Genomic DNA, 244,937 nt, shown 5'->3' with positions numbered 1-244,937 from the left:
TAAACAAATATTGAGACAGTAAAATTTATCAGCCAAAACTGCATTACATAATGCCAGAGTTTGATTGACACAAACTCGACATGCACAGTCCAGCACATGGTTTCCAACTCAGAGATACTCTCTCTCTCTCTTCAGTTCAAACGTTGCACTTGAAAACACAGAGTGAAATATTAGGAACTTAAAACAATTTAACAAACAGAAAAATTACAAAAAACACTTTACAAATTCATTTGTAATATGTACAATAAAACAGTACTTTTTAATTTACAATTAATGATTACTTTGTATTCTTCACTTCCACACTAGTGGCGGGCAAGCCATCTCAAAACTCAGAATAAACTGCTTCCTGCATAGTGCAGCCATCTATTGGCATTTTCCCGTTTGTTAATATTAATGTGCCAACAAAATAAATGAATGAATGAATAAAAACATAAATACAACAATCCTTAACAATAATTGTAGACCATTACAATTAGCTGGCGTTTAGAAATCATACAGAGACAAACAAAACAAACAAAACATTAGGAAACAGACAGAAAAATCTTTGTTGCTGCAGTGTGCCTACAAACATTTTACACCCTTTTGAGAGTTATTTACAATAAAAAGGCTCGTGTGTTGAAAGAAGCAATGCGTATACGCGCGCTGTAGTGGGAAAGATCTGGCAAATGTGAATAGGAATTCTCTCAAACTTACATGAAATGAGACAAAAATGTTACTGGAAATGAAATTTGAGTGATATTTTGAGGCCGATCTTCCTTCAATCAGTCAGACAGAATGAGTAAGTTGTTAACAGTACGGGAAAAAAATGTGGATTTTATGGGATTTCTGTAAATACGAATAAAACTTCGTATTTACAGAAACCAGAGTGAGTGAGTGAGTGAGTGATTATGGCGCAAAAACCAGAGATGATTATGACGCGCCAAACAAAAGATGAGATGATTACAATTGATGACATTAAAATTCAATAAATAAAAACAAGTAGATAAATGTACCAAATCCAGAGGATGAAGTCATATAAAAACAAGTTAAAAGCACATATTAACATTCAAGACACAGTCTTCAAAACAAATTACATTTGGTAATAAAAGCCAATCTCTTTTAAATAATAAAATAAATTAGAATTGACCTCTCTTCCGATTAAACGGTCGAGAGGTAAGTCACAGCTATTAAAATATTTCTGGCGAAGACTATTAAAACATTGACACTCAATTAAAATATGACGAACAGATAAACAAACATTACAATTAAAACAAACAGGCTCATTTTCAGCTTTAAGAAGATAGCTATGTGTGACTCTGGTATGACCAATTCTGAGTCGAGTCAAAAGAACGTCTTCTTTACGATTTCCAGCAAAATCCCAATGCTCAATTCTAGGTTTGATGTTTCTCAACTTGTTGTGATGCTGAACATCCCAAATTTGCTGCCATTTTTTTCGTATCTTTCCCTTGATGACACAGCAGATGTCTCTAAAAGGGATAAGGCGACTGGACAGTTCGACAGCAGATTTTGCCGCGATGTCTGCAAGCTCGTTTCCCTTTATTCCCGTATGCCCGGGAACCCAGCAGTACAGGATTTCATATCCTCGTATCATTAAATTTCTATGAATTTTGAGAACATCCACTACCACAGGATTCTGAGCGTTGGGAAAAGCTTCCAAGGATTTAAGAGCACTATACGAGTCTGTGTAAACTATGAACTTTTTGTGGCAGAGCTTTGAGATGTACAAAAGAGCATAATATATTGCAGTTAGTTCAGATGTTAGGACAGAGAAAGCATGGTGCAGGCATCTGCCCTCTATGTAATTTTCAAATACAAAAGCCATCCCGACATGATCATTTGACTTTGATCCATCTGTGTATATCGGATAATAACTGCTATATTTGTGCCTGTGCTCAGCGAAAATTTGTCTGTAAACGATCTCGTTAGTGCTCGCCTTTACGTGATGTTTAAAAACATCAAGAAGCTGGATCCGTGAATTTTCCCAAGGTGGAATTTCAAAATTCTGTACTGCTTGGGGGTGCATATCAGAGAGGGAGAGTTCCTCAATGACAGGGCGTACTCTTAAAGGGAAAGTAGGAACACAGGATGGACGTGTTTCAAATAATGTGTTACACTCATTATCAAGTAAGCACAGCTTATTGGGATGTTCAGGTTGTGATAGAGTATTAAAATATTGCAAAAGGGACAATTGCTCACGCCTCAGATAAAGTGATGGTTCGTTACAGTCAACAAATAGGCTCTGCACAGGAGAAGTCCTGAAAGCTCCTGAACAAATCCGCAGACCTTGATGGTGAACAAGATCCAGTTTTAACAAAACAGATGACCGAGCGGATCCATAAACAACTGAGCCATAGTCCAGTTTAGAGCGGATAAGCGCTCTGTAAATGCGAAGCATGGAGCAACGCTCTGCACCCCAGGAGGTGTTCGCCAACACTTTTAAAATATTTAGTGTTTTTAGACACTTCTTTCTCAGGTTTAAAACATGAGAAAGGAAAGTCAATTTTCGGTCGAACGTCACTCCTAAAAATTTTACTTCAGGCGCAACTGGAATAATTGTACCATTCAAGTATAATTCAGGTTCAGGATGGAGACCTCGCTTCCTACAAAAGTGCACGCAGACAGTTTTCTGTTTCGAAAATGTAAATCCCTGTTTGTCTGACCATTCTTGGATCTTAATCAGAGCCATCTGCAGTTGCCTCTCTACATATCTCATGTCTGCTCCTCGACAGCTAATCTGCAGATCATCAACATATAGAGATCCCAAGATGGTGGGAGGAAGTTCTTTTAGTACAGAATTTATTTTTAAACTAAACAGGGTTACACTGAGCACACAGCCTTGAGGCACACCCTCTTCCTGTTCAAAAACATCCGAAAAAACAGAGCCAATTCTTACTTGAAAAGTTCTAGTGTTCAAGAAATTTTGAATGAAAATTGGTAGGTTGCCGCGCAAGCCACTCTCGTGAAGATCCCGGAGTATACCGTATCTCCATGCCTTATCATAAGCTTTTTCAATGTCGAAGAATATCGAGACAAGGTGGCTTCTTCTTACAAATGCTTTTCGAATAGATGTCTCTAAGAGGAGCATGTTATCTACAGTTGTTCTTCCCTTTCGAAAACCACTCTGATAAGGCGATATAATATCATTCTTTTCCAAGAAGTAGACTAGGCGGCTGTTTACCATCTTTTCAAACAGTTTGCAGAGGCAACTCGTAAGGGCAATTGGCCGATAGTTGGAGGGATTCCTTGGATCTTTCCCTGGCTTAGGAATAGGAATGACAACAGCTTTCCTCCATGCACTGGGAAAGGCATGCTCCTTCCACACCCTATTGTAAAGAGTGAGAAGGGCATTCAGTGACTTACAGGACAGATGCTTTAGCATTTCATAATTCACTCCATCAAGACCCGGAGAAGACCTATGTGTCTGCAATAAAGCACTCCTTAATTCAAGCATAGTAAAGTCTCTATTGTAAGGCTCAGATTTGGAAGAGTTGAATGCGATGGGATTTATTTCAGAGTGCTGCTTCATAGAAAGAAATGCAGGTGTATAGTTTCTGCTGGAAGAAACGGAAGCAAATGTCTCACCAATAGTTTCGCAATTTCTTCTATGGAGCTAATCACTCGGCCATCTTTTTCGAAAAAGGAAAGTGAGTGGTCTTTATATATGCCGCATGCTTTTTGAACTCTTTCCCAAACCCGCTTGCTAGGCGTGGAGGATGTTATTGACGACACATATGAAATCCAGGAATCCCTCTGGCTCTGCCTTCTTACTTTTCGTGCATTTGCTTTGGCTCTTTTAAAGGCTATGAGGTTTCGCAGAGTAGGATATCTACGAAAAATACCCCATGCTTTTTTCTGTTTTTTCAGTGCTTCATGACAGTCGCGATTCCACCACGGTTTCGAATATTTTAGTATTTTTCCTGATGTTCTAGGAATCGAAAGCATAGCTGCCTGAATAATAGTATTAGTAACAGCTTCAACAGCGTCATCGATATGCGCATCTTCTACCATTTCATCTGTGAGCTCTGCAATGGAAGAGAAGAGTTCCCAGTCTGCCCTGTCCAGTATGAATCGAGGGGATCTCGACATGGGGTTTGCTCCTCTTCGTGCAGGAGACACAAGAATGGGATAATGATCACTGTTGTAAAGATCTTTACCCACATTAAAAGTGCAAAAAGGCAACAGAGATGGTGAACAGATGGCAAGGTCGAGAGCATGGAATGTTTTTGAAGGCTCATGGAAGTAAGTATCTTGCCCATTATTGAGGAGACAAAGGCTATGATCTTCGATCATCTGCTCAATTTGTCTTCCTCGGCAATTAGTATCCTTACTACCCCAGAGCGGACTATGGCCGTTAAAATCTCCTATTATGATGAAAGGCTCAGGCAGCTGCTCTAAAAGACCATTTAAATCGTGCTGATCAATATGCTCATTTGGAGGCAAATACAGAGAAACGACTGTAACAACAAAATCAAAATTTGTTTGAGTAGCGACAACTTGGAGGGATGTCGTCAAAGAAAGCACATTTGAGGGATAATCCAGTGAGGTGAGGAGACCTACACCTCCACTGGCACGCTCACCTGCAAGGTTATCTTTCCTGACGAAGGAAAACGTCCGAAGTTTTGCCTGTTGTTCTGGTTTTAGATTTGTTTCCTGTACTGCGAAGCATACAGGATGATAAGCATTAATTATGGCTTTGATGTCGAGCAAATTTCGGTGGAAATCGCGACAGTTCCATGAGACGAGGGTGGCCATTATGTCTGGTTTTTGTTCTTTCTGTGCTCTTGTTTGGTTTTTCGTGGAAGTAGATGCCTGGGAAATTCTAGACCCTCCTCTACTTCCATAGTGTCTGAATCCGCAGATTCAGAAATCATTTCGTCAAAAGAGCTATTGCTGGGACTTTTATTTTTATTAATTATTTTGTGACTTTCAATTTTAGGTTTACTTTGAATGACTGTTTCTTTTTTTTTGTATTAAATGAGTTGCATTTTCCGTTTTCTTGGTGGATGTGTTTGGTTGGGTTTTATTTGGTTTAGTCTGCGTGCCTATTGATGTTTGGGTGGCAATGCTACGTGTTGTTTTAACTGCACTGGCATAAGATTTGTTTGATTGGAGCTGTGTGCTTTGAACTAGTTTTCTGGCTTCAGCATACGAGATGTTCCTGGTAACTTTAAGAGTCTGTACTTCTTTTTCGGATTTCCATTTTGGGCAGAGGCGTGAAAATGCTGGGTGCTGACCCTTGCAATTTATACACGAAGGCGCAGCGGTACAATTTTCCGAATCGTGGCCAATCTGTGAGCATCGGGCGCATGTGAGGCTGCCACGACAAGACGTCTTAGAATGGCCGAAACGCTGGCATTGGAAGCATCGCATAGGGTTGGGAATATAAGGTCTTCCAGGACAATTTAAATATCCGGCCTTAATATTCTTAGGCAGATCAGGCGTGTTGAAGGTAAGGATCACGTGTTTCGTATCGATCAACTTACCTTCCTTACGCATCTTGATCCGCCTAGCACCGCAGATATTTTGGTCGGATAGCTCGGAAGCGATCTCTTCTTCAGGAACGTACAGAAGGTCGAATTCCGATATTACGCCACGACAATAATTCAGTGTCTTATGTGCTGTTACAGTGACATTCGCTTGCCCAAGTTTAGTAATCTGAAGTAAAGAAGCAGACTGGGTGGCTGAGTTTGTATCAATAAGCAAGTCTCCGGAGCGGAGACGCTTTATGTTTCTCGGCTCACCAATACAAGACTGGATGTATTTATTTATTACGAAAGGAGACATCTTATGCATTTCGCCAGAAGGACTAGAGATGACTAGGAAACGGGGACTATTGTGATGATTTTTTTATTTGCATCTGTCCGTAATTTTTTTGCAGAATTTTTAGAACTAGGTTGAGTGACAGGTTGAGTGACTGGTTTAGTAGTAGACGTTTCAGAGCTAGGTTGAATGATTGGTTTATTAGTAGATGGTTCAGAGCTAGGTTGAGTGACTGGTTTAGCAGTATACGTTTCAGAACTAGGTTGAGTGACTGGTTTAGCTGTAGACGTTTCAGAACTAGTTTGAATGACTGGAGTTACCTCGAAATCTTTAATTAAGTAGATATGAGAAGAAGCCATAGTGAAAGAATAAAGATTCGGGTCCGACGGCCCCGCCCACCACGGAGCCCAACAAGGGAACACAGATTCCTGTGTTAGGGCTAGCCGGACCTATACGCAAACTGAAGCCCCGCAGTCGGCTTTCCCGAAAGCAGGTACTCCCGAGAGCTTGACCCCAAGCCACTGACACAAGGACTAGTGACCAGCCGATTGACACCCGTGAGGACGACTAAGGTGCCTCCCGTTTAGCTGAAGCAGAGGCCAAAGTAGTGTGTTGGGGACAGTACCTCGCCCCTCAACTACCAGGACCCTCCTTTCCAGCGACACGGGTCTCCACGCACGGCAAACACGTGGGCAGTTTTCTCGCCACTCGAAGACTAGAGACAAGGGCTGTTCCAGTCTCTCGTGACGAGCCCCAAACTCCGTAGAGAGAAACCACGAGGGAGAAGAGAAGGGAAAAAGTTCCAGCAAAGAGGAGAGGAGACGGAAAAGAGGATAGATCACTGGGGCTCCAGGATCGTGACACCCGTCTCATCAAGAAGATGATCCCCTGAAGGGCTAGGGTACCTCGGGATTGCCACACCCGTACTCACAGAAGTGAGCCCCCTGAGGGGTTACAGAAACCAGAACTTGACACTGAAAAGAACGAGGGTTAAACCCGAGGCTCCAGAATGTTCCCATTCCGAGGAAAAGAACGAGGGGCCCGAGCAATAGCAAGTTAAAAAAAGGCAGGACGCCGCACACTCGTACAAATGTATGATGTTGTCAGACCTTCGGTTTTCTGAAATTTGAAGGGGCCATTTTAAAAGGACGTTTTCCTGAGGATGCAGTGGGTGAGTGAAGTTTCTGCTTTTGGATATATTGTGGGCCGTATCCTGCAAGTAGTGCCACAGCAGGCCAACCCGTGGCGAGGGCGGAATAAATTCCTAACCACAAGCCTATCTGCAAAAATTAATTTAATATCTTGACGTCATGTCGACGTCGTATCAGATATTAAGCTGATAAGAACAGATACTACACTTTGATCTTAGCCCAAAGGCGGAGAAGCGATGCAGAATTCTGTGGCGTGATGAATTCACTTTCAATTTTTCATATTTCAAAAGTCCTGAGCATTCGTGCAGGGGGAGAAGGGGGTGCAGAAGACTCAGGTTAGCGAGTGCTGCTTGGGGGTTTTTTATGATATGTCGTTATTTCATCCTCCTCCTGTGTTACAAAAAAAGAGGTGTACAAGGATGACCAATTTCTGTCTAGTCAAGTGGATCATTTTGCGGTCCTTTCTAATGTTCCCATTCTGGAGGCGTCAGTCCCCTCCTCCTTGGGCGGGGCTAGTTTTAAAAAGCCAAGGACGTCAAAAGTTCATTTCATTCAAGATTCAATTGCAAATTTTATTCTTACTACAGCAAATGAACCACAATGCTGAAATATCCTCACAGATATTTCTACAATATCGCAATAACTTACAGTAGTTATATTGGGCGTTTTACGGAAACGTTGACCGGAACAAAATTCAAAGTAGAAAAAGTTAATCCGATCTCAACGCGAAATCGCTACAGTCAATAACAGCAGTAAGTAAACAACTGAATTCCGGTGTTTTCCTCCAGCTTTTATAAGCTTATGCACCATGCAACATAATATTCTCGTATTTTCTCAATTTTTTTTCAGATGGGAAAAGAGGACAATGAAATATTCATGAAAGTGTTCATTTCTCTGGAGTAGCTTCCTCCTCCGAAAAATCTCATTCTTCACTGCAGGTGAATATAAAACAAATGTAATTACAAAGGCAATAAAAATAGCAAAACCAAAAATAAATAAATAAATATTCCTGGAGTTATCGAATGCCCATGCTTGGGAAGAAATTATTTTTTGTGATTAAACAAATATTGAGACAGTAAAATTTATCAGCCAAAACTGCATTACATAATGCCAGAGTTTGATTGACACAAACTCGACATGCACAGTCCAGCACATGGTTTCCAACTCAGAGATACTCTCTCTCTCTCTTCAGTTCAAACGTTGCACTTGAAAACACAGAGTGAAATATTAGGAACTTAAAACAATTAAACAAACAGAAAAATTACAAAAAACACTTTACAAATTAATTTGTAAGATGATAACAATAAAACAGTACTTTTTAATTTACAATTAATGATTACTTTGTATTCTACACTTCCACACTAGTGGCGGGCAAGCCATCTCATAACTCAGAATAAACTGCTTCCTGCATAGTGCAGCCATCTATTGGCATTTTCCCGTTTGTTAATATTAATGTGCCAACAATATAAATGAATGAATGAATAAAAACATAAATACAACAATCCTTAACAATAATTGTAGACCATTACAATTAGCTGGCGTTTAGAAATCATACAGAGACAAACAAAACATTAGGAAACAGACAGAAAAATCTTTGTTGCTGCAGTGTGCCTACAAACATTTTACACCCTTTTGAGAGTTATTTACAATAAAAAGGCTCGTGTGTTGAAAGAAGCAATGCGTATACGCGCGCTGTAGTGGGAAAGATCTGGCAAATGTGAATAGGAATTCTCTCAAACTTACATGAAATGAGACAAAAATGTTACTGCAAATGAAATTTGAGTGATATTTCGAGGCCGATCTTCCTTCAATCAGTCAGACAGAATGAGTAAGTTGTTAACAGTACGGGAAAAAAAATGTGGATTTTATGGGATTTCTGTAAATACGAATAAAACTTCGTATTTACAGAAACCAGAACTTGACACTGAAAAGAACGAGGGTTAAACCCGAGGCTCCAGAATGTTCCCATTCCGAGGAAAAGAACGAGGGGCCCGAGCAATAGCAAGTTAAAAAAAGGCAGGTCGCCGCACACTCGTACAAAGGTATGATGTTGTCAGACCTTCGGTTTTCTGAAATTTGAAGGGGCCATTTTAAAAGGACGTTTTCCTGAGGATGCAGTGGGTGAGTGAAGTTTCTGCTTTTTGGATATATTGTGGGCCGTATCCTGCAAGTAGTGCCATAGCAGGCCAACCCGTGGCGAGGGCGGAATAAATTCCTAACCACAAGCCTATCTGCAAAAGTTAGTTTAATATCTTGACGTCATGTCGACGTCGTATCAGATATTAAGCTGATAAGAACAGAAATTGTTTTTATTGAAACAAGAAAATATTTACGGGTACAATACATAAGGAATAACAATTAGCAATATTATGTACAAAATAGAATATGAAGCAGTAATATACAAAAAAATGTACAGGCACAGTAAGTCAAGATAAATATTTACAGATGAACACCGGAGCATAGAGGTGCATGCAAGCATACTATAAGATAAATGCGAAAGCATGTATGGATTAGCACAGTAATCCAGTAGTTGGAGTCCTATCAGTCCAATAGTTACTAAAGTCACAAGTGTCCAAATAGGAACAAGTCCAAGAGTATCACTGCACTGTGAATAAAGTTCAATACACGTGGTCGTGTTAGTTGTTTGCCGAGAGATCAACATTGGTATCCGAGCTTGGAACTTGGCCTTGTGATGCAGTCTCATGCCTCTGTCCTTGTGAAGTGGTCTCTTGCCTCTGTCATTGTATTGCAGAAGCCTGCCTCTGTTGTCGCATTTGCGGGACCCCCGTAAGATGTTCAACGTAGACATCTCTGGAGAAGCTAATCGTGTCGCTAACAATCAGTTTTCTCATAAGAGAAGCATATCGTCTGGAGCATAGGCTGTGTACGACACGGTCATTGTTTGGGTCCCAAGACCCAAGAGCACCAACCACAATGGCGTCAACGCGCACATCACTGTAGCTGCGGCGAAGGGTGTTAACCAGTGGACGGTACTTCTCAATCTTCTCCCTCCTAGCAGAGTCGAAGGCGGACTGCCTGTTGTCGAAGGGGATTGTGATATCCAGCACCAGACAGAAATCATCTCTCACAAGGATAAAAGGATAAGGTCAGGGCGGAGAGCATGTCCACGGAGCACCTGGTTCTCAGACAGCACCACCCATCTGCCAGCAGCCGCTTTCTTGATACGCTCCACCACTGCATTGTGACGAGCCTGGAAAAGTCGACTATATCTCATACAGTGGCAGATCACGTGTGGAAGAGTCTCAAGATGATAGTTGTAACGGCGGCAGCCACGGGTACCATTCGTCGAGCGTCGGACACCATTCAAAGGGACGAGGTTGAGCCTTGCCCGGTGAACGAATCGCCAATCCGCAAAACGGGTGAATGAGCCATCTCTGAAGAAGTGGGAACTTGTTTTGGCAGCAGCAGCACATTCAATGGCTTTTCCCTGATTAGGATACGAGAGGAGTTTTGTAGTCCTAGCTTTCTTGAGGGCTGTGCGAAGGGTTCTGAAAACGAGATGACGCTTGCCTTGCGAGATCATGGTACCATTGTGGATCAGAGACACAGAGTTGTTCGCAGCAACTTCCCAGGTGACATTTAACCGGCGAGAAGCACTTCTGGCAGCTGACCAGATAGAAGAGATGGGGTTGGAGCTGGTAGCGAGTATTCCATCATTAGAGCCGGAGAGGAAGGCGGCAAGATCTTGCGGTGAGGGAGTGTTGGAGATCCGCTTGGAGACAAGGCGAGTAAGATCATCCCAGGCCAAGAGTTGAGTCGATGGATCACGGGAGGTCAAAAGCTTGAAAGCTCCATCAATTCGAGCAATATCTGAATTTTCCGCTGCAAGGGGTAACCCTAGACATGCCATCTTAGAGTCCCCAAACAGGTATTCATTCGCCGCCTCAGGTGGGAGATTAAGCGTCTGTTTAAGGAGAGGGCGGATAAAATCATCAAGTTTCGCCCAATCAGTCTTCTTCAGGCGTGCCATCCGCATGTCGAAATTCATAGATGGGAAGGCGAAAGATTTCAGCGCGTCAAGGCGGTGCCACGGTGCAAGGCGGGATTCAAGCAGCACTTTGCATTTTTCTATATATGCATTAAGAGCATTTGCATCTGGTGGCAGTTGGAAACCAATAGGCTTGCCCAGGAAAACACCTTCCTCACCGTCAGCAAGAGCATGAAGACGTACACCATCCAGGAAGAAGGGAGTGTCTCTTGTGCCGATGGGGCGGGAGCCAGAGAGATGAAGAGAAAAGCACTTCCTGGGGTTGAGTGCAAGCCCAATTTTGGCAGAAAGTGCATGTACCATGTCCAGTTGTACTTGTAGCTCCTGGGGGATAGAGGCAAGAAGAAGGATGTCATCTGCATAGGCAAGTATGCGGTGGGCTTGAGCCTGGCCCTGGACGACTCTGAGGATAGGATCAATGGCAACATTGAAAAGGAGCCCACTCAGCGGGCAACCTTGGCGCACTCCAGATTCAATGAAGATGGGATCCGTCAGGCCATCCTGGGTGATGATGCGGGTAGAAGAGTTGTCATATAGGTCGTGGATGGTATCGATGAAGTCAGCACCGACGCCAGCAGAGTCCAGAGACTGAAAGATAGCAGCATGTGGAAGTGCACCAAACGCATTCCCAATGTCCAGTGAGGCAAGGCAGAGATCGGATTTAGACGTTCTTGCAAGTTGAATACGTTGCTGGACGATAAAATTATTTTCAAAAACGCCGTCGAAGGGCAGGAAGCCCTTCTGAGCAGGTGATAGAACGTCATTGTTGAGTATCCAGTTGGTAAATCTTCGAGCCAGGCAGCCACAGAAGAGTTTAAAGATGGTGACACTAAGGCAGATCGGTCTCCAATTTTCTGGTGCGAGAGGATCTCCTTTCTTAAACAGTAAGATGGTCCGGGTGTCCTTCCAACTCTGTGGAATCCTCTTAGCACGTAGACAGATGTTGAAAATCTTTGCAAGAATGGTGCACTCAGGATCGACAGATCGCCAGTGGTTATAAGTGAGGCGATCATGTCCTGGTGACGAGTTTTCAAAGGCGTGCAGTCTACTGGCCACTTCAGATGGAGTAAAGGGCGATAAATCCAAAGGGTCGGGAGGAGGATCTCGTGCGGAGTAGAAGGATGAGTCAATGGATCCAACTCTTTGCAAGGCTACGAAGTAGTCCTGGAGGTCTTGCCGGCTGATAGAGCATCTGGCGGAATCTCCTTCTGTGAGAAGACGTACAGCTCTGCGTCTATTTCTTTTGCAAAGCTTTTGGATGAACTTGGGATCGTTGCATGGTGGCGGAGAGTTGCGCAAACCAGTGGGAGTGTCTGTAGGTGGGGGAAGGCGAACCACCTCAGCAGCGGTTTTGTAGATGTCATCCAGGACACTCAGTACATCATCCCAGTGAGCGGAGAGGTCAACAGCAGAGAAGGCGTCCAGACGTTCGTGAAAGTGATCCAGCGGTGAGGACGGTTGCGGCTCCACGGGAAGGGCACGAATGTCTTCGCTGAAATCAGGAGCACCATGGTCCAGATCAGAAGTGGCGGAGATAGGTGATGGTGATAGAGTATCCTCGCGGTCAGTAGAGGTACGGTGGTTACCAGGAGTTCCGCTTGACCCATCGATATCCATTGGGGAGTGGGTGGCGCTAGGGATGGGCACAGCAGGCAGATCCGGAGTAGAGTTCGAAGTAGAAGGCACAGGCGAGGTAGGAAGAGGAGCAGAGTCATCCTGGGGCAACGTTGGAGAAGAGTCTGTGGTGAATGTTACATGTCGGGTAGTCCTTTCTCGACGTCTGCGTGGGCGGGGAGTAGGAACAGCAGGTACGTTCACACGAAGGCGTTCACGCTTATGCCGGGCTTGGTGATTAAGGTAGCCCCCTCTGGTCTGGCAAGAGAAGTCGCATGACATACACTGCCAACGGTGGGTGATACCAGAAGCAATGAGGACTGGGCGTTCTTGGAAGCAGGCGTGTCGAGAGACTCGAGACATAATCCTTTGATGACAGTGACTGCACCAGTTCTCAGTGTGGCTAATGGTGAGATCATGTGCAACAGCCAGGTGTCTGCATAAGGAGTGTCGGGATTGTGACCAAGACTTGGCGTGGAAGGTCCTGATACAGTGTTCCTCTGTACAGTGAAGAGTATCAGACACAGGGAAGACAAGATGAACAACCGTGTCGCGTCTGCAGGTGGTCAACGGCAACTGGTGGGACGATGCATCGGTGACCTCATCGGAAGGAGCGGAGCGAGGAGCTTGAGATACCGGAGAAGACGGCTGAGCAGGCGATTCAACACGAGACGTCTGGAGAGAGGCATGTACGGGAGGGGAGTCGTTGACTGCAGTTGCAGAAGGAGAGGCAGGTAACGGTGACAGCGGCTCCAAGGAGATGACAGAGTCATTGGCAGGAGACGAGGGTCCAGTAGCTGTGTCAGGTGAGCAGGCAGGATTGATGTTGGAAACCTCATCAGCAGGACTGTGAGCAGGTAGAGCAGGAGCAGAGGAGGTGGACGGAGAGGTGGTAGTCGTAGGAACAACAATCTCTGGTGCAGTAGGCGGGGAGCGAGAACCAAGATCCATGGAAGAGCTGGAGGCCAGGATATTCGGGGCCAAGAAGTGGGTGACAGTAGTCTTTGAACGTGTATGTGAGGCCACTGGAGAAGGCGAGGTCTGCGCAGGCGGTGGGCGTGGCAAAGGAGGTCCATACTTAATGTGCAACTTCAAGTGATGCCTCAGCTTTCCACTTCTCTTGAAAGCCATTCCACATGTTTCACAGACGAACGGAGAGGTACCCATAAACGGCGAGCATGAGGAGGTCGGCTGGGAGGCGGGAGTGCTCGACGAAAGTGCATGCATCTGAGAAGAGGTAGTCCGAGCAGCATCCGAGGGCGAAGAAGCCGAGGAGTGGCGGGCCTGGATCTTATCGACGAGAACACGGATGTGATTGGTGTTAGTGATGGGCGGACCAGTTGGGGTGACAAAGGCGGCTACATGGCGTTTCACTGGGATGGAAGAACCAGGATCTTCAGGGCGGGCTGTCTTGAGAGGCAGTGGTAATCCTCCAGTTCCAGCGGCATGCATCCCGGAAATCGGTAGTCTTCTGGGGGAGGCTTCACCTACTTCGGCAGCAGGAACACGGAGTCCAGCAGAGACCATGGCAGCGTAGGAAACTCCTCCGGGTGTAGCAGCAGTCATCTCGGACAGGGGTGATCCTCCATGGGTGGCATCAGCATCTGTGGCACCGGGTCTGGAATGAGCAACTACAGGGCATCCAGCAGGGTCCTTGGTAGCAGGAACAGGAACACGGCGTCCAGCAGCGACAGTGGCAGCGTAGAGTCCTCCTCCGGGGGCAGCAGCATCCTTCTCGGACAGGGGTGGTCCTCCAGGACTGGAACAAGCGGGAACAGGGACATCCACATCGCATCCAGCAGGATCCCCGGGAGTGTTGACTCCACCTCCAGTGGCTCCAAGCATCCTGGGCAGGGTCCTCCTATGGGCAGCAGCTTCCTCGGGAACACCGGATACAAGGGCACTCCTATGGGTAGCAGCATCCTCAGGAACTCCGGGAACAAGAGCTGGAACAGGGACCCCAGGAACAGCTGGCGGAGAACGGGAACCAGGACTCCTCACGGCGGGCGGTGGGCGTGGCCTCGGCCGGGAAGCAAGGCGGGGCGGCGAACTCATCCGCTTTTCAGAATATCCACCACTCTGGATCTGAAAAAAGATCAAACCGACAAAACTAATGGAAGGCGACTCGGCCTTCGGCGTTCAATCTGCTCAACCCGTGCTATGAGGCTGTCACAGGGACACAAGCAACTAGTCCACCGATTAAGCTGATAAGAACAGATGTTTTTTATTGAACAATATTTTTGGCCACTTTACAGAAGAATGATATTTGCGTGGCAGAAATATCATTTTACAATTCTATTATACATTAATTTTCTATTTACAATTATTTACAGAGCGAAGCAGATATGTACAACAACTATTTTCAGAACCAAGCACTTATGTACAACATACTAGGTTTTTCTTTCTACTTACATATTTCGGGGGTTTGTACTTTGTGAACACTTAATCGGATAGTTCAGTGAGTCCATGTTAAATTTACCAGTTCTCCTGTCTGACGTCCGTGAGATGCTCCACATAGATATCCCTTGACTTACTTATTGTTTCACTTACGATGAGCTTTCGCATAAGTGATGCGTACTTCCTGCTGCAGATCCTGCTGAGAACTTTATCGTTGTTTGGATCCCATGATCCTAGTGCTCCGATTACAATTGCTTCTACTCGCACATCGTTATATGTAGATTTCAGTGCTTCGATTAGTGGACGGTACTTGTTCATCTTCTCTCGGCGAGCAGCATCAAATGAAGACCGACGGTTGTCAAAAGCAACTGTTATGTGTAGGATGAGGCATGCGTTGTCTCTTGTTAGGATGATGTCCGGGCGTAGCGGGAGTCCTCTGACTGGCCGGTTCTCGGAGAGGAGCTGCCACCTTCCACTGGCTGCCTTTTTAATCCTCTCTACCACTGCATTGTGCCTCGCTTGGTAGAGACGGCTGTATCTCATGCAGTGGCAGAGGACATGCGGGAGAGTCTCGAGCTCAAAGTTGCATCTTCTGCAGCCACGGGAGCCATTCACATTGCGACGAACACCGTTCAGGGGGAGGAGGTTTAGCCTTGCACGATGTATAAATCGCCAGTCGGCGAATCGTGTAAATGCCCCGTTCCGGAAAAAGTGAGAGCTTGCTTTGGCAGCCGCTGCGCATTCCATCGCCTTGCCCTGGTTGGGATAAGTGATGAGTTTCTCTGCGCGGGATTTCTTGATGGCATTCCGCAGGGTGCGGAATACAAGGCGTCGCTTGCCGGCTGTTATGGTGGTACCGTCATGAGAGATCTCCACAGTGTGGTCGTCAGAAATTGTCCACGTGACTTTTAGGCGACGGGCTGCGCTTCTGCCCGCGGACCAAACTGATGAAATTCGGTTGGAGGTGCTCCTGGGAAAGTCTTCGTCACATCCCGAAAGGAAAGCTGCAATCTCAGAGAAGGAAGGAACCCTTTTCAGTCGTCCACTTACAAGTCGCGTAAGGTCCTCCCAAGCGAGCTGTTGTATCCCAGGGTCCAATGAAGTGAGCAACTTGAAAGCGCTGTCAATCCTTGCTATATCTGAGCTTTCGGCAGCCAGCGGGATACCAAAGCATGCAGATTCCTTCGTGCCGTAAAGATATTCATTTGCCGCCTCGGGAGGTAGGTTGAGAGTCCTCTTTAGTAGCGGGCGCACATGTGAGTCAATCTTTGCCCAGTCGGTTTTCTTCAACCGGGCCGTCCTCATATCAAAATCCATTGATGGAAACACAAAGGATTTGAGCGCGTCAATGCGCTGCCAGGGAGCAAGTGGCGAATTCAGGATCATCTCGCATTTCTGTAGGTAAGTATTGAGTGCCTCGATGTCCGGTGGTTTGTTGAATCCAATTGGTTTCCCCAAAAATTCCTCACCTTCACCCTCACGAAGACACCTGATGGCAGTGCCGTCGATCGAGAACTGAGAGTGGCGGACACCCGTTGGGCGAGCTCCGGAGATATGAAGGGAGAAGCATTTTCTGGGGTTGATGTAGAGGCTAAGCTTTCCAACCAGGTTGTGCGTCAGATTGAGTTGAGTTTGCAGCTCCGCAGGGGAGGGCGAGAGTAGCAGTAGGTCGTCGGCATACGCCAGTATGCGGTGTAGAGGACTTTGCCCTTGGACTGCGACAAGTATCGGGTTGATGGTCAAGTTGAACAACAGCCCACTTAGGGGGCAACCCTGACGTACTCCGATGTCAATTGGAATTGGATCCGTGGGGCCTTCCTCTGTGAAGACGCGTGTGGACGCATCCGTGTACAGCTCCTGTATCAGCTCGGTGAAATGATTCCCAACTCCAGAGGCTCGAAGCGCAGCAAAAATTGCATCGTGGGGCACGGATCCGAAGGCATCGGATAGGTCCAATGACGCCAGGCAGATGTCAGATTGGCTGGTCCGTGCTAGCTGGATTCTCTGCTGAACAACGAAGTTATTTTCAAACACCCCGTCGAAGGGTAGAAATCCCTTCTGTGACGGGGAGAGGATGCAGTTGTCGATGAGCCAAGAAGTGAACCGTCGTGCCAGGCAACCACAGAACAGCTTGGCAATCGTAACACTCAGCGAGATAGGACGCCAGTTTTTGATGTTATGCGGGTCACCCCCTTTGGGTAACAGGATAGTACGAGAGTCTTTCCAAGCTGCAGGGACTTTCCTAGCTTTCAAGCAGATGTTGAAGATGGCTGCGAGTACTGTACAGTCCGGATCAACGGCCTTCCAATGGTTGTATGAGAGTCGATCGTGTCCGGGTGCCGAGTTTTCAGCTGAATAGAGTTTCCTTGCGATCTCTGCAGGAGAAAATGGAGAGAGGTCAAGTTCTCTGGGGAGAGGGGATGGTGAGGTGTACACTGAGGTGTCAACTCGGTTGTTGCATAGGGCAGCAGCAAAGTGATCTTGTATATCCTGTCTTCCAATTGGGCATCTCTGTGAATCATCCCCGCAAATCAGTCGGACCGCTCTGCGTCGGTTACGACGGTAGAGTTTCTGGAGCAACTTTGGGTCATCACGTATCTTGGCGGAATTGTTGTTGTTTCCAGTTACATCCTCGCTAGCGGGAGGAAGACGAACTGCACTCGCGGCGGCCATCAAGATCTCGTCAAGTAACGTGGAAAAGGCATCCCACTGCTCAGTGGTCATCGGGTCGGAAAACTCTTCCAGTCGTTCTACGAAGTGTTCAAGGGGGGACGTGACTTGTATTTCTACACCACCCAGTGGAGATCTCTCGGCATCATCCGATACGGCTTCTGGAACCGGTGAGTCGGGTGTAACTGTAGGACCGGTAGGTGAAGGCGAATCCGGGAAGGACGGCTCCGGGGAGTGTTCTTCAAAGGAAGGGTTGGCTCCCAGATTAACAGTCAAAGGCGCATCAACCTGTGGGGTAGTCCTCATGTCTGTTCCTGGAGGTGCGGCATCCTCTTGATAGGGCAAGGTATTAGGGTCTGTTGCACTTGTCGATTGGTAGGCAGTGGAAGGTCCATCAGTTCTAGCATCATCTTGGCGAGATGTACGGAATCGTGCAGTCCGTGCCTGTCGTCTTGCCGAGGTGGAGGGAAGGAGAGGCGTCACTAGAGGTGGCTGGAGTAAGCGCTGCCGTTCACGTCGGTGGCGTGCTTGGTGGTTAAGGAATCCACCCCGTGTTTGGCATGAGAAGTCGCACTGGGTACATCTCCAACGATGTTGAATGCCCGATTCGACGACTACGGGCCGGTCCCTAAAGCATTGATGGGTCGAGACCTTAACGGCGATGGGCAATAGGCAGTGTGCACACCAGTTCCGAGTGCTAGCAACATCTATGCCATGTGTGTACAAGAGGTGTCTGCAGAGCGAGTGGCGGAGTTGGGTCCAGCGTTTCGAATGGAATGTCCTATGGCAGTCCCTTTCGGTGCAGTGGAGTGTGTCTTGCATCGGGAAGAGTAGATGGACAATAGAGTCACGTCGGCAGGATGTCTCTGGGCAGGACTCATGATTCTCCACATGAGTGGGCATAGGCAAAGGCTCCCTCACTGACAGGTTCTGCAATGGCCTGCTAGGACGTGGGCCAGGTGCAATTTGCTCAGTAGAAGTCGTAGCAGCATGTGAGCGTATTACATTGCTGTCTGGTGCGGGCAATTCAGTAGAGAGCAGATCAGTCCTTTCTGAGGGAGTGAGGCATAGGATGAGGACGTCCGCATCAGTCGTGTCTCCAGCGCTGGAGGTAGTATCCAAGCGTGTCTGGCAGGGTACTTGAGGTGCGACATCGGATTCACCAGGTAGGTCTTTACTAGGCGAAGTGGTCACCGGGACAGTGGCAGTTAAAGCAGGTTGAGGAGCAGCGTCTGTTGAGCCAGAGGCAGTGCAGTCCGTGTGGACAGGGCCTGGTGCAGGAGCAGCGGGCGGTGAAGAAGCGGCGTCAGTCAGTGTCTCAGGAGTTGAGGAGGTAAAGTCATCGTCTCCAGAAGAGGTGGGAAGCGGAGCCTGTCTGTGACGGAGGTGACGATGGGACCGCAGCTGTTTCTTACTCAGGCAGGAGCGACCACAATCCTGGCAGATGACGGCAGACGCCAGTTGAGGTGTGGAAGCATTAGTCTTTGGTCCAGGTATGACGGTGGGAGTAGAATTCCTGGCCGGGAGGGTGGAGTATGGTGTCGACGGGATTGACGTCTCCGAAGGTGGCAGGAAGTTCCTTGTGTTCTCCGCAGGAAACACCTTGGATTTAGCAGGTACGTTGGACGTCAGAGACTCCGCGGTGGAGGTGATCACTGCGCAGAGAGGACCGGTTGAAGAAGGATGAGCAGAACTCACTCTCATGGATGGCGAAGAGCTTCAGCGTAAGTGCGTGGGGGTGAGATCGTGAGTGTGTTCGATGAGGAGGCATGACCAGCCGCCGTCCGAGCCCGTGTATGATGACATACGGGCGAGATCAATTACCCAGGAATGCTCGCAGCTACCCTTCTGTCAGGAGGTGGGTGGAGCTGACTGACTCTCTCCTGCACGTGCGTCCTTGTATGCCTTCTGAGGCCCCTTCTGCTCGTACACTCCAATCCGCAGACGTAGCATGCGAATGTAGACTGGGGTGTGGTGGGCGTGTCCTTGGCAGAGGAGGACGTGTGAGCAGACTCGGCGAGTAATGAACCCTCTGGTGTCCTTCGTTCACTAGGTTGACAAGTGACCACAGGTAGGAGCCGTGTGCAGCCAGAAGTCTTGGCTTGAATTCTATCCAACAGTTGGCGTAAGTGTCCACCTTTGGAAAGGGGCGGTCCAGAGGGTGTAACGAAAGCTGGCACGTGTCTGGGTAAGGAGGACGACCCGGTGGGCGTGGCTTCACTAGTGGCGATACTCCCGTAGTAGTAGGTGGGCACACTCCTGGCAGACGAGCCGGCTCCGGGCAGGCAAGGCGTGGCACTAGGGACCACAGCGGCGACTCCAGGATGAGCAGCGGCACTAGAAGATGCAGGAGCAGCTCTGGAACCTCCAGTGGCAATTTCGGGAGAGGCACTCTCTCCAAGGGCAGGAATAGCTCCGGCAGATCCAGCGACGGCACAAGAGTTTCCATCGGAGGATCCATGGTCTGCAGCGGCGACTTGGGAAGTAGCCGGAACGCATTGGATCAATCCAGCGACAGATGCCACCGGGAAGGCTCCGGCCGTCACAGGGATGTCTTCAGAAGCTCCAGGGTAGGCAGGAATGGCCTCAGACAATCCGGGGGCCTCAGCTTCTGCATCAGGCGCACCAGGAGAGGCTCCAATAGATCCAGGGATGGCTTGGGAAGCATCAGCGGCTGATCCCGGAGCAAGAGGGACGACTCCATTGGATCCAGGGATAGCTCCAGCGGGAACGGCGGGCACTCCATGGTCAACAGCTGCTCCAGGGACTCCATGAACACCACGGGAACAGGTTCCAATGGATCCAGCAACAGGACCTCCAGCGGGAACGGCAGGCACTCCACGGTCAACAGCTACAACAGGAACGTCTCCAGGGACTCCATGCACCGTATGGGAACCTGCTCCGGCATCCAGGACTCCAAAACTGGCTTCAGGAGGCGGTGAGCGTCTTCCAGGGCTCCGAACTCCAGGCGTTGGGCGGGGCCTCGACGGTGGGCGAGGCCTAGAAACAGGAAACATCTTTAGCCACCAGTCTACCTGTAAAAACAGTAAGAAGTGACCAAAAAAGATGAAAAAGTATCGGCAACTCGACCGATTTACTACACTTTGATCTTAGCCAAAAGGCCGAGAAGCGATGCAGAATTCTGTGGCGTGATGAATTCACTTTCAATTTTTCATATTTCAAAAGTCCTGAGCATTCGTGCAGGGGAGAAGGGGGTGCAGAAGACTCAGGTTAGCGAGTGCTGCTTGGGGGCTTTTTATGATATGTCGTTATTTCATCCTCCTCCTGTGTTACAAAAAAAGAGGTGTACAAGGATGACCAATTTCTGTCTAGTCAAGTGGATCATTTTGCGGTCCTTTCTAATGTTCCCATTCTGGAGGCGTCAGTCCCCTCCTCCTTGGGCGGGCCTAGTTTTAAAAAGCCAAGGACGTCAAAAGTTCATTTCATTCAAGATTCAATTGCAAATTTTATTCTTACTACAGCAAATGAACCACAATGCTGAAATATCCTCACAGATATTTCTACAATATCGCAATAACTTACAGTAGTTATATTGGACGTTTTACGGAAACGTTGGCCGGAACAAAATTCAAAGTAGAAAAAGTTAATCCGATCACAACGCGAAATCGCTACAGTCAATAACAGCAGTAAGTAAACAACCGAATTCCGGTGTTTTCCTCCAGCTTTTATAAGCTTATGCACCATGCAACATAATATTCTCGTATTTTCTCAATTTTTTTTCAGATGGGAAAAGAGGACAATGAAATATTCATGAAAGTGTTCATTTCTCTGGAGTAGCTTCCTCCTCCGAAAAATCTCATTCTTCACTGCAGGTGAATATAAAACAAATGTAATTACAAAGGCAATAAAAATAGCAAAACCAAAAATAAATAAATAAATATTCCTGGAGTTATCGAATGCCCATGCTTGGGAAGAAATTATTTTTTGTGATTAAACAAATATTGAGACAGTAAAATTTATCAGCCAAAACTGCATTACATAATGCCAGAGTTTGATTGACACAAACTCGACATGCACAGTCCAGCACATGGTTTCCAACTCAGAGATACTCTCTCTCTCTCTCTTCAGTTCAAACGTTGCACTTGAAAACACAGAGTGAAATATTAGGAACTTAAAACAATTAAACAAACAGAAAAATTACAAAAAACACTTTACAAATTAATTTGTAATATGTACAATAAAACAGTACTTTTTAATTTACAATTAATGATTACTTTGTATTCTACACTTCCACACTAGCGGCGGGCAAGCCATCTCAAAACTCAGAATAAACTGCTTCCTGCATAGTGCAGCTATCTATTGGCATTTTCCCGTTTGTTACTATTAATGTGCCAACAAAATAAATGAATGAATGAATAAAAACATAAATACGACAATCCTTAACAATAATTGTAGACCATTACAATTAGCTGGCGTTTAGAAATCATACAGAGAATCAAAACAAAACATTAGGAAACAGACAGAAAAATCTTTGTTGCTGCAGTGTGCCTACAAACATTTTACACCCTTTTGAGAGTTATTTACAATAAAAAGGCTCGTGTGTTGAAAGAAGGAATGTGTATACGCGCGCTGTAGTGGGAAAGATCTGGCAAATGTGAATAGGAATTCTCTCAAACTTACATGAAATGAGACAAAAATGTTACTGCAAATGAAATTTGAGTGATATTTCGAGGCCGATCTTCCTTCAATCAGTCAGACAGAATGAGTAAGTTGTTAACAGTACGGGAAAAAAATGTGGATTTTATGGAATTTCTGTAAATACGAATAAAACTTCGTATTTACAGAAACCAGAACTTGACACTGAAAAGAACGAGGGTTAAACCCGAGGCTCCAGAATGTTCCCATTCCGAGGAAAAGAACGAGGGGCCCGAGCAATAGCAAGTTAAAAAAAGGCAGGTCGCCGCACACTCGTACAAAGGTATGATGTTGTCAGACCTTCGGTTTTCTGAAATTTGAAGGGGCCATTTTAAAAGGACGTTTTCCTGAGGATGCAGTGGGTGAGTGAAGTTTCTGCTTTTTGGATATATTGTGGGCCGTATCCTGCAAGTAGTGTCATAGCAGGCCAACCCGTGGCGAGGGCGGAATAAATTCCTAACCACAAGCCTATCTGCAAAAATTAGTTTAATATCTTGACGTCATGTCGACGTCGTATCAGATATTAAGCTGATAAGAACAGAGTAAAAACTATTTATTGAACATATTTGGTGCCAATTTACATGATATTGGTAGGACCTTGGCGAGAGCTACCAATAACGCACGCAGTGCGGTTTTCGAGGATATCATATATGTACATGTGCGAAGCCAATTTAAATACAAAAGGTATGCTGTGCAACTGAATCATATTTACAGGAGCTATATACAGGACACGAAGTTGAGAGAGATCATTGAGAAGTGAATAATAGAAGTTCGAGTAGGCACTATGGAGCAGCTGGAAAATGGGCAGGTGGGATGGAGCACAACAGATGAAATCAGAAGATTCAGGAGATAGGCATCCGGGCATTAGTTTTCGGCTGCGCGTTCAGTCCAAGGAATTTGACGTTGTCCCGTCAGGTGCTCAATATAGATGTCACGCGAGATACGAATTGTGTCGCTCACTATGAGGCTGCGCATGACGGTGGCGTACTTGTTTGAACAGAGGCGATGGACGATTCTGTCATTCTTCGGGTCCCATGACCGTAAGGCACCAACGACGATGGCCTCAACTTTGACGTCCGCAAAGGTCTCACGAAGGATGTTGGCGACTTCCTCATACTTGGTCTCTTTTTCGCGGCGGGCACGGTCAAAGGACTCAAGTCGGTTGTCAAAAGGGACCGTGATATCGAGAATTAAGGCAGAGTTCCCTTTGGTAAGGACCAGGTCGGGGCGGACAGGTAGAGAATTAATACGTTGGTTTTCACTGTACACATCCCAACGTCCCATGGCCGCCTTCTTAATCCGCTCCACAATGTTGTTGTGGCGGAGTTGGTACAGCCTGCTGTATCTCATACAGTGCTCGATGACGTGAGGGAGCGTCTCATTGGGATGAGCACATCTGCGGCAGCCTTTCGAACCAGGGTTGGAGCGTTTGTTGCCGTTGAGGGGCACCAAGTTCAGACGGGCTCGATGGATGAACCTCCAATCCGCGAACCTGGTGTAGGTCCCCTCACGGAAGAAGTGGTTGCTGGATTTTGAGGCGGCAGCACATTCAATTGCCTTACCCTGGCTCGGGTAAGACTTGAGCTTGTCGGCACGTTCAGATCTTTTGGCACTGCAGAGGCAGCGGAAGATAAAGTGGCGCTTGGAGGCTCCCAGGATGTTACCATCGTAGTGGAGGAAGACAGAGCGGTTATCACCAGAGGACCAGGTGACGCCAAGACGACGGGAGGCAGCACGGGCAGCGGACCAGGTGGAGGAAGATGAGTTGCTTGAGCGGTGGAACTGGCCGTCATCGGAGGCGGACAGGAAGGCAGTCAGGTCGTCGTCGGTAGGAGGTTGGCGGATGCGAGTGCCGACGAACTGAGAGAGGTCTTCCCGGGCAAGAGAGCGCACACAGGGATCCCGGGAGGTGAGGAGCTTGAACGCTCCGTCAATGCGAGCTATGTCAGAGTCTTCACTCTTCAGCGGGATGCCAAGACAGACAGCTGCAGAGTCACCATACAGGTACTCGTTGGCCGCTTCGGGTGGGATGTTGAGAGTCGACTTCAGAAGAGGGCGCACAAACTCATCAATCCGTCTCCAATCACCTTTCTTATGGCGACGCATCCGCATGTCGAAGACCATGGCAGGGATGATGAACGACTTCATGGCGTCTATCCTCTGCCAGGGAGCAAGCTTGGACGAAAGGATGGTGTTGCAGGCCTGAAGGTAACCGTGGACAAAGTGGAGGTCAGCCGGGAGCTGGAAGCCGATTGGTTTCCCAAGGAAAGATCCTGCAGTCTCATTCTCTAGGTGAGGAAGTGGCACTTCATTGAGAGAGAACCTGGAGGGGCGGGTACCAATGGGCTGACGGCCGGAGATGTGAATGGTCAAACACTTCGCCGGGTTGAAGTGAAGCAATAACCTGGAGGCCATGGTGTGGACGACGTCGATGTGGTCTTGGAGTTCGGCTGGTGAGTTGGCGAGCAGCAGTAGGTCGTCAGCATAGGCGAGAACAGAGTGAAGAGGAGAGGAGGAGTCGACCGCACGGATGAGAGGGTCGATGGCCAAGTTAAAAAGAAGACCACTAAGTGGGCAGCCTTGGCGGACACCACAGACAGAGGGCACGGGATCAGAAACACCATCAGAGCAGAGGTACTGTGTTGAGGCGTCATGGTAAAGATCGCGTACAATATCGGCGAAAGTGGGTCCAGCACCTGAGGCTCTGAGGGCAGAGAGGATGGCCTCGTGTGGGACAGAGCCAAAAGCGTTGGTGAGGTCCAGTGAGGCGAGGCAGATGTCCTTCTTCGAGCGTTGGGCAATGCGGATGCGCTGTTCGACGACAAAGTTGTGTTCGAAAACACCATCGAAAGGGAGGAATCCTTTTTGCGACGAAGAAAGCACATCGTGTTCAAGGATCCAGGACGTCATGCGACGGGCGAGGCAACCGGTGAAGAGCTTGGCCACGGTGGTGCTGAGGGCTATGGGCCGCCAGTTGTGGACATCAGAAGTGTCTCCATGCTTGTGGATGAGGACGGTGAGTGAGGATTTCCAAGAGTCGGGGATCCTGCGGGCCTTGAGGCAGATGTTGAAGGCGAGCGCGAGGATCTTGCCATCTGGATCCAGAGTCCTCCAGTGATGGTAGGAGAGCCGGTCAGGACCGGGGGCGGAGTTCTCTGCGGCACGAAGACGTGAAGCAACCTCTTCCGGAAGGAACAGGGAGCAGTCAACCTCATGTGGAGCTGGAGGGCGGCAAGCGAAAAGAGAGGAATCAACGGAGCTTTCGCAGGAAGGTGTGAAGTGGGCCGTCACAGAGGCGCAGTCAAGAGGACATCGGGGAGAGTCTCCTTCGAGCAGAAGTCGGACAGCGCGTCGTCGGTTCCTGTAGATGCGTTGGAGAGCTCTTGGGTCCGTGGCACAAGGAGGGCGTGAAGTGGGAGCAGGAGCACGTGAGGTTGCGGCGGGGATCTTCAAGGCGTCCCGGGCAGTGGCAACTAACTCGTCCAAGCACTCCTCTGCAAGCCTCCAGTTACGAGAGGGATCACCACTGAGCAGGGAGACCAATCTGGGGCGTAGAGCAAGGAGTGGCGAGTCGCTGTCGGAAGGCTCCTCATGCAGCGGGGAGTCGACGTCATCAGGGGAAGTACCAGGGGATGAGGCATCAGGATGTAGGCCACTCGGTGGATCGCAATCACGGTGAGCGGAAGCCGGTGGTGGTGGCGGGCTGGAGTTGGAGGTCGACGACCGGGCAGCAGAGCACGGATGAGGCAGCACACTGGCCAAAGGTGGAGAGCTGTCAGGAGTTGGAGGGCGAGGACCTGGGACAGAAACAGGAGCAGGCTAAGCGTCAGGGCGTTGATGAGGGCGGCGGCGTCGGCGCGGACCACTGGTGAGAGGTGGAGCAGGTGCAGAATCACGCTGGCGTTCTCTTCGGTGACGGGCCTGGTGGTTGAGGATACCTCCACGTGTCTGACAGGAAAAGTCACAAGAGCTGCACTTCCATCTGTGAGAGATCCCGGAAGGACGTATGACAGGGCGGTCCTTGAAACAGGAGTGGGTGGAGACCCTAGAAGAGATAAGAGAGTGGCAGTGGGAACACCAGTTCTTGGTAGAGGCGACATCGATCCCATGTGCGTAGTGAAGGTGGCGGCACAACGAGTCACGGAGCTGGGACCACTGCCTTGCGTGGAAGGTACGAGTGCAGCTTGACTCGGTACAGGCTAAGGTATCGGTCACGGGGAAGACGAGATGGACGGTCCTGTCGACGCGGCATGTGGACTCGGGAGCAGGAACAGCAGAGGAGGCACCAGCGGGCGTCATGTCCATTGGAGCAGAAGCGGAGACTGGAGGAGGCAGCGAACTTGGTAGCACGTCATTAGGCATGAGGGAAGGGTCGCCAGGAGGTGATGAGCTGGGTGCAACTGGGGACGGGGAGGCAGCAGGAAAGGATGAATCATCCGTCACGGACTCCTGGAGAGGCAATGGAGCGGTAGAGTCAGAGGAAGAGACTGGGGTCGGCGAAGGCCTAGGAGCAAGCGTGGCATGGCAGGAAGAAGACGAGTCCACGGGAATAAAGCTGAGGTGTACAGTCGGAGGAGATAAGGCAGGTGATGAAGTAGAAGCTTCTGCAAGGGGCATGTCAGGCAGGCATGGCTGGGAGGAACAAGCGTGGCCAGCAGCTGTCTTTGCTCTGGTGTGGTGGCACACAGGCGATTCGTGGTTAGGAGCAGGAGTCTGTACTGGTGCGGCAGGTAACGGAGATGGATGGCTCTGTACGCAGTCAGGACCATGTCGGTCGACGTGTCTCTGGAGCGTTTTCCTTCTGCTGAAGATCCTTCCACAGACATAACACGGGAAGGAGGAGAAGCGTCCGGATCTAGCAGAAGGGTCCCTGTCGTCACGCAGGTAGGCGCGAGAACAGCCAGCAATGGAAGTACCCTCGGAAGGAGCAGGAGACGAGGATGGAGACTGCAGAGGTGGGCAGGCCATGGAAGGAGGCATCTTTTCTGGGCTATGTGATGAAGGCAGCGTGGAGGTGGCACCAGAGTGGGAGGTGGAAGGTGGCCTAGCAGTGATCCTTGCCAGTAGTTGCTTCAGGTGGCCACTTCTGAGAAGTGGTGGTCCTAATGGAGTGACAGAGGCAGCGATGTGTCGAGAAGGAGTCTTACTCGACGGGCTGTGCAGGACTTCAGGGCGGCGACTATCACAAGGAGGTGGAGACACAATCGGGCACAGCAGAACAGGCGATGTGGGCATCGGAGGCAGGCCAGGAGTGGTCGGCGAAGGGATCCGAGGTGGACGTACCAGCACAAGAAGGCAGGGCGTCGATGGATCAGCAGTGTCAGGAGACCCAGACATTCTGTAATCAGAGGAAGGCAGGCACAGCAGCAGCAAGAAAATAAAAGGGCCTTTTGGTTAGATCAGCGAGAAGACAGGAGGTCAGAGCTTTCGTCCGAGCCAAAGGTAAACCTGGTAGAGAGAGAGAAAAAAAAGAAAAAAAGAAAAAAAAGGGGGGAGAAAGTTTAACGGATAGCAGAAGGAATGAGGGAAAGAGGTGAGAAGAGAAAGACCAAACCCACCAAAATAGGTGGGAAAGTGGAAACTGAAAAGAAATGAGGGCTCGACGTATGCAAGGATACACTACAAAAGTGCTCCGTGCTACGCAAAGCAAGAGAGTACAGAAAAGAAGCCTTCTCAACACTAAAGCGAGCTGTAACACAGTCGCTATTAGCAAAAGGAAGGCAGAGACAGAAGGGCCCCGCCCACCACTCAGACAAACCGATTGCGGTAAGTCCAGCAGTAACGGAAACAGCCAAAAAAAAACCCTGCACGCTCACAGGGGGGGATAGGAAAGGGTTCTGTTGAACGCAAGTAAAGAACGTATTCGAACCATCAAGCGTCAACAGGAAGAAGAGAAAAAGCAAAACTTACCCAAGGTTCACCCCGGCTCCGCCCTCAAAGCGAGGTTTCTACACCTTCAGCATATCCACCACTGTAAAAATAGAAAAAAATTACGTGGGCAAATTAAGCTGATAAGAACAGATACTACACTTTGATCTTAGCCAAAAGGCCGAGAAGCGATGCAGAATTCTGTGGCGTGATGAATTCACTTTCAATTTTTCATATTTCAAACGTCCTGAGCATTCGTGCAGGGGAGAAGGGGGTGCAGAAGACTCAGGTTAGCGAGTGCTGCTTGGGGGCTTTTTATGATATGTCGTTATTTCATCCTCCTCCTATGTTACAAAAAAAGAGGTGTACAAGGATGACCAATTTCTGTCTAGTCAAGTGCATCATTTTGCGGTTTTTTCTAATGTTCCCATTCTGGAGGCGTCAGTCCCCTCCTCCTTGGGCGGGGCTAGATTTAAAAAGCCAAGGACGTCAAAAGTTCATTTCATTCAAGATTCAATTGCAAATTTTATTCTTACTACAGCAAATGAACCACAATGCTGAAATATCCTCACAGATATTTCTACAATATCGCAATAACTTATAGTAGTTATATTGGACGTTTTACGGAAACGTTGGCCGGAACAAAATTCAAAGTAGAAAAAGTTAATCCGATCTCAACGCGAAATCGCTACAGTCAATAACAGCAGTAAGTAAACAACTGAATTCCGGTGTTTTCCTCCAGCTTTTATAAGCTTATGCACCATGCAACATAATATTCTCGTATTTTCTCAATTTTTTTTCAGATGGGAAAAGAGGACAATGAAATATTCATGAAAGTGTTCATTTCTCTGGAGTAGCTTCCTCCTCCAAAAAATCTCATTCTTCACTGCAGGTGAATATAAAACAAATGTAATTACAAAGGCAATAAAAATAGCAAAACCAAAAATAAAGAAATAAATATTCCTGGAGTTATCGAATGCCCATGCTTGGGAAGAAATTATTTTTTGTGATTAAACAAATATTGAGACAGTAAAATTTATCAGCCAAAACTGCATTACATAATGCCAGAGTTTGATTGACACAAACTCGACATGCACAGTCCAGCACATGGTTTCCAACTCAGAGATACTCTCTCTCTCTCTCATTAGTTCAAACGTTGCACTTGAAAACACAGAGTGAAATATTAGGAACTTAAAACAATTAAACAAACAGAAAAATTACAAAAAACACTTTACAAATTAATTTGTAATATGTACAATAAAACAGTACTTTTTAATTTACAATTAATGATTACTTTGTATTCTACACTTCCACACTAGCGGCGGGCAAGCCATCTCAAAACTCAGAATAAACTGCTTCCTGCATAGTGCAGCTATCTATTGGCATTTTCCCGTTTGTTAATATTAATGTGCCAACAAAATAAATGAATGAATGAATAAAAACATAAATACAACAATCCTTAACAATAATTGTAGACCATTACAATTAGCTGGCGTTTAGAAATCATACAGAGAATCAAAACAAAACATTAGGAAACAGACAGAAAAATCTTTGTTGCTGCAGCGTGCCTACAAACATTTTACACCCTTTTGAGAGTTATTTACAATAAAAAGGCTCGTGTGTTGAAAGAAGCAATGTGTATACGCGCGCTGTAGTGGGAAAGATCTGGCAAATGTGAATAGGAATTCTCTCAAACTTACATGAAATGAGACAAAAATGTTACTGCAAATGAAATTTGAGTGATATTTCGAGGCCGATCTTCCTTCAATCAGTCAGACAGAATGAGTAAGTTGTTAACAGTACGGGAAAAAAAATGTGGATTTTATGGAATTTCTGTAAATACGAATAAAACTTCGTATTTACAGAAACCAGAACTTGACACTGAAAAGAACGAGGGTTAAACCCGAGGCTCCAGAATGTTCCCATTCCGAGGAAAAGAACGAGGGGCCCGAGCAATAGCAAGTTAAAAAAAGGCAGGTCGCCGCACACTCGTACAAAGGTATGATGTTGTCAGACCTTCGGTTTTCTGAAATTTGAAGGGGCCATTTTAAAAGGACGTTTTCCTGAGGATGCAGTGGGTGAGTGAAGTTTCTGCTTTTTGGATATATTGTGGGCCGTATCCTGCAAGTAGTGCCATAGCAGGCCAACCCGTGGCGAGGGCGGAATAAATTCCTAACCACAAGCCTATCTGCAAAAATTAGTTTAATATCTTGACGTCATGTCGACGTCGTATCAGATATTAAGCTGATAAGAACAGAGTAAAAACTATTTATTGAACATATTTGGTGCCAATTTACATGATATTGGTAGGACCTTGGCGAGAGCTACCAATAACGCACGCAGTGCGGTTTTCGAGGATATCATATATGTACATGTGCGAAGCCAATTTAAATACAAAAGGTATGCTGTGCAACTGAATCATATTTACAGGAGCTATATACAGGACACGAAGTTGAGAGAGATCATTGAGAAGTGAATAATAGAAGTTCGACTAGGCACTATGGAGCAGCTGGAAAATGGGCAGGTGGGATGGAGCACAACAGATGAAATCAGAAGATTCAGGAGATAGGCATCCGGGCATTAGTTTTCGGCTGCGCGTTCAGTCCAAGGAATTTGACGTTGTCCCGTCAGGTGCTCAATATAGATGTCACGCGAGATACGAATTGTGTCGCTCACTATGAGCCTGCGCATGACGGTGGCGTACTTGTTTGAACAGAGGCGATGGACGATTCTGTCATTCTTCGGGTCCCATGACCGTAAGGCACCAACGACGATGGCCTCAACTTTGACGTCCGCAAAGGTCTCACGAAGGATGTTGGCGACTTCCTCATACTTGGTCTCTTTTTCGCGGCGGGCACGGTCAAAGGACTCAAGTCGGTTGTCAAAAGGGACCGTGATATCGAGAATTAAGACAGAGTTCCCTTTGGTAAGGACCAGGTCGGGGCGGACAGGTAGAGAATTAATACGTTGGTTTTCACTGTACACATCCCAACGTCCCATGGCCGCCTTCTTAATCCGCTCCACAATGTTGTTGTGGCGGAGTTGGTACAGCCTGCTGTATCTCATACAGTGCTCGATGACGTGAGGGAGCGTCTCATTGGGATGAGCACATCTGCGGCAGCCTTTCGAACCAGGGTTGGAGCGTTTGTTGCCGTTGAGGGGCACCAAGTTCAGACGGGCTCGATGGATGAACCTCCAATCCGCGAACCTGGTGTAGGTCCCCTCACGGAAGAAGTGGTTGCTGGATTTTGAGGCGGCAGCACATTCAATTGCCTTACCCTGGCTCGGGTAAGACTTGAGCTTGTCGGCACGTTCAGATCTTTTGGCACTGCAGAGGCAGCGGAAGATAAAGTGGCGCTTGGAGGCTCCCAGGATGTTACCATCGTAGTGGAGGAAGACAGAGCGGTTATCACCAGAGGACCAGGTGACGCCAAGACGACGGGAGGCAGCACGGGCAGCGGACCAGGTGGAGGAAGATGAGTTGCTTGAGCGGTGGAACTGGCCGTCATCGGAGGCGGACAGGAAGGCAGTCAGGTCGTCGTCGGTAGGAGGTTGGCGGATGCGAGTGCCGACGAACTGAGAGAGGTCTTCCCGGGCAAGAGAGCGCACACAGGGATCCCGGGAGGTGAGGAGCTTGAACGCTCCGTCAATGCGAGCTATGTCAGAGTCTTCACTCGTCAGCGGGATGCCAAGACAGACAGCTGCAGAGTCACCATACAGGTACTCGTTGGCCGCTTCGGGTGGGATGTTGAGAGTCGACTTCAGAAGAGGGCGCACAAACTCATCAATCCGTCTCCAATCACCTTTCTTATGGCGACGCATCCGCATGTCGAAGACCATGGCAGGGATGATGAACGACTTCATGGCGTCTATCCTCTGCCAGGGAGCAAGCTTGGACGAAAGGATGGTGTTGCAGGCCTGAAGGTAACCGTGGACAAAGTGGAGGTCAGCCGGGAGCTGGAAGCCGATTGGTTTCCCAAGGAAAGATCCTGCAGTCTCATTCTCTAGGTGAGGAAGTGGCACTTCATTGAGAGAGAACCTGGAGGGGCGGGTACCAATGGGCTGACGGCCGGAGATGTGAATGGTCAAACACTTCGCCGGGTTGAAGTGAAGCAATAACCTGGAGGCCATGGTGTGGACGACGTCGATGTGGTCTTGGAGTTCGGCTGGTGAGTTGGCGAGCAGCAGTAGGTCGTCAGCATAGGCGAGAACAGAGTGAAGAGGAGAGGAGGAGTCGACCGCACGGATGAGAGGGTCGATGGCCAAGTTAAAAAGAAGACCACTAAGTGGGCAGCCTTGGCGGACACCACAGACAGAGGGCACGGGATCAGAAACACCATCAGAGCAGAGGTACTGTGTTGAGGCGTCATGGTAAAGATCGCGTACAATATCGGCGAAAGTGGGTCCAGCACCTGAGGCTCTGAGGGCAGAGAGGATGGCCTCGTGTGGGACAGAGCCAAAAGCGTTGGTGAGGTCCAGTGAGGCGACGCAGATGTCCTTCTTCGAGCGTTGGGCAATGCGGATGCGCTGTTCGACGACAAAGTTGTGTTCGAAAACACCATCGAAAGGGAGGAATCCTTTTTGCGACGAAGAAAGCACATCGTGTTCAAGGATCCAGGACGTCATGCGACGGGCGAGGCAACCGGTGAAGAGCTTGGCCACGGTGGTGCTGAGGGCTATGGGCCGCCAGTTGTGGACATCAGAGGTGTCTCCATGCTTGTGGATGAGGACGGTGAGTGAGGATTTCCAAGAGTCGGGGATCCTGCGGGCCTTGAGGCAGATGTTGAAGGCGAGCGCGAGGATCTTGCCATCTGGATCCAGACTCCTCCAGTGATGGTAGGAGAGTCGGTCAGGACCGGGGGCGGAGTTCTCTGCGGCACGGAGACGTGAAGCAACCTCTTCCGGAAGGAACAGGGAGCAGTCAACCTCATGTGGAGCTGGAGGGCGGCAAGCGAAAAGAGAGGAATCAACGGAGCTTTCGCAGGAAGGTGTGAAGTGGGCCGTCACAGAGGCGCAGTCAAGAGGACATCGGGGAGAGTCTCCTTCGAGCAGAAGTCGGACAGCGCGTCGTCGGTTCCTGTAGATGCGTTGGAGAGCTCTTGGGTCCGTGGCACAAGGAGGGCGTGAAGTGGGAGCAGGAGCACGTGAGGTTGCGGCGGGGATCTTCAAGGCGTCCCGGGCAGTGGCAACTAACTCGTCCAAGCACTCCTCTGCAAGCCTCCAGTTACGAGAGGGATCACCACTGAGCAGGGAGACCAATCTGGGGCGTAGAGCAAGGAGTGGCGAGTCGCTGTCGGAAGGCTCCTCATGCAGCGGGGAGTCGACGTCATCAGGGGAAGTACCAGGGGATGAGGCATCAGGATGTAGGCCACTCGGTGGATCGCAATCACGGTGAGCGGAAGCCGGTGGTGGTGGCGGGCTGGAGTTGGAGGTCGACGACCGGGCAGCAGAGCACGGATGAGGCAGCACACTGGCCAAAGGTGGAGAGCTGTCAGGAGTTGGAGGGCGAGGACCTGGGACAGAAACAGGAGCAGGCTAAGCGTCAGGGCGTTGATGAGGGCGGCGGCGTCGGCGCGGACCACTGGTGAGAGGTGGAGCAGGTGCAGAATCACGCTGGCGTTCTCTTCGGTGACGGGCCTGGTGGTTGAGGATACCTCCACGTGTCTGACAGGAAAAGTCACAAGAGCTGCACTTCCATCTGTGAGAGATCCCGGAAGGACGTATGACAGGGCGGTCCTTGAAACAGGAGTGGGTGGAGACCCTAGAAGAGATAAGAGAGTGGCAGTGGGAACACCAGTTCTTGGTAGAGGCGACATCGATCCCATGTGCGTAGTGAAGGTGGCGGCACAACGAGTCACGGAGCTGGGACCACTGCCTTGCGTGGAAGGTACGAGTGCAGCTTGACTCGGTACAGGCTAAGGTATCGGTCACGGGGAAGACGAGATGGACGGTCCTGTCGACGCGGCATGTGGACTCGGGAGCAGGAACAGCAGAGGAGGCACCAGCGGGCGTCATGTCCATTGGAGCAGAAGCGGAGACTGGAGGAGGCAGCGAACTTGGTAGCACGTCATTAGGCATGAGGGAAGGGTCGCCAGGAGGTGATGAGCTGGGTGCAACTGGGGACGGGGAGGCAGCAGGAAAGGATGAATCATCCGTCACGGACTCCTGGAGAGGCAATGGAGCGGTAGAGTCAGAGGAAGAGACTGGGGTCGGCGAAGGCCTAGGAGCAAGCGTGGCATGGCAGGAAGAAGACGAGTCCACGGGAATAAAGCTGAGGTGTACAGTCGGAGGAGATAAGGCAGGTGATGAAGTAGAAGCTTCTGCAAGGGGCATGTCAGGCAGGCATGGCTGGGAGGAACAAGCGTGGCCAGCAGCTGTCTTTGCTCTGGTGTGGTGGCACACAGGCGATTCGTGGTTAGGAGCAGGAGTCTGTACTGGTGCGGCAGGTAACGGAGATGGATGGCTCTGTACGCAGTCAGGACCATGTCGGTCGACGTGTCTCTGGAGCGTTTTCCTTCTGCTGAAGATCCTTCCACAGACATAACACGGGAAGGAGGAGAAGCGTCCGGATCTAGCAGAAGGGTCCCTGTCGTCACGCAGGTAGGCGCGAGAACAGCCAGCAATGGAAGTAGCCTCGGAAGGAGCAGGAGACGAGGATGGAGACTGCAGAGGTGGGCAGGCCATGGAAGGAGGCATCTTTTCTGGGCTATGTGATGAAGGCAGCGTGGAGGTGGCACCAGAGTGGGAGGTGGAAGGTGGCCTAGCAGTGATCCTTGCCAGTAGTTGCTTCAGGTGGCCACTTCTGAGAAGTGGTGGTCCTAATGGAGTGACAGAGGCAGCGATGTGTCGAGAAGGAGTCTTACTCGACGGGCTGTGCAGGACTTCAGGGCGGCGACTATCACAAGGAGGTGGAGACACAATCGGGCACAGCAGAACAGGCGATGTGGGCATCGGAGGCAGGCCAGGAGTGGTCGGCGAAGGGATCCGAGGTGGACGTACCAGCACAGGAAGGCAGGGCGTCGATGGATCAGCAGTGTCAGGAGACCCAGACATTCTGTAATCAGAGGAAGGCAGGCACAGCAGCAGCAAGAAAATAAAAGGGCCTTTTGGTTAGATCAGCGAGAAGACAGGAGGTCAGAGATTTCGTCCGAGCCAAAGGTAAACCTGGTAGAGAGAGAGAAAAAAAAGAAAAAAAGAAAAAAAGGGGGGAGAAAGTTTAACGGATAGCAGAAGGAATGAGGGAAAGAGGTGAGAAGAGAAAGACCAAACCCACCAAAATAGGTGGGAAAGTGGAAACTGAAAAGAAATGAGGGCTCGACGTATGCAAGGATACACTACAAAAGTGCTCCGTGCTACGCAAAGCAAGAGAGTACAGAAAAGAAGCCTTCTCAACACTAAAGCGAGCTGTAACACAGTCGCTATTAGCAAAAGGAAGGCAGAGACAGAAGGGCCCCGCCCACCACTCAGACAAACCGATTGCGGTAAGTCCAGCAGTAACGGAAACAGCCAAAAAAAACCCTGCACGCTCACAGGGGGGGATAGGAAAGGGTTCTGTTGAACGCAAGTAAAGAACGTATTCGAACCATCAAGCGTCAACAGGAAGAAGAGAAAAAGCAAAACTTACCCAAGGTTCACCCCGGCTCCGCCCTCCAAGCGAGGTTTCTACACCTTCAGCATATCCACCACTGTAAAAATAGAAAAAAATTACGTGGGCAAATTAAGCTGATAAGAACAGATACTACACTTTGATCTTAGCCAAAAGGCCGAGAAGCGATGCAGAATTCTGTGGCGTGATGAATTCACTTTCAATTTTTCATATTTCAAAAGTCCTGAGCATTCGTGCAGGGGAGAAGGGGGTGCAGAAGACTCAGGTTAGCGAGTGCTGCTTGGGGGCTTTTTATGATATGTCGTTATTTCATCCTCCTCCTATGTTACAAAAAAAGAGGTGTACAAGGATGACCAATTTCTGTCTAGTCAAGTGCATCATTTTGCGGTTTTTTCTAATGTTCCCATTCTGGAGGCGTCAGTCCCCTCCTCCTTGGGCGGGGCTAGTTTTAAAAAGCCAAGGACGTCAAAAGTTCATTTCATTCAAGATTCAATTGCAAATTTTATTCTTACTACAGCAAATGAACCACAATGCTGAAATATCCTCACAGATATTTCTACAATATCGCAATAACTTATAGTAGTTATATTGGACGTTTTACGGAAACGTTGGCCGGAACAAAATTCAAAGTAGAAAAAGTTAATCCGATCTCAACGCGAAATCGCTACAGTCAATAACAGCAGTAAGTAAACAACTGAATTCCGGTGTTTTCCTCCAGCTTTTATAAGCTTATGCACCATGCAACATAATATTCTCGTATTTTCTCAATTTTTTTTCAGATGGGAAAAGAGGACAATGAAATATTCATGAAAGTGTTCATTTCTCTGGAGTAGCTTCCTCCTCCAAAAAATCTCATTCTTCACTGCAGGTGAATATAAAACAAATGTAATTACAAAGGCAATAAAAATAGCAAAACCAAAAATAAAGAAATAAATATTCCTGGAGTTATCGAATGCCCATGCTTGGGAAGAAATTATTTTTTGTGATTAAACAAATATTGAGACAGTAAAATTTATCAGCCAAAACTGCATTACATAATGCCAGAGTTTGATTGACACAAACTCGACATGCACAGTCCAGCACATGGTTTCCAACTCAGAGATACTCTCTCTCTCTCTCTTTAGTTCAAACGTTGCACTTGAAAACACAGAGTGAAATATTAGGAACTTAAAACAATTAAACAAACAGAAAAATTACAAAAAACACTTTACAAATTAATTTGTAATATGTACAATAAAACAGTACTTTTTAATTTACAATTAATGATTACTTTGTATTCTACACTTCCACACTAGCGGCGGGCAAGCCATCTCAAAACTCAGAATAAACTGCTTCCTGCATAGTGCAGCTATCTATTGGCATTTTCCCGTTTGTTAATATTAATGTGCCAACAAAATAAATGAATGAATGAATAAAAACATAAATACAACAATCCTTAACAATAATTGTAGACCATTACAATTAGCTGGCGTTTAGAAATCATACAGAGAATCAAAACAAAACATTGGGAAACAGACAGAAAAATCTTTGTTGCTGCAGTGTGCCTACAAACATTTTACACCCTTTTGAGAGTTATTTACAATAAAAAGGCTCGTGTGTTGAAAGAAGCAATGTGTATACGCGCGCTGTAGTGGGAAAGATCTGGCAAATGTGAATAGGAATTCTCTCAAACTTACATGAAATGAGACAAAAATGTTACTGCAAATGAAATTTGAGTGATATTTCGAGGCCGATCTTCCTTCAATCAGTCAGACAGAATGAGTAAGTTGTTAACAGTACGGGAAAAAAAATGTGGATTTTATGGAATTTCTGTAAATACGAATAAAACTTCGTATTTACAGAAACCAGAACTTGACACTGAAAAGAACGAGGGTTAAACCCGAGGCTCCAGAATGTTCCCATTCCGAGGAAAAGAACGAGGGGCCCGAGCAATAGCAAGTTAAAAAAAGGCAGGTCGCCGCACACTCGTACAAAGGTATGATGTTGTCAGACCTTCGGTTTTCTGAAATTTGAAGGGGCCATTTTAAAAGGACGTTTTCCTGAGGATGCAGTGGGTGAGTGAAGTTTCTGCTTTTTGGATATATTGTGGGCCGTATCCTGCAAGTAGTGCCATAGCAGGCCAACCCGTGGCGAGGGCGGAATAAATTCCTAACCACAAGCCTATCTGCAAAAATTAGTTTAATATCTTGACGTCATGTCGACGTCGTATCAGATATTAAGCTGATAAGAACAGAGTAAAAACTATTTATTGAACATATTTGGTGCCAATTTACATGATATTGGTAGGACCTTGGCGAGAGCTACCAATAACGCACGCAGTGCGGTTTTCGAGGATATCATATATGTACATGTGCGAAGCCAATTTAAATACAAAAGGTATGCTGTGCAACTGAATCATATTTACAGGAGCTATATACAGGACACGAAGTTGAGAGAGATCATTGAGAAGTGAATAATAGAAGTTCGACTAGGCACTATGGAGCAGCTGGAAAATGGGCAGGTGGGATGGAGCACAACAGATGAAATCAGAAGATTCAGGAGATAGGCATCCGGGCATTAGTTTTCGGCTGCGCGTTCAGTCCAAGGAATTTGACGTTGTCCCGTCAGGTGCTCAATATAGATGTCACGCGAGATACGAATTGTGTCGCTCACTATGAGCCTGCGCATGACGGTGGCGTACTTGTTTGAACAGAGGCGATGGACGATTCTGTCATTCTTCGGGTCCCATGACCGTAAGGCACCAACGACGATGGCCTCAACTTTGACGTCCGCAAAGGTCTCACGAAGGATGTTGGCGACTTCCTCATACTTGGTCTCTTTTTCGCGGCGGGCACGGTCAAAGGACTCAAGTCGGTTGTCAAAAGGGACCGTGATATCGAGAATTAAGGCAGAGTTCCCTTTGGTAAGGACCAGGTCGGGGCGGACAGGTAGAGAATTAATACGTTGGTTTTCACTGTACACATCCCAACGTCCCATGGCCGCCTTCTTAATCCGCTTCACAATGTTGTTGTGGCGGAGTTGGTACAGCCTGCTGTATCTCATACAGTGCTCGATGACGTGAGGGAGCGTCTCATTGGGATGAGCACATCTGCGGCAGCCTTTCGAACCAGGGTTGGAGCGTTTGTTGCCGTTGAGGGGCACCAAGTTCAGACGGGCTCGATGGATGAACCTCCAATCCGCGAACCTGGTGTAGGTCCCCTCACGGAAGAAGTGGTTGCTGGATTTTGAGGCGGCAGCACATTCAATTGCCTTACCCTGGCTCGGGTAAGACTTGAGCTTGTCGGCACGTTCAGATCTTTTGGCACTGCAGAGGCAGCGGAAGATAAAGTGGCGCTTGGAGGCTCCCAGGATGTTACCATCGTAGTGGAGGAAGACAGAGCGGTTATCACCAGAGGACCAGGTGACGCCAAGACGACGGGAGGCAGCACGGGCAGCGGACCAGGTGGAGGAAGATGAGTTGCTTGAGCGGTGGAACTGGCCGTCATCGGAGGCGGACAGGAAGGCAGTCAGGTCGTCGTCGGTAGGAGGTTGGCGGATGCGAGTGCCGACGAACTGAGAGAGGTCTTCCCGGGCAAGAGAGCGCACACAGGGATCCCGGGAGGTGAGGAGCTTGAACGCTCCGTCAATGCGAGCTATGTCAGAGTCTTCACTCGTCAGCGGGATGCCAAGACAGACAGCTGCAGAGTCACCATACAGGTACTCGTTGGCCGCTTCGGGTGGGATGTTGAGAGTCGACTTCAGAAGAGGGCGCACAAACTCATCAATCCGTCTCCAATCACCTTTCTTATGGCGACGCATCCGCATGTCGAAGACCATGGCAGGGATGATGAACGACTTCATGGCGTCTATCCTCTGCCAGGGAGCAAGCTTGGACGAAAGGATGGTGTTGCAGGCCTGAAGGTAACCGTGGACAAAGTGGAGGTCAGCCGGGAGCTGGAAGCCGATTGGTTTCCCAAGGAAAGATCCTGCAGTCTCATTCTCTAGGTGAGGAAGTGGCACTTCATTGAGAGAGAACCTGGAGGGGCGGGTACCAATGGGCTGACGGCCGGAGATGTGAATGGTCAAACACTTCGCCGGGTTGAAGTGAAGCAATAACCTGGAGGCCATGGTGTGGACGACGTCGATGTGGTCTTGGAGTTCGGCTGGTGAGTTGGCGAGCAGCAGTAGGTCGTCAGCATAGGCGAGAACAGAGTGAAGAGGAGAGGAGGAGTCGACCGCACGGATGAGAGGGTCGATGGCCAAGTTAAAAAGAAGACCACTAAGTGGGCAGCCTTGGCGGACACCACAGACAGAGGGCACGGGATCAGAAACACCATCAGAGCAGAGGTACTGTGTTGAGGCGTCATGGTAAAGATCGCGTACAATATCGGCGAAAGTGGGTCCAGCACCTGAGGCTCTGAGGGCAGAGAGGATGGCCTCGTGTGGGACAGAGCCAAAAGCGTTGGTGAGGTCCAGTGAGGCGAGGCAGATGTCCTTCTTCGAGCGTTGGGCAATGCGGATGCGCTGTTCGACGACAAAGTTGTGTTCGAAAACACCATCGAAAGGGAGGAATCCTTTTTGCGACGAAGAAAGCACATCGTGTTCAAGGATCCAGGACGTCATGCGACGGGCGAGGCAACCGGTGAAGAGCTTGGCCACGGTGGTGCTGAGGGCTATGGGCCGCCAGTTGTGGACATCAGAGGTGTCTCCATGCTTGTGGATGAGGACGGTGAGTGAGGATTTCCAAGAGTCGGGGATCCTGCGGGCCTTGAGGCAGATGTTGAAGGCGAGCGCGAGGATCTTGCCATCTGGATCCAGAGTCCTCCAGTGATGGTAGGAGAGCCGGTCAGGACCGGGGGCGGAGTTCTCTGCGGCACGGAGACGTGAAGCAACCTCTTCCGGAAGGAACAGGGAGCAGTCAACCTCATGTGGAGCTGGAGGGCGGCAAGCGAAAAGAGAGGAATCAACGGAGCTTTCGCAGGAAGGTGTGAAGTGGGCCGTCACAGAGGCGCAGTCAAGAGGACATCGGGGAGAGTCTCCTTCGAGCAGAAGACGGACAGCGCGTCGTCGGTTCCTGTAGATGCGTTGGAGAGCTCTTGGGTCCGTGGCACAAGGAGGGCGTGAAGTGGGAGCAGGAGCACGTGAGGTTGCGGCGGGGATCTTCAAGGCGTCCCGGGCAGTGGCAACTAACTCGTCCAAGCACTCCTCTGCAAGCCTCCAGTTACGAGAGGGATCACCACTGAGCAGGGAGACCAATCTGGGGCGTAGAGCAAGGAGTGGCGAGTCGCTGTCGGAAGGCTCCTCATGCAGCGGGGAGTCGACGTCATCAGGGGAAGTACCAGGGGATGAGGCATCAGGATGTAGGCCACTCGGTGGATCGCAATCACGGTGAGCGGAAGCCGGTGGTGGTGGCGGGCTGGAGTTGGAGGTCGACGACCGGGCAGCAGAGCACGGATGAGGCAGCACACTGGCCAAAGGTGGAGAGCTGTCAGGAGTTGGAGGGCGAGGACCTGGGACAGAAACAGGAGCAGGCTAAGCGTCAGGGCGTTGATGAGGGCGGCGGCGTCGGCGCGGACCACTGGTGAGAGGTGGAGCAGGTGCAGAATCACGCTGGCGTTCTCTTCGGTGACGGGCCTGGTGGTTGAGGATACCTCCACGTGTCTGACAGGAAAAGTCACAAGAGCTGCACTTCCATCTGTGAGAGATCCCGGAAGGACGTATGACAGGGCGGTCCTTGAAACAGGAGTGGGTGGAGACCCTAGAAGAGATAAGAGAGTGGCAGTGGGAACACCAGTTCTTGGTAGAGGCGACATCGATTCCATGTGCGTAGTGAAGGTGGCGGCACAACGAGTCACGGAGCTGGGACCACTGCCTTGCGTGGAAGGTACGAGTGCAGCTTGACTCGGTACAGGCTAAGGTATCGGTCACGGGGAAGACGAGATGGACGGTCCTGTCGACGCGGCATGTGGACTCGGGAGCAGGAACAGCAGAGGAGGCACCAGCGGGCGTCATGTCCATTGGAGCAGAAGCGGAGACTGGAGGAGGCAGCGAACTTGGTAGCACGTCATTAGGCATGAGGGAAGGGTCGCCAGGAGGTGATGAGCTGGGTGCAACTGGGGACGGGGAGGCAGCAGGAAAGGATGAATCATCCGTCACGGACTCCTGGAGAGGCAATGGAGCGGTAGAGTCAGAGGAAGAGACTGGGGTCGGCGAAGGCCTAGGAGCAAGCGTGGCATGGCAGGAAGAAGACGAGTCCACGGGAATAAAGCTGAGGTGTACAGTCGGAGGAGATAAGGCAGGTGATGAAGTAGAAGCTTCTGCAAGGGGCATGTCAGGCAGGCATGGCTGGGAGGAACAAGCGTGGCCAGCAGCTGTCTTTGCTCTGGTGTGGTGGCACACAGGCGATTCGTGGTTAGGAGCAGGAGTCTGTACTGGTGCGGCATGTAACGGAGATGGATGGCTCTGTACGCAGTCAGGACCATGTCGGTCGACGTGTCTCTGGAGCGTTTTCCTTCTGCTGAAGATCCTTCCACAGACATAACACGGGAAGGAGGAGAAGCGTCCGGATCTAGCAGAAGGGTCCCTGTCGTCACGCAGGTAGGCGCGAGAACAGCCAGCAATGGAAGTAGCCTCGGAAGGAGCAGGAGACGAGGATGGAGACTGCAGAGGTGGGCAGGCCATGGAAGGAGGCATCTTTTCTGGGCTATGTGATGAAGGCAGCGTGGAGGTGGCACCAGAGTGGGAGGTGGAAGGTGGCCTAGCAGTGATCCTTGCCAGTAGTTGCTTCAGGTGGCCACTTCTGAGAAGTGGTGGTCCTAATGGAGTGACAGAGGCAGCGATGTGTCGAGAAGGAGTCTTACTCGACGGGCTGTGCAGGACTTCAGGGCGGCGACTATCACAAGGAGGTGGAGACACAATCGGGCACAGCAGAACAGGCGATGTGGGCATCGGAGGCAGGCCAGGAGTGGTCGGCGAAGGGATCCGAGGTGGACGTACCAGCACAGGAAGGCAGGGCGTCGATGGATCAGCAGTGTCAGGAGACCCAGACATTCTGTAATCAGAGGAAGGCAGGCACAGCAGCAGCAAGAAAATAAAAGGGCCTTTTGGTTAGATCAGCGAGAAGACAGGAGGTCAGAGCTTTCGTCCGAGCCAAAGGTAAACCTGGTAGAGAGAGAGAAAAAAAGAAAAAAAGAAAAAAAAGGGGGGAGAAAGTTTAACGGATAGCAGAAGGAATGAGGGAAAGAGGTGAGAAGAGAAAGACCAAACCCACCAAAATAGGTGGGAAAGTGGAAACTGAAAAGAAATGAGGGCTCGACGTATGCAAGGATACACTACAAAAGTGCTCCGTGCTACGCAAAGCAAGAGAGTACAGAAAAGAAGCCTTCTCAACACTAAAGCGAGCTGTAACACAGTCGCTATTAGCAAAAGGAAGGCAGAGACAGAAGGGCCCCGCCCACCACTCAGACAAACCGATTGCGGTAAGTCCAGCAGTAACGGAAACAGCCAAAAAAAAACCCTGCACGCTCACAGGGGGGATAGGAAAGGGTTCTGTTGAACGCAAGTAAAGAACGTATTCGAACCATCAAGCGTCAACAGGAAGAAGAGAAAAAGCAAAACTTACCCAAGGTTCACCCCGGCTCCGCCCTCCAAGTGAGGTTTCTACTCCTTCAGCATATCCACCACTGTAAAAATAGAAAAAAATTACGTGGGCAAATTAAGCTGATAAGAACAGATACTACACTTTGATCTTAGCCAAAAGGCCGAGAAGCGATGCAGAATTCTGTGGCGTGATGAATTCACTTTCAATTTTTCATATTTCAAAAGTCCTGAGCATTCGTGCAGGGGAGAAGGGGGTGCAGAAGACTCAGGTTAGCGAGTGCTGCTTGGGGGCTTTTTATGATATGTCGTTATTTCATCCTCCTCCTATGTTACAAAAAAAGAGGTGTACAAGGATGACCAATTTCTGTCTAGTCAAGTGCATCATTTTGCGGTTTTTTCTAATGTTCCCATTCTGGAGGCGTCAGTCCCCTCCTCCTTGGGCGGGGCTAGTTTTAAAAAGCCAAGGACGTCAAAAGTTCATTTCATTCAAGATTCAATTGCAAATTTTATTCTTACTACAGCAAATGAACCACAATGCTGAAATATCCTCACAGATATTTCTACAATATCGCAATAACTTATAGTAGTTATATTGGACGTTTTACGGAAACGTTGGCCGGAACAAAATTCAAAGTAGAAAAAGTTAATCCGATCTCAACGCGAAATCGCTACAGTCAATAACAGCAGTAAGTAAACAACTGAATTCCGGTGTTTTCCTCCAGCTTTTATAAGCTTATGCACCATGCAACATAATATTCTCGTATTTTCTCAATTTTTTTTCAGATGGGAAAAGAGGACAATGAAATATTCATGAAAGTGTTCATTTCTCTGGAGTAGCTTCCTCCTCCAAAAAATCTCATTCTTCACTGCAGGTGAATATAAAACAAATGTAATTACAAAGGCAATAAAAATAGCAAAACCAAAAATAAATAAATAAATATTCCTGGAGTTATCGAATGCCCATGCTTGGGAAGAAATTATTTTTTGTGATTAAACAAATATTGAGACAGTAAAATTTATCAGCCAAAACTGCATTACATAATGCCAGAGTTTGATTGACACAAACTCGACATGCACAGTCCAGCACATGGTTTCCAACTCAGAGATACTCTCTCTCTCTCTCTTCAGTTCAAACGTTGCACTTGAAAACACAGAGTGAAATATTAGGAACTTAAAACAATTAAACAAACAGAAAAATTACAAAAAACACTTTACAAATTAATTTGTAATATGTACAATAAAACAGTACTTTTTAATTTACAATTAATGATTACTTTGTATTCTACACTTCCACACTAGCGGCGGGCAAGCCATCTCAAAACTCAGAATAAACTGCTTCCTGCATAGTGCAGCTATCTATTGGCATTTTCCCGTTTGTTAATATTAATGTGCCAACAAAATAAATGAATGAATGAATAAAAACATAAATACAACAATCCTTAACAATAATTGTAGACCATTACAATTAGCTGGCGTTTAGAAATCATACAGAGACAAACAAAACAAACAAAACATTAGGAAACAGACAGAAAAATCTTTGTTGCTGCAGTGTGCCTACAAACATTTTACACCCTTTTGAGAGTTATTTACAATAAAAAGGCTCGTGTGTTGAAAGAAGCAATGTGTATACGCGCGCTGTAGTGGGAAAGATCTGGCAAATGTGAATAGGAATTCTCTCAAACTTACATGAAATGAGACAAAAATGTTACTGCAAATGAAATTTGAGTGATATTTCGAGGCCGATCTTCGTTCAATCAGTCAGACAGAATGAGTAAGTTGTTAACAGTACGGGAAAAAAAATGTGGATTTATGGAATTTCTGTAAATACGAATAAAACTTCGTATTTACAGAAACCAGAACTTGACACTGAAAAGAACGAGGGTTAAACCCGAGGCTCCAGAATGTTCCCATTCCGAGGAAAAGAACGAGGGGCCCGAGCAATAGCAAGTTAAAAAAAGGCAGGTCGCCGCACACTCGTACAAAGGTATGATGTTGTCAGACCTTCGGTTTTCTGAAATTTGAAGGGGCCATTTTAAAAGGACGTTTTCCTGAGGATGCAGTGGGTGAGTGAAGTTTCTGCTTTTTGGATATATTGTGGGCCGTATCCTGCAAGTAGTGCCATAGCAGGCCAACCCGTGGCGAGGGCGGAATAAATTCCTAACCACAAGCCTATCTGCAAAAATTAGTTTAATATCTTGACGTCATGTCGACGTCGTATCAGATATTAAGCTGATAAGAACAGAGTAAAAACTATTTATTGAACATATTTGGTGCCAATTTACATGATATTGGTAGGACCTTGGCGAGAGCTACCAATAACGCACGCAGTGCGGTTTTCGAGGATATCATATATGTACATGTGCGAAGCCAATTTAAATACAAAAGGTATGCTTTGCAACTGAATCATATTTACAGGAGCTATATACAGGACACGAAGTTGAGAGAGATCATTGAGAAGTGAATAATAGAAGTTCGAGTAGGCACTATGGAGCAGCTGGAAAATGGGCAGGTGGGATGGAGCACAACAGATGAAATCAGAAGATTCAGGAGATAGGCATCCGGGCATTAGTTTTCGGCTGCGCGTTCAGTCCAAGGAATTTGACGTTGTCCCGTCAGGTGCTCAATATAGATGTCACGCGAGATACGAATTGTGTCGCTCACTATGAGCCTGCGCATGACGGTGGCGTACTTGTTTGAACAGAGGCGATGGACGATTCTGTCATTCTTCGGGTCCCATGACCCTAAGGCACCAACGACGATGGCCTCAACTTTGACGTCCGCAAAGGTCTCACGAAGGATGTTGGCGACTTCCTCATACTTGGTCTCTTTTTCGCGGCGGGCACGGTCAAAGGACTCAAGTCGGTTGTCAAAAGGGACCGTGATATCGAGAATTAAGGCAGAGTTCCCTTTGGTAAGGACCAGGTCGGGGCGGACAGGTAGAGAATTAATACGTTGGTTTTCACTGTACACATCCCAACGTCCCATGGCCGCCTTCTTAATCCGCTCCACAATGTTGTTGTGGCGGAGTTGGTACAGCCTGCTGTATCTCATACAGTGCTCGATGACGTGAGGGAGCGTCTCATTGGGATGAGCACATCTGCGGCAGCCTTTCGAACCAAGGTTGGAGCGTTTGTTGCCGTTGAGGGGCACCAAGTTCAGACGGGCTCGATGGATGAACCTCCAATCCGCGAACCTCGTGTAGGTCCCCTCACGGAAGAAGTGGTTGCTGGATTTTGAGGCGGCAGCACATTCAATTGCCTTACCCTGGCTCGGGTAAGACTTGAGCTTGTCGGCACGTTGAGATCTTTTGGCACTGCAGAGGCAGCGGAAGATAAAGTGGCGCTTGGAGGCTCCCAGGATGTTACCATCGTAGTGGAGGAAGACAGAGCGGTTATCACCAGAGGACCAGGTGACGCCAAGACGACGGGAGGCAGCACGGGCAGCGGACCAGGTGGAGGAAGATGAGTTGCTTGAGCGGTGGAACTGGCCGTCATCGGAGGCGGACAGGAAGGCAGTCAGGTCGTCGTCGGTAGGAGGTTGGCGGATGCGAGTGCCGACGAACTGAGAGAGGTCTTCCCAGGCAAGAGAGCGCACACAGGGGTCCCGGGAGGTGAGGAGCTTGAACGCTCCGTCAATGCGAGCTATGTCAGAGTCTTCACTCGTCAGCGGGATGCCAAGACAGACAGCTGCAGAGTCACCATACAGGTACTCGTTGGCCGCTTCGGGTGGGATGTTGAGAGTCGACTTCAGAAGAGGGCGCACAAACTCATCAATCCGTCTCCAATCACCTTTCTTATGGCGACGCATCCGCATGTCGAAGACCATGGCAGGGATGATGAACGACTTCATGGCGTCTATCCTCTGCCAGGGAGCAAGCTTGGACGAAAGGATGGTGTTGCAGGCCTGAAGGTAACCGTGGACAAAGTGGAGGTCAGCCGGGAGCTGGAAGCCGATTGGTTTCCCAAGGAAAGATCCTGCAGTCTCATTCTCTAGGTGAGGAAGTGGCACTTCATTGAGAGAGAACCTGGAGGGGCGGGTACCAATGGGCTGACGGCCGGAGATGTGAATGGTCAAACACTTCGCCGGGTTGAAGTGAAGCAATAACCTGGAGGCCATGGTGTGGACGACGTCGATGTGGTCTTGGAGTTCGGCTGGTGAGTTGGCGAGCAGCAGTAGGTCGTCAGCATAGGCGAGAACAGAGTGAAGAGGAGAGGAGGAGTCGACCGCACGGATGAGAGGGTCGATGGCCAAGTTAAAAAGAAGACCACTAAGTGGGCAGCCTTGGCGGACACCACAGACAGAGGGCACGGGATCAGAAACACCATCAGAGCAGAGGTACTGTGTTGAGGCGTCATGGTAAAGATCGCGTACAATATCGGCGAAAGTGGGTCCAGCACCTGAGGCTCTGAGGGCAGAGAGGATGGCCTCGTGTGGGACAGAGCCAAAAGCGTTGGTGAGGTCCAGTGAGGCGAGGCAGATGTCCTTCTTCGAGCGTTGGGCAGTGCGGATGCGCTGTTCGACGACAAAGTTGTGTTCGAAAACACCATCGAAAGGGAGGAATCCTTTTTGCGACGAAGAAAGCACATCGTGTTCAAGGATCCAGGACGTCATGCGACGGGCGAGGCAACCGGTGAAGAGCTTGGCCACGGTGGTGCTGAGGGCTATGGGCCGCCAGTTGTGGACATCAGAGGTGTCTCCATGCTTGTGGATGAGGACGGTGAGTGAGGATTTCCAAGAGTCGGGGATCCTGCGGGCCTTGAGGCAGATGTTGAAGGCGAGCGCGAGGATCTTGCCATCTGGATCCAGAGTCCTCCAGTGATGGTAGGAGAGCCGGTCAGGACCGGGGGCGGAGTTCTCTGCGGCACGGAGACGTGAAGCAACCTCTTCCGGAAGGAACAGGGAGCAGTCAACCTCATGTGGAGCTGGAGGGCGGCAAGCGAAAAGAGAGGAATCAACGGAGCTTTCGCAGGAAGGTGTGAAGTGGGCCGTCACAGAGGCGCAGTCAAGAGGACATCGGGGAGAGTCTCCTTCGAGCAGAAGTCGGACAGCGCGTCGTCGGTTCCTGTAGATGCGTTGGAGAGCTCTTGGGTCCGTGGCACAAGGAGGGCGTGAAGTGGGAGCAGGAGCACGTGAGGTTGCGGCGGGGATCTTCAAGGCGTCCCGGGCAGTGGCAACTAACTCGTCCAAGCACTCCTCTGCAAGCCTCCAGTTACGAGAGGGATCACCACTGAGCAGGGAGACCAATCTGGGGCGTAGAGCAAGGAGTGGCGAGTCGCTGTCGGAAGGCTCCTCATGCAGCGGGGAGTCGACGTCATCAGGGGAAGTACCAGGGGATGAGGCATCAGGATGTAGGCCACTCGGTGGATCGCAATCACGGTGAGCGGAAGCCGGTGGTGGTGGCGGGCTGGAGTTGGAGGTCGACGACCGGGCAGCAGAGCACGGATGAGGCAGCACACTGGCCAAAGGTGGAGAGCTGTCAGGAGTTGGAGGGCGAGGACCTGGGACAGAAACAGGAGCAGGCTAAGCGTCAGGGCGTTGATGAGGGCGGCGGCGTCGGCGCGGACCACTGGTGAGAGGTGGAGCAGGTGCAGAATCACGCTGGCGTTCTCTTCGGTGACGGGCCTGGTGGTTGAGGATACCTCCACGTGTCTGACAGGAAAAGTCACAAGAGCTGCACTTCCATCTGTGAGAGATCCCGGAAGGACGTATGACAGGGCGGTCCTTGAAACAGGAGTGGGTGGAGACCCTAGAAGAGATAAGAGAGTGGCAGTGGGAACACCAGTTCTTGGTAGAGGCGACATCGATCCCATGTGCGTAGTGAAGGTGGCGGCACAACGAGTCACGGAGCTGGGACCACTGCCTTGCGTGGAAGGTACGAGTGCAGCTTGACTCGGTACAGGCTAAGGTATCGGTCACGGGGAAGACGAGATGGACGGTCCTGTCGACGCGGCATGTGGACTCGGGAGCAGGAACAGCAGAGGAGGCACCAGCGGGCGTCATGTCCATTGGAGCAGAAGCGGAGACTGGAGGAGGCAGCGAACTTGGTAGCACGTCATTAGGCATGAGGGAAGGGTCGCCAGGAGGTGATGAGCTGGGTGCAACTGGGGACGGGGAGGCAGCAGGAAAGGATGAATCATCCGTCACGGACTCCTGGAGAGGCAATGGAGCGGTAGAGTCAGAGGAAGAGACTGGGGTCGGCGAAGGCCTAGGAGCAAGCGTGGCATGGCAGGAAGAAGACGAGTCCACGGGAATAAAGCTGAGGTGTACAGTCGGAGGAGATAAGGCAGGTGATGAAGTAGAAGCTTCTGCAAGGGGCATGTCAGGCAGGCATGGCTGGGAGGAACAAGCGTGGCCAGCAGCTGTCTTTGCTCTGGTGTGGTGGCACACAGGCGATTCGTGGTTAGGAGCAGGAGTCTGTACTGGTGCGGCAGGTAACGGAGATGGATGGCTCTGTACGCAGTCAGGACCATGTCGGTCGACGTGTCTCTGGAGCGTTTTCCTTCTGCTGAAGATCCTTCCACAGACATAACACGGGAAGGAGGAGAAGCGTCCGGATCTAGCAGAAGGGTCCCTGTCGTCACGCAGGTAGGCGCGAGAACAGCCAGCAATGGAAGTAGCCTCGGAAGGAGCAGGAGACGAGGATGGAGACTGCAGAGGTGGGCAGGCCATGGAAGGAGGCATCTTTTCTGGGCTATGTGATGAAGGCAGCGTGGAGGTGGCACCAGAGTGGGAGGTGGAAGGTGGCCTAGCAGTGATCCTTGCCAGTAGTTGCTTCAGGTGGCCACTTCTGAGAAGTGGTGGTCCTAATGGAGTGACAGAGGCAGCGATGTGTCGAGAAGGAGTCTTACTCGACGGGCTGTGCAGGACTTCAGGGCGGCGACTATCACAAGGAGGTGGAGACACAATCGGGCACAGCAGAACAGGCGATGTGGGCATCGGAGGCAGGCCAGGAGTGGTCGGCGAAGGGATCCGAGGTGGACGTACCAGCACAGGAAGGCAGGGCGTCGATGGATCAGCAGTGTCAGGAGACCCAGACATTCTGTAATCAGAGGAAGGCAGGCACAGCAGCAGCAAGAAAATAAAAGGGCCTTTTGGTTAGATCAGCGAGAAGACAGGAGGTCAGAGCTTTCGTCCGAGCCAAAGGTAAACCTGGTAGAGAGAGAGAAAAAAAAGAAAAAAAGAAAAAAAAAGGGGGGAGAAAGTTTAACGGATAGCAGAAGGAATGAGGGAAAGAGGTGAGAAGAGAAAGACCAAACCCACCAAAATAGGTGGGAAAGTGGAAACTGAAAAGAAATGAGGGCTCGACGTATGCAAGGATACACTACAAAAGTGCTCCGTGCTACGCAAAGCAAGAGAGTACAGAAAAGAAGCCTTCTCAACACTAAAGCGAGCTGTAACACAGTCGCTATTAGCAAAAGGAAGGCAGAGACAGAAGGGCCCCGCCCACCACTCAGACAAACCGATTGCGGTAAGTCCAGCAGTAACGGAAACAGCCAAAAAAAAACCCTGCACGCTCACAGAGGGGATAGGAAAGGGTTCTGTTGAACGCAAGTAAAGAACGTATTCGAACCATCAAGCGTCAACAGGAAGAAGAGAAAAAGCAAAACTTACCCAAGGTTCACCCCGGCTCCGCCCTCAAAGCGAGGTTTCTACACCTTCAGCATATCCACCACTGTAAAAATAGAAAAAAATTACGTGGGCAAATTAAGCTGATAAGAACAGATACTACACTTTGATCTTAGCCAAAAGGCCGAGAAGCGATGCAGAATTCTGTGGCGTGATGAATTCACTTTCAATTTTTCATATTTCAAAAGTCCTGAGCATTCGTGCAGGGGAGAAGGGGGTGCAGAAGACTCAGGTTAGCGAGTGCTGCTTGGGGGCTTTTTATGATATGTCGTTATTTCATCCTCCTCCTATGTTACAAAAAAAGAGGTGTACAAGGATGACCAATTTCTGTCTAGTCAAGTGCATCATTTTGCGGTTTTTTCTAATGTTCCCATTCTGGAGGCGTCAGTCCCCTCCTCCTTGGGCGGGGCTAGATTTAAAAAGCCAAGGACGTCAAAAGTTCATTTCATTCAAGATTCAATTGCAAATTTTATTCTTACTACAGCAAATGAACCACAATGCTGAAATATCCTCACAGATATTTCTACAATATCGCAATAACTTATAGTAGTTATATTGGACGTTTTACGGAAACGTTGGCCGGAACAAAATTCAAAGTAGAAAAAGTTAATCCGATCTCAACGCGAAATCGCTACAGTCAATAACAGCAGTAAGTAAACAACTGAATTCCGGTGTTTTCCTCCAGCTTTTATAAGCTTATGCACCATGCAACATAATATTCTCGTATTTTCTCAATTTTTTTTCAGATGGGAAAAGAGGACAATGAAATATTCATGAAAGTGTTCATTTCTCTGGAGTAGCTTCCTCCTCCAAAAAATCTCATTCTTCACTGCAGGTGAATATAAAACAAATGTAATTACAAAGGCAATAAAAATAGCAAAACCAAAAATAAATAAATAAATATTCCTGGAGTTATCGAATGCCCATGCTTGGGAAGAAATTATTTTTTGTGATTAAACAAATATTGAGACAGTAAAATTTATCAGCCAAAACTGCATTACATAATGCCAGAGTTTGATTGACACAAACTCGACATGCACAGTCCAGCACATGGTTTCCAACTCAGAGATACTCTCTCTCTCTCTCTTCAGTTCAAACGTTGCACTTGAAAACACAGAGTGAAATATTAGGAACTTAAAACAATTAAACAAACAGAAAAATTACAAAAAACACTTTACAAATTAATTTGTAATATGTACAATAAAACAGTACTTTTTAATTTACAATTAATGATTACTTTGTATTCTACACTTCCACACTAGCGGCGGGCAAGCCATCTCAAAACTCAGAATAAACTGCTTCCTGCATAGTGCAGCTATCTATTGGCATTTTCCCGTTTGTTAATATTAATGTGCCAACAAAATAAATGAATGAATGAATAAAAACATAAATACAACAATCCTTAACAATAATTGTAGACCATTACAATTAGCTGGCGTTTAGAAATCATACAGAGAATCAAAACAAAACATTAGGATACAGACAGAAAAATCTTTGTTGCTGCAGTGTGCCTACAAACATTTTACACCCTTTTGAGAGTTATTTACAATAAAAAGGCTCGTGTGTTGAAAGAAGCAATGTGTATACGCGCGCTGTAGTGGGAAAGATCTGGCAAATGTGAATAGGAATTCTCTCAAACTTACATGAAATGAGACAAAAATGTTACTGCAAATGAAATTTGAGTGATATTTCGAGGCCGATCTTCGTTCAATCAGTCAGACAGAATGAGTAAGTTGTTAACAGTACGGGAAAAAAAATGTGGATTTTATGGAATTTCTGTAAATACGAATAAAACTTCGTATTTACAGAAACCAGAACTTGACACTGAAAAGAACGAGGGTTAAACCCGAGGCTCCAGAATGTTCCCATTCCGAGGAAAAGAACGAGGGGCCCGAGCAATAGCAAGTTAAAAAAAGGCAGGTCGCCGCACACTCGTACAAAGGTATGATGTTGTCAGACCTTCGGTTTTCTGAAATTTGAAGGGGCCATTTTAAAAGGACGTTTTCCTGAGGATGCAGTGGGTGAGTGAAGTTTCTGCTTTTTGGATATATTGTGGGCCGTATCCTGCAAGTAGTGCCATAGCAGGCCAACCCGTGGCGAGGGCGGAATAAATTCCTAACCACAAGCCTATCTGCAAAAATTAGTTTAACATCTTGACGTCATGTCGACGTCGTATCAGATATTAAGCTGATAAGAACAGAGTAAAAACTATTTATTGAACATATTTGGTGCCAATTTACATGATATTGGTAGGACCTTGGCGAGAGCTACCAATAACGCACGCAGTGCGGTTTTCGAGGATATCATATATGTACATGTGCGAAGCCAATTTAAATACAAAAGGTATGCTGTGCAACTGAATCATATTTACAGGAGCTATATACAGGACACGAAGTTGAGAGAGATCATTGAGAAGTGAATAATAGAAGTTCGAGTAGGCACTATGGAGCAGCTGGAAAATGGGCAGGTGGGATGGAGCACAACAGATGAAATCAGAAGATTCAGGAGATAGGCATCCGGGCATTAGTTTTCGGCTGCGCGTTCAGTCCAAGGAATTTGACGTTGTCCCGTCAGGTGCTCAATATAGATGTCACGCGAGATACGAATTGTGTCGCTCACTATGAGCCTGCGCATGACGGTGGCGTACTTGTTTGAACAGAGGCGATGGACGATTCTGTCATTCTTCGGGTCCCATGACCCTAAGGCACCAACGACGATGGCCTCAACTTTGACGTCCGCAAAGGTCTCACGAAGGATGTTGGCGACTTCCTCATACTTGGTCTCTTTTTCGCGGCGGGCACGGTCAAAGGACTCAAGTCGGTTGTCAAAAGGGACCGTGATATCGAGAATTAAGGCAGAGTTCCCTTTGGTAAGGACCACGTCGAGGCGGACAGGTAGAGAATTAATACGTTGGTTTTCACTGTACACATCCCAACGTCCCATGGCCGCCTTCTTAATCCGCTCCACAATGTTGTTGTGGCGGAGTTGGTACAGCCTGCTGTATCTCATACAGTGCTCGATGACGTGAGGGAGCGTCTCATTGGGATGAGCACATCTGCGGCAGCCTTTCGAACCAAGGTTGGAGCGTTTGTTGCCGTTGAGGGGCACCAAGTTCAGACGGGCTCGATGGATGAACCTCCAATCCGCGAACCTGGTGTAGGTCCCCTCACGGAAGAAGTGGTTGCTGGATTTTGAGGCGGCAGCACATTCAATTGCCTTACCCTGGCTCGGGTAAGACTTGAGCTTGTCGGCACGTTGAGATCTTTTGGCACTGCAGAGGCAGCGGAAGATAAAGTGGCGCTTGGAGGCTCCCAGGATGTTACCATCGTAGTGGAGGAAGACAGAGCGGTTATCACCAGAGGACCAGGTGACGCCAAGACGACGGGAGGCAGCACGGGCAGCGGACCAGGTGGAGGAAGATGAGTTGCTTGAGCGGTGGAACTGGCCGTCATCGGAGGCGGACAGGAAGGCAGTCAGGTCGTCGTCGGTAGGAGGTTGGCGGATGCGAGTGCCGACGAACTGAGAGAGGTCTTCCCAGGCAAGAGAGCGCACACAGGGGTCCCGGGAGGTGAGGAGCTTGAACGCTCCGTCAATGCGAGCTATGTCAGAGTCTTCACTCGTCAGCGGGATGCCAAGACAGACAGCTGCAGAGTCACCATACAGGTACTCGTTGGCCGCTTCGGGTGGGATGTTGAGAGTCGACTTCAGAAGAGGGCGCACAAACTCATCAATCCGTCTCCAATCACCTTTCTTATGGCGACGCATCCGCATGTCGAAGACCATGGCAGGGATGATGAACGACTTCATGGCGTCTATCCTCTGCCAGGGAGCAAGCTTGGACGAAAGGATGGTGTTGCAGGCCTGAAGGTAACCGTGGACAAAGTGGAGGTCAGCCGGGAGCTGGAAGCCGATTGGTTTCCCAAGGAAAGATCCTGCAGTCTCATTCTCTAGGTGAGGAAGTGGCACTTCATTGAGAGAGAACCTGGAGGGGCGGGTACCAATGGGCTGACGGCCGGAGATGTGAATGGTCAAACACTTCGACGGGTTGAAGTGAAGCAATAACTTGGAGGCCATGGTGTGGACGACGTCGATGTGGTCTTGGAGTTCGGCTGGTGAGTTGGCGAGCAGCAGTAGGTCGTCAGCATAGGCGAGAACAGAGTGAAGAGGAGAGGAGGAGTCGACCGCACGGATGAGAGGGTCGATGGCCAAGTTAAAAAGAAGACCACTAAGTGGGCAGCCTTGGCGGACACCACAGACAGAGGGCACGGGATCAGAAACACCATCAGAGCAGAGGTACTGTGTTGAGGCGTCATGGTAAAGATCGCGTACAATATCGGCGAAAGTGGGTCCAGCACCTGAGGCTCTGAGGGCAGAGAGGATGGCCTCGTGTGGGACAGAGCCAAAAGCGTTGGTGAGGTCCAGTGAGGCGAGGCAGATGTCCTTCTTCGAGCGTTGGGCAATGCGGATGCGCTGTTCGACGACAAAGTTGTGTTCGAAAACACCATCGAAAGGGAGGAATCCTTTTTGCGACGAAGAAAGCACATCGTGTTCAAGGATCCAGGACGTCATGCGACGGGCGAGGCAACCGGTGAAGAGCTTGGCCACGGTGGTGCTGAGGGCTATGGGCCGCCAGTTGTGGACATCAGAGGTGTCTCCATGCTTGTGGATGAGGACGGTGAGTGAGGATTTCCAAGAGTCGGGGATCCTGCGGGCCTTGAGGCAGATGTTGAAGGCGAGCGCGAGGATCTTGCCATCTGGATCCAGAGTCCTCCAGTGATGGTAGGAGAGCCGGTCAGGACCGGGGGCGGAGTTCTCTGCGGCACGGAGACGTGAAGCAACCTCTTCCGGAAGGAACAGGGAGCAGTCAACCTCATGTGGAGCTGGAGGGCGGCAAGCGAAAAGAGAGGAATCAACGGAGCTTTCGCAGGAAGGTGTGAAGTGGGCCGTCACAGAGGCGCAGTCAAGAGGACATCGGGGAGAGTCTCCTTCGAGCAGAAGTCGGACAGCGCGTCGTCGGTTCCTGTAGATGCGTTGGAGAGCTCTTGGGTCCGTGGCACAAGGAGGGCGTGAAGTGGGAGCAGGAGCACGTGAGGTTGCGGCGGGGATCTTCAAGGCGTCCCGGGCAGTGGCAACTAACTCGTCCAAGCACTCCTCTGCAAGCCTCCAGTTACGAGAGGGATCACCACTGAGCAGGGAGACCAATCTGGGGCGTAGAGCAAGGAGTGGCGAGTCGCTGTCGGAAGGCTCCTCATGCAGCGGGGAGTCGACGTCATCAGGGGAAGTACCAGGGGATGAGGCATCAGGATGTAGGCCACTCGGTGGATCGCAATCACGGTGAGCGGAAGCCGGTGGTGGTGGCGGGCTGGAGTTGGAGGTCGACGACCGGGCAGCAGAGCACGGATGAGGCAGCACACTGGCCAAAGGTGGAGAGCTGTCAGGAGTTGGAGGGCGAGGACCTGGGACAGAAACAGGAGCAGGCTAAGCGTCAGGGCGTTGATGAGGGCGGCGGCGTCGGCGCGGACCACTGGTGAGAGGTGGAGCAGGTGCAGAATCACGCTGGCGTTCTCTTCGGTGACGGGCCTGGTGGTTGAGGATACCTCCACGTGTCTGACAGGAAAAGTCACAAGAGCTGCACTTCCATCTGTGAGAGATCCCGGAAGGACGTATGACAGGGCGGTCCTTGAAACAGGAGTGGGTGGAGACCCTAGAAGAGATAAGAGAGTGGCAGTGGGAACACCAGTTCTTGGTAGAGGCGACATCGATCCCATGTGCGTAGTGAAGGTGGCGGCACAACGAGTCACGGAGCTGGGACCACTGCCTTGCGTGGAAGGTACGAGTGCAGCTTGACTCGGTACAGGCTAAGGTATCGGTCACGGGGAAGACGAGATGGACGGTCCTGTCGACGCGGCATGTGGACTCGGGAGCAGGAACAGCAGAGGAGGCACCAGCGGGCGTCATGTCCATTGGAGCAGAAGCGGAGACTGGAGGAGGCAGGGAACTTGGTAGCACGTCATTAGGCATGAGGGAAGGGTCGCCAGGAGGTGATGAGCTGGGTGCAACTGGGGACGGGGAGGCAGCAGGAAAGGATGAATCATCCGTCACGGACTCCTGGAGAGGCAATGGAGCGGTAGAGTCAGAGGAAGAGACTGGGGTCGGCGAAGGCCTAGGAGCAAGCGTGGCATGGCAGGAAGAAGACGAGTCCACGGGAATAAAGCTGAGGTGTACAGTCGGAGGAGATAAGGCAGGTGATGAAGTAGAAGCTTCTGCAAGGGGCATGTCAGGCAGGCATGGCTGGGAGGAACAAGCGTGGCCAGCAGCTGTCTTTGCTCTGGTTTGGTGGCACACAGGCGATTCGTGGTTAGGAGCAGGAGTCTGTACTGGTGCGGCAGGTAACGGAGATGGATGGCTCTGTACGCAGTCAGGACCATGTCGGTCGACGTGTCTCTGGAGCGTTTTCCTTCTGCTGAAGATCCTTCCACAGACATAACACGGGAAGGAGGAGAAGCGTCCGGATCTAGCAGAAGGGTCCCTGTCGTCACGCAGGTAGGCGCGAGAACAGCCAGCAATGGAAGTAGCCTCGGAAGGAGCAGGAGACGAGGATGGAGACTGCAGAGGTGGGCAGGCCATGGAAGGAGGCATCTTTTCTGGGCTATGTGATGAAGGCAGCGTGGAGGTGGCACCAGAGTGGGAGGTGGAAGGTGGCCTAGCAGTGATCCTTGCCAGTAGTTGCTTCAGGTGGCCACTTCTGAGATGTGGTGGTCCTAATGGAGTGACAGAGGCAGCGATGTGTCGAGAAGGAGTCTTACTCGACGGGCTGTGCAGGACTTCAGGGCGGCGACTATCACAAGGAGGTGGAGACACAATCGGGCACAGCAGAACAGGCGATGTGGGCATCGGAGGCAGGCCAGGAGTGGTCGGCGAAGGGATCCGAGGTGGACGTACCAGCACAGGAAGGCAGGGCGTCGATGGATCAGCAGTGTCAGGAGACCCAGACATTCTGTAATCAGAGGAAGGCAGGCACAGCAGCAGCAAGAAAATAAAAGGGCCTTTTGGTTAGATCAGCGAGAAGACAGGAGGTCAGAGCTTTCGTCCGAGCCAAAGGTAAACCTGGTAGAGAGAGAGAAAAAAAAGAAAAAAGGGGGGGGAGAAAGTTTAACGGATAGCAGAAGGAATGAGGGAAAGAGGTGAGAAGAGAAAGACCAAACCCACCAAAATAGGTGGGAAAGTGGAAACTGAAAAGAAATGAGGGCTCGACGTATGCAAGGATACACTACAAAAGTGCTCCGTGCTACGCAAAGCAAGAGAGTACAGAAAAGAAGCCTTCTCAACACTAAAGCGAGCTGTAACACAGTCGCTATTAGCAAAAGGAAGGCAGAGACAGAAGGGCCCCGCCCACCACTCAGACAAACCGATTGCGGTAAGTCCAGCAGTAACGGAAACAGCCAAAAAAAAACCCTGCACGCTCACAGGGGGGGATAGGAAAGGGTTCTGTTGAACGCAAGTAAAGAACGTATTCGAACCATCAAGCGTCAACAGGAAGAAGAGAAAAAGCAAAACTTACCCAAGGTTCACCCCGTCTCCGCCCTCCAAGCGAGGTTTCTACACCTTCAGCATATCCACCACTGTAAAAATAGAAAAAAATTACGTGGGCAAATTAAGCTGATAAGAACAGATACTACACTTTGATCTTAGCCAAAAGGCCGAGAAGCGATGCAGAATTCTGTGGCGTGATGAATTCACTTTCAATTTTTCATATTTCAAAAGTCCTGAGCATTCGTGCAGGGGAGAAGGGGGTGCAGAAGACTCAGGTTAGCGAGTGCTGCTTGGGGGCTTTTTATGATATGTCGTTATTTCATCCTCCTCCTATGTTACAAAAAAGAGGTGTACAAGGATGACCAATTTCTGTCTAGTCAAGTGCATCATTTTGCGGTTTTTTCTAATGTTCCCATTCTGGAGGCGTCAGTCCCCTCCTCCTTGGGCGGGGCTAGTTTTAAAAAGCCAAGGACGTCAAAAGTTCATTTCATTCAAGATTCAATTGCAAATTTTATTCTTACTACAGCAAATGAACCACAATGCTGAAATATCCTCACAGATATTTCTACAATATCGCAATAACTTACAGTAGTTATATTGGACGTTTTACGGAAACGTTGGCCGGAACAAAATTCAAAGTAGAAAAAGTTAATCCGATCTCAACGCGAAATCGCTACAGTCAATAACAGCAGTAAGTAAACAACTGAATTCCGGTGTTTTCCTCCAGCTTTTATAAGCTTATGCACCATGCAACATAATATTCTCGTATTTTCTCAATTTTTTTTCAGATGGGAAAAGAGGACAATGAAATATTCATGAAAGTGTTCATTTCTCTGGAGTAGCTTCCTCCTCCAAAAAATCTCATTCTTCACTGCAGGTGAATATAAAACAAATGTAATTAAAAAGGCAATAAAAATAGCAAAACCAAAAATAAATAAATAAATATTCCTGGAGTTATCGAATGCCCATGCTTGGGAAGAAATTATTTTTTGTGATTAAACAAATATTGAGACAGTAAAATTTATCAGCTAAAACTGCATTACATAATGCCCGAGTTTGATTGACACAAACTCGACATGCACAGTCCAGCACATGGTTTCCAACTCAGAGATACTCTCTCTCTTCAGTTCAAACGTTGCACTTGAAAACACAGAGTGAAATATTAGGAACTTAAAACAATTAAACAAACAGAAAAATTACAAAAAACACTTTACAAATTAATTTGTAATATGTACAATAAAACAGTACTTTTTAATTTACAATTAATGATTACTTTGTATTCTACACTTCCACACTAGCGGCGGGCAAGCCATCTCAAAACTCAGAATAAACTGCTTCCTGCATAGTGCAGCTATCTATTGGCATTTTCCCGTTTGTTAATATTAATGTGCCAACAAAATAAATGAATGAATGAATAAAAACATAAATACAACAATCCTTAACAATAATTGTAGACCATTACAATTAGCTGGCGTTTAGAAATCATACAGAGAATCAAAACAAAACATTAGGAAACAGACAGAAAAATCTTTGTTGCTGCAGTGTGCCTACAAACATTTTACACCCTTTTGAGAGTTATTTACAATAAAAAGGCTCGTGTGTTGAAAGAAGCAATGTGTATACGCGCGCTGTAGTGGGAAAGATCTGGCAAATGTGAATAGGAATTCTCTCAAACTTACATGAAATGAGACAAAAATGTTACTGCAAATGAAATTTGAGTGATATTTCGAGGCCGATCTTCGTTCAATCAGTCAGACAGAATGAGTAAGTTGTTAACAGTACGGGAAAAAAAATGTGGATTTTATGGAATTTCTGTAAATACGAATAAAACTTCGTATTTACAGAAACCAGAACTTGACACTGAAAAGAACGAGGGTTAAACCCGAGGCTCCAGAATGTTCCCATTCCGAGGAAAAGAACGAGGGGCCCGAGCAATAGCAAGTTAAAAAAAGGCAGGTCGCCGCACACTCGTACAAATGTATGATGTTGTCAGACCTTCGGTTTTCTGAAATTTGAAGGGGCCATTTTAAAAGGACGTTTTCCTGAGGATGCAGTGGGTGAGTGAAGTTTCTGCTTTTTGGATATATTGTGGGCCGTATCCTGCAAGTAGTGCCATAGCAGGCCAACCCGTGGCGAGGGCGGAATAAATTCCTAACCACAAGCCTATCTGCAAAAATTAGTTTAATATCTTGACGTCATGTCGACGTCGTATCAGATATTAAGCTGATAAGAACAGAGTAAAAACTATTTATTGAACATATTTGGTGCCAATTTACATGATATTGGTAGGACCTTGGCGAGAGCTACCAATAACGCACGCAGTGCGGTTTTCGAGGATATCATATATGTACATGTGCGAAGCCAATTTAAATACAAAAGGTATGCTGTGCAACTGAATCATATTTACAGGAGCTATATACAGGACACGAAGTTGAGAGAGATCATTGAGAAGTGAATAATAGAAGTTCGACTAGGCACTTTGGAGCAGCTGGAAAATGGGCAGGTGGGATGGAGCACAACAGATGAAATCAGAAGATTCAGGAGATAGGCATCCGGGCATTAGTTTTCGGCTGCGCGTTCAGTCCAAGGAATTTGACGTTGTCCCGTCAGGTGCTCAATATAGATGTCACGCGAGATACGAATTGTGTCGCTCACTATGAGCCTGCGCATGACGGTGGCGTACTTGTTTGAACAGAGGCGATGGACGATTCTGTCATTCTTTGGGTCCCATGACCCTAAGGCACCAACGACGATAGCCTCAACTTTGACGTCCGTAAAGGTCTCACGAAGGATGTTGGCGACTTCCTCATACTTGGTCTCTTTTTCGCGGCGGGCACGGTCAAAGGACTCAAGTCGGTTGTCAAAAGGGACCGTGATATCGAGAATTAAGGCAGAGTTCCCTTTGGTAAGGACCAGGTCGGGGCGGACAGGTAGAGAATTAATACGTTGGTTTTCACTGTACACATCCCAACGTCCCATGGCCGCCTTCTTAATCCGCTCCACAATGTTGTTGTGGCGGAGTTGGTACAGCCTGCTGTATCTCATACAGTGCTCGATGACGTGAGGGAGCGTCTCATTGGGATGAGCACATCTGCGGCAGCCTTTCGAACCAGGGTTGGAGCGTTTGTTGCCGTTGAGGGGCACCAAGTTCAGACGGGCTCGATGGATGAACCTCCAATCCGCGAACCTGGTGTAGGTCCCCTCACGGAAGAAGTGGTTGCTGGATTTTGAGGCGGCAGCACATTCAATTGCCTTACCCTGGCTCGGGTAAGACTTGAGCTTGTCGGCACGTTGAGATCTTTTGGCACTGCAGAGGCAGCGGAAGATAAAGTGGCGCTTGGAGGCTCCCAGGATGTTACCATCGTAGTGGAGGAAGACAGAGCGGTTATCACCAGAGGACCAGGTGACGCCAAGACGACGGGAGGCAGCACGGGCAGCGGACCAGGTGGAGGAAGATGAGTTGCTTGAGCGGTGGAACTGGCCGTCATCGGAGGCGGACAGGAAGGCAGTCAGGTCGTCGTCGGTAGGAGGTTGGCGGATGCGAGTGCCGACGAACTGAGAGAGGTCTTCCCAGGCAAGAGAGCGCACACAGGGGTCCCGGGAGGTGAGGAGCTTGAACGCTCCGTCAATGCGAGCTATGTCAGAGTCTTCACTCGTCAGCGGGATGCCAAGACAGACAGCTGCAGAGTCACCATACAGGTACTCGTTGGCCGCTTCGGGTGGGATGTTGAGAGTCGACTTCAGAAGAGGGCGCACAAACTCATCAATCCGTCTCCAATCACCTTTCTTATGGCGACGCATCCGCATGTCGAAGACCATGGCAGGGATGATGAACGACTTCATGGCGTCTATCCTCTGCCAGGGAGCAAGCTTGGACGAAAGGATGGTGTTGCAGGCCTGAAGGTAACCGTGGACAAAGTGGAGGTCAGCCGGGAGCTGGAAGCCGATTGGTTTCCCAAGGAAAGATCCTGCAGTCTCATTCTCTAGGTGAGGAAGTGGCACTTCATTGAGAGAGAACCTGGAGGGGCGGGTACCAATGGGCTGACGGCCGGAGATGTGAATGGTCAAACACTTCGCCGGGTTGAAGTGAAGCAATAACTTGGAGGCCATGGTGTGGACGACGTCGATGTGGTCTTGGAGTTCGGCTGGTGAGTTGGCGAGCAGCAGTAGGTCGTCAGCATAGGCGAGAACAGAGTGAAGAGGAGAGGAGGAGTCGACCGCACGGATAAGAGGGTCGATGGCCAAGTTAAAAAGAAGACCACTAAGTGGGCAGCCTTGGCGGACACCACAGACAGAGGGCACGGGATCAGAAACACCATCAGAGCAGAGGTACTGTGTTGAGGCGTCATGGTAAAGATCGCGTACAATATCGGCGAAAGTGGGTCCAGCACCTGAGGCTCTGAGGGCAGAGAGGATGGCCTCGTGTGGGACAGAGCCAAAAGCGTTGGTGAGGTCCAGTGAGGCGAGGCAGATGTCCTTCTTCGAGCGTTGGGCAATGCGGATGCGCTGTTCGACGACAAAGTTGTGTTCGAAAACACCATCGAAAGGGAGGAATCCTTTTTGCGACGAAGAAAGCACATCGTGTTCAAGGATCCAGGACGTCATGCGACGGGCGAGGCAACCGGTGAAGAGCTTGGCCACGGTGGTGCTGATGGCTATGGACCGCCAGTTGTGGACATCAGAGGTGTCTCCATGCTTGTGGATGAGGACGGTGAGTGAGGATTTCCAAGAGTCGGGGATCCTGCGGGCCTTGAGGCAGATGTTGAAGGCGAGCGCGAGGATCTTGCCATCTGGATCCAGAGTCCTCCAGTGATGGTAGGAGAGCCGGTCAGGACCGGGGGCGGAGTTCTCTGCGGCACGGAGACGTGAAGCAACCTCTTCCGGAAGGAACAGGGAGCAGTCAACCTCATGTGGAGCTGGAGGGCGGCAAGCGAAAAGAGAGGAATCAACGGAGCTTTCGCAGGAAGGTGTGAAGTGGGCCGTCACAGAGGCGCAGTCAAGAGGACATCGGGGAGAGTCTACTTCGAGCAGAAGTCGGACAGCGCGTCGTCGGTTCCTGTAGATGCGTTGGAGAGCTCTTGGGTCCGTGGCACAAGGAGGGCGTGAAGTGGGAGCAGGAGCACGTGAGGTTGCGGCGGGGATCTTCAAGGCGTCCCGGGCAGTGGCAACTAACTCGTCCAAGCACTCCTCTGCAAGCCTCCAGTTACGAGAGGGATCACCACTGAGCAGGGAGACCAATCTGGGGCGTAGAGCAAGGAGTGGCGAGTCGCTGTCGGAAGGCTCCTCATGCAGCGGGGAGTCGACGTCATCAGGGGAAGTACCAGGGGATGAGGCATCAGGATGTAGGCCACTCGGTGGATCGCAATCACGGTGAGCGGAAGCCGGTGGTGGTGGCGGGCTGGAGTTGGAGGTCGACGACCGGGCAGCAGAGCACGGATGAGGCAGCACACTGGCCAAAGGTGGAGAGCTGTCAGGAGTTGGAGGGCGAGGACCTGGGACAGAAACAGGAGCAGGCTAAGCGTCAGGGCGTTGATGAGGGCGGCGGCGTCGGCGCGGACCACTGGTGAGAGGTGGAGCAGGTGCAGAATCACGCTGGCGTTCTCTTCGGTCACGGGCCTGGTGGTTGAGGATACCTCCACGTGTCTGACTGGAAAAGTCACAAGAGCTGCACTTCCATCTGTGAGAGATCCCGGAAGGACGTATGACAGGGCGGTCCTTGAAACAGGAGTGGGTGGAGACCCTAGAAGAGATAAGAGAGTGGCAGTGGGAACACCAGTTCTTGGTAGAGGCGACATCGATCCCATGTGCGGAGTGAAGGTGGCGGCACAACGAGTCACGGAGCTGGGACCACTGCCTTGCGTGGAAGGTACGAGTGCAGCTTGACTCGGTACAGGCTAAGGTATCGGTCACGGGCAAGACGAGATGGACGGTCCTGTCGACGCGGCATGTGGACTCGGGAGCAGGAACAGCAGAGGAGGCACCAGCGGGCGTCATGTCCATTGGAGCAGAAGTGGAGACTGGAGGAGGCAGCGAACTTGGTAGCACGTCATTAGGCATGAGGGAAGGGTCGCCAGGAGGTGATGAGCTGGGTGCAACTGGGGACGGGGAGGCAGCAGGAAAGGATGAATCATCCGTCACGGACTCCTGGAGAGGCAATGGAGCGGTAGAGTCAGAGGAAGAGACTGGGGTCGGCGAAGGCCTAGGAGCAAGCGTGGCATGGCAGGAAGAAGACGAGTCCACGGGAATAAAGCTGAGGTGTACAGTCGGAGGAGATAAGGCAGGTGATGAAGTAGAAGCTTCTGCAAGGGGCATGTCAGGCAGGCATGGCTGGGAGGAACAAGCGTGGCCAGCAGCTGTCTTTGCTCTGGTGTGGTGGCACACAGGCGATTCGTGGTTAGGAGCAGGAGTCTGTACTGGTGCGGCAGGTAACGGAGATGGATGGCTCTGTACGCAGTCAGGACCATGTCGGTCGACGTGTCTCTGGAGCGTTTTCCTTCTGCTGAAGATCCTTCCACAGACATAACACGGGAAGGAGGAGAAGCGTCCGGATCTAGCAGAAGGGTCCCTGTCGTCACGCAGGTAGGCGCGAGAACAGCCAGCAATGGAAGTAGCCTCGGAAGGAGCAGGAGACGAGGATGGAGACTGCAGAGGTGGGCAGGCCATGGAAGGAGGCATCTTTTCTGGGCTATGTGATGAAGGCAGCGTGGAGGTGGCACCAGAGTGGGAGGTGGAAGGTGGCCTAGCAGTGATCCTTGCCAGTAGTTGCTTCAGGTGGCCACTTCTGAGAAGTGGTGGTCCTAATGGAGTGACAGAGGCAGCGATGTGTCGAGAAGGAGTCTTACTCGACGGGCTGTGCAGGACTTCAGGGCGGCGACTATCACAAGGAGGTGGAGACACAATCGGGCACAGCAGAACAGGCGATGTGGGCATCGGAGGCAGGCCAGGAGTGGTCGGCGAAGGGATCCGAGGTGGACGTACCAGCACAGGAAGGCAGGGCGTCGATGGATCAGCAGTGTCAGGAGACCCAGACATTCTGTAATCAGAGGAAGGCAGGCACAGCAGCAGCAAGAAAATAAAAGGGCCTTTTGGTTAGATCAGCGAGAAGACAGGAGGTCAGAGCTTTCGTCCGAGCCAAAGGTAAACCTGGTAGAGAGAGAGAAAAAAAAGAAAAAAAGGGGGGGAGAAAGTTTAACGGATAGCAGAAGGAATGAGGGAAAGAGGTGAGAAGAGAAAGACCAAACCCACCAAAATAGGTGGGAAAGTGGAAACTGAAAAGAAATGAGGGCTCGACGTATGCAAGGATACACTACAAAAGTGCTCCGTGCTACGCAAAGCAAGAGAGTACAGAAAAGAAGCCTTCTCAACACTAAAGCGAGCTGTAACACAGTCGCTATTAGCAAAAGGAAGGCAGAGACAGAAGGGCCCCGCCCACCACTCAGACAAACCGATTGCGGTAAGTCCAGCAGTAACGGAAACAGCCAAAAAAAAAACCCTGCACGCTCACAGGGGGGGATAGGAAAGGGTTCTGTTGAACGCAAGTAAAGAACGTATTCGAACCATCAAGCGTCAACAGGAAGAAGAGAAAAAGCAAAACTTACCCAAGGTTCCCCCCGGCTCCGCCCTCCAAGCGAGGTTTCTACACCTTCAGCATATCCACCACTGTAAAAATAGAAAAAAATTACGTGGGCAAATTAAGCTGATAAGAACAGATTCTTTATTTAAAATATTCCATGCCATTTTACACAGCATTGATCTGATCATGGCGTGTCAGACAATGACGCACGCAGTGCGATTTTCGTTATTAATAAATAATATAAAGAATTTCGACAAAAAGATAAAACAATGAAGACGTAACAATATAATTTCTTTAACGTTATTTACAATAAAATATTTAGCATTATGTACATCACTGGTTGTTTTGATTGTTTTGGCGTGTGCCTGTTAAATGTTCGATATAAATGTCTCTCGATGCCCGGATGGTTTCGCTAACAATAAGTTTGCGCATTAAGTTTGCATACTTATTTGTGCAGAGACGTCTCACAACTCTGTCATTTGCCGGATCCCATGATCCTAGAGCACCAACAACAATGGCCTCGGTACGAACATTTCTAAACTTTCTTCTTAGAAGGTCGGCAACAGGACGATATTTGGTCTCCTTCTCAGTTCTTGCATGTTGAAAAGAGGCGAGTCGATTCTCAAAGGCGACGGTCACATCAATAATGAGGCAAGAGTCGTCTTTGGAAAGGACAAGATCGGGTCTCAGGGAAGATCCTTCAATAGCCAGATTCTCAGAAAGGACGTTCCAGCGACCAGAAGCAGCATCCTTTAACCTCTTGACGATGGAATTGTGCCTGTTCTGGTAGAGCCGCGAATACTTCATGCAATGACAGATTACATGAGGCAGAGTCTCCTCTGGAAAGGGGCAGCGACGACATGCACGGCGAGTGCGATCCCATGGTTTGGAGGCGTTCAGTGGCACGAGGTTGAGGCGGGCGCGGTGGATAAAGCGCCAGTCGGCAAAGCGAATGAACGATCCCTCATGGAAGAAGTGTGAGCTTGCACGTGCAGCCGAAACGCATTCCATGGATTTTCCTTGACTTGGGAGATTCACCAAATCTTGGAGCCTGCAAGATCTTCTAAGGTGACGAAAGGATTTGAAAATAGAGTTCCTGTTGCTAGGAAAGATGGTAGAATTCCCACAGGAGATGGAAGGGCAGCCGTCGTTGTCAAAGCTCCAGGAGATGTTAAGGCGGCGAGAGGCAGCGCGGGCAGCAGACCATAGTGAAGAGGTGGGGTTGCTGGTGGCGGCGAATGGTCCCTCATCCGATGCAGAAAGGAACTGGCTGACGATAGAAGGAGATGGAGACAGCTGGATCCGAGCGCGAATGTATCCACAAAGATCATCCCAAGCAAGCTTGCGAACGAGTGGGTCCCTAGATGTTAGGAGCTTAAACGCACCGTCCACAGCAGCAATGTCGGAGTCTTCGGCGGCAAGAGGGACACCGAAGGAACCTTTCCCGGAGAGGCCGTAGAGATAGTTATTGGAGGCTTCTGGGGGGAGGTTCAGGGTCCTTTTAATGGCAGGCTTGAGGAGATCGTCGATCTTTTTCCAGTCAGTTTTGGAGAACTGAGACGTCCTCATGTGAAACAGGAGCGACGGGAAGAAGAAGGTCTTAAGAGCATCAATCCGTTGCCAGGGTGCCAGCTTAGATTCAGAAATACACTTGGCCAGTGACAAGAAGTCGCGGAGTTGGGCACGTGCAGGCGGGAGGTTGAAGCCAATGGGCTTACCAAGAAACTTGAAGAATTCACCCTCTTTAAGTGCAGGAATTGGAACTTCAGAGATGTAGAAGGCAGTCGGAAGAACACGGGAGGAGCGAACAGCAGAGAAATGGAAGGAGCGGCACTTCTTGGGGTTCAGCAAGAGATTGAGCCTGGAACATGCATCTTGGACCCGGAGGAGGTCATGCTGGAGTGCTTCAGGAGAAGGCGCCAACAGGAGGAGGTCATCAGCATAGGCCAGAATCTTTGGAACCGGAGACATCGATTCAACACAGCGAAGGACGGGGTCGATGACAAGGTTGAATAGGAGTCCGCTAAGTGGGCAGCCTTGGCGAACCCCAGCGTGGATGTCGACAGGACAGGACGTGCCATCACTTGACAAGAAGGAGGTGGTAGAGCCACTGTAGAAGGACCTGATGAGGGAAGAGAAGTCGTCACCAACACCGGAGTCAGAGAGAGCAGCATAGATGGCTGAGTGTGGCACGGATCCAAAGGCATTAGAAATGTCTAAGGATGCTAAGCACAATTCAGACCTGGATCGACGAGCTAATTGGAGTTGACTGTGGAGGATGAAATTGTGTTCAAAGACACCATCATGAGCAAGGAAACCTTTCTGGCAGGGGCTGAGAACGTCGTGTGTAGAAAGCCAGCTGGAGAAACGACGTGCCATGCAACCAGCAAAGAGCCTTGAGATGCACGAGCTAAGGGCGATGGGTCGCCAGTTGTCAATAACGGAGGGGTCCCCATCCTTGAAGATAAGAAACGTGCGAGAGGACTTCCAAGAGGCCGGAATGCGTCGCAGCTTCAAGCAGATGTTAAAAATAGCACAAAGTGCCTTGCATTCGGGGTCGACATCTCTCCAGTGTCTGTAAGAAAGCCGATCAGGGCCAGGCGCGGAATTTTCACAAGCCATCAGCTTGGAACGCACTTCAGAAGGGGAGAACGGCGACATGTCAACAGGAGGACGATCAGAAGCATGCTGGCAGAAGATGGAAGTGTCTGCATCCCGTGGAGAGTACTTTTCAGAGAAGTGGGCAGCAAGATCTTCCGCAGGAATCGCACAGAAAGAGGAGTCACGTTGGGTGATGAGTCGGAGGGCTCTCCGACGATTCATCCGGTAGATCCTCTGTATGACACGGGGATTGGAGGCGTCCGGTGTGCGGCGAAACCCAGACTCTTCAGGAGGCACAGGTGGAGGGAGCTTGACAGTATCAGAGGCAGAGGAGATGATGGCATCAAGGCAGGTCTCGAATTCGGACCAGGTGTTATTGTCATCTGGAGCAGAGGAGAGGCGCTGGAGGGTCTCGCTGAACTGCAGCAGTGGGGAATCATCCGGAAGCAGGGTGTCAATGGAGGGAACAGTCGCGGAGTCACGAAGGCTACCGGAAGGAACGGAGAATCCATCATCAAGGAAGCTTGAATTGAGAAAGTCGTCCGCTGGAGCAGAGAGCGAGAGAGCCGGCGAGGAAAGTGCAGGAGAGACTGGAGAAGCAGAAGGAGATGATCTTCTGGCAGGAGAAGCAGGAGTACCAGGTGAAGAAGTAGGAGATGAGTGAGGACGCTCTGGAGAGACTGCAGCAGAAGGAACAGGAGGCGAGGGTGCGGCAGTCGAGGCAAGAGCATCATTCATAGGAACGGCGGGTACAGCAGGCGGAGGAGCAGGCACCGTGGAAGCAGCAGCAGGAGAAACCTGGGTAGGTTGTTGGCGTGGTCTTCTCGGTCTTTGAGGGACAGGAAGAGGGAGAGCAATATTATCAGAGGTAGCATTACGTTCAGCTCGCTGATGGAAGGCAGAGTGGTTGAAGAGACCTTTTCTGGAAGGACAGGAGAAGGGACACACTGAACATTTCCACCGGAACGAAGCACCAGACGAGAGGACAGTAGGAGAAGAACGGAAGCAGGAATGGGAAGACACCTTGTTCACCAAGAGCATGCAACAGTGACTGCACCATTTCATGCAGGAAGAGATGGGAAGCTGATGCTCCTGGAGAAGGTGGCGTGTGAGAGACTTCTTCATCCTTGACCAGGAGTTGGACCTAAATAGAAGGCTGCAGTTTACTTCCGTGCAGGAGAAGACGTCGTTGACAGGAAAGACGAGATGCAGCGTAGAGTCGACCCGACAAGTGGAATCAGGACCCTGAGGGCCGATGTAGGTGGTGTCAAGGCCAGGAGAACTGGGAGGAGGCGAAGTTCTGGGGGCGGCAGTCGGAGAATCAGAAGCAGGAAGCCGGAAATCACGAGGAGAGTCAGAGCTGGGAGAGGATCTGTGACGTCGGTACCAGTGGAAGCGCAGCTGTTTCTTGTTGATACAGGACATTCCACAGTCACCACAGATGATCAAGGCAGGCGGAGGAGGAGAAGGGGAAACGGAGGTGCTGGCATCCGGCAGACAGGAGGACACGGCAGTCGGATCACTGGCGCAAGATGAGGAACCTGGGGCAGACGTCACAGGGCAGACAGGAGGCAAGATGTCGCCGCTAGGTGCAGGGACAACTGTGCAATCAGGAGACATCGTGGAAGGAGATCCAGGAGGAGGCGGTCCAGAGCAGGTATGTTTGACAGCAGCACGCGAACGAGTGTGGTGGCACACTGGCGAGTCAGAGGAAACATCAAAGAGAGAAGAGGCAGGCGAGTCAGACGAAGATCCAGTGGGATGAAGATCCAAGGTGGGAGACTGTGAAGAGCGGGGTCCAGGAGGTGAGCCACAAGAGCGACGGTAAACTGAGTCAGGCGACCTTTCGTAGATCTTTGCTAGGAGTTGCCTGAGATTACCACCTCGTAGCAGTGGAGGACCGGAAGGCGTGGCAGCCGCAGCAACATGTCGGACAGGAGGTCTTGAGCTGGAACGCATAGCAGAAGCATGGTTTTCAACAGGCAGACAGGTGACAGAGCAGGGCTGAGGTGACGACACAGCAAGAGAGGAGCGCATATCCACAGCAGGTATCGTAGAAGCCGTAGGCAACATCCGAGGTAGGCCGGGAGTTGTTGGCGACGGGATTCTGGGCGGACGAACCGGAACTGGAATGTAGTCACTCGAGGAGCCGGCATCATTCGGTGGTCCAGGCATAGCTGAAAAAAAATGGAGAGAAACACAGCAGCACAAAAAGCAAGAACAAAGCACTTTTGGCAAGATCAAACATAAAACAGTCAGAGGGCAAGAGAAACTGTCGAAGCTTTGGGTGGATCTGGTAGGGAAAAAAAAAAAAAAAACATAACCAGGGTAGGCGGGGAAACTAGCGCGTGCAACTAGCCGATTTGGATGGAAATTGGTGTCGAGCTAAGGATTCACTCAGCCGAGTGGCCTGTCTGCTAAGACACCAATGGAGGTAAGTCCCTGGACCCACGACGAACTGGGGGTCGAGGCACCTATCGAGACTAAATACTCGAAAGGAAAAACCATTGACAGGAGAGCAAAGACGATGACCAGGACTTGGAAGATTACGCCCCACTAAAGGCCGTACCCAGCCGGGTGTCCTTTTCACATGGATGGGTAATCGGAAGCTTACTCGATCCCTGACCTGTGGCAGAACACAGGCTAAGGGCTCACGGCTACTCCGGGACACTAATCCGAGTAAGCATAAAAACCAACCAGTTAGATCGAAACTAACCTGGACATGGGAAAAATAAATAAAACGAAACAAACGATAGCGGAAGGAGCAAAGAGATAGGGATGAAATAAAGGAAAGACCACGCCCACCATAATAGTGAGTTTGTGCAAAGGAAAAAATAAGGGCTCAACGAAAGCATTTTAACACTAAATAGCGAAAAAATACTAAAGAAGAGCAAGAATAGACAGGAAAGAGGTAGAAAAAGTTAGACCCCACCCATCACATGGATTAACCGAAAACGGCTAGTTCGGTGATAGCGGGAAAAGACACCTGCACGCTCACAGGGAAAGGAAAGGTTCCTACTGACGCAAGTAAAGGTCACCAACCCATCAAGCATCAGTAGGAGAAAAAGAGACAAAATAAAGCAAAACTTACCAAAGATCCACCTTGGCTCCGCCCTCCGGACGAGGCAACTACTCTATCAGCATATCCACCGGTGAACCTATAAAAATAAATCAAACCGGCAAATTAAGCTGATAAGAACAGATGTTTTTTATTGAACAATATTTTTGGCCACTTTACAGAAGAATGATATTTGCGTGGCAGAAATATCATTTTACAATTCTATTATACATTAATTTTCTATTTACAATTATTTACAGAGCGAAGCAGATATGTACAACAACTATTTTCAGAACCAAGCACTTATGTACAACATACTAGGTTTTTCTTTCTACTTACATATTTCGGGGGTTTGTACTTTGTGAACACTTAATCGGATAGTTCAGTGAGTCCATGTTAAATTTACCAGTTCTCCTGTCTGACGTCCGTGAGATGCTCCACATAGATATCCCTTGATTTACTTATTGTTTCACTTACGATGAGCTTTCGCATAAGTGATGCGTACTTCCTGCTGCAGATCCTGCTGAGAACTTTATCGTTGTTTGGATCCCAAGATCCTAGTGCTCCGATTACAATTGCTTCTACGCGCACATCGTTGTATGTAGATTTCAGTGCTTCGATTAGCGGACGGTACTTGTTCATCTTCTCTCGGCGAGCAGCATCAAATGAAGACCGACGGTTGTCAAAAGCAACTGTTATGTCTAGGATGAGGCATGCGTTGTCTCTTGTTAGGATGATGTCCGGGCGTAGCGGGAGTCCTCTGACTGGCCGGTTCTCGGAGAGGAGCTGCCACCTTCCACTGGCTGCCTTTTTAATCCTCTCTACCACTGCACTGTGCCTCGCTTGGTAGAGACGGCTGTATCTCATGCAGTGGCAGAGGACATGCGGGAGGGTCTCGAGCTCAAAGTTGCATCTTCTGCAGCCACGGGAGCCATTCACATTGCGACGAACACCGTTCAGGGGGACGAGGTTTAGCCTTGCACGATGTATAAATCGCCAGTCGGCGAATCGTGTAAATGCCCCGTTCCGGAAAAAGTGAGAGCTTGCTTTGGCAGCCGCTGCGCATTCCATCGCCTTGCCCTGGTTGGGATAAGTGATGAGTTTCTCTGCGCGGGATTTCTTGATGGCATTCCGCAGGGTGCGGAATACAAGGCGTCGCTTGCCGGCTGTTATGGTGGTACCGTCATGAGAGATCTCCACAGTGTGGTCGTCAGAAATTGTCCACGTGACTTTTAGGCGACGGGCTGCGCTTCTGGCCGCGGACCAAACTGATGAAATTGGGTTGGAGGTGCTCCTGGGAAAGTCTTCGTCACATCCCGAAAGGAAAGCTGCAATCTCAGAGAAGGAAGGAACCCTTTTCAGTCGTCCACTTACAAGTCGCGTAAGGTCCTCCCAAGCGAGCTGTTGTATCCCAGGGTCCAATGAAGTGAGCAACTTGAAAGCGCTGTCAATCCTTGCTATATCTGAGCTTTCGGCAGCCAGCGGGATACCAAAGCATGCAGATTCCTTCGCGCCGTAAAGATATTCATTTGCCGCCTCGGGAGGTAGGTTGAGAGTCCTCTTTAGTAGCGGGCGCACATGTGAGTCAATCTTTGCCCAGTCGGTTTTCTTCAACCGGGCCGTCCTCATATCAAAATCCATTGATGGAAACACAAAGGATTTGAGCGCGTCAATGCGCTGCCAGGGAGCAAGTGGCGAATTCAGGATCATCTCGCATTTCTGTAGGTAAGTATTGAGTGCCTCGATGTCCGGTGGTTGGTTGAATCCAATTGGTTTCCCCAAAAATTCCTCACCTTCACCCTCACGAAGACACCTGATGGCAGTGCCGTCGATCGAGAACTGAGAGTGGCGGACACCCGTTGGGCGAGCTCCGGAGATATGTAGGGAGAAGCATTTTCTGGGGTTGATGTAGAGGCCAAGCTTTCCAACCAGGTTGTGCGTCAGATTGAGTTGAGTTTGCAGCTCCGCAGGGGAGGGCGCGAGTAGCAGTAGGTCGTCGGCATACGCCAGTATGCGGTGTAGAGGACTTTGCCCTTGGACTGCGACAAGTATCGGGTTGATGGTCAAGTTGAACAACAGCCCACTTAGGGGGCAACCCTGACGTACTCCGATGTCAATTGGAATTGGATCCGTGGGGCCTTCCTCTGTGAAGACGCGTGTGGACGCATCCGTGTACAGCTCCTGTATCAGCTCGGTGAAATGATTCCCAACTCCAGAGGCTCGAAGCGCAGCAAAAATTGCATCGTGGGGCACGGATCCGAAGGCATTGGATAGGTCCAATGACGCCAGGCAGGTGTCAGATTGGCTGGTCCGTGCTAGCTGGATTCTCTGCTGAACAACGAAGTTATTTTCAAACACCCCGTCGAAGGGTAGAAATCCCTTCTGTGACGGGGAGAGGATGCAGTTGTCGATGAGCCAAGAAGTGAACCGTCGTGCCAGGCAACCACAGAACAGCTTGGCAATCGTAACACTCAGCGAGATAGGACGCCAGTTTTTGATGTTATGCGGGTCACCCCCTTTGGGTAACAAGGTAGTACGAGAGTCTTTCCAAGCTGCAGGGACTTTCCTAGCTTTCAAGCAGATGTTGAAGATGGCTGCGAGTACTGTACAGTCCGGATCAACGGCCTTCCAATGGTTGTATGAGAGTCGATCGTGTCCGGGTGCCGAGTTTTCAGCTGAATAGAGTTTCCTTGCGATCTCTGCAGGAGAAAATGGAGAGAGGTCAAGTTCTCTGGGGAGAGGGGATGGTGAGGTGTACACTGAGGTGTCAACTCGGTTGTTGCATAGGGCAGCAGCAAAGTGATCTTGTATATCCTGTCTTCCAATTGGGCATCTCTGTGAATCATCCCCGCAAATCAGTCGGACCGCTCTGCGTCGGTTACGACGGTAGAGTTTCTGGAGCAACTTTGGGTCATCACGTATCTTGGCGGAATTGTTGTTGTTTCCAGTTACATCCTCGCTAGCGGGAGGAAGACGAACTGCACTCGCGGCGGCCATCAAGATCTCGTCAAGTAACGTGGAAAAGGCATCCCACTCCTCAGTGGTCATCGGGTCGGAAAACTCTTCCAGTCGTTCTACGAAGTGTTCAAGGGGGGACGTGACTTGTATTTCTACACCACCCAGTGGAGATCTCTCGGCACCATCCGATACGGCTTCTGGAACCGGTGAGTCGGGTGTAACTGTAGGACCGGTAGGTGAAGGCGAATCCGGGAAGGACGGCTCCGGGGAGTGTTCTTCAAAGGAAGGGTTGGTTCCCAGATTGTCAGTCAAAGGCGCATCAACCTGTGGGGTAGTCCTCATGTCTGTTCCTGGAGGTGCGGCATCCTCTTGATAGGGCAAGGTATTAGGGTCTGTTGCACTTGTCGATTGGTAGGCAGTGGAAGGTCCATCAGTTCTAGCATCATCTTGGCGAGATGTACGGAATCGTGCAGTCCGTGCCTGTCGTCTTGCCGAGGTGGAGGGAAGGAGAGGCGTCACTAGAGGTGGCTGGAGTAAGCGCTGCCGTTCACGTCGGTGGCGTGCTTGGTGGTTAAGGAATCCACCCCGTGTTTGGCATGAGAAGTCGCACTGGGTACATCTCCAACGATGTTGAATGCCCGATTCGACGACTACGGGCCGGTCTCTAAAGCATTGATGGGTCGAGACCTTAACGGCGATGGGCAATAGGCAGTGTGCACACCAGTTCCGAGTGCTAGCAACATCTATGCCATGTGTGTACAAGAGGTGTCTGCAGAGCGAGTGGCGGAGTTGGGTCCAGCGTTTCGAATGGAATGTCCTATGGCAGTCCCTTTCGGTGCAGTGGAGTGTGTCTTGCATCGGGAAGAGTAGATGGACAATAGAGTCACGTCGGCAGGATGTCTCTGGGCAGGACTCATGATTCTCCACATGAGTGGGCATAGGCAAAGGCTCCCTCACTGACAGGTTCTGCAATGGCCTGCTAGGACGTGGGCCAGGTGCAATTTGCTCAGTAGAAGTCGTAGCAGCATGTGAGCGTATTACATTGCTGTCTGGTGCGGGCAATTCAGTAGAGAGCAGATCAGTCCTTTCTGAGGGAGTGAGGCATAGGATGAGGACGTCCGCATCAGTCGTGTCTCCAGCGCTGGAGGTAGTATCCAAGCGTGTCTGGCAGGGTACTTGAGGTGCGACATCGGATTCACCAGGTAGGTCTTTACTAGGCGAAGTGGTCACCGGGACAGTGGCAGTTAAAGCAGGTTGAGGAGCAGCGTCTGTTGAGCCAGAGGCAGTGCAGTCCGTGTGGACGGGGCCTGGTGCAGGAGCAGCGGGCGGTGAAGAAGCGGTGTCAGTCAGTGTCTCAGGAGTTGAGGAGGTAAAGTCATCGTCTCCAGGAGAGGTGGGAGGCGGAGCCTGTCTGTGACGGAGGTGACGATGGGACCGCAGCTGTTTCTTATTCAGGCAGGAGCGACCACAATCCGGGCAGGTGACGGCAGACGCCAGTTGAGGTGTGGAAGCATTAGTCTTTGGTCCAGGTATGACGGTGGGAGTAGAATTCCTGGCCGGGAGGGTGAAGTATGGTGTCGACGGGATTGACGTCTCCGAAGGTGGCAGCAAGTTCCTTGTGTTCTCCGCAGGAAACACCTTGGATTTAGCAGGTACGTTGGACGTCAGAGACTCCGTCCCCGCGGTGGAGGTGATCACTGCGCAGAGAGGACCGGTTGAAGCAGGATGAGCAGAACTCTCTCTCATGGATGGCGAAGAAAGAGCTTCAGCGTAAGTGCGTGGGGGTGAGATCGTGAGTGTGTTCGATGAGCAGGCATGACCAGCCGCCGTCCGAGCCCGTGTATGATGACATACGGGCGAGATCAATGACCCAGGAATGCTCGCAGTACTACACTTTGATCTTAGCCAAAAGGCCGAGAAGCGATGCAGAATTCTCTGGCGTGATGAATTCACTTTCAATTTTTCATATTTCAAAAGTCCTGAGCATTCGTGCAGGGGGAGAAGGGGGTGCAGAAGACTCAGGTTAGCGAGTGCTGCTTGGGGTTTTTTTATGATATGTCGTTATTTCATCCTCCTCCTGTGTTACAAAAAAAGAGGTGTACAAGGATGACCAATTTCTGTCTAGTCAAGTGGATCATTTTGCGGTCCTTTCTAATGTTCCCATTCTGGAGGCGTCAGTCCCCTCCTCCTTGGGCGGGGCTAGTTTTAAAAAGCCAAGGACGTCAAAAGTTCATTTCATTCAAGATTCAATTGCAAATTTTATTCTTACTACAGCAAATGAACCACAATGCTGAAATATCCTCACAGATATTTCTACAATATCGCAATAACTTACAGTAGTTATATTGGACGTTTTACGGAAACGTTGGCCGGAACAAAATTCAAAGTAGAAAAAGTTAATCCGATCTCAACGCGAAATCGCTACAGTCAATAACAGCAGTAAGTAAACAACTGAATTCCGGTGTTTTCCTCCAGGTTTTATAAGCTTATGCACCATGCAACATAATATTCTCGTATTTTCTCAATTTTTTTTCAGATGGGAAAAGAGGACAATGAAATATTCATGAAAGTGTTCATTTCTCTGGAGTAGCTTCCTCCTCCGAAAAATCTCATTCTTCACTGCAGGTGAATATAAAACAAATGTAATTACAAAGGCAATAAAAATAGCAAAACCAAAAATAAATAAATAAATATTCCTGGAGTTATCGAATGCCCATGCTTGGGCAGAAATTATTTTTTGTGATTAAACAAATATTGAGACAGTAAAATTTATCAGCCAAAACTGCATTACATAATGCCAGAGTTTGATTGACACAAACTCGACATGCACAGTCCAGCACATGGTTTCCAACTCAGAGATACTCTCTCTCTCTCTTCAGTTCAAACGTTGCACTTGAAAACACAGAGTGAAATATTAGGAACTTAAAACAATTAAACAAACAGAAAAATTACAAAAAACACTTTACAAATTCATTTGTAATATGTACAATAAAACAGTACTTTTTAATTTACAATTAATGATTACTTTGTATTCTACACTTCCACACTAGCGGCGGGCAAGCCATCTCAAAACTCAGAATAAACTGCTTCCTGCATAGTGCAGCTATCTATTGGCATTTTCCCGTTTGTTAATATTAATGTGCCAACAAAATAAATGAATGAATGAATAAAAACATAAATACAACAATCCTTAACAATAATTGTAGACCATTACAATTAGCTGGCGTTTAGATATCATACAGAGAATCAAAACAAAACATTAGGAAACAGACAGAAAAATCTTTGTTGCTGCAGTGTGCCTACAAACATTTTACACCCTTTTGAGAGTTATTTACAATAAAAAGGCTCGTGTGTTGAAAGAAGCAATGTGTATACGCGCGCTGTAGTGGGAAAGATCTGGCAAATGTGAATAGGAATTCTCTCAAACTTACATGAAATGAGACAAAAATGTTACTGCAAATGAAATTTGAGTGATATTTCGAGGCCGATCTTCCTTCAATCAGTCAGACAGAATGAGTAAGTTGTTAACAGTACGGGAAAAAAAATGTGGATTTTATGGAATTTCTGTAAATACGAATAAAACTTCGTATTTACAGAAACCAGAACTTGACACTGAAAAGAACGAGGGTTAAACCCGAGGCTCCAGAATGTTCCCATTCCGAGGAAAAGAACGAGGGGCCCGAGCAATAGCAAGTTAAAAAAAGGCAGGTCGCCGCACACTCGTACAAAGGTATGATGTTGTCAGACCTTCGGTTTTCTGAAATTTGAAGGGGCCATTTTAAAAGGACGTTTTCCTGAGGATGCAGTGGGTGAGTGAAGTTTCTGCTTTTTGGATATATTGTGGGCCGTATCCTGCAAGTAGTGCCATAGCAGGCCAACCCGTGGCGAGGGCGGAATAAATTCCTAACCACAAGCCTATCTGCAAAAATTAGTTTAATATCTTGACGTCATGTCGACGTCGTATCAGATATTAAGCTGATAAGAACAGAGTAAAAACTATTTATTGAACATATTTGGTGCCAATTTACATGATATTGGTAGGACCTTGGCGAGAGCTACCAATAACGCACGCAGTGCGGTTTTCGAGGATATCATATATGTACATGTGCGAAGCCAATTTAAATACAAAAGGTATGCTGTGCAACTGAATCATATTTACAGGAGCTATATACAGGACACGAAGTTGAGAGAGATCATTGAGAAGTGAATAATAGAAATTCGAGTAGGCACTATGGAGCAGCTGGAAAATGGGCAGGTGGGATGGAGCACAACAGATGAAATCAGAAGATTCAGGAGATAGGCATCCGGGCATTAGTTTTCGGCTGCGCGTTCAGTCCAAGGAATTTGACGTTGTCCCGTCAGGTGCTCAATATAGATGTCACGCGAGATACGAATTGTGTCGCTCACTATGAGCCTGCGCATGACGGTGGCGTACTTGTTTGAACAGAGGCGATGGACGATTCTGTCATTCTTCGGGTCCCATGACCCTAAGGCACCAACGACGATGGCCTCAACTTTGACGTCCGCAAAGGTCTCACGAAGGATGTTGGCGACTTCCTCATACTTGGTCTCTTTTTCGCGGCGGGCACGGTCAAAGGACTCAAGTCGGTTGTCAAAAGGGACCGTGATATCGAGAATTAAGGCAGAGTTCCCTTTGGTAAGGACCAGGTCGGGGCGGACAGGTAGAGAATTAATACGTTGGTTTTCACTGTACACATCCCAACGTCCCATGGCCGCCTTCTTAATCCGCTCCACAATGTTGTTGTGGCGGAGTTGGTACAGCCTGCTGTATCTCATACAGTGCTCGATGACGTGAGGGAGCGTCTCATTGGGATGAGCACATCTGCGGCAGCCTTTCGAACCAGGGTTGGAGCGTTTGTTGCCGTTGAGGGGCACCAAGTTCAGACGGGCTCGATGGATGAACCTCCAATCCGCGAACCTGGTGTAGGTCCCCTCACGGAAGAAGTGGTTGCTGGATTTTGAGGCGGCAGCACATTCAATTGCCTTACCCTGGCTCGGGTAAGACTTGAGCTTGTCGGCACGTTGAGATCTTTTGGCACTGCAGAGGCAGCGGAAGATAAAGTGGCGCTTGGAGGCTCCCAGGATGTTACCATCGTAGTGGAGGAAGACAGAGCGGTTATCACCAGAGGACCAGGTGACGCCAAGACGACGGGAGGCAGCACGGGCAGCGGACCAGGTGGAGGAAGATGAGTTGCTTGAGCGGTGGAACTGGCCGTCATCGGAGGCGGACAGGAAGGCAGTCAGGTCGTCGTCGGTAGGAGGTTGGCGGATGCGAGTGCCGACGAACTGAGAGAGGTCTTCCCAGGCAAGAGAGCGCACACAGGGGTCCCGGGAGGTGAGGAGCTTGAACGCTCCGTCAATGCGAGCTATGTCAGAGTCTTCACTCGTCAGCGGGATGCCAAGACAGACAGCTGCAGAGTCACCATACAGGTACTCGTTGGCCGCTTCGGGTGGGATGTTGAGAGTCGACTTCAGAAGAGGGCGCACAAACTCATCAATCCGTCTCCAATCACCTTTCTTATGGCGACGCATCCGCATGTCGAAGACCATGGCAGGGATGATGAACGACTTCATGGCGTCTATCCTCTGCCAGGGAGCAAGCTTGGACGAAAGGATGGTGTTGCAGGCCTGAAGGTAACCGTGGACAAAGTGGAGGTCAGCCGGGAGCTGGAAGCCGATTGGTTTCCCAAGGAAAGATCCTGCAGTCTCATTCTCTAGGTGAGGAAGTGGCACTTCATTGAGAGAGAACCTGGAGGGGCGGGTACCAATGGGCTGACGGCCGGAGATGTGAATGGTCAAACACTTCGCCGGGTTGAAGTGAAGCAATAACTTGGAGGCCATGGTGTGGACGACGTCGATGTGGTCTTGGAGTTCGGCTGGTGAGTTGGCGAGCAGCAGTAGGTCGTCAGCATAGGCGAGAACAGAGTGAAGAGGAGAGGAGGAGTCGACCGCACGGATAAGAGGGTCGATGGCCAAGTTAAAAAGAAGACCACTAAGTGGGCAGCCTTGGCGGACACCACAGACAGAGGGCACGGGATCAGAAACACCATCAGAGCAGAGGTACTGTGTTGAGGCGTCATGGTAAAGATCGCGTACAATATCGGCGAAAGTGGGTCCAGCACCTGAGGCTCTGAGGGCAGAGAGGATGGCCTCGTGTGGGACAGAGCCAAAAGCGTTGGTGAGGTCCAGTGAGGCGAGGCAGATGTCCTTCTTCGAGCGTTGGGCAATGCGGATGCGCTGTTCGACGACAAAGTTGTGTTCGAAAACACCATCGAAAGGGAGGAATCCTTTTTGCGACGAAGAAAGCACATCGTGTTCAAGGATCCAGGACGTCATGCGACGGGCGAGGCAACCGGTGAAGAGCTTGGCCACGGTGGTGCTGATGGCTATGGACCGCCAGTTGTGGACATCAGAGGTGTCTCCATGCTTGTGGATGAGGACGGTGAGTGAGGATTTCCAAGAGTCGGGGATCCTGCGGGCCTTGAGGCAGATGTTGAAGGCGAGCGCGAAGATCTTGCCATCTGGATCCAGAGTCCTCCAGTGATGGTAGGAGAGCCGGTCAGGACCGGGGGCGGAGTTCTCTGCGGCACGGAGACGTGAAGCAACCTCTTCCGGAAGGAACAGGGAGCAGTCAACCTCATGTGGAGCTGGAGGGCGGCAAGCGAAAAGGGAGGAATCAACGGAGCTTTCGCAGGAAGGTGTGAAGTGGGCCGTCACAGAGGCGCAGTCAAGAGGACATCGGGGAGAGTCTCCTTCGAGCAGAAGTCGGACAGCGCGTCGTCGGTTCCTGTAGATGCGTTGGAGAGCTCTTGGGTCAGTGGCACAAGGAGGGCGTGAAGTGGGAGCAGGAGCACGTGAGGTTGCGGCGGGGATCTTCAAGGCGTCCCGGGCAGTGGCAACTAACTCGTCCAAGCACTCCTCTGCAAGCCTCCAGTTACGAGAGGGATCACCACTGAGCAGGGAGACCAATCTGGGGCGTAGAGCAAGGAGTGGCGAGTCGCTGTCGGAAGGCTCCTCATGCAGCGGGGAGTCGACGTCGTCAGGGGAAGTACCAGGGGATGAGGCATCAGGATGTAGGCCACTCGGTGGATCGCAATCACGGTGAGCGGAAGCCGGTGGTGGTGGCGGGCTGGAGTTGGAGGTCGACGACCGGGTAGCAGAGCACGGATGAGGCAGCACACTGGCCAAAGGTGGAGAGCTGTCAGGAGTTGGAGGGCGAGGACCTGGGACAGAAACAGGAGCAGGCTAAGCGTCAGGGCGTTGATGAGGGCGGCGGCGTCGGCGCGGACCACTGGTGAGAGGTGGAGCAGGTGCAGAATCACGCTGGCGTTCTCTTCGGTGACGGGCCTGGTGGTTGAGGATACCTCCACGTGTCTGACAGGAAAAGTCACAAGAGCTGCACTTCCATCTGTGAGAGATCCCGGAAGGACGTATGACAGGGCGGTCCTTGAAACAGGAGTGGGTGGAGACCCTAGAAGAGATAAGAGAGTGGCAGTGGGAACACCAGTTCTTGGTAGAGGCGACATCGATCCCATGTGCGTAGTGAAGGTGGCGGCACAACGAGTCACGGAGCTGGGACCACTGCCTTGCGTGGAAGGTACGAGTGCAGCTTGACTCGGTACAGGCTAAGGTGTCGGTCACGGGGAAGACGAGATGGACGGTCCTGTCGACGCGGCATGTGGACTCGGGAGCAGGAACAGCAGAGGAGGCACCAGCGGGCGTCATGTCCATTGGAGCAGAAGCGGAGACTGGAGGAGGCAGCGAACTTGGTAGCACGTCATTAGGCATGAGGGAAGGGTCGCCAGGAGGTGATGAGCTGGGTGCAACTGGGGACGGGGAGGCAGCAGGAAAAGATGAATCATCCGTCACGGACTCCTGGAGAGGCAATGGAGCGGTAGAGTCAGAGGAAGAGACTGGGGTCGGCGAAGGCCTAGGAGCAAGCGTGGCATGGCAGGAAGAAGACGAGTCCACGGGAATAAAGCTGAGGTGTACAGTCGGAGGAGATAAGGCAGGTGATGAAGTAGAAGCTTCTGCAAGGGGCATGTCAGGCAGGCATGGCTGGGAGGAACAAGCGTGGCCAGCAGCTGTCTTTGCTCTGGTGTGGTGGCACACAGGCGATTCGTGGTTAGGAGCAGGAGTCTGTACTGGTGCGGCAGGTAACGAAGATGGATGGCTCTGTACGCAGTCAGGACCATGTCGGTCGACGTGTCTCTGGAGCGTTTTCCTTCTGCTGAAGATCCTTCCACAGACATAACACGGGAAGGAGGAGAAGCGTCCGGATCTAGCAGAAGGGTCCCTGTCGTCACGCAGGTAGGCGCGAGAACAGCCAGCAATGGAAGTAGCCTCGGAAGGAGCAGGAGACGAGGATGGAGACTGCAGAGGTGGGCAGGCCATGGAAGGAGGCATCTTTTCTGGGCTATGTGATGAAGGCAGCGTGGAGGTGGCACCAGAGTGGGAGCTGGAAGGTAGCCTAGCAGTGATCCTTGCCAGTATTTGCTTCAGGTGGCCACTTCTGAGAAGTGGTGGTCCTAATGGAGTGACAGAGGCAGCGATGTGTCGAGAAGGAGTCTTACTCGACGGGCTGTGCAGGACTTCAGGGCGGCGACTATCACAAGGAGGTGGAGACACAATCGGGCACAGCAGAACAGGCGATGTGGGCATCGGAGGCAGGCCAGGAGTGGTCGGCGAAGGGATCCGAGGTGGACGTACCAGCACAGGAAGGCAGGGCGTCGATGGATCAGCAGTGTCAGGAGACCCAGACATTCTGTAATCAGAGGAAGGCAGGCACAGCAGCAGCAAGAAAATAAAAGGGCCTTTTGGTTAGATCAGCGAGAAGACAGGAGGTCAGAGCTTTCGTCCGAGCCAAAGGTAAACCTGGTAGAGAGAGAGAAAAAAAAGAAAAAAAGGGGGGGAGAAAGTTTAACGGATAGCAGAAGGAATGAGGGAAAGAGGTGAGAAGAGAAAGACCAAACCCACCAAAATAGGTGGGAAAGTGGAAACTGAAAAGAAATGAGGGCTCGACGTATGCAAGGATACACTACAAAAGTGCTCCGTGCTACGCAAAGCAAGAGAGTACAGAAAAGAAGCCTTCTCAACACTAAAGCGAGCTGTAACACAGTCGCTATTAGCAAAAGGAAGGCAGAGACAGAAGGGCCCCGCCCACCACTCAGACAAACCGATTGCGGTAAGTCCAGCAGTAACAAAAACAGCCAAAAAAAAAAACCCTGCACGCTCACAGGGGGGGATAGGAAAGGGTTCTGTTGAACGCAAGAACGTATTCGAACCATCAAGCGTCAACAGGAAGAAGAGAAAAAGCAAAACTTACCCAAGGTTCACCCCGGCTCCGCCCTCCAAGCGAGGTTTCTACACTTTCATCATATCCACCACTGTAAAAATAGAAAAAAATTACGTGGGCAAATTAAGCTGATAAGAACAGATGTTTTTTATTGAACAATATTTTTGGCCACTTTACAGAAGAATGATATTTGCGTGGCAGAAATATCATTTTACAATTCTATTATACATTAATTTTCTATTTACAATTATTTACAGAGCGAAGCAGATATGTACAACAACTATTTTCAGAACCAAGCACTTATGTACAACATACTAGGTTTTTCTTTCTACTTACATATTTCGGGGGTTTGTACTTTGTGAACACTTAATCGGATAGTTCAGTGAGTCCATGTTAAATTTACCAGTTCTCCTGTCTGACGTCCGTGAGATGCTCCACATAGATATCCCTTGATTTACTTATTGTTTCACTTACGATGAGCTTTCGCATAAGTGATGCGTACTTCCTGCTGCAGATCCTGCTGAGAACTTTATCGTTGTTTGGATCCCATGATCCTAGTGCTCCGATTACAATTGCTTCTACGCGCACATCGTTGTATGTAGATTTCAGTGCTTCGATTAGCGGACGGTACTTGTTCATCTTCTCTCGGCGAGCAGCATCAAATGAAGACCGACGGTTGTCAAAAGCAACTGTTATGTCTAGGATGAGGCATGCGTTGTCTCTTGTTAGGATGATGTCCGGGCGTAGCGGGAGTCCTCTGACTGGCCGGTTCTCGGAGAGGAGCTGCCACCTTCCACTGGCTGCCTTTTTAATCCTCTCTACCACTGCATTGTGCCTCGCTTGGTAGAGACGGCTGTATCTCATGCAGTGGCAGAGGACATGCGGGAGGGTCTCGAGCTCAAAGTTGCATCTTCTGCAGCCACGGGAGCCATTCACATTGCGACGAACACCGTTCAGGGGGACGAGGTTTAGCCTTGCACGATGTATAAATCGCCAGTCGGCGAATCGTGTAAATGCCCCGTTCCGGAAAAAGTGAGAGCTTGCTTTGGCAGCCGCTGCGCATTCCATCGCCTTGCCCTGGTTGGGATAAGTGATGAGTTTCTCTGCGCGGGATTTCTTGATGGCATTCCGCAGGGTGCGGAATACAAGGCGTCGCTTGCCGGCTGTTATGGTGGTACCGTCATGAGAGATCTCCACAGTGTGGTCGTCAGAAATTGTCCACGTGACTTTTAGGCGACGGGCTGCGCTTCTGGCCGCGGACCAAACTGATGAAATTGGGTTGGAGGTGCTCCTGGGAAAGTCTTCGTCACATCCCGAAAGGAAGGCTGCAATCTCAGAGAAGGAAGGAACCCTTTTCAGTCGTCCACTTACAAGTCGCGTAAGGTCCTCCCAAGCGAGCTGTTGTATCCCAGGGTCCAATGAAGTGAGCAACTTGAAAGCGCTGTCAATCCTTGCTATATCTGAGCTTTCGGCAGCCAGCGGGATACCAAAGCATGCAGATTCCTTCGCGCCGTAAAGATATTCATTTGCCGCCTCGGGAGGTAGGTTGAGAGTCCTCTTTAGTAGCGGGCGCACATGTGAGTCAATCTTTGCCCAGTCGGTTTTCTTCAACCGGGCCGTCCTCATATCAAAATCCATTGATGGAAACACAAAGGATTTGAGCGCGTCAATGCGCTGCCAGGGAGCAAGTGAGGAATTCAGGATCATCTCGCATTTCTGTAGGTAAGTATTGAGTGCCTCGATGTCCGGTGGTTGGTTGAATCCAATTGGTTTCCCCAAAAATTCCTCACCTTCACCCTCACGAAGACACCTGATGGCAGTGCCGTCGATCGAGAACTGAGAGTGGCGGACACCCGTTGGGCGAGCTCCGGAGATATGTAGGGAGAAGCATTTTCTGGGGTTGATGTAGAGGCCAAGCTTTCCAACCAGGTTGTGCGTCAGATTGAGTTGAGTTTGCAGCTCCGCAGGGGAGGGCGCGAGTAGCAGTAGGTCGTCGGCATACGCCAGTATGCGGTGTAGAGGACTTTGCCCTTGGACTGCGACAAGTATCGGGTTGATGGTCAAGTTGAACAACAGCCCACTTAGGGGGCAACCCTGACGTACTCCGATGTCAATTGGAATTGGATCCGTGGGGCCTTCCTCTGTGAAGACGCGTGTGGACGCATCCGTGTACAGCTCCTGTATCAGCTCGGTGAAATGATTCCCAACTCCAGAGGCTCGAAGCGCAGCAAAAATTGCATCGTGGGGCACGGATCCGAAGGCATTGGATAGGTCCAATGACGCCAGGCAGGTGTCAGATTGGCTGGTCCGTGCTAGCTGGATTCTCTGCTGAACAACGAAGTTATTTTCAAACACCCCGTCGAAGGGTAGAAATCCCTTCTGTGACGGGGAGAGGATGCAGTTGTCGATGAGCCAAGAAGTGAACCGTCGTGCCAGGCAACCACAGAACAGCTTGGCAATCGTAACACTCAGCGAGATAGGACGCCAGTTTTTGATGTTATACGGGTCACCCCCTTTGGGTAACAGGATAGTACGAGAGTCTTTCCAAGCTGCAGGGACTTTCCTAGCTTTCAAGCAGATGTTGAAGATGGCTGCGAGTACTGTACAGTCCGGATCAACGGCCTTCCAATGGTTGTATGAGAGTCGATCGTGTCCGGGTGCCGAGTTTTCAGCTGAATAGAGTTTCCTTGCGATCTCTGCAGGAGAAAATGGAGAGAGGTCAAGTTCTCTGGGGAGAGGGGATGGTGAGGTGTACACTGAGGTGTCAACTCGGTTGTTGCATAGGGCAGCAGCAAAGTGATCTTGTATATCCTGTCTTCCAATTGGGCATCTCTGTGAATCATCCCCGCAAATCAGTCGGACCGCTCTGCGTCGGTTACGACGGTAGAGTTTCTGGAGCAACTTTGGGTCATCACGTATCTTGGCGGAATTGTTGTTGTTTCCAGTTACATCCTCGCTAGCGGGAGGAAGACGAACTGCACTCGCGGCGGCCATCAAGATCTCGTCAAGTAACGTGGAAAAGGCATCCCACTGCTCAGTGGTCATCGGGTCGGAAAACTCTTCCAGTCGTTCTACGAAGTGTTCAAGGGGGGACGTGACTTGTATTTCTACACCACCCAGTGGAGATCTCTCGGCATCATCCGATACGGCTTCTGGAACCGGTGAGTCGGGTGTAACTGTAGGACCGGTAGGTGAAGGCGAATCCGGGAAGGACGGCTCCGGGGAGTGTTCTTCAAAGGAAGGGTTGGTTCCCAGATTGTCAGTCAAAGGCGCATCAACCTGTGGGGTAGTCCTCATGTCTGTTCCTGGAGGTGCGGCATCCTCTTGATAGGGCAAGGTATTAGGGTCTGTTGCACTTGTCGATTGGTAGGCAGTGGAAGGTCCATCAGTTCTAGCATCATCTTGGCGAGATGTACGGAATCGTGCAGTCCGTGCCTGTCGTCTTGCCGAGGTGGAGGGAAGGAGAGGCGTCACTAGAGGTGGCTGGAGTAAGCGCTGCCGTTCACGTCGGTGGCGTGCTTGGTGGTTAAGGAATCCACCCCGTGTTTGGCATGAGAAGTCGCACTGGGTACATCTCCAACGATGTTGAATGCCCGATTCGACGACTACGGGCCGGTCTCTAAAGCATTGATGGGTCGAGACCTTAACGGCGATGGGCAATAGGCAGTGTGCACACCAGTTCCGAGTGCTAGCAACATCTATGCCATGTGTGTACAAGAGGTGTCTGCAGAGCGAGTGGGGGAGTTGGGTCCAGCGTTTCGAATGGAATGTCCTATGGCAGTCCCTTTCGGTGCAGTGGAGTGTGTCTTGCATCGGGAAGAGTAGATGGACAATAGAGTCACGTCGGCAGGATGTCTCTGGGCAGGACTCATGATTCTCCACATGAGTGGGCATAGGCAAAGGCTCCCTCACTGACAGGTTCTGCAATGGCCTGCTAGGACGTGGGCCAGGTGCAATTTGCTCAGTAGAAGTCGTAGCAGCATGTGAGCGTATTACATTGCTGTCTGGTGCGGGCAATTCAGTAGAGAGCAGATCAGTCCTTTCTGAGGGAGTGAGGCATAGGATGAGGACGTCCGCATCAGTCGTGTCTCCAGCGCTGGAGGTAGTATCCAAGCGTGTCTGGCAGGGTACTTGAGGTGCGACATCGGATTCACCAGGTAGGTCTTTACTAGGCGAAGTGGTCACCGGGACAGTGGCAGTTAAAGCAGGTTGAGGAGCAGCGTTTGTTGAGCCAGAGGCAGTGCAGTCCGTGTGGACGGGGCCTGGTGCAGGAGCAGCGGGCGGTGAACAAGCGGCGTCAGTCAGTGTCTCAGGAGTTGAGGAGGTAAAGTCATCGTCTCCAGGAGAGGTGGGAGGCGGAGCCTGTCTGTGACGGAGGTGACGATGGGACCGCAGCTGTTTCTTATTCAGGCAGGAGCGACCACAATCCGGGCAGGTGACGGCAGACGCCAGTTGAGGTGTGGAAGCATTAGTCTTTGGTCCAGGTATGACGGTGGGAGTAGAATTCCTGGCCGGGAGGGTGAAGTATGGTGTCGACGGGATTGACGTCTCCGAAGGTGGCAGCAAGTTCCTTGTGTTCTCCGCAGGAAACACCTTGGATTTAGCAGGTACGTTGGACGTCAGAGACTCCGTCCCCGCGGTGGAGGTGATCACTGCGCAGAGAGGACCGGTTGAAGCAGGATGAGCAGAACTCTCTCTCATGGATGGCGAAGAAAGAGCTTCAGCGTAAGTGCGTGGGGGTGAGATCGTGAGTGTGTTCGATGAGCAGGCATGACCAGCCGCCGTCCGAGCCCGTGTATGATGACATACGGGCGAGATCAATGACCCAGGAATGCTCGCAGCTACCCTTCTGTCAGGAGGTGGGTGGAGCTGACTGTCTTTCTCCTGCACGTGCGTCCTTGTATGCCTTACTACACTTTGATCTTAGCCAAAAGGCCGAGAAGCGATGCAGAGTTGTGTGGCGTGATGAATTCACATTCAATTTTTCATATTTCAAAAGTCCTGAGCATTCGTGCAGGGGAGAAGGGGGTGCAGAAAACTCAGGTTAGCGAGTGCTGCTTGGGGGCTTTTTATGATATGTCGTTATTTCATCCTCCTCCTATGTTACAAAAAAAGAGGTGTACAACGATGACCAATTTCTGTCTAGCCAAGTGCATCATTTTGCGGTTTTTTCTAATGTTCCCATTCTGGAGGCGTCAGTCCCCTCCTCCTTGGGCGGGGCTAGTTTTAAAAAGCCAAGGACGTCAAAAGTTCATTTCATTCAAGATTCAATTGCAAATTTTATTCTTACTACAGCAAATGAACCACAATGCTGAAATATCCTCACAGATATTTCTACAATATCGCAATAACTTACAGTAGTTATATTGGACGTTTTACGGAAACGTTGGCTGGAACAAAATTCAAAGTAGAAAAAGTTAATCCGATCTCAACGCGAAATCGCTACAGTCAATAACAGCAGTAAGTAAACAACTGAATTCCGGTGTTTTCCTCCAGCTTTTATAAGCTTATGCACCATGCAACATAATATTCTCGTATTTTCTCAATTTTTTTTCAGATGGGAAAAGAGGACAATGAAATATTCATGAAAGTGTTCATTTCTCTGGAGTAGCTTCCTCCTCCGAAAAATCTCATTCTTCACTGCCGGTGAATATAAAACAAATGTAATTACAAAGGCAATAAAAATAGCAAAACCAAAAATAAAGAAATAAATATTCCTGGAGTTATCGAATGCCCATGCTTGGGAAGAAATTATTTTTTGTGATTAAACAAATATTGAGACAGTAAAATTTATCAGCCAAAACTGCATTACATAATGCCAGAGTTTGATTGACACAAACTCGACATGCACAGTCCAGCACATGGTTTCCAACTCAGAGATACTCTCTCTCTCTCTTCAGTTCAAACGTTGCACTTGAAAACACAGAGTGAAATATTAGGAACTTAAAACAATTAAACAAACAGAAAAATTACAAAAAACACTTTACAAATTAATTTGTAATATGTACAATAAAACAGTACTTTTTAATTTACAATTAATGATTACTTTGTATTCTACACTTCCACACTAGTGGCGGGTAAGCCATCTCAAAACTCAGAATAAACTGCTTCCTGGATAGTGCAGCCATCTACTGGCATTTTCCCGTTTGTTAATATTAATGTGCCAACAAAATAAATGAATGAATGAATAAAAACGTAAATACAACAATCCTTAACAATAATTGTAGACCATTACAATTAGCTGGCGTTTAGAAATCATACAGAGACAAACAAAACAAACAAAACATTAGGAAACAGACAGAAAAATCTTTGTTGCTGCAGTGTGCCTACAAACATTTTACACCCTTTTGAGAGTTATTTACAATAAAATGGCTCGTGTGTTGAAAGAAGCAATGTGTATACGCGCGCTGTAGTGGGAAAGATCTGGCAAATGTGAATAGGAATTCTCTCAAACTTACATGAAATGAGACAAAAATGTTACTGCAAATGAAATTTGAGTGATATTTCGAGGCCGATCTTCCTTCAATCAGTCAGACAGAATGAGTAAGTTGTTAACAGTACGGGAAAAAAAATGTGGATTTTATGGGATTTCTGTGAATACGAATAAAACTTCGTATTTACAGAAACCAGAACTTGACACTGAAAAGAACGAGGGTTAAACCCGAGGCTCCAGAATGTTCCCATTCCGAGGAAAAGAACGAGGGGCCCGAGCAATAGCAAGTTAAAAAAAAGGCAGGTCGCCGCACACTCGTACAAAGGTATGATGTTGTCAGACCTTCGGTTTTCTGAAATTTGAAGGGGCCATTTTAAAGGACGTTTTCCTGAGGATGCAGTGGGTGAGTGAAGTTTCTGCTTTTTGGATATATTGTGGGCCGTATCCTGCAAGTAGTGCCATAGCAGGCCAACCCGTGGCGAGGGCGGAATAAATTCCTAACCACAAGCCTATCTGCAAAAATTAGTTTAATATCTTGACGTCATGTCGACGTCGTATCAGATATTAAGCAGATAAGAACAGAAAAAATTTTTATTTAAAGCATGTTCAATGCCACTTACATACATACTGACATATCCGTGGCGAATGTATCAGTTGCGCACGCAGTGCGACTTTTGCACACCTTACGTGGGAGAATCTTTCTGGAAAATTATTTACAAGTTTTATTACAAAAAGTATTTACAAGAATTATTTACAATTATTTTACAGTAGTTTTGTACAGTTCATGTCATTAGGTGCCTTTGCGTTGTTACTCGTGCGAGTCCATACTGGTTTTTGGTTTATTGTCTTTCACCGGTAATGTGTTCTACGTAGATGTCGCGAGAAGTCCTTATCGTATCACTGACTATCAGCTTCTTCATTAACTTTGCGTATTTTTTCGAGCATAGTCTTCTTATAATTCTGTCGTTTTTTGGGTCCCAGGCGCCCAGTGCGCCGACCACAATCGCCTCTACACGAACGTCCGCGAAGTTGGCGCGTAAGGTGTTGGCAGCCGCGGCGTACTTCTCTTCTTTTTCACGACGAGCAGTTTCGAAAGCTTGTAGACGGTTGTCAAAGGGAATGGTGACGTCTAAGATAACGGCAGCGTTATCTTTTGTAAGGACGAGGTCAGGTCTAACCTCAAGGCCGGGAATTAGTTGGTTCTCACGTTCAATGCTCCACCGGCCTTGTGCAGCCTTCTTGATGCGCTCGACCGCTGCGTTGTGCCTCTGCTGGTAAAGTCGGCTGTAGCGCATGCAGTGATCGAGGACGTGTGGTAGTGTCTCGAGGGCGTATGGGCATCGTCTGCATACTCTGGATCTCGGCGATGAGCGCTTGTTGGCATTCAGAGGGACAAGGTTCAGCCTGGCCTTGTGTATAAACCGCCAGTCGGCGAACCGCGTAAAGTCTCCGTTGTGGAAGAAGTGTGAGCTGGCGCAGTCGGCTGCGGCACATTCCACTGCCTTTCCTTGGCTTGGGTAGCTGATGAGTTTTTCAGCACGAAGTGTGCGCATGTGCTTGCGGCATGTGCGGAATAGCAGGTGCCGTTTCCTGGAGCTGATGGAGGAGTCACCAATGTCAATCGATATTCTTCTTTTGCCTTCAATAGTCCACTTAACACCAAGTCGGCGAGAGGCGGCGCGGGCACATGACCAGATCGAAGACATGTTGTTACTGGATCCACTAAAAGGTCCATCGTCGGAAGCAGAAAGGAACTTGACGATGAGATCTGTGGTAGGTGGTATGCGCGTTCTCCTGAAGATGAAGTCCTCAAGGTCCGTCCAGGCAAGTTCCTTTACACAGTCATCCCGGGATGTCAGCAGCTTGAAGGCGCCATCGATCCGGGCAATGTCTGCATCTTCAGCGGCGATCGGGATCCCGAGGCATGCTGCATCAACCGCACCATAGAGGTATTCATTGGCGGCTTCCGGTGGTAGGTTGAGTGTTCTTTTCAGAAGAGGCTTGGCGAAGTCATCTAGCTTGGCCCATTCACCTTTCTTGTGGCGTAGCATACGCATGTCAAAAGACAGGGACGGGTAGAAAAAGGCCTTCAATGCGTCGATGCGGTGCCATGGTGCCAGGTTGGACTGCATGATCTTGTTGCACATTTCAACATAACCGGCTATCGAGGCGTTGTCTGGTGGAGGTTGGAAGCCCACTGGTCGTCCAAGGAACCGTCCGGTGTCTTCGTCTGCCAGGTGCCTGATAGGGGTGCCATCGACATAGAAGATGGTCGGTCGTGCACCAATCGGTTGAGCTCCTGAGAGGTGGAGGGTGTAGCACTTTGCAGCGTTGAAAGAAAGGGATAGTTTTCTTGCCAGCGATGTCAGGCGGTCAATGTGCGACTGGAGCTCCAACGGTGTGGGTGCCAACAGGAGAATGTCGTCAGCGTACGCTAGAACCCGGTGTTCTGGGTGGGAAGATTGCACTTGCTGAATGACCGGGTCGATAGCCATGTTGAAGAGTATTCCGCTAAGTGGGCAGCCTTGTCGGACACCTCTTGTGATCGGAAAGGGATCAGTAATACCGTCAAGGCACAGGAACTGCGTGGTGGCATGGTTGTATAGAGAACGGATAACCCGGAGTATGGAGGTACCCGCGCCAAGGATCGAGAGGGCACGGAATATCGCATCGTGGGGTATGGATCCAAATGCATTGGAACAGTCCAAGGAGGCAATGCATAAGTCTTTTTTGTTCCTGCGTGCATGGCGTAGTCTCTGTTCCAGGAGGAAGTGGTGCTCAAACACCCCATCATACGGGAGGAATCCCTTCTGAGAGGGGCAGAGCACGTCGTTCTCTATCAACCAGCTAGTCAGGCGCTTTGCCACACATCCAGCAAAGAGTTTGGCGATTGTGGTGCCGAGGGAGATAGACCTCCAGTTGTTCAGGTCAGTAGGCTCGCCTTTCTTGTACAGCAGGGTAGACGTGGAGCGTGTCCATGAGTCTGGAACCCTCCCAGCTTTGAGGCAGGTGTTGAAGATAGGCGTGAGGATGCTGCATTCCGGGTCAAGTGATCTCCAGTGCTTGTACGTGAGACGGTCTGGCCCTGGTGCGGTGCTCTCACAGGCATGAAGACGCGCAGAGATCTCGGTGGAGGAGAAAGGTGCCATGTCGACTTCAGGGCGGTCGGTGTCCGGTGGTACGAAAAGGCCGGGGTCAACAGCCGGCGGGCAGTCAGGTGGTGCAAAGAAGTCTGCAACGGTTTGACTGTCAAGCGCACATCTGGGGGATTCACCATCTGTGATTAGACGCACTGCTCTGCGACGATTCCGGAGGTACAACCTTTGTAAACTTTTATGGTCGGTAGCGTTGGAATTCGCAGTGGTCCGGGTGGCGGTGCGTGGTGGCAGCTTGACGATGCGTTGCGCCTCTCCGATCATCTCTTCAACGGTGTCTTCAAATCGTCTCCAGTTCCTGATGGGGTCCCCGTTCACGAGTTCGATGAAGACAGGGCGAAAGACAGCAAGTGGAGCCTCAGCGTCCATGTTGCTTTCAGGTGAGACCTCGTCAGCGGGAGCATCATCATGAACAGGATTGGCCGTGAACTGGTGCTCAGAGGGGCCGGGATCGTGTGCGATGGCGGTGTGGTCCTCGCCCACGGTATGCACATGGTTGATCAGTGGCTCAGGTGCAGTGTCTGGAACATCCATGCTAGGTGACAGTTCCGAGATGGGTGGGACGACAGGAGCCGTAGGCCTGGGTCTCGTGGGTGGGGAAGGAGATGGCACTCGATGACGGCGGCGATGGCGTCGGTCGCGGGTCTCCGGCTCGGGAATGTTGGGTGCGGTCGCACGTTGTCGCTCTCGTCGGTGTCTGGCCTGGTGGTTCAGGAGTCCAACACTTGTCTGGCAGGAGAAGTCACACGTCTGACACTTCCATCGGTGGGAGAGGCCGGAGGGGAGCATGACAGGTTGCTCGCGAAAGCATGTGTGAAGGGCGACCCTGGAGGCGATCCTTTCCTGGCAGTGGCTGCACCAGTTCCGTGTGCCTTCAACGTTGATGTTGTGTGTGTACCTGAGGTGGCGACATAGTGAATGGCGTAGTTGAGTCCAGGCGCGCGAGTGAAAGGTACGGCAGCACTCGGCCTCGGTGCAACGGAGGGTGTCTGAGAGTGGGAACACCCAGCGATCATCACGGCAGATGAACCTAGCGATCATCACGGCAGGTCGAGGCAGGGTAGAGAGGTCGGTCATCAGCAGGTGTGTCCAGGCTCGCTGGTGTGGCGGGCGCCAGGTGTTGTGCGAAAGGAGTAGAATCATCACGGGCGGAGTTGTGAACTTCGCTGGAGGACGGAGCTGGAGGCATGGCGGTGATATCCATGGATATGTCTTCGGTCAAAGTCTCTGAGGGCGGTAGGTTCACAATAAGGATGTCATCGTCACTGAGGCTGGCAGTGGAAGGGGAGTCGGCAGTCACTGTCGGTGGTGTCGTCAGAGGAGTAGCGTTGTGTCTTGGGTCCGATGAGGCAATGCTGGTCCCCTCACAGGGTGGCTGGGCAGATCCTGGTCTGTTGTAGTCCGAACCGTCAGCAGGTGATGCCACTGTGGAAGGCAGTGTGGCGTCATCAGCGGGCACCGGAACGGGACCATCCTCAAGAGTGTGTCGAGTCTGGGTAGCCATAGGATCAGTGTAGGCGGGGCCAGCAGGATGATCACCCGGACAGTCCGCTGTCCTGGTCTGGGATGAGGAGACAGCATCTGCATACGTCCGGGCAGGCTGGGAGCTCAACGATGGACCGACGTGACTAGCAGCAACGCGGGAACGTGTGTGGTGGCAGACCGGAGAGACGGTACTAGTCGCAGGAGTGGCACGAGATGGGCGGGGCTCTGCAGACACGTGGGACCTGGCGTGCCTTTTCAGGCTTCTTCTGCTTGGGAATGCATGTCCGCATACGTAGCATGCGAAGGCATCAGGAGGTGAAACTGGAGAGGAGGAAGTAGTATGTGCAGGAGTCGACGGGACCTTTACCCTCGGCAACGTCGTCGGGCTAACTGCTCTAGGAGCAGGACTGGTGCCGCTTGAGGCGTTCGTCTGAATCCGATTGAGTAGAGTCCGCAGATTGCTACCCTGCGTCAGCGGTGGACCAGAGGGTGTCATGAAGACTGGCACATGTCGATGCTTGGGCAGGGATCCTGTGCGGGCGGCGCTGGAGACGACTGGAGTAGGCGGTGTCATCAGCCCATGGCCAGTAGCATGTGCCACGGCAGCGTCTAGACTGGGAGCAGTGGCGTGAGCATCCATAGAGACATCATTGGAGCTTCCGGCAGCCAGAGTGTCAACCAGGTTGACAGTAGATCCGGCGGCAATCTGGAGAAGCGCGTCATCCGGCCGAGAATTTTCCGATGGCAGAGGCAGGGATCCAGGGCTCCGGGCAGCAGGTGGGAGGGGCCATGTCAGAGTCTGGCATCGAGGAGGTCCATCCAGGGCAGCCGGTGGTGGAGATCGCGACCCAGGGCTCATCACTGCAGGCGGCGGGCGTGGCCTTGGTCGAGCTGCGAGGCGTGGCGGTGAGCTCATCCTTCACAGTGTCCGAAAAACTGAAAATAGAACAACAGGCAAGGCAGCAAAGATATGCGAAATAGCTCAGTGGCAAGATCAAAGTGAGGCAGTGGGAGGAGCTTCAATTGGAGGTTTTAGTGGACCCAAGAAAGGAAGTTAAGAACGAGGATAAGGAAAGGAGGGAAAGAGGAAAAGAAGAAGGAAATGAGGGAAAGAGCAAAAGAAAAAGAAAAGGAAGGAAACGTAGGGAGAGAACAAAGTAGAAGCCACGCCCACCCGGAAGAGTGAGGCAGCGGAAAGGAACTTTCAGGGCTTATCAAAACAGAAAAGACACCGTTAAACGGAGTATTTCTGAAATGATAAGCGAGAAGAGATAGAAAAGTAACCATTTCTCACTAGAAACGACCGTAAAACAGCCGAAGCAGTAAGAAAGGATAAGAGAAAGTTAGGCCCCGCCCAGCACCGAAATGTACTGCAAGCAGTACATTCAGTGTAGGTGGGAAAGAAACTGCTCGCTCACAGGCAACCTGCACGCTCACAGGTGAAAGGGCCCCATTGAACGCAAGTAAAGAACGTGTTCGAACCATCAAGCGTCAATGGGAGGGGAGAGAGAGAGAGAGAGAGAGAAAGAAAGCAAAACTTACGTAGGGTCCACCTCGGCTCCGCTTTCAGCTCCGTCCACCAGACGAGTAAACTACTCCATCAGCATGGTCTGCACATCTAAAAAATAAAAACAAAATAAAACGTCCGATTAGGCTGATAAGAACAGATACTACACTTTGATCTTAGCCAAAAGGCCGAGAAGCGATGCAGAATTCTGTGGCGTGATGAATTCACTTTCAATTTTTCATATTTCAAAAGTCCTGAGCATTCGTGCAGGGGGAGAAGGGGGTGCAGAAGACTCAGGTTAGCGAGTGCTGCTTGGGGACTTTTTATGATATGTCGTTATTTCATCCTCCTCCTGTGTTACAAAAAAAGAGGTGTACAAGGATGACCAATTTCTGTCTAGTCAAGTGGATCATTTTGCCGTCCTTTCTAATGTTCCATTCTGGAGGCGTCAGCCCCTCCTCCTTGGGCGGGGCTAGTTTTAAAAAGCCAAGGACGTCAAAAGTTCATTTCATTCAAGATTCAATTGCAAATTTTATTCTTACTACAGCAAATGAACCACAATGCTGAAATATCCTCACAGATATTTCTACAATATCGCAATAACTTACAGTAGTTATATTGGACGTTTTACGGAAACGTTGGCGGGAACAAAATTCAAAGTAGAAAAAGTTAATCCGATCACAACGCGAAATCGCTACAGTCAATAACAGCAGTAAGTAAACAACTTAATTCCGGTGTTTTCCTCCAGCTTTTATAAGCTTATGCACCATGCAACATAATATTCTCGTATTTTCTCAATTTTTTTTCAGATGGGAAAAGAGGACAATGAAATATTCATGAAAGTGTTCATTTCTCTGGAGTAGCTTCCTCCTCCGAAAAATCTCATTCTTCACTGCAGGTGAATATAAAACAAATGTAATTACAAAGGCAATAAAAATAGCAAAACCAAAAATAAATAAATAAATATTCCTGGAGTTATCGAATGCCCATGCTTGGGAAGAAATTATTTTTTGTGATTAAACAAATATTGAGACAGTAAAATTTATCAGCCAAAACTGCATTACATAATGCCAGAGTTTGATTGACACAAACTCGACATGCACAGTCCAGCACATGGTTTCCAACTCAGAGATACTCTCTCTCTCTCTTCAGTTCAAACGTTGCACTTGAAAACACAGAGTGAAATATTAGGAACTTAAAACAATTAAACAAACAGAAAAATTACAAAAAACACTTTACAAATTAATTTGTAATATGTACAATAAAACAGTACTTTTTAATTTACAATTAATGATTACTTTGTATTCTACACTTCCACACTAGCGGCGGGCAAGCCATCTCAAAACTCAGAATAAACTGCTTCCTGCATAGTGCAGCCATCTATTGGCAATTTCCCGTTGGTTATATTAATGTGCCAACAAAATAAATGAATGAATGAATAAAAACATAAATACAACAATCCTTAACAATAATTGTAGACCATTACAATTAGCTGGCGTTTAGAAATCATACAGAGAATCAAAACAAAACATTAGGAAACAGACAGAAAAATCTTTGTTGCTGCAGTGTGCCTACAAACATTTTACACCCTTTTGAGAGTTATCTACAGTAAAAAGGCTCGTGTGTTGAAAGAAGCAATGTGTATACGCGCGCTGTAGTGGGAAAGATCTGGCAAATGTGAATAGGAATTCTCTCAAACTTACATGAAATGAGACAAAAATGTTACTGCAAATGAAATTTGAGTGATATTTCGAGGCCGATCTTCCTTCAATCAGTCAGACAGAATGAGTAAGTTGTTAATAGTACGGGGGTGAGTGAGTGAGTGAGTGATTATGGCGCAAAAACCAGAGATGATTATGACGCGCCAAACAAAAGATGAGATGATTACAATTGATGACATTAAAATTCAATAAATAAAACAAGTAGATAAATGTACCAAATCCAGAGGATGAAGTCATATAAAAACAAGTTAAAAGCACATATTAACATTCAAGACACAGTCTTCAAAACAAATTACATTTGGTAATAAAAGCCAATCTCTTTTAAATAATAAAATAAATTAGAATTGACCTCTCTTCCGATTAAACGGTCGAGAGGTAAGTCACAGCTATTAAAATATTTCTGGCGAAGACTATTAAAACATTGACACTCAATTAAAATATGACGAACAGATAAACAAACATTACAATTAAAACAAACAGGCTCATTTTCAGCTTTAAGAAGATAGCTATGTGTGACTCTGGTATGACCAATTCTGAGTCGAGTCAAAAGAACGTCCTCTTTACGATTTCCAGCAAAGTCCCAATGCTCAATTCTAGGTTTGATGTTTCTCAACTTGTTGTGATGCTGAACATCCCAAATTTGCTGCCATTTTTTTCGTATCTTTCCCTTGATGACACAGCAGATGTCTCTAAAAGGGATAAGGCGACTGGACAGTTCGACAGCAGATTTTGCCGCGATGTCTGCAAGCTCGTTTCCCTTTATTCCCGTATGCCCGGGAACCCAGCAGTACAGGATTTCATATCCTCGTATCATTAAATTTCTATGAATTTTGAGAACATCCACTACCACAGGATTCTGAGCGTTGGGAAAAGCTTCCAAGGATTTAAGAGCACTATACGAGTCTGTATAAACTATGAACTTTCTATGGCAGAGCTTTGATATGTACCAAAGAGCATAATATATTGCAGTTAGTTCAGATGTTAGGACAGAGAAAGCTTGGTGCAGGCATCTGCCCTCTATGTAATTTTCAAATACAAAAGCCATCCCGACATGATCATTTGACTTTGATCCATCTGTGTATATCGGATAATAACTGCTATATTTGTGCCTGTGCTCAGCGAAAAGTTGTCTGTAAACGATCTCGTTAGTGCTCGCCTTTACGTGATGTTTAAAAACATCAAGAAGCTGGATCCGTGAATTTTCCCAAGGTGGAATTTCAAAATTCTGTACTGCTTGGGGGTGCATATCAGAGAGGGAGAGTTCCTCAATGACAGCGCGAACTCTTAAAGGGAAAGTAGGAACACAGGATGGACGTGTTTCAAATAATGTGTTACACTCATTATCAAGTAAGCACAGCTTATTGGGATGTTCAGGTTGAGATAGAGTATTAAAATATTGCAAAAGGGACAATTGCTCACGCCTCAGATGAAGTGATGGTTCGTTACAGTCAACATATAGGCTCTGCACAGGAGAAGTCCTGAAAGCTCCTGAACAAATCCGCAGACCTTGATGGTGAACAGGATCCAGTTTTAACAAAACAGATGAGCGAGCGGATCCATAAACAACTGAGCCATAGTCCAGTTTAGAGCGGATAAGCGCTCTGTAAATGCGAAGCATGGAGCAACGCTCTGCACCCCAGGAGGTGTTCGCCAACACTTTTAAAATATTTAGTGTTTTTAGACACTTCTTTCTCAGGTTTAAAAGACGAGAAAGGAAAGTCAATTTTCGGTCGAACGTCACTCCTAAAAATTTTACTTCAGGCGCAACTGGAATAATTGTACCATTCAAGTATAACTCAGGTTCAGGATGGAGACCTCGTTTCCTACAAAAGTGCACGCAGACAGTTTTCTGTTTCGAAAATGTAAATCCCTGTTTGTCTGACCATTCTTGGATCTTAATCAGAGCCATCTGCAGTTGCCTCTCTACATATCTCATGTCTGCTCCTCGACAGCTAATCTGATGATCATCAACATATAGAGATCCCAAGATGGTGGGAGGAAGTTCTTTTAGTACAGAATTTATTTTTAAACTAAACAGGGTTACACTGAGCACACAGCCTTGAGGCACACCCTCTTCCTGTTCAAAAACATCCGAAAAAACAGAGCCAATTCTTACTTGAAAAGTTCTAGTGTTCAAGAAATTTTGAATGAAAATTGGTAGGTTGCCGCGCAAGCCACTCTCGTGAAGATCCCGGAGTATACCGTATCTCCATGCCTTATCATAAGCTTTTTCAATGTCGAAGAATATCGAGACAAGGTGGCTTCTTCTTACAAATGCTTTTCGAATAGATGTCTCTAAGAGGAGCATGTTATCTACAGTTGTTCTTCCCTTTCGAAAACCACTCTGATAAGGCGATATAATATCATTCTTTTCCAAGAAGTAGACTAGGCGGCTGTTTACCATCTTTTCAAACAGTTTGCAAACACAGCTGGTAAGGGCAATTGGCCGATAGTTCGAGGGATTCCTCGGGTCTTTCCCTGGCTTCGCAATAGGAATGACAATAGCTCTCCTCCATGCACTGGGAAATATACGCTCCTTCCCCACTCTATTGTAAAGTGTGAGAAGGGCACTCAGTGACTTACAGGACAGATGCTTTAGCATTTCATAATACACGCCATCCAGACCCGGACAAGACCTATGTGTCTGCAACAAAGCTCTCTTTAGTTCAACCATAGTAAAGTCTCTATTGTACGGCTCAAAGTTGGAAGAGTTGAAAGCGATGGGATTTTTCTCAGAGCGTTGCTTGATAGAAAGAAATGCAGGTGAGTAATTTCGGCTGGAAGAAACGGCAGCAAATGTCTCACCAATTGTATTTGCAATTTCTTCTATGGAGCTAATCACTCGGCCATCTTTTTCCAGAAAGGAAAGTGAGTGGTCTTTGTACATTCCGCATGTATTTCGAACTCTTTCCCAAACCCGCTTACTAGGCGTAGAGGATGTTATTGAGGACACATATGAAATCCAGGAATCCCTCTGGCTCTGCCTTCTTACTTTCCGTGCATTTGCTTTGGCTCTTTTAAAAGCTATGAGGTTTCGCAGAGTAGGATATCTACGAAAAATACCCCATGCTTTTTTCTGTTTTTTCAGTGCTTTATGACAGTCGCGATTCCACCATGGTTTCGAATATTTTAGTGTTTTTCCTGATGTTCTAGGAATCGAAAGCATAGCTGCCTGAATAATAGTATTAGTAACAGCTTCAACAGCGTCATCGATATGCACACCTTCTACCATTTCCTCTGTCAGCTCTGCAACGGAAGAGAAGAGTTCCCAGTCTGCCCTGTCCAGGATAAAACGAGGGACTCTCGACACGGGGTTTGCTCCTCTTCGTGCAAGAGACACAAAAATAGGATAATGATCGCTGTTGTACAGGTCATTTCCGACACTAAAAGTGCAAAATGGCAACAGAGATGGTGAACAGATGGCAAGATCGAGAGCGTGGAATGTCCTTGAAGGCTCATGGAAGTACGTATCTTGCCCATTATTTAGGAGACAAAGGCTATGATCTTCGATCATCTGCTCTATTTGTCTTCCTCGGCAATTTGTATCTTTACTTCCCCAGAGTGGACTATGGCCGTTAAAATCTCCTATTATGATAAAAGGCTCAGGCAGCTGCTCTATTAGATTATTTAAATCTTGCTGATAAATGTGCTCATTTGGAGGCAAATACAAAGAAACAAATGAAACAATAATATCAAAATTTATTTGAGTAGCGACAACTTGGAGAGATGTCGTCAAAGGAAGTACATTTGAGGGATAATCCAGTGAGGAGAGCAGACCTACACCTCCACTGGCACGCTCACCTGCAATGTTATCCTTCCTGACGAAAGAAAACCTCCGAAGTTTTGCATGGTGTTCAGGTTTCAAATTTGTTTCCTGTATTGCTAAGCACACAGGATGATACACATTTATTATAGATTTGATGTCAAGGAAATTTCGGTGGAAACCGCGACAGTTCCATGACATAAGGGTGGCCATTATGAATGGTTTTTGTTTTTTCTGTGCTGTTCTTTTGTTTTTCGTGGAAGTAGATGCCTGGGAACTTCTAGACCCTCTTCTACTTCCATAAAGTCTGAATCCGCAGATTCAGAAATCATCTCATCAAAACAGCTATTGCTGTGACTTCTATTTTTATTGGATATTTTATGTGTAGAAGTTTTGGGCTTACTTTGAATAACTGTTTCTTTCTTTTGTACTATATGGGTTGCATTTTCTTTTTGCTTTCTTTTTGCTGTACGAGATGATTTTACAGCACTGGCGTATGATGTATTTGGTCGAAGCTGTGTGCTCTGGACTAATCTTCTGGCTTCGGCATATGAGATGTTCCTCGTAAACTTTGCAGTCTGCACTTCTTTTTCCAATTTCCATTTTGGGCAGAGGCGTGAAAATGCTGGGTGCTCACCCTTGCAATTTATACAAAGAGGCGCAGCCGTACAATTTTCAGAATCGTGGCCAATCTGTGAGCATCGGGCGCATGTAAGGCTGCCACGACAAGACGTCTTAGAATGGCCGAAACGCTGGCATTGGAAACATCGCATAGGGTTTGGAATATAAGGTCTTACAGGAATATTTAGATATCCGGCCTTAATATTCTTAGGCAGATCAGGCTGTTGAAGGTAAGGATCACGTGTTTCGTGTCTATCAACTTACCTTCTTTACGCATCTTGATCCGCCTTACACCGCAGACATTTTGTTCGGAGAGCTCAGAAGCGATCTCTTCTTCAGAAACATACAGAAGGTCGAATTCTGAGATTACACCCCGACAATAGTTGAGTGACTTATGTGGTGTTACAGTCACATTCGCTTGCCCAAGTTTAGTTATCTGAAGTAAAGAAGCAGACTGGGTGGCTGAGGTTGTATCAATAAGCAGGTCTCCGGAGCGGAGACGCTTTATATTTCTCGGCTCACCAATACAGGACTGGATGTATTTGTTTATTACGAAAGGAGACATCTTATGCATTTCGCCAGAAGGACTAGAGATGACTAGGAAACGGGGAATATTGTTATGATTTTTTTCATTTGTATCTGTACGTAATTTTTTTGCAGTAGACTTTTCAGAAGTAGGTTGAGTGAGTGGTTTAGCAGTAGACGTTTCAGAAATAGGTTGAATGACTGGTTTAACAGTAGATGTTTCAGAACTAGGTTGAGTGACTGGTTTAGGAGTAGAAGTTTCAGAACTAGGTTGAGTGACAGGAGTGATTTGAGTGACTTGAGTGACAGGATTGACTTGAGTGACTGGAGTTACCTCGAAATCTTTTATTAAGTAAATATGAGAAGCCATAGTGAAAGAATAAAGATTCGGGTCCGACGGCCCCGCCCACCACGGAGCCCAACAAGGGAACACAGATTCCTGTGTTAGGGCTAGCCGGACCTATACGCAAACTGAAGCCCCACAGTCGGCTTTCCCGAAAGCAGGTACTCCCGAGAGCTTGACCCCAAGCCACTGACACAAGGACTAGTGACCAGCCGATTGACACCCGTGAGGACGACTAAGGTGCCTCCCGTTTAGCTGAAGCAGAGGCCAAAGCAGTGTGTTGGGGACAGTACCTCGCCCCTCAACTACCAGGACCCTCCTTTCCAGCGACACGGGTCTCCACGCACGGCAAACACGTGGGCAGTTTTCTCCCCACTTGAAAACTAGAAACAAGGTCTGTTCCAGCCTCTCGTGACGAGCCCCAAACTCCGTAGAGAGAAACCACCAGGGAGAAGGGAAGGGAAAAAGATCCAGCCAAGAGGAGAGGAGACGGAAAAGAGGATAGATCACTGGGGCTCCAGGATCGTGACACCCGTCTCACCAAGAAGATGATCCCCTGAAGGGCTAGGGTACCTCGGGATTGCCACACCCGTACTCACAAAAGTGAGCCCCCTGAGGGAGTTAATAGTACGGGAAAAAAAATGTGGATTTTATGGGATTTCTGTAAATACGAATAAAACTTCGTATTTACAGAAACCAGAACTTGACACTGAAAAGAACGAGGGTTAAACCCGAGGCTCCAGAATGTTCCCATTCCGAGGAAAAGAACGAGGGGTCCGAGCAATACCAAGTTAAAAAAAGGCAGGTCGCCGCACACTCGTACAAAGGTATGATGTTGTCAGACCTTCGGTTTTCTGAAATTTGAAGGGGCCATTTTAAAAGGACGTTTTCCTGAGGATGCAGTGGGTGAGTGAAGTTTCTGCTTTTTGGATATATTGTGGGCCGTATCCTGCAAGTAGTGCCATAGCAGGCCAACCCGTGGCGAGGGCGGAATAAATTCCTAACCACAAGCCTATCTGCAAAAATTAGTTTAATATCTTGACGTCATGTCGACGTCGTATCAGATATTAAGCTGATAAGAACAGAGTAAAAACGTTTTATTCAGGAAATGATATGTGCTATTTACAGAGATATTGAAGTCACCAGCACAAGTAACCCAATAACGCACGCAGTGCGGTTTTTTCTTCTACATTTTATTTACAAATGAGTTTATGAAATTTTTGATGGACAAAGGAATATTTACAGGTATATACATAACGTGTGAAATAGTACATTGCCATACATCAGCTAGTCAAAGGTATATGTCGTCTCAGGCATAGAGAGTCACTGGATTATGTCGTTGATGGCATAGAGAGTCACTGGGATTAGACTAATCACGTGGGAGTACTGACTGTAGGGAAGTCACGGCTACATCTGGGAGTGATCAGAGCGGAGCTTCGGTTGTGTGCTGTCGCGGATTTTGCCGGTATTGCCATGGAACTTGTCGCTCACCAGTGAGGTGCTCCACGTAAATGTCGCGGGACGCGCGAATGGTGTCACTGACCACAAGTTTCCTTAACGTCTTGGTATATTTGTCCGAGCAGAGGCGGCGCATCACACGGTCATTTTTAGTGTCCCAGGCACCCAGGGCTCCGACCACGATTGCTTCAACTCTAACGTCGCTGTACCGCTGACGGAGAACCTCGGCAGTCGGTGTGTACTTCAATTCCTTTTCCCGTCGAGCACTGTCAAAGGCCTGGAGCCTATTGTCAAAGGCCACTGTCACATCGATGATAAGTGCAGAATCATCACGTGTAAGGACAAGGTCGGGACGGAGGGGAAGGTCAGCGAGGTTCTGGTTTTCACTGGCAATAGTCCAGCGTCCTCGTGCAGCTTTCTTGATCCTTTCCACAATGGCATTGTGCCTCTGCTGGAACAGACGACTGTACCGCATGCAGTGGCACACGACATGTGGAAGGGTCTCGGCACGATGGTCGCAGCGGCGGCATCCGCGTTGTCCTCGGAATCTTCGTCTAGCGGCATTGAGCGGGAAAAGGTTGAGTCTGGCCCGGTGGATAAACCTCCAGTCCGCAAACCTTGTGAAAGTCCCCTCACGGAAGAAGTGACAGCTGGCCTTCGACGCCGCAGCACACTCAATAGCCTTCCCTTGATTGGGATAGGCACTGAGCTTGGATGCACGATCAGCTCTGAGAGCATTTCTCAGTGTGTGGAAAACCAGGTGCCTTTTAGATGGGCCAAGAACACAATCATTGAGGTAGAGGGAGATGGAGTGGTCACTGTCAATGGTCCAGCGAACACCAAGGCGGCGTGAGGCTGCACGGGCGGCAGACCAGGCAGAAGACGAGGTGTTGCAGGTGCCATGAAACGGGCCTGAGTCCGAGGCAGACAGGAAGGCAGCCATCTCTTCAGTAGAGGGCACGTGGCGAATCCTAGCAGCGAGGAACCGGCTGAAGTCATCCCATGTGAGGGATTTGACACCCTGGTCACGTGAGGATAGAAGCTTGAACACGCCGTCCACGCGGGCGATGTCGGAGTCTTCCTTGGCCAGCGGGATCCCAAGACATGCAGCAGATGAGGCCCCGTACAGGTACTCATTTGCAGCTTCAGGAGGGATGTTAAGGGTCTCCTTCAGTAGGGTGCGTGCAAAGTCGTCAATACGAGCCCAGTCACCTTTACGAAGTCGGCGGGTCCTCATGTCAAACATGAGTGCTGGGAAGAAGAAGGACTTGAGTGCATCAATCCGCTGCCAAGGAGCTAACTTTGAAGTCAGGATGGCGTTGCAAGTTCGCAAGTACCCATGGAGAGCATTGTTGTCCGGTGGAAGCTGGAATCCAATGGGTTTTCCGAGAAAAAGCCCATGGTCTCCGTCCAACAGGTGACGAAATGGCGTGTCTCAAATCTTGAAGGAGGAGGCGCGCGTGCCCACGGGCTGTCGTCCAGAGATGTGCAAGGAGAAGCACTTAAGTGGGTTGAAGGTCAGAGAGATCTTGCTCGCAAGGTCCACAACTTTGTCAATGTGCTCCTAAAGCAAGGCAGGGGAGTCGGCGAGGAGCAGCAGGTCATCCGCGTAGGCCAAGATGTTGTGAGAGACGGAAGATGACTGGATGGCACGTATAATTGGGTCCAAGGCAATGTTGAAAAGCAGTCCACTCAGCAGACACCCTTGCCTGACACCACTTGTGATGGCAACAGGGGCAGAGGGGCCATCTGGGCAGAGGAACTCATTGACGGAGTCGGAGTAAAAGGAGCGAACAATGTCAACCAGAGCTTGACCAGCACCACAAGCTGGGAGGGCGGCGAGGTTGGCGCAATGCGGGACCGAGCCAAAAGCATTGGACAGGTCCAGCGAGGCGATGCAGACATCCTCCTTCTTGCTCTTAGCAGATCTAATACGCTCTTCAAGAGCAAAGTTGTGCTCGAACACCCCGTCGTAGGGGAGGAAGCCTTTCTGTGAGGGAGATAGGATGTTAAACTCCAGGATCCACTCAGTGAGCCTGCGCGCAAGGCATCCAGAGAAGAGCTTGGCGATCGTCGAGCTGAGGGCAATGGGCCTCCAGTTGGTGATCTCTTGCTGGTCTCCCTTCTTATGAATGAAGATCGACGAGGTGTTCTTCCAGGCGTCCGGGACACGTGGGGCCTTTAAGCAGGTGTTGAAGATGACCGTCAGAACTTTACCTTCTGGATCAAGGGTCCGCCAGTGATGATAGGTCAGGCGGTCAGGGCCGGGTGCCGAGTTCTCAGCAGCACGCAGACGATTGCACACTTCCGCAGGGGAGAACTGTGAGCAGTCCACTTCGAACTCGGGGCGTACAGAGGCATCATAGATGGAGGTGTCAATGTTGGCGAGAGGAGGCGGAGCGGAGAAGAAGTTATACACAGACTCAGCATCAAAGGGAGAGGAAGGGGAGTCACCAGCAGTGATGACACGAAGAGCTTTTCTTCTGTTTCGGACTTTCTGCGACTTCGGATCTGATGGAGCAGGACGCGGAGGGCGGCGGGCAGACCCAGATGTACGAGGAGGGAGCTTGAGGAACTCATGCGCAAAGGAGGAGATTTCTTCAAGCAGCTCTTCAAATTCCCTCCAGTTAGGCGAAGGACCGTGATTGAGGATGGAGAGCAGACGAGGTCGGAAGGAGAGTAGAGGGAAGTTATCCTCAGCAGGAACGTCAGCAGTGGTGGGGTCCTCAGGCGGAAGCTCGTCGTCAGAGTCGGCAGCAATGTCAACTGCAGGGCTGATGTTGAGAGGCAGCGACACTGGAGGTGAAGATCCAGGCGGAGAGGAACTAGCAGCAGACGAAGGAACAGCGGCGATGTCATCCGGTGGGCGGCAAGAGGCAGCAGGGTTACCCGAGGCAGGAGAAGCACTGGGGACACGAGCGGCAACAGGTGGCGTAGCAGACGGATGAGGCAGAATCGGCAAAGCAGGTTCTGGAAGCACGCTGACAGAAGGCGACGTCTGTGGGCGACGGCGTCGACGTGAAGAGGTAGTACGCTCCGGAGGTTGGACCTGAGCAGGGGCCTGGCGCTGGCGCTCCCGACGGTGACGGGCCTGGTGTTCAGGAAGCCACCTCTGGTCTGGCAGGAGAAATCACAGGTAGTGCACCTCCAGCGGTGAGCGATGCCAGATGGGATGATGACAGGGTGGTCCCGAAAGCAGGAGTGTGCAGATACCTTCGTAGCGATGGACTGCCGACAGTGAGCGCACCAATTAGTAGTGCCAGAGACATCCACTCCATGAGAGTAGTGTAGGTGGCGGCAGAGTGAGTGGCGTAGTTGGGACCACTGCCGTGCATGGAACGTCCGGATGCAGCTGGTCTCAGTGCAATGCAGCGTGTCCGAGACAGGGAATACCAGGTGGACAGTCCGGTCCTTGCGGCACGTGGTCTCAGGGAAGACAGCAGAAGGAGGAACATCCGCAGGTCTCTCGGTGATCATCGGCACGTCAGGAAGGGAGGGCAGAACATCTGGCGGTCTAATGGCAGCAGGTACATCATCGGTGGAAACAGAGGAGTCCAGGGACGGTGCAGGAGCGGGATGCTGGCCAGAGAGAGACTGGGGCACATGACTAGGCTTAACAGAGTCGCTCCTCGGCGAACACATGGTGGTGGCAGGCAGCAGAGCAGGAGAGACATCCGATGGCAGAGGACTTACAGGTCTGGACTGGAGCGGAGACGGCACAGGCAAAGGATTCGACGAATCAGCAAGAATCTCGGCATACGTCCTTCCAGGTGTAGTCGGCGGAGCAGATATCGAAGCACAGGCATGGCCGGCAGCGATGCGAGCACGAGTATGGTGGCATACCGGAGATTCAGCAGGTGGGTCAGGTGGTAGGTCCTGTGTGTGATCAGCATTCACACGTCGAGGACTGTCAGACGAGGAGCCGTGTGTCAGCGCATGTTCCTTTTGGAAAAGATGTGCCCACAGACATAGCAAGGGAACGACGAGAAGCGTCGACGCTTGTCAGAGGGATCTCTGTCGTCCTTCAAGCAGGCGCGGGAAGAACTCTGGCCAGGAGACACATCGATGGTGGAGGCAGGAGGCGAACCAGAAGGCAGTCCATGAGGAGAGGAGCGAACGGGTGGAGGCGACTTGGCGGTAATCCGTGCCAGGAGTTGTCTCATGTGACCATTCCTTAGTAGCGGAGGACCAAGAGGTGTAACCACAGCAGCAACATGACGAGCAGGTAAAGGCCGGGCAGACGAACTAGCAGCAGGAGAGGTACCCGACGTAGACAGTGGTCCAAAAGGAGAAGGAGAGGCAGCCAGGAGAGAGGCCACGGGCCGTGGTGTAGAGTCCCGGAGAGGTGAGGCAGTTGGCGCTAGCTGAAAAGTGGATGGCATCTCAGGAAGTCCTGGAGTCGTAGGGAAGGGAATCCGTGGCCGTCTTTCAGGAAGTGGCAGGCACGGTGTAGACGAAGGTCCTGGCATCGCTGGATTTCAGAGCTAAAAGGCAAGCAAAGGCAAAGCAAACAAAAACAGAGGCAAATTTCAGCTGAAGAGACAAGATCAAAGTGAGGCAGTGGGAGGAGCTTCGATTGGAGCTTTGGTGGAAAAAAAAGAAAAGGAGGAGGAAGGGGAAAGGAAATTAACAACGAGAAATAGGAAAAAAAAGATGAGGAAAGAAAAAGAAAAGAAGGAAAAGAGCAAAAAGAAAAGGAGGGAAAGAGCAAAGAAGAAGCCACGCCCACCCAAAAGAGTGAGGTAGCGGAAAGGAAATTTGAGGGGTTATCAAAAAAGGAAACACACCGTAAACGGAGTATTTCTGAAATGAAAAGCGAGAAGACATAGAAAAGAAACCATTTCTCACTAGAAAGGACTGCAAAACAGCCGAAGCAGTAAGAAAGGTGAAGAGAAAGTTAGGCCCCGCCCAGCACCGAAATATACTGCAAGCAGTATATTCAGTGGTGGAGACGGGAAAGAACCTGCTCGCTCACAGGCAACCTGCACGCTCACAGGTGAAGGGGCCCCATTGAACGCAAGTAAAGAACGTGTTCGAACCATCAAGCGTCAATGGGAGGGGGGAGAGAGAGAGAGAAAGAAAGTAAAACTTACGAAGGGTCCACCTCGACTCCGCTTTCAGCTCCGTCCACCAGACGAGTAAAGTACTCCATCAGCATGGTCTGCACATCTAAAAAATAAAAACAAAATAAAACGTCAGATTAAGCTGATAAGAACAGATACTACACTTTGATCTTAGCCAAAAGGCCGAGAAGCGATGCAGAATTCTGTGGCGTGATGAATTCACTTTCCATTTTTGATATTTCAAAAGTCCTGAGCATTCGTGCAGGGGAGAAGGGGGTGCAGAAGACTCAGGTCAGCGAGTGCTGCTTGGGGGCTTTTTATGATATGTCGTTATTTCATCCTCCTCCTGTGTTACAAAAAAAGAGGTGTACAAGGATGACCAATTTCTGTCTAGTCAAGTGGATCATTTTGCGGTCCTTTCTAATGTTCCCATTCTGGAGGCGTCAGTCCCCTCCTCCTTGGGCGGGGCTAGTTTTAAAAAGCCAAGGACGTCAAAAGTTCATTTCATTCAAGATTCAATTGCAAATTTTATTCTTACTACAGCAAATGAACCACAATGCTGAAATATCCTCACAGATATTTCTACAATATCGCAATAACTTACAGTAGTTATATTGGACGTTTTACGGAAACGTTGGCCGGAACAAAATTCAAAGTAGAAAAAGTTAATCCGATCTCAACGCGAAATCGCTACAGTCAATAACAGCAGTAAGTAAACAACTGAATTCCGGTGTTTCCTCCAGTTTTTATAAGCTTATGCACCATGCAACATAATATTCTCGTATTTTCTCAATTTTTTTTCAGATGGGAAAAGAGGACAATGAAATATTCATGAAAGTGTTCATTTCTCTGGAGTAGCTTCCTCCTCCGAAAAATCTCATTCTTCACTGCCGGTGAATATAAAACAAATGTAATTACAAAGGCAATAAAAATAGCAAAACCAAAAATAAATAAATAAATATTCCTGGAGTTATCGAATGCCCATGCTTGGGAAGAAATTATTTTTTGTGATTAAACAAATATTGAGACAGTAAAATTTATCAGCCAAAACTGCATTACATAATGCCAGAGTTTGATTGACACAAACTCGACATGCACAGTCCAGCACATGGTTTCCAACTCAGAGATACTCTCTCTCTCTCTTCAGTTCAAACGTTGCACTTGAAAACACAGAGTGAAATATTAGGAACTTAAAACAATTAAACAAACAGAAAAATTACAAAAAACACTTTACAAATTAATTTGTAATATGTACAATAAAACAGTACTTTTTAATTTACAATTAATGATTACTTTGTATTCTACACTTCCACACTAGCGGCGGGCAAGCCATCTCAAAACTCAGAATAAACTGCTTCCTGCATAGTGCAGCCATCTATTGGCATTTTCCCGTTTGTTAATATTAATGTGCCAACAAAATAAATGAAGGAATGAATAAAAACATAAATACAACAATCCTTAACAATAATTGTAGACCATTACAATTAGCTGGCGTTTAGAAATCATACAGAGAATCAAAACAAAACATTAGGAAACAGACAAAAAAATCTTTGTTGCTGCAGTGTGCCTACAAACATTTTACACCCTTTTGAGAGTTATTTACAATAAAAAGGCTCGTGTGTTGAAAGAAGCAATGTGTATACGCGCGCGCTGTAGTGGGAAAGATCTGGCAAATGTGAATAGGAATTCTCTCAAATTTACATGAAATGAGACAAAAATGTTACTGCAAATGAAATTTGAGTGATATTTCGAGGCCGATCTTCCTTCAATCAGTCAGACAGAATGAGTAAGTTGTTAACAGTACGGGAAAAAAAATGTGGATTTTATGGGATTTCTGTAAATACGAATAAAACTTCGTATTTACAGAAACCAGAACTTGACACTGAAAAGAACGAGGGTTAAACCCGAGGCTCCAGAATGTTCCCATTCCGAGGAAAAGAACGAGGGGCCCGAGCAATAGCAAGTTAAAAAAAGGCAGGTCGCCGCACACTCGTACAAAGGTATGATGTGTCAGACCTTCGGTTTTCTGAAATTTGAAGGGGCCATTTTAAAAGGACGTTTTCCTGAGGATGCAGTGGGTGAGTGAAGTTTCTGCTTTTTGGATATATTGTGGGCCGTATCCTGCAAGTAGTGCCATAGCAGGCCAACCCGTGGCAAGGGCGGAATAAATTCCTAACCACAAGCCTATCTGCAAAATTAGTTTAATATCTTGACGTCATGTCGACGTCGTATCAGATATTAAGCTGATAAGAACAGAAAATTTTTATTAACAAATGTTTCTTGCCATTTTACATAGTGTTGGTAAGACCATGGCATGCTATACCAACAACGCACACAGTGCGATTTTAGGTTTCATATTTATTTGTTGTGAGAGATATGTACATATTTACAATATTTACAAAATTTGCATAACTGTGAAAGTCCTTTATACAAGAGTTGTCCCATGACCGCATCCTGACAAGCTGTCACTGAGTCCAACAGTGCCTAATTAGGACTGTTTTACCCCAGTGAGGTGCTCAACATACACGTCCCTAGAAAATTTAATAGTTTCGCTAACTGCGAGTTTCTTCAAAAGGTTTCCGTATTTGTTGCTGCACAGCCTGCGTGCACAGCCACTCTATCGTTCTTGTCGTCCCAAGAGCCGAGAGAACCAATTATGATGGGATGAATCTGAACATCGGTGTAGTCTTTCCTGAGCAGCTCAGCAACCGGACGGTACTTGGAAATCTTCTCCTCTCTGGCGGAAGAAAAAGCAGCAAGCCTATTCTCGAACGGGATGGTGACGTCGATTACCAGAGTGGAGGAGCCTTTGCGAAGAACCAGATCGGGGCGGACAGAAGTACCAGGGAAGACTTGGTTGCAGAAGAGCACATCCCAGCGCCCACTCGCGGCCTTCTTCAGCCGTTCAACCACAGCATTGTGACGCCGCTGGAAAATGGAAGAATAACGCATACAGTGGTTGAGGACATGTGGGAGCGTTTCTTCACTGAAATTGCAACGGCGACATCCACGGCGTGAACGGTCCCAGGGCTTGCAGGCATTGAGAGGTACCAGGTTCAGCCTGGCACGGTGAACAAATCTCCAGTCCGCGAAGCGCGTGAAGGACCCCTCTCTGAAGAAGTGCGAGCTCGAGCGCGAGACGGCAACCCATTCCATGGCCTTACCCTGGTTCGGGAGGAGGGACAGGTCACTAATACGGGTAGCCCGTCTTAGGGTCCGGAAAGCCCGGAAGATGGTGTGCTTCTGGCTCGGGAAGATGGTGTTAGGACCACAGGAAATGGAGGGAGACCCACAAGCATCGATAGTCCAAACAATCTTGAGGCGCCGAGATGCGGACCTTGCGGTAGACCACGTAGAGGAGATGGAATTGCAAGAGGCGGCAAAGGGAGCCTCGTCCGAAGCAGACAGGAACTGTGCCACTAACTCAGGAGAAGGAGCGAATCCGATGCGTGCACGGACGAAGGAGGTCAGATCATCCCAGGCGGAAGCACGAACAAAGGGATCTCTAGCGCAGAGCAGCTTGAAGGCAGAGTCGACGGCAGCGATGTCTGAATCCTCCGCAGCGAGTGGAATGCCAAGGGCACCTTTGCCGGAAAGGCCATAAAGATAATTGTTAGATGCCTCGCGAGGAAGATTCAGGGTCTTCTTGAGGACAGGACGCAGAAAATCGTCAATCTTCTTCCAGTCTCCCTTAGCGTGCTGCGAAGTCCTCATGAAGAAGAGGAGAGAGGGAAAAAAGAAAGTCTTCATTGCATCCAGGCGTTGCCACGGAGCGAGCTTCGAGTCCATAATCTTCTTAGCCAGGATCAAGAAATCACGTAGCTGCGCACGGAGAGGTGGAAGGTGGAAGCCCACGGGTTTCCCGAGGAAACGGAAGTGATCACCATCACCAAGGGCGTGGATAGGGATGCCATCCAGGTAGAAGACGGTCGGACGCACTCTAGCAGGGCGAGAAGCATCAAGGTGAAGTGTGTGGCATTTACCGGGATTAAGCTGAAGACTAAGACGAGAGAAGACGTCAGAAATGCGATCCAGGTCATCCTGAAGAACGTAGGGAGAAGGAGCGAGCAGGAGGACGTCATCGGCGAAGGCGAGGACACGAGGCGAGGAAGGAGAAGAGCCAACAGAGCGGAGAACAGGATCAATGGCCAGGTTAAACAGGAGGCCGCTCAAGGGACACCCCTGACGAACACCGGCATTGATGTCAACAGGGCCAGAAACACCGTCGGAAGAGAGGAAGCAGGTAGAGGAATTCCTGTAGAGGTCTTGGATTAAGGAGACGAAGTCCTCCCCGACACCAGACGTGAGTAGTGCAGTGAAGATCGCAGAGTGCGGGACCGAGCCGAAGGCGTTGGCAATGTCGAGAGAGGCCAGACAGAGCTCAGACTTCGTCCTACGGGCAAGCTGGAACCGCTGCTGGACGATGAAGTTGTGCTCAAGAACCCCATCGTGCAGCATGAATCCTTTCTGTGAGGGGTGGAGAATCTCGTTGTCACATAACCAGTGCGTGAGACGTTTCGCTAGACATCCAGAGAAAAGGCGAGCAATTGAAGAACTGAGGGCAATTGGCCTCCAGTTGTCAATCACCGACGGGTCCCCTTTCTTGAAGATGAGGAACGAACGGGAAGATTTCCATGAGGACGGAACACGCCGGAAGCGAAGACAGATGTTGAATATCTCACTCAAGATCTTGCAGTCTGGATCAGCCTCACGCCAGTGGGCATACGAGAGGCGGTCAGGGCCGGGCGCAGAGTTCTCACAGGAGCGAAGCTTGGCAAGAACCTCGGCAGGAGAGAAAAAGACAAATCGAGAGGAGGACGTTCCGGGATACAGGTAGTGAAGATAGATAAGTCAGAGTCTCTGGCGGAGTACCTTGAGGAGAATTCGAGGGCGATCTCTTCTGCAGGAATGGAGCAAGGAGGAGAGCTGTCAGAGGAAAGGAGACGGATGGCTCTGCGACGATTTCTCCGGTATAAACGTTGAATGACCCGAGGATTAGAGGTGTTGACCGGGCGCGGAGAACCAGGCACAGGAGGAGAAGGAGGAGGGAGCTTGACAATTTCTGAGGCAGACTCCGTGACGTTCAGAAGGCAGGCCTCAAAGGAGTCCCAAGCATCATCGTCAGTAGTCCCAGAAGAAAAGCTATGCAGGGAATCCCAGAAGTTCAGGAGAGGAGGCTCAGTGACCGGAATTACGTCTGCAGGAGGAATACGAGCAGGGTCATCAGCGGCCACAACGGTCGACATCAGGAAACTCGGAAGTGGGGAAGACGGCAGAAGATTGTGTGTCATCAGCAGGTGACGAAGAGGAGGGAGGAGATGCAGAGACGAGGCAATCAGGGGGAACAACAGCACGGGAGGAGGAGGCAGCAGGTGAGGCAGAAGTCGACACAGGAGCAGGATGAGCGGCCGAAGAGGGATGAAGAAGCCCTGGACGAGGAGCATCAGGAGTAGCCCTGGAGACGTCGGGAGGAGAAGGTGGCAGGGAGTGAGAGGCCGATACAGCAGGAGACGAATCGGAAGAGCAAGGAGATGGGACTGGAGCAGGTGAAGAAGGAGCGTCCACAGAAGTCACAGGAGGAGCTGGAGCGGACGTAGCCGGAGATCTGGAGGACACGTCAGCGGGTGAAGAAGAGGCACCAGGTGGAGGGTGCGGCTGTCTACGGCGCTGTCGCTGAGGCACAGGAGCAGGAAGATGAATGTTGTGGTCAATAGAAGAGTTCCTCTCAGCGCGCCGGTGGAATTCGGAGTGGTTGAATAACCCTTTCCGGGAAGGACACGAGAACGGACAAACTGTAAACTTCCAGCGGAAAGACGCACCAGTGGAGATGACGGGAGGCGATGTGCGGAAACAGGCATGGACAGAAACCTTGTTGGCAAGCCGGGAGTTGCGAAGGCTGCACCATTTCACGCATGAAGAAATGGGGGTCAGATGTTCCTGGAGAAGGTGTCTGGTGAGGGATCTCTTCATGCAGGACCAGGAGTTGGAGCGGAACAGGAGGCTGCAATTGGGCTCTGTGCACGTGAAGACATCGCTTACAGGAAAGACGAGATGGAGCGTGGTACCCTCGCGGCACGTCGTAGAAGGAATAGGAGCGCCTGAAGATGGAGCATTGGAAGGAGGCGGTGAGGCTTGAAGAGAAGTAGACGGGAGCTGCGGATGGCCAGTGGAAGAGAAGTCAGCAGCACCAGGAGAGGCGGGAGGAGGAGCAAGGCGATGACGGCGGAAGCGGTGAAAGCGTAGCTGTCTCTTGTTGAGGAACGACTTACCACACGTTGGACAGTCAACCGGAGAAGAGCAAGTGGAGACACCAGGAGACGCGGGCACAGCAGCAGGAGGAGAAATACCAGAATCCGGGCGTGAAGGAGACCCCCGCCTAGAAGCAGATTCGTCGGAAAGCAGGAGAGACGCTCTGTCGCCAGAAGTTGCAGGAGCAGGAACAGGAGAGGAGGAAGCACTAGGAGTTTCATCAGCAGAGATCGCAGAGGACGGCGAACGAACTGTAGGACTACCCGAAGGAGAAGTAGATGTGGCAGATCGAGCAACCAGCGTGTCAGCAGCAACAGGAGACTTGGTCGGAGAAGTGTGCGAGCAGGAGTGTCCAGCAGCAGCACGTGATCTCGTGTGGTGACACACTGGGGAATCTGAAGAAGGGGCACTGGTAGCAGGGATGGAGCCAGGAGAAGGTAAGGATGGAGCCGAAGTAAGAGGCACGAGCGGTGCAGTGAGCGTTTCCGAAGGAGGCGAAGTCCGGGAGCGGGAAGCGAAGACATCATTGCAGATGCGAGAGGAGGCAGACGTCCTGGCAGAGATGATGGAGAGCATCTGGCACAGGGAACCACTTCTCAGCAGAGGAGGACCAGAGGGAACAGCAGCGGCAGAGATGTGGCGACGTGGAGCAGGAGCAGTCTGAAGACTACCAGACCGCGTTGTCATCACGGAGGAGTGACCAGAAGCGGGCAAATGGCTCAGAGGTCTGCGTGGCGTCGTGTCCAGCGATCCATCGGGGCATCCAGCACTCTGTGGCAGTCCACCAAGGACAGATGGCATCGGAGGGAGACCAGGAGTAGTCGGAGAAGGAAGGCGAGGCGGCCTCTCTGGCAAAATGATCTGATGCGCTGACGCAGGATCAGACATAGCTGAAAAAACTAAAGAAACAGTAACACAAATAACTAGCAAATTATCTAATTGGCAAGATCAAAGTGAGGCAGCGGGGGGAGCTTCAATTGGGGCTTTTGGTGGACCCAAGAAAGGAAGATAAGAACGAGGAAAAGAAAAGGAGGGAAGAGCCAAAGAAGAAGGAGGAAAACGAGGGAAAGAGCAAAAGAAGAAGGAAGGAAAAGTAGGGAGAGAGTAAAGTCGAAGCCACGCCCACCCGGACGAGTGAGGCAGCGGAAAGGAAGTTTCAGGGCTTATCAAAACAGAAAAGACACCGTAAACGGAGTATTTCTCAAATGAAAAGCGAGAAGACATAGAAAAGAAACCATTTCTCACTAGGGACGACTGAAAACAGCCGAAGCAGTAAGAAGGGAGAAGAAAAAGTTAGGCCCCGCCCAGCACCGAAATATACTGCAAGCAGTATAAACAGTGTAGACGGGAAAGAACCTGCTCGCCCACAGGCAACCTGCACGCTCACAGGTGAAAGGGCCCCATTGAACGCAAGTAAAGAACGTATTCGAACCATCAAGCGTCAATGGGAGGGGAGAGAGAGAGAGAAAGAAAGCAAAACTTACGTAGAATCCACCTCGACTCCGCTTTCAGCTCCGTCCACCAGACGAGTAAACTATTCCATCAGCATGGTGTCTGGAAATCTGAAAAAAGAAGAAAATAAGACGTCAGATTAAGCTGATAAGAACAGATACTACACTTTGATCTTAGCCAAAAGGCCGAGAAGCGATGCAGAATTCTGTGGCGTGATGAATTCACTTTCAATTTTTCATATTTCAAAAGTCCTGAGCATTCGTGCAGGGGGAGAAGGGGGTGCAGAAGACTCAGGTTATCGAGTGCTGCTTGGGGGGTTTTTATGATATGTCGTTATTTCATCCTCCTCCTGTGTTACAAAAAAAAGAGGTGTACAAGGATGACCAATTTCTGTCTAGTCAAGTGGATCATTTTGCGGTCCTTTCTAATGTTCCCATTCTGGAGGCGTCAGTCCCCTCCTCCTTGGGCGGGGCTAGTTTTAAAAAGGCAAGGACGTCAAAAGTTCATTTCATTCAAGATTCAATTGCAAATTTTATTCTTACTACAGCAAATGAACCACAATGCTGAAATATCCTCAGAGATATTTCTACAATATCGCAATAACTTACAGTAGTTATATTGGACGTTTTACGGAAACGTTGGCCGGAACAAAATTCAAAGTAGAAAAAGTTAATCCGATCTCAACGCGAAATCGCTACAGTCAATAACAGCAGTAAGTAAACAACTGAATTCCGGTGTTTTCCTCCAGCTTTTATAAGCTTATGCACCATGCAACATAATATTCTCGTATTTTCTCAATTTTTTTTCAGATGGGAAAAGAGGACAATAATGAAATATTCATGAAAGTGTTCATTTCTCTGGAGTAGCTTCCTCCTCCGAAAAATCTCATTCTTCACTGCAGGTGAATATAAAACAAATGTAATTACAAAGGCAATAAAAATAGCAAAACCAAAAATAAATAAATAAATATTCCTGGAGTTATCGAATGCCCATGCTTGGGAAGAAATTATTTTTTGTGATTAAACAAATATTGAGACAGTAAAATTTATCAGCCAAAACTGCATTACATAATGCCAGAGTTTGATTGACACAAACTCGACATGCACAGTCCAGCACATGGTTTCCAACTCAGAGATACTCTCTCTCTCTCTTCAGTTCAAACGTTGCACTTGAAAACACAGAGTGAAATATTAGGAACTTAAAACAATTAAACAAACAGAAAAATTACAAAAAACACTTTACAAATTAATTTGTAATATGTACAATAAAACAGTACTTTTTAATTTACAATTAATGATTACTTTGTATTCTACACTTCCACACTAGCGGCGGGCAAGCCATCTCAAAACTCAGAATAAACTGCTTCCTGCATAGTGCAGCCATCTATTGGCAATTTCCCGTTGGTTATATTAATGTGCCAACAAAATAAATGAATGAATGAATAAAAACATAAATACAACAATCCTTAACAATAATTGTAGACCATTACAATTAGCTGGCGTTTAGAAATCATACAGAGAATCAAAACAAAACATTAGGAAACAGACAGAAAAATCTTTGTTGCTGCAGTGTGCCTACAAACATTTTACACCCTTTTGAGAGTTATCTACAGTAAAAAGGCTCGTGTGTTGAAAGAAGCAATGTGTATACGCGCGCTGTAGTGGGAAAGATCTGGCAAATGTGAATAGGAATTCTCTCAAACTTACATGAAATGAGACAAAAATGTTACTGCAAATGAAATTTGAGTGATATTTCGAGGCCGATCTTCCTTCAATCAGTCAGACAGAATGAGTAAGTTGTTAACAGTACGAGAAAAAATGTGGATTTTATGGGATTTCTGTAAATACGAATAAAACTTCGTATTTACAGAAACCAGAACTTGACACTGAAAAGAACGAGGGTTAAACCCGAGGCTCCAGAATGTTCCCATTCCGAGGAAAAGAACGAGGGGCCCGAGCAATAGCAAGTTAAAAAAAAGGCAGGTCGCCGAACACTCGTACAAAGGTATGATGTTGTCAGACCTTCGGTTTTCTGAAATTTGAAGGGGCCATTTTAAAAGGACGTTTTCCTGAGGATGCAGTGGGTGAGTGAAGTTTCTGCTTTTTGGAAATATTGTGGGCCGTATCCTGCAAGTAGTGCCATAGCAGGCCAACCCGTGGCGAGGGCGGAATAAATTCCTAACCACAAGCCTATCTGCAAAAATTAGTTTAATATCTTGACGTCATGTCGACGTCGTATCAGATATTAAGCTGATAAGAACAGAGTAAAAACGTTTTATTCAGGAAATGATATGTGCTATTTACAGAGATATTGAAGTCACCAGCACAAGTAACCCAATAACGCACGCAGTGCGGTTTTTTCTTCTACATTTTATTTACAAATGAGTTTATGAAATTTTTGATGGACAAAGGAATATTTACAGGTATATACATAACGTGTGAAATAATACATTGCCATACATCAGCTAGTCAAAGGTATATGTCGTCTCAGGCATAGAGAGTCACTGGATTATGTCGTTGATGGCATAGAGAGTCACTGGGATTAGACTAATCACGTGGGAGGACTGACTGTAGGGAAGTCACGGCTACATCTGGGAGTGATCAGAGCGGAGCTTCGGTTGTGTGCTGTCGCGGATTTTGCCGGTATTGCCATGGAACTTGTCGCTCACCAGTGAGGTGCTCCACGTAAATGTCGCGGGACGCGCGAATGGTGTCACTGACCACAAGTTTCCTTAACGTCTTGGTATATTTGTCCGAGCAGAGGCGGCGCATCACACGGTCATTTTTAGTGTCCCAGGCACCCAGGGCTCCGACCACGATTGCTTCAACTCTAACGTCGCTGTACCGCTGACGGAGAACCTCGGCAGTCGGTGTGTACTTCAATTCCTTTTCCCGTCGAGCACTGTCAAAGGCCTGGAGCCTATTGTCAAAGGCCACTGTCACATCGATGATAAGTGCAGAATCATCACGTGTAAGGACAAGGTCGGGACGGAGGGGAAGGTCAGCGAGGTTCTGGTTTTCACTGGCAATAGTCCAGCGTCCTCGTGCAGCTTTCTTGATCCTTTCCACAATGGCATTGTGCCTCTGCTGGAACAGACGACTGTACCGCATGCAGTGGCACACGACATGTGGAAGGGTCTCGGCAGGATGGTTGCAGCGGCGGCATCCGCGTTGTCCTCGGAATCTTCGTCTAGCGGCATTGAGCGGGACAAGGATGAGTCTGGCCCGGTGGATAAACCTCCAGTCCGCAAACCTTGTGAAAGTCCCCTCACGGAAGAAGTGACAGCTGGCCTTCGACGCCGCAGCACACTCAATAGCCTTCCCTTGATTGGGATAGGCACTGAGCTTGGATGCAAGATCAGCTCTGAGAGCATTTCTCAGTGTGTGGAAAACCAGGTGCCTCTTAGATGGGCCAAGAACACAATCATTGAGGCAGAGGGAGATGGAGTGGTCACTGTCAATGGTCCAGCGAACACCAAGGCGGCGTGAGGCAGCACGGGCGGCAGACCAGGCAGAAGACGAGGTTTTGCAGGTGCCATGAAACGGGCCTGAGTCCGAGGCAGACAGGAAGGCAGCCATCTGTTCAGTAGAGGGCACGTGGCGAATCCTAGCAGCGAGGAACCGGCTGAAGTCATCCCATGTGAGGGATTTGACACCCTGGTCACGTGAGGATAGAAGCTTGAACACGCCGTCCACGCGGGCGATGTCGGAGTCTTCCTTGGCCAGCGGGATCCCAAGACATGCAGCAGATGAGGCCCCGTACAGGTACTCATATGCAGCTTCAGGAGGGATGTTAAGGGTCTCCTTCAGTAGGGGGCGTGCAAAGTCGTCAATACGAGCCCAGTCACCTTTACGAAGACGGCGGGTCCTCATGTCAAACATGAGTGCTGGGAAGAAGAAGGACTTGAGTGCATCAATCCGCTGCCAAGGAGCTAACTTTGAAGTCAGGATGGCGTTGCAAGTTCGCAAGTACCCATGGAGAGCATTGTTGTCCGGTGGAAGCTGGAATCCAATGGGTTTTCCGAGAAAAAGCCCATGGTCTCCGTCCAACAGGTGACGAAATGGCGTGTCTCCAATCTTGAAGGAGGAGACGCGCGTGCCCACGGGCTGTCGTCCAGAGATGTGCAAGGAGAAGCACTTAAGTGGGTTGAAGGTCAGAGAGATCTTGCTCGCAAGGTCCACAACTTTGTCAATGTGCTCCTGAAGCAAGGCAGGGGAGTCGGCGAGGAGCAGCAGGTCATTCGCGTAGGCCAAGATGTTGTGAGAGACGGAAGATGACTGGATGGCACGTATAATTGGGTCCAAGGCAATGTTGAAAAGCAGTCCACTCAGCGGACACCCTTGCCTGACACCACTTGTGATGGCAACAGGGGCAGAGGGGCCATCTGGGCAGAGGAACTCAGTGACGGAGTCGGAGTAAAAGGAGCGAACAATGTCAACCAGAGCTTGACCAGCACCACAAGCTCGGAGGGCGGCGAGGATGGCGCAATGCGGGACCGAGCCAAAAGCATTGGACAGGTCCAGCGAGGCGATGCAGACATCCGCCTTCTTGCTCTTAGCAGATCTAATACGCTCTTCAAGAGCAAAGTTGTGCTCGAACACCCCGTCGTAGGGGAGGAAGCCTTTCTGTGAGGGAGATAGGATGTTAAACTCCAGGATCCACTCAGTGAGCCTGCGCGCAAGGCATCCAGAGAAGAGCTTGGCGATCGTCGAGCTGAGGGCAATGGGCCTCTAGTTGGTGATCTCTTGCTGGTCTCCCTTCTTATGAATCAAAATCGACGAGGTGTTCTTCCAGGCGTCCGGGACACGTCGGGCCTTTAAGCAGGTGTTGAAGATGACCGTCAGAACTTTACCTTCTGGATCAAGGGTCCACCAGTGATGATAGGTCAGGCGGTCAGGGCCGGGTGCCGAGTTCTCAGCAGCACGCAGACGATTGCACACTTCCGCAGGGGAGAACTGTGAGCAGTCCACTTCGAACTCGGGGCGTACAGAGGCATCATAGATGGAGGTGTCAATGTTGGCGAGAGGAGGCGGAGCGGAGAAGAAGTTATACACAGACTCAGCATCAAAGGGAGAGAAAGGGGAGTCACCAGCAGTGATGACACGAAGAGCTTTTCTTCTGTTTCTGCGGTAGAGGCTTTGCAGCGACTTCGGATCTGATGGAGCAGGACGCGGAGGGCGGCGGGCAGACCCAGATGTACGAGGAGGGAGCTTGAGGAACTCATGCGCAAAAGAGGAGATTTCTTCAAGCAGCTCTTCAAATTCCCTCCAGTTAGGCGAAGGACCGTGATTGAGGATGGAGAGCAGACGAGGTCGGAAGGAGAGTAGAGGGAAGTTATCCTCAGCAGGAACGTCAGCAGTGGTGGGGTCCTCAGGCGGAAGCTCGTCGTCAGAGTCGGCAGCAATGTCAACTGCAGGGCTGATGTTGAGAGGCAGCGACACTGGAGGTGAAGATCCAGGCGGAGAGGAACTAGCAGCAGACGAAGGAACAGCGGCGATGTCATCCGGTGGGCGGCAAGAGGCAGCAGGGTTACCCGAGGCAGGAGAAGCACTGGGGACACGAGCGGCAACAGGTGGCGTAGCAGACGGATGAGGCAGAATCGGCAAAGCAGGTTCTGGAAGCACGCTGACAGCAGGCGACGTCTGTGGGCGACGGCGTCGACGTGAAGAGGTAGTACGCTCCGGAGGTTGGACCTGAGCAGGGGCCTGGCGCTGGCGCTCCCGACGGTGACGGGCCTGGTGTTCAGGAAGCCACCTCTGGTCTGGCAGGAGAAATCACAGGTAGTGCACCTCCAGCGGTGAGCGATGCAAGATGGGATGATGACAGGGTGGTCCCTAAAGCAGGAGTGTGCAGATACCTTCGTAGCGATGGACTGCCGACAGTGAGCGCACCAATTAGTAGTGCCAGAGACATCCACTCCATGAGAGTAGTGTAGGTGGCGGCAGAGTGAGTGGCGTAGTTGGGACCACTGCCGTGCATGGAACGTCCGGATGCAGCTGGTCTCAGTGCAATGCAGCGTGTCCGAGACAGGGAATACCAGGTGGACAGTCCGGTCCTTGCGGCACGTGGTCTCAGGGAAGACAGCAGAAGGAGGAACATCCGCAGGTCTCTCGGTGATCATCGGCACGTCAGGAAGGGAGGGCAGAACATCTGGCGGTCTAATGGCAGCAGGTATACCATCGGTGGAAACAGAGGAGTCCAGGGACGGTGCAGCAGCGGGATGCTGGCCAGAGAGAGACTTGGGCACATGACTAGGCTTAACAGAGTCGCTCCTCGGCGAACACATGGTGGTGGCAGGCAGCAGAGCAGGAGAGACATCCGATGGCAGAGGACTTACAGGTCTGGACTGGAGCGGAGACGGCACAGGCAAAGGATTCGACGAATCAGCAAGAATCTCGGCATACGTCCTTCCAGGTGTAGTCGGCGGAGCAGATATCGAAGCACAGGCATGGCCGGCAGCGATGCGAGCACGAGTATGGTGGCATACCGGAGATTCAGCAGGTGGGTCAGGTGGTAGGTCCTGTGTGTGATCAGCATTCACACGTCGAGGACTGTCAGACGAGGAGCCGTGTGTCAGCGCATGTTTCTGGAGGCGCTTCCTTTTGGAAAAGATGTGCCCACAGACATAGCAAGGGAACGACGAGAAGCGTCGACGCTTGTCAGAGGGATCTCTGTCGTCCTTCAAGCAGGCGCGGGAAGAACTCTGGCCAGGAGACACATCGATGGTGGAGGCAGGAGGCGAACCAGAAGGCAGTCCATGAGGAGAGGAGCGAACGGGTGGAGGCGACTTGGCGGTAATCCGTGCCAGAAGTTGTCTCATGTGACCATTCCTTAGTAGCGGAGGACCAAGAGGTGTAACCACAGCAGCAACATGACGAGCAGGTAAAGGCCGGGCAGACGAACTAGCAGCAGGAGAGGTACCCGACGTAGACAGTGGTCCAACAGGAGAAGCAGAGGCAGCCAGGAGAGAGGCCACGGGCCGTGGTGTAGAGTCCCGGAGAGGTGAGGCAGTTGGCGCTAGCTGAAAAGTGGATGGCATCTCAGGAAGTCCTGGAGTCGTAGGGGAGGGAATCCGTGGCGGTCTTTCAGGAAGTGGCAGGCACGGTGTAGACGAAGGTCCTGGCACCGCTGGATTTCAGAGCTAAAAGGCAAGCAAAGGCAAAGCAAACAAAAACAGAGGCAAATTTCAGCTGAAGAGGCAAGATCAAAGTGAGGCAGTGGGAGGAGCTTCGATTGGAGCTTTGGTGGAAAAAAAAGGAGGAGGAAGGGGAAAGGAAAATAACAACGAGAAATAGGAAAAAAAAGATGAGGAAAGAAAAAGAAAAGAAGGGAAAGAGCAAAAAGAAAAGGAGGGAAAGAGCAAAGAAGAAGCCACGCCCACCCAAAAGAGTGAGGTAGCGGAAAGGAAATTTGAGGGCTTATCAAAACAGGAAACACACCGTAAACGGAGTATTTCTGAAATGAAAAGGGAGAAGAGATAGAAAAGAAACCATTTCTCACTAGAAACGACTGCAAAACAGCCGAAGCAGTAAGAAAGGTGAAGAGAAAGTTAGGCCCCGCCCAGCACCGAAATATACTGCAAGCAGTATATTCAGTGTAGACGGGAAAGAACCTGCTCGCTCACAGGCAACCTGCACGCTCACAGGTGAAAGGGCCCCATTGAACGCAAGTAAAGAACGTGTTCGAACCATCAAGCGTCAATGGGAGGGGAGAGAGAGAGAGAAAGAAAGCAAAACTTACGTAGGGTCCAACTCGGCTCCGCTTTCAGCTCCGGCCACCAGACGTGTAAACTACTCCATCAGCATGGTCTGCACATCTAAAAAATAAAAACAAAATAAAACGTCAGATTAAGCTGATAAGAACAGATACTACACTTTGATCTTAGCCAAAAGGCCGAGAAGCGAAGCAGAATTCTGTGGCGTGATGAATTCACTTTCAATTTTTGATATTTCAAAAGTCCTGAGCATTCGTGCAGGGGGAGAAGGGGGTGCAGAAGACTCAGGTTAGCGAGTGCTGCTTGGGGGTTTTTTATGATATGTCGTTATTTCATCCTCCTCCTGTGTTACAAAAAAAGAGGTGTACAAGGATGACCAATTTCTGTCTAGTCAAGTGGATCATTTTGCGGTCCTTTCTAATGTTCCCATTCTGGAGGCGTCAGTCCCCTCCTCCTTGGGCGGGGCTAGTTTTAAAAAGCCAAGGACGTCAAAAGTTCATTTCATTCAAGATTCAATTGCAAATTTTATTCTTACTACAGCAAATGAACCACAATGCTGAAATATCCTCAGAGATATTTCTACAATATCGCAATAACTTACAGTAGTTATATTGGACGTTTTACGGAAACGTTGGCCGGAACAAAATTCAAAGTAGAAAAAGTTAATCCGATCTCAACGCGAAATCGCTACAGTCAATAACAGCAGTAAGTAAACAACTGAATTCCGGTGTTTTCCTCCAGCTTTTATAAGCTTATGCACCATGCAACATAATATTCTCGTATTTTCTCAATTTTTTTTCAGATGGGAAAAGAGGACAATGAAATATTCATGAAAGTGTTCATTTCTCTGGAGTAGCTTCCTCCTCCGAAAAATCTCATTCTTCACTGCAGGTGAATATAAAACATATGTAATTACAAAGGCAATAAAAATAGCAAAACCAAAAATAAATAAATAAATATTCCTGGAGTTATCGAATGCCCATGCTTGGGAAGAAATTATTTTTTGTGATTAAACAAATATTGAGACAGTAAAATTTATCAGCCAAAACTGCATTACATAATGCCAGAGTTTGATTGACACAAACTCGACATGCACAGTCCAGCACATGGTTTCCAACTCAGAGATACTCTCTCTCTCTCTTCAGTTCAAACGTTGCACTTGAAAACACAGAGTGAAATATTAGGAACTTAAAACAATTAAACAAACAGAAAAATTACAAAAAACACTTTACAAATTAATTTGTAATATGTACAATAAAACAGTACTTTTTAGTTTACAATTAATGATTACTTTGTATTCTACACTTCCACACTAGCGGCGGGCAAGCCATCTCAAAACTCAGAATAAACTGCTTCCTGCATAGTGCAGCCATCTATTGGCATTTTCCCGTTTGTTAATATTAATGTGCCAACAAAATAAATGAATGAATGAATAAAAACATAAATACAACAATCCTTAACAATAATTGTAGACCATTCCAATTAGCTGGCGTTTAGAAATCATACAGAGAATCAAAACAAAGCATTAGGAAACAGACAGAAAAATCTTTGTTGCTGCAGTGTGCCTACAAACATTTTACACCCTTTTGAGAGTTATTTAGAATAAAAAGGCTCGTGTGTTGAAGGAAGCAATGTGTATACGCGCGCTGTAGTGGGAAAGATCTGGCAAATGTGAATAGGAATTCTCTCAAACTTACATGAAATGAGACAAAAATGTTACTGGAAATGAAATTTGAGTGATATTTCGAGGCCGATCTTCCTTCAATCAGTCAGACAGAATGAGTAAGTTGTTAACAGTACGGGAAAAAAATGTGGATTTTACGGGATTTCTGTAAATACGAATAAAACTTCGTATTTACAGAAACCAGAACTTGACACTGAAAAGAACGAGGGTTAAACCCGAGGCTCCAGAATGTTCCCATTCCGAGGAAAAGAACGAGGGGCCCGAGCAATAGCAAGTTAAAAAAAGGCAGGTCGCCGCACACTCGTACAAAGGTATGATGTTGTCAGACCTTCGGTTTTCTGAAATTTGAAGGGGCCATTTTAAAAGGACGTTTTCCTGAGGATGCAGTGGGTGAGTGAAATTTCTGCTTCTTGGATATATTGTGGGCCGTATCCTGCAAGTAGTGCCATAGCAGGCCAACCCGTGGCGAGGGCGGAATAAATTCCTAACCACAAGCCTATCTGCAAAAATTAGTTTAATATCTTGACGTCATGTCGACGTCGTATCAGATATTAAGCTGATAAGAACAGAAAAACTTTTTATTGCTAATGCTTATTGCCATTTTACATTATATTGGTATAACCATGGCATGAGATACCAATAACGCACGCAGTGCGATTTAAGTTTCATTACTTGAGGGAAAATATTGGATGCAAAAAATATTTACAGAACTATATACATAAAACCGGGAATATTCATCTCAACATAGCAAGAGGTAGGGCAAGAGTCCAGCGGTAGGTGATAAGTCCTTTTAAAGTCAAGACCACAGAGGCGGGGATGGAATCTATTACATCTGGCGAATCCCAGTGAGATGTTCAACGTAGATATTTCTTGAGTAGCGGATAGTTTCGCTTACAACAAGTTTCCTCAGTAGGTTGGCATATTTATTGCTGCACAGTCTTCGGAGCAGTTTGTCGTTCTCTTTATCCCATGCGCCGAGAGAGCCAACAATGAACGCGTAGGAACGAACATCAGCGAAATCTCGCTTCAGCAGGTCGACTACGGGGCCGTACTTGTTGATCTTATCTTCTCGTGCCGAAGAAAAAGCAGACAGCCTGTTCTCGAAGGAGATGGTAACGTCAATTACAATCGCGGAGCGGTCTTTGCAGAGGACGAGATCCGGTCGAAGATTGGTGCCCGGGAAAACCTGATTGGCGGAGAGAAGGTTCCAGCGATTGCCAGCAGCTTTGTGCACACGGTCCACCACTGCATTATGTCGAGACTGATATGCAGCAGAATAACGCATGCAGTGATTCAGAACATGAGGAAGCGTTTCTTCCGTAGACGAGCAGCGGCGGCATCCTCGACGAGAGCGGTCCCAAGGCTTGGCGGCGTTGAGAGGAACCAAGTTGAGGCGAGCACGATGCACGAATCTCCACTCAGCGAACCTGGTAAACAACCCATTGCTCAGGAAGTGGAGCTCGCGCGAGAGGCGGCAACACGTTCCATCACCTTACCCTGGTTGGGGAGCAGAATAAGGTCATCAAGACGCTCACTCCTTTTCAGGGTGCGGAAGGAACGAAAAATGGTATGCCTCTTGCTGGGAAAGATGGCGAAGGAGCCACACGTAATGGAGGGTGAACCGTCCGCGTCGAAGGAGCAGGAGACCTTGAGACGTCAAGAAGCCGACCTTGCGGCCGACCACATCGAGGAGATGGGGTTCGTGGAGGAAGCAAAGGGAGCATCATCGGAGGCCGAGAGGAAGAGACCTACAAGAGAATGAGACGGCGTCTCTCCAATGCGAGCATGGACGTAGGTACAAAGTTCCTCCCAGCCAAGACCACGAACGTAGGAGTCCTTGGAACAAAGGAGCTTGAAGGCGCCATCCACTGCAGAGATGTCAGAATCTTCTGCGGAAAGAAGGATTCCGAGGGCACCCTTACCAGACAAGCCATAGATGTAATTATTGGACGCCTCGGGAGGAAGGTTGAGTGTCTTCTTGATGGCAGGCCGCAGGAAGTCATCGATCTTTTCTCGATCCAGTCTCCCTTGCTAAGCAGTCCAGTCCTCATATGGAAATGGAGAGAAGGAAAGAAGAAGCACTTGAGGGCGTCCAGACGCTGCCACGGAGCAAGCTTCGACTCCATGATCTTTTCAGCGAGCAGAAGGAAGTCACGCAACTGAGCCCGGCAGGGAGGAAGGTGAAACCCGATGGGCTTCCGAAGGAAGCGGAAAAATTCGCCATCGTCGAGAGCCTTGAGAGGGGAGCCTTTGATGCAAAACAGAGTGGAACGGGATCCAGAAGGACGAGCGGCGGAGAAGTGAAGCGAGTGACACTTGCTGGGATTCAAGTGCAGACCAAGACGAGAGGAGGAGTCAGAAATGGAGTCCAAGTCATGTTGGAGAATATCAGAAGAAGGAGCCAACAGCAGGACATCATCGGCAAAGGCGAGGATGCGTGGAGAAGCAGGAGGAGAAACGATGGACCGGAGCACGGGATCCATGGCAAGATTGAACAGCAGGCCGCTCAAAGGGCAACCTTGACGAACGCCAGCACAGATGTTTACGGGACCAGAGACACCGTCCGAGGAGAGAAAGCAGGTAGAAGACTCCCGGTAGAGATCTTGAACCAAGGAGAGAAAGTCCTCACCAACTCCGGACGTGCGAATAGCAGTGAAGAGGGCGACATGTGGAATGGAGCCAAACGCATTGGCGATATCCAGGGACGCGAGGCACAATGTAGACTTCCGGCGGCGAGCGAGCTGAAGTTGCTGCTGAACGATGAAGTGATGTTCGAGGATACCATCATGCGGCATGAACCCCTATTGGGAGGAACAGAGCACATCATTGTCGCAGAGCCATGCAGTCAGACGTTTGGCGAGGCAGCCAGAGAAGAGACGTGCTATGGAAGAACTGAGAGCGATCGGTCGCCAGTTGTGAAGGATGGAAGGATCACCTCGCTTGAAAATCAGGAAAGACCTCGAAGACTTCCACGACGAGGGAATCCGCTTGAAGCGCAGACAGATGTTAAAGATGTCACAAAGAATTCTGCACTCAGGATCGAGCTCCCGCCAGTGGGAGTAGGAGAGACGATCAGGACCCGGAGCAGAATTTTCGCATGACCTGAGTTTGGCCTGGATCTCAGCGGGAGAAAACTGTGACAGGTCAAGGGGAGGACGATCCGGGAGGCAGGAAGTGAAGATGGAGACGTCTGCATCTCTCGAGGCGAGCCTTTCAGAGAACTCCGCGGCGATGTCTTCGGCAGGAATGGGACACGAAGGAGAGCATTCAGAAGTGAGGAGACGCATGGCCCTTCGGCGGTTCCTTCGGTACAAACCTTGGATGACACGCGGATTTAGGATGTTAACAGGACGTGGAGGACCAGCAGGCGGAGGACCCGGAGGAGGGAGCTTGGCATACTCGGCGGCAGACTGGATGACCAGGTGAAGACAGGACTCAAAGGAGCACCAAGAAGAGTCGTCGGTGGGTCCGGAAGCAAAGCACTGAAGACAGTCCCTGTGCAGGAGAAGAGGAGGATCGGAGGAGACATCGTCAACAGAAGGAAGGCGGAACAACTCGTCAGAGGGCAGAGTGGAGGCATCAAGCGCAGAAGCATCATCAGGAAGGACCGGAGGATCGGTAACAGCACTGCTCGGAACGTCCAACGGCGACAGCGGAAGGAAGGGCTGAGAAGAGGAGGAAGAATCCAACGGAGAAGCAGTGGACCTTGAAGGGGAAGCAGGAACATCCGGAAGAGGTGAAGCAGTAGGCGTGGAGACCAGCGGAGACTCGGTAGGATTCACAGCGTGTGTCGGTGAAGGAGGCGAAGGAGCGACAGCAGGAGCAGGAACGTGGGAGCGAACTGTAGCAGCAGCAGTGGGCGAGGAGTCTGGCGGCGCAGGTCAACGTCGTCTTCGTCTCTGAGCAACAGGCAATGGAAGAGGAATGTTGTTGGCAGCAGCGTTCCGTGAAGCACGTTGGTGGAAAGCCGAGTGATTGAAAAGACCTTTCCTGGAAGGGCAGGAGAAAGGGCACACGGAGCATTTCCAACGGAAGGAGGCGCCGAAAGAGGAAACAGGAGGAGTGGTGCGAAAGCAGGAGTGGGAAAAACCCTGTTGGCGAGAACAGAGCTGCAGAGACCACACCACTTCATGCACGAGGAGATCTGTATGAGGTGTTCTTGCAGGATGTGCCTGGTAAGGGATTTCTTCATGCGAGACCAGGAGCCGGAACGGAAGAGGAGGCTGCAGTTGGCCTCGGTGCACATGAACACGTCACTTACAGGAAAAACCAAGTGAAGAGTGTTGTCAACCCGACAAGTCGAAGAGGGGCCCAGCGGGCCAGGAGGAGGGCCGGAAGGAGCACTGGGACTGTAAGGCGATGCAGGAAGAGTCGGAGAACCGGAAGGCGAAGGACCAGGAGTGACGAAAGCATCGGCACCGGGAGACGCAGAGAGAGATGAACGACGATGTCGGAGGTAACGATGGAAGCGAAGATGTCTTTTGCTGAGACACACCTTACCACATGAAGAGCATCGAGGGCCTCCAGGGGTGGGAGTCGTCGTCGCAGGGACAGGAGCGTGAAGAACAGCCGAAGAGGGAGCAGCAGCGAAGGAAGAGCCAGTAGTACTGGAGGTGACAAGAGGAGCTTCAGCAGGGCACGGCTGAGGAGAACCGGAAGGAGAGCAGGGCGCATCAGGAACAGCGGCTTCAGGAAAAGCAGCAAAGCCATCAGATGTAACAGCGGGCTCCCGAGCACCGGCGGCAGAAGGCGACACAGGAGAGGAAGCAGCCTGAGCAGGATGTACGGAAGAAGGCATCAGGGAAGGCGGAGGTAAGAATGAATGTCCAGCAGCAGCACGAGAACGAGTGTGGTGACACACTGGAGATTCAGAAGCAGAGACGGCAGTGACATCCGGAGGCGGCACTACAGGATCGGGAGCGGCAGTCACAGAAGACAGTCTGGCAGAAGGCGGAGAGGATCCAGGGCTGGAGCGGATGACATCACCGGAAATGCGAGAGGTAGAAGAGGTCCTTGCACCAAGAACTGTAAGCATCTGGCAGAGTGGAGCACCTCTGAGCAAGGGAGGGCCAGAGGGAACCGGAGAAGCGGCCACATGGAGCCGGCGAGCAGATGGCAGTGAAGACGCCGGGGTGGGCGTGGCGACTGAAGCGAGAAGACATGGAGGTGAAGGCAGGAACCCTTGACTCTCAACGAGCAGATCCAGAGGTTGACATTCGTCAGCATGGGGCCCAGAATGAGCCGGCGGCATCCGTGGAAGACCAGGCGTAGTCGGCGAGGGAATCCTAGGAGGGCGAGGCATCACTGGCAGGCGAGGCGTCGAGGACGCGTCAGCAGCAGGCTGGAGAGACATCTGTAAGAACAGCAAAGAAAACCAAAACGGAAGGCAGCAAGATGCACGAAAAAACTCGGTGGCAAGATCAAAGTGAGGCAGTGGGAGGAGCTTCAATTGGAGCTTTGGTGGACCTAAAAAAAAAAGAAAGAGGAAGATAAGAACGAGGAAAAGAAAAAAAAAGAAAGAAAGAAAGAAAGAAAGAGGAAGATAAGAACGAGGAAAAGAACAAGGAGAGAAAGAGCAAACAGAGAGGAAGGACAACAAGGGAAAGAGGAAAAGGAAAGGAAAGAAAATTAGAAAGAGAGAAAAGTAGAAGCCACGCCCACCCGGAAGAGTGAGGCAGCGGAAAGGAAACTTCAGAGCTTATCAAAACAGGAAAGACACCGTAAACGGAGTATTTCTGAAGTGAAAAGCGAGAAGAGATGAGATAGAAGAGAAACCATTTCTCACTAGAAACGACTGTAAAACAGCCGAAGCAGTAAGAAAGGAGAAGAGAAAGTTAGGCCCCGCCCAGCACCGAAATCTACCGCAAGCAGTATATTCAGTGGTGGAGACGGGAAAGAACCTGCTCGCTCACAGGCAACCTGCACGCTCACAGGTGAAGGGGCCCCATTGAACGCAAGTAAAGAACGTGTTCGAACCATCAAGCGTCAATGGGAGAGAGGAGAGATAGAAAGAAAGCAAAACTTACATAGGATCCACCTTGACTCCGCTTTCAGCTCCGTCCACCAGACGAGTAATCTATTCCATCAGCATTTTCTGGACATCTGAAAAATAAAAACAAACAAACAAAATAAATCGTCAGATTAAGCTGATAAGAACAGATACTACACTTTGATCTTAGCCAAAAGGCCGAGAAGCGATGCAGAATTCTGTGGCGTGATGAATTCACTTTCAATTTTTCATATTTTAAAAGTCCTGAGCATTCGTGCAGGGGAGAAGGGGGTGCAGAAGACTCAGGTTAGCGAGTGCTGCTTGGGGGCTTTTTATGATATGTCGTTATTTCATCCTCCTCCTGTGTTACAAAAAAAGAGGTGTACAAGGATGACCAATTTCTGTCTAGTCAAGTGGATCATTTTGCGGTCCTTTCTAATGTTCCCATTCTGGAGGCGTCAGTCCCCTCCTCCTTGGGCGGGGCTAGTTTTAAAAAGCCAAGGACGTCAAAAGTTCATTTCATTCAAGATTCAATTGCAAATTTTATTCTTACTACAGCAAATGAACCACAATGCTGAAATATCCTCAGAGATATTTCTACAATATCGCAATAACTTACAGTAGGTATATTGGACGTTTTACGGAAACGTTGGCCGGAACAAAATTCAAAGTAGAAAAAGTTAATCCGATCTCAACGCGAAATCGCTACAGTCAATAACAGCAGTAAGTAAACAACTGAATTCCGGTGTTTTCCTCCAGCTTTTATAAGCTTATGCACCATGCAACATAATATTCTCGTATTTTCTCAATTTTTTTTCAGATGGGAAAACAGGACAATGAAATATTCATGAAAGTGTTCATTTCTCTGGAGTAGGTTCCTCCTCCGAAAAATCTCATTCTTCACTGCAGGTGAATATAAAACATATGTAATTACAAAGGCAATAAAAATAGCAAAACCAAAAATAAATAAATAAATATTCCTGGAGTTATCGAATGCCCATGCTTGGGAAGAAATTATTTTTTGTGATTAAACAAATATTGAGACAGTAAAATTTATCAGCCAAAACTGCATTACATAATGCCAGAGTTTGATTGACACAAACTCGACATGCACAGTCCAGCACATGGTTTCCAACTCAGAGATACTCTCTCTCTCTCTCTCTTCAGTTCAAACGTTGCACTTGAAAACACAGAGTGAAATATTACGAACTTAAAACAATTAAACAAACAGAAAAATTACAAAAAACACTTTACAAATTCATTTGTAATATGTACAATAAAACAGTACTTTTTAATTTACAATTAATGATTACTTTGTATTCTACACTTCCACACTAGTGGCGGGCAAGCCATCTCAAAACTCAGAATAAACTGCTTCCTGCATAGTGCAGCCATCTATTGGCATTTTCCCGTTTGTTAATATTAATGTGCCAACAAAATAAATGAATGAATGAATAAAAGCATAAATACAACAATCCTTAAAAATAATTGTAGACCATTCCAATTAGCTGGCGTTTAGAAATCATACAGAGAATCAAAACAAAGCATTAGGAAACAGACAGAAAAATCTTTGTTGCTGCAGTGTGCCTACAAACATTTTACACCGTTTTGAGAGTTATTTACAATAAATAGGCTCGTGTGTTGAAGGAAGCAATGTGTATACGCGCGCTGTAGTGGGAAAGATCTGGCAAATGTGAATAGGAATTCTCTCAAACTTACATGAAATGAGACAAAAATGTTACTGCAAATGAAATTTGAGTGATATTTCGAGGCCGATCTTCCTTCAATCAGTCAGACAGAATGAGTAAGTTGTTAACAGTACGGGAAAAAAATGTGGATTTTACGGGATTTCTGTAAATGCGAATAAAACTTCGTATTTACAGAAACCAGAACTTGATACTGAAAAGAACGAGGGTTAAACCCGAGGCTCCAGAATGTTCCCATTCCGAGGAAAAGAACGAGGGGCCCGAGCAATAGCAAGTTAAAAAAAGGCAGGTCGCCGCACACTCGTACAAAGGTATGATGTTGTCAGACCTTCGGTTTTCTGAAATTTGAAGGGGCCATTTTAAAAGGACGTTTTCCTGAGGATGCAGTGGGTGAGTGAAGTTTCTGCTTTTTGGATATATTGAGGGCCGTATCCTGCAAGTAGTGCCATAGCAGGCCAACCCGTGGCGAGGGCGGAATAAATTCCTAACCACAAGCCTATCTGCAAAAATTAGTTTAATATCTTGACGTCATGTCGACGTCGTATCAGATATTAAGCTGATAAGAACAGAAGGTTTTTATTGCTAATGCTTATTGCCATTTTACATTATATTGGTATAACCATGGCATGAGATACCAATAACGCACGCAGTGCGATTTAAGTTTCATTACTTGAGGGAAAATATTGGATGCAAAAAATATTTACAGAACTATATACATAAAACCGGGAATATTCATCTCAACATAGCAAGAGGTAGGGCAAGAGTCCAGCGGTAGGTGATAAGTCCTTTTAAAGTCAAGACCACAGAGGCGGGGATGGAATCTATTACATCTGTCGAATCCCAGTGAGATGTTCAACGTAGATATTTCTTGAGTAGCGGATAGTTTCGCTTACAACAAGTTTCCTCAGTAGGTTGGCATATTTATTGCTGCACAGTCTTCGGAGCAGTTTGTCGTTCTCTTTATCCCATGCGCCGAGAGAGCCAACAATGAACGCGTAGGAACGAACATCAGCGAAATCTCGCTTCAGCAGGTCGACTACCGGGCGGTACTTCTTGATTTTATCTTCTCGTGCCGAAGAAAAAGCAGACAGCCTGTTCTCGAAGGAGATGGTAACGTCAATTACAATCGCGGAGCGGTCTTTGCAGAGGACGAGATCCGGTCGAAGATTGGTGCCCGGGAAAACCTCATTGGCGGAGAGAAGGTTCCAGCGATTGCCAGCAGCTTTGTGCACACGGTCCACCACTGCATTATGTCGAGACTGATATGCAGCAGAATAACGCATGCAGTGATTCAGCACATGAGGAAGCGTTTCTTCCGTAGACGAGCAGCGGCGGCATCCTCGACGAGAGCGGTCCCAAGGCTTGGCGGCGTTGAGAGGAACCAAGTTGAGGCGAGCACGATGCACGAATCTCCACTCAGCGAACCTGGTAAACAACCCATTGCTCAGGAAGTGGGAGCTCGCGCGAGAGGCGGCAACACATTCCATCACCTTACCCTGGTTGGGGAGGAGAATAAGGTCATCAAGACGCTCACTCCTTTTCAGGGTGCGGAAGGAACGAAAAATGGTATGCCTCTTGCTGGGAAAGATGGTGAAGGAGCCACACGTGATGGAGGGTGAACCGTCCGCGTCGAAGGACCAGGAGACCTTGAGACGTCTAGAAGCCGACCTTGCGGCCGACCACATCGAGGAGATGGGGTTCGTGGAGGAAGCAAAGGGAGCATCATCGGAGGCCGAGAGGAAGAGACCTACAAGAGAATGAGACGGCGTCTCGCCAATGCGAGCATGGACGTAGGTACAAAGGTCCTCCCAGCCAAGACCACGAACGTAGGAGTCCTTGGAACAAAGGAGCTTCAAGGCGCCATCCACTGCAGCGATGTCAGAATCTTCTGCGGAAAGAGGGATTCCGAGGGCACCCTTACCAGACAAGCCATAGATGTAATTATTGGACGCCTCGGGAGGAAGGTTGAGTGTCTTCTTGATGGCAGGCCGCAGGAAGTCATCGATCTTTTTCCAGTCTCCTTTGCTAAGCAGTCCAGTCCTCATATGGAAATGGAGAGAAGGAAAGAAGAAGCACTTGAGGGCGTCCAGACGCTGCCACGGAGCAAGCTTCGACTCCATGATTTTTTCAGCGAGGAGAAGGATGTCACGCAACTGAGCCCGGCAGGGAGGAAGGTGAAACCCGATGGGCTTCCGAAGGAAGCGGAAAGATTCGCCATCGTCGAGAGCCTTGAGAGGGGAGCCTTTGATGCAAAACAGAGTGGAACGGGATCCAGCAGGACGAGCGGCGGAGAAGTGAAGCGAGTGACACTTGCTGGGATTCAAGTGCAGACCAAGACGAGAGAAGGAGTCAGAAATGGAGTCCAAGTCATGTTGGAGAATATCAGGAGAAGGAGCCAACAGCAGGACATCATCGGCAAAGGCGAGGATGCGTGGAGAAGCAGGAGGAGAAACGATGGACCGGAGCACGGGATCGATGGCAAGATTGAACAGCAGGCCGCTCAAAGGGCAACCTTGACGAACGCCAGCACAGATGTTTACGGGACCAGAGACACCGTCCGAGGAGAGAAAGCAGATAGAAGACTCCCGGTAGAGATCTTGAACCAAGGAGAGAAAGTCCTCACCAACTCCGGACGTGCGAATAGCAGTGAAGAGGGCGACATGTGGAATGGAGCCAAACGCATTGGCGATATCCAGGGACGCGAGGCACAATGTAGACTTCCGGCGGCGAGCGAGCTGAAGTTGCTGCTGAACAATGAAGTGATGTTCGAGGATACCATCATGCGGCATGAACCCCTATTGGGAGGAACAGAGCACATCATTGTCGCAGAGCCATGCAGTCAGACGTTTGGCGAGGCAGCCAGAGAAGAGACGTGCTATGGAAGAACTGAGAGCGATCGGTCGCCAGTTGTGAAGGATGGAAGGATCACCTCGCTTGAAAATCAGGAAAGACCTCGAAGACTTCCACGACGAGGGAATCCGCTTGAAGCGCAGACAGATGTTAAAGATGTCACAAAGAATTCTGCACTCAGGATCGAGCTCCCGCCAGTGGGAGTAGGAGAGACGATCAGGACCCGGAGCAGAATTTTCGCATGACCTGAGTTTGGCCTGGATCTCAGCGGGAGAAAACTGTGACAGGTCAAGGGGAGGACGATCCGGGAGGCAGGAAGTGAAGATGGAGACGTCTGCATCTCTCGAGGCGAGCCTTTCAGAGAACTCCGCGGCGATGTCTTCGGCAGGAATGGGACACGAAGGAGAGCATTCAGAAGTGAGGAGACGCATGGCCCTTCGGCGGTTCCTTCGGTACAAACCTTGGATGACACGCGGATTTAGGATGTTAACAGGACGTGGAGGACCAGCAGGCGGAGGACCCGGAGGAGGGAGCTTGGCATACTCGGCGGCAGACTGGATGACCAGGTGAAGACAGGACTCAAAGGAGCACCAAGAAGAGTCGTCGGTGGGTCCGGAAGCAAAGCACTGAAGACAGTCCCTGTGCAGGAGAAGAGGAGGATCGGAGGAGACATCGTCAACAGAAGGAAGGCGGAACAACTCGTCAGAGGGCAGAGTGGAGGCATCAAGCGCAGAAGCATCATCAGGAAGGACCGGAGGATCGGTAACAGCACTGCTCGGAACGTCCAACGGCGACAGCGGAAGGAAGGGCTGAGAAGAGGAGGAAGAATCCAACGGAGAAGCAGTGGACCTTGAAGGGGAAGCAGGAACATCCGGAAGAGGTGAAGCAGTAGGCGTGGAGACCAGCGGAGACTCGGTAGGATTCACAGCGTGTGTCGGTGAAGGAGGCGAAGGAGCGACAGCAGGAGCAGGAACGTGGGAGCGAACTGTAGCAGCAGCAGTGGGCGAGGAGTCTGGCGGCGCAGGTCAACGTCGTCTTCGTCTCTGAGCAACAGGCAATGGAAGAGGAATGTTGTTGGCAGCAGCGTTCCGTGAAGCACGTTGGTGGAAAGCCGAGTGATTGAAAAGACCTTTCCTGGAAGGGCAGGAGAAAGGGCACACGGAGCATTTCCAACGGAAGGAGGCGCCGAAAGAGGAAACAGGAGGAGTGGTGCGAAAGCAGGAGTGGGAAAAACCCTGTTGGCGAGAACAGAGCTGCAGAGACCACACCACTTCATGCACGAGGAGATCTGTATGAGGTGTTCTTGCAGGATGTGCCTGGTAAGGGATTTCTTCATGCGAGACCAGGAGCCGGAACGGAAGAGGAGGCTGCAGTTGGCCTCGGTGCACATGAACACGTCACTTACAGGAAAAACCAAGTGAAGAGTGTTGTCAACCCGACAAGTCGAAGAGGGGCCCAGCGGGCCAGGAGGAGGGCTGGAAGGAGCACTGGGACTGTAAGGCGATGCAGGAAGAGTCGGAGAACCGGAAGGCGAAGGACCAGGAGTGACGAAAGCATCGGCACCGGGAGACGCAGAGAGAGATGAACGACGATGTCGGAGGTAACGATGGAAGCGAAGATGTCTTTTGCTGAGACACACCTTACCACATGAAGAGCATCGAGGGCCTCCAGGGGTGGGAGTCGTCGTCGCAGGGACAGGAGCGTGAAGAACAGCCGAAGAGGGAGCAGCAGCGAAGGAAGAGCCAGTAGTACTGGAGGTGACAAGAGGAGCTTCAGCAGGGCACGGCTGAGGAGAACCGGAAGGAGAGCAGGGCGCATCAGGAACAGCGGCTTCAGGAAAAGCAGCAAAGCCATCAGATGTAACAGCGGGCTCCCGAGCACCGGCGGCAGAAGGCGACACAGGAGAGGAAGCAGCCTGAGCAGGATGTACGGAAGAAGGCATCAGGGAAGGCGGAGGTAAGAATGAATGTCCAGCAGCAGCACGAGAACGAGTGTGGTGACACACTGGAGATTCAGAAGCAGAGACGGCAGTGACATCCGGAGGCGGCACTACAGGATCGGGAGCGGCAGTCACAGAAGACAGTCTGGCAGAAGGCGGAGAGGATCCAGGGCTGGAGCGGATGACATCACCGGAAATGCGAGAGGTAGAAGAGGTCCTTGCACCAAGAACTGTAAGCATCTGGCAGAGTGGAGCACCTCTGAGCAAGGGAGGGCCAGAGGGAACCGGAGAAGCGGCCACATGGAGCCGGCGAGCAGATGGCAGTGAAGACGCCGGGGTGGGCGTGGCGACTGAAGCGAGAAGACATGGAGGTGAAGGCAGGAACCCTTGACTCTCAACGAGCAGATCCAGAGGTTGACATTCGTCAGCATGGGGCCCAGAATGAGCCGGCGGCATCCGTGGAAGACCAGGCGTAGTCGGCGAGGGAATCCTAGGAGGGCGAGGCATCACTGGCAGGCGAGGCGTCGAGGACGCGTCAGCAGCAGGCTGGAGAGACATCTGTAAGAACAGCAAAGAAAACCAAAACGGAAGGCAGCAAGATGCACGAAAAAACTCGGTGGCAAGATCAAAGTGAGGCAGTGGGAGGAGCTTCAATTGGAGCTTTGGTGGACCTAAAAAAAAAAGAAAGAGGAAGATAAGAACGAGGAAAAGAAAAAAAAAGAAAGAAAGAAAGAAAGAAAGAGGAAGATAAGAACGAGGAAAAGAACAAGGAGAGAAAGAGCAAACAGAGAGGAAGGACAACAAGGGAAAGAGGAAAAGGAAAGGAAAGAAAATTAGAAAGAGAGAAAAGTAGAAGCCACGCCCACCCGGAAGAGTGAGGCAGCGGAAAGGAAACTTCAGAGCTTATCAAAACAGGAAAGACACCGTAAACGGAGTATTTCTGAAGTGAAAAGCGAGAAGAGATGAGATAGAAGAGAAACCATTTCTCACTAGAAACGACTGTAAAACAGCCGAAGCAGTAAGAAAGGAGAAGAGAAAGTTAGGCCCCGCCCAGCACCGAAATCTACCGCAAGCAGTATATTCAGTGGTGGAGACGGGAAAGAACCTGCTCGCTCACAGGCAACCTGCACGCTCACAGGTGAAGGGGCCCCATTGAACGCAAGTAAAGAACGTGTTCGAACCATCAAGCGTCAATGGGAGAGAGGAGAGATAGAAAGAAAGCAAAACTTACATAGGATCCACCTTGACTCCGCTTTCAGCTCCGTCCACCAGACGAGTAATCTATTCCATCAGCATTTTCTGGACATCTGAAAAATAAAAACAAACAAACAAAATAAATCGTCAGATTAAGCTGATAAGAACAGATACTACACTTTGATCTTAGCCAAAAGGCCGAGAAGCGATGCAGAATTCTGTGGCGTGATGAATTCACTTTCAATTTTTCATATTTTAAAAGTCCTGAGCATTCGTGCAGGGGAGAAGGGGGTGCAGAAGACTCAGGTTAGCGAGTGCTGCTTGGGGGCTTTTTATGATATGTCGTTATTTCATCCTCCTCCTGTGTTACAAAAAAAGAGGTGTACAAGGATGACCAATTTCTGTCTAGTCAAGTGGATCATTTTGCGGTCCTTTCTAATGTTCCCATTCTGGAGGCGTCAGTCCCCTCCTCCTTGGGCGGGGCTAGTTTTAAAAAGCCAAGGACGTCAAAAGTTCATTTCATTCAAGATTCAATTGCAAATTTTATTCTTACTACAGCAAATGAACCACAATGCTGAAATATCCTCAGAGATATTTCTACAATATCGCAATAACTTACAGTAGGTATATTGGACGTTTTACGGAAACGTTGGCCGGAACAAAATTCAAAGTAGAAAAAGTTAATCCGATCTCAACGCGAAATCGCTACAGTCAATAACAGCAGTAAGTAAACAACTGAATTCCGGTGTTTTCCTCCAGCTTTTATAAGCTTATGCACCATGCAACATAATATTCTCGTATTTTCTCAATTTTTTTTCAGATGGGAAAACAGGACAATGAAATATTCATGAAAGTGTTCATTTCTCTGGAGTAGGTTCCTCCTCCGAAAAATCTCATTCTTCACTGCAGGTGAATATAAAACATATGTAATTACAAAGGCAATAAAAATAGCAAAACCAAAAATAAATAAATAAATATTCCTGGAGTTATCGAATGCCCATGCTTGGGAAGAAATTATTTTTTGTGATTAAACAAATATTGAGACAGTAAAATTTATCAGCCAAAACTGCATTACATAATGCCAGAGTTTGATTGACACAAACTCGACATGCACAGTCCAGCACATGGTTTCCAACTCAGAGATACTCTCTCTCTCTCTTCAGTTCAAACGTTGCACTTGAAAACACAGAGTGAAATATTAGGAACTTAAATCAATGAAACAAACAGAAAAATTACAAAAAACACTTTACAAATTCATTTGTAATATGTACAATAAAACAGTACTTTTTAATTTACAATTAATGATTACTTTGTATTCTACACTTCCACACTAGTGGCGGGCAAGCCATCTCAAAACTCAGAATAAACTGCTTCCTGCATAGTGCAGCCATCTATTGGCATTTTCCCGTTTGTTAATATTAATGTGCCAACAAAATAAATGAATGAATGAATAAAAGCATAAATACAACAATCCTTAAAAATAATTGTAGACCATTCCAATTAGCTGGCGTTTAGAAATCATACAGAGAATCAAAACAAAGCATTAGGAAACAGACAGAAAAATCTTTGTTGCTGCAGTGTGCCTACAAACATTTTACACCGTTTTGAGAGTTATTTACAATAAATAGGCTCGTGTGTTGAAGGAAGCAATGTGTATACGCGCGCTGTAGTGGGAAAGATCTGGCAAATGTGAATAGGAATTCTCTCAAACTTACATGAAATGAGACAAAAATGTTACTGCAAATGAAATTTGAGTGATATTTCGAGGCCGATCTTCCTTCAATCAGTCAGACAGAATGAGTAAGTTGTTAACAGTACGGGAAAAAAATGTGGATTTTACGGGATTTCTGTAAATGCGAATAAAACTTCGTATTTACAGAAACCAGAACTTGATACTGAAAAGAACGAGGGTTAAACCCGAGGCTCCAGAATGTTCCCATTCCGAGGAAAAGAACGAGGGGCCCGAGCAATAGCAAGTTAAAAAAAGGCAGGTCGCCGCACACTCGTACAAAGGTATGATGTTGTCAGACCTTCGGTTTTCTGAAATTTGAAGGGGCCATTTTAAAAGGACGTTTTCCTGAGGATGCAGTGGGTGAGTGAAGTTTCTGCTTTTTGGATATATTGAGGGCCGTATCCTGCAAGTAGTGCCATAGCAGGCCAACCCGTGGCGAGGGCGGAATAAATTCCTAACCACAAGCCTATCTGCAAAAATTAGTTTAATATCTTGACGTCATGTCGACGTCGTATCAGATATTAAGCTGATAAGAACAGAAGGTTTTTATTGCTAATGCTTATTGCCATTTTACATTATATTGGTATAACCATGGCATGAGATACCAATAACGCACGCAGTGCGATTTAAGTTTCATTACTTGAGGGAAAATATTGGATGCAAAAAATATTTACAGAACTATATACATAAAACCGGGAATATTCATCTCAACATAGCAAGAGGTAGGGCAAGAGTCCAGCGGTAGGTGATAAGTCCTTTTAAAGTCAAGACCACAGAGGCGGGGATGGAATCTATTACATCTGGCGAATCCCAGTGAGATGTTCAACGTAGATATTTCTTGAGTAGCGGATAGTTTCGCTTACAACAAGTTTCCTCAGTAGGTTGGCATATTTATTGCTGCACAGTCTTCGGAGCAGTTTGTCGTTCTCTTTATCCCATGCGCCGAGAGAGCCAACAATGAACGCGTAGGAACGAACATCAGCGAAATCTCGCTTCAGCAGGTCGACTACCGGGCGGTACTTCTTGATTTTATCTTCTCGTGCCGAAGAAAAAGCAGACAGCCTGTTCTCGAAGGAGATGGTAACGTCAATTACAATCGCGGAGCGGTCTTTGCAGAGGACGAGATCCGGTCGAAGATTGGTGCCCGGGAAAACCTCATTGGCGGAGAGAAGGTTCCAGCGATTGCCAGCAGCTTTGTGCACACGGTCCACCACTGCATTATGTCGAGACTGATATGCAGCAGAATAACGCATGCAGTGATTCAGCACATGAGGAAGCGTTTCTTCCGTAGACGAGCAGCGGCGGCATCCTCGACGAGAGCGGTCCCAAGGCTTGGCGGCGTTGAGAGGAACCAAGTTGAGGCGAGCACGATGCACGAATCTCCACTCAGCGAACCTGGTAAACAACCCATTGCTCAGGAAGTGGGAGCTCGCGCGAGAGGCGGCAACACATTCCATCACCTTACCCTGGTTGGGGAGGAGAATAAGGTCATCAAGACGCTCACTCCTTTTCAGGGTGCGGAAGGAACGAAAAATGGTATGCCTCTTGCTGGGAAAGATGGTGAAGGAGCCACACGTGATGGAGGGTGAACCGTCCGCGTCGAAGGACCAGGAGACCTTGAGACGTCTAGAAGCCGACCTTGCGGCCGACCACATCGAGGAGATGGGGTTCGTGGAGGAAGCAAAGGGAGCATCATCGGAGGCCGAGAGGAAGAGACCTACAAGAGAATGAGACGGCGTCTCGCCAATGCGAGCATGGACGTAGGTACAAAGGTCCTCCCAGCCAAGACCACGAACGTAGGAGTCCTTGGAACAAAGGAGCTTCAAGGCGCCATCCACTGCAGCGATGTCAGAATCTTCTGCGGAAAGAGGGATTCCGAGGGCACCCTTACCAGACAAGCCATAGATGTAATTATTGGACGCCTCGGGAGGAAGGTTGAGTGTCTTCTTGATGGCAGGCCGCAGGAAGTCATCGATCTTTTTCCAGTCTCCTTTGCTAAGCAGTCCAGTCCTCATATGGAAATGGAGAGAAGGAAAGAAGAAGCACTTGAGGGCGTCCAGACGCTGCCACGGAGCAAGCTTCGACTCCATGATTTTTTCAGCGAGGAGAAGGATGTCACGCAACTGAGCCCGGCAGGGAGGAAGGTGAAACCCGATGGGCTTCCGAAGGAAGCGGAAAGATTCGCCATCGTCGAGAGCCTTGAGAGGGGAGCCTTTGATGCAAAACAGAGTGGAACGGGATCCAGCAGGACGAGCGGCGGAGAAGTGAAGCGAGTGACACTTGCTGGGATTCAAGTGCAGACCAAGACGAGAGAAGGAGTCAGAAATGGAGTCCAAGTCATGTTGGAGAATATCAGGAGAAGGAGCCAACAGCAGGACATCATCGGCAAAGGCGAGGATGCGTGGAGAAGCAGGAGGAGAAACGATGGACCGGAGCACGGGATCGATGGCAAGATTGAACAGCAGGCCGCTCAAAGGGCAACCTTGACGAACGCCAGCACAGATGTTTACGGGACCAGAGACACCGTCCGAGGAGAGAAAGCAGATAGAAGACTCCCGGTAGAGATCTTGAACCAAGGAGAGAAAGTCCTCACCAACTCCGGACGTGCGAATAGCAGTGAAGAGGGCGACATGTGGAATGGAGCCAAACGCATTGGCGATATCCAGGGACGCGAGGCACAATGTAGACTTCCGGCGGCGAGCGAGCTGAAGTTGCTGCTGAACGATGAAGTGATGTTCGAGGATACCATCATGCGGCATGAACCCCTATTGGGAGGAACAGAGCACATCATTGTCGCAGAGCCATGCAGTCAGACGTTTGGCGAGGCAGCCAGAGAAGAGACGTGCTATGGAAGAACTGAGAGCGATCGGTCGCCAGTTGTGAAGGATGGAAGGATCACCTCGCTTGAAAATCAGGAAAGACCTCGAAGACTTCCACGACGAGGGAATCCGCTTGAAGCGCAGACAGATGTTAAAGATGTCACAAAGAATTCTGCACTCAGGATCGAGCTCCCGCCAGTGGGAGTAGGAGAGACGATCAGGACCCGGAGCAGAATTTTCGCATGACCTGAGTTTGGCCTGGATCTCAGCGGGAGAAAACTGTGACAGGTCAAGGGGAGGACGATCCGGGAGGCAGGAAGTGAAGATGGAGACGTCTGCATCTCTCGAGGCGAGCCTTTCAGAGAACTCCGCGGCGATGTCTTCGGCAGGAATGGGACACGAAGGAGAGCATTCAGAAGTGAGGAGACGCATGGCCCTTCGGCGGTTCCTTCGGTACAAACCTTGGATGACACGCGGATTTAGGATGTTAACAGGACGTGGAGGACCAGCAGGCGGAGGACCCGGAGGAGGGAGCTTGGCATACTCGGCGGCAGACTGGATGACCAGGTGAAGACAGGACTCAAAGGAGCACCAAGAAGAGTCGTCGGTGGGTCCGGAAGCAAAGCACTGAAGACAGTCCCTGTGCAGGAGAAGAGGAGGATCGGAGGAGACATCGTCAACAGAAGGAAGGCGGAACAACTCGTCAGAGGGCAGAGTGGAGGCATCAAGCGCAGAAGCATCATCAGGAAGGACCGGAGGATCGGTAACAGCACTGCTCGGAACGTCCAACGGCGACAGCGGAAGGAAGGGCTGAGAAGAGGAGGAAGAATCCAACGGAGAAGCAGTGGACCTTGAAGGGGAAGCAGGAACATCCGGAAGAGGTGAAGCAGTAGGCGTGGAGACCAGCGGAGACTCGGTAGGATTCACAGCGTGTGTCGGTGAAGGAGGCGAAGGAGCGACAGCAGGAGCAGGAACGTGGGAGCGAACTGTAGCAGCAGCAGTGGGCGAGGAGTCTGGCGGCGCAGGTCAACGTCGTCTTCGTCTCTGAGCAACAGGCAATGGAAGAGGAATGTTGTTGGCAGCAGCGTTCCGTGAAGCACGTTGGTGGAAAGCCGAGTGATTGAAAAGACCTTTCCTGGAAGGGCAGGAGAAAGGGCACACGGAGCATTTCCAACGGAAGGAGGCGCCGAAAGAGGAAACAGGAGGAGTGGTGCGAAAGCAGGAGTGGGAAAAACCCTGTTGGCGAGAACAGAGCTGCAGAGACCACACCACTTCATGCACGAGGAGATCTGTATGAGGTGTTCTTGCAGGATGTGCCTGGTAAGGGATTTCTTCATGCGAGACCAGGAGCCGGAACGGAAGAGGAGGCTGCAGTTGGCCTCGGTGCACATGAACACGTCACTTACAGGAAAAACCAAGTGAAGAGTGTTGTCAACCCGACAAGTCGAAGAGGGGCCCAGCGGGCCAGGAGGAGGGCCGGAAGGAGCACTGGGACTGTAAGGCGATGCAGGAAGAGTCGGAGAACCGGAAGGCGAAGGACCAGGAGTGACGAAAGCATCGGCACCGGGAGACGCAGAGAGAGATGAACGACGATGTCGGAGGTAACGATGGAAGCGAAGATGTCTTTTGCTGAGACACACCTTACCACATGAAGAGCATCGAGGGCCTCCAGGGGTGGGAGTCGTCGTCGCAGGGACAGGAGCGTGAAGAACAGCCGAAGAGGGAGCAGCAGCGAAGGAAGAGCCAGTAGTACTGGAGGTGACAAGAGGAGCTTCAGCAGGGCACGGCTGAGGAGAACCGGAAGGAGAGCAGGGCGCATCAGGAACAGCGGCTTCAGGAAAAGCAGCAAAGCCATCAGATGTAACAGCGGGCTCCCGAGCACCGGCGGCAGAAGGCGACACAGGAGAGGAAGCAGCCTGAGCAGGATGTACGGAAGAAGGCATCAGGGAAGGCGGAGGTAAGAATGAATGTCCAGCAGCAGCACGAGAACGAGTGTGGTGACACACTGGAGATTCAGAAGCAGAGACGGCAGTGACATCCGGAGGCGGCACTACAGGATCGGGAGCGGCAGTCACAGAAGACAGTCTGGCAGAAGGCGGAGAGGATCCAGGGCTGGAGCGGATGACATCACCGGAAATGCGAGAGGTAGAAGAGGTCCTTGCACCAAGAACTGTAAGCATCTGGCAGAGTGGAGCACCTCTGAGCAAGGGAGGGCCAGAGGGAACCGGAGAAGCGGCCACATGGAGCCGGCGAGCAGATGGCAGTGAAGACGCCGGGGTGGGCGTGGCGACTGAAGCGAGAAGACATGGAGGTGAAGGCAGGAACCCTTGACTCTCAACGAGCAGATCCAGAGGTTGACATTCGTCAGCATGGGGCCCAGAATGAGCCGGCGGCATCCGTGGAAGACAAGGCGTAGTCGGCGAGGGAATCCTAGGAGGGCGAGGCATCACTGGCAGGCGAGGCGTCGAGGACGCGTCAGCAGCAGGCTGGAGAGACATCTGTAAGAACAGCAAAGAAAACCAAAACGGAAGGCAGCAAGATGCACGAAAAAACTCGGTGGCAAGATCAAAGTGAGGCAGTGGGAGGAGCTTCAATTGGAGCTTTGGTGGACCTAAAAAAAAAAAAGAAATAGGAAGATAAGAACGAGGAAAAGAAAAAAAAGAAAGAAAGAGGAAGATAAGAAAGAGGAAAAGAACAAGGAGAGAAAGAGCAAACAGAGAGGAAGGACAACAAGGGAAAGAGGAAAAGGAAAGGAAAGAAAACTAGAAAGAGAGAAAAGTAGAAGCCACGCCCACCCGGAAGAGTGAGGCAGCGGAAAGGAAACTTCAGAGCTTATCAAAACAGGAAAGACACCGTAAACGGAGTATTTCTGAAGTGAAAAATGAGAAGAGATGAGATAGAAGAGAAGTGAGTGAGTGAGTGAGTGATTATGGCGCAAAACCAGAGATGATTATGACGCGCCAAACAAAAGATAAGATGATTACAATTGATGACATTAAAATTCAATAAATAAAAACAAGTAGATAAATGTACCAAATCCAGAGGATGAAGTCATATAAACACAGGTTAAAAGCACATATTAAAATTCAAGAGACAGTCTTCAAAACAAATTACATTTGGTAATAAAAGCCAATATCTTTTAAATAATAAAATAAATTAGAATTGACCTCTCTTCCGATTAAACGGTCGAGAGGTAAGTCACAGCTATTAAAATATTTCTGGCGAAGACTATTAAAACATGGACACTCAATTAAAATATGACGAACAGATAAACAAACATTACAGTTAAAACAAACAGGCTCATTTTCAGCTTTTAAAAGGTAGTTATGTGTCACTCTAGTGTGACCAATTCTGAGGCGAGTCAAAAGAACTTCCTCCTTACGATTTTTGGTTAATTCCCAGTGCTCAATTCTAGGTTTTACATGTCTTAATTTATTTTGAAGCTGAACATCCCAAAGTTGTTGCCATTTTTTTCGGATCTTTTGTTTCACAACACAACAAATGTCTGCAAAAGGGATGAGACGACTGGACAGTTCAACAGCACATTTTGCTGTGATATCTGCCAGGTCATTCCCTTTTATTCCCACATGCCCGGGAACCCAGCAGTACAGGATATCATACCCACGATTCATTAAGTTTATATGTATTTTGAGAATATCCACTATTACTGGATTTTGAGTATTAGGAAAAGCTTCTATTGACTTAAGAGCACTATACGAATCTGTATAAATTATAAACTTTTTGTAGCAGAGCCTTGAGATGTATAAAAGACTATAATATATCGCAGTTAATTCGGATGTTAAGACAGAGAAAGCATTGTGCAAGCGTCTGCCCTCCATGTGGTCTTTAATTACATATGCCATCCCCACATGATCTTTTGACTTGGACCCATCTGTATAAACTGGAAGATAACTGCTATATTTGTTCCTGTGCTCAGCGAAGAGTTGTCTGTATATAATCTCGTTAGTGCTTGCCTTCACATGATACTTAAAAACATCAAGAAGATGAATCCGTGCATTTTCCCAAGGTGGGATTTCAAAATTCTGTACTGCTTGGGGGTGCATATCAGAGAGGGAAAGTTCCTCAATGACAGGGCGAACTCTTAAAAGAAATGTAGGAACACAAGATGGACGTGTTTCAAATAACGCGTTACTCACATCATCAAGTAAGCACAGCTTATTGGGATGTTCAGGTTGGGATAGTATATTAAAATATTGCAAAAGGGACAATTGTTCACGCCTCAGATAAAGTGATGGTTCATTACAGTCAACATACAGGCTCTGGACAGGAGAAGTCCTGAAGGCTCCTGAACATATCCTCAAACCTTGATGGTGAACAGGATCCAGTTTTAACAAAACAGATGACCGAGCGGATCCATAAACAACTGAGCCATAGTCCAGTCTAGAGCGGATAAGCGCTCTGTAAATGCGAAGCATGGAGCAACGCTCTGCACCCCAGGAGGTGTTCGCCAACACTTTTAACATATTTAGTGTTTTGAGACACTTCTTTCTCAGGTTTAAAACATGAGAAAGGAAAGTCAATTTCTGGTCGAACGTTACTCCTAAAAATTTTACTTCGGGCGCAACTGGAATAATTGTACCATTTAGATATAACTCAGGTTCAGGATGGAGACCTCGCTTCCTACAAAAGTGCACGCACACAGTTTTCTGTTTCGAAAAAGTAAATCCCTGTTTGTCTGACCATTCTTGGATCTTATTCAGAGCCATCTGCAATTGCCTCTCTATGTATCTCATGTCTGCTCCTCGACAGCTAATCTGTAAATCATCTACATATAGTGATCCTAAGATGGTGTGAGGAAGTTCTTTTAATACAGAATTTATTTTTAAACTGAACAGCGTTACACTAAGCACACAGCCTTGAGGCACACCCTCTTCCTGTTGAAAAACATCCGAAAAAACAGAGCCAATCCTTACTTGAAAAGTTCTAGCGTTCAAGAAATTCTGTATGAAAATTGGTAGGTTGCCGCGCAAGCCACTCTCGTGAAGATCCCGGAGTATACCGTATCTCCATGCCTTATCATAAGCTTTCTCAATGTCGAAGAATATTGAGACAAGGTGACTTCTTCTGACAAAGGCTTTCCGAATAGATGTCTCTAATAGAAGCATATTGTCTACGGTCGTTCCCCCTGTCGAAAACCGCTCTGATAAGGCGATATAATATTATTCTTTTCCAAGAAGTAGACTAGGCGGCTGTTTACCATCTTTTCAAACAGTTTGCAAACACAACTGGTAAGGGCAATTGGCCGATAGTTCGAGGGATTCCTCGGGTCTTTCCCTGGCTTCGCAATAGGAATGACAACAGCTCTCCTCCATGCACTGGGAAATGTACGCTCCTTCCACACTCTATTGTAAAGTGTGAGAAGAGCACTCAGTGACTTATAGGACAGATGCTTTAGCATTTCATAATACACGCCATCCAGACCCGGACAAGACCTATGTGTCTGCAACAAAGCTCTCTTTAATTCAACCATAGTAAAGTCTCTATTGTATGGCTCAAAGTTGGAAGAGTTGAAAGCGATGGGATTTTTCTCAGAGCGTTGCTTGATAGAAAGAAATGCAGGTGAGTAATTTCGGCTGGAAGAAACGGCAGCAAATGTCTCACCAATTGTATTTGCAATTTCTTCTATGGAGCTAATCACTCGGCCATCTTTTTCCAGAAAGGAAAGTGAGTGGTCTTTATACATTCCGCATGCTTTTCGAACTCTTTCCCAAACCCGCTTACTAGGCGTAGAGGATGTTATTGAGGACACATATGAAATCCAGGAATCCCTCTGGCTCTGCCTTCTTACTTTCCGTGCATTTGCTTTGGATCTTTTAAAAGCTATGAGGTTTCGCAGAGTAGGATATCTACGAAAAATACCCCATGCTTTTTTCTGTTTTTTCAGTGCTTCATGACAGTCGCGATTCCACCATGGTTTTGAATATTTTAGTAGTTTTCCTGATGTTCTAGGAATGGAGAGCATAGCTGCCTGAATAATAGTATTAGTAACAGCTTCAACAGCGTCATCGATATGCGCATCTTCTACCATTTCATCTGTGAGCTCTGCAATGGAAGAGAAGAGTTCCCAGTCTGCCCTGTCCAGTATGAATCGAGGGGATCTCGACATGGGGTTTGCTCCTCTTCGTGCAAGAGACACAAAAATAGGATAATGATCGCTGTTGTACAGGTCATTTCCGACACTAAAAGTGCAAAATGGCAACAGAGATGGTGAACAGATGGCAAGATCGAGAGCGTGGAATGTCCTTGAAGGCTCATGGAAGTATGTATCTTGCCCATTATTTAGGAGACAAAGGCTGTGATCTTCGATCATCTGCTCAATTTGTCTTCCTCGGCAATTTGTATCTTTGCTACCCCAGAGTGGACTATGGCCGTTAAAATCTCCTATTATAATATAATGCTCAGGCAGCTGCTCTATTAGATTATTTAAATCTTGCTGATAAATGTGCTCATTTGGAGGCAAATACAAAGAAACAAATGAAACAACAATATCAAAATTTATTTGAGTAGCGACAACTTGGAGGGATGTCGTCAAAGGAAGTACATTTGAGGGATAATCCAGTGAGGAGAGGAGACCTACTCCTCCACTGGCACGCTCACCTGCAAGGTTATCCTTCCTGACGAAAGAAAACCTCCGAAGTTTTGCATGGTGTTCTGGTTTCAGATTTGTTTCCTGTATTGCGAAGCACACAGGATGGTACACATTTATTATACATTTGATGTCAAGCAAATTTGGGTGGAAACCGCGACAGTTCCATGACACGAGGGTGGCCATTATGAATGGTTTTTGTTTTTCCTGTGCTGTTCTTTTGTTTTTCGTGGAAGTAGATGCCTGGGAAATTCCAGACCCTCTTCCACTTCCATAAAGTCTGAATCCGCAGATTCAGAAATCATGTCATCAAGAGAGCTATTGCTGCGACTTCTATTTTTATTTGATATTTTTTGTGTGGCAGTTTTCGGCTTACTTTGAATAATTGTTTCTTTCTTTTGTACTATATGAGTTGCATTTTCTTTTTTCTTGTTGGATGTAGACGGTTGGGTTTTATTTGGTAGGGTCTGTGTGCCTATTGATGTTTGGGTGGCGACTGTACGATATGATTTAACAGCACTGGCGTATGATGAATTTGGTCGAAGCTGTGTGCTCTGGACTAGTCTTCTGGCTTCGGCGTAAGAGATGTTCCTAGTAACTTTTGCAGTCTGGATTTCTTTTTCCGATTTCCATTTTGGGCACAAGCGAGAAAATGCTGGGTGGTCACCCTTGCAATTTATACATAAAGGCGCAGCGGTACAATTATCAGAATCGTGGCCAATCTGTGAGCATCGGGCGCATGTGAGGCTGCCACGACAAGACGTCTTAGAATGGCCGAAACGCTGGCATTGGAAACATCGCATAGGGTTTGGAATATAAGGTCTTACAGGAATATTTAGATATCCGGCCTTAATATTCTTAGGCAGATCAGGCGTGTTGAAGGTAAGGATCACGTGTTTCGTGTCTATCAACTTACCTTCTTTACGCATCTTGATCCGCCTTACACCGCAGACATTTTGTTCGGATAACTCAGAAGCGATCTCTTCTTCAGAAACATACAGAAGGTCGAATTCTGAGATTACACCACGACAATAGTTCAGTGACTTATGGGGTGTTACAGTGACATTCGCTTGCCCAAGTTGAGTAATCTGAAGTAAAGAAGCAGACTGGGTGGCTGAGTGTGTATCAATAAGCAAGTCTCCGGAGCGGAGACGCTTTATGTTTCTCGGCTCACCAATACAAGACTGGATGTATTTGTTTATTACGAAAGGAGACATCTTATGCATTTCGCCAGAAGGACTAGAGATTACTAGGAAACGGGGACTATTGTTATGATTTTTTTTATTTGCATCTGTCCGTAATTTTTTTGCAGAATTTTCAGAACTAGGTTGAGCGACAGGTTGAGTGACTGGTTTAGTAGGAGACGTTTCAGAACTAGGTTGAATGATTGGTTTATTAGTAGATGTTTCAGAACTAGGTTGAGTGACTGGTTTAGTAGGAGATGTTTCAGAACTAGGTTGAATGATTGGTTTAGTAGTAGATGTTTCAGAACTAGGTTGAGAGACTGGAGTGACTTCAAAGTTTTTTAATAAAAAAATATGTGTATTTGCCATATTGAAAATAGAAAAGATTCGGGTCCGACGGCCCCGCCCACCACGGAGCCCAACAAGGGAACACAGATTCCTGTGTTAGGGCTAGCCGGACCTATACGCAAACTGAAGCCCCACAGTCGGCTTTCCCGAAAGCAGGTACTCCCGAGAGCTTGACCCCAAGCCACTGACACAAGGACTAGTGACCAGCCGATTGACACCCGTGAGGACGACTAAGGTGCCTCCCGTTTAGCTGAAGCAGAGGCCAAAGCAGTGTGTTGGGGACAGTACCTCGCCCCTCAACTACCAGGACCCTCCTTTCCAGCGACACGGGTCTCCACGCACGGCAAACACGTGGGCAGTTTTCTCGCCACTTGAAAACTAGAAACAAGGTCTGTTCTAGCCTCTCGTGACGAGCCCCAAACTCTGTAGAGAGAAACCACAAGGGAGAAGGGAAGGGAAAAAGATCCAGCCAAGAGGAGAGGAGTCGGAAAAGAGGATAGATCACTGGGGCTCCAGGATCGTGACACCCGTCTCACCAAGAAGATGATCCCCTGAAGGGCTAGGGTACCTCGGGATTGCCACACCCGTACTCACAAAAGTGAGCCCCCTGAGGGAGATAGAAGAGAAACCATTCCTCACTAGAAACGACTGTAAAACAGCCGAAGCAGTAAGAAAGGAGAAGAGAAAGTTAGGCCCCGCCCAGCACCGAAATCTACCGCAAGCAGTATATTCAGTGGTGGAGACGGGAAAGAACCTGCTCGCTCACAGTCAACCTGCACGCTCACAGGTGAAGGGGCCCCATTGAACGCAAGTAAAGAACGTGTTCGAACCATCAAGCGTCAATGGGAGAGAGGAGAGATAGAAAGAAAGCAAAACTTACATAGGATCCACCTTGACTCCGCTTTCAGCTCCGTCCACCAGACGAGTAATCTATTCCATCAGCATTTTCTGGACATCTGAAAAATAAAAACAAACAAACAAAATAAATCGTCAGATTAAGCTGATAAGAACAGATACTACACTTTGATCTTAGCCAAAAGGCCAAGAAGCGATGCAGAATTCTCTGGCGTGATGAATTCACTTTCAATTTTTCATATTTCAAAAGTCCTGAGCATTCGTGCAGGGGAGAAGGGGGTGCAGAAGACTCAGGTTAGCGAGTGCTGCTTGGGGGCTTTTTATGATATGTCGTTATTTCATCCTCCTCCTGTGTTACAAAAAAAGAGGTGTACAAGGATGACCAATTTCTGTTTAGTCAAGTGGATCATTTTGCGGTCCTTTCTAATGTTCCCATTCTGGAGGCGTCAGTCCCCTCCTCCTTGGGCGGGGCTAGTTTTAAAAAGCCAAGGACGTCAAAAGTTCATTTCATTCAAGATTCAATTGCAAATTTTATTCTTACTACAGCAAATGAACCACAATGCTGAAATATCCTCAGAGATATTTCTACAATATCGCAATAACTTACAGTAGTTATATTGGACGTTTTACGGAAACGTTGGCCGGAACAAAATTCAAAGTAGAAAAAGTTAATCCGATCTCAACGCGAAATCGCTACAGTCAATAACAGCAGTAAGTAAACAACTGAATTCCGGTGTTTTCCTCCAGCTTTTATAAGCTTATGCACCATGCAACATAATATTCTCGTATTTTCTCAATTTTTTTTCAGATGGGAAAACAGGACAATGAAATATTCATGAAAGTGTTCATTTCTCTGGAGTAGGTTCCTCCTCCGAAAAATCTCATTCTTCACTTCAGGTGAATATAAAACATATGTAATTACAAAGGCAATAAAAATAGCAAAACCAAAAATAAATAAATAAATATTCCTGGAGTTATCGAATGCCCATGCTTGGGAAGAAATTATTTTTTGTGATTAAACAAATATTGAGACAGTAAAATTTATCAGCCAAAACTGCATTACATAATGCCAGAGTTTGATTGACACAAACTCGACATGCACAGTCCAGCACATGGTTTCCAACTCAGAGATACTCTCTCTCTCTCTTCAGTTCAAACGTTGCACTTGAAAACACAGAGTGAAATATTAGGAACTTAAAACAATTAAACAAACAGAAAAATTACAAAAAACACTTTACAAATTAATTTGTAATATGTACAATAAAACAGTACTTTTTAATTTACAATTAATGATTACTTTGTATTCTACACTTCCACACTAGTGGCGGGCAAGCCATCTCAAAACTCAGAATAAACTGCTTCCTGCATAGTGCAGCCATCTATTGGCATTTTCCCGTTTGTTAATATTAATGTGCCAACAAAATAAATGAATGAATGAATAAAAGCATAAATACAACAATCCTTAAAAATAATTGTAGACCATTCCAATTAGCTGGCGTTTAGAAATCATACAGAGAATCAAAACAAAGCATTAGGAAACAGACAGAAAAATCTTTGTTGCTGCAGTGTGCCTACAAACATTTTACACCGTTTTGAGAGTTATTTACAATAAATAGGCTCGTGTGTTGAAGGAAGCAATGTGTATACGCGCGCTGTAGTGGGAAAGATCTGGCAAATGTGAATAGGAATTCTCTCAAACTTACATGAAATGAGACAAAAATGTTACTGCAAATGAAATTTGAGTGATATTTCGAGGCCGATCTTCCTTCAATCAGTCAGACAGAATGAGTAAGTTGTTAACAGTACGGGAAAAAAATGTGGATTTTACGGGATTTCTGTAAATGCGAATAAAACTTCGTATTTACAGAAACCAGAACTTGACACTGAAAAGAACGAGGGTTAAACCCGAGGCTCCAGAATGTTCCCATTCCGAGGAAAAGAACGAGGGGCCCGAGCAATAGCAAGTTAAAAAAAGGCAGGTCGCCGCACACTCGTACAAAGGTATGATGTTGTCAGACCTTCGGTTTTCTGAAATTTGAAGGGGCCATTTTAAAAGGACGTTTTCCTGAGGATGCAGTGGGTGAGTGAAGTTTCTGCTTTTTGGATATATTGAGGGCCGTATCCTGCAAGTAGTGCCATAGCAGGCCAACCCGTGGCGAGGGCGGAATAAATTCCTAACCACAAGCCTATCTGCAAAAATTAGTTTAATATCTTGACGTCATGTCGACGTCGTATCAGATATTAAGCTGATAAGAACAGAAGGTTTTTATTGCTAATGCTTATTGCCATTTTACATTATATTGGTATAACCATGGCATGAGATACCAATAACGCACGCAGTGCGATTTAAGTTTCATTACTTGAGGGAAAATATTGGATGCAAAAAATATTTACAGAACTATATACATAAAACCGGGAATATTCATCTCAACATAGCAAGAGGTAGGGCAAGAGTCCAGCGGTAGGTGATAAGTCCTTTTAAAGTCAAGACCACAGAGGCGGGGATGGAATCTATTACATCTGGCGAATCCCAGTGAGATGTTCAACGTAGATATTTCTTGAGTAGCGGATAGTTTCGCTTACAACAAGTTTCCTCAGTAGGTTGGCATATTTATTGCTGCACAGTCTTCGGAGCAGTTTGTCGTTCTCTTTATCCCATGCGCCGAGAGAGCCAACAATGAACGCGTAGGAACGAACATCAGCGAAATCTCGCTTCAGCAGGTCGACTACCGGGCGGTACTTCTTGATTTTATCTTCTCGTGCCGAAGAAAAAGCAGACAGCCTGTTCTCGAAGGAGATGGTAACGTCAATTACAATCGCGGAGCGGTCTTTGCAGAGGACGAGATCCGGTCGAAGATTGGTGCCCGGGAAAACCTCATTGGCGGAGAGAAGGTTCCAGCGATTGCCAGCAGCTTTGTGCACACGGTCCACCACTGCATTATGTCGAGACTGATATGCAGCAGAATAACGCATGCAGTGATTCAGCACATGAGGAAGCGTTTCTTCCGTAGACGAGCAGCGGCGGCATCCTCGACGAGAGCGGTCCCAAGGCTTGGCGGCGTTGAGAGGAACCAAGTTGAGGCGAGCACGATGCACGAATCTCCACTCAGCGAACCTGGTAAACAACCCATTGCTCAGGAAGTGGGAGCTCGCGCGAGAGGCGGCAACACATTCCATCACCTTACCCTGGTTGGGGAGGAGAATAAGGTCATCAAGACGCTCACTCCTTTTCAGGGTGCGGAAGGAACGAAAAATGGTATGCCTCTTGCTGGGAAAGATGGTGAAGGAGCCACACGTGATGGAGGGTGAACCGTCCGCGTCGAAGGACCAGGAGACCTTGAGACGTCTAGAAGCCGACCTTGCGGCCGACCACATCGAGGAGATGGGGTTCGTGGAGGAAGCAAAGGGAGCATCATCGGAGGCCGAGAGGAAGAGACCTACAAGAGAATGAGACGGCGTCTCGCCAATGCGAGCATGGACGTAGGTACAAAGGTCCTCCCAGCCAAGACCACGAACGTAGGAGTCCTTGGAACAAAGGAGCTTGAAGGCGCCATCCACTGCAGCGATGTCAGAATCTTCTGCGGAAAGAGGGATTCCGAGGGCACCCTTACCAGACAAGCCATAGATGTAATTATTGGACGCCTCGGGAGGAAGGTTGAGTGTCTTCTTGATGGCAGGCCGCAGGAAGTCATCGATCTTTTTCCAGTCTCCTTTGCTAAGCAGTCCAGTCCTCATATGGAAATGGAGAGAAGGAAAGAAGAAGCACTTGAGGGCGTCCAGACGCTGCCACGGAGCAAGCTTCGACTCCATGATTTTTTCAGCGAGGAGAAGGATGTCACGCAACTGAGCCCGGCAGGGAGGAAGGTGAAACCCGATGGGCTTCCGAAGGAAGCGGAAAGATTCGCCATCGTCGAGAGCCTTGAGAGGGGAGCCTTTGATGCAAAACAGAGTGGAACGGGATCCAGCAGGACGAGCGGCGGAGAAGTGAAGCGAGTGACACTTGCTGGGATTCAAGTGCAGACCAAGACGAGAGAAGGAGTCAGAAATGGAGTCCAAGTCATGTTGGAGAATATCAGGAGAAGGAGCCAACAGCAGGACATCATCGGCAAAGGCGAGGATGCGTGGAGAAGCAGGAGGAGAAACGATGGACCGGAGCACGGGATCGATGGCAAGATTGAACAGCAGGCCGCTCAAAGGGCAACCTTGACGAACGCCAGCACAGATGTTTACGGGACCAGAGACACCGTCCGAGGAGAGAAAGCAGATAGAAGACTCCCGGTAGAGATCTTGAACCAAGGAGAGAAAGTCCTCACCAACTCCGGACGTGCGAATAGCAGTGAAGAGGGCGACATGTGGAATGGAGCCAAACGCATTGGCGATATCCAGGGACGCGAGGCACAATGTAGACTTCCGGCGGCGAGCGAGCTGAAGTTGCTGCTGAACGATGAAGTGATGTTCGAGGATACCATCATGCGGCATGAACCCCTATTGGGAGGAACAGAGCACATCATTGTCGCAGAGCCATGCAGTCAGACGTTTGGCGAGGCAGCCAGAGAAGAGACGTGCTATGGAAGAACTGAGAGCGATCGGTCGCCAGTTGTGAAGGATGGAAGGATCACCTCGCTTGAAAATCAGGAAAGACCTCGAAGACTTCCACGACGAGGGAATCCGCTTGAAGCGCAGACAGATGTTAAAGATGTCACAAAGAATTCTGCACTCAGGATCGAGCTCCCGCCAGTGGGAGTAGGAGAGACGATCAGGACCCGGAGCAGAATTTTCGCATGACCTGAGTTTGGCCTGGATCTCAGCGGGAGAAAACTGTGACAGGTCAAGGGGAGGACGATCCGGGAGGCAGGAAGTGAAGATGGAGACGTCTGCATCTCTCGAGGCGAGCCTTTCAGAGAACTCCGCGGCGATGTCTTCGGCAGGAATGGGACACGAAGGAGAGCATTCAGAAGTGAGGAGACGCATGGCCCTTCGGCGGTTCCTTCGGTACAAACCTTGGATGACACGCGGATTTAGGATGTTAACAGGACGTGGAGGACCAGCAGGCGGAGGACCCGGAGGAGGGAGCTTGGCATACTCGGCGGCAGACTGGATGACCAGGTGAAGACAGGACTCAAAGGAGCACCAAGAAGAGTCGTCGGTGGGTCCGGAAGCAAAGCACTGAAGACAGTCCCTGTGCAGGAGAAGAGGAGGATCGGAGGAGACATCGTCAACAGAAGGAAGGCGGAACAACTCGTCAGAGGGCAGAGTGGAGGCATCAAGCGCAGAAGCATCATCAGGAAGGACCGGAGGATCGGTAACAGCACTGCTCGGAACGTCCAACGGCGACAGCGGAAGGAAGGGCTGAGAAGAGGAGGAAGAATCCAACGGAGAAGCAGTGGACCTTGAAGGGGAAGCAGGAACATCCGGAAGAGGTGAAGCAGTAGGCGTGGAGACCAGCGGAGACTCGGTAGGATTCACAGCGTGTGTCGGTGAAGGAGGCGAAGGAGCGACAGCAGGAGCAGGAACGTGGGAGCGAACTGTAGCAGCAGCAGTGGGCGAGGAGTCTGGCGGCGCAGGTCAACGTCGTCTTCGTCTCTGAGCAACAGGCAATGGAAGAGGAATGTTGTTGGCAGCAGCGTTCCGTGAAGCACGTTGGTGGAAAGCCGAGTGATTGAAAAGACCTTTCCTGGAAGGGCAGGAGAAAGGGCACACGGAGCATTTCCAACGGAAGGAGGCGCCGAAAGAGGAAACAGGAGGAGTGGTGCGAAAGCAGGAGTGGGAAAAACCCTGTTGGCGAGAACAGAGCTGCAGAGACCACACCACTTCATGCACGAGGAGATCTGTATGAGGTGTTCTTGCAGGATGTGCCTGGTAAGGGATTTCTTCATGCGAGACCAGGAGCCGGAACGGAAGAGGAGGCTGCAGTTGGCCTCGGTGCACATGAACACGTCACTTACAGGAAAAACCAAGTGAAGAGTGTTGTCAACCCGACAAGTCGAAGAGGGGCCCAGCGGGCCAGGAGGAGGGCCGGAAGGAGCACTGGGACTGTAAGGCGATGCAGGAAGAGTCGGAGAACCGGAAGGCGAAGGACCAGGAGTGACGAAAGCATCGGCACCGGGAGACGCAGAGAGAGATGAACGACGATGTCGGAGGTAACGATGGAAGCGAAGATGTCTTTTGCTGAGACACACCTTACCACATGAAGAGCATCGAGGGCCTCCAGGGGTGGGAGTCGTCGTCGCAGGGACAGGAGCGTGAAGAACAGCCGAAGAGGGAGCAGCAGCGAAGGAAGAGCCAGTAGTACTGGAGGTGACAAGAGGAGCTTCAGCAGGGCACGGCTGAGGAGAACCGGAAGGAGAGCAGGGCGCATCAGGAACAGCGGCTTCAGGAAAAGCAGCAAAGCCATCAGATGTAACAGCGGGCTCCCGAGCACCGGCGGCAGAAGGCGACACAGGAGAGGAAGCAGCCTGAGCAGGATGTACGGAAGAAGGCATCAGGGAAGGCGGAGGTAAGAATGAATGTCCAGCAGCAGCACGAGAACGAGTGTGTTGACACACTGGAGATTCAGAAGCAGAGACGGCAGTGACATCCGGAGGCGGCACTACAGGATCGGGAGCGGCAGTCACAGAAGACAGTCTGGCAGAAGGCGGAGAGGATCCAGGGCTGGAGCGGATGACATCACCGGAAATGCGAGAGGTAGAAGAGGTCCTTGCACCAAGAACTGTAAGCATCTGGCAGAGTGGAGCACCTCTGAGCAAGGGAGGGCCAGAGGGAACCGGAGAAGCGGCCACATGGAGCCGGCGAGCAGATGGCAGTGAAGACGCCGGGGTGGGCGTGGCGACTGAAGCGAGAAGACATGGAGGTGAAGGCAGGAACCCTTGACTCTCAACGAGCAGATCCAGAGGTTGACATTCGTCAGCATGGGGCCCAGAATGAGCCGGCGGCATCCGTGGAAGACAAGGCGTAGTCGGCGAGGGAATCCTAGGAGGGCGAGGCATCACTGGCAGGCGAGGCGTCGAGGACGCGTCAGCAGCAGGCTGGAGAGACATCTGTAAGAACAGCAAAGAAAACCAAAACGGAAGGCAGCAAGATGCACGAAAAAACTCGGTGGCAAGATCAAAGTGAGGCAGTGGGAGGAGCTTCAATTGGAGCTTTGGTGGACCTAAAAAAAAAAAGAAATAGGAAGATAAGAACGAGGAAAAGAAAAAAAAGAAAGAAAGAGGAAGATAAGAAAGAGGAAAAGAACAAGGAGAGAAAGAGCAAACAGAGAGGAAGGACAACAAGGGAAAGAGGAAAAGGAAAGGAAAGAAAACTAGAAAGAGAGAAAAGTAGAAGCCACGCCCACCCGGAAGAGTGAGGCAGCGGAAAGGAAACTTCAGAGCTTATCAAAACAGGAAAGACACCGTAAACGGAGTATTTCTGAAGTGAAAAATGAGAAGAGATGAGATAGAAGAGAAGTGAGTGAGTGAGTGAGTGATTATGGCGCAAAACCAGAGATGATTATGACGCGCCAAACAAAAGATAAGATGATTACAATTGATGACATTAAAATTCAATAAATAAAAACAAGTAGATAAATGTACCAAATCCAGAGGATGAAGTCATATAAACACAGGTTAAAAGCACATATTAAAATTCAAGAGACAGTCTTCAAAACAAATTACATTTGGTAATAAAAGCCAATATCTTTTAAATAATAAAATAAATTAGAATTGACCTCTCTTCCGATTAAACGGTCGAGAGGTAAGTCACAGCTATTAAAATATTTCTGGCGAAGACTATTAAAACATGGACACTCAATTAAAATATGACGAACAGATAAACAAACATTACAGTTAAAACAAACAGGCTCATTTTCAGCTTTTAAAAGGTAGTTATGTGTCACTCTAGTGTGACCAATTCTGAGGCGAGTCAAAAGAACTTCCTCCTTACGATTTTTGGTTAATTCCCAGTGCTCAATTCTAGGTTTTACATGTCTTAATTTATTTTGAAGCTGAACATCCCAAAGTTGTTGCCATTTTTTTCGGATCTTTTGTTTCACAACACAACAAATGTCTGCAAAAGGGATGAGACGACTGGACAGTTCAACAGCACATTTTGCTGTGATATCTGCCAGGTCATTCCCTTTTATTCCCACATGCCCGGGAACCCAGCAGTACAGGATATCATACCCACGATTCATTAAGTTTATATGTATTTTGAGAATATCCACTATTACTGGATTTTGAGTATTAGGAAAAGCTTCTATTGATTTAAGAGCACTATACGAATCTGTATAAATTATAAACTTTTTGTAGCAGAGCCTTGAGATGTATAAAAGACTATAATATATCGCAGTTAATTCGGATGTTAAGACAGAGAAAGCATTGTGCAAGCGTCTGCCCTCCATGTGGTCTTTAATTACATATGCCATCCCCACATGATCTTTTGACTTGGACCCATCTGTATAAACTGGAAGATAACTGCTATATTTGTTCCTGTGCTCAGCGAAGAGTTGTCTGTATATAATCTCGTTAGTGCTTGCCTTCACATGATACTTAAAAACATCAAGAAGATGAATCCGTGCATTTTCCCAAGGTGGGATTTCAAAATTCTGTACTGCTTGGGGGTGCATATCAGAGAGGGAAAGTTCCTCAATGACAGGGCGAAGTCTTAAAAGAAATGTAGGAACACAAGATGGACGTGTTTCAAATAACGCGTTACTCACATCATCAAGTAAGCACAGCTTATTGGGATGTTCAGGTTGGGATAGTATATTAAAATATTGCAAAAGGGACAATTGTTCACGCCTCAGATAAAGTGATGGTTCATTACAGTCAACATACAGGCTCTGGACAGGAGAAGTCCTGAAGGCTCCTGAACATATCCTCAAACCTTGATGGTGAACAGGATCCAGTTTTAACAAAACAGATGACCGAGCGGATCCATAAACAACTGAGCCATAGTCCAGTCTAGAGCGGATAAGCGCTCTGTAAATGCGAAGCATGGAGCAACGCTCTGCACCCCAGGAGGTGTTCGCCAACACTTTTAACATATTTAGTGTTTTGAGACACTTCTTTCTCAGGTTTAAAACATGAGAAAGGAAAGTCAATTTCTGGTCGAACGTTACTCCTAAAAATTTTACTTCGGGCGCAACTGGAATAATTGTACCATTTAGATATAACTCAGGTTCAGGATGGAGACCTCGCTTCCTACAAAAGTGCACGCACACAGTTTTCTGTTTCGAAAAAGTAAATCCCTGTTTGTCTGACCATTCTTGGATCTTATTCAGAGCCATCTGCAATTGCCTCTCTATGTATCTCATGTCTGCTCCTCGACAGCTAATCTGTAAATCATCTACATATAGTGATCCTAAGATGGTGTGAGGAAGTTCTTTTAATACAGAATTTATTTTTAAACTGAACAGCGTTACACTAAGCACACAGCCTTGAGGCACACCCTCTTCCTGTTGAAAAACATCCGAAAAAACAGAGCCAATCCTTACTTGAAAAGTTCTAGCGTTCAAGAAATTCTGTATGAAAATTGGTAGGTTGCCGCGCAAGCCACTCTCGTGAAGATCCCGGAGTATACCGTATCTCCATTCCTTATCATAAGCTTTCTCAATGTCGAAGAATATTGAGACAAGGTGACTTCTTCTGACAAAGGCTTTCCGAATAGATGTCTCTAATAGAAGCATATTGTCTACGGTCGTTCCCCCTGTCGAAAACCGCTCTGATAAGGCGATATAATATTATTCTTTTCCAAGAAGTAGACTAGGCGGCTGTTTACCATCTTTTCAAACAGTTTGCAAACACAACTGGTAAGGGCAATTGGCCGATAGTTCGAGGGATTCCTCGGGTCTTTCCCTGGCTTCGCAATAGGAATGACAACAGCTCTCCTCCATGCACTGGGAAATGTACGCTCCTTCCACACTCTATTGTAAAGTGTGAGAAGAGCACTCAGTGACTTATAGGACAGATGCTTTAGCATTTCATAATACACGCCATCCAGACCCGGACAAGACCTATGTGTCTGCAACAAAGCTCTCTTTAATTCAACCATAGTAAAGTCTCTATTGTATGGCTCAAAGTTGGAAGAGTTGAAAGCGATGGGATTTTTCTCAGAGCGTTGCTTGATAGAAAGAAATGCAGGTGAGTAATTTCGGCTGGAAGAAACGGCAGCAAATGTCTCACCAATTGTATTTGCAATTTCTTCTATGGAGCTAATCACTCGGCCATCTTTTTCCAGAAAGGAAAGTGAGTGGTCTTTATACATTCCGCATGCTTTTCGAACTCTTTCCCAAACCCGCTTACTAGGCGTAGAGGATGTTATTGAGGACACATATGAAATCCAGGAATCCCTCTGGCTCTGCCTTCTTACTTTCCGTGCATTTGCTTTGGATCTTTTAAAAGCTATGAGGTTTCGCAGAGTAGGATATCTACGAAAAATACCCCATGCTTTTTTCTGTTTTTTCAGTGCTTCATGACAGTCGCGATTCCACCATGGTTTTGAATATTTTAGTAGTTTTCCTGATGTTCTAGGAATGGAGAGCATAGCTGCCTGAATAATAGTATTAGTAACAGCTTCAACAGCGTCATCGATATGCGCATCTTCTACCATTTCATCTGTGAGCTCTGCAATGGAAGAGAAGAGTTCCCAGTCTGCCCTGTCCAGTATGAATCGAGGGGATCTCGACATGGGGTTTGCTCCTCTTCGTGCAAGAGACACAAAAATAGGATAATGATCGCTGTTGTACAGGTCATTTCCGACACTAAAAGTGCAAAATGGCAACAGAGATGGTGAACAGATGGCAAGATCGAGAGCGTGGAATGTCCTTGAAGGCTCATGGAAGTATGTATCTTGCCCATTATTTAGGAGACAAAGGCTGTGATCTTCGATCATCTGCTCAATTTGTCTTCCTCGGCAATTTGTATCTTTGCTACCCCAGAGTGGACTATGGCCGTTAAAATCTCCTATTATAATATAATGCTCAGGCAGCTGCTCTATTAGATTATTTAAATCTTGCTGATAAATGTGCTCATTTGGAGGCAAATACAAAGAAACAAATGAAACAACAATATCAAAATTTATTTGAGTAGCGACAACTTGGAGGGATGTCGTCAAAGGAAGTACATTTGAGGGATAATCCAGTGAGGAGAGGAGACCTACTCCTCCACTGGCACGCTCACCTGCAAGGTTATCCTTCCTGACGAAAGAAAACCTCCGAAGTTTTGCATGGTGTTCTGGTTTCAGATTTGTTTCCTGTATTGCGAAGCACACAGGATGGTACACATTTATTATACATTTGATGTCAAGCAAATTTGGGTGGAAACCGCGACAGTTCCATGACACGAGGGTGGCCATTATGAATGGTTTTTGTTTTTCCTGTGCTGTTCTTTTGTTTTTCGTGGAAGTAGATGCCTGGGAAATTCCAGACCCTCTTCCACTTCCATAAAGTCTGAATCCGCAGATTCAGAAATCATGTCATCAAGAGAGCTATTGCTGCGACTTCTATTTTTATTTGATATTTTTTGTGTGGCAGTTTTCGGCTTACTTTGAATAATTGTTTCTTTCTTTTGTACTATATGAGTTGCATTTTCTTTTTTCTTGTTGGATGTAGACGGTTGGGTTTTATTTGGTAGGGTCTGTGTGCCTATTGGTGTTTGGGTGGCGACTGTACGATATGATTTAACAGCACTGGCGTATGATGAATTTGGTCGAAGCTGTGTGCTCTGGACTAGTCTTCTGGCTTCGGCGTAAGAGATGTTCCTAGTAACTTTTGCAGTCTGGATTTCTTTTTCCGATTTCCATTTTGGGCACAAGCGAGAAAATGCTGGGTGGTCACCCTTGCAATTTATACATAAAGGCGCAGCGGTACAATTATCAGAATCGTGGCCAATCTGTGAGCATCGGGCGCATGTGAGGCTGCCACGACAAGACGTCTTAGAATGGCCGAAACGCTGGCATTGGAAACATCGCATAGGGTTTGGAATATAAGGTCTTACAGGAATATTTAGATATCCGGCCTTAATATTCTTAGGCAGATCAGGCGTGTTGAAGGTAAGGATCACGTGTTTCGTGTCTATCAACTTACCTTCTTTACGCATCTTGATCCGCCTTACACCGCAGACATTTTGTTCGGATAACTCAGAAGCGATCTCTTCTTCAGAAACATACAGAAGGTCGAATTCTGAGATTACACCACGACAATAGTTCAGTGACTTATGGGGTGTTACAGTGACATTCGCTTGCCCAAGTTGAGTAATCTGAAGTAAAGAAGCAGACTGGGTGGCTGAGTGTGTATCAATAAGCAAGTCTCCGGAGCGGAGACGCTTTATGTTTCTCGGCTCACCAATACAAGACTGGATGTATTTGTTTATTACGAAAGGAGACATCTTATGCATTTCGCCAGAAGGACTAGAGATTACTAGGAAACGGGGACTATTGTTATGATTTTTTTTATTTGCATCTGTCCGTAATTTTTTTGCAGAATTTTCAGAACTAGGTTGAGCGACAGGTTGAGTGACTGGTTTAGTAGGAGACGTTTCAGAACTAGGTTGAATGATTGGTTTATTAGTAGATGTTTCAGAACTAGGTTGAGTGACTGGTTTAGTAGGAGATGTTTCAGAACTAGGTTGAATGATTGGTTTAGTAGTAGATGTTTCAGAACTAGGTTGAGAGACTGGAGTGACTTCAAAGTTTTTTAATAAAAAAATATGTGTATTTGCCATATTGAAAATAGAAAAGATTCGGGTCCGACGGCCCCGCCCACCACGGAGCCCAACAAGGGAACACAGATTCCTGTGTTAGGGCTAGCCGGACCTATACGCAAACTGAAGCCCCACAGTCGGCTTTCCCGAAAGCAGGTACTCCCGAGAGCTTGACCCCAAGCCACTGACACAAGGACTAGTGACCAGCCGATTGACACCCGTGAGGACGACTAAGGTGCCTCCCGTTTAGCTGAAGCAGAGGCCAAAGCAGTGTGTTGGGGACAGTACCTCGCCCCTCAACTACCAGGACCCTCCTTTCCAGCGACACGGGTCTCCACGCACGGCAAACACGTGGGCAGTTTTCTCGCCACTTGAAAACTAGAAACAAGGTCTGTTCTAGCCTCTCGTGACGAGCCCCAAACTCTGTAGAGAGAAACCACAAGGGAGAAGGGAAGGGAAAAAGATCCAACCAAGAGGAGAGGAGACGGAAAAGAGGATAGATCACTGGGGCTCCAGGATCGTGACACCCGTCTCACCAAGAAGATGATCCCCTGAAGGGCTAGGGTACCTCGGGATTGCCACACCCGTACTCACAAAAGTGAGCCCCCTGAGGGAGATAGAAGAGAAACCATTCCTCACTAGAAACGACTGTAAAACAGCCGAAGCAGTAAGAAAGGAGAAGAGAAAGTTAGGCCCCGCCCAGCACCGAAATCTACCGCAAGCAGTATATTCAGTGGTGGAGACGGGAAAGAACCTGCTCGCTCACAGTCAACCTGCACGCTCACAGGTGAAGGGGCCCCATTGAACGCAAGTAAAGAACGTGTTCGAACCATCAAGCGTCAATGGGAGAGAGGAGAGATAGAAAGAAAGCAAAACTTACATAGGATCCACCTTGACTCCGCTTTCAGCTCCGTCCACCAGACGAGTAATCTATTCCATCAGCATTTTCTGGACATCTGAAAAATAAAAACAAACAAACAAAATAAATCGTCAGATTAAGCTGATAAGAACAGATACTACACTTTGATCTTAGCCAAAAGGCCAAGAAGCGATGCAGAATTCTCTGGCGTGATGAATTCACTTTCAATTTTTCATATTTCAAAAGTCCTGAGCATTCGTGCAGGGGAGAAGGGGGTGCAGAAGACTAAGGTTAGCGAGTGCTGCTTGGGGGCTTTTTATGATATGTCGTTATTTCATCCTCCTCCTGTGTTACAAAAAAAGAGGTGTACAAGGATGACCAATTTCTGTCTAGTCAAGTGGATCATTTTGCGGTCCTTTCTAATGTTCCCATTCTGGAGGCGTCAGTCCCCTCCTCCTTGGGCGGGGCTAGTTTTAAAAAGCCAAGGACGTCAAAAGTTCATTTCATTCAAGATTCAATTGCAAATTTTATTCTTACTACAGCAAATGAACCACAATGCTGAAATATCCTCAGAGATATTTCTACAATATCGCAATAACTTACAGTAGTTATATTGGACGTTTTACGGAAACGTTGGCCGGAACAAAATTCAAAGTAGAAAAAGTTAATCCGATCTCAACGCGAAATCGCTACAGTCAATAACAGCAGTAAGTAAACAACTGAATTCCGGTGTTTTCCTCCAGCTTTTATAAGCTTATGCACCATGCAACATAATATTCTCGTATTTTCTCAATTTTTTTTCAGATGGGAAAACAGGACAATGAAATATTCATGAAAGTGTTCATTTCTCTGGAGTAGCTTCCTCCTCCGAAAAATCTCATTCTTCACTGCAGGTGAATATAAAACATATGTAATTACAAAGGCAATAAAAATAGCAAAACCAAAAATAAATAAATAAATATTCCTGGAGTTATCGAATGCCCATGCTTGGGAAGAAATTATTTTTTGTGATTAAACAAATATTGAGACAGTAAAATTTATCAGCCAAAACTGCATTACATAATGCCAGAGTTTGATTGACACAAACTCGACATGCACAGTCCAGCACATGGTTTCCAACTCAGAGATACTCTCTCTCTCTCTTCAGTTCAAACGTTGCACTTGAAAACACAGAGTGAAATATTAGGAACTTAAAACAATTAAACAAACAGAAAAATTACAAAAAACACTTTACAAATTCATTTGTAATATGTACAATAAAACAGTACTTTTTAATTTACAATTAATGATTACTTTGTATTCTACACTTCCACACTAGTGGCGGGCAAGCCATCTCAAAACTCAGAATAAACTGCTTCCTGCATAGTGCAGCCATCTATTGGCATTTTTCCGTTTGTTAATATTAATGTGCCAACAAAATAAATGAATGAATGAATGAATGAATGAAAGAATGAATAAAAACATAAATACAACAATCCGTAACAATAATTGTAGACCATTACAATTAGCTGGCGTTTTGAAATCGTACAGAGAATCAAAACAAAACATTAGGAAACAGAGAGAAAAATCTTTGTTGCTGCAGTGTGCCTACAAACATTTTACACCCTTTCGAGAGTTATTTACAATAAAAAGGCACGTGTGTTGAAAGAAGTAATGTGTATACGCGCGCTGTAGTGGGAAAGATGTGGCAAATGTGAATAGGAATTCTCTCAAACTTACATGAAATGAGACAAAAATGTTACTGCAAATGAAATTTGAGTGATATTTCGAGGCCGATCTTCCTTCAATCAAGTCAGACAGAATGAGTCAGTTTTCTGAGTACGGGATCAAAATGTGGATTTTATGGGATTTCTGTAAATACGAATAAAACTTCGTATTTACAGAAACCAGAACTTGACATTGAAAAGAACCAGGGTTAAACCCGAGGCTCCAGAATGTTCCCATTCCGAGGAAAAGAACGAGGGGCCCGGGCAATATTAAGTTTAAAAAAAAGGCAGGTCGCCGCACACTCGTACAAAGGTATGATGTTGCCAGACCTTCGGTTTTCTGAAATTTGAAGGGGCCATTTTAAAAGGACGTTTTCCTGAGGATGCAGTGGGGGAGTGAAGTTTCTGCTTTTTGGATATATTGTGGGCCGTATCCTGCAAGTAGTGCCATAGCAGGCCAACACGTGGCGAGGGCGGAATAAATTCCTAACCACAAGCCTATCTGCAAAAATTAGTTTAATATCTTGACGTCATGTCGACGTCGTACCAGATATTAATCTGATAAGAACAGAAAAATCTTTTATTGATCAATGCTATATGCCATTTACATTTGTATTGCAATTACCGGCACAAGTAATCCAATAACGCACACAGTGCGGTTTGTTAAGTACAAATGATTTAGAAAAAATAATAATAATAATAATAATTATATACAAAGTGGAGTAGATACATAAGATGAGGGTAATGACTAGATTTGGAATGTCCAAGCGGGAGTAGAGTCCAGGGAGAGGAAACTCCTGAAGGTCTCACAATGGTAGGCATCACATATCGTAAAGAGTCGCGCAAAGGTGGTTCACATACTATGCTGCTTGGTTCTGAATCCGTGGGTTTTGCCCAGTCAGATGTTCATAGTAGATATCACGCGATATTCTAATAGTGTCGCTCACCATAAGTTTCCGCATAAGAGCTGCATATTTGTTCTTCGAATTACTCTGTCATTTTTGGGATCCCACGATCCGAGGGCACCAACAATGACAGCCTCAACACGGACATCGTCGAAGGACTCTTTGAGGCGCTCAACCAGGGGAGCATATTTGGCTTCTTTGGCATGCCGGGCACCATCAAAGGAGACAAGCCTGTTGTCAAAGTGGACAGTGACATCTATTATCAGAGCAGACCTGTCCTTAGTGAGAAGAAGGTCGGGCCGCAAGTTGAGCTCGCATATGCAGCGGTTATCTGCTTCGATATTCCATCTTCCACTGGCTGCTTTCTTCAGGCGCTCGACGATGTTATTGTAGCTCTCCTGGAAGGAGCGACTGTAGCGCATACAGTGGCATAGGACATGAGGCAATGTCTCAGAGTTGTACGACCAGCGGCGACAGCCAGTTTGGCCCCGGAAGCGGCGGCGGACAGCATTAAGGGGCACCAGATTTAGGCGTGCCCGATGGATAAAACGCCAGTCGGAGAAGCGGGTATACTGGCCATCTTTGTGGAAGTGGCAACTAGCTTTGGCAGCGGCCGCACACTCGATAGCTTTTCCCTGGTTGGGGTAGGTGGCAAGTTTGGCAGCACGCTTGGAGCGGAAGTAACTTCGGAGGGACCGGAACACAAGGTGCCGTTGCTTACAGTCTGAGCACGAGTCGCCGAAGAGAAGCGAGAGGGTGCCATCACTATTGCACTCCCAGGTGATTCCAAGGCGGCGGGAGGCGGAGCGTGCAGCAGAATAGATGGAAGAACCTGAGCTCGAAGTACCATGGAAGGGGCCGTCATCAGAGGCAGAGAGGTACAGGGCAACTTCCGCAGGGGAGGGCAGGCGACCAAGACGAGAGAAGATGGTGAAGTGGATATCGTCTTTGGCGAGGGCTTGAACTGCTGGGTCACGGGAAGACAGTAGCTTGAGAGCAGTATCCACCAGCGCAATGTCGGAGTCCTCAGCTGCTAGAGAAATCCCATGGCAGGCGGCCTTGGCATCGCCGTAGAGAAACTCATTAGCAGCTTCAGATGGCAAGTAGAGTGTAGACTTGAACAAAGGCCGAAGGAAGTCGTCAAGTCGTGACCAGGTCCTTTTTTTATGTTTCCACACTCGCATGTCGAAGGAGAGCGAGGGGAAGAACAAAGATTTCATGGCATCAATCCTCTGCCATGGAGCGAGCATGGAGTCCATCAGAGACTTGCCAAATCGTCTGAAGGGGGCGGCGGCATCATCGTCGGCAGGCAGCTGGTATCCAATAGGTATACCGAGAAACACTCCTGCGTCTCCGTCGTTCAGATGGGGGAAACTGGTACCAGCTATGCTAAAAGAGGTAGGGCGGGTACCAACAGGAGGAAGGCCCGATAAGTGCAGTGAGAAGCACTTGGTGACGTTAAAATTGAGATGTAACTGGGAGGCGACAGAATGCACGGTGTCAAGGTGTTCTTGCAGCGTAGCAGGCGAGGAGGCAAGGAGAAGGAAGTCATCAGCGTACGCAAGTATGCTGTGCTCAGTGGTGGAGCTGGAGATGGAGCGCAGCACTGGATCAATGGCCAGGTTGAAGAGCCGACCGCTGAGTGGGCATCCCTGGCGTACACCTCTGGAGATCGGGATGGCATCGGTGAGGCCGTCGTGACACAGGAACTTCGTGGAAGAATCTGTGTAGAAGGACTTCACTAAGGAGAGAAGGGAGGGGCCAGCACCACTAGAGGCAAGAGCTTCGAAAAGAGCATTATGAGGTAGAGAGCCAAAAGCATTGCTTAAGTCGAGGGACGCGATGCATAGGTCAGTCTTCCTCTTCTTGGCCAGACGGATCCGTTGCTCGACGATGTAGTTGTTCTCGATTACCCCGTCATAAGGGAGAAAACCCTTTTGAGCAGGGGAGAGAACATCGTGCTCGATGAGCCAGGCAGAGAATCTTCTAGCAAGGCAGCCCGTGAATAGCTTGGCGATTGTTGAGCTCAAAGCAATAGGGCGCCAGTTGCGGAGGTCCTTTCTGTCCCCTTTCTTGAATATCAGTACAGAGGTCGTGTCCTTCCACATCTCAGGAACCTTTCCAGCCTTGAGGCAGATGTTGAATATAAGGGAGAGAATATGGCCTTCAGGGTCAAGGGACTTCCAGTGTTGATAGGAAAGCCTATCTGGCCCAGGGGCGGAATTCTCACAGGCTCTCAGGCGAGTGGAAACTTCAGCAGGGCTGAAGGGAGAGAGGTCAACTTCTGGTCGAGTAGCAGCAGGCGAGTTGAAGATGGAGGCATTGGCGACAGGAAGAGACGCAGGTGGGGAGAAGAAACTGACAATGTCCTCTCTGTCGATGGCGCAGAGTGGCGAGTCACCCTCGGTAATGAGTCGGACAGCTCTTCTCCGGTTCCTTCTGTAGAGGCGTTGAATCTCCTTTGCATTGTTGATAGATGGAGATTTCCGGGGTCGATAGGGAGAGGCAGGCGGAAGTTTTACTATGTCCGAGGCAGCAGAGATGAGATCGTCTAGGCATTCTTCGAACATTCTCCAATTACGGGAGGGGTCAGAGGAGAAGATGTCGGAAAGCCGTGGACGGAAAGAGAGAAGTGGTGAGTCCAGTGAAGGAGGCTCGGAAGTAAGGTTGTCCACACCGGGCTCGACAGCAGACCCAGGCGGCGAGGAGGAGGTGGAGGCAGCCATGGATCCATCAGGTGGGGACTGGTGCTGGAAGACGGATGGCGCAGGAGGGCTAGAGTGAGACGAGCCAGGCGATGAAGATGAAGGCAGCTCAGGGCCAGGTAACCCAACAGGCGTGGCGTCATGTGCAGGTCAACGGCGACGGCGAGCAGGAGCAACAGTCGTCCACCCATCAGAGCCGTGAGGATTACGAGGAGGAGAAACCAAGGAAGCAGGAGCAGGAACATCAGGAGGTGCAGGAGGAAGAGGAGTTGTACGTGGCATACTGGTAGCATCTGGTGTGGAGCGAGGTGTAGCATCACAGGCGAGTAACGTCTGCGGAGATTCCACACTGCGAGGAGGAAATGAAGAAGGCGTGTGTGGCCGGGGCTGGCGGGCTGCAGGTTCCCGAGAGGCATTAGGAGGCGGAGGCTGAGAAACAGGTCGAAGGCGTTCCCTTCTGTGCCGGGCCTGATGATTGAGAAAGCCTCCTCTCGTCTGGCAGGAGAAGTAATAGGGCGCCAGCTGCGGAGGTCCAGATGCGGCATTTCCATCTATGGGAAATACCAGACGGAAGGAGGGGAGGGCGGGTCTTGAAACATGGGTGGCACGAAACTTTCATGGCGATGGGTGAACTGCAGTGAGAACACCAGTTCTTAGTCCTGGAGACGTCGATCCCATGGGCATAATGAAGGTGCCGACATAGAGAGTGTCTCAACTGGGTCCATTGCCGGGAGTGGAAAGTCCTGAAGCAGTGTGGCTCGGTTCAGGGAAGAGTGTCCAGAACCGGAAATACAAGATGAACAATTGAGCCGCGACGACAAGAGGAAGGAGGGATGTCACTGGCGGAGTCATCAGCCACAGAAGGAGGGCGGTCTGGGTGGACATCCTCAGGAGAATCAACGTGGGGAGGCGATGACAGGGTAGTAGTCGGCGCCGGCACGTCAGGCGTAGCAGGCTCAGAAGACAGAGGGGATGTGTCGATGCAGAGCACAGGCGAGGAGGAAGCAGAGGACATCGACGAGACTTCAGCGGAACACGTGCGAGGCAGGGCAGGCTGAGGCGATGAAGGCAGAGGATTCCCAGGATGGACGTTGACCGATGTGTCTAGGGATCGGGTCTGCACAGCCGTGGTAGAAGGTAGGATCTCGCCGGGAGGAGGGAAAGTGATATCCGTGGCACAGGAATGGCCGGTGGCAAGACCAGCACGTGTGTGGTGTCCAACTGGTGAATCTGTCGTCGAAGCATCAGGGGCAATCTGAGAAGCCAATGAAGTAGATTCCTGAAGAGGAGGATGGAGTGGTGGCCGAATGTTATGAGTCCTGCGGTGTTTCTTGAGGCGACGACACTGAGAGAATTTTCTGTTACAGATGTCGCAGGGAAACGAGGAGGCACCACTGGTGACGATGGCAGGATCCGTATCCGGTGAAGAGGAAGCAGAGGTAGAGGAGGTCTTGGACAGTACCACAGAAGAAGGTAAGGATGGAGCCGAAATAAGAGGCACGAGCGGTGCAGTGAGCGTTTCCGAAGGAGGCGAAGTCCGGGAGCAGGAAGCGAAGACATCATTCCAGATGCGAGAGGAGGCAGACGTTCTGGCAGAGATGATGGAGAGCATCTGGCACAGGGAAGCACTTCTCAGCAGAGGAGGACCAGAGGGAACAGCAGAGGCAGAGATGTGGCGACGTGGAGCAGGAGCAGGGTGAAGACTACCAGACCGCGTTGTCATCACGGAGGAGTGACCAGAAGCGGGCAAATGGCTCAGAGGTCAGCGTGGCGTCGTGTCCAGCGATCCATCGGGGCATCCAACATTCTGTGGCAATCCACCAAGGACAGTTGGCATCGGAGGGAGACCAGGAGTAGTCGGAGAAGGAAGGCGAGGCGGCCTCTCTGGCAAAATGATCTGGTGTGCTGACGCAGGATCAGACATAGCTGAAAAAACTAAAGGAACAGTAACACAAATAACTAGCAAATTATCCAATTGGCAAGATCAAAGTGAGGCAGTGGGGGGAGCTTCAATTGGAGCTTTTGGTGGACCCAAGAAAGGAAGATAAGAACGAGGAAAGGAAAAGGAGGGAAGAGCAAAAGAAGAAGGAAAACGAGGGAAAGAGCAAAAGAAGAAGGAAGGAAAAGTAGGGAGAGAGTAAAGTCGAAGCCACGCCGACCCGGACGAGTGAGGCAGCGGAAAGGAAGTTTCAGGGCTTATCAAACCAGAAAAGACACCGTAAACGGAGTATTTCTGAGATGAAAAGCGAGAAGACATAGAAAAGAAACCATTTCTCACTAGAGACGACTGAAAAACAGCCGAAGCAGTAAGAAAGGAGAAGAAAAAGTTAGGCCCCGCTCAGCACCGAAATATACTGCAAGCAGTATATTCAGTGTAGACGGGAAAGAACCTGCTCGCTCACAGGCAACCTGCACGCTCACAGGTGAAAGGGCCCCATTGAACGCAAGTAAAGAACGTATTCGAACCATCAAGCGTCAATGGGAGGGGAGAGAGAGAGAGAGAGAGAGAGAAAGAAAGCAATACTTACGTAGGATCCACCTCGACTCCGCTCCGTCCACCAGACGAGTAAATTATTCCATCAGCATGGTGTCTGGAAATCTGAAAAAAGAACAAAATAAGACGTCAGATTAAGCTGATAAGAACAGATATTTATTGAAAAATGTTAACTGCCACTTTACATCATATTGGTGTAGGCGTGGCGGTCTCACCAATAACGCACGCAGTGCGATTTATTTTGATTCATAGTTTGATTCGTCCAATTCACTATTCAGTAGAGGAAATTTACAATTGACAATTAATAGAATCTGTAGACAATTAACCTGTGCAGTCTGTAATAAAAGCACAAGTAATGTGTGTCGTGCCACAAATAAAACAAAATTAAACAGTGCAGTCCGACGTATGAATTCTTGCCAATTTACAAGTCGTTCCTGCTTTCTCCTCCTGTGTTGCTTCTTGCGGTGTTATGTCGTGTGCCGGCGACGGTGTTCTGTCGTGAGCCGGTGACGGTGTTCTGTCGGGTGCCAGTGACGTGTTCGACATATATATCTCGGGAGGACCTGATGGTGTCACTCACGGCCAGCTTACGCATGAGGGCGGCGTATTTCCTTGAGCAGAGCCTTCTGACCACGCGGTCGTTCTTGGGGTCCCAGGAACCGAGTGCCCCAACCACTATTGCCTCAACTCGGACATCGCTGAAACGGTTCTTGAGGGCGTCTACAAGTGGGCGGTATTTCTCCTCCTTCTCCCTTCTTGCCCATTCAGAGGCGTCGCGGCGGTTATCAAATGGGATAGTCACGTCGATAATGATGCAGGCGTCGCCGTTTGTAAGAACCAGGTCCGGTCGTAGGGGCTGACCATCAATCATACGGTATTCCGACATTATTTGCCATCTTCCAGCCGCGGCTTTCTTAATGCGCTCTACCACTGCATTGTGTCTGTCCCGGTACAGGCGACTATACCGCATGCAGTGGCAGAGGACATGCGGAAGAGTCTCCAAGTCATGGTTGCAGCGGCGGCATCCTTTGTTACTGTTAAATCTCCGGTCTGCTCCATTTAATGGCACAAGGTTGAGTCGTGCTCTGTGTATGAACCGCCAATCCGCAAATCTAGTGAACGCACCCTCGCGAATGAAGTGTGAACTTGCTTTAGCGGCGGCGGCACACTCGATTGCCTTTCCTTGGTTGGGGTATGCGATAAGTTTAGCGGTCCTTGACTCTCTGATATTGCGGCGGAGGGTCTTAAAGATTAGATGTCTTTTCCCTTGGTATATCGTGATTCCATTATGCGTAATGGAGACATGATGGTCATCGCTGAAGTTCCATATCACATGAAGGCGTCTGGAAGCACTCCTTGCAGCGGACCATACCGAGGATATAGGATTGGAAGTTGACCTCGGGATTTCATCGTCAGATCCGGATAGGAAGGAGGCAAGAATGGCAGATGAGGCAGTGCGCCTGGTCCTTGCTTCGACGAGGCGTTTCAGATCATTCCATGCAAGCTCCTGTACGATGTGGTCCCTAGAGGTTAGAAGCTTGAATGCGCCGTCGATACGAGCAATGTCGGAACTCTCTGCAGCTAGTGGAAAACCAATGCAGGCGGACTTGGAGTCTCCGTATAGGTACTCGTTTGCTGCGTTTGTTGGTAGGTAGAGAGTCTTTTTTAATCGAGGGCGTACGAAGTCGTCAACTTTCTTCCAAGCAGACTTTTGCAGTCGCGCTGTCCTCATGTCAAAGTCCATGGCGGGGTAGATGAAGGATTTGAGAGCATCAATCCTCTGCCATGGCACTAGGTTGGATTCCAGGATGGCGCTGCATGTCTTGATGTAATCCTGTAGAGCCGAGGTGTCGGGCGGGAGTTGGAATCCAATTGGCTTCCCAAGGAAGTCCTCAGCTTCCCCGTTGTCAAGTTTCTTTAAGCTATGCCCAGCGATGTTAAAATTAGTGGGGCGAGTGCCTATTGGGGTGATGCCAGATATGTGGATGGTGTAGCATTTTCTGGGGTTGAACCTGAGCCCAATTCTAGAGCAGAGTGAGCACGCGACATCCAGTTGCACCTGTAGTTCTTCTGGCGATGGAGCGAGCAAGAGCAGGTCATCTGCGTATGCCAGTACGCGGTGCTCAGTAGCATGTCCTTGTAATGCCCGTACAATGGGGTCAATAGCTAAGTTGAATAAGAGCCCACTTAGTGGGCAGCCTTGGCGCACTCCTTTGACGATTGGGATGATGTCGGTGGTTCCCTCAGCAGTGATGTAGGCCGTAGCAGCTTGGTCGTATAGGGCTTTGATGATGTCTATGAAGCCAGTCCCAATGCCTGCTTTTGCCAGAGAGGTGAACATTGCCTCGTGGGGCACTGATCCAAACGCGTCGGTGAGGTCTAAGGAAGCCAGGCATAGTTCGGTCTTTGTTGAGCGGGCGCACTGGAGTCTCTGCTGCACGACATAGTTATTCTCAAACACCCCATCGTGCGGCAGGAAGCCCTTCTGGGACGTGGAAGGTCCGTCATTTTGAAGAATCCATGCTGTCAGTCTTTTGGCCAAACATCCACAAAACAACTTTGCGAGGGTGCGGCCTAGAGCAATCGGCCTCCAGTTCTGGATAATGGCGGGGTCGCCTTTTTTGTAAAGGAGAATTGTCCTTGAGTTTTTCCATGCATCAGGGACCCGTTTCGCCATCAGGCATATATTGAAAATGGCGGCGAGCGTGCGGCACTCGGGGTCAACCGACTTCCAGTGGTTGTAAGTAAGTCGGTCATCTCCCGGGGCGGTGTTTTCACAGGCGTTTAGCTTGGCCGCAACTTCGGCTGGAGAAAAAGCGGTGAGGTCCAGCTCAGGCGGAGGCGGTGCCTTGGCCGGATACAGTGTCTGGTCGATCCTCTGCGTCGACTGAGAGGAGAGAAAATAGTCCTGTATGTCGTCCCTGCTGATGGTGCAGCGTCGGGATTCGCCTTCTATGATCATTCGGACAGCCCTTCTGCGGTTACGCCTGTAAAGCTTTTGAAGCGCCCTCGGATCGTGCAGAATGGGCGGAGGGGGTCGTGTAGGTGCAGATTCGGCAGGAGGGGTAGGCGAACCACTTCTGAAGCTACTCTTGTGATGTCCTCGAGGAGGTGGCAAAAGCTGTCCCATTCACTGTTGATGTTACCAGCCGAAAACTCAGCGAGCTGATTTCTAAAGATATCTAGTGGGGATGAGGCTTGTATCTCTTCGTCAGCGTTATCAGTGGGTCCGAAGGGATCTTCAGGATGTTCAGGGCCATCCGATGGGAACACGGGTGATGCAGAATGCGATCTTGTAGGTGATTCCACGGAAGGACCGCGTCGTGGAGTAGGGTCTACATGAGATATCGCTGGCGCTGACTCCACAGCCGAGTTGCTCTGTGTCGCAAGGTGTTCACTCATCGGATTTGGGCTAGTGAGGCGAGGCTGGAACTCGGAAGCGGGGAAGACGGCAGAAGACTGTGTGTCATCAGCAGGTGAAGAAGAGGAGGAAGGAGATGCAGAGAGGAGGCAATCAGGAGGAACAACAGCACGGGAGGAGGAGGCAGCAGGTGAGGCAGAAGTCGACACAGGAGCAGGATGAGCGGCCGAAGAGGGATGAAGAAGCCCTGGACGAGGAGCATCAGGAGTAGCCCTGGAGACGTCGGGAGGAGAAGGTGGCAGGGAGTGGGAGGCCGATACAGCAGGAGACGAATCGGAAGAGCAAGGAGATGGGACTGGAGCAGGTGAAGAAGGAGCGTCTACAGAAGGCACAGGAGCAGCTGGAGCGGACGTAGCCGGAGATCTGGAGGACACGTCAGCGGGTGAAGAAGAGGCACAAGGTGGAGGTGCGGCTGTCTACGGCGCTGTCGCTGAGGCACAGGAGCAGGAAAATGAATGTTGTGGTCAATAGAAGAGTTCCTCTCAGCACGCCGGTGGAATTCGGAGTGGTTGAATAACCCTTTCCGGGAAGGACATGAGAACGGACAAACTGTACACTTCCAGCGGAAAGAGGCACCAGTGGCGATGACGGGAGGCGAGGTGCGGAAACAGGCATGGACAGAAACCTTGTTGGCAAGCCGGGAGTTGCAAAGGCTGCACCATTTCATGCATGAAGAAATGGGGGTCAGATGTTCCTGGAGAAGGTGTCTGGTGAGGGATCTCTTCATGCAGGACCAGGAGTTGGAGCGGAACAGGAGGCAGCAATTGGGCTCTGTGCACGTGAAAACATCGCTTACAGGAAAGACGAGATGGAGCGTGGTACCCTCGCGGCACGTAGCAGAAGGAATAGGAGCGCCTGAAGATGGAGCATTGGAAGGAGGCAGTGAGGCTTGAAGAGAAGTAGACGGGAGCTGCGGATGGCCAGTGGAAGAGAAGTCAGCAGCACCAGGAGAGGAGGGAGGAGGAGCAAGGCGATGACGGCGGAAGCGGTGAAAGAGTAGCTGTCTCTTGTTGAGGAACGACTTACCACACGTCGGACAGTCAACCGGAGAAGTGCAAGTGGAGACACCAGGAGACGCGGGCACAGCAGCAGGAGGAGAAATACCAGAATCCGGGCGTGAAGGAGACCCCCGCCTAGAAGCAGCAGCGTCGGAAAACAGGAGAGACGCTTTGTCGCCAGAAGTTGCAGGAGCAGGAACAGGAAAGGAGGAAGCACTAGGAGTTTCATCAGCAGAGATCGCAGAGGACGGCAAACGAACTGTTGGACTACCCGAAGGAGAAGTAGAAGTGGCAGATCGAGCAACCAGCGTGTCAGCAGCAACAGGAGACTTGGTCGGAGAAGTGTGCGAGCAGGAGTGTACAGCAGCAGCACGTGATCTTGTGTGGTGACACACAGAGGTCTGCGTGGCGTCGTGTCCAGCGATCCATCGGGGCATCCAGCACTCTGTGGCAGTCCACCAAGGACAGATGGCATCGGAGGGAGACCAGGAGTAGTCGGAGAAGGAAGGCGAGGCGGCCTCTCTGGCAAAATGATCTAGTGCGCTGACGCAGGATCAGACATAGCTGAAAAAACTAAAGAAACAGTAACACAAATAACTAGGAAATTATCCAATTGGCAAGATCAAAGTGAGGCAGCGGGGGGAGCTTCAATTGGAGCTTTTGGTGGACCCAAGAAAGGAAGATAAGAACGAGGAAAAGAAAAGGAGGGAAGAGCAAAAGAAGAAGGAAAACGAGGGAAAGAGCAAAAGAAGAAGGAAGGAAAAGTAGGGAGAGAGTAAAGTCGAAGCCACGCCCACCCGGACGAGTGAGGCAGCGGAAAGGAAGTTTCAGGGCTTATCAAAACAGAAAAGACACCGTAAACGGAGTATTTCTGAAATGAAAAGCGAGAAGACATAGAAAAGAAACCATTTCTCACTAGGGACGCCTGAAAAACAGCCGAAGCAGTAAGAAAGGAGAAGAAAGAGTTACGCCCCGCCCAGCACCGAAATATACTGCAAGCAGTATATTCAGTGTAGACGGGAAAGAACCTGCTCGCTCACAGGCAACCTGCACGCTCACAGGTGAAAGGGCCCCATTGAACGCAAGTAAAGAACGTATTCGAACCATCAAGCGTCAATGGGAGGGGAGAGAGAGAGAAAGAAAGCAAAACTTACGTAGGATCCACCTCGACTCCGCTTTCAGCTCCGTCCACCAGACGAGTAAACTATTCCATCAGCATGGTGTCTGAAAATCTGAAAAAAGAACAAAATAAGACGTCAGATTAAGCTGATAAGAACAGATTACTACACTTGATCTACTATACTTTGATCTTAGCCAAAAGGTCGAGAAGCGATGCCGAATTCTGTGTCGTGATGAATTCACTTTCAATTTTTCATATTTCAAAAGTCCTGAGCATTCGTGCACGGGAGAAGGGGGTGCAGAAGACTCAGGTTAGCGAGTGCTGCTTGGGGGCTTTTTATAATATGTCGTTATGTCATCCTCCTCCTGTGTTACAAAAAAAGAGGTGTACAAGGATGAACAATTTCTGTCTAGTCAAGTGGATCATTTTGCGGTCCTTTCTAATGTTCCCGTTCTGGAGGCGTCAGTCCCCTCCTCCTTGGGCGGGGCTACTTTTTAAAAGCAAAGGACGTCAAAAGTTCATTTCATTTAAGATTCAATTGCAAATTTTATTCTTACTTACTACAGCAAATGAACCACAATGCTGAAATATCCTCACAGATATTTCTACAATATCTCATTAACTTACAGTAGTTATATTGGACGTTTTACGGAAACGTTGGCCGGAACAAAATTCAAAGTGGAGAAAGTTAATCCGATCTCAACGCGAAATCGCTACAGTCAATAACAGCAGTAAGTAAACAACTGAATTCCGGTGTTTTCCTCCAGCTTTTATAAGCTTATGCATCATGCAACATAATATTCTCGTATTTTCTCAATTTTTTTTCAGATGGGAAAAGAGGACATTGAAATATTTATGAAAGTGTTCATATCTCTGGAGTAGCTTGCTCCTCCGAAAAATCTCATTCTTCACTGCACGTGAATATAAAACACATGTAATTTGAAAGGCAATAAAAATAGCAAAACCAAAAATAAATAAATAAATATTCCTGGAGGTATCGAATGCCCATGCTGGGGAAGAAATTATTTTTTGTGATTAAACAAATATTGATACAGTAAAATTAATCAGCCAAAACTGCATTACATACTTCCTGCATAGTGCAGGCATCTATTGGCATTTTCCCGTTTGTTAATATTAATGTGCCAACAAAATAAATGAATGAATGAATGAATGAATAAAAACATAAATACAACAAACCGTAACAATAATTGTAGACCATTACAATTAGCTGGCGTTTAGAAATCATACAGAGAATCAAAACAAAACATTAGGAAACAGACAGAAAAATCTTTGTTGCTGCAGTGTGCCTACAAACATTTTACACGCTTTCGAGAGTTATTTACAATAAAAAGGCTCGTGTGTTGAAAGAAGCAATGTGTATACGCGTGCTGTAATGGGAAAGATCTCGCAAATGTAAATAGGAATTCTCTCAAACTTACATGAAATGAGACAAAAATGTTACTGCAAATGAAATTTGAGTGATATTTCGAGGCCGATCTTCCTTCAATCAGTCAGACAGAATGAGTCAGTTTTCTGAGTACGGGATCAAAATGTGGATTTTATGGGATTTCTGTAAATACGAATAAAACTTCGTATTTACAGAAACCAGAACTTGACATTGAAAAGAACGAGGGTTAAACCCGAGGCTCCAGAATGTTCCCATTCCGAGGAAAAGAACGAGGGGCCCGGGCAATATTAAGTTAAAAAAAAAGGCAGGTCGCCGCACAATCGTACAAAGGTATGATGTTGCCAGACCTTCGGTTTTCTGAAATTTGAAGGGGCCATTTTAAAAGGACGTTTTCCTGAGGATGCAGTGGGGGAGTGAAGTTTCTGCTTTTTGGATATATTGTGGGCCGTATCCTGCAAGTAGTGCCATAGCAGGCCAACCCGTGGCGAGGGCGGAATAAATTCCTAACCACAAGCCTATCTGCAAAAATTAGTTTAATATCTTGACGTCATGTCGACGTCGTATCAGATATTAAGCTGATAAGAACAGAAAAATTTTTATTTACAAATGTTTCTTGCGATTTTACATAGTGTTGGTAAGACCATGGCATGCTATACCAACAACGCACACAGTGCGATTTTAGGTTTCATATGTATTTGTTGTGAGAGATATGTACATATTTACAATATTTACAAAATTTGCATAACTGTGAAAGTCCTTTATACAAGTGTTGTCCCATGATCGCATCTTGACAAGCTGTCACTGAGTCCAACAGTGTCTAATTAGGACTGTTTTACCCCAGTGAGGTGCTCAACATACATGTCCCTAGAAAATTTAATAGTTTCGCTAACTGCGAGTTTCTTCAAAAGGTTTCCGTATTTCTTGCTGCACAGCCTGCGTAGCACTCTATCGTTCTTGTCGTCCCAAGAGCCGAGAGAACCAATGATGATGGGATGGATCTGAACATCCGTGTAGTCTTTCCTGAGCAGCTCAGCAACCGGACGGTACTTGGAAATAATTTCCTCTCTGGCGGAAGAAAAAGCAGCAAGCCTATTCTCGAACGGGATGGTAACGTCGATTACCAGAGCGGAGGAGCCTTTGCGAAGAACCAGTTCGGGGCGGAGAGAAGTACCAGGGAAGACTTGGTTGCAGAAGAGCACATCCCAGCGCCCACTCGCGGCCTTCTTCAGCCGTCCAACCACAGCATTGTGACGTCGTTGGAAGCTGGAAGAATAACGCATACAGTGGTTGAGGACGTGTGGGAGCGTTTCTTCACTGAAATTGCAACGGCGACATCCACGGCGCGAACGGTCCCAGGGCTTGCAGGCATTGAGAGGTACCAGGTTCAGCCTGGCACGGTGAACAAATCTCCAGTCCGCGAAGCGCGTGAAGGACCCATCTCTGAAGAAGTGCGAGCTCGAGCGCGAGACGGCAACACATTCCATGGCCTTACCCTGGTTCGGGAGGAGGGACAGGTCACTAATACGGGTAGCCCTTCTTAGGGTCCGGAAAGCCCGGAAGATGGTGTGCTTCTGGCTCGGGAAGATGGTGTTAGGACCACAGGAAATAGAGGGAGACCCACCAGCATCGATAGTCCAAACAATCTTGAGGCGCCGAGATGCGGACCTTGCGGCAGACCACGTAGAGGAGATGGAATTGCAAGAGGCGGCAAAGGGAGCCTCGTCGGATGCAGACAGGAACTGTGCCACTAACTCAGGAGAAGGAGCGAATCCGATGCGTGCACGGACGAAGGAGGTCAGATCGTCCCAGGCTGAAGCACGAACTAGCGCAGAGCAGCTTGAAGGCAGAGTCGACGCCAGCGATGTTTGAATCCTCCGCAGCGAGTGGAATGCCAAGGACACCTTTGCCGGAAAGGCCATAAAGATAATTGTTAGATGCCTCGGGAGGAAGATTCAGGGTCTTCTTGAGGGCAGGACGCAGAAAATCGTCAATCTTCTTCCAGTCTCCCTTAGCGTGCTGCGAAGTCCTCATGAAGAAGAGGAGAGAGGGAAAAAAGAAAGTCTTCAGTGCATCCAGGCGTTGCCACGGAGCGAGCTTCGAGTCCATAATCTTCTTAGCCAGGATCAGGAAATAGCTGCGCACGGAGAGGTGGAAGGTGGAAGCCCACGGGTTTCCCGAGGAAACGGAAGTGATCACCATCACCCAGGGCTTGGATAGGGATGCCATCCAGGTAGAAGACGGTCGGACGCACTCTAGCAGGGCGAGAAGCATCAAGGTGAAATGTGTGGCATTTACCGGGATTAAGCTGAAGACCAAGACGAGAGAAGACGTCAGAAATGCGATCCAGGTCATCCTGAAGAACGTTGGGAGAAGGAGCGAGCAGGAGGACGTCATCGGGAAGGCGAGGAAGGAGAAGAGCCAACAGAGCGGAGAACAGGATCAATGGCCAGGTTAAACAGGAGGCCGCTCAAGGGACACCCCTGACGAACACCGGCATTGATGTCAACAGGGCCAGAAACACCGTCGGAAGAGAGGAAGCAGGTAGAGGAATTCCTGTAGAGGTCTTGGATTAAGGAGACGAAGTCCTCCCCGACACCAGACGTGAGTAGTGCAGTGAAGATCGCAGAGTGCGGGATCGAGCCGAAGGCGTTGGCAATGTCGAGAGAGGCCAGACAGAGCTCTGACTTCGTCCTACGGGCAAGCTGGAACTGCTGCTGGACGATGAAGTTGTGCTCAAGAACCCCATCGTGCGGCATGAATCCTTTCTGTGAGGGGTGGAGAATTTCGTTGTCACATTGTAAGGATCTTAAGTTTTACTAACGTTTATTTTATTTTAAATCTTTACTATCACTTCTTATTTTCTACTTCCGGCCAGAATTATAAGCGTGAAGGAGTTTATGCAAAGTTGTCTGGCGAACGCCAAGTATTTAAGTGTGGCCTTTTTGCCAAGCAGAAGAGAGGAAGCCGTGAGTTCGAAGCAGGCCGCTTACCTTAGAAGTTACGCAGTTGCTACTTTGCCTTCCAGGCCAGAGGTTTTAATCCTCTTGATAAATTAAACGTATTGTAGTGTTCACAGTCTCTGTGCTACATACGCTTTCTGTTATTATAAGGCCAATCTTATTCTAAAGTTAAATTAGAGTTTAGTTTTATTTTGATATCTTTTAAGTTAGACCCCGAGTGGAGGGTCATTGTATTCCGAAGTACGGAAGTCATTGTATATAAAGAAAAAATAAAGGGTTTTGTATACCCTTCGTCTGTATCCTGTCTACTTACTACAATTAGTGAACATAGCTTTAGTAAGCTCTCTGTTCTAGTCAGGTCATTGTATGTTTCCGAAGAAGGTTAGAAGAAACATGAACCTGATAGTGGCGCCCGACGAAGAATAACCATGGCCGAGTTTCAAGAAGAACCTGTGCTGCCTGCAGAAACAGCTCAGAATCCAGAAATGCCAGCTGCCGCCCTGGAAGGATTTGGGTATATTGTCCAGACCATGCGCGCTTCGATGAAACCAGAAGCAACGTTTAATGGAAACTCACAGGTAACCAGTTTTTTGGAAAAATTGGATGACCACTTCAGGCTCTACCCCGTGCACGAGTTTCAAAAAGTTACCTTAGCTACCAGCGCTTTGAGGGGCCAAGCGCTTAACTGGTTCAAATGTATCGGCAGAAGTCTCTTGGGTCAAGCAGGAAGTCCCACCTATACCTACGAAAATTTCAAGACTGCCCTACTAAAAGCCTTCCCTGTTGTAAGGGATCGTGCGAAATTAGAAACAGAACTTTTCAGTATATATCAACAAAGAATGGAAAACATCTCGAGCTTTATTTTAAGAAAAATTCACGTTTTCAAGCTCTTGTATGGAAACCGTCCGGATCCTGAAATAATTCAAGTGATTTTGCCGAGGTTACTACCCCAAGTGCAAGACTTTATTGAATTGAGAAATCCGACTACACTGGAAAAATTATTTGAGCTAGCAATCCAGTTTGAAAGTAGAAGAACGGCGGACGTCGAAAGAAGACGCCAATATCAACAGCGAAACCAATTTGGTACGCCAAGACTACAGCAAACTCAAGCACATGGCTACGGAGAAAAAGCGAATCAGTGGGCAAGGAAACCCGAGCATTCAAAAACAGCCGGCGAACGTCGACAGTTCAATAGCAACCCAGGAAAAAAGTCTCAAGGCCAGTGGAGAAAGAAGGAAAGCACCGAAAGGAAAAATAATTTAAACTAAAACGGATTTCTGCTGACGAGAGGGTGCGGAAATCCGAAGGCCACGAAAACCCCTCTTCCTACAAGTTAAATACAGTAATGGTGAAAAATTTAACTCTTCCGAAGATTGAAGTCTTGGTAAATAATATCCCGGCCACCGCACTCCTGGATACCGGCGCGCAGTGTTCCTGTGTGGCAGAAGTCTTTTTTAGAAAGTATTTTCGCAAATACCGCATATATAATGCGGATAATACAACAGTATTAGCGGCGCAAGGAGAACAATGTAAGTGCGTAGGTAAAGTACCTTTGTACATCCGTATCAAGGACGAACAAGTAAAGGTGATGTTTTTTATAGTAAAGAATTTGCAAGCACACTTAATACTAGGAATAGACTTTCTTTCAGACGCACAAGCTACACTGGATTTTAATGAAGCGTCTCTTAAGCTGACGATGAAACCAGTGCGTGTAGAAAAGGTTGAACCGCCGAGGTTAAATCTTGACCACCTGCCTAATGACGAGCAAGATAGAATCCGACAAGTGGTAAGTGAATTTGCTTCCTTATTTAGTGATATTCCAGGATTTACCCAGGTTACTAACCATAGTATTGACACCGGAGATGCATTGCCGGTTCGTCAAAAACCATACCGGTATGATAAGAATAAGGAAAAAATTATAGAATGGCATATTACCGATATGCTACGTAAAAAGATCGTAACGCCTATCTCAAGTAGTTATGCTAGTCCGGTGGTTTTATGTAAGAAAAATAATGATTATCCTTTGGAGCATCCAAAAAGGTGGAGATTCGCTATTGATTACCGTAAATTAAATTCCATAACGAAATATCCGGTATATCCGTTACCGATTATAGAACAAATTTTAAGGAACATAAAATCAACCAAATTTATGACGACTTTAGACTTAACGACTGGTTATTTTCAAATAGGGATCAGGCCTGAGGACGTGCCTAAGACTGCTTTTATAACCAAGTCTGGCACTTATGCATTTTTGCGAATGCCGTTTGGCCTTTCAGGCGCCCCAGCAACATTTCAGCGATGCATGGACATTGTGTTAAGACCTGTTCTCGGAAAGTCCACATTTATCTATTAAGACGATATCATTATTACTAGTGATAATCTAGACCAACATGTACAGGATTTAAGACAGGTGTTTTCTTTATTAAATGAGGCCGGTCTAAAAGTTAATGTCGAAAAATGCAAATTTGCAGCCCCTGAATTAAAATATTTAGGTTACAAAATATCGCAAAAAGGGATCGAGACAGATGAATCAAAAATAATCGCTGTACAAAAGTATCCGACTCCAAACACGGCAAAGAAGCTCTCTTCTTTTCTAGGACTTTGTTCATATTATAGGTCCTTTATAAAAGATTTTGCGGCTATCGCTGAGCCATTGTTAAAATTAAAAAGGAAAAAGGCAAGATTCTCGTGGACGGCCGAAGCCAATAGTGCTTTCGAAAAATTAAAACAAGCATTAACGCAAGCCCCTGTGTTGAAATTTCCTGAAAAGGATGAAAATTTAGAAATTTCAGCGGATGCTTCGGATTATGCGGTAGGAGCGGTACTTTCGCAAAATCAGCAGCGAGTAGCATTTTTTAGCCGAACTTTAAATCAAACACAAAGAAACTATTCCGCGACCGAGAGAGAGGCACTTGCAGTTCTGTTAGCAGTGCAAAAGTTCCGAGTCTATTTTGGAAAGGCGCCGATAACAGTATATTCTGATCATGCGGCGGTAACTAGATTGTACTCTGGAAAAAATTTATCCCCAAGGTTAATAAGATGGGCACTCAAGCTGCAAGAATATAATCTGGTAATCAAGCATACCCCCGGAAAGGAAAATATCGTAGCAGATGCCCTGTCACGAATTAAATTAGACGAACAGGGTAATACCGTAAAAGTTGCAATGCTGACAGCGTGTACAATAAATTCCCGAGAAACTGTAATAACCGAACTGGGTAAGGATCCTGAGTTTGGAAGTATTTATGAGTATTTGAAGGATCCTGAAAATTTTAGCCACCAAGATATTGTGGCGATAAGAAATAGGGCGGCCCATTACGAACTAATAGATGGTCTATTATTTTATACAAAAACTACGAATTCCAACAACGAATTTCGACCTGTTATCCCAGCTAGTGTTAGATTAAATATCCTGCAAGAGCTCCATGACAGCCCTTTAGCTTCTCATGCTGGTATTCGAAAAACTACTCAACGCGTACGCGAGGCAGTCTACTTTCCTGACCTGCAAAAGTTAACAAGGGCGTATGTCCAGTCCTGCCCAACATGTCAAGCCGTTAATTATATTAATTTCCGCCCGGCCGGGTTTCTAAATAGTATTAAATCCGAATTTCCAAATGAAATAATCGGCATCGATTTATTGGGCCCTTTCCCAAAAAGTCAGTTAAACAAAAGTCGCTATCTCCTTGTTATAGTTGATCATTTTAGTAAATGGACCGAAATTGTTCCCTTAAAACGAGCCTCCGCGAAATTAGTTACCGATTCTATTTTAAATAAATATATTTTAAAATACGGGGCGCCCCTAAAAGTTATATCGGATAATGGTCCTCAATTTGTAAGTAATATATTTGAAGACATGTGCCAAAAACTGGGCATACGTCATTTAAAAATGGTCCCGTATCGGCCGCAATCAAATATAGCGGAACGGGTCAACAGAAATATAGTCAAAATTATCCGTAGTTATGTTAAAAATTTTCATAAAAGCTGGGATAACTATGTCAATGAATTTGCTTTCGCCCTTAGGACCGCAAAACATGATACAACGGGCAAAACTCCTGCTGAGTTATTTCTAGGCAGAAAGGATATAACACCGTTAGATAAACTATTTTATGTGCAACAAAGAGCCCCAGAATTTAAAATGGGTGATATAGAAAAACTAATAAAAGAAGCAAAAAAGAATACGGAAGTAGCACAAAGAAAACAAAAATTGTATTATGACTTGAAACGACGGGGAGTAACTTATAAAGTAGGGGATGAAGTACTAAAAATTAAGCATTCACTTTCTTCAGCACCAGAAGATAAAACTGCCAAATTTTTTGCACGCTTTGAAGGACCATATATTATAGAAAAAATAACTCACGCTGTTGTAGTGTTAAAGGCAAGAAATGGTGAAACCTGTTCCGCAAACATTGACCAGATAAAACCATTCTATGACCGTAATAAAATGCAAATCTTTTCAGATCTTTTGCAGGATCCGGTACGGCAGACACCGCAGGTACAAGTTCCAGAGGTGGGAAAACGACAAGTACAAGGGCAAGCCAATGAGAGACAGAAGCAAGTGAAAAGAAAATTGCCCCGCGGAAAAATTGAAGGTACAAAGAAAAAGAAGCCGTTCCACCGTCCAAAAAACAGAGTTCACGAACACCCCCAGAATGAAGAAGGGAGAAGGACGACGTATGTGGAAAAGACCGGGAGAAAGGACGGCAACTATAACCCGGCTGTGAAACGGAAGATTGACTCATCCGACAGAACTCTCCGCAGCAAAAGTCGCCGAACTGCGGAAGGGCCATCAGCGGCGGAGGAAAAAGTACAAGAAAAATTTGAACGGCCAACAACGAGGTCCAAGCAGGATCACGACAGAAGTTTCCCGGTTCCACCAAGACCAGCTGCCTTCAAACGGCCAAGACCACAAGCAGAGGACAGAAGGAAGATGTTCAAGGGTGGCCGTAGTGGTGAAAAACGGAAGCTTCCAGAGGAAAGCACTGAAGGGCGAGCCCGTACAAGAAGGAGGATCAACCAAGCTACGGTCTGCAGCACCTTTAAAGAGTGGGCCCAGAAAAGGATGTCTGAATATTACAAAGATAAGTAAAATTTTATTTTACTTTACAAACTTAAGTTAATCTTTCATTCTTACTGCAAGTGGCAGATTTCAAGAAGTTTTACCTCATGCGAGGTCTACCTTTATCGCCAAAAGGGCGAGAAATGAGTTGTGACCGATTTTCTTATTATGTTTTTCAATTACTCGCGCGTAAAACTAAAGTTGATGTATAATAGCGTTGTGTAAAGACTTAAATATTGTAAAAAGTTATTGTATAAATTTTATTTAAAACATTCTAGCAAGAAAGAAGTTTTAGTCTGAAAGACTTTTTGAAATGTAGTATTATTTCAATGTAGAAAGAATTGGCACTTGCTTTGAAAAGAATAGAAGTTAACAATGTACTACTAATGTATGTTTTCAAATGTGTAAAATTAACGGCATCTTGATATGTTCTTGTATACATGTGAACTGTTATTTTGAATGTTTAGAAATAACGTGATATGGTAAAAGTGAAAGTAATGTTAAAAAATTTGTTATTCGTGTGACTGTAAAGATTAAATCATGGTGAATATGTGTTAAAGGTTGAATGATGTAGTTAGGCTCTCTGACGCTACACTTTAGAGTTAGCCACTTTCAGAATAGTACCTCAGGGTCTAGAGTTGAAATTAGGGTGTGTTAAGAGGTCTCGCATGTTGAATTTTAACACGTTAGTGTTTTGATTGTAGGAGGAAGTGTTGAACACATAGACAGAAACACATTCGTGTTTGGTGTTTTTACAACACATGTCAGAGAGCACGGGGAGAGATAATTAAAATAGTCATGAATGACATAAGAATGTTAAGAAAAGTATATTCTATATGTTATTTGCAATGTCATTCTGTAACAGTTCATTAAACTAGTTTTCCTTCCAGATCTCTGGAAGGAACCAGAATTGAATAAAGCTCCTGTTTAGATGCAGTACAGATGAAAAAGAAAAAAGATTGTTGTATATTCCGGGAGCTGCTATTGTAACAAATTTCTTTCTTTTAAAATTTTCTAGTTTCTAGCTAAGTTATGACTGTAAAAGGTTGGCCTCGCGTTAGTTTCTAGAGCTAAAAGTTTTCAACAAGGTCGTTTTAGACCTCAGTTTCAAACTAATTAACTCTGGCGGGAAGTATGTAAGGATCTTAAGTTTTACTAACGTTTATTTTATTTTAAATCTTTACTATCACTTCTTATTTTCTACTTCCGGCCAGAATTATAAGCGTGAAGGAGTTTATGCAAAGTTGTCTGGCGAACGCCAAGTATTTAAGTGTGGCCTTTTTGCCAAGCAGAAGAGAGGAAGCCGTGAGTTCGAAGCAGGCCGCTTACCTTAGAAGTTACGCAGTTGCTACTTTGCCTTCCGGGCCAGAGGTTTTAATCCTCTTGATAAATTAAACGTATTGTAGTGTTCACAGTCTCTGTGCTATTTACGCTTTCTGTTATTATAAGGCCAATCTTATTCTAAAGTTAAATTAGAGTTTAGTTTTATTTTGATATCTTTTAAGTTAGACCCCGAGTGGAGGGTCATTGTATTCCGAAGTACGGAAGTCATTGTATATAAAGAAAAAATAAAGGGTTTTGTATACCCTTCGTCTGTATCCTGTCTACTTACTACAATTAGTGAACATAGCTTTAGTAAGCTCTCTGTTCTAGTCAGGTCATTGTATGTTTCCGAAGAAGGTTAGAAGAAACATTGAACCTGATAACATAACCAGTGCGTGAGCCGTTTCGCTAGACATCCAGAGAAAAGGCGAGCAATTGAAGAACTGAGGGCAATTGGCCTCCAGTTGTCAATCACCGACGGGTCCCCTTTCTTGAAGATGAGGAACGAACGGGAAGATTTCCATGAGGACGGAACACGCCGGAAGCGAAGACAGATGTTGAATATCTCACTCAAGATCTTGCAGTCTGGATCAGCCTCTCGCCAGTGGGCATACGAGAGGCGGTCACGGCCGGGCGCGGAGTTCTCACAGGAGCGAAGCTTGGCAAGAACCTCGGCAGGAGAGAAAGGAGACAAATCGAGAGGAGGACGTTCCGGGATACAGGTAGTGAAGATAGATGAGTCAGATTCTCTGGCGGAGTACCTTGAGGAGAATTCGAGGGCGATCTCTTCTGCAGGAATGGAGCAAGGAGGAGTGCTGTCAGAGGAAAGGAGACGGATGGCTCTGCGACGATTTCTCCGGTATAAACGTTGAATGACCCGAGGATTAGAGGTGTTGACCGGGCGCGGAGAACCAGGCGCAGGAGGAGAAGGTGGAGGGAGCTTGACAATTTCTGAGGCAGACTCCGTGACGTTCAGAAGGCAGGCCTCAAAGGAGTCCCAAGCGTCATCGTCAGTAGTCCCAGAAGAAAAGCTATGCAGGGAATCCCAGAAGTTCAGGAGAGGAGGCTCTGTGACAGGAATTTCATCTGCAGGAGGAATACGAGCAGGGTCATCAGCGGCCACAACGGGGACAACCTCATGAAGGTCGACATCAGGAATCTCGGAAGCGGGGAAGACGGCAGAAGACTGTGTGTCATCAGCAGGTGACGAAGAGGAGGAAGGAGATGCAGAGACGAGGCAATCTGGAGGAACAACAGCAAGGGAGGAGGAGGCAGCAGGTGAGGCAGAAGTCGACACAGGAGCAGGATGAGCGGCCGAAGAGGGATGAAGAAGCCCTGGACGAGGAGCATCAGGAGTAGCCCTGGAGACGTCGGGAGGAGAAGGTGGCAGGGAGTGAGAGGCCGATACAGCAGGAGACGAATCGGAAGAGCAAGGAGATGGGACTGGAGCAGGTGAAGAAGGAGAGTCCACAGAAGTCACAGGAGGAGCTGGAGCGGACGTAGCCGGAGATCTGGAGGACACGTCAGCGGGTGAAGAAGAGGCACCAGGTGGAGGGTGCGGCTGTCTACGGCGCTGTCGCTGAGGCACAGAAGCAGGAAGGTGAATGTTGTGGTCAATAGAGGAGTTCCTCTCAGCACGCCGGTGGAATTCGGAGTGGTTGAATAACCCTTTCCGGGAAGGACATGAGAACGGACAAACTGTACACTTCCAGCGGAAAGAGGCACCAGTGGAGATGACGGGAGGAGAGGTGCGGAAACAGGCATGGACAGAAACCTTGTTGGCAAGCCGGGAGTTGCAAAGGCTGCACCATTTCATGCATGAAGAAATGGGGGTCAGATGTTCCTGGAGAAGGTGTCTGGTGAGGGATCTCTTCATGCAGGACCAGGAGTTGGAGCGGAACAGGAGGCTGCAATTGGGCTCTGTGCACGTGAAGACATCGCTTACAGGAAAGACGAGATGGAGCGTGGTACCCTCGCAGCACGTAGTAGAAAGAATAGAAGCGCCTGAAGATGGAGCACTGGAAGGAGGCGGTGAGGCATGAAGAGAAGTAGACGGGAGCTGCGGATGGCCAGTGGAAGAGAAGTCAGCAGCACCAGGAGAGGAGGGAGGAGTAGCAAGGCGATGACGGCGGAAGCGGTGAAAGCGTAGCTGTCTCTTGTTGAGGAATGACTTACCACACGTCGAACAGTCAACCGGAGAAGAGCAAGTGGAGACACCATGAGATGCGGGCACAGCAGCAGGAGGAGAAATACCAGAATCCGGGCGTGAAGGTGACCCCGCCTAGAAGCAGATTCGTCGGAAAACAGGAGAGACGCTCTGTCGCCAGAAGTTGCAGGAGCAGGAACAGGAGAGGAGGAAGCACTAGGAGTTTCATCAGCACAGATCGCACAAGGACGGCGAACGAACTGTTGGACTACCCGAAGGAGAAGTAGAAGTGGCAGATCGAGCAACCAGCGTGTCAGCAGCAACAGGAGACTTGGTCGGAGAAGTGTGCGAGCAGGAGTGTACAGCAGCAGCACGTGATCTTGTGTGGTGACACACTGGGGAATCTGAAGAAGGGGCACTGGTAGCAGGGATGGAGCCAGGAGAAGGTAAGGATGGAGCCGAAGTAAGAGGCACGAGCGGTGCAGTGATCGTTTCCGAAGGAGGCGAAGTCCGGGAGCGGGAAGCGAAGACATCGTTGCAGATGCGAGAGGAGGCAGACGTCCTGGCAGAGATGATGGAGAGCATCTGGCACAGGGAACCACTTCTCAGCAGAGGAGGACCAGAGGGAACAGCAGCGGAAGAGATGTGGCGACGTGGAGCAGGAGCAGGGTGAAGACTACCAGACCGCGTTGTCATCACGGAGGAATGACCAGAAGCGGGCAAATGGCTCAGAGGTCTGCGTGGCGTCGTGTCCAGCGATCCATCGGGGCATCCAGCACTCTGTGGCAGTCCACCAAGGACAGATGTCATCGGAGGGAGACCAGGAGTAGTCGGAGAAGGAAGGCGAGGCGGCCTCTCTGGCAAAATGATCTGGTGCGCTGACGCAGGATCAGACATAGCTGAAAAAACTAAAGAAACAGTAACACAAATAACCAGCAAATTATCCAATGGGCAAGATCAAAGTGAGGCAGCGGGGGGAGCTTCAATTGGAGCTTTTGGTGGACCCAAGAAAGGAAGATAAGAACGAGGAAAAGAAAAGGAGGGAAGAGCAAAAGAAGAAGGAAAACGAGGGAAAGAGCAAAAGAAGAAGAGAGTAAAGTCGAAGCCACGCCCACCCGGACGAGTGAGGGAGCGGAAAGGAAATTTCAGGGCATATCAAAACAGAAAAGACACCGTAAACGGAGTATTTCTGAAATGAAAAGCGAGAAGACATAGAAAAGAAACCATTTCTCACTAGAGACGACTGAAAAACAGCCGAAGCAGTAAGAAAGGAGAAGAAAAAGTTAGGCCCCGCTCAGCACCGAAATATACTGCAAGCAGTATATTCAGTGTAGACGGGAAAGAACCTGCTCGCTTACAGGCAACCTGCACGCTCACAGGTGAAAGGGCCCCATTGAACGCAAGTAAAGAACGTATTCGAACCATCAAGCGTCAATGGGAGGGGAGAGAGAGAGAGAGAGAGAGAGAGAGAAAGAAAGCAATACTTACGTAGGATCCACCTCGACTCCGCTTTCAGCTCCGTCCACCAGACGAGTAAATTATTCCATCAGCATGGTGTCTGGAAATCTGAAAAAAGAACAAAATAAGACGTCAGATTAAGCTGATAAGAACAGATACTACACTTTGATCTTAGCCAAAAGGCCGAGAAGCGATGCCGAATTCTGTGTCGTGATGAATTCACTTTCAATTTTTCATATTTCAAAAGTCCTGAGCATTCGTGCAGGGGAGAAGGGGGTGCAGAAGACTCAGGTTAGCGAGTGCTGCTTGGGGGCTTTTTATGATATGTCGTTATTTCATCCTCCTCCTGTGTTACAAAAAAAGAGGTGTACAAGGATGAACAATTTCTGTCTAGTCAAGTGGATCATTTTGCGGTCCTTTCTAATGTTCCCATTCTGGAGGCGTCAGTCCCCTCCTCCTTGGGCGGGGCTAGTTTTAAAAAGCCAAGGACGTCAAAAGTTCATTTCATTCAAGATTCAATTGCATATTTTAATCTTACTACAGCAAATGAACCACAATGCTGAACTATCCTCACAGATATTTCTACAATATCGAAATAACTTACAGTAGTTATATTGGACGTTTTACGGAAACGTTGGGCGGAACAAAATTCAAAGTAGAGAAAGTTAATCCGATCTCAACGTGAAATCGCTACAGTCAATAACAGCAGTTAGTAAACAACTGAATTCCGGTGTTTTCCTCCAGCTTTTATAAGCTTATGCACCATGCAACATAATATTCTCGTATTTTCTCAATTTTTCATTTTCAGATGGGAAAAGAGGACAATGAAATATTTATGAAAGTGTTCATTTCTCTGGAGTAGCTTCCTCCTCCGAAAAATCTCATTCTTCACTGCACGTGAATATTAAACAAAAGTAATTACAAAGCCAATAAAAATAGCAAAACCAAAAATAAATAAATAAATATTCCTGGAGTTATCGAATGCCCATGCTTGGGAAGAAAGTATTTTTTGTGATTAAACAAATATTGATACAGTAAAATTAATCAGCCAAAACTGCATTATATAATACCAGAGTTTGATTGACACAAACTCGACATGCACAGTCCAGCACATGGTTTCCAAATCAGATACTCTCTCTCTCTCTTCAGTTCAAACGTTGCAGTTGAAAACACAGAGTGAAATATTAGGAACTTAAAACAATTAAACAAACAGGAAAATTACAAAAAACACTTTACAAATTAATTTGTAATATGTACAATAAAACAGTACTTTTTACTTTACAATTAATGATTACTTTGTATTCTACACTTCCACACTAGCGGCGGGCAAGCCATCTCAAAACTCAGAATAAACTGCTTCCTGCATAGTGCAGCCATCTATTGGCATTTTCCCGTTTGTTAATATTAATGTGCCAACAAAATAAATGAATGAATAAAAACATAAATACAACAATCCTTAACAATAATTGTAGACCATTACAATTAGCTGGCGTTTAGAAATCATACAGAGAATCAAAACAAAACATTAGGAAACAGACAGAAAAATCTTTGTTGCTGCAGTGTGCCTACAAACATTTTACACGCTTTCGAGAGTTATTTACAATAAAAAGGCTCGTGTGTTGAAAGAAGCAATGTGTATACGCGCGCTGTAGTGGGAAAGATCTGGCAAATGTGAATAGGAATTCTCTAAAACTTACATGAAATGAGACAAAAATGTTACTGCAAATGAAATTTGAGTGATATTTCGAGGCCGATCTTCCTTCAATCAGTCAGACAGAATGAGTAAGTTTTCTGAGTACGGGATCAAAATGTGGATTTTATGGGATTTCTGTAAATACGAATAAAACTTCGTATTTACAGAAACCAGAACTTGACACTGAAAAGAACGAGGGTTAAACCCGAGGCTCTAGAATGTTCCCATTCCGAGGAAAAGAACGAGGTGCCCGAGCAATACCAAGTTAAAAAAAAGGCAGGTCCCCGCACACTCGTACAAAGGTATGATGTTGTCAGACCTTCGGTTTTCTGAAATTTGAAGGGGCCATTTTAAAAGGACGTTTTCCTGAGGATGCAGTGGGGGAGTGAAGTTTCTGCTTTTTGGATATATTGTGGGCCGTATCCTGCAAGTAGTGCCATAGCAGGCCAACCCGTGGCGAGGGCGGAATAAATTCCTAACCACAAGCCTATCTGCAAAAATTAGTTTAATATCTTGACGTCATGTCGACGTCGTATCAGATATTAAGCTGATAAGAACAGAAAAATTTTTATTTACAGCATGTTCAATGCCACTTACATAAATACTGACATATCCGTGGCGAATGTATCAGTAGCGCACGCAGTGCGACTTTTCCACACCTTACGTGGGAGACTCTTTCTGGAAAATTATTTACAAGTTATATTACAAAAAGTATTTACAAGAATTATTTACAATTATTTTACAGTAGTTTTGCACAGTTCGTGTCATAAGGTGGCTTTGCGTTGCTACTCGTCCGAGTCCATACTGGTTTTTGGTTTATTGTCTTTCACCGGTAATGTGTTCTACGTAGATGTCGCGAGAAGTCCTTACCGTATCACTGACTGTCAGCTTCTTCATTAACTTTGCGTATTTTTTCGAGCATAGTCTTCTTATAATTCTGTCGTTTTTTGGGTCCCAGGCGCCCAGTGCGCCGACCACGATCGCCTCTACACGAACGTCCGCGAAGTTGGCGCGTAAGGTGTTGGCAGCCGCGGCGTACTTCTCTTCTTTTTCACGACGAGCAGCTTCGAAAGCTTGTAGACGGTTGTCAAAGGGAATGGTGACGTCTAAGATAACGGCAGCGTTATCTTTTGTAAGGACGAGGTCAGGTCTAACCTCAAGGCCGGGAATTAGTTGGTTCTCACGTTCAATGCTCCACCGGCCTTGTGCAGCCTTCTTGATGCGCTCGACCACTGCGTTGTGCCTCTGCTGGTAAAGTCGGCTGTAGCGCATGCAGTGGTCGAGGACGTGTGGTAGTGTCTCGAGGGCGTATGGGCATCGTCTGCATCCTCTGGATCTCGGCGACGAGCGCTTGTTGGCATTCAGAGGGACAAGGTTCAGCCTGGCCTTGTGTATAAACCGCCAGTCGGCGAACCGCGTAAAGTCTCCGTTGTGGAAGAAGTGTGAGCTGGCGCGGTCGGCTGCGGACATTCCACTGCCTTTCCTTGGCTTGGGTAGCTGATGAGTTTTTCAGCTCGAAGTTTGCGCATGTGCGGAATAGCAGGTGCCGTTTTCTGGAGCTGATGGAGGAGTCACCAATGTCAATCGATATTCTTCTTTCGCCTTCAATAGTCCACTTAACACCAAGTCGGCGAGAGGCGGAGCGGGCACATGACCAGATCGAAGACATGTTGTTACTTGATCCACTAAAAGGTCCATCGTCGGAAGCAGAAAGGAACTTGACTATGAGATCTGTGGTAGGTGGTATGCGCGTTCTCCTGAAGACGAAGTCCTCAAGGTCCGTCCAGGCAAGTTCCTTTACACAGTCATCCCGGGATGCCAGCAGCTTGAAGGCGCCATCGATCCGGGCAATGTCTGCATCTTCAGCTGCGATCGGGATCCCGTGGCATGCTGCATCAACCGCACCATAGAGGTATTCATTGGCGGCTTCCGGTGGTAGGTTGAGTGTTCTTTTCAGAAGAGGCTTGGCGAAGTCATCTAGTTTGGCCCATTCACCTTTCTTGTGGCGTAGCATACGCATGTCAAAAGACAGGGACGGGTAGAAGAAGGCCTTCAATGCGTCGATGCGCTGCCATGGTGCCAGGTTGGACTGCATGATCTTGTTGCACATTTCAATATAACCGGCTATCGAGGCGTTGTCTGGTGGAGGTTGAAAGCCCACTGGTCGTCCAAGGAACCGTCCGGTGTCTTCATCTGCCAGGTGCCTGATAGGAGTGCCATCGACATAGAAGATGGTCGGTCTTGCACCAATCGGTTGAGCTCCTGAGAGGTGGAGGGTGTAGCACTTTGCAGCGTTGAAAGAAAGGGATAGTTTTCTTGCCAGCGATGTCAGGTGGTCATTGTGCGACTGGAGCTCCAACGGTGTGGGTGCCAACAGGAGAATATCGTCAGCGTACGCTAGAACCCGGTGTTCTGGGTGGGATGATTGTACTTGCCGAATGACCGGGTCGATAGCAATGTTGAAGAGTATTCCGCTAAGTGGGCAGCCTTGTCGGACACCTCTTGTGATCGGAATAGGATCAGTAGTACCGTCAAGGCACAGGAACTGCGTGGTGGCATCATTGTATAGAGAACGGATAACCCGGAGGATGGAGGTACCCGCGCCAAGGATCGAGAGGGCACGGAATATCGCATCGTGTGGTATTGATCCAAATGCATTGGAACATTCCAAAAAGGCAATGCACAAGTCTTTTCTGTTCCTGCGTGCATGGCGTAGTCTCTGTTCCAGGAGGAAGTTGTGCTCAAACACCCCATCATACGGGAGGAATCCCTTCTGAGAGGGGCAGAGCACGTCGTTCTCTATCAACCAGCTAGTCAGGCGCTTTGCCACACATCCAGCAAAGAGTTTGGCGATTGTGGTGCCGAGGGAGATAGGCCTCCAGTTGTTCAGGTCAGTAGGCTCGCCTTTCTTGTAAAGCAGGATAGACGTCGAGCGTATCCATGAGTCGGGAACCCTCCCAGCTTTGAGGCACGTGTTGAAGATAGGCGTGAGGATGCTGCATTCCGGGTCAAGTGATCTCCAGTGCTTGTACGTGAGACGGTCTGGCCCTGGTGCGGTGCTCTCACAGGCATGAAGACGCGCAGAGATCTCGGTGGAGGAGAAAGGTGCCATGTCGACTTCAGGGCGGTCGGTGTCCGGTGGTACGAAAAGGCCGGGGTCAACAGTCGGCGGGCAGTCAGGTGGTGCAAAGAAGTCTGCGACGGTTTGACTGTCAAGCGCACATCTGGGGGATTCACCATCTGTGATGAGACGCACTGCTCTGCGACGATTCCGGCGGTACAACCTTTGTAAACTTTTATGGTCGGTAGCATTGGAATTCGCAGTGGTCCGGGTGGCAGTGCGTGGTGGCAGCTTGACGATGCGTTGCGCCTCTCCGATCATCTCTTCAACGGTGTCTTCAAATCGTCTCCAGTTCCTGATGGGGTCCCCGTTCACGAGTTCGATGAAGACAGGGCGAAAGACAGCAAGTGGAGCCTCAGCGTCAATGTTGCTTTCAGGTGAGACCTCGTCAGCGGGAGCATCATCATGAACAGGATTGGCTGTGAACTGGTGCTCAGAGGGGCCGGGACCGTGTGCGATGGCGGTGTGGTCCTCGCCCACGGTATGCACATGGTTGATCAGTGACTCAGGTGCAGTGTCTGGAACATCCATGCTAGGTGACAGTTCCGAGATGGGTGGGATGACAGGAGCCGTAGGCCTGGATCTCGTGGGTGGAGAAGGAGATGGCTCTCGATGACGGCGGCGACGGCGTCGGTGGCGGGTCTCCGGCTCGGGAATGCTGGGTGCGGTCGCACGTTGTCGCTCTCGTCGGTGTCTGGCCTGGTGGTTCAGGAGTCCACCCCTTGTCTGGCAGGAGAAGTCACACGTCTGACACTTCCATCGGTGGGAGAGGCCGGAGGGGAGCATGACAGGTTGCTCGCGGAAGCATGTGTGAAGGGCGACCCTGGAGTGGCACCTTTCCTGGCAGTGGCTGCACCAGTTCCGTGTGCCTTCAACGTTGATGTTGTGTGCGTACCTGAGGTGGCGACATAGTGAATGACGTAGTTGAGTCCAGGCGCGCGAGTGAAAGGTACGGCTGCACTCGGCCTCGGTGCGACGGAGGGTGTCTGAGAGTGGGAACACAAGATGAACCCAGAGATCATCACGGCAGGTCGAGGCAGGGTAGAGAGGTCTGTCATCAGCAGGTGTGTCCAGGCTCGCTGGTGTGGCGGGTGCCAGGTGTTGTGCAACAGGAGTAGAATCGTCACGGGCGGAGTTGTGAACTTCGCTGGAGGACGGAGCTGGAGGCATGGCGGTGATGTCCATGGATATGTCTTCGGTCAAAGTCTCTGAGGGCGGTATGTTCACAATAAGGATGTCATCGTCACTGAGACTGGCAGTGGAAGGGGACTCGGCAGTCACTGTCGGTGGTGTCGTCAGAGGAGTAGCGTTGTGTCTTGGGTCCGATGAGGCAATGCTGGTCCCCTCACAGGGTGGCTGGGCAGATCCTGGTCTGTTGTAGTCCGAACCGTCAGCAGGTGATGCCACTTTGGAAGGCAGTGTGGCGTCATCAGCGGGCACCGGAACGGGACCATCCTCAAGAGTGTGTCGAGTCTGGGTAGCCATAGGATCAGTGTAGGCGGGGCCAGCAGGATGATCACCCTGACAGTCCGATGTCCTGGTCTGGGATGAGGAGACAGCATCTGCATACGTACGGGCAGGCTGGGAGCTCAACGATGGACAGACGTGACTAGCAGCAACGCGGGAACGTGTGTGGTGGCAGACCGGAGAGAGGGTACTCGTCGCAGGAGTGGCACGAGATGGGCGGGGCTCTGCAGACACGTGGGACCTGGCGTGCCTTTTCAGGCTTCTTCTGCTTGGAAATGCATGTCCGCATACGTAGCATGCGAAGGCATCAGGAGGTGGAACTGGAGAGGAGGCAGTAGTATGTGCAGGAGTCGACGAAACCTTTACCCTCGGCAACGTCGTCGGGCTAACTGCTGTAGGCGCAGGACTGGTGCCGCTTGAGGCGTTCGTCTGAATCCGATTGAGTAGAGTCCGCAGATTGCTACCCTGCGTCAGAGGTGGACCAGAGGGTGTCATGAAGACTGGCACATGCCGATGCTTGGGCAGAGATCCTGTGCGGGCGGAGGTGGAGACGACTAGAAAAGGCGGTGTCATCAGCCCTTGGTTGGTAGCATGTGCCACGGCAGCGTCTAGACTGGGAACAGTGGCGTGAGCATCCATAGAAACGTCATTGGAGCTTCCGGCAGCCAGAGTGTCAACCAGGTTGACAGTAGATCCGGCGGCTATCTGGAGAAGCGCGTCATACGGCCGAGGATTTACAGAGGGCAGAGGCAGGGATCCAGGGCTCCGGGCAGCAGGTGGGAGGGGCCATGTCAGAGTCTGGTATCGAGGAGGTCCATCCAGGAAAGCCGGTGGTCGAGATCGCGACCCAGGGCTCATCACTGCAGGCGGCGGGCGTGGCCTTGGTCGAGCTGCGAGGCCTGGCGGTGAGCTCATCCTTCACAGTGTCCGAAAAACTGAAAATAGAACAACAGGCAAGGCAGCAAAGATATGCGAAATAGCTCAGTGGCAAGATCAAAGTGAGGCAGTGGGAGGAGCTTCAATTGGAGGTTTAGTGTAACCAAGAAAGGAAGTTAAGATCGAGAAAAAGGAACGGAGGGAAAGACCAAAAGAAGAAGGAAACGAGGGAAAGAGCAAAAGAAAAGGAAGGAAACGTAGGGCGCGAACAAAGTAGACGCCACGCCCACCCGGAAGAGTGAGGCAGCGGAAAGGAAATTTCAGGGCTTTTCAAAACAGAAAAGACACCGTAAAACGGAGTATTTCTGAAATGAGAAGCGAGAAGAGATAGAAAAGAAACCATTTCTCACTAGAAACGACCGTAAAACAGCCGAAGCAGTAAGAAAGGATAAGAGAAAGTTAGGCCCCGCCCAGCACCGAAATGTACTGCAAGCAGTACATTCAGTGTAGACGGGAAAGAACCTGCTCGCTCACAGGCAACCTGCACGCTCACAGGTGAAAGGGCCCCATTGAACGCAAGTAAAGAACGTGTTCGAACCATCAAGCGTCAATGGGAGGGGAGAGAGAGAGAGAGAGAGAAAGAAAGCAAACCTTACGTAGGGTCCACCTCGGCTCCGCTTTCAGCTCCGTCCACCAGACGAGTAAACTACTCCATCAGCATGGTCTGCACATCTAAAAAATAAAAACAAAATAAAACGTCGGATTAAACTGATAAGAACAGATACTACACTTTGATCTTAGCCAAAAGGCCGAGAAGCGATGCAGAATTCTGTGGCGTGATGAATTCACTTTCAATTTTTCATATTTCAAAAGTCCTGAGCATTCGTGCAGGGGAGAAGGGGGTGCAGAAGACTCAGGTTAGCGAGTGCTGCTTGGGGGCTTTTTATGATATGTCGTTATTTCATCCTCCTCCTGTGTTACAAAAAAAGAGGTGTACAAGGATGAACAATTTCTGTCTAGTCAAGTGGATCATTTTGCGGTCCTTTCTAATGTTCCCATTCTGGAGGCGTCAGTCCCCTCCTCCTTGGGCGGGGCTAGTTTTAAAAAGCCAAGGACGTCAAAAGTTCATTTCATTCAAGATTCAATTGCATATTTTATTCTTACTACAGCAAATGAACCACAATGCTGAACTATCCTCACAGATATTTCTACAATATCGAAATAACTTACAGTAGTTATATTGGACGTTTTACGGAAACGTTGGGCGGAACAAAATTCAAAGTAGAGAAAGTTAATCCGATCTCAACGTGAAATGGCTACAGTCAATAACAGCAGTTAGTAAACAACTGAATTCCGGTGTTTTCCTCCAGCTTTTATAAGCTTATGCACCATGCAACATAATATTCTCGTATTTTCTCAATTTTTCATTTTCAGATGGGAAAAGAGGACAATGAAATATTTATGAAAGTGTTCATTTCTCTGGAGTAGCTTCCTCCTCCGAAAAATCTCATTCTTCACTGCACGTGAATATTAAACAAAAGTAATTACAAAGCCAATAAAAATAGCAAAACCAAAAATAAATAAATAAATATTCCTGGAGTTATCGAATGCCCATGCTTGGGAAGAAAGTATTTTTTGTGATTAAACAAATATTGATACAGTAAAATTTATCAGCCAAAACTGCACTACATAATGCCAGAGTTTGATTGACACAAACTCGACATGCACAGTCCAGCACATGGTTTCCAAATCAGAGATACTCTCTCTCTCTCTTCAGTTCAAACGTTGCAGTTGAAAACACAGAGTGAAATATTAGGAACTTAAAACAATTAAACAAACAGGAAAATTACAAAAAACACTTTACAAATTAATTTGTAATATGTACAATAAAACAGTACTTTTTACTTTACAATTAATGATTACTTTGTATTCTACACTTCCACACTAGCGGCGGGCAAGTCATCTCAAAACTCAGAATAAATTGCTTCCTGCATAGTGCAGCCATTTGTTAATATTTATGTGCCAACAAAATAAATGAATGAATAAAAACATAAATACAACAATCCTTAACAATAATTGTAGACCATTACAATTAGCTGGCGTTTAGAAATCATACAGAGAATCAAAACAAAACATTAGGAAACAGACAGAAAAATCTTTGTTGCTGCAGTGTGCCTAGAAACATTTTACACGCTTTCGAGAGTTATTTACAATAAAAAGGCTCGTGTGTTGAAAGAAGCAATGTGTATACGCGCGCTGTAGTGGGAAAGATCTGGCAAATGTGAATAGGAATTCTCTCAAACTTACATGAAATGAGACAAAAATGTTACTGCAAATGAAATTTGAGTGATATTTCGAGGCCGATCTTCCTTCAATCAGTCAGACAGAATGAGTAATTTGTTAACAGTACGGGAAAAAAATGTGGATTTTATGGGATTTCTGTAAATACGAATAAAACTTCGTATTTACAGAAACCAGAACTTGACATTGAAAAGAACGAGGGTTAAACCCGAGGCTCCAGAATGTTCCCATTCCGAGGAAAAGAACGAGGGTCCCGAGCAATATCAAGTTAAAAAAAAGGCAGGTCGCCGCACACTCGTACAAATTTCTGAAATTTGAAGGGGCCTTTTTAAAAGGACGTTTTCCTGAGGATGCAGTGGGTGAGTGAAGTTTCTGCTTTTTGGATATATTGTGGGCCGTATCCTGCAAGTAGTGCCATAGCAGGCCAACCCGTGGCGAGGGCGGAATAAATTCCTAACCACAAGCCTATCTGCAAAAATTAGTTTAATATCTTGACGTCATGTCGACGTCGTATCAGATATTAAGCTGATAAGAACAGAAAAATCTTTTATTCATCAATGCTATATGCCATTTACATTTGTATTGCAATTACCGGCACAAGTAATCCAATAACGCACACAGTGCGGTTTTTTAAGTACAAATGATTTAGAAAAAAAAATAAATAAAAAATAATAATAATTATATACAAAGTGGAGTAGATACATGAGATGAGGGTAATGACTAGATTTGGAATGTCCAAGCGGGAGTAGAGTCCAGGGAGAGGAAACTCCTGAAGGTCTCACAATGGTAGGCATCACTTATCGTAAAGAGTCGCGCAAAGGTGGTTCACATACTATGCTGCTTGGTTCTGAATTCGTGGGTTTTGCCCAGTCAGATGTTCGTAGTAGATATCACGCGATATTCTAATAGTGTCGCTCACCATAAGTTTCCGCATAAGAGCTGCATATTTGTTGGAGCAGTCTTCGAATTACTCTGTCATTTTTAGGATCCCAGGATCCGAGGGCACCAAGAATGACAGCCTCAACACGGCCATCGTCGAAGGACTCTTTGAGGCGCTCAACCAGGGGAGCATATTTGGCTTCTTTGGCATGCCGGGCACCATCAAAGGAGACAAGCCTGTTGTCAAAGTGGACAGTGACATCTATTATCAGAGCAGACCTGTCCTTAGTGAGAAGAAGGTCGGGCCGCAAGTTGAGCTCGCATATGGAGCGGTTATCTGCTTCGATATTCCATCTGCCACTGGCTGCTTTCTTCAGGCGCTCGACGATGTTATTGTAGCGCTCCTGGAAGGAGCGACTGTAGCGCATACAGTGGCATAGGACATGAGGCAATGTCTCAGAGTTGTACGACCAGCGGCGACAGCCAGTTTGGCCCCGGAAGCGGCGGCGGACAGCATTAAGGGGCACCAGATTTAGGCGTGCCCGATGGATAAAACGCCAGTCGGAGAAGCGGGTATACTGGCCATCTTTGTGGAAGTGGCAACTAGCTTTGGCAGCGGCCGCACACTCAATAGCTTTTCCCTGGTTGGGGTAGGTGGCAAGTTTGGCAGCACGCTTGGAGCGGAAGTAACTTCGGAGGGACCGGAACACAAGGTGCCGTTGCTTACAGTCTGAGCACGAGTCGCCGAAGAGAAGCGAGAGGGTGCCATCACTATTGCACTCCCAGGTGATTCCAAGGCGGCGGGAGGCGGAGCGTGCAGCAGAATAGATGGAAGAACCTGAGCTCGAAGTACCATGGAAGGGGCCGTCATCAGAGGCAGAGAGGTACAGGGCAACTTCCGCAGGGGAGGGCAGGCGACCAAGACGAGAGAAGATGGTGAAGTGGATATCGTCTTTGGCGAGGGCTTGAACTGCTGGGTCACGGGAAGACAGTAGCTTGAGAGCAGTATCCACCAGCGCAATGTCGGAGTCCTCAGCTGCTAGAGGAATCCCATGGCAGGCGGCCTTGGCATCGCCGTAGAGAAACTCATTAGCAGCTTCAGATGGCAAGTAGAGTGTAGACTTGAACAAAGGCCGAAGGAAGTCGTCAAGTCGTGACCAGGTCCTTTTTTTATGTTTCCACACTCGCATGTCGAAGGAGAGCGAGGGGAAGAACAAAGATTTCATGGCATCAATCCTCTGCCATGGAGCGAGCATGGAGTCCATCAGAGACTTGCCAAATCGTCTGAAGGAGGCGGCGGCATCATCGTCGGCAGGCAGCTGGTATCCAATAGGTTTACCGAGAAACACTCCTGCGTCTCCGTCGTTCAGATGGGAAAAACTGGTACCAGCTATGCTAAAAGAGGTAGGGCGGGTACCAACAGGAGGAAGGCCTGATAAGTGCAGTGAGAAGCACTTGGTGACGTTAAAATTGAGATGTAACTGGGAGGCGACAGAATGCACGGTGTCAAGGTGTTCTTGCAGCGTAGCAGGCGAGGAGGCAAGGAGAAGGAAGTCATCAGCGTACGCAAGTATGCTGTGCTCAGTGGTGGAGCTGGAGATGGAGCGCAGCACTGGATCAATGGCCAGGTTGAAGAGCCGACCGCTGAGTGGGCATCCCTGGCGTACACCTCTGGAGATCGGGATGGCATCGGTGAGGCCGTCGTGACACAGGAACTTCGTGGAAGAATCTGTGTAGAAGGACTTCACTAAGGAGAGAAGGGAGGGGCCAGCACCACTAGAGGCAAGAGCTTCGAAAAGAGCATTATGAGGTAGAGAGCCAAAAGCATTGCTTAAGTCGAGGGACGCGATGCATAGGTCAGTCTTCCTCTTCTTGGCCAGACGGATCCGCTGCTCGACGATGTAGTTGTTCTCGATTACCCCGTCATAAGGGAGAAAACCCTTTTGAGCAGGGGAGAGAACATCGTGCTCAATGAGCCAGGCAGAGAATCTTCTAGCAAGGCAGCCCGTGAATAGCTTGGCGATTGTTGAGCTCAAAGCAATAGGGCGCCAGTTGCGGAGGTCCTTTCTGTCCCCTTTCTTGAATATCAGTACAGAGGTCGTGTCCTTCCACATCTCAGGAACCTTTCCAGCCTTGAGGCAGATGTTGAATATAAGGGAGAGAATATGGCCTTCAGGGTCAAGGGACTTCCAGTGTTGATAGGAAAGCCTATCTGGCCCAGGGGCGGAATTCTCACAGGCTCTCAGGCGAGTGGAAACTTCAGCAGGGCTGAAGGGAGAGAGGTCAACTTCTGGTCGAGTAGCAGCAGGCGAGTTGAAGATGGAGGCATTGGCGACAGGAAGAGACGCAGGTGGGGAGAAGAAACTGACAATGTCCTCTCTGTCGATGGCGCAGAGTGGCGAGTCACCCTCGGTAATGAGTCGGACAGCTCTTCTCCGGTTCCTTCTGTAGAGGCGTTGAATCTCCTTTGCATTGTTGATAGATGGAGATTTCCGGGGTCGATAGGGAGAGGCAGGCGGAAGTTTTACTATGTCCGAGGCAGCAGAGATGAGATCGTCTAGGCATTCTTCGAACATTCTCCAATTACGGGAGGGGTCAGAGGAGAAGATGTCGGAAAGCCGTGGACGGAAAGAGAGAAGCGGTGAGTCCAGTGAAGGAGGCTCGGAAGTAAGGTTGTCCACACCGGGCTCGACAGCAGACCCAGGCGGCGAGGAGGAGGCGGAGGCAGCCATGGATCCATCAGGTGGGGACTGGTGCTGGAAGACGGATGGCGCAGGAGGGCTAGAGTGAGACGAGCCAGGCGACGAAGATGAAGGCAGCTCAGGGCCAGGTAACCCAACAGGCGTGGCGTCATGTGCAGGTCGACAGCGACGGCGAGCAGGAGCAACAGTCGTCCACCCATCAGAGCCGTGAGGATTACGAGGAGGAGAAACCAAGGAAGCAGGAGCAGGAACATCAGGAGGTGCAGGAGGAAGAGGAGTTGTACGTGGCATACTGGTAGCATCTGGTGTGGAGCGAGGTGTAGCATCACAGGCGAGTAACGTCTGCGGAGATTCCACACTGCGAGGAGGAAATGAAGAAGGCGTGTGTGGCCGGGGCTGGCGGGCTGCAGGTTCCCGAGAGGCATTAGGAGGCGGAGGCTGAGAAACAGGTCGAAGGCGTTCCCTTCTGTGCCGGGCCTGATGATTGAGAAAGCCTCCTCTCGTCTGGCAGGAGAAGTAATAGGGCGCCAGCTGCGGAGGTCCAGATGCGGCATTTCCATCTATGGGAAATACCAGACGGAAGGAGGGGAGGGCGGGTCTTGAAACATGGGTGGCACGAAACTTTCATGGCGATGGGTGAACTGCAATGAGAACACCAGTTCTTAGTCCTGGAGACGTCGATCCCATGGGCATAATGAAGGTGCCGACATAGAGAGTGTCTCAACTGGGTCCATTGCCGGGAGTGGAAAGTCCTGAAGCAGTGTGGCTCGGTTCAGGGAAGAGTGTCCAGAACCGGAAATACAAGATGAACAATTGAGCCGCGACGACAAGAGGAAGGAGGGATGTCACTGGCGGAGTCATCAGCCACAGAAGGAGGGCGGTCTGGGTGGACATCCTCAGGAGAATCAACATGGGGAGGCGATGACAGGGTAGTAGTCGGCGCAGGCACGTCAGACGTAGCAGGCTCAGAAGACAGAGGGGATGTGTCGATGCAGAGCACAGGCGAGGAGGAAGCAGAGGACATCGACGAGACTTCAGCGGAACACGTGGGAGGCAGGGCAGGCTGAGGCGATGAAGGCAGAGGATTCCCAGGATGGACGTTGACCGATGTGTCTAGGGATCGGGTCTGCACAGCCGTGGTAGAAGGTAGGATCTCGGCGGGAGGAGGGAAAGTGATATCCGTGGCACAGGAATGGCCGGCGGCAAGACGAGCACGTGTGTGGTGTCCAACTGGTGAATCTGTCGTCGAAGCATCAGGGGCAATCTGAGAAGCCAATGAAGTAGATTCCTGAAGAGGAGGATGGAGTGGTGGCCGGATGTTATGAGTCTTGCGGTGTTTCTTGAGGCGACGACACTGAGAGAATTTCCTGTTAGAGATGTCGCAGGGAAACGAGGAGGCACCACTGGTGACGATGGCAGGATCCGTATCCGGTGAAGAAGAAGCAGAGGTAGAGGAGGTCTTGGACAGTACCACAGGAGAAGGTAAAGATGGAGCCGAAGTAAGAGGCACGAGCGGTGCAGTGAGCGTTTCCGAAGGAGGCGAAGTCCGGGAGCAGGAAGCGAAGACATCATTGCAGATGCGAGAGGCGGCACACGTTCTGGCAGAGTTGATGGAGAGCATCTGGGACGGGGAACCACTTCTCAGCAGAAGAGGACCAGAGGGAACAGCAGAGGCAGAGATGTGGCGACGTGGAGCAGGAGCAGGGTGAAGACTACCAGACCGCGTTGTCATCACGGAGGAGTGAGCAGAAGCGGGCAAATGGCTCAGAGGTCTGCGTGGCGTCGTATCCAGCGATCCATCGGGGCATCCAACACTCTGTGGCAATCCACCAAGGACAGTTGGCATCGGAGGGAGACCAGGAGTAGTCGGAGAAGGAAGGCGAGGCGGCCTCTCTGGCAAAATGATCTGGTGTGCTGACGCAGGATCAGACATAGCTGAAAAAACTAAAGGAACAGTAACACAAATAACTAGCAAGTTATCCAATTGGCCAGATGAAAGTGAGGCAGTGGGGGGAGCTTCAATTGGAGCTTTTGCTGGACCCAAGAAAGGAAGATAAGAACGAGGAAAGGAAAAGGAGGGAAGAGCAAAAGAAGAAGGAAAACGAGGGAAAGAGCAAAAGAAGAAAGAAGGAAAAGTAGGGAGAGAGTAAAGTCGAAGCCACGCCCACCCGGACGAGTGAGGCAGCGGAAAGGAAGTTTCAGGGCTTATCAAACCAGAAAAGACACCGTAAACGGAGTATTTCTGAGATGAAAAGCGAGAAGACATAGAAAAGAAACCATTTCTCACTAGAGACGACTGAAAAACAGCCGAAGCAGTAAGAAAGGAGAAGAAAAAGTTAGGCCCCGCCCAGCACCGAAATATACTGCAATCAGTATTTTCAGTGTAGACGAGAAAGAACCTGTCGCTCACAGGCAACCTGCACGCTCACAGGTGAAAGGGCCCCATTGAACGCAAGTAAAGAACGTATTCGAACCGTCAAGCGTCAATGGGAGGGGAGAGAGAGAGAGAGAGAAAGAAAGCAATACTTACGTAGGATCCACCTCGACTCCGCTTTCAGCTCTGTCCACCAGACGAGTAAACTATTCCATCAGCATGGTGTCTGGAAATCTGAGAAAAGAACAAAATAAGACGTCAGATTAAGCTGATAAGAACAGATTCTTTATTTAAAATATTCCATGCCATTTTACACAGCATTGATCTGATCATGGCGTGTCAGACAATGACGCACGCAGTGCGATTTTCGTTATTAATAAATAATATAAAGAATTTCGACAAAAAGATAAAACAATGAAGACGTAACAATATAATTTCTTTAACGTTATTTACAATAAAATATTTAGCATTATGTACATCACTGGTTGTTTTGATTGTTTTGGCGTGTGCCTGTTAAATGTTCGATATAAATGTCTCTCGATTCCCGGATGGTTTCGCTAACAATAAGTTTGCATACTTATTTGTGCAGAGACGTCTCACAACTCTGTCATTTGCCGGATCCCATGATCCTAGAGCACCAACAACAATGGCCTCGGTACGAACATTTCTAAACTTTCTTCTTAGAAGGTCGGCAACAGGACGATATTTGGTCTCCTTCTCAGTTCTTGCATGTTGAAAAGAGGCGAGTCGATTCTCAAAGGCGACGGTCACATCAATAATGAGGCAAGAGTCGTCTTTGGAAAGGACAAGATCGGGTCTCAGGGAAGATCCTTCAATAGCCAGATTCTCAGAAAGGACGTTCCAGCGACCAGAAGCAGCATCCTTTAACCTCTTGACGATGGAATTGTGCCTGTTCTGGTAGAGCCGCGAATACTTCATGCAATGACAGATTACATGAGGCAGAGTCTCCTCTGGAAAGGGGCAGCGACGACATGCACGGCGAGTGCGATCCCATGGTTTGGAGGCGTTCAGTGGCACGAGGTTGAGGCGGGCGCGGCGGATAAAGCGCCAGTCGGCAAAGCGAATGAACGATCCCTCATGGAAGAAGTGTGAGCTTGCACGTGCAGCCGAAACGCATTCCATGGATTTTCCTTGACTTGGGAGATTCACCAAATCTTGGAGCCTGCAAGATCTTCTAAGGTGACGAAAGGATTTGAAAATAGAGTTCCTGTTGCTAGGAAAGATGGTAGAATTCCCACAGGAGATGGAAGGGCAGCCGTCGTTGTCAAAGCTCCAGGAGATGTTAAGGCGGCGAGAGGCAGCGCGGGCAGCAGACCATAGTGAAGAGGTGGGGTTGCTGGTGGCGGCGAATGGTCCCTCATCCGATGCAGAAAGGAACTGGCTGACGATAGGAGATGGAGACAGCTGGATCCGAGCGCGAATGTATCCACAAAGATCATCCCAAGCAAGCTTGCGAACGAGTGGGTCCCTAGATGTTAGGAGCTTAAACGCACCGTCCACAGCAGCAATGTCGGAGTCTTCGGCGGCAAGAGGGACACCGAAGGAACCTTTCCCGGAGAGGCCGTAGAGATAGTTATTGGAGGCTTCTGGGGGGAGGTTCAGGGTCCTTTTAATGGCAGGCTTGAGGAGATCGTCGATCTTTTTCCAGTCAGTTTTGGAGAACTGAGACGTCCTCATGTGAAACAGGAGCGACGGGAAGAAGAAGGTCTTAAGAGCATCAATCCGTTGCCAGGGTGCCAGCTTAGATTCAGAAATACACTTGGCCAGTGACAAGAAGTCGCGGAGTTGGGCACGTGAAGGCGGGAGGTTGAAGCCAATGGGCTTACCAAGAAACTTGAAGAATTCACCCTCTTTAAGTGCAGGAATTGGAACTTCAGAGATGTAGAAGGCAGTCGGAAGAACACGGGAGGAGCGAACAGCAGAGAAGTGGAAGGAGCGGCACTTCTTGGGGTTCAGCAAGAGATTGAGCCTGGAACATGCATCTTGGACCCGGAGGAGGTCATGCTGGAGTGCTTCAGGAGAAGGCGCCAACAGGAGGAGGTCATCAGCATAGGCCAGAATCTTTGGAACCGGAGACATCGATTCAACACAGCGAAGGACGGGGTCGATGACAAGGTTGAATAGGAGTCCGCTAAGTGGGCAGCCTTGGCGAACCCCAGCGTGGATGTCGACAGGACAGGACGTGCCATCACTTGACAAGAAGGAGGTGGTAGAGCCACTGTAGAAGGACCTGATGAGGGAAGAGAAGTCGTCACCAACACCGGAGTCAGAGAGAGCAGCATAGATGGCAGAGTGTGGCACGGATCCAAAGGCATTAGAAATGTCTAAGGATGCTAAGCACAATTCAGACCTGGATCGACGAGCTAATTGGAGTTGACTGTGGAGGATGAAATTGTGTTCAAAGACACCATCATGAGCAAGGAAACCTTTCTGGCAGGGGCTCAGATCGTCGTGTGTAGAAAGCCAGCTGGAGAAACGACGTGCCATGCAACCAGCAAAGAGCCTTGATATGCACGAGCTAAGGGCGATGGGTCGCCAGTTGTCAATAACGGAGGGGTCCCCATCCTTGAAGATAAGAAACGTGCGAGAGGACTTCCAAGAGGCCGGAATGCGTCGCAGCTTCAAGCAGATGTTAAAAATAGCACAAAGTGCCTTGCATTCGGGGTCGACATCTCTCCAGTGTCTGTAAGAAAGCCGATCAGGGCCAGGCGCGGAATTTTCACAAGCCATCAGCTTGGAACGCACTTCAGAAGGGGAGAACGGCGACATGTCAACAGGAGGACGATCAGAAGCATGCTGGCAGAAGATGGAAGTGTCTGCATCCCGTGGAGAGTACTTTTCAGAGAAGTGGGCAGCAAGATCTTCCGCAGGAATCGCACAGAAAGAGGAGTCACGTTGGGTGATGAGTCGGAGGGCTCTCCGACGATTCATCCGGTAGATCCTCTGTATGACACGGGGATTGGAGGCGTCCGGTGTGCGGCGAAACCCAGACTCTTCAGGAGGCACAGGTGGAGGGAGCTTGACAGTATCAGAGGCAGAGGAGATGATGGCATCAAGGCAGGTCTCGAATTCGGACCAGGTGTTATTGTCATCTGGAGCAGAGGAGAGGCGCTGGAGGGTCTCGCTGAACTGCAGCAGTGGGGAATCATCCGGAAGCAGGGTGTCAATGGAGGGAACAGTCGCGGAGTCACGAAGGCTACCGGAAGGAACGGAGAATCCATCATCAAGGAAGCTTGAATTGAGAAAGTCGTCCGCTGGAGCAGAGAGCGAGAGAGCCGGCGAGGAAAGTGCAGGAGAGACTGGAGAAGCAGAAGGAGATGATCTTCTGGCAGGAGAAGCAGGAGTACCAGGTGAAGAAGTAGGAGATGAGTGAGGACGCTCTGGAGAGACTGCAGCAGAAGGAACAGGAGGCGAGGGTGCGGCAGTCGAGGCAAGAGCATCATTCATAGGAACGGCGGGTACAGCAGGCGGAGGAGCAGGCACCGTGGAAGCAGCAGCAGGAGAAACCTGGGTAGGTTGTTGGCGTGGTCTTCTCGGTCTTTGAGGGACAGGAAGAGGGAGAGCAATATTATCAGAGGTAGCATTACGTTCAGCTCGCTGATGGAAGGCAGAGTGGTTGAAGAGACCTTTTCTGGAAGGACAGGAGAAGGGACACACTGAACATTTCCACCGGAACGAAGCACCAGACGAGAGGACAGTAGGAGAAGAACGGAAGCAGGAATGGGAAGACACCTTGTTCACCAAGAGCATGCAACAGTGACTGCACCATTTCATGCAGGAAGAGATGGGAAGCTGATGCTCCTGGAGAAGGTGGCGTGTGAGAGACTTCTTCATCCTTGACCAGGAGTTGGACCTAAATAGAAGGCTGCAGTTTACTTCCGTGCAGGAGAAGACGTCGTTGACAGGAAAGACGAGATGCAGCGTAGAGTCGACCCGACAAGTGGAATCAGGACCCTGAGGGCCGATGTAGGTGGTGTCAAGGCCAGGAGAACTGGGAGGAGGCGAAGTTCTGGGGGCGGCAGTCGGAGAATCAGAAGCAGGAAGCCGGAAATCACGAGGAGAGTCAGAGCTGGGAGAGGATCTGTGACGTCGGTACCAGTGGAAGCGCAGCTGTTTCTTGTTGATACAGGACATTCCACAGTCACCACAGATGATCAAGGCAGGCGGAGGAGAAGGGGAAACGGAGGTGCTGGCATCCGGCAGACAGGAGGACACGGCAGTCGGATCACTGGCGCAAGATGAGGAACCTGGGGCAGACGTCACAGGGCAGACAGGAGGCAAGATGTCGCCGCTAGGTGCAGGGACAACTGTGCAATCAGGAGACATCGTGGAAGGAGATCCAGGAGGAGGCGGTCCAGAGCAGGTATGTTTGACAGCAGCACGCGAACGAGTGTGGTGGCACACTGGCGAGTCAGAGGAAACATCAAAGAGAGAAGAGGCAGGCGAGTCAGACGAAGATCCAGTGGGATGAAGATCCAAGGTGGGAGACTGTGAAGAGCGGGGTCCAGGAGGTGAGCCACAAGAGCGACGGTAAACTGAGTCAGGCGACCTTTCGTAGATCTTTGCTAGGAGTTGCCTGAGATTACCACCTCGTAGCAGTGGAGGACCGGAAGGCGTGGCAGCCGCAGCAACATGTCGGACAGGAGGTCTTGAGCTGGAACGCATAGCAGAAGCATGGTTTTCAACAGGCAGACAGGTGACAGAGCAGGGCTGAGGTGACGACACAGCAAGAGAGGAGCGCATATCCACAGCAGGTATCGTAGAAGCCGTAGGCAACATCCGAGGTAGGCCAGGAGTTGTTGGCGACGGGATTCTGGGCGGACGAACCGGAACTGGAATGTAGTCACTCGAGGAGCCGGCATCATTCGGTGGTCCAGGCATAGCTGAAAAAAAATGGAGAGAAACACAGCAGCACAAAAAGCAAGAACAAAGCACTTTTGGCAAGATCAAACATAAAACAGTCAGAGGGCAAGAGCAACTGTCGAAGCTTTGGGTGGATCTGGTAGGGAAAAAAAAAAAAAAACATAACCAGGGTAGGCGGAGAAACTAGCGCGTGCAACTAGCCGATTTGGATGGAAATTGGTGTCGAGCTAAGGATTCACTCAGCCGAGTGGCCTGTCTGCTAAGACACCAATGGAGGTAAGTCCCTGGACCCACGACGAACTGGGGGTCGAGGCACCTATCGAGACTAAATACTCGAAAGGAAAAACCATTGACAGGAGAGCAAAGACGATGACCAGGACTTGGAAGATTACGCCCCACTAAAGGCCGTACCCAGCCGGGTGTCCTTTTCACATGGATGGGTAATCGGAAGCTTACTCGATCCCTGACCTGTGGCAGAACACAGGCTAAGGGCTCACGGCTACTCCGGGACACTAATCCGAGTAAGCATAAAAACCAACCAGTTAGATCGAAACTAACCTGGACATGGGAAAAATAAATAAAACGAAACAAACGATAGCGGAAGGAGCAAAGAGATAGGGATGAAATAAAGGAAAGACCACGCCCACCATAATAGTGAGTTTGTGCAAAGGAAAAAATAAGGGCTCAACGAAAGCATTTTAACACTAAATAGCGAAAAAATACTAAAGAAGAGCAAGAATAGACAGGAAAGAGGTAGAAAAAGTTAGACCCCACCCATCACATGGATTAACCGAAAACGGCTAGTTCGGTGATAGCGGGAAAAGACACCTGCACGCTCACAGGGAAAGGAAAGGTTCCTACTGACGCAAGTAAAGGTCACCAACCCATCAAGCATCAGTAGGAGAAAAAGAGACAAAATAAAGCAAAACTTACCAAAGATCCACCTTGGCTCCGCCCTCCGGACGAGGCAACTACTCTATCAGCATATCCACCGGTGAACCTATAAAAATAAATCAAACCGGCAAATTAAGCTGATAAGAACAGATACTACACTTTGATCTTAGCCAAAAGGCCGAGAAGCGATGCAGAATTCTCTGGCGTGATGAATTCACTTTCAATTTTTCATATTTCAAAAGTCCTGAGCATTCGTGCAGGGGAGAAGGGGGTGCAGAAGACTCAGGTTAGCGAGTGCTGCTTGGGGGCTTTTTATGATATGTCGTTATTTCATCCTCCTCCTGTGTTACAAAAAAAGAGGTGTACAAGGATGAACAATTTCTGTCTAGTCAAGTGGATCATTTTGCGGTCCTTTCTAATGTTCCCATTCTGGAGGCGTCAGTCCCCTCCTCCTTGGGCGGGGCTAGTTTTAAAAAGCCAAGGACGTCAAAAGTTCATTTCATTCAAGATTCACTTGCATATTTTATTCTTACTACAGCAAATGAACCACAATGCTGAACTATCCTCACAGATATTTCTACAATATCGAAATAACTTACAGTAGTTATATTGGACGTTTTACGGAAACGTTGGGCGGAACAAAATTCAAAGTAGAGAAAGTTAATCCGATCCAACGTGAAATCGCTACAGTCAATAACAGCAGTTAGTAAACAACTGAATTCCGGTGTTTTCCTCCAGCTTTTATAAGCTTATGCACCATGCAACATAATATTCTCGTATTTTCTCAATTTTTCATTTTCAGATGGGAAAAGAGGACAATGAAATATTTATGAAAGTGTTCATTTCTCTGGAGTAGATTCCTCCTCCGAAAAATCTCATTCTTCACTGCACGTGAATATTAAACAAAAGTAATTACAAAGCCAATAAAAATAGCAAAACCAAAAATAAATAAATAAATATTCCTGGAGTTATCGAATGCCCATGCTTGGGAAGAAAGTATTTTTTGTGATTAAACAAATATTGATACAGTAAAATTAATCAGCCAAAACTGCATTACATAATGCCAGAGTTTGATTGACACAAACTCGACATGCACAGTCCAGCACATGGTTTCCAACTCAGAGATACTCTCTCTCTCTCTTCAGTTCAAACGTTGCACTTGAAAACACAGAGTGAAATATTAGGAACTTAAAACAATTAAACAAACAGAAAAATTACAAAAAACACTTTACAAATTAATTTGTAATATGTACAATCAAACAGTACTTTTTACTTTACAATTAATGATTACTTTGTATTCTAAACTTCCACACTAGCGGCGGGCAAGCCATCCCAAAACTCAGAATAAACTGCTTCCTGCATAGTGCAGCCATCTATTGGCATTTTCCCAAGTTTGTTAATATTAATGTGCCAACAAAATAAATGAATGAATGAATGAATGAATGAATAAAAACATAAATACAACAATCCGTAACAATAATTGTAGACCATTACAATTAGCTGGCGTTTTTAAATCATACAGAGAATCAAAACAAAACATTAGGAAACAGACAGAAAAGTCTTTGTTGCTGCAGTGTGCCTACAAACATTTTACACCCTTTCAAGAGTTATTTACAATAAAATGGCTCGTGTGTTGAAGGAAGCAATGTGTATACGCGCGCTGTAGTAGGAAAGATCTGGCAAATGTGAATAGGAATTCTCTCAAACTTACACGAAATGAGATAAAAATGTTACTGCAAATGAAATTTGAGTAATATTTCGAGGCCGATGTTCCTTGAATCAGTGAGACAGAATGAGTAAGTTTTCTGAGTACGGGATCAAAATGTGGATTTTATGGGATTTCTGTAAATACGAAAAAAACTTCGTATTTACAGAAACCAGAACTTGACATTGGAAAAGGACGAGGGTTAAACCCGAGGCTCCAGAATGTTCCCATTCCGAGGAAAAGAACGAGGGGCCCGAGCAATATCAAGTTAAAAAAAAGGCAGGTCCCCGCACACTCGTACAAAGGTATGATGTTGTTAGACCTTCGGTTTTCTGAAATTTGAAGGGGCCATTTTAAAAGGACGTTTTCCTGAGGATGCAGTGGGGGAGTGAAGTTTCTGCTTTTTGGATATATTGTGGGCCGTATCCTGCAAGTAGTGCCATAGCAGGCCAACCCGTGGCGAGGGCGGAATAAATTCCTAACCACAAGCCTATCTGCAAAAACTAGTTTAATATCTTGACGTCATGTCGACGTCGTATCAGATATTAAGCTGATAAGGACAGAAAAATTTTTTATTGTTCAATGTTTCTTACCATTTTACATAGTGTTGGTAAGACCATGGCATGTTATACCAACAACGCACACAGTGCGATTTTAGATTTCATATTTATTTGATGTGGGAGATATTTACATATTTACAAAATTTACATAACCGTGAAAGTCCTTTATACAAATGTTATCCAATGATCGCATATTGAAAACCTGTCACTGAGTCCAACAGTGCCTATTTAGGTTTGTTTTATTCCAGTGACGTGTTCAACATATACGTCCCTAGAAAATTTAATGGTTTCGCTAACTGCGAGCTTCTTTAAAAGGTTTCCATATTTGTTGCTGCACAGCCTACGTAGCACTCTGTCATTCTTGTCGTCCCAAGAGCCGAGGGAACCAATGATGATGGGATGGATCTGGACATCGGTGTAATCTCTCCTGAGCAGCTCAACAACAGGGCGATACTTGGAAATCTTTTCCTCTCTGGCGGAAGAAAAAGCAGCAAGCGTATTCTCGAACGGGATGGTGACGTCGATTATCAGAGCGGAGGAGCCTTTGCAAAGAAACAGATCGGGGCGGAGAGAAGTACCAGGGAAGACTTGGTTGCAGAAGAGCACATCCCAGCGCCCACTCGCGGCCTTCTTCACCCGTTCAACCACAGCATTGTGACGTCGTTGGAAGATGGAAGAGTAACGCATACAGTGGTTGAGGACATGTGGGAGCGTTTCTTCACTGAAGTTGCAACGGCGACATCCACGGCGTGAATGGTCCCAGGGCTTGCAGGCATTGAGAGGTACCAGGTTCAGCCTGGCACGGTGAACAAATCTACAGTTCGCGAAGCGCGTGAAGGACCCATCTCTGAAGAAGTGCGAGCTCGAGCGAAAGACGGCAACACATTCCATAGCCTTACCCTGGTTCGGGAGGAGGAACAGGTCACTAATACGGGTAGCCCGTCTCAGGGTCCGGAAGGCCCGGAAGATGGTGTGCTTCTGGCTCGGGAAGATGGTGTTAGGACCACAGGAAATAGAGGGAGACCCACCAGCATCGATAGTTTAAACAATCTTGAGGCGCCGAGATGCGGACCTTGCGGCAGACCACGTAGAGGAGATGGAATTGCAAGAGGCGGCAAAGGGAGCTTCGTCGGATGCAGAAAGGAACTGTGCCACTAACTCAGGGGAAGGAGCGAATCCGATGCGTGCACGGACGAAGGAGATCAGATCATCCCAGGCGGAAGCACGAACAAAGGGATCTCTAGCGCAAAGCAGCTTGAAAGCAGAGTCGACGGCAGCGATGTCTGAATCCTTCGCAGCGAGTGGTATGCCAAGGGTACCTTTGCCGGAAAGGCCATAAAGATAGTTGTTAGAGGCCTCGGGAGGAAGATTCAAGGTCTTCTTGAGGGCAGGACGCAGAAAATCGTCAATCTTCTTCCAGTCTCCCTTTGCGTGCTGCGAAGTCCTCATGAATAAGAGGAGAGAGGGAAAAAAGTCTTCAGTGCATCCAGGCGTTGCCACGGAGCGAGCTTCGAGTCCATAATCTTAGCCAGGATCAAGAAATCACGTAGCTGCACAAGGAGGGGTGGAAGGTGGAAGCCCACAGGTTTCCCGAGGAAACGGAAGTGATCACCATCACCAAGGGCGTTGATAGGGATGCCATCCAGGTAGAAGACGGTCGGACGCACCCTAGCAGGGCGAGAAGCATCAAGGTGAAGTGTGTGGCATTTACCGGGATTAAGCTGAAGACCAAGACGAGAGAAGACGTCAGAAATGCGATCCAGGTCATTATGAAGAACGTTGGGAGAAAGAGCGAGCAGGAGGACGTCATCAGCGAAGGCGAGGACACGAGGCGAGGAAGGAGAAGAGCCAACGGAGCGGAGAACAGGATCAATGGCCAGGTTAAACAGGAGGCCGCTCAAAGGACACCCCTGACGAACACCGGCATTGATGTCTACAGGGCCAGAAACACCGTCGGAAGAGAGGAAGCAGGTAGAGGAATTCCTGTAGAGGTCTTGGATTAAGGAGACGAAGTCCTCCCCGACACCAGACGTGAGAAGTGCTGTGAAGATCGCAGAGTGCGGGATCGAGCCGAAGGCGTTGGCAATGTCGAGAGAGGCCAGACAGAGCTCTGACTTCGTCCTACGGGCAAGCTGGAACTGTTGCTGGACGGTGAAGTTGTGCTCAAGAACCCCATCGTGCGGCATGAATCCTTTCTGTGAGGGGTGGAGAATCTCGTTGTCACATAACCAGTGCGTGAGCCGTTTCGCTAGACATCCAGAGAAAAGGCAAGCAATTGAAGAACTGAGGGCAATTGGCCTCCAGTTGTCAATCACCGACGGGTCCCCTTTCTTGAAGATGAGGAACGAGCGGGAAGATTTCCATGAAGACGGAACACGTCGGAAGCAAAGACAGATGTTGAATATCTCACACAAGATCTTGCAGTCTGGATCAGCCTCTCGCCAGTGGGCATACGAGAGGCGGTCAGGGCCGGGCGCAGAGTTCTCACAGGAGCGAAGCTTGGCAAGAACCTTGGCAGGAGAGAAAGGAGACAAATCGAGAGGAGGACGTTCCGGGATACAGGAAGTGAAGATACAGGAGTCGGAGTCTCTCGCGGAGTACCTTGAGGAGAATTCGAGGGCAATCTCTTCTGCAGGAATGGAGCAAGGAGGAGAGCTGTCAGAGGAAAGGAGACGGATGGCTCTGCAACGATTTCTCCGGTATAAACGTTGAATGACCCGAGGATTAGAGGTGTTGACCGGGCGCGGAGAACCAGGCGTAGGAGGAGAAGGTGGAGGGAGCTTGACAATTTCTGAGGCAGACTCCGTGACGTTCAGAAGGCAGGCCTCAAAGGAGTCCCAAGCGTCATCGTCAGTAATCCCAGAAGAAAAGCTATGCAGGGAATCCCAGAAGTTCAGGAGAGGAGGCTCTGTGACAGGAATTTCGTCAGCAGGAGGAATACGAGCAGGGTCATCAGCGGCCACAACGGGGGACAACCTCATAAAGGTCGACATCAGGAAACTCGGAAGCGGGGAAGTCGGCAGAAGACTGTGTGTCATCAGCAGGTGACGATGAGGAGGAAGAAGATGCAGAGACGAGGCAATCTGGAGGAACAACAGCACGGGAAGAGGAGGCAGCAGGCGAGGCAGAAGTCAACACTGGAGCAGGAGGAGCGGCCGAAGAGGGATGAAGAAGCCCTGGACGAGGAGCAACAGTAGTCCTGGAGACGTCATGAGGAGAAGGAGGCAGGGAGTGAGAGGCCGATACAGCAGGAGACGAATCGGAAGAGCAAGGAGATGGGACTGGAGCAGGTGAAGAAGGAGCGTCCACAGAAGTCACGGGAGAAGCTGGAGCGGTCTTAGCCGGAGATCTGGAGGACACATCAGCGGGTGAAGAAGAGGCACCAGGTGGAGGGTGCGGTTGTCTAAGGCGCTGTCGCTGAGGCACAGGAGCAGGAAGAGGAATGTCGTGGTCAATGGAAGAGTTCCTCTCAGCACGCCGGTGGTATTCGGAGTGATTGAATATCCCTTTCCGGGAAGGACAGGAGAACGGACAAACTGTGCACTTCCAGCGGAAAGAGGCACCAGTGGAGATGACGGGAGGAGAGGTGCGGAAACAGGCATGGACAGATACCTTGTTGGCTAGCCGGGAGTTGCAAAGGCAGCACCATTTCATGCATGAAGAAAGGGGGGTCAGATGTTCCTGGAGAAGGTGTCTGGTGAGGGATCTCTTAATACAGGACCAGGAGTTGGAGCGGAACAGGAGGCTGCAATTGGGCTCTGTGCACATAAAGACATCGCTTACAGGAAAGACGAGATGGAGCGTGGAACCCTCGCGGCAGGTATTAGAAGGAATAGGAGCGCCTGAAGAGAAGTAGACGGGAGCTGCGGATGGCCAGTGGTAGAGAAGTCAGCAGCACCAGGAGAGGAGGGAGGAGGAGCAAGGCGATGACGGCGGAACCGGTGAAAGCGTAGCTCTCTCTTGTTGAGGAACGACTTACCACACGTCGGACAGTCAACCGGAGAAGAGCAAGTGGAGACACCAGGAGACGCGGACACAGCAGCAGGAGGAGAATTACCAGGATCCGGGCGTGAAGGAGACCCCCGCATAGAAGCAGAATCGTCGGAAGATAGGAGAGACGCTCTGTCGCCAGAAGTTGCAGGAGCAGGAACAGGAGAGGAGGAAGCACTAGGAGTTCCATTAACAGAGATCGCAGAGGACGGCAAACGAACTGTTGGGCTACCCGAAGGAGAAGCAGAAGTGGCAGATCGAGCATCCAGCGTGTCAGTAGCAACAGGAGACTTGGTCGGAAAAGTGTGCGAGCAGGAGTGTCCAGCAGCAGCACGTGACCTTGTGTGGTCACACACTGGGGAATCTGAAGAAGGGGCAGCAGTAGCAAGGATGGAGCCAGGAGAAGGTAAGGAAGGAGCAGAAGTGAGAGGCACGAGCGGTGCAGTGAGCATTTCCGGAGGAGGCGAAGTCCTGGAGCAGGAAGCGAAGATATCATTGCAGATGCGAGAGGAGGCAGACGTCCTGGCAGAGATGATGGAGAGCATCTGGCACAGGGAACGACTTCTCAGCAGAGGAGGACCAGAGGGAACAGCAGAGGCATAGATGTGTCAACGTGGAGCAGGAGCAGGGTGAGGACTACCAGACCGCGTTGTCATCACGGAGGAGTGACCCGAAGCGTGCAAATGACTCAGAGATCGGTGTGGCGTCATGTCCAGCGATCCATCGGGGCATCCAACACTCTGTGGCAGTCCACCAAGGACAGATGGCATCGGAGGGAGACCAGGAGTAGTAGGCGACGGTATCCGAGGCGGCCGTGGAGACACAGAAATGCATGGCAAGCCGGGTGACTCAGACATCTGAAAATAGAGCTCGAAATCGAGAGTAAAAATAATTAGTAATACTGCTAATTGGCAATTGGCAAGATCAAAGCGAGAATGGAGAGCAAGAGCCTTTGCAGAAAATTCGGTGGCTCTGGTAGAAGAAAAAACATGACCCGGGTAGGCGGAGAAACTAGCGCGTGCAACTAGCCGATTCGGAAGGAAATTGGTGTCGAGCTAAGGATACACTCAGCCGAGTGGCCTGTCTGCAAGGATACCAAAGGAGGTAAGTCCCTGGACCCACGACGAACTGGGGGTCGAGGAACCTACCGAGACTAAATGATCGAAAGAAAAAACCATTGACAGGACAGCAAAGACGATGACCAAGACTTGGAAGATTACGCCCCACTAAAGGCGGCACCCAGCCGGGTGTCCTTTTCACACGGATGAGTAATTGGAAGCTTACTCGATCCCTGACCTGTGGCAGAACACAGGCTAAGGGCTCACGGCTACTCCGGGACACTAATCCGAGTAAGCATAAAAACCAACCAGTTAGTTCGAACCTAACCTGGACATGGAAAAAATAAATAAAACGAAACAAACGATAGCAGAAAAAGTAAAGAGATAGGGATGGAATAAAGGAAAGACCACGCCCACCATAATAGTGAGTTTGTGGAGAGGGAAAAAAATAAGGGCTCAAGGAAAGCATTTTAACACTAAATAGTGAAAAAATACTAAAGAAGAGCAAGAATAGACAGGAACGAGGTAGAGAAAGTAAGACCCCGCCCATCACATGGACTAACCGAAAACCGCTAGTTCAGCGATAGCGGGAAAAGACACCTGCACGCTCACAGGGAAAGGAAAGGTTCCTACTGACGCAAGTAAAGGTCACCAACCCATCAAGCATCAATAGGAGAAATGAGAGAAAAAATAAAGCAAAACTTACCAAAGGTACAACTTGGCTCCGCCTTCAGGCCCGCCCTCCAAGTGAAGAAACTACACCATCAGCATATCGACCAGTAAACCTAAAAAAATAAATTAAACTAGTAAATATTGCTGAGATTTTGTCCTATCTGCTCAACCGGTACTATGGAGCTGTCAGTTAGACAAAAGCAACTAGTCCACCGATTAAGCTGATAAGAACAGATACTACACTTTGATCTTAGACAAAAGGCCGAGAAGCGATGGAGAATTCGGTAGCGTGATGAATTCACTTTCAATTTTTCATATTTCAAAAGTCCTGAGCATTCGTGCAGGGGAGAAGGGGGTGCAAAAGACTGAGGTTAGCGACTGCTGCTTCGGGGCTTTTTATGATATGTCGTTATTTCATCCTCCTCCTGTGTTAAAAAAAAAGAGGTGTACAAGGATGACCAATTTCTGTCTAGTCAAGTGGATCATTTTGCGGTCCTTTCTAATGTTCCCATTCTGGAGGCGTCAGTCCCCTCCTCCTTGGGCGGGGCTAGTTTTAAAAAGGCAAGGACGTCAAAAGTTCATTTCATTCAAGATTCAATTGCAAATTTTATTCTTACTACAGCAAATGAACCACAATGCTGAAATATCCTCACAGATATTTCTACAATATCGCAATAACTTACAGTAGTTATATTGGACGTTTTACGGAAACGTTGGCCGGAACAAAATTCAAAGTAGAAAAAGTTAATCCGATCTCAACGCGAAATCGCTACAGTCAATAACAGCAGTAAGTAAACAACTGAATTCCGGTGTTTTCCTCCAGCTTTTATAAGCTTATGCACCATGCAACATAATATTCTCGTATTTTCTCAATTTTTTTAAAATGGGAAAAGAGGATAATGAAATATTTATGAAAGTGTTCATTTCTCTGGAGTAGTTCCCTCCTCTGAAAAATCTCATTCTTCACTGCCCGTGAATATAAAACAAATGTAATTACAAAGGCAATAAAAATAGCAAAACCAAAAATAAATAAATATTCCTGGAGGTATCAGAATGCCCATGTTTGGGAAGAAATTATTTTTTGTGATTAAACCAATATTGATACAGTAAAATTAATCAGCCAAAACTACATTAAATAATGCCAAAGTTTGATTGACACAAACTCGACATGCACAGTCCAGCACATGGTTCCCAACTCAGAGATACTCTCTCTCTCTCTCTCTTCAGTTCAAACGTTGCAGTTGAAAACACAGTGCGAAATATTAGGAACTTAAAACAATTAAACAAACAGAAAAATTACAAAAAACACTTTACAAATTAATTTCTAATATGTACAATCAAACAGTACTTTTTACTTTACAATTAATGATTACTTTGTATTCTACACTTCCACACTAGCGGCGGGCAAGCCATCTCAAAACTCAGAATAAAGTGCTTCCTGCATAGTGCAGCCATCTATTGGCATTTTCCCAAGTTTGTTAATATTAATGTGCCAACAAAATAAATGAATGAATGAATGAATGAATGAATGAATGAATGAATAAGAACATAAATACAACAATCCTTAACAATAATTGTAGACCATTACAATTCGCTGGCGTTTTTAAATCATACAGAGAATCCAAACAAAACATTAGGAAACAGACAGATAAGTCTTTGTTGCTGCAGTGTGCCTACAAAGATTTTACACCCTTTCGAGAGTTATTTACAATAAAATGGCTCGTGTGTTGAAGGAAGCAATGTGTATACGCGCGCTGTAGTGGGAAAGATCTGGCAAATGTGAATAGGAATTCTCTCAAACTTACACGAAATGAGACAAAAATGTTACTGCAAATGAAATTTGAGTAATATTTCGAGGCCGATGTTCCTTCAATCATTCAGACAGAATGAGTAAGTTTTCTGAGTACGGGATCAAAATGTGGATTTTATGGGATTTCTGTAAATACGAATAAAACTTCGTATTTACAGAAACTAGAACTTGACATTGGAAAAGGACGAGGGTTAAACCCGAGGCTCCAGAATGTTCCCATTCCGAAGAAAAGAACGAGGGGCCCGAGCAATATCAAGTTAAAAAAAAGGCAGGTCGCCGCACACGCGTACAAAGGTATGATGCTGTTACACCTTCGGTTTTCTGAAATTTGAAGGGGCCATTTTAAAAGGACGTTTTCCTGAAGCTGCAGTGGGAGTGAAGTTTCTGCTTTTTGGATATAAAGTGGGCCGTATCCTGCAAGTAGTGCCATAGCAGGCCAAGCCGTGGCGAGGGCGGAATAAATTCCTAACCACAAGCCTATCTGCAAAAGTTAGTTTAATATCTTGACGTCCTGTCGACGTCGTATCAGATATTAAGCTGATAAGAACAGAATTTTTTTATTGTTAAAATATTTTGTGCCACTTTACACATATTTTGGACAGACCATGGCGAGTCTATCAATAACGCACGCAGTGCGGTTTGTCTTTAACATTAATATTGTGCAGGACTTTTAAATTCACAGTACAAGAGGAGGAATTACATTGCATAACATATCAGGAGGTATACAAAACAGATGAGCATATACAAAACAGACAACGTTACGAGGATATGTACACTATTTACAACGAGGAATTCAGTGGGGTCTACATGACACACCGGGTAAGTCTAGATCATAAAACAAGAGTCAAGGAGTCCTAGAGCACAACAATAGATTATCGCGATTGCAGATTATTCTTGATTTGGTGTTGCGTTTTGCGGGAGGCCGGTGAGGTGCTCTATGTATATGTCACGAGTAGCGCGGATGGTGTCACTTATGATTAACTTTCGCATTAAGGTGGCATACTTCTTGGAACATATTCGACGAACAAACCGGTCATTGCCTGGGTCCCAGGTGCCCAAAGCGCGACAACGACAGCCTCAATCTTGACGTCATCGAAGCGTTATCTGAGAAGGGGGAGGAGAGCAGGTACAGGTACAGGTAAAAGTGAGGGAAACACCTGGACTTCATGACACGAACAGGTATTGTTCCCTGTCACTAACCGTTCTAGAGTACACCTCCGATGGGACCTCATGAGGGTGTTTTGTAATTAGATTAAATTTCATGGGGAGTTGTGAGGACGGGGAAGGTTGATAGTGTTGTTCAGTTCTGCGGGCCAGACCTCCCACACATCAAGAGTCGAGCGTTAGGGCCAGGGCGCCTCCGCCCCCGCCCATCATTCTCTCCACCTTCAGGGACTTCGTCTCGGGGGTGCCTGACTTACCTTTGGGGTCGGAGGGCTAGTTTATTGAGGAATTTAAACATTTGGGTTACATACACATACATATATATTACATTACATTTTATAACAGGGATTTACAGATATTTACATGAAGCGTACATTGCAGAGGCTTGGATGTTTAGTGGTATTGTTGTATATGGTGTTGTGTGTTATTTGGGTTGCATGATTTGTCAAGGTACAACTTTTGCAGTTCTAGTTCAAGTTCATAAGTTCAAAAAGTTCTTGTTGTACCTGACTTGTGTCATGGAGATGGATGTGTTCTTTTGTTGTTACCCCGTCATTTATGTGGTCACGTTGCACAGATCTAGTCCTAGGTTATTTAGTTTGGTGTGCATTTTGTCGAAGTTTTTGTGGAGGTGCTGGTTTTTGACGATCATTTTCTTGTAGGCAATATTTATTGTTGATGGATGTCGTATGTGCAGATTTTGGGTTAGTGGGCAGAAGAAATGGTAGTGGTCTGCATCACCTCTCTCCCCGCAGATACAGTCGTCTGTTATTGAAAGGTTTCTCTTGTTGAAATATGTTGGGTAGGGGCCGTGTTCGGTGAGGTAGCTTGTGCTTGATGGTCTGGTGCTTTTGGTTTCCGTATTACATGTTGGATAGAATTCATATGTCCGTCTGCCAGTGATGCCGTTGTCCCATGTCATTTGCCATTCTTGTTGTATTTGTTGTCTGATTTGGTTCTTGAGGTGTGTTATGGGAAGTTTGATATTGATGGGGGTGGTTTCTTGGTTTATGGCTGCTTCTCTTGCTAGGCTGTCTGCGACGTCGTTTCCTCTATTTTAACTGCGGCCTTTAATCCTTTCTATTGAAATTTTAGTCTGTGGGGTTTGAAGAGTGGTGGAGTTAATTTCATAGGCTATTGAGGATTTATTGTGGGAGTCTGAGTGCAAGGAGAGCTGCTTGGCTGTCTGTTCTGATTAGTAGATTTTTGATGTTGGGGGGCCAACTGTCACGTCTACAACAATGGCGGATCTTCCTTTAGTGAGGAGGAGGTCGGGTCTAAGATTGAGATTGGAGAGCGTCTGATTCTCTGCCTCGATAGTCCATCTAGGAGAAGCGGCTTTCTTGATTCTTCCCACGATGGTGTTATGTCTTGACGTGAAGGCACGGCTGTAGCGCATGCAGTGGCATACTACGTGGGCGATGGTTTCCAAGGAGAAGGAGCAGCGACGACATCCTCTCATTCCATTATCCTGGCGGCGGGCAGCATTAAGGGGAACGAGGTTTAGCCTAGCGCGATGAATGAAACGCCAGTCAGCGAAGCGGGTGAATTTTCTTTTCCGGAAGAAGTGATAACTGGCTTTGGAGGCTGCGGCGCATTCAATAGCCTTCCCTTGATTAGGAGAGCATAGCTTGGCAGCTCTGTCGGACTGGAACGTCGTACGGAGTGACCTGAAGACTTGACGTCGGCTAGAGGAGTACAGAGTGATGTATTTGTCATGGAAACATCGCGATTGTCATCAAGATTCCACCGTATGCCAAGGCATCTAGATGCACTCCGGGCGTTGGATCAGGAACTGGAGCAGGTGGTGGAGGTATTAAGGAATGGGCCACTATCATCAGCCGAAAGGAAGGCGGCGAGTTCAGCAGTAGAGGCAGATGTCTGTTCCAGAAGAGACAGTAAAGTGCAGGTCATCCCTCGCAAGCGCGCGGACGTAAGGATCCCTGGAGGTAAGCAGCTTAAACGCCCCATCCACAAGAGCGATGTCAGAATCCTCGGCCGAGACGGGGATGCCAAAGCAAGCACCCTTGGTGCTCCCGTAAAGGTATTCATTAGATGCCTCTGGAGGCACATTCAAAGTGGTCTTCAAGAGAGGGCGAATAAAAGAGTCGAGGCGTGACCAAACAGACTTCTTGTGCCTCGCAATTCTCATGTCGAAGTGGAGCGAGGGGAAGAAGAATGACTTTAAGGCGTCGAGGCGTTGCCATGGCGCAAGCTTTGATTCCAGTATGGCTTTAGCAGAGCGGAGGTGGGCATTGTGGCTGTCATCATCCGGGGGGAGCTGGAAGCCAATGGGTCTTCCGAGGAAGATGCCACAGTCGCCATCAGCGAGGCAGCGGATAGGGGTGTCATCGATCCGGAGGATGGAGGGCCTAGTACCAATTGGTGCAGTTCCAGAAATGTGCATGGAGAAGCACTTGCTGGGGTTGAAACGCAGCGACATCTTTCCGGTCAGAGAGGAGGCCTTGTCAACAGTTGACTGGAGCTCCGAGGGAGAGTCACAGATCAGGAGCAGGTCGTCAGCGTAAGCCAGGACACGATGAACGGGATCATTACCTTGAAGCTCACGGATGATTGGAGCGATAGTAATGTTGAAAAGGAGGCCACTAAGCGGGCAGCCCTGTTTCACTCCCATAGTGAACGGGATAGGATCAGTGAGACCGTCGAGAGTGAGGAACTGAGTACTTGAGTCGCTGTACAGAGACTTGACAGTATCAATCAGTTGTGGTCCGGCGCCGTAAGCATTGAGGGCAGCGTAGATGGCCTGATGTGGAACGGATCCAAAAGCGTTCGAAAGGTCAAGAGAGGCGAAGCAGATGTCCTTTTTAGTCCGTCTTGCTCTCAGGAGGCGTTGTTGTAAAACATAGTTGTTTTCAAACACACCATCATAGGGCAAGAAGCCCTTCTGACAGTGTGAGAGGACGTCGTGTTCAAGGATCCAATTGGTGACTCTCTTGGCAATACAACCAGTGAACAGCTTCGAGGCCGTCGATCTGAGGGCGATCGGTCTCCAGTTCTTAATGTCAGTGGGCTCACCGTGCTTGAAGAGAAGAGCAGAAGTCGAGAGCTTCCAGCAGTCTGGGATGCGACGGGCGGCAAAGCAGATATTAAAGATGGAGGTGAGGACTGTTGCGTCAGGATACACTGACCGCCAGTGCTGGTAGCTGATCCTGTCTGGACCGGGTGCGATATTTTCTGCAGCACGGAGACGTGCCGAAACTTCCACAGAAGAAAATGGAGAAGAATCAACGGTGGCTGGTGCAGGTGTGACAGAAGAGAAGACAGATGCATCAGCACTGGGTGTGTCTGAGATTGGAGAAGTAAGCAAAGATGGTATCACTGGGGCTAGGACATCTGGGAGCATCTACTTCAACGATTAGACGTACGGCACGACGGCGATTGCGGCGGTACAGTTTCTGCAGCTTTTTAGGATCATCAAGTAAAGAAGTGGAGTCCCGGGCGGAGGGGGTGGACGAAACGACAGGAGGCAGTTTTACGTGTTCCGTTATGATTCCAGTGACTTCGTCCAGGTAATCCTCAAACATGCGCCATTCAGACGGGGACGAGGCAGCTCCGAGTGCGAGGAACTTCTCTTTGTAGTGTGCGATGGGGGATGGAGAGGAGAGTTCATCAGGTAGAGGAGAAGCATCATCAACGGCGGTGATGTCATAGTCGAGTGAGTCTAGAGGTGGTTCAAGTGGTAGTACACCAGAGGCTGGAAAGCCATCAGGAGGGTCAGGGCTGAGTAGAGGAGCATCAGGAGATGCAGGAGACCCAGGAGCGGTGGGAGGATGTAGATCCTGGCTGGACTTCTCAGGAGACATAGGAGCGGAGGGAGGAGGTAGATCCCGGCTGGAGTACTCAGCAGGCAAGGGTGGAGCAGCAGGCATAGAATGGGGAGGTGGTAGTAGTAGTAGTAGTAGTTTTATGGCGCAGAGCTCAATAGGCCATATGCGACAAACACAGGATTCTTTTTTTAACATACAAACTAAAGGAACAAAAAATATAAAGACAACAGCACACTTTTAAAATCGAGGCAAGTAAAAAGATATTTAAATGATGGGATGAAAATGCTGATTATAACTTTGATAATGAGAGATGCAGTATAGATATAAAATCCTAAAACATCTGATTAATTAAAATTCCAACATAAAATCTCAGGACAAAAATCAAATTAAATAATAAAAACCTGTTTCCTTGAGGTAGTGAAACAAATTATTATTGACCTCTCTTCCGATTAAACGGTCGAGAGGCAGGTCGCAGCTATTAAAATACTTCTCACGAAGATTATTAAAATATGAACATTCAATTAAAATGTGATAAACTGAAAGACAAACATTACAAGTTGCACAAATAGGCTCGTTCTCAGCTTTCAAAAGGTAGTTATGTGTCACTCTACTGTGACCAATTCTAAGGCGAGTCAAAAGAACTTCCTCCCTGCGATTGCTAGTAGTATCCCAATGCTCTATTTTAGGCTTCACCTTTCTCAACTTGTTATGAAGTTGAAGGTCCCAAAGTTGCTGCCATTTCTTTCGGATCTTCTCTTTTATGACACAACGGATATCTTTAAAAGGGATGAGGCGGCCGGACATTTCAACAGCAGATTTCGCTGCGATGTCCGCCAGCTCATTGCCCTTTATTCCTGTATGTCCGGGGACCCAGCAGTACAGAAGTTCAAATCCACGACATTTCAATTTAATATTCAACTTGAGAACATCCACTATCACAGGATTCTCAGTGCTATAAAAGGATTCTAAAGCTTTCAATGCACTGTAGGAGTCCGTATATACAATGAATTTTCGATGGTGCAGCGTTGAGATGTACAAAAGCGCATAATATATGGCAGTCAGTTCGGAGGTTAAGACAGAGGAAGCGTCGTGTAAACGTCTGCCTTCCATGTGGTCACCAATTATACATGACATGCCAACATGGCAAGCTGACTTAGAGCCATCCGTATATATGGGAACATAACTCTAACTCCTGTAACTCTGCCTGTGATCAGCAAAAATTTGTCTGTAGATGCTCTCATCAGTAGTTGTTTTTCCGTAATTGTGGAAAATGTCAAGAAGGTGGATTAGTGCATTTTCCCAAGGTGCAATTTCAAAATGCTGTACTGCCTGTGGGGAAATATCAAACAGGGAGAATTCTTCAATGAGGGGACGAACTCTAACAGGAAAAGAAGGCACACAGGATGGACGTGCCTCAAATAAAAGGTCACAGCTATTTTCACATATACACAAGTTATAAGGATGGTCAGGTTGAGATAAAATATTAAAATAGAGTAAAAGAGACAACTCCTCACGCCTCAAACGGAGTGATGGCTCGTGACAGTCAACATAAAGGCTCTGCACAGGAGATGTCCTGAAGGCTCCAGAACAAATCCGCAGAGCCTGATGATGAACAGGATCTAGTTTTAACAACACTGAAGACCGGGCAGATCCGTAAACAACTGAGCCGTAGTCCAGTTTAGAGCGAATTAGAGCTCTGTAAATGCGAAGCATGGAGCAACGCTCTGCACCCCAGGAGGTGTTCGCCAGGACTTTTAAGATATTTAGAACTTTGGTACACTTTTTTCTCAAGTTTAAGACATCAGGAAGGAAAGTCAATTTTCGGTCGAACATCACACCTAAAAATTTTACTTCAGGTGCAACTGGAATTACAAACCCATTGAGGTATAATTCCGGCTCAGAATGGAGACCTCGCTTTTTACAAAAATGCACGCACACAGTCTTCTGTTTCGAAAACGTAAATCCTTGTCTTTTTGCCCATTCCTGGATCCTGTTCAAAGCGATCTGGAGCTGTCTCTCTACATGTCTCATATCCACACCTCTACAGCTAATTTGTAGATCATCAACATATACAGAACCTGAAATGGTGGGAGGAAGTTGTTTTAATACAGAATTTATTTTTAAGCTGAAAAGAGTTACACTGAGCACACAGCCTTGAGGCACACCCTCTTCTTGTTCAAAAACATCAGACAAAACAGAGCCTATCCTTACTTGAAAAGTTCTAGCGTTCAGGAAATTCTGAATGAAATTTGGTAGGTTGCCGCGCAAGCCACTCTCGTGAAGATCGCGAATTATACCGTATCTCCATGCCTTATCATAGGCTTTCTCTATATCGAAGAAAATTGAGACAAGGTGATTTCTTCTTACAAAAGCTTTTCGAATGGATGTCTCTAGAGGAGCATATTATCTACGGTTGTTCTCCCCTTTCGAAAACCACTTTGATAAGGCGATATAATATAATTCTTTTCCAAGAAGTAGACTAGGCGGCTGTTTACCATCTTTTCAAACAGTTTGCAAACACAGCTGGTAAGGGCAATTGGCCGATAGTTCGAGGGATTCCTCGGGTCTTTCCCTGGCTTCGCAATAGGAATGACAATAGCTCTCCTCCATGCACTGGGAAATGTACGCTCCTTCCACACTCTATTGTAAAGTGTGAGAAGGGCACTCAGTGACTTACAGGACAGATGCTTTAGCATTTCATAATACACGCCATCCAGACCCGGACAAGACCAATGTGTCTGCAACAAAGCTCTCTTTAGTTCAACCATAGTAAAGTCTCTATTGTACGGCTCAAAGTTGGAAGAGTTGAAAGCGATGGGATTTTTCTCAGAGCGTTGCTTGATAGAAAGAAATGCAGGTGAGTAATTTCGGCTGGAAGAAACGGCAGCAAATGTCTCACCAATTGTATTTGCAATTTCTTCTATGGAGCTAATCACTCGGCCATCTTTTTCCAGAAAGGAAAGTGAGTGGTCTTTGTACATTCCGCATGCTTTTCGAACTCTTTGCCAAACCCGCTTACTAGGCGTAGAGGATGTTATTGAGGACACATATGACATCCAGGAATCCCTCTGGCTCTGCCTTCTTACTTTCCGTGCATTTGCTTTGGCTCTTTTAAAAGCTATGAGGTTTCGCAGAGTAGGATATCTACGAAAAATACCCCATGCTTTTTTCTGTTTTTTCAGTGCTTCATGACAGTCGCGATTCCACCACGGTTTCGAATATTTTAGTGTTTTTCCTGATGTTCTAGGAATCGAAAGCATAGCTGCCTGAATAATAGTATTAGTAACAGCTTCAACAGCGTCATCGATATGCACACCTTCTACCATTTCCTCTGACAGCTCTGCAACGGAAGAGAAGAGTTCCCAGTCTGCCCTGTCCAGGATAAAACGAGGGACTCTCGACACGGGGTTTGCTCCTCTTCGTGCAAGAGACACAAAAATAGGATAATGATCGCTGTTGTACAGGTCATTTCCGACACTAAAAGTGCAAAATGGCAACAGAGATGGTGAACAGATGGCAAGATCGAGAGCTTGGAATGTCCTTGAAGGCTCATGGAAGTACGTATCTTGCCCATTATTTAGGAGACATAGGCTATGATCTTCGATCATCTGCTCTATTTGTCTTCCTCGGCAATTTGTGTCTTTACTTCCCCAGAGTGGACTATGGCCGTTAAAATCTCCTATTATGATAAAAGGCTCAGGCAGCTGCTCTATTAGATTATTTAAATCTTGCTGATAAATGTGCTCATTTGGAGGCAAATACAAAGAAACAAATGAAACAATAATATCAAAATTTATTTGAGTAGCGACAACTTGGAGGGATGTCGTCAAAGGAAGTACATTTGAGGGATAATCCAGTGAGGAGAGGAGACCTACACCTCCACTGGCACGCTCACCTGCAATGTTATCCTTCCTGACGAAAGAAATCCTCCGAAGTTTTGCATGGTGTTCGGGTTTCAAATTTGTTTCCTGTATTGCTAAGCACACAGGATGATACACATTTATTATAGATTTGATGTCAAGGAAATTTCGGTGGAAACCGCGACAGTTCCATCACATAAGGGTGGCCATTATGAATGGTTTTTGTTTTTTCTGTGCTGTTCTTTTGTTTTTCGTGGAAGTAGATGCCTGGGAACTTCTAGACCCTCTTCTACTTCCATAAAGTCTGAATCCGCAGATTCAGAAATCATGTCATCAAAAGAGCTATTGCTGTGACTTCTATTTTTATTGGATATTTTATGTGTAGAAGTTTTGGGCTTACTTTGAATAACTGTTTCTTTCTTTTGTACTATATGTGTTGCATTTTCTTTTTGCTTGTTGGATGTAGACGGATGGGTTTTATTTGCTAGGGTCTGTGTGCCTATTGATGTTTGGGTGGCGACTGTACGAGATGATTTTACAGCACTGGCGTATGATGTATTTGGTCGAAGCTGTGTGCTCTGGACTAATCTTCTGGCTTCGGCGTAAGAGATGTTCCTAGTAACTTTTGCAGTCTGGATTTCTTTTTCCGATTTCCATTTTGGGCACAAGCGAGAAAATGCTGGGTGGTCACCCTTGCAATTTATACAAAGAGGCGCAGCGGTACAATTTTCAGAATCGTGGCCAATCTGTGAGCATCGGGCGCATGTAAGGCTGCCACGACAAGACGTCTTAGAATGGCCGAAACGCTGGCATTGGAAACATCGCATAGGGTTTGGAATATAAGGTCTTACAGGAATATTTAGATATCCGGCCTTAATATTCTTAGGCAGATCAGGCGCGTTGAAGGTAAGGATCACGTGTTTCGTGTCTATCAACTTACCTTCTTTACGCATCTTGATCCGCCTTACACCGCAGACATTTTGTTCGGAGAGCTCAGAAGCGATCTCTTCTTCAGAAACATACAGAAGGTCGAATTCTGAGATTACACCCCGACAATAGTTGAGTGACTTATGTGGTGTTACAGTCACATTCGCTTGCCCAAGTTTAGTTATCTGAAGTAAAGAAGCAGACTGGGTGGCTGAGGTTGTATCAATAAGCAAGTCTCCGGAGCGGAGACGCTTTATATTTCTCGGCTCACCAATACAGGACTGGATGTATTTGTTTATTACGAAAGGAGACATCTTATGCATTTCGCCAGAAGGACTAGAGATGACTAGGAAACGGGGACTATTGTTATGATTTTTTTCATTTGTATCTGTACGTAATTTTTTTGCAGTAGACTTTTCAGAAGTAGGTTGAGTGAGTGGTTGAGTGAGTGGTTTAGCAGTAGACGTTTCAGAAATAGGTTGAATGACTGGTTTAACAGTAGATGTTTCAGAACTAGGTTGAGTGACTGGTTTAGGAGTAGAAGTTTCAGAACTAGGTTGAGTGACAGGAGTGATTTGAGTGACTTGAGTGACAGGATTGACTTGAGTGACTGGAGTTACCTCGAAATCTTTTATTAAGTAAATATGAGAAGCCATAGTGAAAGAATAAAGATTCGGGTCCGACGGCCCCGCCCACCACGGAGCCCAACAAGGGAACACAGATTCCTGTGTTAGGGCTAGCCGGACCTATACGCAAACTGAAGCCCCACAGTCGGCTTTCCCGAAAGCAGGTACTCCCGAGAGCTTGACCCCAAGCCACTGACACAAGGACTAGTGACCAGCCGATTGACACCCGTGAGGACGACTAAGGTGCCTCCCGTTTAGCTGAAGCAGAGGCCAAAGCAGTGTGTTGGGGACAGTACCTCGCCCCTCAACTACCAGGACCCTCCTTTCCAGCGACACGGGTCTCCACGCACGGCAAACACGTGGGCAGTTTTCTCGCCACTTGAAAACTAGAAACAAGGTCTGTTCCAGCCTCTCGTGACGAGCCCCAAACTCCGTAGAGAGAAACCACAAGGGAGAAGGGAAGGGAAAAAGATCCAGCCAAGAGGAGAAGAGACGGAAAAGAGGATAGATCACTGGGGCTCCAGGATCGTGACACCCGTCTCACCAAGAAGATGATCCCCTGAAGGGCTAGGGTACCTCGGGATTGCCACACCCGTACTCACAAAAGTGAGCCCCCTGAGGGAGAATGGGGAGGTGGAGGCTGTCTTGAGTAATAGATCCTACTTCTTCTTCGGGTGCGTTGTTGATGACGTTCAGGAGGCGGGCCAACAGAGTGCATGGAACGAATTCTTTCCCTCTTGTGGAGGGCTTCATGGTTGAGGAAGCCTCCACGCGTGGGACAAGAGAAATTGCAGGTGCGACATCTCCACAGAAAAGTTCTACCAGTGGCAGCAACCGGTCCATGCAGGCGGAGACAGGAGTGCCGAGAAGGTCTGTCAGAAAGAGTGCAGGAGCAGGCGCTGCACCATCTGATGGTGAGACGAACAGAGGTGCCGTGGGCGACGGAGAGGTGGCGTAGGAGTGAGTGCCGAGTGTGAGACCAAGAGCTGGAGACGAAGTTCTTGTTGCATCCTGGCTCGGTGCATCTAAGGGCGTCGGGGACAGGAAAAACCAGGTGGAGAACATCATCGATGCGTGTTGTGACATCTGGACCACGAACGAGGCAAGGTGCGGTGACAGACGTGTTGCGAATGGCAACGGTGAAGTCCGTAGCAGAGTCATCTGAAGCATTCCCGTCTGCGGGTGATCCGCTGGGAGAGGCAGGAGGCGTGGAGGCTGAGCTTGTAGTGTCAGCAATCAGCATGACCCTACGTGGAGGTGCAGCTGGCGTCGGTGACGAGGAAGATCCAGGGCAGTCGACCTGTTCTCTGAGGGGAAGTGATGAACATGAATCCACTGGCAGGGTGCGGCTAGGGCACATCATCCCAGGAGGTGACGGAGGTTCGTAGTCCAAGGTCGTAGAGTGTGATCCTATCCCGTTCACTATGGGAGTGAAACAGGGCTGCCCGCTTAGTGGCCTCCTTTTCAACATTACGATCGATCCAATCATCCGTGAGCTTCAAGGTAATGATCCCGTTCATCATGTCCTGGCTTACGCTGACGACCTGCTCCTGATCTGTGACTCTCCCTCGGAGCTCCAGACAACTGTTGACAAGGCATCCTCTCTGACCGGAAAGATGTCGCTGCGTTTCAACCCCAGCAAGTGCTTCTCCATGCACATTTCTGGAACTGCTCCAATTGGTACTAGGCCCTCCATCCTCCGGATCGATTACACCCCTATCCGCTGCCTCGCTGATGGCGACTGTGGCATCTTCCTCGGAAAACCCATTGGCTTCCAGCTCCCCCCGGATGATGACAGCCACAATGCCCACCTCCGCTCTGCTATAGCCATACTGGAATCAAAGCTTGCGCCATGGCAACGCCTCGACGCCTTAAAGTCATTCTTCTTCCCCTCGCTCCACTTCGACATGAGAATTGCGAGGCACAAGAAGTCTGTTTGGTCACGCCTCGACTCTTTTATTCGCCCTCTCTTGAAGACCACTTTGAATGTGCCTCCAGAGGCATCTAATGAATACCTTTACGGGAGCACCAAGGGTGCTTGCTTTGGCATCCCCGTCTCGGCCGAGGATTCTGACATCGCTCTTGTGGATGGGGCGTTTAAGCTGCTTACCTCCAGGGATCCTTACGTCCGCGCGCTTGCGTGGGATGACCTGCACTTTACTGTCTCTTCTAGAACAAAGACATCTGCCTCTACTGCTGAACTCGCCGCCTTCCTTTCGGCTGATGATAGTGGCCCATTCCTTAATACCTCCAACACCTGCTCCAGTTCCTGGTCCAACGCCCGCAGTGCATCTAGACGCCTTGGCATACGGTAGAATCTTGATGACAATCGCGATGTTTCCATGACATTCAAAGACATCACTCTCTACTCCTCTAGCCGACGTCAAGTCTTAAGGTCACTCCGTACGACGTTCCAGTCCGACAGAGCTGACAAGCTATGCTCCTATCCTAATCAACGGGGTGAGTGAGTGATTATGGCGCAAAAACCAGAGATGATTATGACGCGCCAAACAAAAGATGAGATGATTACAATTGATGACATTAAAATTCAATAAATAAAAACAAGTAGATAAATGTACCAAATCCAGAGGATGAAGTCATATAAAAACAAGTTAAAAGCACATATTAACATTCAAGACACAGTCTTCAAAACAAATTACATTTGGTAATAAAAGCCAATCTCTTTTAAATAATAAAATAAATTAGAATTGACCTCTCTTCCGATTAAACGGTCGAGAGGTAAGTCACAGCTATTAAAATATTTCTGGCGAAGACTATTAAAACATTGACACTCAATTAAAATATGACGAACAGATAAACAAACATTACAATTAAAACAAACAGGCTCATTTTCAGCTTTAAGAAGATAGCTATGTGTGACTCTGGTATGACCAATTCTGAGTCGAGTCAAAAGAACGTCCTCTTTACGATTTCCAGCAAAATCCCAATGCTCAATTCTAGGTTTGATGTTTCTCAACTTGTTGTGATGCTGAACATCCCAAATTTGCTGCCATTTTTTTCGTATCTTTCCCTTGATGACACAGCAGATGTCTCTAAAAGGGATAAGGCGACTGGACAGTTCGACAGCAGATTTTGCCGCGATGTCTGCAAGCTCGTTTCCCTTTATTCCCGTATGCCCGGGAACCCAGCAGTACAGGATTTCATATCCTCGTATCATTAAATTTCTATGAATTTTGAGAACATCCACTACCACAGGATTCTGAGCGTTGGGAAAAGCTTCCAAGGATTTAAGAGCACTATACGAGTCTGTGTAAACTATGAACTTTTTGTGGCAGAGCTTTGGGATGTACAAAAGAGCATAATATATTGCAGTTAGTTCAGATGTTAGGACAGAGAAAGCATGGTGCAGGCATCTGCCCTCTATGTAATTTTCAAATACAAAAGCCATCCCGACATGATCATTTGACTTTGATCCATCTGTGTATATCGGATAATAACTGCTATATTTGTGCCTGTGCTCAGCGAAAAGTTGTCTGTAAACGATCTCGTTAGTGCTCGCCTTTACGTGATGTTTAAAAACATCAAGAAGCTGGATCCGTGAATTTTCCCAAGGTGGAATTTCAAAATTCTGTACTGCTTGGGGGTGCATATCAGAGAGGGAGAGTTCCTCAATGACAGGGCGAACTCTTAAAGGGAAAGTAGGAACACAGGATGGACGTGTTTCAAATAATGTGTTACACTCATTATCAAGTAAGCACAGCTTATTGGGATGTTCAGGTTGAGATAGAGTATTAAAATATTGCAAAAGGGACAATTGCTCACGCCTCAGATGAAGTGATGGTTCGTTACAGTCAACATATAGGCTCTGCACAGGAGAAGTCCTGAAAGCACCTGAACAAATCCGCAGACCTTGATGGTGAACAGGATCCAGTTTTAACAAAACAGATGAGCGAGCGGATCCATAAACAACTGAGCCATAGTCCAGTTTAGAGCGGATAAGCGCTCTGTAAATGCGAAGCATGGAGCAACGCTCTGCACCCCAGGAGGTGTTCGCCAACACTTTGAAAATATTTAGTGTTTTTAGACACTTCTTTCTCAGGTTTAAAACATGAGAAAGGAAAGTCAATTTTCGGTCGAACGTCACTCCTAATAATTTTACTTCAGGCGCAACTGGAATAATTGTACCATTCAAGTATAACTCAGGTTCAGGATGGAGACCTCGCTTCCTACAAAAGTGCACGCAGACAGTTTTCTGTTTCGAAAATGTAAATCTCTGTTTGTCTGACCATTCTTGGATCTTAATCAGAGCCATCTGCAGTTGCCTCTCTACATATCTCATGTCTGCTCCTCGACAGCTAATCTGCAGATCATCAACATATAGAGATCCCAAGATGGTGGGAGGAAGTTCTTTTAGTACAGAATTTATTTTTAAACTAAACAGGGTTACACTGAGCACACAGCCTTGAGGCACACCCTCTTCCTGTTCAAAAACATCCGAAAAAACAGAGCCAATTCTTACTTGAAAAGTTCTAGTGTTCAAGAAATTTTGAATGAAAATTGGTAGGTTGCCGCGCAAGCCACTCTCGTGAAGATCCCGGAGTATACCGTATCTCCATGCCTTATCATAAGCTTTTTCAATGTCGAAGAATATCGAGACAAGGTGGCTTCTTCTTACAAATGCTTTTCGAATAGATGTCTCTAAGAGGAGCATGTTATCTACAGTTGTTCTTCCCTTTCGAAAACCACTCTGATAAGGCGATATAATATCATTCTTTTCCAAGAAGTAGACTAGGCGGCTGTTTACCATCTTTTCAAACAGTTTGCAAACACAGCTGGTAAGGGCAATTGGCCGATAGTTCGAGGGATTCCTCGGGTCTTTCCCTGGCTTCGAAATAGGAATGACAATAGCTCTCCTCCATGCACTGGGAAATGTACGCTCCTTCCACACTCTATTGTAAAGTGTGAGAAGGGCACTCAGTGACTTACAGGACAGATGCTTTAGCATTTCATAATACACGCCATCCAGACCCGGACAAGACCTATGTGTCTGCAACAAAGCTCTCTTTAGTTCAACCATAGTAAAGTCTCTATTGTACGGCTCAAAGTTGGAAGAGTTGAAAGCGATGGGATTTTTCTCAGAGCGTTGCTTGATAGAAAGAAATGCAGGTGAGTAATTTCGGCTGGAAGAAACGGCAGCAAATGTCTCACCAATTGTATTTGCAATTTCTTCTATGGAGCTAATCACTCGGCCATCTTTTTCCAGAAAGGAAAGTGAGTGGTCTTTGTACATTCCGCATGCTTTTCGAACTCTTTCCCAAACCCGCTTACTAGGCGTAGAGGATGTTATTGAGGACACATATGACATCCAGGAATCCCTCTGGCTCTGCCTTCTTACTTTCCGTGCATTTGCTTTGGCTCTTTTAAAAGCTATGAGGTTTCGCAGAGTAGGATATCTACGAAAAATACCCCATGCTTTTTTCTGTTTTTTCAGTGCTTCATGACAGTCGCGATTCCACCACGGTGTCGAATATTTTAGTGTTTTTCCTGATGTTCTAGGAATCGAAAGCATAGCTGCCTGAATAATAGTATTAGTAACAGCTTCAACAGCGTCATCGATATGCACACCTTCTACCATTTCCTCTGTCAGCTCTGCAACGGAAGAGAAGAGTTCCCAGTCTGCCCTGTCCAGGATAAAACGAGGGACTCTCGACACGGGGTTTGCTCCTCTTCGTGCAAGAGACACAAAAATAGGATAATGATCGCTGTTGTACAGGACATTTCCGACACTAAAAGTGCAAAATGGCAACAGAGATGGTGAACAGATGGCAAGATCGAGAGCTTGGAATGTCCTTGAAGGCTCATGGAAGTACGTATCTTGCCCATTATTTAGGAGACATAGGCTATGATCTTCGATCATCTGCTCTATTTGTCTTCCTCGGCAATTTGTATCTTTACTTCCCCAGAGTGGACTATGGCCGTTAAAATCTCCTATTATGATAAAAGGCTCAGGCAGCTGCTCTATTAGATTATTTAAATCTTGCTGATAAATGTGCTTATTTGGAGGCAAATACAAAGAAACAAATGAAACAATAATATCAAAATTTATTTGAGTAGCGACAACTTGGAGGGATGTCGTCAAAGGAAGTATATTTGAGGGATAATCCAGTGAGGAGAGGAGACCTACACCTCCACTGGCACGCTCACCTGCAATGTTATCCTTCCTGACGAAAGATAACCTCCGAAGTTTTGCATGGTGTTCGGGTTTCAAATTTGTTTCCTGTATTGCTAAGCACACAGGATGATACACATTTATTATAGATTTGATGTCAAGGAAATTTCGGTGGAAACCGCGACAGTTCCATGACATGAGGGTGGCCATTATGAATGGTTTTTGTTTTTTCTGTGCTGTTCTTTTGTTTTTCGTGGAAGTAGATGCCTGGGAACTTCTAGACCCTCTTCTACTTCCATAAAGTCTGAATCTGCAGATTCAGAAATCATCTCATCAAAAGAGCTATTGCTGTGACTTCTATTTTTATTGGATATTTTATGTGTAGAAGTTTTGGGCTTACTTTGAATAACTGTTTCTTTCTTTTGTACTATATGGGTTGCATTTTCTTTTTGCTTGTTGGATGTAGACGGATGGGTTTTATTTGCTAGGGTCTGTGTGCCTATTGATGTTTGCGTGGCGACTGTACGAGATGATTTTACAGCACTGGCGTATGATGTATTTGGTCGAAGCTGTGTGCTCTGGACTAGTCTTCTGGCTTCGGCGTAAGAGATGTTCCTAGTAACTTTTGCAGTCTGGATTTCTTTTTCCGATTTCCATTTTGGGCACAAGGGAGAAAATGCTGGGTGGTCACCCTTGCAATTTATACAAAGAGGCGCAGCGGTACAATTTTCAGAATCGTGGCCAATCTGTGAGCATCGGGCGCATGTAAGGCTGCCACGACAAGACGGGGGTGAGTGAGTGAGTGAGTGATTATGGCGCAAAAACCAGAGATGATTATGACGCGCCAAACAAAAGATGAGATGTTTACAATTGATGACATTAAAATTCAATAAATAAAAACAAGTAGATAAATGTACCAAATCCAGAGGATGAAGTCATATAAAAACAAGTTAAAAGCACATATTAACATTCAAGACACAGTCTTCAAAACAAATTACATTTGGTAATAAAGTGAGTGAGTGAGTGAGTGAGTGAGTGATTATGGCGCAAAAACCAGAGATGATTATGACGCGCCAAACAAAAGATGAGATGATTACAATTGATGACATTAAAATTCAATAAATAAAAACAAGTAGATAAATGTACCAAATCCAGAGGATGAAGTCATATAAAAACAAGTTAAAAGCACATATTAACATTCAAGACACAGTCTTCAAAACAAATTACATTTGGTAATAAAAGCCAATCTCTTTTAAATAATAAAATAAATTAGAATTGACCTCTCTTCCGATTAAACGGTCGAGAGGTAAGTCACAGCTATTAAAATATTTCTGGCGAAGACTATTAAAACATTGACACTCAATTAAAATATGACGAACAGATAAACAAACATTACAATTAAAACAAACAGGCTCATTTTCAGCTTTAAGAAGATAGCTATGTGTGACTCTGGTATGACCAATTCTGAGTCGAGTCAAAAGAACGTCCTCTTTACGATTTCCAGCAAAATCCCAATGCTCAATTCTAGGCTTGACGTTTCTCAACTTGTTGTGGTGCTGAACATCCCAAATTTGCTGCCACTTTTTTCGGACCTTTCCCTTGATGACACTGCAGATATCTCTAAAAGGGATAAGGCGACTGGACAGTTCGACAGCAGATTTTGCCGCGATGTCTGCAAGCTCGTTTCCCTTTATTCCCGTATGCCCGGGAACCCAGCAGTACAGGATTTCATATCCTCGTATCATTAAATTTCTATGAATTTTGAGAACATCCACTACCACAGGATTCTGAGCGTTGGGAAAAGCTTCCAAGGATTTAAGAGCACTATACGAGTCTGTGTAAACTATGAACTT

General features: G+C 48.3%; 3 protein-coding genes, 8 non-coding genes and 33 pseudogenes across 11 annotated transcripts; all 44 read right to left on the bottom strand.

The window, feature by feature from the left end:
* Positions 1-6,956: 6,956 nt before the first annotated feature.
* On the bottom strand, positions 6,957-7,149 carry LOC118203631 (U2 spliceosomal RNA). Its single transcript, XR_015044242.1, has one exon. It is a non-coding gene; the product is annotated as a U2 spliceosomal RNA (small nuclear RNA).
* Positions 7,150-9,058: 1,909 nt separating this feature from the next.
* On the bottom strand, positions 9,059-9,240 carry LOC118203634 (U2 spliceosomal RNA; annotated as a pseudogene).
* Positions 9,241-20,585: 11,345 nt separating this feature from the next.
* On the bottom strand, positions 20,586-20,735 carry LOC146994581 (U2 spliceosomal RNA; annotated as a pseudogene).
* Positions 20,736-22,645: 1,910 nt separating this feature from the next.
* On the bottom strand, positions 22,646-22,823 carry LOC146994580 (U2 spliceosomal RNA; annotated as a pseudogene).
* Positions 22,824-28,168: 5,345 nt separating this feature from the next.
* On the bottom strand, positions 28,169-28,318 carry LOC146994579 (U2 spliceosomal RNA; annotated as a pseudogene).
* Positions 28,319-30,229: 1,911 nt separating this feature from the next.
* Positions 30,230-30,407, bottom strand: LOC146994578 (U2 spliceosomal RNA; annotated as a pseudogene).
* Positions 30,408-35,780: 5,373 nt separating this feature from the next.
* On the bottom strand, positions 35,781-35,900 carry LOC146994577 (U2 spliceosomal RNA; annotated as a pseudogene).
* Positions 35,901-37,811: 1,911 nt separating this feature from the next.
* On the bottom strand, positions 37,812-37,989 carry LOC146994576 (U2 spliceosomal RNA; annotated as a pseudogene).
* Positions 37,990-43,360: 5,371 nt separating this feature from the next.
* Positions 43,361-43,482, bottom strand: LOC146994575 (U2 spliceosomal RNA; annotated as a pseudogene).
* Positions 43,483-45,398: 1,916 nt separating this feature from the next.
* Positions 45,399-45,576, bottom strand: LOC146994574 (U2 spliceosomal RNA; annotated as a pseudogene).
* Positions 45,577-50,921: 5,345 nt separating this feature from the next.
* On the bottom strand, positions 50,922-51,071 carry LOC146994573 (U2 spliceosomal RNA; annotated as a pseudogene).
* A 1,911-nt stretch (positions 51,072-52,982) lies between these two features.
* On the bottom strand, positions 52,983-53,160 carry LOC146994572 (U2 spliceosomal RNA; annotated as a pseudogene).
* A 5,367-nt stretch (positions 53,161-58,527) lies between these two features.
* On the bottom strand, positions 58,528-58,647 carry LOC146994571 (U2 spliceosomal RNA; annotated as a pseudogene).
* Positions 58,648-60,551: 1,904 nt separating this feature from the next.
* On the bottom strand, positions 60,552-60,729 carry LOC146994570 (U2 spliceosomal RNA; annotated as a pseudogene).
* Positions 60,696-65,500, bottom strand: LOC118204355 (uncharacterized). Its single transcript, XM_085826392.1, has 3 exons — positions 64,306-65,500; positions 64,102-64,208; positions 60,696-63,982 (listed from the first exon to the last, which is right to left on the bottom strand). The coding sequence occupies exons 1-3, from the start codon at positions 65,498-65,500 to the stop codon at positions 61,028-61,030; spliced, it is 4,257 nt and encodes a 1,418-aa protein (XP_085682518.1). The 3' UTR covers positions 60,696-61,027.
* Positions 65,501-78,493: 12,993 nt separating this feature from the next.
* LOC146994569 (U2 spliceosomal RNA) lies at positions 78,494-78,671 on the bottom strand (annotated as a pseudogene).
* LOC146994568 (uncharacterized) lies at positions 78,638-83,442 on the bottom strand. Its single transcript, XM_085826391.1, has 2 exons — positions 82,044-83,442; positions 78,638-81,902 (listed from the first exon to the last, which is right to left on the bottom strand). The coding sequence occupies exons 1-2, from the start codon at positions 83,440-83,442 to the stop codon at positions 78,970-78,972; spliced, it is 4,332 nt and encodes a 1,443-aa protein (XP_085682517.1). The 3' UTR covers positions 78,638-78,969.
* A 7,394-nt stretch (positions 83,443-90,836) lies between these two features.
* On the bottom strand, positions 90,837-91,011 carry LOC146994567 (U2 spliceosomal RNA; annotated as a pseudogene).
* Positions 91,012-96,589: 5,578 nt separating this feature from the next.
* LOC146994566 (U2 spliceosomal RNA) lies at positions 96,590-96,754 on the bottom strand (annotated as a pseudogene).
* A 7,705-nt stretch (positions 96,755-104,459) lies between these two features.
* Positions 104,460-104,642, bottom strand: LOC146994565 (U2 spliceosomal RNA). The gene has a single exon (XR_015044299.1). It is a non-coding gene; the product is annotated as a U2 spliceosomal RNA (small nuclear RNA).
* Positions 104,643-104,882: 240 nt separating this feature from the next.
* LOC146994564 (uncharacterized) lies at positions 104,883-106,553 on the bottom strand. The gene has a single exon (XM_085826211.1). The coding sequence runs from the start codon at positions 106,229-106,231 to the stop codon at positions 104,951-104,953; it is 1,281 nt and encodes a 426-aa protein (XP_085682337.1). The 5' UTR covers positions 106,232-106,553; the 3' UTR covers positions 104,883-104,950.
* A 3,525-nt stretch (positions 106,554-110,078) lies between these two features.
* LOC146994563 (U2 spliceosomal RNA) lies at positions 110,079-110,243 on the bottom strand (annotated as a pseudogene).
* Positions 110,244-112,152: 1,909 nt separating this feature from the next.
* LOC146994562 (U2 spliceosomal RNA) lies at positions 112,153-112,327 on the bottom strand (annotated as a pseudogene).
* A 5,517-nt stretch (positions 112,328-117,844) lies between these two features.
* LOC118197321 (U2 spliceosomal RNA) lies at positions 117,845-117,946 on the bottom strand (annotated as a pseudogene).
* A 1,912-nt stretch (positions 117,947-119,858) lies between these two features.
* On the bottom strand, positions 119,859-120,041 carry LOC146994561 (U2 spliceosomal RNA). The gene has a single exon (XR_015044298.1). It is a non-coding gene; the product is annotated as a U2 spliceosomal RNA (small nuclear RNA).
* Positions 120,042-125,550: 5,509 nt separating this feature from the next.
* Positions 125,551-125,654, bottom strand: LOC146994560 (U2 spliceosomal RNA; annotated as a pseudogene).
* Positions 125,655-127,563: 1,909 nt separating this feature from the next.
* On the bottom strand, positions 127,564-127,766 carry LOC118200776 (U2 spliceosomal RNA; annotated as a pseudogene).
* Positions 127,767-133,213: 5,447 nt separating this feature from the next.
* On the bottom strand, positions 133,214-133,346 carry LOC146994559 (U2 spliceosomal RNA; annotated as a pseudogene).
* A 1,912-nt stretch (positions 133,347-135,258) lies between these two features.
* On the bottom strand, positions 135,259-135,441 carry LOC146994558 (U2 spliceosomal RNA). The gene has a single exon (XR_015044320.1). It is a non-coding gene; the product is annotated as a U2 spliceosomal RNA (small nuclear RNA).
* A 5,461-nt stretch (positions 135,442-140,902) lies between these two features.
* On the bottom strand, positions 140,903-141,035 carry LOC146994557 (U2 spliceosomal RNA; annotated as a pseudogene).
* Positions 141,036-142,943: 1,908 nt separating this feature from the next.
* On the bottom strand, positions 142,944-143,126 carry LOC146994556 (U2 spliceosomal RNA). The gene has a single exon (XR_015044319.1). It is a non-coding gene; the product is annotated as a U2 spliceosomal RNA (small nuclear RNA).
* An 11,269-nt stretch (positions 143,127-154,395) lies between these two features.
* On the bottom strand, positions 154,396-154,568 carry LOC146994555 (U2 spliceosomal RNA; annotated as a pseudogene).
* Positions 154,569-156,476: 1,908 nt separating this feature from the next.
* Positions 156,477-156,659, bottom strand: LOC146994554 (U2 spliceosomal RNA). Its single transcript, XR_015044318.1, has one exon. It is a non-coding gene; the product is annotated as a U2 spliceosomal RNA (small nuclear RNA).
* An 11,268-nt stretch (positions 156,660-167,927) lies between these two features.
* LOC118200778 (U2 spliceosomal RNA) lies at positions 167,928-168,100 on the bottom strand (annotated as a pseudogene).
* Positions 168,101-170,030: 1,930 nt separating this feature from the next.
* On the bottom strand, positions 170,031-170,209 carry LOC118200777 (U2 spliceosomal RNA; annotated as a pseudogene).
* A 12,889-nt stretch (positions 170,210-183,098) lies between these two features.
* LOC146994553 (U2 spliceosomal RNA) lies at positions 183,099-183,283 on the bottom strand. Its single transcript, XR_015044311.1, has one exon. It is a non-coding gene; the product is annotated as a U2 spliceosomal RNA (small nuclear RNA).
* Positions 183,284-195,696: 12,413 nt separating this feature from the next.
* LOC118191321 (U2 spliceosomal RNA) lies at positions 195,697-195,798 on the bottom strand (annotated as a pseudogene).
* Positions 195,799-197,703: 1,905 nt separating this feature from the next.
* Positions 197,704-197,899, bottom strand: LOC118191319 (U2 spliceosomal RNA). Its single transcript, XR_015044315.1, has one exon. It is a non-coding gene; the product is annotated as a U2 spliceosomal RNA (small nuclear RNA).
* Positions 197,900-203,416: 5,517 nt separating this feature from the next.
* Positions 203,417-203,581, bottom strand: LOC118191320 (U2 spliceosomal RNA; annotated as a pseudogene).
* A 1,865-nt stretch (positions 203,582-205,446) lies between these two features.
* Positions 205,447-205,625, bottom strand: LOC118191318 (U2 spliceosomal RNA; annotated as a pseudogene).
* An 11,181-nt stretch (positions 205,626-216,806) lies between these two features.
* Positions 216,807-216,984, bottom strand: LOC118203629 (U2 spliceosomal RNA; annotated as a pseudogene).
* Positions 216,985-218,909: 1,925 nt separating this feature from the next.
* Positions 218,910-219,087, bottom strand: LOC146994552 (U2 spliceosomal RNA; annotated as a pseudogene).
* A 5,794-nt stretch (positions 219,088-224,881) lies between these two features.
* LOC146994551 (U2 spliceosomal RNA) lies at positions 224,882-225,053 on the bottom strand (annotated as a pseudogene).
* Positions 225,054-226,986: 1,933 nt separating this feature from the next.
* On the bottom strand, positions 226,987-227,161 carry LOC146994550 (U2 spliceosomal RNA; annotated as a pseudogene).
* Positions 227,162-244,937: the final 17,776 nt, after the last annotated feature.

The sequence above is a fragment of the Stegodyphus dumicola genome, chromosome 11, assembly GCF_044657685.1.
Source record: "Stegodyphus dumicola isolate Sdum_Otavi_A_Nest chromosome 11, ASM4465768v1".
NCBI lineage: Eukaryota > Metazoa > Arthropoda > Arachnida > Araneae > Eresidae > Stegodyphus > Stegodyphus dumicola.
Note: the sequence above shows the minus strand (reverse complement) of the source record. Positions and strands in the feature narration are given on the sequence as shown.

Excerpts from the sequence above, each read along its gene's own strand:
- LOC118204355 (XM_085826392.1), bottom strand. The coding sequence starts at position 65,500 with ATGTCTGGGTCTCCTGACACTGCTGATCCATCGACGCCCTGCCTTCCT. Across the intron at positions 64,209-64,305 it reads AAGGCAGTGGTCCCAGCTCC|GGTCTCCACCCACTCCTGTT; the intron begins GTGACTCGTTGT and ends TATCTCTTCTAG. Across the intron at positions 63,983-64,101 it reads TTCCAGTCAGACACGTGGAG|CCTGCTCCTGTTTCTGTCCC; the intron begins GTATCCTCAACC and ends CCTGACGCTTAG.
- LOC146994568 (XM_085826391.1), bottom strand. The coding sequence starts at position 83,442 with ATGTCTGGGTCTCCTGACACTGCTGATCCATCGACGCCCTGCCTTCCT. Across the intron at positions 81,903-82,043 it reads TTCCTGTCAGACACGTGGAG|GTCCTCGCCCTCCAACTCCT; the intron begins GTATCCTCAACC and ends TTTCTGTCCCAG.
- LOC146994564 (XM_085826211.1), bottom strand. The coding sequence starts at position 106,231 with ATGTTTGACATGAGGACCCGCCGACTTCGTAAAGGTGACTGGGCTCGT.